This window comes from Dermochelys coriacea, chromosome 3 (genome assembly GCF_009764565.3).
Source record: "Dermochelys coriacea isolate rDerCor1 chromosome 3, rDerCor1.pri.v4, whole genome shotgun sequence".
Taxonomy (NCBI): Eukaryota; Metazoa; Chordata; order Testudines; family Dermochelyidae; genus Dermochelys; species Dermochelys coriacea.
In genome coordinates, this window is record NC_050070.1 from 82995710 (window position 1) to 83284067 (window position 288358).

The 288358-nt window shown below is 41.2% G+C and overlaps 2 protein-coding genes across 8 annotated transcripts in view; one reads left to right on the forward strand and one right to left on the reverse strand.

The window, feature by feature from the left end:
- Positions 1–2997: 2997 nt before the first annotated feature.
- LOC119853654 (sine oculis binding protein homolog) lies at positions 2998–138415 on the forward strand. Of its 2 annotated transcripts, XM_038396969.2 has the most exons (7): positions 2998–3577; positions 14202–14340; positions 16312–16497; positions 30808–30959; positions 74569–74664; positions 119455–121465; positions 138364–138414. In XM_038396969.2, the coding sequence occupies exons 1-6, from the start codon at positions 3482–3484 to the stop codon at positions 121405–121407; spliced, it is 2622 nt and encodes an 873-aa protein (XP_038252897.1). In that variant the 5' UTR covers positions 2998–3481; the 3' UTR covers positions 121408–121465; positions 138364–138414. The 2 variants fall into 2 exon arrangements, with proteins under 2 accessions (XP_038252897.1, XP_043366700.1); XM_043510765.1 differs by lacking the exon at positions 74569–74664 and having other exon boundaries at positions 3032–3577; positions 138364–138415.
- A 39192-nt stretch (positions 138416–177607) lies between these two features.
- Positions 177608–288358, reverse strand: part of SCML4 (Scm polycomb group protein like 4) — a 111143-nt gene continuing 392 nt past the window's right edge. Inside the window, exons 1-9 of one of the 6 annotated variants that reach the window (XM_043510766.1) lie at positions 287626–288358; positions 256584–256651; positions 242430–242641; positions 225963–226092; positions 222231–222431; positions 220395–220589; positions 199221–199487; positions 188616–188761; positions 177608–185141 (exon numbers count right to left, since the gene is read on the reverse strand). The exon at positions 287626–288358 is cut by the window's right edge and continues 392 nt beyond it. In XM_043510766.1, the coding sequence (XP_043366701.1) occupies positions 185016–185141; positions 188616–188761; positions 199221–199487; positions 220395–220589; positions 222231–222431; positions 225963–226092; positions 242430–242630 (1266 nt within the window). In that variant the 5' untranslated portion in view covers positions 242631–242641; positions 256584–256651; positions 287626–288358 and the 3' untranslated portion in view covers positions 177608–185015. Of the gene's footprint in view, positions 185142–188615; positions 188762–199220; positions 199488–220394; positions 220590–222230; positions 222432–225962; positions 226093–242429; positions 242642–256583; positions 256652–263691; positions 264882–266109; positions 268500–287625 lie in introns of those variants that run through there. The other 5 variants (XM_043510767.1, XM_043510770.1, XM_043510769.1 and 2 more) reach the window with 5 other exon arrangements.

Consider the following 288358-nt stretch of genomic DNA (forward strand, 5'->3'; position numbering starts at 1 on the left):
CATCACTGGATATTCCAGTAATAAACACTGGAATGAAAACACCAGTTTTCAATGAGGTATGACTTCTGACAGATGCCAAGAGGTGATCCATGGTCATTGGAAAAGAGAAATAGAGGCAGCACTTCCGTACCTATCTAAAGTCAATAGTAGATATACAGACAAACAGTACATACTCTGGGATGATCAGGATGTTAAAGATTTATTGGCAACTATTGAAAAGCAGGACTTCTGAGGATCCGAACTCAGACTTAGCAGCACTAGATTCAAAGTGATGCCTGATTTAGAGCCAAATCCTGCAGTCCTTAGACAGGAAAACTGACAGTCAAAATTCCCACTGAAGGAATATGCAAGGAATGCCAGATTTGATCCTAAGAGACAATCAATCATATTTGTCCACTCACTATTTTAATTGGCTCGGTCCTAAAAGGCAATTAGTTATATTTGTCCACTTACCTGATTTAATGGCTTGAGGCCATTTGCATTGTTTTGGCCTGTTGTTGCACTCTACAAAATTCCTGTTGCTTTGAATGGAAGTTTTGCCTGTGTTAGGAGTGCAGGATTGGACCCTCTATCAGATTATTTATCTGCTTTGATTATTAGAAAAACAATGCCTTATTACCATAATTATAGCAAATGTTCAGAAGAAAATATTATTATTAAGTTAGAAACACATATTAAAAGATATAATAATACTTAAGCATATGTTATAGACAGTGTATTTCATGTAACACTCTAAAACTAGCGCTTTTGGTACATGGTTTTTTTTTAGAAGTTTCTTTAAACAGAACCATCATGTCCACATATTTTTCATTATAACTGCCTTATCAGCTCATAGTAGAAACTGGTACTTTTCTCTAATACAAGAATTCACTTTACCTTTTTCATCAGGGTATATCCATAAAACTGAACAGGTGGAAGTTCAAATCACAATTGTTTTCTGAGGGAGACAATGTATTAAAGCTAAAGGCTTCAAAAAGTTCAGGTGCTGTACATGAAATTATGTTTGAGCAAATTTTCATCATTATTTTTCATTTGTAACCCATGAAACAATACTTTAAGATTTTGCTGTTTGATAGGAGCTCAACAACAGCGATTCAGTTGTAGTGAGTTTTGAACAAGGAGAAAATGAGGGGCATTACTATTTTTCTACTAGAGTAAAAAAAGCACCTTTATGACAAATTCACAATGAATTTGATGTTACATATCAAGTACTGAACATCTCTGCAAATTCACACACATTATTTTGCAAAAACTCATTACATTTAAAAATATTACAAAAAAAGCTGAATACCTTTTAGCACTTGTGCATATAAGGCCAGAATCTCCATTCCTTGTGCATGCAAAACTCCCACTGAAATGCATGATAGAACCAACATTGCATATACTTTGCTTTTGTGCAGCATTCTATGTACAGTACGTATTGTTGCATCTACACTGATGCAAAGGAAGCCTATAAAAAAGCCTTTGCAGGTTTTTACTACTTTGCTAAACTGTCTGATCAAATCTGTTTCCCTGCTTACTCATTATTTGTTTAGGCTGTGATTAAAGTTATCTTTTTGTTGAACAGTTCTGGTGACATAGAAGTACTCTACAACTTTCCAGCCTGACATATGTTTTGATGATTACTCCTTCATTAACAAGCCAAATGTATTTTAAATCTCAAATTCTTCATATTTTCAGTACTGCAGAGCAAATAAATAAACAACAGTGGCTCTATGTCTCTAACCACTCCACCATCTGAACGGAGTAAGCATGGCTTATTCTAGTCACTAAAGGAGAAAGAGATCTGCTCAACTTTTTATATTCACAAATGTCAGTGATTTAAGCTTAAGAAATAAAAAATGTAAATTAGACATTGTAACATACAAAACGAATTTAGCTTTGACAAGCTAAGCAGAGATTTTTATGGAGAGCCTAGTCATACACATACCGAACACATTTTAGCTTTCAAATATATTTTAAAACAAATGTGTAATTTGAAGCTGTACCGCAGTCATAATGAAAAATTCTTTACAATTACAATTTTGACTTATGGAACAATGGACACCCCCATATCGTATTGTATCAGGTAATTACGAACTGCCAAGGCGTAAGAAAGCACAACCCAAGAAGAATCAATGTAACCCTCCCCCCCCCCCAGTGTGTACCGTAATTCAGTACCTCATTTCTCAAGTACCTCCTATCAAACCATTCATTCTCATTTCCTAGGCACAGATCAAAAAGAAAAAAAACCAACCCCAACAGAGTTAATCAAACCTTTTCATGACAGAGACAGCTTCTCAGAGCACATACCCAGGTTTGGAAGTTGAGGAGGAGGAAAAAAGAAAGGGGGGGGGTATCAGAAGGTGAACGGCAGCTCGTTCAATGAAAGCTTGTAGCCGCTTTCAAACCAGACCAGTGCCTTGAGTTCACCTAAAGGGGCTGGGAGTGGGGGGACTGTTCTGCAGCGGGGCAGGGCAGGATCGTGGAGCCTGGCTTAGGAACACGATGCTTTGCGAGAGACACTTCCTGCCGGGGTCGGGTAACAGGCAGCCCAGCAGCGAGGAGGCGTTTCTCCGGCCGGGGAGATGCTGGGGCTGAGGAGCTTGTGTACTCGCGTGGGCTGCACGGCCGGACCTCCCGCGCTGCTCTGCCCACGGACTGCGATCGCCCAGCCGGGCAGGAGCCAGCCCCTGGACGGGGGGGGGGGGACACGCAGCATCTCCCGGCCCAGCCAGCCCGAGCGCTCCCAGGCCACCCTGACCCCACTGCTGCGCCTCTCTCACCCGGCGGCGGCGGCGGCACGGCTCGGGCTGGCGAGCGGGGGTCTCGGAGGAGCCCACGCAGCAGCCCCAGCGCGCTGGCCCCGCCGGGGGGAGGATGGGCTGGGACAGAGCGCGCGCCCCCTCCCCCGCCCCCGGCGGGCTGCGTGCGTGTGAGCGAGCGCGGCAAGGGCGGGCGGCCGGGGGGGCTCCGGCTGCACGGGGGGGGGGGGGAGGTGCCGATGAGCAGGGACGCGAGGCGAAGCCCCCAGAGCCGGAGCCGCGGCGGATTCGGTGGCCGTGGAAGCCCCGCCCGCTCCCGGAGCCGGGGGCCGTCCTACCCCCCTCGCCTTCCACCCCCTCGGCTCCAGCCGCTCCGCAGAAGGAGCGGAGCGGGGCTGGCTGGCGCGCTCGCTCGCTCCCACTCCCTGTCTCTCTCCCCCCCCCCCCCAACACACACACACACACACACACACACACCCCAGGCTCTCCCTCGCTCGCCCATGCAGACAGCAGCCGGAGCGGCGGAAGATGGCTGACTCCACAGGGCATCACCCACCCGCCAGCCCGCCTGCATCCCCGACCCTCCCCGCGCCGCTCTCGCCTCCGACCCTCCCTCACGCCAGCTTCCACCGCTGAGCCGGCGACCCCCGCCCAGCCCCGCCGCCCTCCCCACTTCTGCTTCCCAGCCCCCCCACGACACCAGCAGCCATTTCATCTCCACCAGCCAGACACAAAAAATGGCAGAAATGGAGAAAGAAGGGAGACCTCCCGAAAATAAAAGAAGCAGGAAGCCGGCTCACCCGGTGAAAAGGGAAATCAACGAGGAGATGAAGGTATGTGTCTGAGAGGGGGAAGGGGGGCGCCTCTGCCCCCCCCCCCCGCCCTCCACCGGGCAGGGCAGTGAAATAAGAAAGGATCTCTTGTCATTTTTTTTGGTAGGATGCACTGAATGTGTCTCAACTCCGCCTCCTGGACTGAAAACAGAGCCGAATTCACAGGCTGCAAAGCCAGCTCATTGACCGCCTTTGATGGCTTGATTTTTTTTTTTTTTTTAAACTCTCCCTCCTTGGGTTTTTTAAGCTCCTTGGGTGCATTTTCTATTACAATCCTCGCAGGTTAACCGGAAAGCTGTGAAGTTAGGGGAGGAGGGAGGGCTTTTTCAACACTGGCTTTCTCTCCTTTTTCAGTAGCCAGCTGCAACCGTGTAATTAAAATGTCAAAGTGAAATGTTATGGTCTGAGCTGCACATCATTTTTGGGCTTAGAGACAGGGACTCTCTTTTCTCCCCCCTCTCTTCTTCCTTGCCTCTTCCTCTCTTCTATATGCCTCACTTCACAGTTAATCAAAGCAGCATAGGTGTTGTTGAAAGAGAGCTGTCCGAGGGGCTGTTGTTGATAGAAGTCTATTTATTGTTTGGAGTCTATTCCTATCTGATAGGAAACTGTGCCAATCCAGCTGTGTTCCAGAGGTAGCGCTGGAGGCTGTCCCTCCAGCTGTTAGAATGGGAGCGATTGCACAAAACACATTTCAGGACTTCTTTTAGCTTTAGGTCACAGGTCTAAGTTGGACTGGTCCTATTTTGTGCCTTTATTTTCCAAGTCTATTCCCTGACCTGTATTTATTTTATACCTCTGATGTATTTTCCCCATGAGTCATACACAACTAGCACGTATTGCAGGACTTCAGCTGAACTTACTTTTTAAAAATGCAAGTATAAATTAAAACAGTGCAGTGTACATAATTGTTATATATGTAAATATAATAAAACTACCATTATTTAATGTAAATGGATAATTTATACTAAAACAGAATGTCATTGGAATATTGCTGTGACAATGTCATTATAGATGTCATTCTATATATATATATATATATATATATATATATATATATATATATATACATACACACACCTATTAACAGGACATTTTATAATATAGCATTGTTTTTCACCCAGTATTAAGAGGGAATGCTGTATACAATTCCTCCTCTCACACCCCCCAAACTGCATTACTAATTTGACTAGATATTCTTTACTGGTTAAGGTAGGCATTCTCTTTTCCATATTGTCTGTGTACTGAGTGTGTTTCACCAGAACTGGAACTGTGGACTTGGGTAGTATTAGTGGTATGAACAAAATAAGGGCTAACTGAGAGTTGCCACTGATATCCAGGGCAAACCACTCTAGATTCCACCCCCAGAGAGCATTATTGTTTCTTTGGGAGATTTGTGACACTTCCTATTTTCAGATGGGGCTTTCTAAAGGCTGTGGATAGTAACAGTAATTGCTCATCATAATCACATAGTTTTGGGAGCTGCACAAATCTATCACATTTTAAAACACCACTTAATGTGATATATATGGAGTGCAGTTTTTAAGTTTCATAGGTTCTAGAATTACAAATTTAGTTAATTTTAATCAAAACATGTGAAATGTTATCCTGGCTGGATATAAAGGCTGACTGTGCTGGATCCTCTGGGTTTGTTTTGTTTACTTTGGCTGCAGGCACACTCAGCGGTTTGGGAGATAGTTGTTCTTCTACAGTATAACAGATGTTTGTCTGAAATGGTGAGGAAGAAACAAAAACAACATTGTGTGAAGGAGAAAAAAAGACACAATTTTAAACTATTGCTTTGGTCTTAAGGATTGGAATTAACCTTGATGTAGGTTTCTCTTTTGTAATCATTTTTACTGTTTAACATTACAAACCTTAGGATTTTAACTGTATTAATAATTAAATCACAAGTTATATGCTGATATGATTGGAATTTAGAAGAGATTTCATTTTTTTTTTCTGAGCTGGGGTAAGGTAAATGTTGGCAGTAGCTTTCACAAAGCACAGATCACCTAGTAGTGCCAATTATGCTATTGAGCTAGAAGACCACATTTTTAGTAAGAGCAGTTGGTTCTTATAATAGTCTAACTATAATAAAAGAAACAACTTAAAAAGTTTGCATATTTGTGCTGTTTAGAATGTTAAAAAGTGTGGGAGGGTTCATGCCTTTCCTGATATATTTTTGCATTTAATAAAAATCTGTTCTAGGTGCTTTTTTCATAAACTTGAAGAGTACAGTGACATATATTGGTTACACTGTATAAAATGTGTGCAACAAAATGTCATAGAGAGCACAATGTGCCCTTTTGTAGGTTCATATCTATAATGTTCAAACAGCCTGGCTGTTTCCCTTCATCTGAACTGCTTTCATCTGGACCAATGTAAAATAAGCTCTGGTAAGTAATCACGACAGAGCAGAAAGAAAGGAATGTATACAGCAATAGACAGCCTAAGCTGTAAAAACTGTAACCTGAGTACCAGCAGCAGATCAGATATCATGGCTTCAAGGTAGGGGAAATGAAAGAGATGAAGGGGAGGAAAAGACGAGAGAGGGAATGGAAAAGTCAGCTTGGAAAGTGAAGGAGTAGTAGGAGGGCCCCCTCAGGGAAATTTGGCTCAGGGATTAGGGAATTTTATCATGGTGTACAGTGACCTACTCAAGTTTCAGCCCACGTTGGATCAAATTGCTTCCCTTTGCTAGCAGAAAGAAAAAGTACTGGTGTATATGTGATTTTTTTCCTTCAGGTAATAAAAAGTCCATTGGTACAAGTGTCTATTTTAAGTCAGCAAATGCAAGGCACTATGAATGAGCAATAAAATTACCTCATCACAAAGACTTCCTTCATGATTTGCTGTTTGATATAGTCACATATTTACTCAAGAATGATTTCTAAACCCAAACTGCTCAGTTTTCGTAGGTTGCATCAGTAATGTCACTTCCAGCTCAGTTTTAATATGATTGGAAACTTGTGTTGCTTGCCATTTCATTATGCCAGATATTAAGTTACATTTTTGTTATCCCTAGCCCAATGTACATGATGGTTGTAACAAATTTAAATTTGATACAACATTGTGTGCAAAAAAACCCATGACTCTGCATAGTTTCCCTATATTACGTTTCAATTAAAAATATTCAGATAGAAGTGTTTTGTTTCACTGTGACCTTCACAGTCTCTCTCTTTTCCCTAATTTATTTTTATGTCCTTCTTTCTTATATTCTCTCTCCCCCCCCCAGATTATACTTTCTACTTATCTTCAGAGATGTGTGTTCATATGCCAACTAGAAAAACAACAAATTGTTATTCTGAAACTAAGTCAGTGTCATTTATCACTTTGGTACTTTTCAGTGACTATTATGAATAATACAACATGTATTCTATTCAGGAATATAATGTAATCAAGGCAATCTGACACTTTTAAAAACTAGTTTAATTGTTACAGCCTAATCAATACAATAGTCTCTAAAGACTTGGTACAGCTCTATACCTCATTCCTTTCCCCCCCCCCCCATATTCCCTATACCCACACTTACTTTATTATGCTACATTACTGGGGATAGCAGGAAAATTTAAGAATATGAAAAAGGTGATTCGAAATAAATTTTGTTAAATTTGCTAGAATAAATTAATGTGATTGCATCAAGCATAGTATGCTGGAAGCTCTGGTAAACGAACAAGACTTAATTTATCTACATGTTTAGATTCTTTGTCAATTGCACAGTTAGCGATTAATCTGTGTTATAATTTCACAGAGCTGCCTCCATGTGCCCTAGGAGTTTACCATCTATAAATATTCTCAATAAGTAATTTGTACCTAAAATTGGGCTTCATTCCTGATGCCTAGTGCTTAAGACATCTGTTATAGTTTAACAGTAAACTTATCAAAAGATTCTTCAATTTAGTTTTTTAATAATCCCTGTATTTAAAAGGACCACTGTCAAAATGTAACAGACACTGCAACACTGACTGCATTTGAAATGAGCCAGATAAGTGTAAATATTAAAAAGGTTCCAGGGAAACTCCTCCCTTCTCTCCTGAAAAGCAAAAATGTGTTTGTAAAAGTAAGATCAGATAGCCTTTATTCATTGTACTATTCCAGGGCACTGTTACTATACCATTTTCATGGAAGTAGATTTATGAGATATCTACAGAGTGAATTGTATTATCTGCATGAGAAACCTGCACCTATCCTCTTTAATGGAGCAAGAGGTCTGTGTATTAACTGTTTATACAAATGAGGTTGATAAAGCCCACCTTACAACACTAATAAAGGGGTGGCTGAGTGAGAAAAAAGGAAATTAAAGAAAGGTCAGGAAAATTTACTTATTGACAGCAACACTACTTATTGACAGCATAATATTCAAAATGGTGGCAATGCAAATGAGCAGAGAAAATGTGGACTGGAAAAAAGTGATCACGTTCATGTTGTGAATATGCCTACATTTTAATTTCCTTTATATACCTGAGGTGAATCCTCAATGCTGTATATCTGGTGGGTCACTCATGGAAGGAAATGGAATGGAGCCACTCTGCTTCCTCTAAAATGTGAAATAAACATTCAACAGTAAAACCTAGAAGAAAATTAGTCTGACAGACTCATTCTCTCTTATGTGTTTCCTGCCTCTGTCTTTGCCAGGCCTCACTCTATGAAGTCAGCCCTGCCCCTGTGAATAAGGTTCATAGAGAAGGAGAGAAAATAGAGAGAAAATTGAAGGAAAAACACCATTTTGTTTTAAAATATATCCATTAGTAAAAATTTGGGAAAACTGTACTCTGTGAAGTAAGGTCAAACCTTAGGTATGTGATTTCAGTGAAATGAATCCTGTAAAGGGAATCAATGTTAATGGAGATAAGATTTCTGTTGCCTCATATCATTAGTCTCATAAAAGAAATCACAGACAGTCAGATCCACAAAAGCTTCTTCCCTCTTCCTATGAATGAGAAGTAAATTCACTTCAAATTACAATCTAACATAATGATCCAGTTTTTCGAAGAGGGAGATAGAAGGGTATTTATGTTTTTGTCAAGAATAAAGAAATGATCCCGTTAGAACATGCAATCAAACCACACTGCAGAATTGCAATATGTGGCTTGGGACTCACAGGGGGGGGCAAAAAAGAAGATATGTATATTTGGAGCTGAAGACTTTAGGGTATTGTTATTACATAACCAAGGGCCTCTGCAATACTACAGCATTTTAAGGCCAATTTATTTGGCAAAGATGAGTCTGTTGCAAATCTTAGTAAATTCCATGGCAGTTAAGCAGATGTGATAGCACACAGCTGCACACCTGCATTGTCAACTAACATAATCCAGGAGATTTCACTTTAGCCATTCTGTGGGATTTAATTGATTCTTTCAATGTACTAGGAACTACAGCTCAAGAGATTATCAACGACTTGGGATAATAGATATATGGAATAGGCCATGACAAAAAAATGAGCATTGTCTAGTGGTCCAAGTATGGAGTCAGGAGTTCTGAGTTCTTACTCTCAGCTCTGTCACTGATTTATTGCGTGACCATGGGTATTATTCAGCCACCTTGTACCTCAGTTTACCCATATGTGAAATGATATAATCATGATTCCCTACCTCACTGGGTTTTGTGAAGTGTTAGGCCCCAATCTTGCAATCAAATCTGCTAGCACAGTGATCTGCACCAGTGCAGAACTCCAGTGGGGTTCAATAGGCCTCCATATAGTCTTTGGGGTCCATGCTAATATTGCATAACAGGGACCCAATTGATTAATGCATGACATCCTGGTGTGGAGGACCTGCCTGAGGCCTTCTAGAGCACTCCATCCTCACAGTGGGGCCATACAGTTGGGATTGCTGGCAGACCAGAAAATAAAGGGCCTCTGCTCCCCTCCCAGGCCCCACCAGAAGGTAGGGCTCTGTCCTGCTTTGACATAGATCAGTGTGGAGATTATCAATTGAATGGGTTGGGAGAGAGGCCCCTGTTTCTATTATATATGGATCCAGTGGCCCTATCACCCTGCACAAATGGGATAGAAGCTCTGTTTCCATTGTTTGGCCCATAGACTGAAGTAGCAACCATTGATGCATCTCCAGAGACTCATCCTGAGTGGAGGATGGATTTTATCTCCACTACCTCTTACCCACCACACTGCATTGGGATAAAGTCTGATTATACAGCCTTTATTCTGGCACCATACTATTTAGAATATCTCTTTGAGAACCTTAGATGAATGTGTTACAGGAGTGCAAAGCATTATAATTTAAACACTACAGGTCACAGAAAACCACTACAAGATACAGCTATGCATTATGTACCCAGGCCCATATTGTTGTGACTGTGCAGAAGAACATAAGAACAGCCATACTGGGTCGACCAATGGTCCATCTAGCCCAATATCCTATCTTCTGACAGTAGCCAATGCCAGGTACTTTAGAGAGAATTAACAGAACAGGCAATCTTCGAGTGATCCATCCCGTCATCCACTATCAGCTTCTGGCAATCAAAGGCTAGGGACCCCCAGAGCATGGGGTTGCATCCCTGACTATTTTGGCTAATAGCCATTGATGGATCTATTCTCCAGGAACGTATCTAGTTTTTTTTTTTTTTTTTGAACCCTGTTATGGTTTTGGCTTTCCTAACATTCCCTGGCAATGAATTCCACAGGTTGACTGTGCATTGTTTGAATACTTTCTTTTGTTTGTTTTAAACCTGCTGCCTAATAGTTTCATTGGGTGATCCCTGTTTCTTGTGTTGTGTGAAGCAGTAAATAACATTTCCTTATTCACTTTCTCTACACTAGTCATGATTTTATAGACCTCTACCATATCTCCTCTTAGTCCTCTCTTTTCCAAGCTGAAAAGTCCCAATCTTTTTTAAACTCTCCTTATTAATCTCTCCCCTTAATCATTTTTGTTGACCTTCCCTGTACCTTTTTCAATTCTAACATATCATTTATGAGATGGGGTGACTAGAATCGCATTCAGTACTCAAGGTGTGAGTATACCATGAATTTATATAGTGACATTATGATATTTTCTGTCTTCTTATCTATTCCTTTCCTAATGGTTCCTAAAATTCTGTTAGTGCTTTTGACTACCACTGCACATGATTGAGTGGATGTTTCAGAGAACTAGACACAATGACTCCAAGATCTCGTTCCTGAATGGTAACAACTAATTTAGACCCCCGCATTTTGTACGTGTACTTGGGATTATGTTTTCCAAAGTGCATTACGTTGCATTGATCAACATTGAATTTAATCTGCCATTTTGTTGCCCAGTCATCCAGTGAAGCATTCAAAGGTTTGGCACTCACCATAACCCAGATTTTACTATACTGACTTTTCAGCCTTCCGTTGGGCGGGTGTCTTTGAAGACACAACTCAGGCTTAACATGGGCAAAACTGAGCTCTTGATTCTTCCCCAAAATCTTCCCTCTTGCTCCTTTCTTAGTCACTGTCACTCAGACACCACTGCTTCCTCCTCCCTGTCACTCAGTCCTATATACAAGGTGCTATCTTTGACTCAGCCCTCTTTCTAGACCCACACATCCAACTGTGTCTACATCTTGCTGCTGCAGCAAAAATAATCTTTGTGGCTCATCACTTTGACCATGTTACCCACCTCATTGCATCCCTCCACTGACTCTCCCTTCTCTGTTACATCAAGTACAAACTACCTGTCTTCACTTTTAAGGCCCATTGTGCTCTATACTCACCTTAACTATAATTTCTTATATGCTATAGAGACATAAGACCCCCGCATTTGCTTCACCATTGATTGCCCATTTTTCAGATTTTCAGAAGAGTACCATCATGCTGTCCCCCATGCTACCCCTGTAAAATCCACAAGGTCACTACATTATCCTTCTTTACATTTCTCCTTAAAACCCACCCATATCATGATTCCTACAGAACACTTGACAATGATTAGGCAACTGCTGTGCTGTGATTGCTGGTTATTCGTAACTCTCTTTTTGTTCCCTTGTGCTCTGTTTGTCACATGCACACCATCTTAAACTTTATTATTATGGTTATTACTTATCTGTATTACTGTAGCCCTTAGAACCATGGACCAGGACCCCATTGTGGTAGGTGCTCTACAAACAGAACACAAAGACATAGTTTGTAAGATCTTTGGGGAGTCTAAGATAAGAAACAACAGATGGATACAAGCAGACAAGGGAATAGAAGGAAATAATGAGACAATATTGGTCAGCATGATCGACAGTGGTGTCAGCACACCTGCAGTCTAGCCATGGTCAATTTTTTTTGCAGCCATCATGGAAAAATAGAATCTTAAGAAAAGATTTGAAGAAGGATAATGAGGTGCTTTGTGACTAATTATGGGGACCTCCTTCCAGGAAGGGCAGCATGGAAAAAAACAAGGTTCCAAACTTTGACTGTAAGCTCTTTGAGACAGGGACCACATAGCACAATGAAGCCCTGGTCATTAGATGCTACAACAATACTAATATTAAAATATAATAATCAAAATAAATAAGATGAATTGATTTTGAGTTGTTTTTAATTAAAGGGACTTTAAAAATAATATTTTTAAAAGATTCTTCACTCAGGTTGCCAGTAACATAGGACAAAATCCTACTTCTATTCAAATTAATAGCAAAAGAACAGTTGACTTCACTAGAAATAGGATCAGGCCTTTGGCTTTATTAAAATTAATAGAATTTTAAAATCAAATTTACTTTTCACCATGTTGCTGTACATTTTGCACTTCACTCATCTTGGAGACTAGGCAGGTTCAATTTGTCTAGAGTTACTTAACCTTTGTGACAATTTGGGCCATTACTGTCATCTTGGCTGGATCCTAAAGGCTGCAAATAATTTGTATATAGATTTATATGCAGTTTAAAAGTAAAGAATAAATTCCTACAGCCTGTGATGAGTTGCCAAAAACTTAACAATGGGTTCCCTCCTCACCGCACGAGGGGCTCATTGCCCACCCCTGCCCTCCAGGACTCCTGCCCCATCCAACCCCCCTGCGTTCCTTGACGCCCCCCCCGGACCCTCCCATCCACCCCTGTCCCGACTGCCCCCAGAACTGGGCAGGAGGGTCTCGTGGGCCACCATAGTGGGTGTCCACCCCTAGAGCTAGAGGCACCTGCTGGGGGCGAGGTGGGGGAGTCCCAGAGGTGCTTACCTGGGGCAGCTCCCAGGAAGCATCCAACAGGTCCCTCTGGCTCCTGGGGTGGGGGAGTGTAGTTGGGGGGGGGAGCAGGGGGAGCGACCGCTCCCCCACTGATCACATCAAAAGTGGCGCCTTAGGCGCTGACTCCCTGGGTGCTCCAGGGCTGGAACACCCACGGGGAAAATTTGGTGGCGGAGGTGAACTGGGGCGGGGAGCGGTTCCCCTGTGCGTGGGCCCCCCCCGGGTTACCTGCTGTGGCGCGGGCAGTCCTCCTCATGCCCCCCTGCCTCAGCTCACCTCCGCCTCCCTGGGCCTGAGCGGGAAGCCACCACCTGCTTCTCAGCCCGCCCCGGCTTCCCGCTGAACAGTTGATTCGCGGGAAGCCTGGGAGAGGGGGGCGGAGAAGCAGAGCCGGGCAGCGCGTTCAGGGGAGGAGGCAGAGCTGGAGCGAAGGAGAGCTGGGGCCGGGGATGTGGCGGGGAGCTGCTGGTGGGTGCTTTGCCTAAGGCGCCACTTTTGGCCAGTTAAATTTAGAACCGGCTCTAAAACGCTTCTAAATTTAACAACCAGTTGTAGTGAATTGATGCGAACCGGCTCCAGCTCACCACTGCCTAGAGCCTTTATTTACATATTTCCTGACAAGTGATTAGAAATTACAGTACTCAAAGGTTGAGTTCGTCAACAAAGCATCCACTGGAGCTACTGAAGTTAATTGGGGTTTAAGTTAGGATAGAGTTTGGCATCTGGATTCTATCCTGTTAGGTTAGTCTTTCAGGGCTGTGTTTCCATAGCTGCAGTGTAGGAAACCAATGGAAGGCTGCATTTGCAAGGCTATACTTCAGTGCAGGATCCATGGACCCAGTCAGTTCAGAGGCTACCTTTTGAGCAAACTTGGTTTATTTAGTTTCACTTTCAGTTTCTAGTCAATTTCATTTTCTGGTTCTCATGCCCTAGCATAATACTGCCTTTTTGGGAATTTCAACATTTCAGGGAAGTTTAATTTTAAAAAAAGTTTTTATGGTGATTTTATTCAATCTGCTGCTTACACACCTTCTGGAACTGTACCAGGATCAGTAATTTATTTCAGTTAAAATGGCTGTAGCACAGTGAGATTAATTGCTGGGAAAGAAATCTTTGTTTTTCTGCTGTAATGTTAAATATTTTATGATAGCATGAGACAAACTTTTGTGAATAATATATTCTAAAAACATAACTGACTTCCAATTCCTGAGCAAAAATCATAAACAATCCTCTTTTTTTCCTTATTTTCTTTAAATTACAGTAAAATAAAGGTCTGTCATAATTGTGTGTATCACAGGGATTTAAATGCATTGTATATTATATATTAGATCTGAAAAATGAACATTAGTCTGGAGGAGGTGGAACCAACCTGGCAGTTCATGGTACACTGCAAATAGAATTTGATTTATGCATTCATCTCTTCGTTCCAAATGATTATTGATTACATAAATAAGTAGGCAATTCTTCTCTTTCAGAACTTTGCAGAGAACACTATGAATGAGCTCCTTGGCTGGTATGGTTATGATAAGGTTGAATTGAAAGATGGAGAAGATATTGAATTCAGGAACTACTCTGCAGATGGGGAGAGTCGGCAGCACATTTCTGTTCTCAAAGGTAATGACATTTAATGTTCCTTTGTTCATGCAAAGAAGGATTAACTATCTCAACCTGCCAGAATTGGCTTGCACTGAGATTCATGTTTTGTTGCTTGTTCTGCAGCTGATTTAAATATACATCTCTGACAGTGCCTTCCAGTAAGCAGAAAGCAATAGAATACAAGTGTTCAACATTTAACAACATAGCAGCTAATATGCTTTTACTAATGTATCTCCAACAGTAACATCTTTTGAGCCAATTGAAACTCATGCACCCAAGATTCCAAGGAGCTGCCAACAAATTAAAAAAAAAAAAGAAAAGAAAAGAAATGTGGAAATGTTTTCTTAGCAGTCTGGGTCTACGGCCTTCTGACAAAATTGTTGGGCTGAGGCTTTTGATAAGGTCAGATGTTGAACTAGAATGTTCAGAATGTATGGAAGAGCAATGAGTAGTATTTATAAAGGTTTACTTAATAATGTTTTTTATTTTTACATTATTTCCTGAAAGTGCATTAGAAAGGCTTAAGGGGTGGAGCTTGTTTGGGGTAAGCATATCTGGTCCTTCATGTACTGTATATGAATTTGTTCAAAATCTAAACAATGGGATTCAGTCTTTTTGTTCAGCAGTTCAGTTGCTACCTTTTGACTCTTCAGCCACACCAGATGGATAGGGAATTGCAATCACAGTGAAAAGAAGAACATTTCTTCAGAGTAAAAGAGTAGAAAATTGCTGGATCTTGACTTATCCAACAAGAATTTCTCAAAGCTGAGGTAAAAGAGGAAATTACAGAGGCTTTGCACTGTTGAACTGCAACATTTTGCTGCATATATGGCCACCAGTCTCTGGGGTTTCTTTATGGTGGCATGCAGCAGCATTGTATTCATTGGGTGTTGATATGAATACTGGCACCAAAGAGCCCAATACTGGAGGAGAGGGTGCTAGATAAAAGGTGAAAAAAGTAGAGGTAAGATAAAACAATTTAATTGTATAGACGTTAAATGTTTGCAGCCATTAGTTGTATACTGTTATCGATACAGTAATTAGTATTTGTATTTCATTTTAAATGGAATATATGTAAGCCACCTTTAAAATAACTTGTTCCTATGTTCCAAGGTATTTTATTTTCTTCTTGCATTTTAATAAACAAACCTTACATGGGATCCTCTACAGCCACAATCTATGAGGAATCAAATTTGTGGCATATTTTAAGAATAAGTGTGCATAATATTTTGCTCACTATGTAAAATAGATAGGATCATATGTATCATTATTAACACATGATACCAGTCATATGTTTCATAGTACAAACAAAGATGGTGAATACCTGTGCCAGGTAGAAATCTTTGGCTTACAGAATCTGTAGGGAAAAAAAGTACTTTGCTTTTGTTGTGAGAAGAGGAAGAACTCTTATTAAATCCTGTTCCTTAGTGAGTTAAAGTACAGCAGAGAAATGCCTGTAAATAAGAGTTCAGGTGTGGTTTTGTATTAAAGAATTATAATTATAACAACATTTAGCAAATATTTTTCTAAAATTTCAATTTTTTTGTTATTTTCTTTATCTTCTTTTCCATTATTACTAGTTATTGGAGAGGAATAAGAGGTTCTCTTATTTAATCAGTCTATTCCTTTTGCATAATTCATCCGCTGACACCACAATCCAGTGTGTGACATCACAATTCACTGCCATGAAAATAATTGATATCAAAGACAGTGGAGTGTGATGTCACTGAATAAATTGTGCATGCTTAGGCCAAAAGAAAGAGAGCCTGATTTTTAAAAACAGTACAGCAAAGTTTAATGCAGTTTTTGACAAAATATTAAAATTTTGCTGGAGCGTGGTAGTGGCTTTTGAAGGAGAAAATATTCTCATTTTTATTATTTGCTCTTTGTGTTTTAGAAACAAAATTACATCAACAGATTTGTGAAAATATGTAGGGGCACCTAAGCAACACTTCTGCCATACCATATGATTTGTTTTTTCTTTTACAGAAAATTCTTTGCCAAAACCAAAATTACCTGAGGACAGTGTTATTTCACCATACAATATAAACACAAGCTATCCAGGGCTTGCCACAGGAAATGGACTTTCAGACTCACCAGCAGGGTCAAAGGATCATGGGAATGTACCCATTATTGTACCATTAATTCCACCACCTTTCATAAAGCCACCAGCAGGTAAATCACATAACAAACATTTCAAAGAATTATAACTATCATGGATAGCTATTCTGACCTCGTTAGATTGTGGCTTATTTGTAAAAGGTTAAATTTAATTTTTTTGGAATGGCTGTCACAGTAGACTTGTAAGGATCCTTAGGTAGGAAGCAGCAGAGTGACTTTATTTGCTAGTATTATTGTAACATTCTTGTCAGTATCATGACATGCAAAATTCTGTACTATTTATACTGCTTGTGAAACTCTGGATGTTGAATTATGCTGTCTCAGCAATTCAACAATATCTGTTTTAAACAAATGATTTTCTTGTATAAAAAAAGTCTTTACATAAATTGATGGAAGATGATTAGATTATAAACAAGGTACACAAAGCATACAACTAAACAAACAAACAGTCAAATCAATATCACATGTCCTTGTATCAGGCTATCAAGCTCATCCCAGGAAGACTATCTCGGTTCTCATTGAAATTCTGGACCATTGTCCTTTGGGGATTGTATATGATGTAAACTCTACCCCAAGAGATTGTACTGAAATGTTTTAAGAATTCTATGAAATTCTTATCTGGAGCAATTTTTCCAACATGATATTTCTCAGTTAGTTTGAGAAATTATTTATTCCACACTGCATGCTGTTTACCATTATCTGCTAAAGTAACTGTTGTAGCTACACTAGTGTATATAATTGCTGTTATTATTTACTGTTGAGCACACTGCAATAATTGGTGAATTTATATAGCAGCAGGCTCAATCCTGCTTCCATTGAAGTTACTGGGAGTGTTGTTGAACTGGGTTAACTTCACTGCGGGTAGAATTGGACCTAGAATATACTAAATATATATATATATAAACATCACTATTACTCTGTTAGAGAATTCAGGAACATGGTGATGTATTTAAAGTCCCAGTCATGCAATGGATTCCTGCACCCATACAGAGCCCCACTGACACTGGGCAGAGCAGCTTGCAGGATCAGGGGCCAAGTGTGGAATGGCCTTCTCTACACTTCAACACGTTTACAGAAGTGTTGAATTTAAAAATACATAATACATATCTATTTTGTGTTAATATTTTATTTGACTGAAAGCTGATTGTTGGACACCTGAATTATTTTTTTGCCATTTCATTTTTAGTATTAGAGGGTATTTTAATATTTTGAAAAAATTTCAACATATTACTAAATCTATTCTCCTTGTCGAAAATTTTCCATATATTTTGTACAATTATTGCTAATTACCACAGCTATTTGGGCCTGCTCCTTCAGCCTTTGCACAGCAAAATCTCACCCATATGGGCTGAATCTTAAAATGGGGTTAATCTGCCCCTGAACATTTAATCAAGGGCTTGTATTTCCCAAGCTATCTTCTCTTCCAATTTGATTCAAGACTGAAGTCATAATGCTGAATTTGTGGCAACACTATTATATTATTCTAACACAGGGCTATGAAATGAATTGTTCATGCTGTCATAATTGATGAATTTAAATAACAGCAATCAAGCAGGAAAAGATAGACTATGCTGTAGAAAAACAAACAGCCTCAACCATAGCAATGGGGACACAGGAAAATACCGGCCAAGTAGATTTGTTTCTGCGCTTCCCCCATCCACTTACCAAGTGTGTTCAGTATTAGAGTCCCCCAATAAAACTGGCCTTCAAAGTATTTTTTAAATTTGTTCCTCCCACCATGCTTTTGGTACTTTATGATGTATAAATAAGATCTGAAGGTTGGGGGGTTTTTTTAAGGTATTTTCTCACTTTTTGTTGTACCTTTTTTGCCTTAGAAATATTTTGATGTCAATTCTGATCTTTCATGTTCCTGTTTTGAGAAATTTTGGGTGTTTTGCAGAAGTGTATCGTGAGCTCTTACACTATCTGAAGGGGCTGGAGTATTGAATATGTAACAAAATTATCTTTTCTCCCAAGTGTTCACTATGCAATAAATATGATTTTTTTTTTTGAAAACCAAATGAAAACGCAAAGCGTTTTAAATAGTCTGCCCAAATTCACCTCACCTCTCAACTGTTCAACTTTTAATATTAACTTAATAAAATACTAGGTGCTTTTAAAAATTTTACTCCAGGTACAAGTGTGCATGTGCAAAACTGAAAAATTATAGAACACTAGCTGATCAAATATTAACAGCTCCCATTTAAAGGCTCTCACCCCTTACAATAAACACCTCTGAGAAGGCCTGAGAAGACATGTGGGCCTTATACTGTGTATTGAAGAAGGGCAACAGTCCTGGGATATGGCAGATTGGTGTGGGAAATTAATTCCCAAGTTGATGGCCCTTCACTGAGAATACTCTTCCCTGAGACATTTAATTCTAGACACTATTATCAAGAATACCCCAGCTGACCTGATCTGCTGTGGAAGCATGTTAGAAAAGAAACAGACTCAGCCAGCATCCTAATCATATACGGCTTTGAAGATCAACATCAAGAACTTAAATTGCACCTGGAAGCAAACAGTAAGTGAGGGCAGTCTTGGTGGTGCAATATGCTTCTTGTGGCTAATGTCCCCAGACAGGTGGGTAGCTGCATTTTGTGCCACTTGCAGCTTCTGAATGATTTTTCAAGTTAGTCCCAAGTACAGCATATTGAAACAACATGATTGCAATAATAAAATTACTTCTTCCTAGCCTTAGAAAAATGTTGTGTTCCACAGAGCAATGTAAAAGGAAAAGAGAATTTATTTCTACACAATAACAAATGATGTCAAAATAACAAAGAACAAGGTATAGCAGCCAGCAACATTACAGAAAAAGAATAATATCTGTACTGAAACCATGATGTTAGTATATAATATACTAACCTGTATTCTGCAGCCTTTAGTCACACCTGAATAGTATTTTCTCACATTCAGCTAATAGGATTATTCACATGAGTAGGGGTTGCAAAGTCTGACCCCAAAATGCAGGAGAGAACACATTTCCTTCCCACTGGCTCTACACTTGTAGAGATTTCACTGTTTCAGGTACTCTAGTCACACCAGATATTCTCTTTGGCTCTCTCCCTCTCCAGGTTCTCACAGTGGGGAGCATTAACTCTCTGTGCCTCTGTAGGGCTGATGGAGTTCTAAACACCCAATGCTTCTTCTGTGGGCCACTCTGAACAGCTTGAGGATCCCAATTGTGTCTCACCCCGAATTGTTCCACTACAGGCAAACACAACCAAGTCCTATTACTCTGCCATTGCTTCAATCTAGAATTTAGCTTATAAGTGCCAGAATTGCATGCTTAAGTGTTTTTTGCTGTCACTTATTGTCATTTACAGCATTCTTTGTACATCTGAAACTTCCTTTGACTCTCAATCTAAAGGGTAGTGCCTTTCGACAGTTCTCCGACTGCAGCTCCTCATTCTCTCAGATATGGAATTCTGGCCAAGTAAAGAACCATCACTTTGGTTGTGTGTATATGTTGGCAACATTAACATTTCCCATTAGATTATGTGCTCAGTTTGGATCCAGTCCCAAACCCATTGAATTCTGTAGGAACCTTTCCACTGACTTCAATGGACATTGGATTGGATCCTTATTACCTGGCCTCAGAGTCCAAATGGAGGTGCAGAGATGCACCACCCTAAAGGGATCTTTTGGAAGCACAGTTGTTCCACAAGAAAAGGGGAACATTGCCACTGTGCTACCCCTTGTATTGGGTGCAGTGTGTGCTACCAACCAGTCCATGTGGGGCCGGCTATGTGAGGGAGGGGGGCAGAGTCTTGGCCCTTTCGCGAAGGGGTGCAGCAGCAGGGGAGTAGAAAGACTGCCATCGTGCCTGGGGCATGCACAGAGGTGCAGGGAATAATGTTCCTTCCCCGACCCTCTTCTCTATGCCTCTGGTTTACAGAATAAATCAGTTATTTTAAGTAGCTTTGACTCTGCTCAAACAATAGCTGGCTCCCTGCTATGCTGCACTGAGTGGGGAAGCTGTCATCAAGGGGAGCAGTGAAAGGGAAGGAGGACTGCTTCTGAGCTGACCTAGCATCCAAAGGGCAAAAATACAAGGATAAAATGATCTCCTATTCACCCCTCACCCCCACAACAATAGTTTGTATTTTTTTGGGAGGGATCTTAAGTCCTCCAAGCCCTAGAACAGTGCCAGCTCTGTTCCTCTGCACCACATTTCTTCACTTGGTAATTTCAAAATTATAAGGACTGCTGTTGCACTGAAAGGTTTGCAACAATCAAGGCATTTTTTTTTAAAAAAGTGATGTATAATGTCTGACCCTACAAAACTGTTATTACTGTTATTGGGGCCCAAAGAATACCAGAGTGAAGGAGGTAAGGTCTCCTGAGGCCAAACAAAAGCATTTCTAATATCTGGGTCCTGTAAAGTAAGCATGTTTAGATTTTGGAAGTGACATTAAATCAGATTATAAAACTGTATGTTTGAAAAAAAGTCATGAAAACTTGGAACAAGGAAATGTCATGTTTGAATGCTATGATGATTAATTAAAAGAGGTATTTTCGAAAGAAATGAGCTATATTATTTATCAGAGCTGGATATTTGAATGGAAGTTTACAATTTTGTTACAAGTACAAATGCACTTAGATAACTCATACTCATTATTATTATAACAGAGTACCATCAGTGTGCAATGCATAAAAGTAGATATTAGTTCTAGCCCTAAGGCCTCTCGAAGTGTGTGCTGTAAAAATGATCAAGATTCAAATGCTATAGGAAGAATTTAGAAGTATGGGATGAATTTTAAAATGCTTTCTATCCAGGGTTTATAAACTTGGTTGTAAAATGAACTCCAAGATTACCTACCTAAATTCCCCATGGTCCCATTACTGTATTCCCAATCCTTCTGTCCTTATTCAGGCACAGCTCAGTGGCAGTTTTGCTTAAATAACAGCGGCAGGACTAGTCCTAATGTTATATACTGAGGTGGTTTCAATTTTAGTATACTCTGGCTCCCAGGTCATTATTTTTCAACTCTTTTTCCTTCTTCTGATTTCATTTGACACTGATCTGAGCAATGTTTTACTATTTTTCCTATTGCAGGTTTAACTTTCTAACAAGTCCACAACCATGATTCTCTTGTGCTTACTACTTGACTTCGTCTCCTCTTGTTTTCTTTGTTTGAAATTATTGTAGTCTATTAATCTATTTTCTTCTCTGTATGAATGAAAGGAATTAACCAAAGGCTTCTCTGGACTCCTGAGACTGATCGAGAAAGGTTGCAAAATGACTCAGTGTCTGAAAATTGTGTGTGTATTTGGAAGGGCTGTGTTGATGGAATTTGTTAGGCTATTTTGTCCAGTGGGCCAACACTGGACATTTGTACCTGCCTGCTACCATTACCATTTCACCTCCTTTGTATTTTACAACTAATATTCCTTTCGTGTGAACAGGCATCCTGTTCCCACTTGAATTTTTTCACCATTTCCATGTGGTACATATGTACTTTCCAGTAGCATCAATGTAGCTTTTATAAGTGTCTATTTGTTATTTATCCACATTCATTTTTTCAGATACAATTATCTAGCTTTCAGTGATAATAGGTTGTCTTTATGTTGTTTTAACATGCCACTGGTTGCCAGTCTTCTCTACTTTCAGCACCATGTTAATGCTTTTTGCTCTCTTTGGACAGCAGAGTGTTTTTCCTTTGTGCCAGAAAGAAAATCGTAAAGTCCACACATGCACTGTAATAGCATGTGATGAATAAGAAGGGAGTCCCCACACTCCTTTTGTAATCTGTGCCTATATGCTTGCATGCTTAAAACCTGCCCACATGCCAGTATACATTTTGTGTTATGCATTCAGTTCTTATTGAGCTATATATGAAAATATGCCTAGTAACTCATGCATAGAAAATAGAGAGAAGCAGTGGTTTCCCAAAAGAACTTTTAAAAGAACTGGGACACTCCATTTTACCAATCTTTTTACCATTTTGCCTACTTCAAGAGATTGACTTTCAAAAGGAAACATTATAGAGTCACTGTAGTGATTCCACAGCTACAGTTGTAACAAGCTTTCCATTACAAGCTATTTCTCTGATTTCCCTCTCATAACTGTTTTATAAAGCTGCTTTCAACACCTGAAATTTGTCAAGCATGTCATCTAGTCACAGGGTCAGTGGTGATGGATGTCCTAGAAAAACCTCCAGATTTTTTTTTTTTTAAATCTGAGGTTAGTCAGACAAGACATTTTAAACATATGAGTGTGCAAAATTATTTTGGAGAAGTCTGACTTGGGAATGTTTTATCTCAAAAGCTGCTTGGTATGGGAAAATCCAAATTGGTTTTATTTGCTTATCTTCAATGGAAAGCTAGTGTTTTTGGATTGAAGAACTCCAGAATTAATCATTATGTAAATTCTGGCAGGCCCCAGTATAGCTAATAAAGTTTGATTTTAACACTTCAGATGCTAGAGAATCTAAGATTTCATTCTTTAAAAAAATAAGTTTTTGTCCTTTTCATTGCAAAAAATAGTCTTGAAAAAGGGTAAAAAGGTTGACTGTGTGCCCCAGTGAATTAAATAAAATTCATGGTTTTCTCCCAGCCAGGGGCTAATAGGATGCAGCAGGAGATCACTTGTGCTCATTAAATGAAGTTAGGCTCCAAATTCCTTTAAAGGGCAAGCCTCTGACTTGTAGGTGGAGCACTGAGAAGAGAAAGAATAGGAAAGCAGAAAAGGAAGGTTTCAGAGTAGCAGCCGTGTTAGTCTGTGACCACAAAAGAAAAGGAGGACTTGTGGCACCTTAGAGACAAACAAATTTATTTGAGCATAAGCTTTCGTGAGCTACAGCTCACTTCATCGGATGCATTCAGTGGAAAATACAGTGGGGAGATTTATATGTTCTCTGTGTATGAAACAATGGGTGTTACCATACACACTGTAACAAGAATGATCAGGTAAGGTGAACTATTACCAGCGGAGGGGGGGGGGAAGGGAAGAAGAAGCCTTTTTTAGTGATAATTAAAAGGTGGGCCATTTCTAGCAGTTGACAAGAATGTCTGAGGAACAGCATGGGGAGGGAGGGGAAATAAACATGGGTAAATAGTTTTACTTTGTGTAATGACCCATCCACTCCCAGTCTTTGTTCAAGCCTAAGTTAATTGTATCCAGTTTGCAAATTAATTCCAATTCAGCAGTCTCTTGTTGGAGTGTGTTTTTGAAGTTTTTTGTTGAAGAATTGCCACTTTTAGGTCTTTAATCGAGTGACCAAAGAGATTGAAGTGTTCCCCAACTGGTTTTTGAATGTTATAATTCTTGACATCTGATTTGTGTCCATTTATTCTTTTATGTAGAGACTGTCCAGTTTGACCAATGTACATGGCAGAGGGGGATTGCTGGCACATGATGGCATATATCATATTGGTAGATGTGCAGGTGAACGAGTCTCTGATAGTGTGGCTGATGTGATTAGGCCCTATGATGGTGTCCCCTGAATAGATATGTGGACACAGTTGGCAATGGGCTTTGTTGCAAGGATCAGTTCCTGCATTAGTGGTTCTGTTGTGTGGTGTGTGGTTGCTGGTGAGTATTTGCTTCAGGTTGGGGGGGGCTATCTGTAAGCAAGGACTGACCTGTCTCCCAAGATTATCATATCATCATAGGGCCTAATCACATCAGCCAAACTGGACAGTCTCTACATAAAAGAATAAATGGACACAAATCAGACGTCAAAAATTATAACATTCAAAAACCAGTTGGGGAACACTTCAATCTCTTTGGTCACTCGATTAAAGACCTAAAAGTGGCAATTCTTCAACAAAAAACTTCAAAAACACACTCCAACAAGAGACTGCTGAATTGGAATTAATTTGCAAACTGGATACAATTAACTTAGGCTTGAACAAAGACTGGGAGTGGATGGGTCATTACACAAAGTAAAACTATTTACCCATGTTCATTCCCCCCCCCCCGCTGTTCCTCAGATGTTCTTGTCAACTGCTAGAAATGGCCCACCTTGATTATCACTAAAAAAGGCTTCTTCCTCCTCCCCTCCCCCCCCCCCCCGCTCTCCTGCTGGTAATAGCTCACCTTACCTGATCACTCTCATTACAGTGTGTATGGTAACACCCATTGTTTCATGTTCTCTGTGTATATAAATCTCCCCACTGTATTTTCCACTGAATGCATCCGATGAAGTGAGTTGTAGCTCACGAAAGCTTATGCTCAAATAAATTTGTTAGTCTCTAAGGTGCCACAAGTCCTCCTTTTCTTTTCTAGAGAGAAGGAAGGTAGGCACTGCTACTGAAAGGCTTGAGTGGGAAAGAGCCTGGAAGGCTAGGAAACGGGTCTGAAGAGAGGGACTCAGGAAGGACAGGGAATGCCAAAGTTCATGGCTCCCCTCCTATTCTTCCCATTGGTTTCTCTGAAGATGTAGCTCTTTCTGTACCAGATCACAGGTGCAGTTTCCCCATACTATTTCGTTCAGGTGTAACCTTTCAGTGCTGGAGCACAGATACCACTTCTGTAGCTTACTCAGTCCCTGCAGATGTAACTGTTTAAGTTCCAGGTCCAAAACATTACTTCTCCAGACATAACCCTTTCAGTGCCAGAACTGCATAGCCCTAGCCAGTTTAGAAACTCTTCTTGCAAAACAGCTCAGGTTAAAAGAATTTACAATCTCACTAGGCTGTAAATTCCCCAGGCTGAATGGAGTTTAAGGAGTTTATGAAATGAAATCCTTTGGACCTATAGGCGCGGGAACTAGGTGTGCTGGGGGTGCTGGACACCCCCAGGTTTTACACGGGGTCCCAACTGCTGACTCTATTCCTGGGGCTCCATTCCTGGCCCTGGGCCCACCCCCAGCTGTGGCCCCAGCCTCAGCTACCTTACCCCTGGCCAGGTCCCTCCCTCCCGGAGACACGGTCCTGCTCCCAGTCCTGCTCCCGGCCCCAGCTTGGGGGGCAGACATGGTAAGGGGGCTGGCTTTCAGCACCCCCACTATTAAAAGTGTTCCAGCACCAATGTTTAGACCACTTGCACAGAGCTCATTGCAGGATCAGGGCCATTAACAGCATTTAGTTTCCCAAAACTCTTGAAACTAGAGTTAGGGTTGTAAGTGCAGATCGGATAACTTAAAATAACATTATTAGAATGGGGTTGTAGTCATAAGCAGTGAGTAAAACGAGCAGGATTTAGCACCAGAATCTTAGAGAATTCATCCTGCTAATACCATAGGCCTTGCTTGTTTGCCTGGATTAGGGGTCAGAGCTAGAAGGAAAGGATTTACTTTTATTATTCTTGGTTACTTTCTGTTCCTTCCCCTCTCCTCCCCCCGCATATTATGACTACTGTACATATAACAGGGATTCGCCAAAACTGCTACTTGGTGGCTTTAAGAAGGACAATTTTTGATAGCTCCTTCAAATTGGTTTGAAGGGAAAAACAAAACCAACCAATACAAAATTCCCAACACCGTTCTGCTTAATTAAGACCTAAAGAGACAGTGCAAACTTTTGATGCTTAATTGAAGCATGCTCTAGCCTGATGAATATTTAGTTATTATAATATGATAATTTTATCTTGTTGTACAAACTGCTCCCTTTGGGAACATGATTTAACACTGAAAACATACTGCACTTATTGCATTGTTCATTATGAAAAATACAGAGGCTAAGAACCATAAAGAGATGTATATAAGCACTATATGTGCAGCAGTTGCAGGGAGCAGCATGTAATGACATAACCCAGGGGCAGAAAAACACAAGATTGGAACGCCCAGAATAACTTTTCCGAAGAGCTGAGATCTCACTAAAATAGAGGCTGGAAATTCAGATCTCGAGCAGTAAATTAAATAAATGTGTGGTTCTAATACCTGGTGTGTTTATAGAAAACATCCGTGTGGATGTTCTGCTGAAAACTCACTTGTTACTACTTACTTTGTGCTAAGTCTTGCTTGTCTGTTGCCTGTGAATACTGTCATTACATTTGATAAATGTTGAGTATAAAGTATAGTGGTATTGCTCAGCACCTGTAAGGAGGTGCTAAACACCTGGCAGGAATGGACCCCATGGGAGTAATACAGAGTTGGCAAAACAATTGAAGAGTTTCCAAAATTAACTGTCTTTGTCTTACCATCTGTAAAATATGATGATATGAAGGCCAGATCTGCACTACAGACATTACTATCATACCTGTGTCAGTCAGGGGTGCTATGACGTGTGATTCCTGACCTACAGAGCTATACTCACAAAAGCCACAAGCGCTTATGCAGTCATACTGGCAAAATGGTGGTTTTGCACAAGTGGTCTGAAATAAACGAGACTGATACAAAATGCAGTTTTGGCAGCATATATTGTGTCCATACTAGGGCACTTTGTCAGTATAATATACTGATATAGTTATACTGGAAAAATGCTCATTGTAGACCTGGCCTAATTTAATCATATAAAAGAGTTTTGGAAAAGATTGAGGATAGACAAGCCTACCGAACATATTCAGTTTGAGAGTCCCTTCTTTTCTGCGTTCATGCTGTAAACTCTTGTCACTGAGTATGCTAGATACTATATATTGATACATTTTTCTAACAGAAGGGCAAGTGTCTGGTAAATATAATTCTGAAGAATTTAGTCTTAGTATGAAGTGAAGGTCTGTGAAAAAGTTATGGGAATCTTGACTTCTATGGAAGACTTAAACTACAGTTTTTGGAGCATTCCAGTTTCTTTTTAGAATAAGACAAAAAAACAAACAACCAAACTCTGTTTCTTACTATACAAAACCTTAATTGATATTTTTTGTTTATTTCCCAGTGCCTTTGTTTTGTAATTACAGAAGTGGCTGAACTATTAGTTGTTTTAAACGTTGTACTCTGCTTGTTCAACCACTAAGGTTAATATGCTGTCATGTAAGGTTCCTATTAAATATTTTCATAAGCTCAAAACAGTCTTGTAACTGTTTTGAAGAAGAGGAAAATATGTGCACAAATCAGGAACTTTAATCTGGCCCTCAGCTTTCATCCACATATCCTGCCACGTAAGCCACAGCACTTGGCTCTGCACCTGTCCTGATTTTATCCAGTGTACCTTTATCTGTCAGCCCTACTCGCTCAAAGCTAAAGAAATGCATTGTTTTAGAACCAAGATTCTCAGACTGTGGCCCACCCATTGGTGGTCCATGGAGAGCTGATCACATGGCACTGGCTCTTTACTTACTTATTTCCATTTATTTCCAAATTGCATTAAGAGAAGTTAAAAATACATTATATACTTTCTTAGGGTAAGATTGTGCCTTAAGGTACAGCTCTGAGCAAAGGGTGATGCCTTAGCTGCACTGTCCCAGGAGACATGTGCTTCAGAGATCCCTGAGCCACAGTTCTACCACTGCTGTTTGGAGCGTGGGAGTATTTTACTAGTCCTTTACGGATGAAGCATACACTCTCACTTGTACCCAGCTAGTTTTGAGGGCAGCTTGTAGTGGGATTTATTTGACAGAGGAGGACAGTGTGTGTATTATATATATATATATATATATAAATATAATATGGGAGTGGGCAGCTCCTATTCTTCCCTCTCTGCCAGGAGCTGAATGCAAGGCCCTACATGGCCCCACAAGGAGGTAAGGGAGAGCCTTACTCCACCTACATGGCTGCAAAAAAACAGAGTACAACTGAGCCCCCCCAGGATTACTTTTCTCATGGGAAAAATTGCTGTTGTTGCCACAAGGATGTTATGTGATTGTAAATGGGTGGATAGGTGATCTTTCTGATCACCCTCGAGAGAGTATTTGTTCACAGACAGGTGGGTGAGTGGTCCAGGAGACATTCTCTCTATTAAGATGTGGCCCACACTATGGAATAGTGTCAAAACTCCTGTTTTGGAATTTTGTGCTCATTCTTTAAGTCCACATTGTTACAGAACCTATCTACTTCGGAAGTGAGTGCTCCCAGCAATTAGCCTCTTTGAAAGTAAGCTCTGCTTTCAGGTGGTGTGTTCCCCCTTTCAGCTCTTCTCTGCATTATTGAAGGTTGCTGCAAAAGGGAGCATCCGCGCCTCTTCCATTTTCAGGCGTTGTAGAACAATCTAAGAGTTAATACTCTTAAATTGGTAGGGGAAAATATGAAGTACATTCAGTGACTTTAATGTTGCATGTTACTGTTTTCAGGTGCAAGAGGTTTTTCTTTGTTTTTATTGCTGCCGCGGCTCTTCTCTTGCCAGGTAAATTCAACTGGGCAAAACGATGCCTTCTAAAAGGAACCGGTTCACTAAGGTGGGAAAAGAGTTGTACTCTCTCAGAAACAATGCCCTTTCTAAGGCATACTGCCCTCAGTGGGGAAGCATGATGGAAAGAGCTTCTTGACTCACATTTGAATGGTGTACTTAGTACTGCTGCCAATACAGCTCTGCTGGTTCACAGGGCAGGCCCTGGGCCATGACAACGCTAGGCAGCTCCTATTGCCAGTCTGCACTTCAAAGCATCCTGCAGCCAAAATTATAACTGCCCCCAGCATGAGCTTCTTGAACCCATGCATGGCTGGCTATAATTTGGCCCAAAGTAATTTTGATTTCCATTGATGTCAAATATGTTAGAACATTTATGAGATTTTGGCAAATCCCACTCTAAAGAGTAAGTGCTAAAATGTCATAATTATAGCATATTAACCACAAATCTACATTATGGCTTGGCCTTAAATATAGTTTTAAAGGTGTACAGTCTGATTCAAATTAAAAGGTCAAGTTTTTTACATTGTACAGTTTTATTTATAACTATAAATCACAACACAATTTGTGGAAGGAAAAACATTATTAAACTGGCAATATTTATTCTGTTAAGGTGAATAAAACGCAGCATTTAGTTCTGAGTTACGATAGCTGGGGGAAAGAGCCAAATCACTAAAATTAGTTTGCCAATAATTTTGCAGAATGATGACAGCATTGCTTCAAAACAAATCCTTTTCAGGGAAATGGGATGACTGCATGGCTGGCTCTCTGAATCATGAAATTTCCATCACTCCTGGACTGCAAAATGCTTTAACAATTAATCTTTTGGGGATTTCTCCCCGCAGAAATCAGACAATAGTTAATATCAGTGACTGAAAGGTCATGTTGTCTAATGGACTGGATATAAGAATAGAATCCTTAGTTCTAAATCATGGGTTTGCCATTGATTTATTGTATTCCTTTGTATGAGTAACTTAACTGTTCAGTTTCCCCTTCCATAAAATGGGGATAAGACCTTACAGACCTCACAGTAGCGTTGCCAGGATTTGAAGATGAAAAGTGCTATGTAAGTCTTATTATGGAGAATTTTTTTGCACTTGACTGTATGAATCCAATTTAAAGCAACAGTTTAAGTACTTCCATACTCTAGATAGATGGAAACAGCTGTAAGTAACAGCACAAAGAGCTAGTGGCAAAGAATGTAATTGGGGAAAGAAGATGGAGGCTCTAGAGAACAGAAATGGTTAAATCGGTACAAGATGGTTGCTAGAAAATATTTATCAAATTAGAATACAGACATGAAGAATACTGGAAAGAGAATGAGGACTATGAGGTGAGGAAAATGGCACTGAGTACGAAGCTGCATTCGCTTTCTTCTGAATGATTGAAATGATCTCCCTAAAATTCAGGGAAATAACAGCAAAATTAATGTAAATATTAAAAAGTTAAATCTCCACATACATGTCAGAAGAACTCAAAACAGAGTCAAATAGCACATCTTAGAGAACTCTTGGTGAGTTAAAATGTACTCAACCATGATAAGAATCACTTTGCAGATTTTAGTATCACAATTAGGCAACTGCCCTCTCACTCAAATATGTATTTTTGTGTCAATCTTACTCGGAGAAAACCTCCTCCCATTCTCTTCTAGTCATTATTTGGAATCAATACCCAAATGGGACATTTCCTTTTCCTTCCTCACATCCCATTTAGAATCCTGTTTGTAAGGGCCCTCATTACATTGCTCTGGTGCAGTAGCTTCCATGTGTATTTTATCATCTAGCTTCTGAGCAGAATTTTTCCGAGGCTCTTGATAATGGATTTTAAGTAACGGGAATATAACAGCATTAGTTACATTGGTCTTTAGTGTTGGTTACTGGTTTAAAAAATACAGCTAGGCACTTTCTTAAACATGCTAAAAAGCCCCAAGGACCTCCAGAGCTTTTCTGTGATGCACCATTTTTTAAGATAACCTTTTCCATCCATCTCAGAAGTTCTGCCAGTCTCCTGGTCTGGTTGGCACAGGCTATCAGCTGCCTAGGGAACAAGTAGTTAATCACAAGCCTGCCTCTTTCTGCTCACAAAGAGTGAGGAAGACAAAGTTACTGCAATAGAGTTCTGAGGTTAAGTGCATAGATGTCTGATTGGGTGTTTGCATCTGATATAAACATTATTTTTATATTTTTGTTGTAGAAGATGATGTGTCAAATGTACAAATAATGTGTGCCTGGTGCCAGAAAGTGGGAATCAAGCGCTATTCCCTGAGTATGGGAAGTGAAGTGAAATGCTTCTGCAGTGAGAAGTGCTTTGCAGCTTGCCGAAGAGCATACTTCAAGAGAAACAAGGTAAGAGAGCCAAAGAAAGATGTAACCCTACACAGCCTAGCTTAGGTCTCATTTCATAGCTAGCAAAAAAATATTTTTTTTGGTTCTTATTGTTTTGTTTGTTCCCTTTACCTTTCCATATGTATTGTCTGTTGGACTATCACCCCTTACTAACGTGTAACCTGTTTTCTCAGTTTCCCTCAGCTTGATTTCTGAGTTTTGTGAGGGTGGATGAATTTAATTAGACTATACTAATAATGCACTATAAAATAAGAATTATGGTTCTGCTCTGGAATCATATTATATTTGCTCTATGTGTAAGACTAGGGGAGGGATCTTCATAGCTGTGCATAGGGAGGTAGACATACAAGTCTTACTTTTGGTAGGTGGCTATATCTTGTGCAGCTGAAGTCAAGAGAAGTTTTGTCATTGATTTCAGTGGCAGCAGGATCATTGGCGATGGCATATTCAGTTAGGACTTGACCCAAAGTGGAGTGAAGGCAATGGGAGTCTTTCCATTGACTTCAGTGAGCTTTGGATCAGGACCTTAGTTTCATGCTTTTAAAGTTTATCTTTAAATGTAAACAATTATGGACTTATTGCTTTAAAAAAACTCAGACATTTTGGTGTTTTGTGTGGGGTAAGCAGTGACAAAACCATCTATCATAGTATGAGGATGTTTCCAATAATCTGAAAGATCATTTATCTCAAGTTAAAATGGAATTCTAATATTGGCTTGATTTCCCAAAGTGAAATGACACAAAAATTATTCTAATCTGTAAAGTGCCGTGACTGAAGTTGCCCTGTAGTTTATTTTAGCAGCTGGTTTGTGCAGCAGAATATAGGGTGTTTCTGTTTTAAAAAGCAAAAAAAGGAACACCGCTGCAAAACACACCAACTTTTAATTGTTACAAAAAATAGCTATGGCAGTTTGATACTTATTAGTGTAATAGAGGAGTCCTTGGTGAGACTCATTGATCTAGACAGCTTTATTTATTCATAAAATCCTTCACATTTGTTTTTTAAACCTGCATATTTTATCCTCGTGCTGCAGAACATTTGAAGTCTATCATCTTAAAAATAATCCCCCCCATCTGATATTTGAATCTATGGTAAAAAAAATGGATTTTCGATGCAAGAAACATTGTAGCTGCAGATTACCCTCCTTTATAAATTTGGGTCACATCATTCTCCCCCCTCCCGCCCCCCAAAAGCCTAAAGAATTAGGTTGCAAAAATCAGCAGAGTGGAATTTTAGTGGCAGTCTTTGAGAATCAAGCTCATAATGTTTACTGGAGCAGATAGGCAAGTTAAACAATCACGTGGAAGCTTCTGTGAAGTGTAGTGTTTATCTCTTTTTATTTGGAGGATGTGGGGTGGGTAGGGAGAAATGCACCAAAGATACTCCACATTTTGACATGAAAATAGTACATTTCTTTCATGTAAGATGATTTTTAGAATTGGATGTTCAGATCATGGACAGTGAAGTACCCCTGTGTGTGTGTGTGTGTGCACGCCGCACATGCTGTAAGCTCTCTGGGGTAATGAAGGATCCAGTCCTGCACTCCTTATTCAGCTGCAACTCCCCTGGCTTCCAGTGACAGGATTTACTTGAGCAAGGAAGCACACAGAAACATAGGAATTGCCAGTTGTCCATCTAGTGCAGTACTGTATGTCTGACAGAGGCCAGTACCAGATGCGTTAGAGGAAGGGGCAAGAAATCCTGTAGAGGACAATTATGGAATTACTAATCCACAGTGGGGCCTAAAACCCATGTGTAAGTCTTTGGCTTATGCCATGAAGCAGGGGGCTTATATCCCATCTAAAAAACCTTTTTAAAAGATTCTACTTAATGTAATTGTGGATGTTGTCATTATCCATATCAATGTCATCCCGTTATGACTAAGAAAATAGGATCCAATTATATTTTGTGGCCATAAGAGAGACAGATTAATCATGTATTGTGTAAATAAATATTCCCTTTACCAGCTTTAAATTTGTTGCCTGTCAGTTTTGTTTGATGTTCCCTTGTTCATGTATTATAGGAAAGGGTAAAGGGAAGTGCCCAATTTACCTTCTTTGTACCATTCATTCTGTGTGTCAGATATTTTATCATATCACCTCTGTTTGTCTCCTCTCTAAACTAAACAGTCCCAAATATTTTGAATCTCTCCTCAGCCAGAAATCTCTGCATACCTCTAACCCTTTTCTATAGATCTCAAGAACAAAATAAGTTCTTATTCTTTTAAATGTACATTTCACCACAATAAATTGCTCTACACTTTTTTCTCAAATAGGTCACAACAGTAACTGATTTTCTTCTATAAATATTAAGGAGCAACATGTGTCCTACATTCCCATTTGCCTTGCGGAATTAAGGCATGGCAAGGCAACACAATTGACAGCATTTGGATCATTGCATAAAAGCCTACTTTAAGTTAAAGGACCAAATTCCACCCTCGGTTACACCTGTGAGAGCCTGTGGCTGCATGAGTGAACCTGAGACCTGAACCTGGCCCACACATTATTTTAAATCTAGAACTTTCTATCGCCTCTGTATTCATGGTGTTCCATATGAACAAGCACAGGATGCAATACTCAGGGAATTTTAATGCTGCTATTGAAGTTAGGCAGGTTCAGTAGAGTTCAGCAGGCCCTTATTATTTTTCACTTCACTCTAGCTAATAGAACAGGATTTTGAGAAACACAGCACAAGATCAAAGTCATAGAGTTTAAGGCCAGAAGGGCCCACCAGATCATCTAGTGTGACCTCATGCATACCATGAGCCAGTGCTTAATTTGTGTTGAGGCTTGAGCCCTGGCACCTCTGGGCTTGCCATGTCAGGTATGGAAAGTTTAAAAAAAAAAATCGCTTGATCCCTGGAAGCTAATTGTTTGAGTTTCAGCATCTCTTTCATTACAAGTTAAGCACTCCCATGAGCCCACTGTATCACTCAGCACCCGTGCACTAAACCCAACAACCAAAATTAGACCAAAGGATCACAGAAGACTATTATGTGCAAGGCAGGCAGAGAATGGGAGGGACTGAAGTGGACCAATGCCCTATGCTCCTGCAATTGCAGGGAATTGATTAAATGAGATATCCTCAGTTAATCCCGGCAAGAGACGCACTCTATGCGCTGCAGAGGAAGGTGAAAAACCCCAAGGTCACTGCCAATCTGGCTTGGGGGAAAATTCCTTCCTGACCCTTCTTAAGGTGATCAGCTAGATGTTGAGCATGTGAGCAAGAGCCAGCTAGCCAGCCAGCCAGCCAAGCACCTGAGAGAGAATGCTTACTAAGAGCACTCTCCCATGCTGTCCAGTGTCCTGTTTGCCATGATGGCAGTCCCTGATGCTTCAGAGGAAGGAGACCAACCCCCCCCAGAATACATTGCATGGAAAAACATCCCTTCCTGACCTCTGCAGGTGACTGGCTGAAGTCCTGCCATAAAACATAAACTGGAAGGGACCCCCAGGGCTCTCAAGTTTTTCCGCACATCACAAGCAACCCCCATCATGCATAAATTTGTCAGCCCTCTCTTTAAACTCATTATATTGTTTGCCCCCAGAATTCCAGAACTTCACTCCTCTGATGGTTAGAAACTGTCATCCAATTTCAGGCCTGAATTTGTTCATGGTCAGTTTATATCCATTTACTCTTGTGCCAACATTGTCCTTTAGTTTAAACAGCTCTTCATCTTTCCTGGTATTTACAAGTAACAAGGTTGCAAAAGTTTCAGGTATACCCAATGACCTTTTAAACTCTTATTACTAGTCTGGCCATGTACCCTGTCTTCTCCATGAGTCTAATGTTTATTTATGTATTTGAAAAGTTGTACCACTCTACAGCTTCTCATTTTTCAAACAGGAGTAAAATGGTCACATTTCACCTGCCTTATGCATGTTTTAAACAGCATATCTTTGCAACAATATAGTGTTGTATTACAATAAATATGTACAGCTGCTGTATTTCAGTGAGCTGATAGGACTTTGTGGTCATTTCATTTAAGGCTTGAATTTCCTAATGGATTGTATTAAGCAGTCTTCCCCGCTCCCACCCTGGCTAAGAACTGCTATAATAAGCACTTGCTTAAAACTGTAGGACTGTTCAAACAGTAAAGAATAAATCATCATTCATGTCTCAAAACATTATAAAATAATGATTCAAGTTATACACATCTTAATACCAATTGCTGCATATAGAATTAAGATTATCTCAGCATTTAAATAAAACAAAAATCCTCTCCAATACATTTGGCAAATGTAGGCTCTGATGCGCTGCTCTCTTTACAAATTCCCAGTTGGGTTAAATTCTGGGAGGAAACCTGCTGAAAGCACCCTATTGAATGAAATCTATAAGGAAGGCACACAAACTCTACAAAAGCACCATTAATGTGCAGCTGTATGTTGGAGGTGCATAGTTGCATGCACACTGCAACACCACTTGCACCCTCACATGTATTATTCCTAACAAGAGTTGCAATAGTCTGGAACAGGAATCATTGCTAGACTATGGAATGGACTTGCATTGCTGTATGGACCCTAATGCCCAAGTCATAGGCATGTATTGATTCTCCATGAATTTTGTCACAGAGGGCTTGTAGAACAGCAACACCTGGGTAGCAATCCTCAACCTTGTGCTCCAGCAGCAGTGCAGGTGTATATGACAGATAAATATAGTGAGACCCAACCACAATATGACTCTTGTCTAAATTACTAATAATAAATGAATAAAAGCAAGTTCTGTATTTTTTTCTACCCCTTTAGGCTGAGAGATTAAATGTTTAGATTGTTTCTGCATCTGAACTCTTGTTCCTGGTTTGTCTGCTATACATAGTCAAATGTACACAATGAACTAGTGGATAATGATAACCTGTTGTGCATAATAATACCAATTAAAAGCAATGTTGCAAGAAAGGGAGTTTTTCATACTACTGTTTGTAAATGAACAGATTTAGGGTTCAAGCTGTTCCAGTGCTCCCTTCCTTATAGATTTCATTCTATTGACTAGCCAATGTAAGTCCAAGAATCACAGCAGCACTTAGCAAACCCACTGGTCTACAAGTTTCAGGATATTACATTTAAAGAAAATATTGAATTCATAATTAGATCACTGAGTCTGAAGCCTGAGAAGATTAATTTTTAAAATTAGTTTTGAATCAATGGGTCAGAAAACAAATTTATTATGACCCAATGGCTCTACCTAGAATGAAAACTGAATTCATACAGGTTACGAGATCCATACATAGATATGTTAGAGACTGATTTTCTTGATTTGATAGGGTATTAGAGAAAGAGTGAGTGCAAAATTGTCAGGCAGTTTATTACACTTGACCTTGTTGCTGCTTTGCACTGCCTTACAATCAGGGAAAAAAAAGATAAATATTTTTGTTTATAGTGTAATCAAATCTCACTTCTACAAACATACATACATAAATCAAAAACTAAAAGTTTGTTGCACAAGGAAATGTAAATAATTATAATTTTCTCTCTTTGTGCGGAATACTGATCTACAATACCTGAAATGAATCAGTAGCACAAGTAGCCAGGTAACTTGCCCAGTGAGGCTCATATGGCATTAAAAACATGTCTCCCTTTTCCAGCCCAGAGGGCTGTAATACATTCAGGAGACAGAGGAGTCAGACATCCTTCATGCAAACATGGCATCATTCTACAAGAGAGAATCCAGATTTACTCCTCCCGCCACTTCAAGGTGGAAGGAATGGCAAGTGGTATTTCCATTGTAGCATTGGAAGGAAATGCTGAATATGATGCATTTTGTATTATGGGAATTTTTGTCTCAGTTATGTAGTGAGAATTAGTGTCAGCAAAACAATTGGGGCCATCAAGTAATACACATTTATCTAGTGATGAGTAATATTACATTAGATAATTCTTTTCACTTTCAAATTGTGTTGGCTAATTAATGTATACCACTATATGATTAAAATACACACACAAAACTCTAAGTAAACAGACTATTGTTTGCCCCCAAATTAATACTGAAAATTGTCAGAGAAAGTTCTCTTGATTTCAGACTTAATTATGCAGCCTAACTGCATCAGAAATATTTAACAATCTTGCTATTAAGTAAAAGAATAATGACAAAATTGTCTGTTCCCTTTTTTCCCCAGACATCTGTACAATTTAATTTGTGAAGTGACTATCATTCATGAAAATTTTGGAAATTGTTTCAATAGATGTAATGCAGTTAATGTCCCCTGACATTAAAAAGCTCAGGTTTAACATTTCAAGGTTCCTTTTCTAACATAAGCTTTGAAACATGTGGGAATATGAACAGCAAATCAATATTTTTCCTGCCGATTCACCTTGTTTTAATTAGGTATTGAGAAAGGTCACAGTAGTGCAGGTGGTCTGCCCAGTTAGCATGGAATTGCCGTTGTTTGGCTTTACAGATTTTATAGAGCAGTGTAATTTAAGAAGTAGTTCACAACCTTGCTTCTACTGGGGATGCTGCTTTACAGAGAGAGAGAGCAGGGTTTCAGTTCATTATAGGAAACAAAGGATTCTTCCTAAGGCTCTGGGGAACCAAACTACTCTCCATTGCTATGTTAGGATATAATATAATACTGATGAACAAATGCAGATAGGAAACTGGGTTTGGAGAGGAAATATTTTAAAATGTGGGGCATGACTGCAAGCTTTTTGATGAAATCTCTGGAGAGAGGGGAGAAGAAAATCTTCATGAGCAGAATAGATTAAGAGCCTGTGGGAGAGTAGAAGGCTCCACAGGATAGGGACCAAAGGTCTGGAACAGTGTATCCCAAAATGGAGCAGATTACTGAGGTATGAGGCAATTCCTGTCCCACCAAGTGATGTGTGGGGTCATCAAGATGGGTGGGGATTATTTCCCTCTAGATCTCATCTGCAGGCTTTTTTATTTATTAAATTAACAAGATCACAAGTCAGATAAAACCCTTTCCAAGGGGGCTAAGATTCTACTTGTGATTAGAAGAGAGGAGTGAAATCCCAAATTAATCCATTGGTACCATTACTCACTATCTCCCCATGCTTATCAACATGAAAGTATAATGTGTTAATATCTCTAACGAAGAAATGTACCAGCACCTGACTGAGGCCACCAATGGCTTAATGAAGGTAGTTGGCCAGTCAGGCTGTGCACATCAGTTTGCAAACAGTGGACATTTTACTGTCCATCTGCTGCCATTTAATACCATAAATTTGAATCAAGTTCCCATTGTCTGAATTACTAGCAGGTATACAATCCAATTAAAAGCTGTGATTGCTTTTAATTTTAACCACCAAATCATATTATCTCAGGTCATATTGCATTCTGGCTATTTTGGTTATATAGAGATGAATGTGTTAATTATGAGTTCAGGGTATACTGTCTCTTGGACAACGGGTATTTCATTCAAATGAGTTCACTCATTTATCTGAGGTGTCCTCACATCACTTCCAAACATCTAAAGTGCTTGTATTGCCAGTAATAGGTTTTGTTTATGTACACATGTAACAACAAAGTAATTTCATTATGACATGACTGGATAAGCTTTTATCATTGTCATACACTGAGTCTATGTGATTTTAGCAGCTGGGACAGATTTAAATATGAGGGTGCTATGACATTTTAATAATGAAGATTAAGACATGGAAGAAGCCATTGTTTACTGGCCACATTCTCACAATGACTGAGAAAGAAACCCTGCTTCTCATTCCTGTTATTTTAATTTTACTAAGATGCTTACTTGAAGTATTTTAAACCTCTCAAGAAGAATGTGTATGGAGTAGGAATTTGAGGGGGTGACGGATGTATATTTTGCTGCATTAAGAAGTTTGGCAAGACAAGCTTTACTGTCTCTGCCAAGAACATTTATTATATCACCTCGTGGGATTTTTTGATTTCAAAGTCCAGATGACTCAAAAAGCCTCACTTTACCTCTGAACTTCTTTGGCTCAGTTATGTTTTAGCTAGACAGAGACAGTTGTTCAATAACACATTGCTTTCGTCCCCTGTTCCAGTATCTCAACTCGCATCAGCTCAGATTAGTTCGAGTTACCGTAGCATCATATGAAATATAAGACTGCAGTCTTCAGCTCTGTTTCCACTCTGTCAGTTCAGGCTCAATATAGAAAATATTGTTTACTATGATGAAAACTTAGGATGGATGCAAAGACATTTAAATCTAATGTGCACAGAGTATATTTGATGCATTTTTCTCTATTCTCAATGTACACATTTATCATTAGTACTGTGAAGAGCTGGGCAAATAAAGCAGAAAATATTAAATCAGATATTCTATTTTAAAAATATCATGCCATTTGAATAAATTATTGGATTAATTTATGAGCTAACTTGTTAGCTCATTAAGTTGGACAAATATTGAAACAAAGTAGTTTAATTTTATTTATTGAAAAAAGTTCAACAAACTCATTTTTTGAAAACTATTATTGGACTAGCCATAATGCTGTGTATGGGACCCGTTGTATACTATGAATTCTGGAAAATCATAGAATATCAGGGTTGGAAGGGACCCCAGAAGGTCATCTAGTCCAACCCCCTGCTCAAAGCAGGACCAAGTCCCAGTTAAATCATCCTAGCCAGGGCTTTGTCAAGCCTGACCTTAAAAACCTCTAAGGAAGGAGATTCTACCACCTCCCTAGGTAACGCATTCCAGTGTTTCACCACCCTCTTAGTGAAAAAGTTTTTCCTAATATCCAATCTAAACCTCCCCCATTGCAACTTGAGACCATTACTCCTCGTTCTGTCATCTGCTACCATTGAGAACAGTCTAGAGCCATCCTCTTTGAAACCCCCTTTCAGGTAGTTGAAAGCAGCTATCAAATCCCCCCTCATTCTTCTCTTCTGCAGACTAAACAATCCCAGCTCCCTCAGCCTCTCCTCATAAGTCATGTGCTCTAGACCCCTAATCATTTTTGTTGCCCTTCGCTGTACTCTTTCCAATTTATCCACATCCTTCTTGTAGTGTGGGGCCCAAAACTGGACACAGTACTCCAGATGAGGCCTCACCAGTGTCGAATAGAGGGGAACGATCACGTCCCTCGATCTGCTCGCTATGCCCCTACTTATACATCCCAAAATGCCATTGGCCTTCTTGGCAACAAGGGCACACTGCTGACTCATATCCAGCTTCTCGTCCACTGTCACCCCTAGGTCCTTTTCCGCAGAACTGCTGCCGAGCCATTCGGTCCCTAGTCTGTAGCGGTGCATTGGATTCTTCCATCCTAAGTGCAGGACCCTGCACTTATCCTTATTGAACCTCATTAGATTTCTTTTGGCCCAATCTTCCAATTTGTCTAGGTCCTTCTGTATCCTATCCCTCCCCTCCAGCGTATCTACCACTCCTCCCAGTTTAGTATCATCCGCAAATTTGCTGAGAGTGCAATCCACACCATCCTCCAGATCATTTATGAAGATATTGAACAAACAAAATGTTTGAGATATTGCAATTTACTGAGCCTACGAGTTAAGTGAAACTCTTGTAGCCTCTTGCTCTGATAGTGCTGTGGTGGTCATCAGCATAAAACCCTAAAAAGAAAAGTTGTGTAAAACCCTTGAACTCAGATGAAGGTGAAAGTCATTTCCAATTTTAAAGTTTTCCAACAGCACGTGTCAAGACCTCAATACTATCCTCAGTTAAAACCACAGCAATTTCTAGTAGCAATTTCTACTGGAAAGACAAAAGTCAATGGAGCTGAGGATCTGGTCCTTAATTTTAAATGTTTTTGAAACCTTTTTTTAACCTAGAAACCAAGATGTAAGGTTTCTTCTGAATTGGAGAAATATTTTTCCTAGCAATACTTGGGCCATATTAAGATGGGACTCTAGGAACAAGTGATGTAGCTTACACCTTCTGGCCCCTTATGTGTGAAAGTTACACTCCCTTAGCCTAAGACTACAGGCCTTTACTGATTTACAATGAGACTAGGGGAGCCCTTACACATCAGCCCAGAATTTGACCCAGTGAATCTAAATGAGTGTAAGGAGTTCAAGTGGGTAAAACTGACATGCTGAGGGGTATAACAGGAAAACCAAGTAACAGGAAGGTGTAAGTGAAAGTAGGCCAACCCCTGTAAGATCAATCAGTGCTTGATCTGTAAGTGTCAAACCTGATGGAGAAACAAGGAAAGTTTTATATGGTAAAAGCTTCAAAAATGTCAATTATTTTAGCTCTGGAACGTCAGTCCATTAGTCGTAGAAGGGTGCTTGCTGGTCAGCTAAGTTCAGCTACAGGATGTTCTCTATTACAAACTCAAACATTTATAACTCATCCATTTGAATTTAAATTGGACTGAACGTAAACATATGCTTTAAGTCATCAGCCTGGATGCAATTTTGTATCTAAAGTAAAGGCACTCATCTGTTTAATGATTTTTAGACACAGTTATAAAAAAAATCTGTTTTTTGTGTGGTTTCAGATGCTTTGGATTTATTTTACTCCCTAACTAGAAAATGTCAGGCCAAATTCTGCCCCATATACATCCATGCAATTCCATTTAAATAGATTAAGTTACTCAGGTGAAGGCCAGCTCTGTTGGCTGGTATATGCAGCTTGAGAAAGTGAAACTAGAGCTTCTTCTCCATGTATTTTAGGAGTTAGAGCAGGGACTAGTCTGGACAGGGACTAGAATTCTGTCTGGCCCTTGCATGAGCAATGCAGCAGGAACCCATGTAACAACTAATTCGGATATTGATCCTGAGGTAGGATCTTCAGTGTAGATAGTGGAGACAGTCTAGATGAGCCCTTTCAGTATTAACTTAATTTCCAGGACTTCATATCTGTGGTGTACATCTATACTAATGACATGGAAGAAAGGTCATAGAAGGATTAATTTAGATTATCAGAAAGGAGGCCACCATTTAGATACTATTGAAAGATCACTGCAAAGTAGAGATGACCGTGGGGTGAAATCTCTTTAGCTACAAATCTCGGGAGATAGAATCGTAACCCTTACAGTTGAAGTGTTCTACATTTTTTCCAGGTTAGGAAAAAACACAAGAAGAAAGTCAGTATATTGAAAGAGAGCAAATAAATAATAGTGAAATCCTACAATGCAATAATAATTGTTGATTTTAACTACTCAATGTTAAATGGTTGAGTGGCACATCGTGGTTTGGAGGAGCAAATGATCAGTACAATAATAGGCTGCTTTTCAGCCACAAAGGTGAAGAAAAGGGTTAACAGAAAAGAAAGTTTAAAAAAAAAAAAAGAAAAAAAACACTGAATCACTCTGGAGGCTATTTCAGAACACCATATTAGAGGCACAGATGGTACATATACCTCTGAGTAAAGTAAAAGGAAAGAGTAAATCTGGCATAGTTAAATGGAGAAGTACATAAGCTTAAAGGGACAATGTCAACTTAAAAAAAATCACACCTTTCAGAAAAGTTGTTACCTACTACTGTCACAAATAACACCTATAATTAGTGTAACAAGAGATTAGAGAAAAAAAAATTCTTTGCTTTTCAGTTTGCTTACTTTGGGCCTCATGAAAAGCCCACTGGAGTCAATAGATGACTTTCCACTGAGTTTAATGAGCTGCCGATCAGGTCTTTTGTATATTTGAGAGTACTTTGTGTATAGTTTCCTTGTTTTGCCTGAAGTCAGTCAGTTTACTTGTTGTTCCTATGGGTCTTCCACACACCAAGAGGGGTGAGAAACATTTGCTTTTTTAAATAGGGAAAAGTGACTTAAGGGGGCCCTGGGACATTTGTACTGGAAATACCACATTCTTGCACATTTAAGGCAAAACAGACATCAAAAAAGTGGAAATTCTATATAAGCAACGTAAGTAGATTAGAACACAAATATACCAAGGTATACGTTAGAAATAAAAGAAAGGGAGGACTTGTGGTACCTTAGAGACTAACAAATTTATTTGAGCATAAGCTTTCGTGAGCTACAGCTCACTTCATTGTGTGCATTCAGTGTTGTTTTTCCCCTGAATGCATCCGATGAAGTGAGCTGTAGCTCACGAAAACTTATGCTCAAATAAATTTGTAGTACTCCTTTTCTTTTTGCGAATACAGACTAACATGGCTGCTACTCTGAAACCTGTCATTAGAAATAAAGAGGCCAAACAAATGATCTAAAGCAGTGCTTCTCAAAGTGGTGGTCAGCAGACTGGTGCTGGTCCGCGAGCCATCGGTTGCCGGTCTGTGCACACTGAAAAAAAAAAATTGCCAGTCCCCCACATCAGATAGCTTGAGAAGCACTGATCTAAAGGACAAATGTACAAGGTTATCTCGAAAATTAAGGACATATCTAATCACAATAGAAGCAAGAAAGGTGTGTGTGTGAGACTATCTCCTCTCAACCACCAAGTGGTGAGTAAGACAGTGAGAAATTGTGAAGGAGCAGAAAAATCAAATTAATTTTCTGCATCAGCCTTTACAGTAAAAGATTATGAGAAAATTCCTATTCCAAGGGCACTTTTCACAGGAAATCAGAATGTGGCCTTAACAGAAATTGAAGTCTCTAAGGAGGAAGTTATGGAGCAACTTCAGAAACTCAAGCGTAGTAAATCACCAGGACCAGATGGTATTCATCCGAGTGTTCCTAAGGAAATAAAAGTGTGAAATAGCAGAGAAATTGACAAGGATATGCAATATATTATTAAAACAGGCAACTGTTTCTGAAAATTTGAAAGTTTGTGTGGTGCCTATCTCAAAAAAAAAAAAAAGAGAAAGGAATTATAGATTGGTGAGTTTCATCTTGGTTGTAGAAAATCCAGTTGAGAGTCTAATTAATTTTTATTTTATATAATAACAGAATAGTATAGCTTTTGGTTAGTTATAACCAGATAGGCTCTAACCAGTATTGCTTCTGTAACAAGAAATTCAGCTTTAAAATGTAATAACATAGTAGACAGGGGTGAATCAGAGGACATAGCTTATTTGGATTTTGGCATTTGTTGAAGTCCTTCATAAAGTTGAGCATACTGATAAACAGCATGCTGTACACCAGTTGGTTGATGTCCTCCACACAAGAGGTGGCTGCATTTCTGCACTACTGTGTGTACGCAGACAAAAATTTCACACTTGGATGCCTAAATTTAGGTATCTAAACACAGATTCAGCCACTTAAATAAAAATTGCTTGATTTCCAGAGGAAATTGAGTCTAAAGGTGGTTGAAAAATGGTTTATCCCTTTCCCCGCAGAAAATTTTGATGAAAATGGGGAAAAAATAGTTTGTCTAATTTTCCATAGAAAATTTAGATTTTTTTTTTTTTGGCAAAAATTCAAGTGCCAAAAAACCCAGATCAGTTAAAAACAAAATATTTTGTTTTTTGGCTGAAATATTTCAGTTTTTGAGTGTTTGGTCTTTTGACAAAAAATTGAAAATTTCCACAGACAGCAGACACTTTTTGCAAAAATTCATTTAATAAAAAACCCCTCCATTTTTCTATTGTAAAAAAGAATTGACAGAAAATTTGACCAGCCCAAGCTGTGTTTACAGCTCCACTGACATGTGTAATAAAATATCGGCCAGCTCTTATATAGCACTTTTCATCAGTACAGCTCAAAGCACTTTACAAAGGAGATCAGTATCATTACCTCTGTTTTACAAATGGAGAAACCGAGGCACAAAGAAACTAATGTGACTTACCCAAGGTCACCCAGCAGGCCAGTGGCAGAACCAGAAATAGAGTCCAGGTCTCCTGAGTCCCAGGCCAGTGCTCTTATCTGCATACATGTAAACTTAAGTGTCTAATTTAGGCACTCTTGTGTGAGACTTCTAGATCTACTCTGTAAAGTATTTTGAGATTTTTGGGAATGAACAGTAACATGTAAATGAGAAAGGTTATCATCAACATCATTGTGACAATTAAGGAAAATAACCATGAAGTGAGAGCAAAATATTGCCATATTTTCAAAATTAGTAAAAGCAAGAGGAAACAAAGAGTTGTACTCAGTGCTGCTTCTCAAAGCAGAGAGAAGATCATAATGGGGTACCCCAACGAGTACCTATTCTGATCAATGTTATTGAATATATTTATTAATAATTCGGTGTAGGAAGTGACCAACTAATTGATGATCAGGGAACCATAGGAAAGCCCTCCCCCCGCTCCAACTCCCATGCCAACTGTAGTTGAGGGAGCAGAATGGCCCAGGAACACTATTCTAGATGTACACCATTGGAGGTTCCCATGGACTGTGATGAGCCTCCTGCGGCCAGTTGCACCAGCTTCAGGGCCACTATTCTCCACTGGAGCAGCACAAAACAGCAGCACTGCACCCTGGATCTGGGCCCATTATAAATTCAGCCTACATCCCATATAAAATAATGGACGAGTATTGGGGATGGGGGGGGGAGTTAAACTATACATACAGGGGATAACAGCTCCACAAGTAAAGCAGCACGTAGGTTTTGCTAGACAATGATGATTTCTGTTTATATACAGAATTACGAAGTTAGCTGATGAAGGGAAATTAGGATGTGTAATATATTGGGAATTTAGTAAAGCGTTTAATATGGCATCTCATGAAACTTGGCCCTGAGATTAATTCAAATCAGGCTGAATACGAACGCTGTCAAGCAGGCTGAAAACAGGCTCAAGGACTGTAAACAAAGGGTGAGGATGAACAGCATCACATCATGTTAGGGATAGGGATGTGCCCTTAGAACCTGTGTTAAGTCTGGTTTTATTTAATATTTCATTAATGGTCTCTAAGAGGGTGAAGACAGCATGTTCATAAAATGTGCAGATGATACTAAACTGGGAGGAGCTGCAAACACAAATGAGGACACACAACAATTCCCTCAAGAAAGTATAAATATTGGCAGAAAGCAACTAAATTAACTTCAGCTTGGAAAAGTGCAAGCTAATATTATGTAGGGAAAACTAGAGTGAAACTAAAAAGAAAAGGAGTACTTGTGGCACCTTAGAGACTAAGAGTGAAACTGATATTCAGTGAAAGGGAGAAATCTGGACAGTGATGCTGAATTTGGGGATGATAGTGGCTAATAAATTAGACATTGAGGCGGCCAGAGAGGAAGTGGCTGTAATTAAACGGGAGATAAATAGGGTGTGGTGAAGCATTAAACTATAGGAAAGTGAGGAAGGGATGGTGATTATTGTAATAGGTATAATAGAGAAAGAAATAGCAAGACTTGGTGGCAGTCTAAATGTGCAGAGTGAAAGACAGGGAGGAGTCAAAAACGATCTCAAGGTTGGTAGGCTGGTTAATGACAAGGATGGTGGTGTCTGCATCAATGGAGAAGGAGGAGCAGTGGGTTTAAGAGAAAAGATGAGGAGCTTGTCTTTTCCCATTTTGAGCTATTGGGATTAGATCTATTAGCACATGATATAGTGTCATGAGGGAAGCCCACCACTTGGGATGTTTAAAACTGGAATGGACAAAACACCAGAAAATGTACATTAGGGAACAAACTTGCATTGGCAGGGAAATTGGCTATATAGTCTTTTCTATCTCTTACTTCCATGCTGCTGTGAAAATTAAACGGGTAGTATATGGCAAACGAAAAGGAAATAGTACTTCACCAGACTGTAAGGTAAACCTGTGGAATTCACGGCCACACGTCGTAGTGAAAGGCCTGATCCCCAAGACATTGAATTAAATGGGAGTATTTGCATTGACTTGAATGAGAGTTGGATTAGGCATTAAATTAGGTAGTGAGATTGACTTTAAAACAGGTGGAATATATTGATGACCATTAACATAATTTATAGCTAGGCTAGCTAAGACAATAACAGGAACCAAATCCCATACATTGGAGCTGTTGCCTGCCAGGATCATCCCCAGATGCATTTTACAATTGAATAGATTATGGGGCATTTTTCCACCTTCCTCTGAAACATCAGTTGTTGGCCACTGTCAGAGGCAATTTGCCAGATGAGATGAACAAATGGCCTGATCAGTATGGTGAATCCTATGTTCCTAATCAGAATGGTTGTACTGATGGTATGTCAAGCATGAAGGACTTTGTGCACATAATCCAAATGTCAACAGAAGTGTCCTATTCAGTGGGCCAAAATCACAGCTGGCGTAAACAGACATAACTCTTCAAGTCAATGGAGTTGTGCCTGCCTATGCCACCTGTGATTTTGGCCCAGTATATGAATTGTAATTGCTCCATTTACTTTACATTGGATCTGGAGGAGCCAGTAGACCTGATACAACGTCACTGGAAAGTTTGTTTTTATTTTATTTTTGTTGCTTAAATGAAACTGTTTCATATAACTTCTAATCATAAATAAATGGCTCACAAGAACTCCGTGCACTGAGTTGAGTAAATGTTGTTATAAGAGGAGGCACCATCTTCAACTCGCTTTATCTTATTGTGCCTAGATATTTCAGCACAAGCATAATGTCTAAGGCCCCTGGAATATGCAGGCACTTCCATTATGCCTTACATTTTATAATTAAAGAATATGGTGCAGTGTATAAGTTATGGCATCAGGAAGTTCAGCTATTTGTTTAATATTAAAAAAATTCAATGCACATAAATAAACTTCACAAAACATCATTACACCAGTGTTTTTAGACCGTGCACAATATGGTTTCTAAATCAACTAATTCTGATTGTATTTGCTTTAGATATATTTCTCTGAAACATTTACAGTTAATTTTACTGAACTAAATTTAAATTGCAGATCAAAATATACACTCACGTATCAATAACTAGCTATAGCGTTAAACCAAAGGGTGAAATCCCGGCCCTGCTGAATTCCATGGCAAAACTCACATTGGCTTCAATGGGACCAGGATTTCACCAAAAGACTCATGTCATCAGTGAAGCCTAATAGGCAAGGGGAGGAGGTAGGGTATTTTTGGGTACATCTAACACAGCTTCAACAGCAAAAGGAAAATAAGACATTTCATTTAAACTTAATTTAAGTTTAAAAAAAAAAAAAGCCAGATTCTGCTACTTTTACCAACATCGAGTGGCTTCTTACTCTGCAAGTTGCCCCAGGTCCTAAATAAATAAGTCACAAAGGGGAGCCATGTGACACATATCTTTCTTCCTCTACCATTTCAGCAACTCTCTTCTGTTTTACTTAATGCAACACTTTCACCCTTCACAAAGTAGCCACCAATTTCCACCCCTTGTATGCCACACTTTATTACAGTCTCTAATTGATTATTTGCAATGCCAGTTAGGGTGCAATATGACAAATATTTTTGTAAAATTCTGTGTTTGTAGTAAATCATTATTTTGCCTTATGTACATTTGCCTAGATATTCTTGCAAGTTACCATTAAGGTTTTTAGCAGATTCCTGTCTACGTGCTTAACTTGGCTTAACTCACCGCCCCATTAAACAGTTATTTCTTATGTGCAATTTAAACAGTTATTTCTTATATGCAAAATTTAGGTTGCTATTATGAATTATCTTTCCATTCTTATTGTTACATTAATCATAGGAGTAGATGTGAGTTTAAGTTTGGACCCAGTAGTCTGACATCTTATTAATGGTGCTACAAAATTCAACACAAGAAGCAAGGAATGACTTGTACAAGTCATTTTCATGTTTGCCAGCTTTGAAGTATTATTCATGACAATATTCCAACAGACATAGGAACAGTTGGAGAAAGCATCTTCACATCTAATTCTATCAGGGTTCATACATGGGTTTACCTGAGAATACAGACACCAATAATAAGACATTCTAGTTTCTGGGGTCTAGTATTGTGCACATAAAAGTAGTCTCCATTTTAAATACACAGTGCTATATACAGCTATACTTTTGTTTTTAGTGATGTATACTCTTTGTGCACATGTGTTTGTATATTATCTATGTTTATATAGTCTACTTACACACAGAAGAGAAAGAAAGACCCCAGATATTCTGCATTATAAGCATATTCTTTTAAAAAGCTGATGTAAAAACTTATTTATAAAGAAGCAAAGAGGACAGCACAGCTGTAAACATTCTGCTCTTAGATAATCAGGGCCTCAGCAGGAGCACCTTCCAAGCACAGCTGTGCAATTCCCTTTGCTCTCTAGACGGCACTGCACCCTATGTGCAGTTTCCAAGCTACATTTAACACAATTGCCCATCAGCACTTAGGAAGCAGTTACCACAGAAACCCAGCAGAGACCAATTAGTCACATGATTAAATTAATTAAAATAACCCAGGGTATCTGCCATCTTGTTTCTTTCTGCTACAGATAGCACATGACCTAGACAGAGCTGTAATTGGTTAGCATTATTGTTGTGTCTTCTAATCCTGGAATTGGACAGTATGAAGACAAGAGGTGCTCTTGATTTTTGCCTTTCTGTAGATCTGTGTTATTCCACAAAATCTCTTCCCTCCATCCCAGTAAGCCATGTAGTATCAAATTCACAAAACATCAGATTTAACAACAGTGGGATTTGTATGTTTGGGATAAGAGGATTTGAAAATATTTTCAGTTGCACAGTTAAGACTTTTTGAGATCTTTAATGACAGCTTTAATAATATTTGCTAGAGAGAGCTCTGTAATATGTATTAGAACTTGACCTGAGAATTATGAAATTCTGTGAAAAGGCTGTATGTTGTGTCTTTATTTCCCAAATAATAGTTATTGCAATTGGGCATGTTTAAGAGGTACAAGCTGCCGGCAGTGTAATACTGTCTCTCAGTAAAGAGTGGCAGTTCAGTAGTCTCAATCATTTTTAAAAAAGTACAAATGTACAAGCTGATCCTAATTTCGTAAATCAGTCCTTTATCCTTGATTCTTTGGATGTCCTTTAATGGTATTTGCAAAATATCCATGTAGTCAAAGGTTTCTATTACACCAATGTCATAGTTCTCCTCTATGCATACAAATCAACTTTACCTGCTATCTCAAAAAACACAGAACAGTACTCTTTCAATCACATCGAAGATTTGCTGGTGACTGCTGTAGTTATCTTGATCCATGACATCAAAGGCAGGCATATAATGTTTTTGCCACTTGTTCTGCTAAGTACAAATTAATACAGCAGAGTCACATTTTATATTACACACACACACACACACACACTCTCTCTCTCTCTCTCTCTCTCTCTCTCTCTCTCTCTACTGTTCATGGAATAAAAGAGTAGTGTGCCTTTCCAATACAATTTCTATTCAGATAGATTCAACAAAAATAGCATGTATAAATTACATGGCTCTGGTACATTAATTCGTGCCTAACAGAGCAAGTAGCAGCAACATTATATCTACAATGGATGGTTATGAGTTGGAAGAAATGTAAACTGAGGGTTAATGTATAAATAATCAACTGTTAGAGAATTTGCAAATATTTTGGAATAAAGCTAGCAGGATTAGTGTTCCCCACACTGCTAAAACACTATGCACAAACATCCCTAGGCTTAACTGATTGACTAGCCATCAGAAAGGATGCACATATCTGACAATGCTGATACACCAATATGAAACAGAATCTAGTCATGTAGTTGAGTCCCTGCCCACCACTCTAAAGGCTGTGACAAAGTGAGCCTCCACTAGATCCTCAAACCTGCCTTGAATTGAAGCAAAGCTTCTGGCAAACATACTGTAGCTATGAGATTTTACAGAAATTGTTCCCTCTTGGCCAACATCACCTGCTTTTATAGTAGTGGGACACAATAGAATTACCAAGCATATGTGCTACCACTGACATAAAGGATGCCATGTGTTTTCATTTCACCTGTATTTTTCAAGTACTGCACCTATTACGGTGCACACCCTCTCATATAATATTTGATCCAGTTATTTTTCTTAGCAAAAATAAAAAGGTTGAAGGACCTAAGTTTCCACCAGATTACACCCATGTAAAATGGAAGTAATCACATAGAAAATCAATGGAGTTACGTCAGCTTAAAACTAAAGTAACCTTTAGGAGAATCTGGCCCAAATAATTTAAATGCAATAGCACATTAAAAAAGAAGTTAAAGTAAAAAGTGCCCAGTAAGTTTAGACATACAAATGATGATAGGAAAAATGACTTCCATTTCATATTTACTTAAAGTGCCTAAAGTTAAATTAATTGACCAGCATACTAAATTCTCAAAGATGCCCCATCAGTTATGACTAAAAGACGCAATGATTTCAGATTAGAGAAATCTAAAATTCTGACCACTTGCTCATGTCGTGCTACCTTTCTCATAAAAAAAATTAACTCAGCTGAAAACAAAGTTTGGAAGCTACAGTAACTGCCAGCAGTTGAGCACTGCCAAAGTGATGCAGAAGTCTGAGATGACCTGCGATATCTGGTATAAAATGGGGAGGGAATGATTTCAGCAGTATGTAAAGCTTATACTCTTGATGCATCTCTTGGCACAGTTTTCTCTCTTTTTCCTGAAGAATTGCTGGGGTCCACAACTCCACTTCAAGTCTGACTCTGATATGCTATGAAGGAGAAAAGGTAGCGGAGCTATGGAGTTTTATAGGATATGTCTACACTGCACGCTAAGTCTGGGCTGTGACTCTGGTTTGAGCCCAAGCTCCTCTTCAGTTCACACACCAATCACTCTGACTTGGGTAAGCAAGCACTCAGGACCCAGGGCCTAGGACCCTGCTAAGGGGGTTAGTTAGAGCCCGAGTCCTGCTGTGACTTAGATCCAAGTCCTGTCATTTTGCAGGTGTACAATGCAGCTTGTATGCTCAAGTATGGGCTCAGAAACACTGTGTATATCTACACTGCAATGTAAACCCAGGTTTAGTGGGATTCGAGTCAGATGACCCGAATTAGGGAACCCTGGGTTTGAGTGTCTAAATTGTATTTAAACCCTACGTTAAGGCTTTTCTAACCCATGCTTAAACCTAGGGCTCTGTCGTCCACACTGCAATGCACAGACCCAAGTCAAGGTAATCATAAATCCCTAGTGTCCCACCCGCAATGTGCTTGCTCTAGCCCTAGGATCATGGTGCACTGTGGGAAACCTTATTGCCCGCCCCGCACCAGGAAGTTACCAGGAAGCAGCTCGGTTTGCAAAAGGCTTGAACAGTTCGCTCTCCATTGCAAGCCCAGGAGGCTTTCCCACAGTGTGCTTGCAGATCAGTGATCAGAAGTAAATGGGTTAACGCTGACTTGAGCTGACCTGCTGCTATTTGCAAAGGGGGAGGTGGTTTCCGTTTCAGTAGAGTGAATTGCAGATTATTGGGATAGAGAGGACTAAGGAAGTTGTCCCATGGAATTGCGGGATACTTCTAGCTGACTCTCAGGACCTGAGTCAAGCAAGGCTGTATGTACACTGCAAAGCAATAGTGCCCAGACCCTGGGTGCCGGCCTAACTCAAGCTTGGACCTCCAGCCCTGCAAGGTTCTGGGACCCTGGATCAGTGCAATTGCAGTGTAGATGCAAGGGAGGTTAGCCTTGAGGCTGGGCTCAAACATTGCAGTGTAACATACCCACTGAGTCCACAAGCCTGCGTATCACAGACATGGGCTTAGTGCAGTGCAGACCAACCCACAGTGGCATTCTTTGTAATGGAATAAATTTATGCAAGAGCACCTAAATGTGACTGTGATGCACACTTTAGAAACACATACAGGAATAATAGCAGAGTAATAAGAATGATGCTAGGATTTGAAGATCTTGAGTGAAGTCCTCATCTCCATTAGATTCCACACCTATTCATGCAAATTAAGTTTGTACTGCTTAAAAGAAGAAAAAAAAGATGAGAAGGGGAACTCAATGATCTACATGCAGTTCTTAAATGAGTATAGATAATAAATATTACAAAGGTTATGTGAGTTGGTGTCACACAATATAATAAAGGAGAATAAATGTAAACAAGGCCAGATAGTAAAGGAATTTAGGTGACATATTTTTTGCCAAACGCAGTATTGGAAGTAGCTAGCATGGGGCCAAATCCTGAAGTCTTAACTCATAATCTGATTTATGGAGCCGCTGAGCACCCACAGCGCCCATTGACTGTAAGGGGAGTTGTATGTATTCAACACCATTAAAACACAGGCCGTTAGATTTTGTTCATACCTTGAACAGGGAGACTCTGAAGTTAGTACAAGGTTTGTCTAGTTAAGGTTTGAGTGAAACCAAAGTAAAGACATTAGTATTTGGTCCAAAGGTTGAAAAAAAAGTAGAAGTGGATAAAAAAAAATAAATAGGGTGCTTATTAGTTGACTTTACTTGTGAAATCCTTGCGGGGCAGGAGAGCCACAGAGCAGTCTGCAAGCTGCAAGTAAATAGCATGATGTAATGTGTTCATCAAATGATAGTGCCAACCACAGAGAAGTTACCGGCTGCTTAGAATCAGGGTTCAGGTAGTGTATATGAAAGAGGAGAGTTATTTTCCTGGCTTCCTCCTTACAAATAAGTCACAGCTGCTAACTCAATGGACCTATAGTAGATATGTATTGAGTCTCCATCTACTCCTAATATCTCATCTGGTGGCTCTCTCATACAATTATGTGGGGTAGAAAGAGCCTCTTGTGGGTTATCGGATCCATTTCACTACACAGCAACAGGATTCATGTAATTTATTCCTAATATAGCTGCTCACTGGCTTTACTAGACAAAAGGACATAATATATAGTCTGAAAGAATAAGAGGATAAGAGACAGTTGGGTACAGCATAAACCAAAAGCTTTCCCCAACTCATTGAAATTCATGTGATAGCAGTGTTAGCAAAAGGCTTCTGAGTAGCAGCCGTGTTAGTCTGTATTCGCAAAAAGAAAAGGAGTACTTGTGGCACCTTAGAGACTAACAAATTTATTAGAGCATAAGCTTTCGTGAGCTACAGCTTAAATTACAGCTTAAAGCTTATGCTCTAATAAATTTGTTAGTCTCTAAGGTGCCACAAGTACTCCTTTTCTTTTTGCAAAAGGCTTCTGTGGCACAGGCAAAGCCAACTTTCCTAGTTTGTCCCACATGCAGCATTAAGATATAGGGACCTTATTCTGCTCACTGTCACTAGGTTTTCTATAGTGACTTTAATGGACTTACTTCTGATTTATGTTGGTGCAGCCAAGATCACAATCAGATCCGCTACTTTAGGCGTGAGTCTGGAGTATTTGTTATTTTGAAGGACTGTGCTGTTTGTACTCTTGATTGGAAACTTTATATGGTATTTGATAAATGTCAGGAGGGATCTGTCCAACTCAGAGGTAGAGGGCATTTTCCAGTGAGTTGTGATGGTAGAAGAAGAAGATACAGTTGATTCCAATTCAGACAGACATGGCTTTTTCTGACCTTGAGACAGCTTTGATAAAATCCATTTCCCAAAACCATATTCTAGATGACCCGTGTTATCATACAAGCCATACATACACTATTGGTTTGAACGGATTTTTTTTAGGCTTGATTCTGTTTAATTCCTTTGTATGAAGGCTCTTGCACTCTCCACATTCCCCTCTTACTTTTTCAACAGCTTTTCCATTAGGCCACATCTCCCTTGCTCCTCACTCTATACCTACAGCTCTCAATATTCTGCATGTTCACACTGCTCCTTCCCACATACCCTACCTACCCCCCTCTGTACTTTCCCTACCAGATCCTGACACCTTTCCTGTTGCTCCTTTTACTGACCCCAATAACCACAGTCAAAACAAACAAGTGAAAATGCTTTCTACATATTCTGCATGACTAAAATGCAAACGGGAAACAATGTTACATTTTTATCATAGGTATAGTTTAATTTTTATATTTGGGAGGGCAAGGAGCTTAATACTATTAATAATAGGTATAGATCTAACTTCTGCATTTACTGATTGTTATTAGTACTTAAATTACAGTCTACTTGAAATCACAAATGCAGTTTACGTTCATTATTTAATCACCTGTAATTTTTTGTTTTATCTTAATTATTTGCCATGTTTACCGGCTACCACTTAAAATCAACATTAGCATAAAAACAAATTCTTGAATAAACAGAACCGAGCATTTTCATGTAACTATGAATCATGTCTGCTTGGTTTTAGAGCTACATATGGGGATTATAGAATGATTTCTGTGGAAATCTCAGCCTGCAAATTCTGTCAATGGATCCAAGTACCCTTCTTCCTCCACCTGTAACTCTTTCTATGATCACTCCTGATGCCTTTCCTGATCCTTCTGTATATTCCTTCAGAGGCTCTTAAACATACCTTCTGTTCCCTTTATCTGCTTTCTCTCCTTCCTAGCCACTCCTTCCAAGGAACATCTAGGCTGAAATCCTGTCTCTGCTGAAGTTAATGGGAGTTTTGCTGCTGGCTTCAAAGGACCAGGATTTCACCCCAGGTGTCCACCCTGAACAAATACAGGACAAGACAGACAGACATAGGTGCTGGAGATGGACGATGAGGTGGGACAAGACCATGCCTCCCCCTTTGAGAACACAAACTTGGCAGGGGTACCAGGAGGAGACCCAGGGAGCCAGGCTTGTCCTCCTGGGCCCTTGACTGGAGCTGGGTGTCCTAACAACAGAGCCCATTCCCTGCTGACATGACGGAGGGGCAGCTGGGCCAAATTTGAGTGCCATTGTAACTGCATGTACTAGGTTGCAATGCCCCTCAATGAAATTTGGCCTGACTGACCCTCCATCATGGGGGAATGGCATTACAACCTGGTGCACAGGTTATAATGCCACTCACATTTGCCCCTTTTGGTTGCTTTAATGAGTGATGCTTAATTAATGATTTTCATCATTCTGCAGATATTAATCACGTCTTAATGCTTCCCTCTCCCGCCACTCCCACTTTTGCAGTCCTTCCAGCACCCATGTAGACAAACTGGGTTTAGGTTCAATAAAGCTGCACCAGCCCATCTGAAATGTAACAAACAGTCAGAAGCAGCAATCTATTTAGTGCAAGGAACACAGTGAAGATAAGTATAGTGAGATATGTCAGTTTTATCTCTGCATTTTCTGAGCAGTTTATATCACGGCATGCTTCTGTCAATTCCACACAGATTCATAACCACAGTAAAATGATTCTGGGTGTCTTTTTGGACAGTTAATCAGAAATAACAGATAGCTAGCATGGATCTGAAAAGATACGTGTGGGTATTTTTTATTCTGCTGGAGACTGTGTCAGAACAAACAAACAAACAAACAACAGTTGTCATGATATATCTGTAAGATCCCTTCTCCAGAAAGTTTATTACCCTTCATCTTTCATTAGCCTGAAATATTTAGAGGTTGCATATTGATTACCTTGAACACTTACACATGCTTGCAGAAGCACACTGAATGCAGATGCTAGGAGACAGGCTGCTCAGTGCTGCTGCTCTAACACAGGATAGTCTCCTTTAATATTTCTGTGTTAATACATGAAACTGTATGTAGCTGTAACATCAACAACTTAGATGTATTTACTCAGTGGGCAAGACTAAATGAAACAAGGAGTTTTGACTGGAAAAATTACTTGTCAGTTTAAAAAGCCCTTTGTTTTTATTTAGCTTTCTGAAAGAAGACAAATGATATTTCCTGTTCATTTCTTTCCTTAATGAGTTTCATTAAGATCAAAGCTTTTGGAAGATTGAGCCCTGACAGTTGTCTAAAGACTGTGTCATTTGCTTTGGGCTGTTTGGACTGAATAATTATTACAATTTTTTGAGGATTATTTCTTTAAATAAGAACACCAATACTCTGTGGATAGAAATGAATGCTTTGAGTGGTGCAGCGTAACTTTCCTAGTGCTTCTGCTAGTATACCATGGGCTTAAGAAATACCCGCAAAAAGCATCTCTCTTTCAAATACAAATCATTAGTTAGTCCCATTAGCTTGATTCTTAATGATTTCGCCTGAGTACACAACACCAACAATTTCAGGATAGAAAAATAGAGTTTAATAAAATAAATCAGTTATTCAAAAGAGAGAGTGCCTGATACTTCACTTCTGCCCTAGTATAAACCTGGAGTAACTGCAATGAAGTCAGATTTATACTGCTGTAAAAGGGAACTAAATGAGAGAAGAAGATGTCATATTTTGCAATATTGCAGGATATTTCTATAAGCTACAGCTCTGATGTTTTGGTAGCAGAATAGCAAATACTACATGTTTAAAACAGTGCTTTTATATCTGTTTACTATGTATTATATTCTTACAAACTTTTATAGATGTGTACGTCTCGGCTATGTTAATGAAAATGGAGGTGTTAATTTTTTCTTAGCTGCCCATTTTCTTTTGACAGTGAAATTCTTAAATGTGGGGGTGGGAAGATGAGAATTTTAAAATGGTCCACTGCTTACAAATTTGAACTGGACACTCACCACCTGTTTTCATCGGCTGTTGTACAGAATTCCATTTTAGAGTTATGGCAGACCAGATTGGTTTGACAGAGCTCAAATTCATACCAGGAGTCTCAGATTTCAAGTTCTGAATTGCAGGTTTTTGTTTTGGGAGAGTGAATATATTCTGAGAGTTGACGTACCTCTGAACTTCCTAAATACTCCCTCCGTTATCCCTAGTTTTAATCCTGTACCCTTCCTGGTGCTGATCTTAGCACAGTACTTTTCCTCCAAGGAGGAAAGAGACAAGTTACGTCTGTTAAAAATGAATTTGTATCCAGAGAAGTGACTGTGTAACAATGGCACTTTCTTACTTGCAGTGTTGTTGTAGCCGTCTATGTCCCAGGATATTAGAGAAAGCTTATGTCTTTCACCAACTGAAGTTGATCCAATAAAAGATATTACCTCATCCACCTTGATTTTCTTACTTAATGTATCTTCTCTCTGTGTGTCGTATTTACTTACTGACCAAAGCACATCTTATTACTCTGAGTACTGCCGAATCATTATAGCTATGGAAGAATGAGCTAGATTGTTTCCTGCCTTAGGCATCATCAACAGAATTGTTAGAAAATTTAAACTACAGAAAAGTTATTACTGGTCTGGCAACAATGAAAAGCAGCAAGTATACAGCTTGATTTTTAGAGCCCAGAATGAGTTTTTAGTGCTGGCACAAGAATTAAAACCAAAACCAAAAAATGTATAAACAGAGTAAGTGTGATACCGCAACCATCAAAAGAGAATTCAAGACCCACAGTGTCAGTTTTACAGAATCTTTTCTCAGACTACAGCCATAGCTTGACAGATACCAGGGACGCTGCATAGATCAAGTGGTTTAAGGCAGTGACTCTTGACCTGTGGCCTGTAGATGACTGGTGGTACAGGGTGTACTTGCTGGTAGTCCGCAGAGAGCAGGCATTTCATGTTAAACAGTCTTTCTTCTGCTTTCCAGCTGCTAAATTGCACTAAATGAGGCTAAAAATACATTAAAGGACTTTCCTAATTGTATTTTTTCATGTAACAAGTGGCTGTCATTGCCATAGGAATGATTGATCATCACTGAGAGGGGAAGGAGTCCACAGACACACTCTCAAAGATGCAGTCCACACTGTAAAAAAAACTTTGAGAAGCTGTGATTTGGCAGGACATTAATGGCATGATCCTGAAGCTTCTGTAAAATTGTAGTTTTCTGCAGGAAAATGGCCAAAATGTTTTTATTTTCCTGATATAATATTTTGTTTCAAGTTTATATGACCCAAAAATTAAAATATTTTTGAATTGTTGAATTGAAGTGTTCTGTTTCAAGTAAATTCAATCTAATCTGCATTTTTCTATGAGACTGCATTACCTCATAGGAGTTGTAGTTTGGGTGTTTCATGCCCTCATCCTCCCCTATAGGTTCGGCTCTTTGGCCAGATTACATCTCCCATGATACACTACAGTCTCACTCTGACTGAGACACATGAAGCATCATGTGACATTTCCAAATTGAAATTTTTCAGAAATTTCATTCTGGGGGGAAAAAATCGGTATTTCAAACTTTTCAACCCTATTCTGGATGAAAAAAAGTCAAAACATCAAAATTTTCTACAGGATAGGAATTCCAGTTTTCCATTAATCTTTCACAGTTTACCCAGTTAGCTGAGTAGTGCAGTTAGGCCCTCAAAATTAGATAAATACTAGAAAGACAAGAATTAAATTCATATAAACAAATAAGTTCATATTCTATGCTAACTTACACCCTGTGTGATTCTCTTGAGTTAAGAGCTTGATGTTATTAGGATAAAGCTGCAGTAATAGATGAAACAGATCAACAAATCAAACAGCTCTGAAGACTGTAAACACTTTGAAAAAAATAAAGGGGGGAGTGATGGTCTGGGTCAAATGCCCAGTGAGACTGACTTACGTGCAGTCACAGCTAAACCTTAGTCAACCACTGACCAGGTTACGATGTGATCATGGAACCCCATATAAAATAGATAGTAGTAGAGCATACAATACCTAGCAGTACAGGGATAATTAGGAGACCTCTTATTCGTTGATTTTCAAGGCCAGACTGAGCCATTATGATTATCTAGTCTGACCTACCTTTATGTAGCCATGTCCTTAGCATTCAGGGTTTTTAAAAAAATCAACAGGGCCACCACAGAGTAAGTTCTTTCACTTTATAGACAGTCAGTGGTGAGCCTGAAAGTATATATGAGTAGCCCTATGCCAGTATACATAGGACTATTTTTCAAACATTATATACTGATACTTAGAATCTTAGCTATTGTAACTGATTCATCTCATCAGATACTGACATTATAAAATTAGTCAACATTTAACATTTCTTCCTGAGAGACTTTCAATGGTTCCAGTCAGTTGTCTGCAGCTTTGCTTTTGCAGTGCAGGACATGCCTCTTTGTCCTTGCCATCTCATGAAGTTTCAGACTTCATCCTAAAATATGAAAGCTGGGTTGGTTTTGTTGAGAACCACTGACTCTGTGTGTTGGTTTCTTTGGAATGAAGGCTCTTTTGATCACTGCCCTCTTCCCTTTTGCTTTGTTTGCATAGCTAACAAACCATTCTGTTCCTTTATTTTTGTATAGCAGCTTTTAAAAATCTGCCCTTCTTCTCGCTGTCAGTCAGAGCCACTATAAAGGCAGCACCCCTTTTATCATCTCTAATGGATCTCCTCATAGGAATTCTAAAGGTGTAGCCTCCACCCAGAAATATTGGTTGTTTTTCCACATTAATAACTAAAAGTTGCTATATGGCCTTGCTGACAAACTCCCTAGGATCTGTGCCTTCTGCTCTAGAGGGGAAACCTGGAACCTGATTATTTTGAACATGTGCTGTACTTGGTTTCCAAGCCTTCTCTCAATCTTGCAAAAACTCTTAATTTCATGGATTGCATGTAAGATTTCTCCTCCTGATAGGCTTTCTCACAGGAAGTGACTTTAGACTCAGCAGATTCCAGCTTTGCTCACCTTTCTCTGTTCATCCATCAAGCCTGTCAATTGTATTAGTCAATTTTAATTCTGACTTCTTCAGAGGACTAGATCTCGGGCATCTTTCTTTGTAGTGCGAGTCTGAATAGAATAGATTTGTGCTGGTTAATTGGTGGGTGTGAAGGTGAGCGAGGAAGTGAAAAAGATGGCATCTGGTCTGATCTACGCAGATCCAAGAAATGTAGTTTAAAGAGTCTCTTTTTAGCTTAGTTCTTAGGCATTCTTATACTTGCCACATGGATTCTGCTACAGCAGGCAGCACTTAAACCATTTTTCATCCATTTTGGGCTTTAACAGAGCTTTCAAACAGAGAATTAAAAACATCTAGGCTTTCATGAACTGTTAGAGCATTTGATCAACCCCATCTAAGTTAGGACGCTTCACCCTCTCTTGAAGAAACTCTCTACACCAGTTTTAACCTGTTTAGAGTTGACTCATTTCCCAAACAATTCTCCGTAACAATGGAACAAACTCCACCCCCTACGTCTAACATCCTCTTCTGTGTGCCAATTAAAGAGAGAAATTATATATCTTTATGAAGTCTGTAAGTTTTTATTCGCTTCCATTATCATATTCCCCTTTCTATAGATCTAGTATTGTACACATTTTCCTCATTCCACTTGTCACAACTTGTGACTGATAGTGGCTTGCAATTATGGACTTCATGTTTTCATAAAAGCCAACAAGACAGAGTTAGGAGTGAACTAAGGTGATTAAAAAAACCAGGTACTGTAGCTAATGAAACTAGTTTTAATTGCAATCAAAATTAGAGAAGGGACAGCTCCTTCTAAAAGGAAGAAAAAACAGAGGGAAGAAAACTGAGGAAGCAGAGAAGGAGAGCGTATAGAATGGAGTATATCTATACTACACTGGTCACCATGGTATCTGAGAGACTTTGTGAGGATAGCCAGTTAGGTGATGCAAATATATTTCTGTCATCTAAGGAGGCTTGGAGAAGTTATACTGATAGAAATGGTAGAATAGACAAGCCCTAAGTTTCAATGAGCTTTCTTGCAATAGAAACAGCTGTGTTGTGAATTGACACCTGGAGGGTAAGAGCCTACATCTCCTCCAAAAACCCTTCAACAACCGAGCCTTCCTAGAACATGTGAAGCAATGAGCCGTGTATTTTAAGATCACTCCCACTCTGTGAAACCAGGACTATTTTACAAAAGTTAAAAGTTTTGTTAAATATCAATATTAATGTACTAAACAAACTAAAATAAATTGCTCTTGCTGGAAGTTCACAGAAATAACAGATGGAAAAATCTACTCAGTCCAGCCAGTGCAGGATTGTTTCCCACTATGTGCTCCCACTGACTTCAGCCCACGGAGCCAGGGGAACTTCAGAGCTACAGTAGCAGGTATGGAATAGATCCATTGCTGCTTTTTGAAGATTCCATCCCCCACCTGCTCCTTGAAACCCCTCTCAGTGTACACAGCCTGGCAACTCAGGCTGGACACTTGGGGAATAATTTGCATATTTGCTTGCACATCTCTAGCTGGAAGCTATGTGCAGGGCCTGTGGATTGTTTTCTTGGCACAAAATAATCTAACGTTAGTAACCCAAACCACCAAAAGCCCAAAACACAAAGTTAAGGCTGACACCCCCTCTTTAGCTCAAGCCATTGTACTTTTTAATCACAGTGCCAGGAGTTGTCAGCTTTAACTCTGGCTTTTTTTGGCTTGTGTTGCAGCCTAATAAGTTATAGGCCAGCTTCTCTAGTCGGTGTTTTTGCTTCACAGAAGGCTTCACATTTTGTAAGCCTTTACAGCACAGCTGTGCTCAGAGATAAAACAGAATGTGTATACAGTACAGTATGCATTCAACTGATGCACTAGATTCTTCCTACCATATGTATAGCGTGGTGTGCATTTCACTCTGATACTTCACTGCCAAAACTGCCAGAAGCAAATAAACAAATGGCAAAAGAGACACACCATATGAGGTATTGCCAGGCATATGACCTAGACCTTCAAAAGAAACCCTTGCTGCTTTCAAAGGATTACAGAGTCTGATTTTTAAAGCCTTGGGTTCTCTGCATAAGATTTCTTGCCATTGCAGACTGTGAGGTGTCTCAGTTGTTGGGGAGGCACCTGTATTTTTCTTTTCACAGCCAGTAGTCTCATCAGGTCTTTCACCTTCTCCCTCACATGTAATCTACTTCCACCAGCTCCAAAGCCAGTGATTCAGCATCAGCATTTTAAACCAGGTGGAACAATGAGATCTGTGTAATAATGGTTTAATTCTAAGCAGAATGTAGTGATGAAAATACACATAATTAGGATAATGGGAATAATATTACTAACAATTAATATGTGAAACAATGCAAGGGAGACAAATAATTATTCCTTCTCCCTCCCCACAAAAAATAAATAAATAAAAAGTCAGTAAAGTTGCCTTATGCAGACAGGATCACTAGGATGTCAGTAGTAAACTGGCAGTGTCAATTGCATGGTTTGATGGAATTAATTTAGATTATAATTCTATTGCTACAGCTCCCATTCTGAGGAGGAAAAGGAGACAAATTCCATAACACCCCTCCCTTCCCACAAGCCCATATTAACATCACTCCAGCAGTCCTGTGAGTGCTAACACAGGGATGCATGGGCCAATTTCAGTGTCAGCTGGAACCTTCATATGTCCAGGCATCATCTCTCTAGCCCAGTGATTATCTTGCTGGATCAATCTTTGTCTAACCATAGAATTACTGATGGCTACTCTGAGGGAAAAGAGAGGTTTTATTCACTTTACAGCAGTTTTAGCCACAGTTTTTAAGAAGTGCTCCAAAGCAACAAGAAGCAACACCCATTCCCCTCTCTGAAAAAACCAGTACTCACAATATTAGAAGATTTCTAACTATCAGAGAAGCCTTCCAATACGAGTTGTGGGGGCAAACAATGTAACCAGCTATAAGATGGAGGTTTATATGTCTATGGACCTAGTTATATGATAAGGGACTGGGGCTCAGTGACCCAGGAGACCCATTCCAGTTCTATATCTCTGGTATACGGGATGGGAGCCAGTAATGAGAACAGCCCTCTAGCTTTTTCCGGCTGTGGAATAGAAAATACTATTGGATACCTCAGCTAAAGACAACATTCAAGAGTAGCATTTTGCTTAAAGGATTTACTTAGAATTGATTCTTTGCTTGATGCTGCTCTGTTTTTGTTCAGTGACAGCAACAGGAACTCAATTCCCATTAGCCTTGCAACCTGCTACTTTCATACATAACATAAGCAAAGACAATGGTCACATGCTTTGTCAGCTAAATAATGGGAAACAGGTTGTATTGAGCACAGAGGATGAAAGGTTACATTTCTGTACAGGTCTCTATGGAGTCTTCTTAGAGAGAGATGTCATTTCACATCTACCCTAAAGTAAGACACAAAGTTCCTGTATTTTTCTATACTAACTATAGGAACCACAGGCTTTGAAGCTATTGCACAATATGGCAGGATCAGGAACCCATGAAGGGATTTTGCACTCCTGCACATTGGGAAGCCTAAAATCCTACATAACCTGTTTTTAGAGGGCGAGGCAGGGGTCAGTTGGGGAATAGGATTGAGGTCAGTGGACCAGCTGCTACGTGGATCCCACAGCCATTATCTCCTGCACAGCAGGAGTTGGAGGAGCGTGAGGGCTTCACTAGTGGCCACCAAACAGTTCTCTGCAGCTGCATGGCCTGTGGTGAAGAAGACAGGGCTGATTTCTTTCCTTGAGCCTATAGAGACCCTTGCACCATAAAACGATCTGCCATTGCTCCAGATATCCCAGACCTGACCTGCCCCACTCAATGAATAAATTAAAGCATTAGAACAGGAGGAGAGGGGGGCAATGACAAGTGTAGGCTAGGGAGAAAGAAAGTATGTTGTAAGATTAAATTTGAAGAGGGGGAAGCTGGAGAGAGCAGGAGCAGCAGAGGACAAGGCTATTACATCACTGGTAATAGTGCTTAGGAAAGGACCGAAAGGTCACTGATTTTAGACAACTAGAGGGGGCTGGGCGGGCACTAAATACAGATGAGTGATAGGTTGGAACAAACCCCTGGAGGCCTTTAAAAACAGAGCACCATTTCAAAATGGACATTGAGATGGATGAGGAACCTGAGGTGTTGGCTGACACAGGGGTGATATGGACACATTTATTTGTACACAGGTGGAGACAGGCATCAGAGTTGTGAACATGTTAAGAGTCTGGTGTGGATAAGGAATGTGCATTAGTCAGGCAGGTAGGGGACATGTAGGAGGAGGAAAGTTCAGGGAACAGACAGTGGAGGCAAGTAAAAGGGTAGGGTCGAGGAGGGAGACAGAGGAGATGGTAGATGTGTTTGAGGTTGTGCCTTTGGTCCAGTAAAAGCATTTCAATCTGTAAACACATCTTTGAGAATGATAGAGGGTTTTTGTTTTTTGTTTTTTTGCTGTGATACCAGTGCACAGCATTGAAAACACTAGCCCTTGCCCAATAGATTTCAATACTCAAAGTCAGGCAGGCAAAGTTAATTCACGTGCAACAAAAAGAAAATCCCATGACATGGTCAGAGGATAAAGTTCACAGTCACCTCTCACTGTCTAAGAAGATTGCTATCCATATTCTCATGAGTCTGGATGGCCATTCTCCTTAGTTTTTTTGGCCTTGTATATGTTGCTGGCATCCTGCCAGGTAATATTGTATTGCAGTATTGCACGTGTTGGCAGAGAATAGTAAAAAGCACAGGTCCACTACTATTGATTCAGAACTGAATTTCTGCATAGTTCTAGGAAGACACTGAACATGTTAAGTTACATCCTATATGTCAGCGTGAACAGAGCACATGGTAATAACTAATACTTTAAGGAAAACAGGGAAAGTTGGAAAGACAGGCTGCCTTATATCTGCTATACCAACCTTCATTGTCTTTAAAGATATAACTCAGCGTGAAGGGATCAAAAACGAATTGTAATCTAAAGGTACATAATCAAAGCAAGTGTTGATAATGATGACCTGTGTCCTTCACCTCCAATTCAGCTGTCTGGCATTGTAATTAATGTCCCTCGCCTCCAATCAGATTTTACTTTTCTGCAGTTTATAACTGCCACTGTCCAGTCTTTTATTACAGCCATTCATCATCTTCAGAAAGACTGTGAGATGAAATTTAGTTTGTCCTGAAGCTTTCTCCCTCTATCCCTCCAACTAAGCTCCCTGCCTGTTAGATTCCTCCCTCCCCCCTCTCCCCCAAATTGTTCATCCCTTCATGGAGATCTTGAAATTATCATTATTATTAAATGTTATAGCCCCTAGGTTTGAATGTATTAATGGACCAAGTAGCATGTCAAGTAGCATGTGTCACAAGTTTATTTCTTATTTAAACACAGCTTCACATTGTCACACTTTGAAAGAAAGACTATGGGAGATATGGAAGAGAATAAATGCTTCTCCCTGTCTATCTTCCCTCATGCACATACACATAGCATTAATCACAGCTTAACATTTATTAAGTAGTAGCCTGCAGGAACAACAGATTTAGGGAAGGGCTTTACCACCCAGATTTGGCCTTTTCTTTCCCTCTCCAGGCCTATTTAGAGCATGGAAATTTTGTACAATACAAAAGACAGGAATTTAAAAAGGCCACTGAGTCTTTAAGTCTCATTGTTATCTTCTCCATTGATCAAATTTGGTATCCCTTAATTGGATATTGACTGTTGTGAGGCTAATAAGATGAGCTGTCAGTGAGGGAGGAAGTGAAGGTTTATAGTAATGGTACCTTGATCACAGCTAGTCTATAAAAGCCAATGGGGAGAAGAGTTCATTAAACCAGTTAGGGATTGCTTTAAAAAAAAATGCTCCAAGTCAAGTTGATTAATCTTGTATGTGACATCACGATCAGAGAAACTGTTTGTTGCTAGTTCAATATTTACAGTCCTGTGAGAAGCTGTTATGTTGAAACAAATGCATTAGAGACAGTGATTTGTTTGGTTCAAGGGCCTCAGCTAACCATAACCAACATCTCAGGGATTTTTTTTTCCTTATTGTTGTTTTTATGTCCCCGCCTCCCCTTTTCTCTGGGAGGCTAATTGGAAGTGTTTGCTTTCTCTGTACATGAGCATCTTATCTGTATTCTGGAATCCTTGTACTAATGGGATCAATTGAAAGGAATACTCAAGTTCCCTGACAATGAACCATACAAAATAAATTCAAGAAAGCTTTTATCTCATAAATTAAAAGAAATAAAAAACACAGAGAGAAAGAGATTGTTAGGAACGTTTGGCTACATTGGAATTAGCTAGTCATTACAAAGATGGAATCTGCTAGGAAGTATGTAGTATATTTTTGTTTATATATATATATAAATATATTTGTATTTTGTTTATATATATAAATATAAATATATTTGTATTTGAGCTATATTTTAGGCCGCCAGTGAATATGCTGCAATAACTGTCAGGCACAGTCCATTACCGTCTCTCAATGGGGCCTATTGTTAATCAGAGATCAGATCAGCAGAATAACCTCTCGTTTATTAAAGTCCCACGTAGCTGTGACTTGACCAAGAAATGTTCACGGAGCAATAAGCAAAGTTTATTTCAAATTATCCTGATGTTATGTATTTGTTATAATATTTATTCTTTGAAGATTCTGCATTGGATATAAAAAATGTATAATATATGTCAAGGTTTCTGTGGTTTGAAAAAATTAGCTTTTGTGTCAGCCACCTGAACACTTCTCATATATCATTATGCCGTGAACTGTGAGGACAGGGTTAGCACAGCCCTAGAGAAGTCAGTAATAACAAAACCTGTATATTTCATGTCCAGTAGAAAAAGGAAGAAGATGCGATGTGCCTGGGTTTTAAAGGGAAAATGAGTTTCTCTAGGTTTACTTTGCTAACAGAGGATTTTTGTTTGAAAACGTAAAGGGAGTTTAAGCAGAGGACTGGTAGTACAGAGGTATGGGTTCTAGTCCTGGCTCTGCCTTGATTTGCTTGTAAACACAAGTTATTTAAGGGGACAAAACTCAAGACAGGTTAGGCATCAGAGCAGTAGGTTCTCAATGCCTTTCAGGTCTTGGCTGAATAATACTTCATACTTTAAAGATGTTCATTAATGTTCATGAAGTGCTTCTAGATCATCAGATGGAAGGTTCTGTTAGAGTACAGTATTATAAATAATTTATACAAGAAAATCCTGAGTCAAAAAGCTGTGGAGTGCAATTGCTTATGTACACCGTGTATGAAACAGACATTAAAAAAAAAAAAAGGTAATGAATCCAGAGGGTTGAGTCCTTCATTCATTGTCAAGGTCTTGATTGGCTCTTTAAAGTGTAGTGGGATGAAAGGTATGATTTCATTGCACTCTAGAGTGATTTGTTATTATCTCTTCTTACCTGATTCAGTTATAATGTTGCGTGCATTACAATGGGGCTTGGAGCTTGATTTTAAATATAGGCTGATGGTATTGTCAAACCAAAAAAATGTGACTGAAAAAAATCCAGTGCACAATACGATACCATTATGAGCCACAACCCTTACAGGGGCATTTGTATTTATTGATCATACAAAACAAATTAACTGGTTGTTAGATTTTCAAGCACAGAGAAAACAAATGTGCTCAAGCTGTGTCAGAAAGTGAACATTATGCTCCTTACTATCTGAGATCACTTTGATGGGGATTACTTTAGAAATAGTTATTATCCTGTTATTTCACAGGATGGCCCTGTCTCCTTTGTCCCACAATATTATATTTTCCTGGGGCATTTTTTTCTCAGAGGAACTGTCTGTTTAACACACAGGGCCTTTATTTATTTTTCAAAATCAGACAGTATTTCGTATGTTGACATAATGGAAAGGAAAGTTCTTAATGATTTGCTTCTCCAGTTTCTTACTAATAATAACCTCAGGCCAGGCCTCTGGCTCCTTAACCTGTATCCTCACCAAAACTATTGTGCTCCAGAACTCCCCAGCTTAGGAGGTTTAAATCCATTTCTGAACCCAGGTTCTCTTAAGTGTTGAGGTGGTTAGATTTGGTATTTGCTTTTGGCTATTATAGAAACAGGATGGCATCATTTGAGTTCTGTATTTGCGGGAGCAGCTCCAGTCAGGCCAATGGGGTTGCACATGGGGGGAGGGGGGGAGGGAAATTCTGCATCTGCCCGAAACTTGCCGTTTGGGGAGGCAATGCCCTCCCCCCACAAAACTACACCCATGGTTTTGATTTGGATCCATCCCGGCTAAGAAGTGATGTTTATAAACCACTATTTGTCAAATGATCCCAAAACACTAAACAAATTTTACCAAGAGATATAGACTGAAGTTTTGCCATAGGTACCTTCAAGGTGTTGAACTGCGCCATCTGCTTAGACTCTGCAGCTGCAAAGCTGAATTGAATCTTGAAGGCGCCTCTCTGCCACCTTGGTGACCACGTAGCTCATACGTGATCAGAAAGCCCTCCTCAGCTGTTGGACCCATAGCGTTTGCCCCTGGCTGCCATGCATGCCAGTGAAATCAAAGTAGGCTCTGCCTGCTGGACAGCAAACTGTTGTGTATAGGTTCTCTCCAGCTGCAGAGGCCCAATCACGGGAGGGGGGGCGGGTGCAGACATGTCCCCCAACAGTTTACTATTCCCTGGATGTCATCATCTTAGTTTCTAATATAAAAAATAAGCAGAAAGAGGGGGTGTGTGGAAAACCAGCAGAACCCTTTCTGCCCCCCCTCTTCCCCTTAATGCATCATAAAGAAGTAAAAAAAGGGCACAGACTTAATTTCTATTTTCCTTTGCCAGTCACCTCTAGTAGAGGGATTGTCTCCTGAACTACTTCTCCTTCCCTGGGCGACCAAATAACATTCCTGTGGCGACTGCACCAGTTGCTTACATGGAAAAATAACATTAGGAAAGCAATGTATTTTTAGCTGTCTTTTAATGCATTTCAGCAGCTGGAAAAAAAGGGGAGTTAGCATCACGTGACCAGTCAGCTCTCCACAGCCCACCAGCAATTGCTAAGAGGACCACTGGTGGCACGCAGACCGCAGTTTGGGAACTATTTAATAGGGCCTTTATATCTAGCCTGGGGTGGCCATAAACAAACAGACCTGAGAAATAGTCCAGGACTGACTATTAAAAGTGTTATTTGCAACCCTTGCTTTTCACTAATCTGACTTTTAGGGGAATTTATTTAACAATTTTGTGGCCTATTTAAAAATGTGGCTGTCTGAAAGGTACTGAGAGGTTTGGAATACTAGGAATAGTACCAGCAGAGATGGATTTATGGGCAGAGTGCAGGTGAGAAGGCCAAAAAGTTAAAAAAAAATGAATGTGGATTATTGCCTCATTCTGTGGTTTGGGCAAAATCCGGCAGCCTTACTGAGGCAAAATTCCCTTAAGGTGGGAGTTTTCCCTAAATAGGGAATGCAGTATTTGTCCATTTATTCCATGATTGCAGAAATAATGGAATATGTTCTATGGATTATAGTCCCCACTGTGGTCCACGGTCTGATTCTGGGGCTGTGCCTTGTTCAGGGCTTGTGGTGAGGCCCCAATTTAGCTAGTTAGTGTACTAATATATTTATGGAGTGAATATCCAGAGATGGAAGTGGAGAACTATTTTTACCATTACTGGTTGAAGTGAGTAGAGGAACCATAATAATAACTGATTAGGTGGGACAATAGAAATCCAGAGGACCATGCATTTCAAGGATTAGCATCTAACTGTGGATTTCCTGCAATTTTTGCTGTATTCTTCGTAAGATACACTTTGTGGGGGGAAAAGAGGGAGCTCCATGTCCTTCTGGTAGAAACAATAACCTTCACAATGAAAATGGCAGCACTGTTGTCTTTTGCATCTGTAGCCACACTGACTGAAACAATAGCACCAGGACTGAGATGAACAGGGGAAATTCATCTTAACGGGATGTTAATTTTGAAACCTAATTATAGCAACTTAAACAGCAGCATTGTTAAACTTTTCCAGCTGATTGTCGTACCAGAAACATCCAATCATGCACATCTATCATGTGTCTGGATATAACTATCACATTGGGATGGCTCATCTGTTTGAAAGGGCATTTCACAGGAACTGAACTGCAAGTTTTGACTATGCAAGTAGTCAAATATTCTATGAGTTTGGGTTACTGAGATATTTGCTATTATTGTCCTTAACAACCAGGTGTTTGAAGCATATTTAGCTAAATAGCACTGTACTTTCATAGGCTAGCTTGTGCGATTTTTGTGCATTTTTCTTATAAGCTTTGTCCTACTTTAAAGAAGGCCTTTAACTTTAATAAACCCAGTTTAATAAATAATTCAGCATGACCTGCCTTGTTCCCTATAATATTTATGGGTAAAATTTTCAAAAAAGCACCTAAGACACTTGAGAGCATTTAGTGATTAGGCACTTTTGAAAATCTTACACTTAAATACTAAATAATTTGGGTAAGGACAAATTTCCTCTCTGAAGACTAAGGGAGTATGCAAAAACCAAAACCAAAAACCCTGCACTATGGATAAGAGCTCTGCTCTGTAGATCAAGGAGAGAATTTTGTACTAAGAATAAGGTCAAGTAGAAACAAATATCCATGCAGAAATTCCAGTGACTTGGGGAGGAGAAAATTTCTCTACAGGTTGCTGTTGTTCCTGTTTGTTAAGGGTGACCGCCTTGAGTGAGTTATATAGTTTCTTTCCATGGGACTGAAAGAATATGGCTTACTGCTACTTCTTTTCCTAGGTAACTTGCACAGTACTGGAGTGGACACAACATAGAACTAAGAAAATCACTCCACACCCATTGTTTTTGTGTTTTGTTTTTTTAAAAAGTTGTATCCTGAATTTTAAAAATACTTACAAGCTGTTAAAAACTTTACAGAGAAACCCATTTCAGACAATGTGAGTCAACAGCATGACGCACAGTGCATGGCTGTGGGGTACTACATATAGCAATATGACTTCTCTTATTGCACATTTGGTTTGGGATCAGTATTCTTAAGACCTATTCCAGGATGTGAGATCATACACTGTGCTATCAGGGCAGCAAAGGGATGCTGCAGTGACCAGTGTTACTATGTATATGCATCCTCTGAGACTTACTCAAGTGGAAGTTAAAGATTCCAGGGCTCTCTAGAAACTGAAGGTCTTCCTTTTGTTAGTAATGTGGATTCTGATAGGCTACTCTGGCTATGTGGCGGCAGTGCAGTGCTATGTCCCTGCCCAGCCTAGACAAACAAAGACTAGGAGGGCTGCAAAGATAATTTGCTTAGTCACTGTGGGAGAACTCCTCCCCCACAAAGCATGGAGTGGCACTAATGGTCTCTTGAGGAATATATGGTCAGCTCAATGGAGCTGGCTTCGCTGTGGGGTCAGCATGAAGTTTGGCCTTTAAGGATGATGGTAGGGGAGTAAAAGAGAAGAAAAGATAGGGATCAGGGATCTCAACGGGCCACTTGGAAAATACAACAGTTTTTGATGTTCTATATTTGACTGCACACACTCTGCTATCCATTCGTAACTCACAGGCATATGTTTGTGAAAGGTGACCGAGAAAGATTGCCTTCCTTTCACTGTTTTGTCAGCGTGGCAGTCACAGGTGGTTGTCAAATGGTTCCAACTGCGAGTGAGTGAGAGGCACCAAAAAAAAAAAAAAAAGCTCAGTACAACTTTTTTTTTTAATTAAAAAACACACAACACTGAACATTACTATAGCATTTTAAAAGTAATTTGCAACTGATAGAACCTAGGTGGGATTTATGCACAGTAGTTGGGTATGGAGAAATAGCTCTGACCACTATGAATAAGAATTTTTAACTATGGACGTAGACAGTTGAATTGTATTTACTTTTACCACAATCATAAATGATAGCATCATGTAGCTAAATTGTTGTGAGTATAGGTACATGTAGATTTTGCCCAACAAGTTGTCAGAGACATTCGAAATTGAATAAAACAAAGTTTGGATAAGTAGGGGAGGCAATGCATTGCCATCAGCTTGTGTGGCAATTTTGGTTAGGTGGGCAGGGTGAAATAGGGTTTGATGGTCTATTTTGACATGCACGCACACTATAAACACAAATTTCTATTTAGTTTTATAAGGTGTGTGTTTGTACTTACAGATCGCAGCAGTACATGTCTACAGAAGGTCACTGACAAGATAGAATGTGTACACTGTCATGTACAGGCTGTTACACTGTATCTAAAGATATTACTTTGTAACTTGTATTCAGTGGAAGCCAGGTAGCACTTCAGAGCCTTACATGATACTTGCCTTGTACCTACAGATCTGTCTCTCTCTCTGATTTGGGTATCATAAGTTTTCTTTTTGACAGAGTGGGTGAAAAGTTAGTGATTTAGTCAGTATCCCTATACTGCTGCTTTGGGACACAAACATGACAAGCTCAAATTCCACTCTGAGAGGGGCATTTTTATAGATACTTGTCTCCCAGCTGCACTTGAGGTTATTTGGAAGAGTAGTATGGACATAAGGCCTGCTAGAGGCCCTTAATTAAATCCTACTTCCTCTGGGGAGGGAGAAGGAGAGGGAAGGACAACGCATGCGTTCAAAAAGGGAAAAGGCAGGGTAGACAACACAGTCTCACCTGGATATGCTTAGTTCCACAAGGCAGGATGGATAAATTTATGGGGTGTGTGGGAGGGTTCATTCTTAAAGTGAAGAGATAAAAGAGGCATAGTGAACTGAAAGCTCACCAGTTAAAAAATGAGTTAAAAGTAATTTCAGGAACTTCACCTGCTTGAATCCCCTGTCAGTTTTTTGTGCTTTTACAGTCACATTTTCCTCTTTTTAAAAAAAAAATCTTTCTCCTTAGCTGCTGTGTGAGAGATCTTCACAGATAAAAGGGAAAACCGATCAATAGATTAGGTAAAAGTGCTGTGAAATATACAAAGTAAACAAACCTAGTTATTTTCCCCTTCATCTTGTTGACAGTTATGCCATAGTTATCTTAGATATTATTTGTAAAACATTTTCAGACAGATGAGTGAATTTTAAATTGATAACATCCTTGGGAAGTGAAGTCTGTTAGTGTCCACATCACAGTTAGTTAGGGGCCTGATTCAGAAACCATTGTAATCAGTGGGCTTTGGACCAGGTATAGATGCTTTTTAAAAACTTCAATATTGTTAACCCTATCATTCCCCTTTCATGCCCCAAACATCTTCCACCTCCACAAAGAGGGACAGAAGCTTATCTGAAGACAAGCAACAAGCTATAGAATTTACAAGGTGCAAATATCTTTCATAAATGCCAACACTAAAAAGAAAAATTTCTCAGAGCTCTGAATATGACACATGAAAATAGACAGTTCACACTACATTAAGGAAGAACAATATGTAAGTGCTATCATAGCTTCATAGATGTGTGTTCATTGTTTTTTCTCTCCTCCCCTCCTTCCCACAGTCCATGCATCACAACAGGTAGTTCTCAGCTGTTCCTTTTGCAGCAGACATACGTTTTATCTAAAGAGACAGAAAACTGAGCTACCTGCTGCTTATTGTATGGCTTTCTTGTGTTCCTCTTTTTTTTTTTTTCCTAGTTCACTGGGGGCCTATTTAAATAAGCTGGCATGGAGCCAGAAGCTCATCATTTTAATGCAGTATAAAATGGAATATGCATAATTATATGCAAGCCATATGTGAAGGAGACAGCTCAGCTGTGAATTTTAGGAGGCTGAGAAAGAGTGAACAGTCAGGGATTAGATGAGATGAAAGCGGAACAGAGTGCAAGTGTCACCCAAATGAACAGTGTAATGAGTGTGTTGCTGACACTCCTCCTTTCACCTACTACTCCCTTTTGCTTTAACTCTAAACCAGAAAATGTTGTAGATTAGAAGGAAAATACTATATGCAAGCAATATTGCTAATGGGCTCTGTTAATGTCTCCATTTAAACTTCAGCTTTCTTAATTGACAGTGTAGATCAAAATAACCAGTAACTTTTAATGCATCTTCTTAATTAAATATTTTACCACATTTGATTGAAGAATCATTGTTCTTGTTAGATGATTGCTCTTTTCAGAGCTTTACTTAAAAATGGAAGGAGAATCCACTTATCTTTAATAGCATTACATGTAAATTATGAGTATGAAAAGCTATTTGTAATGGCCTTGCTGTTAAAATGAAAATAGAGGTATGTTATCTAGGAATTGCTTAAGCATGTAAAAAAAAAAAAGTTTAAACAAGTACGTATGTAATGTAATCCTGAAAAATGCAATGAAGTAAATTGAAACCCTTAAGTGCTCACAATTTCTAGCTCAAATATTTCATTTTGGGTTTGTCTCTTGTTGTTTTAATTATTACACCACAGTGAATTTGCATGTTCAGCCTAAACTATGTAACAATCAGCATCCCAAGTTCTCATATCTAAAAGGTGTACTGCGTATTTAAACAAATTTCTTAATAATGTTGTATTTTGGGATTCCCGTTTTGTTTTAATGATCTGAGCTGTTATGCTTTTAGCTATTTTTTCTTCCATTATTTCTAAGTCCCTAAATAGGCCATTATATTTCCCTTCAGGCTAGAGATGAAGATGGACATGCTGAAAATTTTCCCCAGCAGCACTATGCTAAGGAAACTCCAAGGCTTGCCTTCAAGAATAACTGCGAACTACTTGTAAGAATAACATACTTACAACAAGTCTAGATTGTTACTTTAGCACAGTGAAAATAGTTTTTTGAAAGGCTTTTGTTCATGATTACATACGTTATGAAATATTACATCTTTTTTTTCCTGTTTAGATTCTAATGCTAGTTCTGATATCACTGAAAAATTTTAACATCTCAAATTGTTTGCAAATCTTTTATATCTGATTATAGAACTTGAATGGCCTTGTCTTACTGTCTTGTCTTGTACAGTAGTTCATAAGGAGCCATGAAGGGAATGGCTAGTAAAGCACAAGGAAAAAAACAAAACAAAACAAAACAAAAAAACCCACCGGCCTCCCAAGTTGCAAAAAGCCCCTCTCCCCCCACCCCAATCTTAGCTCTACATTGTTCTCAGACACTATTGTAATATTTTGTTCTGCTAGGAAACACAGCAGAGCTGACACGCAGTACTCCCTTTAGAATTAAACTATTCCTCTATTTTTTAGTGAAATGTAGTCAGGCGCTTTCCACTCCTTCTCTTTTGTGGAAGGAGTGAAAGCCAGCGAAGTACTGACAAGGAGCCTGGAATGTTTATAAGCATAAGAGAGATGATATCAGCTGTGAAAGGATCTCTGTTCCAAGGCAGGGTTAATTTGCTGTTCATTTTAGCATTTGCAACTAGGCAAGATTAAAAACAAGCAGGAATGCCTATTATATTTCTATTAAATGAATCTGTTGGGACCTAATATTCTTGACTAGCTTGCAAAAATGAGTGCTCCACAATGAATTTTTCTCTTTACCTAAAGTAAACAGAGAATGAATTGTCATTTATTTAAAAAGAGATTCACACATTGCCTTTGAAAATGGAGCTTTTAATGAGTTTATAGAACTTTTCCCTACATTTCCTTTTCTTCCCAGCACCATTAAGTAAATACCTCATTTGGCTAAGTGGAAATATTTGGGGAAAATGAGAACACTCAGTTTTATTTTGAAGCAATTTACAAACTTTTTTCTAATTATAAGTATATAAAACGGGGCAGGGGAGATACTGGCTGCAACTCCTCTGCCTCAGCAAATCCCCTCTACAGAAGATGTAAGCCAGAGTATGCTCTCAGTTCTAGAAGTGCAACCCCCAAGTAAGTTAGTCAGTTATGCTCATGTAATTAAGTGCAGAAATTGGTCCCTGGGATTTCACTCTCACATCCGTGGTTTAAAAACAAAGGGCTGGGTTCTGCAGTTCAGCTGAGCTGTGCTTGGCACAGGACAGGGGAAATGTGGAACAAAGGTGGCTTTCTATCACCTTTGTTTTCTCCCTAATCTTAGGATCAGCCTGGGATCTGTCAAGTATCCGGCATAAGCTAAAGCAGTGAAAGCCCCCCAAGGGGTCATTCCAAGAACCTGGAATAGCCAAAACACAGAGACACACTGACCATGCCCCTATTCCCTGGGAATGCCCCCTACAACAAGGCCAGGACAGGGACAGGCTTAGAGCCACAATCGTAGCAATGTGTCAACCAAGGATACCCTTCATTAAGGAAATCTGCACTAGGTGGTTAAGATGTTTTCCATCTGCTTTGTGCCACTTGTGTTACCCAAAAGGGCAAGATTCATCCATAATGGAATGCCACTTGAACTAAAAGGTGTTATACCAGACATGAATCTGGGCCTCAAGAACTGATCTTGCTCCCACTGAAATCAATTACAAAGTTCCTATTGATCGATTGGAGCAAGGTTAAGACCTAAGTGGCCAAAGAGTAGGAAAATTGAGCCAAATTTATAATTATTCCCCTAATATTATATATTTACTAAATAAAAAGTTTCATTCCTCAATGACCACAACCAATACAAGAGAACTAGTCTCTTCAGGCCTGATATGTGCATTCCCAGCACGTGCAAGACTCCTACTGAAGTCATCAGGAGTTCTGAGTGTACCAGGAATGCAGGATAGAGTCTGACACAATACACTAGCATGGGCTGATCCATGAAATAATTCAGTTATTAATCCAAATGTAACTTTGTTTTCTTTTAAAATAGATGAATGGAGCAACTAATGCCCACTCCAAGCATCGTTTTAATGTACAGTTACATTTCCCCCATCAATCTGTTTAAAATATTGTACTATTACGTAATTCTTGTACTCAGCAAAAGCTCTGAGTCATCCAACTTTGTATTTTGTCCTCTGTGTGTTTTTTGGACAGGTTTCAGGTCTTTTTTAAGGAAGTAATAAAAGTAATTTGTCATAGTTTTATTTTTCCGATGGTATTGGAAAAAAAGAATTGGCAGGGATGCTGCTTGGAGTCAATCTGCATTGAAAGAAAGAGGACAAAAATTAAGAATATGCACTTCTGCTATCATTAAAGATATACTTAGAGAGTACCTCTCTTTGAAAATATGTTGGTACTAGCCTTTGGAGATGGTGGATGCTATGACTTGGATAGGATGCTAAATGTTTTATAGTCAGGTAGTCATTTTATTTATATATTTCCATTGATTCTATGTTGTGTTAAAATGCAGTTGGAAACAAATTTATTCAAAGTTAAGGGAGAGTAGTGTCTCTGTCTGAAGTGGCAGTCAATATTTCTATATTATTGTGGGCAATTTTCTGCTGGACAAGAGGAAAAAAATAGAAAGAAAGTAGAAGGGAAAAAAAATACAGAAAGATTGTTTCCCAATGGAGAAAGCTTAACCAGTCATTAACAGTGAGACACAGATGCTGGTTTCTTGCTTTTTGTAAAGCAGTGAAGAGTTAAGACTTTAAATGAAAGAGAAATTGAAACTTGTTTATTCTTTTGAGAATCCAGAAATCCTTGGAGTTTTTTTAGTGCAGTTTAGAGAAAATTTTATAATAGCCTGTCAGATGAAATTGGAAGCTCAGGCTCAAAGTGCTTTCTTAGCTTTAGGGTTCATCTGCCATTTTCCAGTATGGTTTGTTGCAGCACATACAGTCCCTAGTGTTTGGAAATGCTTCTGCTTCGAGGGTGCTGCCAGGGTGGATCTAGGGGATCAAGCACTGATGGATTCTGTATGCTAGTTTGCTCCCACAAGAACAAGAGTACATGGTTAGAATGTTAATATCCTGGGTCACAGACACTCATTGAAAGACTTAACCCCTAAATACTTGGATAGATTTTTAAGTATAATAATAATAATAACCTATGCTATGCTATTGCAAATTGCATGCTTTCGTCTTTGCTTATTCCTTCATTGCTTAAGAAAGAAATATTTGGACTAGTTAGGTACAACTTAGCTATTTAAAAAAAATCCAAAATAGCTAGATAAGAAGTAGAAGGAAGAATACATTACCATTTAACAAAAATTAAAGCTCTGAGTGCATATGGCAGCTCTGTGTATTAAGAAAGCCGTGACAATTAAAGACTTGGTTGGCATAAAAATCCATTGTGCAGTTATGGGATTACTTTATGGTATTGATTTCCCACTTTAAATCCAAAATGTGCTATGTGCCATCACAGTTAATGCAGAACGCGGGGACACACACACACACACACACACACACACAATGAGGATATAGAATTTTCCTTGTGAACTTTTAGTCATTTTGAAAATTAAATTTTCCTAAGGTTAGCAATACATGATAAAATCTTGGGAACTACGTAATGCAAATATTTTTTAAAAGAATAAGGCCAGTATGGTGGCTTGGCTGGCAGTGCAATCCATTGCCAGGGTTCCCTGCATCAGGACTTAAATTTCTCAGCAGCTGGGAGCTTTTATACAGGCACATCTCTTTGTTTCAAGGAGGAAAGGGCAGAGTATAGTCCCCTGGAAGCTGATTGTCAAGTAGCAATGCAATTCAGCTAGTGCTGGATGCTGGGAAAGAGATGGGATTAAAGAGTGAAAAATGATGTGCTAGAATGAAAGGACTGGTGAAAAGCCTACAATTCCTCCTCTAAGCAGCCCAAATTCCTGAGTCATTGCCTAGAGAAAGTACAAGTCCTCCTAGGCTCTTACCCAGGTTAGTCAGAGCAGGGAGAGCCCATATCAGGATGCCCCTCTATAAAAATAGAAAATAAAAAACAACAATTTGTTCTTGTTCTCCCTTGCTATATTAATATTTAACAATATTCAGTGCAGTTTTAGGATTAGTATGTTGCTTTCTGAGCAAGTGATAATTTTGGTGGGCTAAGGAAATGAATTGCTGGGCTGCTTTCCCAGATCACTTTTTAAGGAGACAAAGTAAGCACCATGTATACCTATGGAATGATATATAAGATACACCACTAAGGATTGTAACTGGAATAGCATTATATTGCTGTGGTACGATAAATTCTGCATCATGACTCTACTACACAATTAGTTAAAAGATATGCTAGCTGGGCAAAAGTCCTTATTTAAATACAAAATAAACCATACCCTGCCATCAGTTGTTACACAAACTCTGCACTTGGAAATCAGTGATCACACATATATCATTAATCTTTAGCAAAAGGGGAAAGGGAAACTATAAAAAAAACACACACATAAAAATAGATTTAAATATGAGACATGAAAAATTTCACCCTAGAATGAAAGACAGTTAGAGTTATGACAAAGACGAACAAAAGCCAAAGTTATGGCTGATGCTCTGCCTTTGTTTGTGCCATTGTGCATTGATATTGCAGCACTGATTTTATAGAAGATCAGAAAATGTGGCATTCATGTGACACCTAGACATTGCAGCAGCAGTTAAAGATGAAGTCAGATTTAACTTTGGATGTCCTTCCATAGCTATTTTATATCACACCCTTAATATTGTACTCTTAAAACATTTTTTATGTATCAGAGTTTTTGACCAAAACAAAAAACAATATGTTTTCTGAAAAGCTCTTGAGGCCTTGTTAGTACAAAAATTATTGACATTCACGCTTACATTTAACCTGATTGACAATTACAGGTATTTGACTCATTGTCTATCTTATAAGAGATGTTCTTGGTGGCTTTTTGTTTTTTAAGTTTATCAGAACAAATTCCCATGCCCTGCTGCTAAACTCCCCCCCCCCAAAACAAAAACAAAAACCCACCCACAAACAAATCCAAAAAACCAAAACCAAAAAAACCCAACCTGCCCCAATAGTCACTTCAGCATAAACAAAAGGCAAATTTTGTTAGTGCACTTATATATCTTGTATCCTACATTATATTAAGTGCAACAATTATGGGGGGATATTTAGCTGGGGGAAGAGATATTTTTGTATTCTCCACTATTGTCTTTCTTCCTTTTGCCTTTTTGAGTTTCTGTCTCCTGCTTCTCTTTCTTTTCTTTGTTTGTGCCCATCTCTTTTTCTTTCTTTGTCTATTTTGCTCTCTTTTTCCTTCTTTTCCCACTTCGGTTTTCCTTCTTACTTTTATGTTCAAACCAGCAGAGGGAGAGGTAGAGTAGCTTCCAATTCCTGCCCAGGAAGGAACAGTTATACACAGTGCCTGCTACCAGGGAGCTTGAATAGGATTGTGTGATCTTAGTTAACTATACTTCTAGCAGCTTTTGTGGTTGAGGTGGTCTATCATGACACTGAAGCACAGCCTCACGTTGCGGTCTGCACAGATTTCCACTGCCCCTGTGGAAACCACAGGAGTTCTTGTGCCTCAGGCAGACAATGCCTCTCAGAGCTCCCGGGAGTGAGAAGAAGCTGGGTTGATGCACCATCCTTGAAAAGACTGCAACAGCTTCCCCCTCCCTCTCTGCACTGTTCCCTAGTCCCACTCTCTTCCTGTCCCTGGGGGCGTGGGGGAAGTACTATCCTAGCCAAGAGCAGCAGGACCGTTTGCTCACAGAGTCTTATTGTTCCAGGCGTCTTCTCAGGTGCACAAGAGGGGGTGGGAGGGAGGGTGCATCCGTGCAGGGATCAGGTACAATCTTGCCCAAAGCTTTTATAATTGCCAGAGTGCAGTGCTTTTGTAACTCTCCAACTTCCAGCTGTTTTTCCGCAGATATCAGTAGATTTCTTCAAGTCCCCTGCTGTCCACTAATGGGTTAATATCCCTTTCCTGAGAACCACTGATTCAATTTATACATTTCAATAACTGCAAAATAGCATAGTATATGCTGTGATTAGCTAGTGCAAAGAGACCCTTACCCCAAACCCACTGAAGTCAATGGAAAGCGTGTCCCATTGACTGTAGTAGGCTTTAGATCAGGCTATGCAGAGCTGTCAGCATTGCATGTTATGGCCCTGTAAAATCTCAGGGAAAAGTAATTACCACAGAGATGTGATGTTGCTGTTCTTAAAACCTCAGTAATCTTGGCCATGTGAATTTTAACCCTTTTTGTGATTAAAATAACAAAAGGGCTTAAGTCATACTATAGACTAACAGCCTGCAACATTTCATTTTCAAACACTAAATTGTTCTTGAGTCATAGGAGCATGTTTTAAAAAAACACCGCAAAACCCACAAAAAACGTGCATTCTGTTTCTTTTTAAGTCTGAAAAAATAGGCAAAATTATTTTAAATCATGTTTTTTTAAAAAGTATTGCTGCCAGGCTGAATTTGTGGGATATAGTCTGTTCACATTGCACACACTTAATGACCCTTCAAGTCCACCAGAGTTAAGCGCACACATTTAGAAGAAGAGACCCCACACTCCTTCTAGGTAAAGTTCCAACACAGAGTGAAATTGTAGTGCTGACAGCCGTAAGCTTATTAAATGGGTATAGGTAGAAACACTGAGTGACCAATCTGCTGGCCCCCAGACCAATAGTATACTTCCTAGATAGACATGCAGGTAGACACAAAATATGATCATTAATTCAGCAGGGATAGTACAACAGAAAGCTAACAATGTTAATAATATGGCCAAATAAAGAACAAGGACAACAACAACAAGAACCCCAACCTGCCTATCACCATAAAATATGCTGTCACCAGGAAATTATATACTATATGTTTGTCTTCACACCTCTCTTAACTAGAACAGCTGATAATTTTAGAACAAAAATATCCACTGTCACATGTGGCACTGGCCATTATTATTGTTATATTTTATTATATTATTTTCTACTATATAGTGAAGTGGAAGAATGGTCCTTTTGTTGTAGCATTGGAGTGGACTTGGGAGATTTGGAGTCTCTTCCTGGGTCTACAACAGACTTTCAATGTGACCTTCAGCAAGTCACTAAATCCTTCAATGCCTCAGTTTCCCAATCTGTAAAATGACAATAATAATATTTACCCTGCTTATGTCTGGTAGCTATTAAAATTTGTTTTTTGCCTCATCCACACCAAGTTTAGAACTCTTAAGCTTCTGATTTTAAACCCAATGAAATCAATGAGAATCTTTCCATCAACTTTAAATGGGCTTTGGACTGGACTGTGAGGTATGACAGGAGAAGAGGAATCGTACCATAAAGCGTAGAGAAAGACTGATATATATATCTTTTCTTTTGCTTTTTGTGACCAAAAACTGCTATATGTGAGCTTACAAATAATTTAAACACTGTAGCAAACAAGGTTTTTAGAACACTATTTAATTTGAAGGACACTGTAATATGCCTTAGAGACCAGCTGTAGAAAGTTATAGAAAATACAATCTATTCTGAAGGGATAAGAAATTTAGACAGTCAAATATAGTAACTTTAGTGGAAATGAGATCCAAAAGCCCATGTTTTTTTTATGCTGTGGGTTAGAGAGTAGCTCTGTTTGCAGAATTAAAAGAGTGAGAGATTTTCCCTCTCTATTCTGATGTAAGTGCTCAGAATGTGTTTATCTATGTGAGAACAATCATGAGGATAAGTGTTTTCGCTGAGAACTTTTTCCTGTAGCTGTTGATAGGGCTGCTGCTGATTAGCAATTTGACATTGCTTTAGAAGAGATTTCAGCCCCTGTCGAGCTTTTCAGAACAAGAGTATTCTCCCCATTCCCCATTTTTGCTTTTTGAGAAACTGGGCCATCTGTTAATGAACAATGATATCAGTGAGGATAGGGTTGGAGGGTTTTTCCAGCACTTCCCTTCTGGGGGGCAATATTGTTTTGTGAGTTTCTGGTATCATGTAATATGAAACAGACCCAAACAAGTAAGAAACAAAGAGACGCCACAGTTAGCGATATACATGCGAGCAAGAAGCAGACTGGTACTCTTAGTAGTCTGACATAAGTCACACATTTAGTCCGGAATGCATCCGATGAAGTGAGCTGTAGCTCACGAAAGCTTATGCTCAAATAAATTTGTTAGTCTCTAAGGTGCCACAAGTCCTCCTTTTCTTTTTACATTTAGTCCAGTGAACGGTGAGCTAAGGTAAGGAAAACAAAGTCAGCAGAGAAAGAAAAAAGGAGAAAGGTTGTAAAAAATGAGAACAGGAGGGACTAGAAGTATGATAAGATGGAAAGAGGTGACTGAGGTGAACTTGAGAGGATGACAACTGCCATTGTAGGTGCTAGGACACACAAAACCCATTCAGCTCTGGGCAATACACCTCCCCTCTTTTGCACCACCCTTCCCTGTAAATACTATAAATAGCTCCCAGATCATCCCAGAATTCTTCCAGATTACTATTTTGTGTAGACATATATGCTATTTTAGGAGGTGCATGCTCTCTTGCTTGTGTTTGGGAGATGATACTTTCTGAGCATAAGCTGTTTTGTGGATAGAAGGAATATTACCAAGTTTTTCCCATTGATCATCACTAAGTTTTTTAAAATCAAAAGCAAAGTTTATTTTAAAAATTGGAAAAAATTCAAAATCTATTACAAGCCCTAATTTTATCACCTATCTCCCCAATAGAAGCAGTAAAAATTCTTCTTATAAATGAGCAGCAACCATCTGTTTCTGAGTAACTTCTAAAATACTCAACTAACTTTAAGATACATATATCAAGTCCTCACCCATATGCTTCATTATGTTTGTCTAGTCCTATCTTCACTCTTTACCTTTTGGATCTTTTTACTAGAGTTATAACTAAAGTTAGTTGAAATTTTAAAAAAAAGCATTTTAATTGAAAAATGGCTTTTAAAAAATGTAAAATTTCAACAAAAGAATGGCTTTTTTATTTTTTAAAATTAGTTTGTTGAAAAGTTATCAGAAATGTTAGTGAAGTAGTTATCAAAATCTTGTGTTTATTGAAAATCCTTTAACTACTACATGTTAAAAATGATTATACGCTTTACTGTATGTAAAATAAAATGGTGAGATAATATCCATCAACATTTCCATTATGAATAGATTGTGGGTAATATTTTAAATAATATTTTCATGTTGTCTTAAGCCCTGGATTACTTTAGTAGTTAAGTTAAGCAGGTATATAAGCTCTTGCAGAATCAGGCCCTAGATGATTTAGTATCCTAATTCCATTTTCAAGAGAGATCTAGGCACTTAAGGCCCATGCCTTCAAAGGTATTGAAGTACCTAAGTCCCTTGGGAGTTTAAGCCCTTAGGAATCTAAATGCATTGAAAGTAAGTTGGATTTAGACACCTAAGCACCCAAGACCTTCTAAAAACAGGAATTAAGCTCCTAAGTCACTTAGACACTTGAAAATTTTACCCTGGATCTCTCATGTAAAGGATAAATACCAGTCACAAAGCCCTGTAAAGATAGGTTTGAGAATACCCTGTATACAGAATTGAATCCAGTGTGCGTTTTTGTAAAAATGAAAAGGAGTACTTGTGGCACCTTAGAGACTAACAAATTTATTAGAGCATAAGCTTTCGTGAGCTACAGCTCACTTCATCGGAAAGCTTATGCTCTAATAAATTTGTTAGTCTCTAAGGTACTTGTGGCACCTTAGAGACTAACAAATTTATTAGAGCATAAGCTTTCGTGAGCTACAGCTCACTTCATCGGAAAGCTTATGCTCTAATAAATTTGTTAGTCTCTAAGGTGCCACAAGTACTCCTTTTCTTTTTGCGAATACAGACTAACACGGCTGCTACTCTGAAATTTGTAAAAATGGAGTTAGGATATGGCCCATAATAATTATGAGGTTGACCCAAAGTTTACCTTTAAAAAAAAGCACAGTTTAAAATGATGTGGTTTTGCTGCCATGAAAAGGAATGAAACATACATGGATTTTTACACGTTTTGTTGTTGAACTAGGTAGTAATTAAAAGAAAGGAGAAAAATATAGGTATCTTTAAATCTTAGGAAGAGGGATCTTTGGAAGCCTACAGGAAGAACAGCTAACCTCGCAGCCCCAGGGACTGTTGGTACTCTCTCAATGGTAGACAGAATTTCCAGGAATAAGATCCCAGTTTAGTACATCAGCTGTGCTAATAAATACCTAGATATTTTAAGGAGTACCAAAGAGTGTATATTTGCAGGGAGTGTATATTTCACTGTTAACCCCTTTCCATACAGGCATTTCTTTCTTTTTTCTTTTCAAATTGTGATATACTGAACTATTGTATTTCCCTTAGAAAGAAAAAAAAACTCCATAAGACCTTTATTTTATTATACAAGTTAATACCAATAATTACTTAAAATTTAATGAATTTCAGTTCTGACTTAATTGCTTTTGAGTACTTCACTTTACTTATTAAAAGGAAGCAAGGACATATTCATTTAATGATCAGCAGAAGCCTTGGCCTAGTATCTGCCTACATTCTCTTTTCAATTAATCAATTATAGCTCAATGATGTGTAATTACACATTAAGAAAGTTATTGGATATCTCAGCTTGCCTGTCCCTGGGGGCTCATGAATATACTAATATAACACACCTGTAATGACCTGTTCTCAGCTCTGAAAATTGCTCCCATTTCTCTCCCTCTCTCTCTCTCTTGCTTTGCTAAATGAAGATGAGAACAATTACCATTAACTTTTTGAGTCACATCTAGTCAATGAGAGAAAAAAAGGTCCCTACCAGCATTCATAATAAATCTGCCTTTTGGTACAGAGCCTTGTAGCAGCAATGTGTCTCAAACTGCTCTATTTATGATACTGGAAGTCAGTAAATATAGATCTGAATCACACAAAATGCTGGGGGAATAAGGCCAGTCTAAATTGAGCACACACTCTGCTTTGCCTTTCTCTCTCTCTCTCTCTCTTTTTTTTTTTTTCCAGATGAGAGAAACAGGCAAGCAGGAAAACCTTGTCAAATCACATCCAGGCATAATTTGCTTGGCTTGATTCAAATCAAACCAAACTCTGGAACTGATGCTTATGCAGTGGCTCTAAGTCTTTGCATAGCAATTAAGCTGTGTTGCTGTTGTGAGGTTTTTTTTAAATGCCAGAAAGAACAAAATTTACTATGTAATGGCACAATGGTTTTGGTTGTACCAGAGGACACGTTCACTAATGCTTTCTTATTAATGCATAACAAATGGCACCAAGAAGAGGCTCTTAAGCCACATAATGAGGTCTGACAGATTCTAAATTGGTGATTCAGCCAACTAAGATGTCCAAAAATGCTCTGTGAAAGTGAGCTTTCAATGGCTACATGAGTCAAACACAGTAAGATATCTGTCAACATTTTTATAAATGTTGTCTTACACTGTCTAACTTTGATGTCTCAGTGTATCCCTCTGAGGGAAAAATAATTCCTCTTTTCCCATATATAAATGATCAGTTCTACAACTATCCTGAAAAATAGTACAGATAGATCATAAATGGATTTACATGCACATTAACACAGAACAGCATATATGATGCAGCATAAACAAGGCAGTCTTTCTTTGGAAATGGAGTCTCTTTCATTCATAGTAGTAATCTGAGTCCTTTCCATGCTGAATTCTCTATACCTCTTTGAGCCAAATCAGTACACACACACACACACCCACACCCACACACTGTTGAGTGAAGTCTTCAACATACTGGCCATTACCACAGTTTTCTGGATCCTTTGGACCACATAAATGTCACTATGTTAGCTGTACCATAATGGTGACATTCCTATGGAACTCGAAGGGTCAAATGCTGCCCTCAGTTACATGATCCATTCCAGTGGATTTCAGCAAGGATGCACATGAGTAAACAAGAGCAGAATTTGGCCCAAGTGGTTTAAAAATAGGAATGGGCCATGTTTACATTTTTCCATTCGAACTGGTGTAATCATGATGGGAACATGTGGTTACATCATACACACCTTGATGGTTCTGAGTCATTTAAAGTTTGTTGTTTAATGATAAGATATAAATAAGCAAATGAGTAAAACAGATACCAGCAATCACTAGTACCTGCCTCCCTCCCATTTATAAAACAACTTGAAACTTTTCTATTCCAAAAATTAACTTGTTCCTCACTGGCAACTCCTTTGACACGTTTTACTTGGTAAAGCTTTACAGAAGGGAGCAGTGTTGTCCAGTGGATAGACAATGATGCTGGGAATCGAGTCCTGGGATGAAATCCTGGCCCCACTGAAGTCAGTGAGAGTTTTGCCATTGACTTCAATAGGGTCAGATTTCACCTATGGTTTTATTCCCAGCTCTGCCGCTCAATCACTGTATGACCTCAAGCAAGTCACTTAAGTCCTGATTCTGCAATATATTTTGGCATGTTCCTAACTTTAACCATGCATGTAAAACCATTGAAGACAATGGGACTTTTCACATGCTTACAGTTATGCATATGCTTAAGTACCCTGCTGACTTGGGTTTTAAAGCTCTTTGTTCTTCAATTTCCCCATCTTTAAAATAGTGATGCTATCTGATCACTTTTGTCAAGTGCTTTGAGATCCTTGGAGAAAAATACTATATACAGTAAACACTAAGGATGCCTCAATTAATTTTTATTGTATTCTAAATTGTTTTTATGATGCTATATTGCATCTTAAGTGTTTGGGGAGGGATGCATGTATTATGAATTATTATGATGCATTTTAGTAGAAAACATAATCCTTGTTCCACCTTAATGAATTTAAAAATAATGTGACTGTCCAAGCAATGCCTAGTAACAAAAACAAGCAAAGCAGTTAATGTAAATCCCACACATAGACCAAGCTGTGCATGCATGCTATAATCTCAAATCCTGCTCAATGCACAGCTTTGTTTATGTTTAGGACCTAAATTAAATTCTGTGCTTGTTTTTTAAGTCTGTGCCTGACAGATCAATTAAAGCGGAAAAAATGTTGCATTCCCTACTGTAATATACAACAAGTTAAATATGGGCCCTAAGCAACCTGTCAGTGGGTTTTTAAGTTGTATTGTTTTTGAGTATATGATGGGGAGTGGGGCTGGGAGGCATTTGATGTTGCTGAAAAAAATCATTTCTACTCCCTGCAAGATGTTATAAGTCTTTTGCATGTCAGATTCCTAATTGAGAAATAAACACTTTATTGTACTATAACTTTTTATTATGAGGAATAAACATGCTTTTTGTAGACATCCAGGAAAGTAACTGACCACTTGTGCCCAGTACCCATATAACCTCATTGTACATGCCACTGAAATTAATGTTTCTTTAGTCAAGGGGAAAAAATAATCTTCATTTTCTAAGAGATTTTTGTTTCACCATGAGGTTAACACACCCCATACATTTTCACGTTTCTAACTATCTGGGTCCAGGACTGCTAAGTAAACAAGCATTTGGTGCTTGCTCAATTACTGACCCTTGCTTGATCTTTTGGATTGAAATAACAGTTTTCTAGTTTGTTAAAGACATATAACAACGGACCTTTTGGCGGTATAAAAAGGCGTTAATGTAGTGTACCAGAATGATATAAAGGGACTCAATGTTAATAAGAATGTGCCCCTAATAGTTTTCTATGTAACACAGCAATTTATGGTTAGAACACTGCACTCATGTATCTGATTACAGCTGGTCCAGCACTAAGATATCTGGAGTGAGAGATCCTATAAACTAAACTCATAAACTAACAAACAGAACAGATACAGAGAAACATTAATTTTCTCCTATATTAGTTATGTTTCATTATGTGCCAATAAAGCTATGGAATTATATTTTATATAAATCATGTTATACCAGATATTTTAGGGGTCGTATTTATTTTCTAATTTCAATGCAGCAAGTGCGTGTGGAAAAATCCATATTTACTTGTAGATGGAATTGCTCAGAGTTGCATATGCAAACAGGTGACTTGTACATGCAGTTTTCTGATTTGTGTGAGTACCATCATAAGGTCCTCTGTGCATGACAGGTGTATGTACATTTCTGCAAGAACACTTGTTGTAATGGGGTTTGAAACTGTGGCCAGTTTGATAGTGCTCAGTCTTATTTCTTCCTCTCTCTGAGATTCCAGAAGCTGTGATGAGCAAATGCTTTCCTCTCACAAGGGTTCTTTCATATCTGGTGCTATAGGGTTGTATGCTGTCACCTCTTTTGTTCAACATCCATATTAGTCCATTAAGAGAGAGGAGACATGGCTGAAGTGTTTTGACAGTCCTGAAAGCTCATCTTTTATATTTCCATCTCCTCTTGCCCACAAGGTAGGGCTGAGTGTCTCGCCACAAGGCTGGGGTATGGAAGAGATCAAGCTGTCTGAGACAACCTGGATTAGCCTGAAATGATTGTGGTGGGTTAAGAGAAGCAACCGGAGGATCTGGCTGATGTTGAATTTTCCTACTTATCTGAGGATGTTGAGCCATCATTTGTGATCAGAGGTCTCATCTGGAGGGGCGGGGCGGGGGGGTGTCTATTTTGATTCCCAACTGCTTTTAAATGATCTAATATTGGCAGTGACCAAGTTGGCATCTTTCTGTCTGCACCTGACCAGGAGGCTGAGACCTTTCCTCTAGATGCAAACCTTGGCACTGTGGTTTGCACAGCCTTTGTCATCTCTCACCTGGGCTAATGCAATGCACTTCAATCCATTCTGACGCTGAAGCTAGTGCAGAATGCAGCAGCTTCCTTATCTTAAGTGCAATGTCTCACTGTGAGCACATGGACACCGGGCTGGGTCTACACTGAAGAAATATACAAAAATATTCTCACTGGTGCTTTTTACCGGTCATTGGTAGCTCTGGTGGGAGCTGAAGTGTAGACAAGTCCAGACTCATTCCCTTCCCACCCCCACTCCCGTTTTAGTTAAACCTGCTGAAAGCAAATCTAATCAACATAATGGAAAATATGGATCTGGCTGTGAAAGTCTGTACTAGGGCTCCCACTGGTGTGGGCACAGTGCTAGCATTAGTGGGAATGTTTTTATTAAGTTTCCCCAGTGTAGCTTGATTGGCTAGTAATCTAGGATCTGCATTGGCTGCCTAATGGCTTCTGGATGGAGTTAAGCTGAAGGTTCTGACCTACAAAATCTTAATTGTCTTGGAACTTTCTGGACAGACTACTGCTCACTCCGTGTCATGCTGCCACAGTTGGGACCAGTGGATGCACTTGAGATAAAGCTTGCTGCACTGAGATGCACGTGGGGAAACCTGTGCTTATGCAAAAGTCAGTGGAGTTCTCAGGATAGGATCATAGAGAATCATAGAATATTAGGGTTGGAAGAGACCTCAGGAAGTCATCTAGTCCAATCCCCTGCTCAAAGCAGGACCAACACCAACTAAATCATCCCAGCCAAGGCTTTGTCAAGCCAGGCCTTAAAAACCACTAAGGATGGAGGTTCCACCACCTCCCGAGGTAACCCATTCCAGTGCTTCACCCCCTCCTTGTGAAATACCACCCTCCTAGTGAGGGATGTAAGAGGGCAGATCCAAAACAGTCTGAACTTGCTGATGTTCAGAGAGTGCTGCACAGCTCAGACTTATGAAAAGGCATTTGGGGAGAGCCTAGATGTGGGGTTTCCTTTGGGGACCGGAGGGGTGAGGAGTTTGGGACTGGCAGTATGTGTTCCTTGACTGGCTGCTGTTTGCTGAGTGGGATTTTCTGCTTGTTATGCTTAGACACAATTTTTGATGGCAGGTCAACTAGAGCTTGGGGTAGACATGTTTTTTCTGAGAACAATCAAATCGGTGTATGGCTGTACTTCTATATATAAAAGAAGCAAGAAATGGAAAAGACCCAGGAGCCCCTCCCCCACCTCCCTGCGAAAACCTGAGTTCTAAAGTATGCCAGCAATACATTGTGAAACATTGCTTATTTTCTCCACATGAAGAGCAGCAGCAAGTTGTTTGACCTAGTCTGGGGAAAACTGCTCCACAGTCTCATTTCTGCCTGCTACCTTGTAGCCCACTTAATTCTTTAATGAAAATAGGGAAGCATTTTGTAGCTGTGCCCGGTCCCCCTCGACTGTAATCACAAAGGAGAGAGACACACACATCGACCTCTGATAAGACAGCGAAGTAATTTCAGGCTTTTGTATTATTGTATAAGCCTTGCGTGTTTAGCATCTTCCTGAATGTGATTCACCTGGGGGGCGGAGGAGAGGGGGTGGAGGGAACTGGAATGGCTGTATAGAGGGAGGAGAGAAAAAAAAATTCCTGCAGATGTGAAATGTGAAAGAATCCAGAGACAATGTGTCTATTTTTAGCAAGAGAAAAAGTGCAAACAGTGATAGATGCCATGGGGCTGCTGTCACTAAAATTTGGCTATAAGCAACATATTCTTATTTAAACACATCAGCTCTTCAAATTGAAATGAACAAACTCTTTCTGTTTATTTGGGTATTTGCTGTGTGGAAGCGATCAGCTTCATTCCTCATCCCTTCAGATTGGTGGTGACACTGAAGCAGGATGATGGATTTCCCTTCTATTTAGTTAACCCATAATGCCACAAAATGTTTTCATCTTATTCTATGTGTTAGGCTGTTACTGCACAAAGGAAATAGGAAAGGTATTCTGCCCAGGTAAAATAACAGCTAATACACAACATTACTTCTCCAGTGGAGAACAAGTGGCACAGGTAAATGCATACACACTGAAATATAACACTCAAATACTCATAAATAAAAATATATTAAATGACAAAGTAAAGAGAGTATCAAGCAAACTATTGAATTTAATGTGAACCAGTACATGTAAAAAGATGAAATTCCTGCAATTTGGGCTGCTGATTAGAAGTCAAAATCATCCCTGGTGTAACTCACAGACTTCACTGGAGATACACCAAGGATGAATTTGGCCAATTATTGTATCTACGTGTCTTTCATATATATGTCTTGAAAAGGTCAGCAGCAGTGCACTGGCAGATAGGGTCTTTTAAAGCTGTAGACTGGAAGCTCTGCTTCTAGCATCATTAGAAAATAATTGCTTGTGAATGTCCAGGGGGTTGAATCTTCATGCTAGGGCTCTGAAAAAGAGGGCAGGAAAGTTGTAGACATTGCTAAATAGTTGCTACTAAAGTTATGCCTACCACAAGTGACGAACGGGTCTGTATAAAGATGGGAGACAACCCCGGGAGACATGATTGCTGCGTTTTGGTTTTGGTTCATTTCCTCTCCTTTGCCTGTTTTTTCTCTTTGTTCTCTTTTTATTTTCTTGGCTGTACATAAGACAGTCTCCTGAATTCAAAATTCACATAGAAACTGAAATTTATTTATCTGCAATACCAATGATCCGTAGTGAGGATGTTCCCTGTGACATCTCTAATCAATCAGCATTTACCATCCTATAGTTTTGTGAGTTTGATATTCCATTTTTCATTATTTTTCTTCTTTGTCACTTTGGGTTCTTTTCCTCCCTACTACTTTACTCCCTACATCTCTCCTCTGGTTCTGTATTTGTCTTTCCCCAACACTCCCCACTCCCTCCCCCCCCCCCCCCGATTATCTCCCTTCCTTTCTTTCAGTTTAACTCCTCCTCCGCCTCCCTCTCAGGTCCATGTGTAGATGCCATTACATGTGCTTTGAGCCTTCCAGGCCTTTCTCCCCTTGTTTTTAAGCTTCCTTGATTATTCTGCTCCTTCACTTGTTAGCTATTTATTAATTATAATTAATTATTATTATTTATTATTATTAACTATTTCTTTAGCTAGGCATTACAAAAGCTCTGGGTAAAATATATAACTCCCACTGAAGATGGTCTAGATCCATCTTAAGAAGCAGGCTTCCCTGCCACCATGTACAGGTCATTCCACTCATATAACCAAAATGATAGGCCTTGTATGGCCTAGGACTCTGAACCTATAACCCAACTTTCTAATGAAGAGAAAGGATGGGCTTGTGATTGAGGCACTGGATTTGGATTAATGAGTCTGAGTTCAAATCCAAGTCCGACTGCAGACATCCTGTGTGACCCCAGGCAAGTCACTTAATCTCCCTGTACCTCAGTTCCCCATCTGTAAAATGGAGATAACAGCACCATCTCTACCTCAAATGAGTATTGTGATAATAAATTCCTCATATCTTGATTTTCTCTGGCCTTGCCCCTTTTGTAGTGATTTACATAGTTGCAAGTAGGTATATCAAATGATACCAAACCAGAGTGGCAATCTTTTGACACAGGGCTTTTGCACCAATTGGCTAAGCACATGGTGCTAACTCTTCTTGACTCCACTCTGCCGTATAACATTAAGATGGTTGTACAAGATACAGTGCAGCAGAGAATCAGATTTATTAATGAGTGTGTGATGCTCTGATATTGTTACAGGTGTGTTCTACATAAATAGTTATGAGATAAGGTGCCAGTAGATGGCACTCAAGAATATATAGCATAGTTCCTGAGTTTTATAGGCTCAGTAAAACTTGTGTACTGCATATGGCTTCTTCTAGGTCAGGGGCAGGCAAACTTTTTGGCCTAAGGGCCGCATCAGGTTTCTGAAATTGTTGGAGGGCCGGTTAGGGGAGGCTGTGTCTCCCCAAACAGCCAGGCATGGCCTGGCCCCCGCCCTTTATCTGACCCCCCCGCTTCTCGTCCCCTGACAGCCTCCCCCCAGGGATTCTTGCCCCATCCAACCTACCCTGTTCCCTGACGGCCCCCCCGGGGATCCCTGCCCCATTCATACCCCCCTGTTCTCGGTCCCCTGACCACCCCCCCTAGACCCTCCACCCCTACCTGCCCCCCGCTGCCCCATCCAACCCCCCCTCTTCTTCCTGACTGCCCCCCCGGGACCCCTGCCCCATCCAACCACCCCTTCTCCCTGACCGCCCCTGGACCTCTCGCCCCTAACTGCCCCCCCCAATTCAACCCCCCCTCTCCTTCCTGACTGCCCCCCCGGGACCTCTGCCCCATCCACCACCACTCCCGCTTTCTGTCCCTTGACCACCCCTCGCTGCCCCATCCAATCCCCCCTCTCCTTCCTGACTGCCCCCCCGGGACCCCTGCCCCATCCACCACCACTCCCACTCTCTGTCCCCTGACCACCCCTCGCTGCCCCATCCAACCCCTCCTCTCCTTCCTGACTGCTCCCCCCGGGACCCCTGCCCCCATTCAACCCCTGTTCCCCGCCATCTGACCACCTCGACCTGTATCCACGCCCCTGACCATCCCCCAAACTCCCCTGCCCATTATTCAATCCCCCCCCCCCATTCCCTGCCCCATTACCGTGCTGCCCTCCTTACCATGACAGGCAGCCGCGCTGTGCAGCACAGAGCACCAGGTCAGACCGGGCTCTGCAGCCCCGCTGCCCAGATCATTGCACCGTGAGGCGGCATGGCTGCCGGGGAGGGGGGACAACCTCCCCGGCCAGGAGCTCAGGGGCCGGGCAGGACAGTCCCACGGGCCAGATGTGGCCTGCAGGCTGTAGTTTGCCCACCTGTGTTCTAGGTGGTCATTACATGCATACCTTTAACAGACAATCATGATGGGACCTTGGAAGTATTTAGATAGGTAATGAGGCAGTCCAATTACTCCAGTTGGTAATTTATCTCTATTTTTCTCTCCTCCTCCCTCCCCCTTTCTTCCCCTTCACTTTTGAAACAGTAATAAAGAAATAAAAGAAAGAGGTAAAATTGACCTTTAAGGCTCTTACTATTGCTAAATAATGCTAATAGCTCTTTGCTGTTCTGAGATACATATTTCAGAGTGCTAATGTCATTTAATTATTGTAATGCTTCAAATGAAGGTGCCCACACACAAATTTAATTTAGGTTTAATTATTATATTCTAAATGTCAGTTATGTACAAAAACATATTTACCAAAGTTTACCATCCTATTTACTGAGTTTTACCTAGAGTACTTCAAATGGAGCATCCCCTGAGTCAGGAGTGCAGATCAGCCCTTCATAAATAAATGCTTCAGAAATCTAGAACGTCATTAGCAAACAGCAACTGACATACGACATTTATTTTCAAAATACATTTGGGAATTTTGGTTAGGAATACAAGGAAAATATCTTGTGATAAGGAATCAACTGAACTGTATAGTATTGCACAAAACTATAAAGTTTTCTTTCTCAAACTGGTTTTCTAGTGCTCAATGTAGGCATTCAAATAGACAACACTCTTCTAAACTTAATTGCCAGTGAGTCTTTGACTGCCCTATTTCTATATTTGTATACATTATACATTTATATATCTACAAATGTATAATGTATACGATAAATATCTATTTGTAAGTGGGGAAACCTACAGATGAAAATAAAAACTATGTCAAGAAAACTTCAGCGAGCTTAAATGTGCTGGCAAACTGAACTACAGAGGTCTGAATGTTTGGGTAACAGTAGCTAAAGGGCACACTTCTCTTTCTATCACAGAATTGTTGTTTTGCTTAGGTTTTAGGTAGGAATCCTCTAGGTTTTTTCCCCAAATTCTAGTCAGTCAGTTCTGCATTCAAGTCTGGGAAGTACAGTATCGGGGAATATTCTATCTGAGTATGCAGCTTGAGAACATCTAGAATGTTGTTCTGCTTTCCCAAATTGTAAACAGTCCATCACAGAATTCTGTACACTACTTTAGCACCACGTGATAAGCTCTTTATCCCAAGGTATTTCAAGATTAATTTCTAGGACATTTGCGTAATTTGCATAAGCGATCCAGCACACAGAAGATGTCTCCAGAATCAAGCAATATGCCAAAATCTGAATTTATGTGAAAACATGAATACTGGAGAGGTGAGGGGGTGGACGGGGGGGGGGAACATACTTAGGAAGCTGTCAGTGGATGTAGCCGCTATAGGGATACCCTGATATAAAGTCACAGAATCCTGTCTCGCTCTCAACTGAGTATATAGTTCCCATATAATTTTCCACTTTGAAACAACTCTTTTAATTAAGATAGGTTTTGATCCTTAAAACAGCCTTAAAATGTGAATACTTTGCACTGTTAGCTTTGTCCAAAAAAGAAACAAAATCCTAAAACTGTAGAAGGCTGTACTTTTGGCTATCTCTGCAAGAAGCCTAATACATACACCATTCTTATTATTACCTTGACTCCAGAAACAGTAGGGCCTATAATCCTTGAAACAGCTGACATCTAAAGTGTTAGTTCTTTCTGTGTTTTGAATTAGTCAGTCCTTGATCTCTGTGCATGGCACAGAATCCCATATTCCACTGAAATCTGACCTCATGTTCTCTCCTTGTGCAGCAATATTTGTATTCTAGTGTTTGGAGATGTTTAGTTTCTTTCCTCAGAACTCTGAATTAGACTGTACGGGTCAATGGAGTAAATGGGAAAGTGTCATTGTTAGAGTTGAGGTTTGTCCTCTGATTTGTGTGTTGTTTCTTTTAGTAATAATAAGGAAAATCATAAGAAGTTTTAAGTGCTGCTCTGTCCTGAAATGTGACTCTAAAATTGACATTATGATTCCTTATTTACCATTTTTCTGTGGTTTCCAACAAACTTACTTCACCGCAGATCAAAGATGTTTTTCTTCCCCTAACTGCAAAGTCAGCCTGGGATCTGAAAGTCAAGCTGGTTTCTCCCCCACCCTCCCCTAATTATGTCATCACCAGTATTAAGGCTTCCACAGGCCAAATTAAGTCCTCAGTTACACCTGTGTAATCCCATTAGACTTCAATATACCTGCATAGATGTAACTGAGAGCTTGGTTTGAAGACAATGGTGCTGTATGGGTGTAATTGAGACTACAGTTCAGCCAGCAGAATTTCTAGTAGTAATAATGGGATGTGAGAAGGAAAGAACTCAGGTTGACTTTCAGACTGAATTGGTGGGGCTGCCAGCTAGAAGAGTGTGCCTGTGTGTGCATATGTATCTTTTTATATGGTAAATAGAGCTAATTTGAAATCACATGTACAATAAATATGTAACCTTAATGCCATTCTTATAGAATCACTTTTCAAAGCAGAATAGCACTTTAAGGGGACTATTTTAGCATTTTATAGTTTAGGAAGTTTTATGAATAAAAAATTGCAGTTGCATGGTTTGCTTTTAAACATGTAGAATTCAACAGGAGTTTAGTTAGATGAAACTAGAAGTACAGGTAAATAAATAATGTACCCATTGGAGAAGAACTACTCTAAATGGAAATACCTTAGAACCTCAGAGGTATGAACACCAGAGTTATGGGAAAAAACCCAACACAGTCCAGTACTATGTTAAATGTAAACTATTAAAAAACTAAAGGGAAAGCAACGTTTTTCTTCTGCATAGTAAAGGTTCAAAGCTGTATTAAGTCAATGTTCAGTTGTAAACTTTTGAAAGAACAGCCATAACATTTTGTTCTGAGCTACGAACATTTCAGAGTTACAACCAACCTCCATTCCTGAGGTGTTCATAATTGTGAGGTTCTACTGTATTTCTGTGCCATTCAGATTGGCTGGCTCACTGTCTTTCAAAATGTAATGAACTGAATCAGGAAACAACAAGCTGGGTGGAAGTAGTAACATTAGACTGAAAATAATGTGAACAACAAGATCCGTCCCTGGGGTTTTTCATTTACTTTAATTTTTATCATTATTTGCAGTTCTAAGATTTTAGAAGCACAGTTTTTCTTTTGGGATTTACAGCTTATTTTATTGATTTGATTAATGACTCTTGATTAATATGATAGAAAACTACTTACACATGTGTCTGTGATGTACATCATCTAGCTGAACTATAATTTGAATGATCCAATATAGTCAAGCTTCTGTTAGTGTATATGACAAAAAAATTCTTACTGCCATCAGACAGGAAAAGCTCCTTCTCTCAATTTGATTCAAGTTTGTTATGTGTATGGCTCCATGAAGTTCAACAGATGTAAATACAGATTAATTATTTAAAAAGTAATAGGAAGAAATGAGTTTCCAAACATGCAGAATTTAATTATTTAAAACCTATAATGGAATTTCAACCCTAACTCATCCCTCAGATCTCTCGTGGTACTTGGACAAATGCCGGAGGTTAACTAGCATGCCCCCCCCACCATCTAACCATCTCCCATCTAGATGTGAAGTACAGTCAATACCCTCAATCATGTTCCCCGGTAAACATGCTTTCCTTAAATGACTTTTCCTTTTCCCCATTAGTTATTATATTGCATCCTCTAATTACTGATTTCATGAGTTATATGTTATGTAACAAGGTGTCTGTAGGTGTCCCTGTGTGTACACACACATTTTGGTCCAAATCCTGTAGTCTATACTCAGGTGAAACTACTGCTGACTGCTCAGTCACACAGATTCATAGATTCATAGATACTAAGGTCAGAAGTGAGCATTATGATCATCTAGTCCAACCTCCTGCACAACACAGGCCACAGAATCTCACCCACCCACTCCTGCGAAAAACCTCTCACCTATGTCTGAGCTATTGAAGACCTCAAATCATGGTTTAAAGACTTCAAGGAGCAGAGAATCCTTCAGCAAGTGACCCGTGCCCCATGCTACAGAGGAAGGTGAAAAACCTCCATGGCCTCTTCCAATCTGCCCTGGAGGAAAATTCCTTCCCGACCCCAAATATGGCGATCAACTAAACCCTGAGCATATGGGCAAGATTCACTAGCCAGATACCCAGGAAAGAATTTTCTGTAGTAACTCAGATCCTACCCCATCTAACATCTCATCACAGGCCATTAGGCCTATTTACCATGTATTTAAAGATCAATTAATTACCAAAATCATGTTATCCCATCATACCATCTTCTCCATAAACTTATCGAGTTTAATCTTAAAGCCAGATAGCTCTTTTGCCCCCACTGCTTCCCTGGGAAGGCTATTCCAAAACTTCACTCTTCTGATGGTTAGAAACCTTCGTCTAATTTCAAATCTAAACTTCCCAATGACCAGTTTATATCCATTTGTTCTTGTGTCCACATTGGTACTGAGCTTAAATAATTCCTCTCCCTCCCCCGTATTTATCCCTCTGATATATTTATAGAGAGCAGTCATATCTCCCCTCAACCTTCTTTTAGTTAGGCTAAACAAGCCAAGCTCCTTGAGTCTCCTTTCATAAGACAAGTTTTCCATTCCTCGGATCATCCTAGTAACCCTTCTCTGTACCTGTTCCAGTTTGAATTCATCCTTCTTAAACATGGGAGACCAGAACTGCACACAGTATTCCAGGTGAGGTGAGGATGGAAGGAAAGACAATAATAATATTTTGTACTATTTATATAGTGGTTTGGGGCACCAACTGAACTTGAGGCCTGACTGCGCTGGCTCTGTACATACGCATAGTAAAAGCCAGTCTCTGCTTCAAAGAGCTTGCTACCTAAATAGTTGAGAAAGGCAAAGGAATTATTATTCACATTTCACAAATGGGAAACTGAGGCATAGAGTGAGACTGAGTAATTTGCTCAAAGTCACAAGAATTCTGTTGTAGAGTGGGAAACTTAACCTAGATCTGCTGAATCCCATGTCCATGCTTTCACTACAGAATCATCCTTTCTTTACTTTCTATGAATTACTGAATCGTGATCGCTTGACCCTGATTTGACTTCTTCAGTCAGTAAAATATTTTGTGTCTCTTTAGTTGCATGGGACAAATATTTGATTAGAAGTCTTTGTATATAATAACTATTGTTCACTGATGAGATCCTCCACTAGTTTAAATCAGCATAGCTCCATTAAAGTTCTACCCTGTGGAACACAGTTACAAAATAATACATGAGTCCTGCAGTCAAAACTTTGCAGGCAGACTGTTGCATCTCTGTGGAGCTTTATCGACTTGAAGGGAACTCCACAAGGGTCTGCCTGACTGGATCCAGTTGCAGGATCAGGGCTTCAATGTGTTATTTTGTTCTTTACTGAAGTGAAGCTTCCACTACTTCAGTACTTATGTTTTATGAGGAAGTTATCAGTGTGAACTTGTACGGACAGTGTTTTGCCATGATGTATTGACATGGAAAAATCTATAGTGTTACCGTGAAGGTAATCCATACCGACAAGAAATGTGTGCTGTATATGGTAACATAATGCATGACAAGGGTTTTTTTAAAAAAGAAAAGGAGTACTTGTGGCACCTTAGAGACTAACAAATTTATTAGAGCATAAGCTTTCATGAGCTACAGCTCACTTCATCGGATGCTGTAGCTCACGAAAGCTTATGCTCTAATAAATTTGTTAGTCTCTAAGGTGCCACAAGTACTCCTTTTCTTTTTGCGAATACAGACTAACACGGCTGCTACTCTGAAACCAAGGGTTTTTTTGTAGCTGTGTTCTTTGTCAAACTGCATGTCTGGCTGTCTTGTAGTATAATATGCCCTGCTTGGTCAGAAGTACACACTTTCAGCCAAATTCTGCTCTCAGTTACATTGTTGTAAATTTGGAGTAACTCCGTTGACCTCAGTAGTCATTCCAGATTTACCCTGGTATAAACCAGAGTAGATCTTGGCCCTTTATGTGATATTATGTAAACAGCAGTATGTCTAGTACAACCAGTGATTATAACTTTCTTAAAACAGTGGGATAAATAAATAACAAGTTTCTGAAAAAGAAATATTTCTCTGTATTTAGTTTGAATAGAAAGGCTTAGAGAGATTATGAGTCATAAATTCCCTGTCCACACCTGCATGGGAAATGGGTGGGTAAATTACCAAAGAGAAATACATATTTCTCCATTACCTGCACAAAGACAGCAAATGTTTGAGCTCAGAGGAAGATTTGCTATTGGCACTAGGTGGGGCAGGGCATTAATAGAATCTGTCCACTCTGCAACCTGCTAGTTAGGTCACAAATAAATCTAGACCCTATTGACATTTGTCACCGTGACACAGAATACATGGCACAATGCTCATTCTGCTCAGAGGAAGCCCAGACTACTAAGAGGGGTATTTCCAAAAAGAATAGAGGTTCATTAGCAAAGGTTTGTAAGGAAGCACAAACACTTACCTACAATATGGTTGGCTCTACTTTGCTCTTAGTCCTTCACCTTCATAATCTCTCATTTCATACATTCAGTACATTTATTGAAAAGGGGAATTTTTTTAGTGATCGGTTTAGTTAGGAACCATCCCAGTCATGCTAGGGAACGTCAGAAATCCTCCCTATTACACAGAACTTCACTGAGGTTTGGTTTCTTTTTCTTTTTTCCTTCTCTTCTACTTCCCTTTCTAATTTGAGAGTATGCAGGTTGGGCAGAAGATGTATACTCTGCCCTGGTATTTACCTTCTTCTCCCTCCCCATATCTATGGTCAGAGCAGCCGCTGGCCCCCGGGACTCTTCCACCGCCTTTGGCGGGCCCCCCAGCAGTGGGTGCAATGGGCCCCTGGGGCATTCCCCCTCCCAAGACTCTTCTCCCGCAGTGGGCCCCCGGGTTTCTCCCACAGCAGCCATCCCTAAGATTCAATCAGGGGTGTTTATGGTATAAGTCATGGACAGGTCACGGGGCCCTTGATTTTTTGTTTCTGCCTGTGACTTGTCCAGGAATTTTACTAAAAATACCCATGATTAAACTGTAGCCTTAATTATGAGTTGTTCACTTGGAAAAGAGTCCAAACGTGAGGATAGTCCATTTATAGATTAGGTTTGTCTCAAATGCTGATTTTATGCTAAGAGACTGGGAAGGGGGGCTAGAGGGACTCTATATGATCGCCATATTTGGGGTTGGGATGTAATTTTCTACCAGGTCAGATTGGTAGAGACTCTGGTGTTTTTTCACCTTTCTCTGCAGCATGGAGCATGGGTCACTTGTAGGTTTAAATTAGTGTAAATGGTGAATTCTCTGTAACTTGACATCTTTAAACCATGACTTGAGGACTTCAGTAACTCAGCCAGAGGTTATGGATCTATTACAAGGGTGGGTGGGTGAGGTTCTTAAAGTCTATGAGTCTATACATACAACTCTCATTGTGATGGCGGTCAGTCTGGATTGGGGCCTACATGCAAGAGAAACTGGAGAGATCCAGAATGTTTCCTCTGGGCTGGTCAATGACATTTTTCTGCTTTACATCCTTTCATACGCATATGCAGTCTCAAAATATTGGACACAAGTGTATTATTTCCCACTTTTCACCTCATCATGCAAGGCACTGTGACAATTTTAAGGCCTGATCCAAAACCCGTTCAAACCAATGGAAGCCTTTGGAAGGTCAGGTCCCTGTTGTTCAAAATTAAAGAGGGCCTTGGAGCACGGGCTTTCTATTTATGTTTTGTAGCTGGTGCTAAGGCAACATGGAGATGGGCACCATTGTAAGAACCTAGTTCAATATTTGCAAAATGTCTTCTCTTGATGGTCCAATTTTGGGACGAGCTGAACTACTATTCTATTAGCAGGTTGAAAAATAGCAAAGCTTGGTCATGAAAAATGTCAACAACTTTCAACAAGCTTTACTAAAAATACTTTAAATAACTTCCCAATATTTATCTTCCACAAATGCAACTGCTATATTCCCCCCCACGAGTTGTTATATGCTTGGAATGGGAAGGGACATAGTCTATGTCGGTGTGGAGGTGAGGTATACTACAAGAGACTCTCTTGAGTTGTGATCCACACCATGAAAATGTTGTCTGTTTGTACCATGCCTAGCCCTGGCCTCCAGGCACTACTGCAATACAAATATTAAGTAATACTAATAAGGTTTGAAGATACCCGACTTAAATAGATAGATGGAATTACAGTTAACAGCACCCAGAGTCTGCTGTCCACAAGCCTCTCACTTTCAATGGGATAAATCAGAAGTAATTGCCCTGAAGTCAATGAGAATTACACCAGTATAAACCTGGTGCAAGTGATGGGAGAATTAGGCCCAGAATTCTTCATTACTGATAAATCACAAAGATTTATCAAGGTCTCGACTTACGTTTCCATTTACTATTCTATGGACCTACAATATTTCAGACTTAGATTACAGTATTATTCACCACACTCAGTAAATAGTACATTTAAGTTTGACTGATTTAATGGGTGTTCATTGGTGATTTTGGCCCAGACAAAGTGGTATTAGCCTGAAGAAAAGCCTAAGGCTAAAAGCATCATGTGAGAGCAAAAAACATTAACCTGCCCCTCAAACCACCTCTTTATTACATTTATATTTCTGTCAACTATCTCATGGGATATTGGAAACATACTGAAGAAGGGATTGTTATTTTTATATTCACTTGGAAATAAAAAAGAAAATATTAGAGAAAAATACATAGAAGAAAAAGATATTACAAGTTATAAATTCTAGACAGATGAGCTACATGGGTTTTTTTCCATCTCAAAATGTTATATTGCTGTAGGACCAGAGTAAAGTTTTATATTGAAAGGAGGGAGAACATGTTTATTCAGGTGCTGACTAAAGGAGTAAATTAATTACAGAATAACAAATCTTTTATCAGCTTTCTAATATTATCTAAAAATTTGACACTACAAAACTGTTAGGTTTCAATGTTTGTCCTGTGGTGAGATCTCAGCCATCCATTAAACAATTTGGAGTTAGTAAGTTGGCTGCTTCCCCTTTTAACTTTCAATTTCCCCATTTTTAGCAATGTTCCCAGTTCTCAAAATGATCTAATACATTTTCAAAACTAATTACTTTTAGGGTGCAATTCACTTCCCCTTCCTGGTTACTGGGGCATGGTTCAGAGAATTCTGCAAGGAATAGCAAATATACAGTCTATTCCCTCAACCCACTGGTCAACTCTGGGACTGCAATACAGACCTTCTGCAGTTGATATTCAATCCTATTATCTGGAATAGCAGCTGCTAAGTCTTCATGCCCCTTCTGTAGGAGTTTGGGGCTGCTGGAGCCATATAAGTGCAGATCAGTTGCCTCTCCTGTGGATGGCCCCAACAGCTGCTCCAAACCAGGGCTGATATGGAGCCCCACGTTTTCAGTGCCCAGGGAATGAAGAAGTACCCTTGCACAGCCATCCACCCATGCTGACTCGTATAGAAGAGCAGCAGAGACATATGTGGTTAGAGGGCCTTGCAAGGACATCACTGTGAACTTCATCCTGAATAAAGAAATGAGTTTCCACTATCTTCTGGGGATTTTTCTTAGTAAGCCTTTCTACTCCTGCACCAGAGCAGCTGCAGGCATTGCACATGGTGGAGGAGTGCTTTATAGACTCCAGAAATGTTTTTCCAGCTGTTACTTTGTGACCTTCTTTCATTTTATTTCATGAGTATTCAAAGTCGACAATTTTTCTCATGTTCTCAAGGTGCTTAAAATGTTCCTCACTTCTGGTATTTTAAAAGGCTGCAGTAGCAGCAGTTTGAGGCAAAAGTTCATGCTGTTTTCATGAGGAAACAATGGTCTCCTGGTCGTGCAAAAGGCTTACATATCAGAAAGGAAAGTCACCAGTTTTAGGAAGCTGTTACAGTAGTTCAGAAACACGGAGAGCTACACCTATGTAATTTAACTGTTGTTTCTAGTCCCTTAGTTTTTCCCTGCTAAATGTCATGCTGGTGAATATGAATGTTTTGAAAAAGGAAACTTTAATAACACACAGAATGAAAGGTCTTGACCCTGGTTTCGTTGAAGTCAATGGCAAAACTGTAGTTGACCCACATGAATTAAGTTGAAGGCCGGAGGGTAAAATTTTCAGAAGTGCCTGAATGATGGAGGAGCCTCAGTCTCATTAACTTTCAGTGGGACTTAGGCTCCTAAGTCATTTAGGTTCTTTTAAAAAATCTACCTTTGATCTAGTTCCTTGTGGGCTAGTGTCTGAATCACAAAAACTGCTAATCAGAGGGAACCCCCTTTCTAGCAGTTCTGACTTTCCCTCTTCCTGTAGTCTCTTTATGCCATATGTCTTTCTAGCCTCTCATCTTACAAACACATCAAATCCAACAATGGAATGATCATTTCTTTAGGGTGTTTCCAAAATAAGTTTTAAAGTGAGTGTGTAAGTGGCTGGATGGGTAGGCTGGAGGTTCCGTTTCTCAGAGGGGGAAATTCTGCCCTGTCCCTGTAAGGATGCCAGGAGACTGTACAGGGACTCTGAACTTCTCTGTGCTGTAGAACTGTGCTCTGTATGATTTGCCTATAACCTGCTTCTCAGGGGATAGGTCAGGGTGTTAGAGAGCTTATTCCTTCACTCTCCCACTTCCCTGGTCCTTCTCGCATGAACAGAGAGCAACAATACCCGAAGTCCGAAGGTGCAAACAATTCGATGTTTATTGGGGCGAACTTCCAGCAAGCTTAAATCCAAGTTCCTTTTTCCTTATTTTCGAATCCCAACTTACTTCCTGTTTGCCCCTAATTTATATAGTAATATTCTTAGCTATACCTTAACCAATCATTCTACAGAAATTTACCTAACCAATCCTAACATATTGTAACATGATTAGCTAACCAATTATATCCCACCACCTTAATTAGTTTACACCCAGCAAAATTAATTATACAGCAGACAGAAACAATCACAGAACCAGACAGGTTTCAGAGTAGCAGCCCTGTTAATCTGTATTCGCAAAAAGAAAAGGAGTACTTGTGGCACCTTAGAGACTAACAAATTTATTAGAGCATAAGCTTTCGTGAGCTACAGCTCACTTCATCGGATGCATTTGGTGGAAAAAACAGAGGGGAGATTGATATACACACACAGAGAACATGAAACAATGGGTTTATCATACACACTGTAAGGAGAGTGATCACTTAAGATAAGCCATCACCAGCTTATGATGATGGGGGGGGCGGGAGGAAAACCTTTCATGGTGGCAAACAAGGTAGGCTATTTCCAGCAGTTAACAAGAATATCTGAGGAACAGTGGGGGGTGGGGTGGGGGGGAGAAATAACATGGGGAAATAGTTTTACTTTGTGTAATGACTCATCCATTCCCAGTCTCTATTCAAGCCTAAGTTAATTGTATCCAGTTTGCAAATTAATTCCAGTTCAGCAGTCTCTCGTTGGAGTCTGTTTTTGAAGCTTTTTTGTTGAAGGATAGCCACTCTTAGGTCTAAAGGAAAGGAGTACTTGTGGCACCTTAGAGACTAACAAATTTATTAGTCTCTGAGGTGCCACAAGTACTCCTTTTCTTTTTGCGAATACAGACTAACACGGCTGCTACTCTGAACTCTTAGGTCTGTAATCAAGTGACCAGAGAGATTGAAGTGTTCTCCAACTGGTTTTTGAATGTTATAATTCTTGACATCTGATTTGTGTCCATTCATTCTTTTACGTAGAGACTGTCCAGTTTGACCAATGTACATGGCAGAGGGGCATTGCTGGCACATGATGGCGTATATCACATTGGTAGATGCACAGGTGAACGAGCCTCTGATAGTGTGGCTGATGTGATTAGGCCCTATGATGGTGTCCCCTGAATAGATATGTGGACAGAATTGGCAACGGGCTTTGTTGCAAGGATAGGTTCCTGGGTTACAGAGTAGCAGCCGTGTTAGTCTGTATTCGCAAAAAGAAAAGCAGTACTTGTGGCACCTTAGAGACTAACAAATTTATTAGAGCATAAGCTTTCGTGAGCTACAGCTCACTTCATTGGATGCATTTGGTGGAAAATTTTTTTTCCACCAAATGCATCCGATGAAGTGAGCTGTAGCTCACGAAAGCTTATGCTCTAATAAATTTGTTAGTCTCTAAGGTGCCACAAGTACTGCTTTTCTTTTTGTTCCTGGGTTAGTGGTTCTGTTGTATAGTGTGTGGTTGCTGGTGAGTATTTGCTTCAGATTGGGGGGCTGTCTGTAAGCAAGGACTGGCCTTTCTCCCAAGATCTGTGAGAGTGATGGGTCGTCCTTCAGGATAGGTTGTAGATCCTTGATGATGCGTTGGCGAACCAGACAGAGACCATGCAAATAAACAATAGCAAAGTGGGAACTATAATGACAAAACAATACAGAAGTGAGGATTTCACAACTACATCTATAAAGACATAAGGGTTTCCCAGCTGTGCCTATTGATAAGTGAGTTCTTACCAGACAGAAAACTATCAACCTAAATTTCCTTTTACATCTTCTAGGCTCTTCCCCTTCTCTGGAGGTAATAGATCGGATCACCTTCCTAACAGCCCCATACTGACTAGTTTGGAATGTGAGGATGTGACCGGTCGCTTCCCAGCTTATGGCTGCCTCTGCTGCCTTGCCAAAGGCATTGGCCTAAGAACAGGGCCTCAGACTGTCACAGTGAGAGAAGACCCTTACACAGATTCTTTCTTATATACCTCTATTACTAGCTAAATGATAAACACATACCTATATTCTTAGAGTATAGGCCTTTACAGACAGGCCTGAATTTCTATATCCTAACACAGGGCCATGGATTACAAGTAAGAAATAAGTCCCATTGTGCCAAGTCTCCTTGGGGAAGGAAGTGCAACAGCCATAGGGGCTACTACAGGAGGAGCTACGGAGCGGCTCCTCTGTTCATCCACAGCCCAGAGGGAGGATTCCTTCCCCTCAAATCCTGGGGAACCAACCAGCACGGAGGCCAGTTCATCAGGCTGAATCCTGTGATGTGCATTTTGGTCCACAGTGCAGTTTCAAGGAGTAGCATCTAAGAGGCAAAGAAGAGTGATGTAAATTGCATGCACTCTGCCAAGCTAGCCTGAGAGCAGCACTTGTACAATTGTCTTGGACTCTTCCAGTGCAGGAGACAGACATTCAAAATCATTCCAGCACTTGGTCACTCTGCCTGCCAAGTTCTCCTGTTGAGAGTATTTAACCACCCTCCCTCTTCCTGCAGCCTCCCCCCCCCCCCAGCTATCTTTACATCTTCAACAAATTATTATTTTATTCTTTTTAGGATATTTTCACTTCTAGAAGTATATCAGCCTCACATGAAAGAGTAAGCTTTAAATGCCATTACTATTTGCATTCTATAATATTTTAGATAGGAAGATTTCTAATGCTTTCTTCTTGGTGAATGCCACTACACACTACATTCATTTTCCCTGAAGTCTTGCTTACCAAATACTGTGAGCTTCACTGGCAGTTTTAGATCCCAAGTTCTTACTTCAGTTTCAAAGCCTCAGACTGGAGTTGAAAAAACAGAGTTCAGCTGTTTATATACAAAATCAGATATGCAGCCATTGTGATGAAATAAGAACCAACCTAGATTTCCACTGGGCATTCGCATAGCTTACATTCATTGCTTTTGACTGGAAACATTAAAAGATCTACCCCCCCCCAAAATAAAGAAACACAAGGGCTTTGAATAGAGTATGTTTTAAATACCACAAATGACAAGTGCAGTCATTCAAAAATGAAATCAATTTATCATTAACCATTAATTATCAAATAGCTCTATTCTCTCCTTATGCTTCACGTAGCATAGACTGTTGCCTAATTAGAATGAAAAAATGGAGACAGAGTGGGTCTCATATTTAAATGACCCAGTATTCTCCTCTCAGAAAACTGTGGTAAAGATCTGAAGAGAAGAGAGTGAGGATAGTCACATCACCAACAGGACATGGGAGTCGTATAAAATGAGGAGAAAGAAAAAAAAATCAATCCTCATATTCTTCCTCTTTAAAATATATGTCTGTGTAGTATATAATGTAGTATCTAGACCAGGGGTCAGCAACCTTTCAGAAGCGGTGTGCCGAGTCTTCATTTATTCACTCTATTTTAAGGTTACGCGTGCCAGTAATACATTTTAACGTTTTTAGAAGTCTCTTTCTATAAGTCTATAATATATAACTAAACTATTGTTGTATGTAAAGAAAATAAGGTTTTTAAAATGTTTTAGAAGCTTCATTTAAAATTAAATTAAAATGCAGAGACCCCTGGACCGGTGGCCAGGATCCGGGCAGTGTGAGTGCCGCTGAAAATCAGATCGCGTGCCGCCTTTGGCACTCGTGCCATAGGTTGCCTATCTTGATCTAGACTTTAAAATTGTCAAAGAAGAGTTTTAAATTACAGGCCTCTGCAATGCTCTATCTTGTAAACTGTTTCATGCAAAGCTACAAATAATGTAATAACATATTTGCATTCACACCTAATATGATTTCAAACTGTATTATAACCACATTCCTAAAGCACGCTAGAACCTGCCTTAGGATTCTTTTATAGCAGTATTTCATCTGAAATGGTTATTTAAAAAATATCCCTAACCTCACTGGACAGGGAAACCCAGCTACAATCTCTCTTGCAATCACCATGTTGGAAAATGGTGATCAAGTATGGAGAACTGTGCTGAATGACTGCTTTAGAATATGCCTGTTGCCAGAATTGTTCAACTCATAGTATTGACAGGACTTCAGGCCATATCTCACTTTAATTACAGCTGAGTCAGAGGGCTTGGTTACACTCGTGTTGAAATCAGGTTCTGTGAATTGGTAGTAATTGTAATGTACACAGGGCCTTAGTTACATGATGGGAGTCCTTGGGTTACATACCAACATTGAGAAGATATGCCACACATTTAGATTCTTATAATAAAAGTAATTCATGTCACTGAATAGATAGCAGTAGGAAAATAGCTGAAATAACATTCCAGCAGGCAAATACTTTAAAAAACATTAGTTATATACCTATGCACAAATACGTATAACCATTATATTAAACAGACATTCTGGATTAGATTGTCAGCGGGCATAAATCAGCATAGCTCCACTGAAGCTATGCCGTCTTAGAGGCCTCAGTGTGGTTCCTAGTCAGGGAATACAGTCACACACCCAAACATGCACACACACCCTACCATAATTGCCACCCTTCTTTTTTGGCCTCAGCCGAGAAGCCAAAAGCTGGCTGGGTACAGAGTCTGAACAGCCCTCTCTCCCTAGGGTTGCTCCCTTTAGCTGAGGTTTGAGACACATCCACAGGGTATGGAAAAGAAGCCTTGAGCTGCCACTGGGCTAGGCTGTACCTGTCCTATCAATAACTAGGAGACTTAAATTTCCAGGGTTGTCAGTCTAGAACCTTTCATAATAACTAAATTCAGTAAGAAAGAATAAAACATCATTAAAATAAACAGAAGTCTATGAATTACAAGTCAGCTATATGGAGAAATCCTGTTTTTTTTTTATTATTCCCTCAATTTTATTTGTTGTTGTCTCTGGGCTGAGCATGTTCACCCCATCTTCCTCTCCTCTGCATCTCTCCAACCCAGCTCACCTGAGCAGACACCTTCACAAGTTCTAGTCCCTCAGCAATACGGGGCAAGCTATACAAACAGCAACTGACAAATATATTTAAGTGCCCTAGTTTGTACTGCTTAATACTTGTTTTTCATTGGAATCAGAAAATGCTGAAAGGAAATTCTTGTGTGCTGGAGTGATCTTTCCGTCAGTCAAACTGCTGCATGTTTGTTTACGAACAGTTCAATGGCATCTTTCCAATTTGACTTGACACCTACCACAAATGCAGCCTTAAACTAGAATCTTCTAGTGAGGTGTCTAGGGTCGTGGATGAAGTGCCAGTACAAAATTCAGAGTTATTATTATTTACATTGTGATACTGTCTGATAGAGCATGATAAGGGCATTGGGCTCCTTTTGTGCTATCTGCTTACGTGTGTACACACACATAATGAAGAGATTCTTACTCTTGAGGTCATTCTGCACCAAAAATTCAAAATTCTGTGCACTATATTTTAAAATTTTGCAAGTTTTATTTGTCAGCATGGCAGTGGGGAGCACAGGCCACTGGCTGCACGAAGGTGGGAGATCACCCTGCAGCCTCCCCACCTCTCACCTCAGGGACACAGACTCAGTGGTGAGGCTGCACCCAACCCTGACAAAGCACAAGGCCTGGACCTGCCCCAAAAACACCGTGGGGTCCTGCTCCTCTGCACCAGGTGTGGGGCAGGCAGGCCTCAACCAGGCAGGACCCAAGTGTGGAGGGGCTCAGTATGGGGGGATCCAGGTGTGCGGTGAGAGGATTCTGTGTGGGACAATCTAGGTGCAGCTCAGTGGGGTGTCTAGGTGTGGGGGGATCTGGATGCACAGAGGCTCGTTTGGGGAGGGCAGTTTCCAGGTACAGGGGCAATGGGACCCTGCAGGGGCTTCCAGGTGAAAGTGGTTGGGGCTCAGCAGAGAGATTTGGGCATGGGGGGTCTCAGCAGGGAGGTCTGAGTGCGGGGGAGTGGGGCTTGGTGGGGTGGGTGTCTGGGTGCAGCTAATTGGGGGTCAGTGGGGTGGGGGTCTGGATGTAGGGGCTCCAGATGCAGGGGTTGAGGTTCAATGGGGTGGGGTTTGGGTATGGAGAGCTAGTGAGGTTCAGGGTGTACAAGGTGAAGCTTGGCAGGGGTGCCTGGGTATGGGAGGTCCAGAGACACAGGGGTTGGGCGGATGGGGAGCAGCTCCCCGTACAATGACCCCTCCCCCCGCAGCTGAGGAGCGATGGGGGCAGGGAGCAGGGGAGGATGCTGAGCTTCCTGCTGCTGGGGGAGGTTTCTGGGGGTGGGTCTGACACAGCCCCAGCCACTCCTTGCAGGGGAAGAGGAAGTCCCGTAATCTCCTGCCTCCAGCCCAGCTGGAACTAGCAGCTGATCCCGGCTCAGGGTAGGAGCCACTGGCTGGGGTGTTCCCAGCCTTGTGGTGATTTACCTCTCTGTCAGCTGCTCCAGGTGCCTGAAACGATGTACCTGCACAGCTAGGGAGTGGTGTGTGACTGCTTTTGCAGCTTCCCTTTGTTTCCCTATCAGAAAGTCATTTTTCTGCGGGGAAGCAAGGAAATCTGTGGGAGACATGAATTCTGCATAAAAATTGTGCAGTGCAGTGGTGCAGAATTCCTCCAGGAGTAAGAGATGGTCCCTAGCCCAAAGAGTTTATAATCTAAGGGTTGGGTCATGCAAGTGGATCTGCCTAGGTGCAGGTGCATGCAGCATCCAGTACCACGTGTCTTATTTGTGGTATCATAATTCACCAAGAAGTTACTTCCCTGTTAGACTTTCCTTCTATGATAGTCAAGCTCCTGGGAATAACTTTGGTGAATGTCTTCCTGATACATCAAAATGGGCTTGGGTTCAGTCAGCTGGGGAAGAATTTTAAAGGAGCTATCGGGCCAAGAGATATTATCTTGGCTGGCAGATCCATAGCAGAACTCAGCCAGGGAGAAAATAAGGGGCCCATTATTGCAAAGGCTTTAGCCATTCCACTCCTCCAAAACCCAGTGGTGATGGGGAGTAGGAGACTTTGGTCAATGACGACCTCTACAACAGCAGTGGGACTTCCTAACACTCTTCTCTAGTTTGGGGCTGGAGACCCTTCACTGCTGATTATGGTGAGCAGCTGAGACACCTCTCACATGCAAAATAGGCTTCCCCCCACAGACATTCCACAGGCCCACATGCTTCTCCTTTTGAACTGTGCATGGCACTTTCTGTGCAATTGCTCCGTAACTCTTGAGTAAGTAGGGCTGCTTTTTGTCCATCAGAGAGGCCAATTTGTCTCCTCAAGAGCCTGCTGTGAAGGCACCATACACAGCCCAGAGGGCCACCTGGTCAGGGCCTTCTGTACTTTGTGGCATGCGGTACCTAATTCTGTGGCAAGATTCCCTAATTTCTGCAGCACAATTGGTTGTGCAGTATACTTGCTATTCTGTGCATAGGAAAATATTTGAAAAACAAGGAGGTGTATTGAATTATATGCAACAGTCCTGATTGTGATTCATTTGAATATTTACTAGACACTTCTGTATGTGAACAGTTCTCTGTGCATTTCAAGCCACCTCCTACCTTCTAGTTTGTTGCAAGATCCAGTATTGGCAGAATGCAAAAATTGGGGGCCTTGTTGAAAAACATACGACCAAACTCCCTCTTGGATGCTGGGAAGATGTGGGTGAGAGGGTGGTGGCCCTTCTGGCTGCTGTGAAAGGGTAAGAGAGGCCTCTGCCTTCTCTCTTTGTATGTTCTGGGATAGTTGATGGTAGCATTGTGCAGGGAGGTAGAGGGTAGGAGCTGGGGCCCTGATTTGGGTTAAAGGAAAGGCAACTATGGGTGGGAATGAGAGGGCAGGGTACCGGGCCAAGTGGGGTTTAGAAAATCTGCAGGGTAAATATAACTGGAGCAGTGTTGGCAAGTTCAGCTTCCAGGATGATTATTTAATAACTTAATGAGAGCAGGAAAACTGGCCTGTAGAATTCAGGATTCATTATTCCTGTCAGAAGCCCAGCTGCTTGGGTAGCTACTTCTCATAGCTCAGGCAATCTTATGCAGTATGGGGCATGCTCAAAGGAAACAGCTAGAACTTTCCTGTGAGTGGGAGGAAAAGGCAGACAAGGAGCACAACCTGGTGCCTGACAAGAATGAAATTAGCTGGCACCAACACAGGATTTGTGTGGCTGGGTGGAGATGCTAGAGGCACCTCACCCAGCCGGCCTAGTTTGTAGACAAGTCTGTGGCTCCAGAATCACAGAGATCAACAGAGCCTGCTGCAGTGGGCTCTAAATGTTACTATTGTTATTTATTATGTGTAGTGCAATAGTCCTCTAGAAGCCCTGGTCGTGGATTGGGGCTCTATTGTGCTTGGCACTACACACATATAACATAAATACAGTGTCCCAGAGGGTTTACAATCCGAGTGAAATCCTGGTTCCACTGAAATCAATAGGAGTTTTGCTGTTGACATCAATGGAGCCAGGATTTCACCCTAGCTGCATACAACAAAGATAGAGGGGGAGCACAGGGTAACGTGTAAATGTAGTTAAATGTGTGATTTTATTACAAAATACTTTGACAGGCTGCAGCCTTTTGCTGTTGCCATGTTTGGTAAGGACCCAATCCTGAGGGCCTTACTTAGACAATCACACACTGAAATCAGTATACGTGTTTCCCTGACCAAGGAAGGAAGTTTTGTTACTCATCATCTGGTTTTGGAGAAGCAGAAAAGCAGAATATCTTTGCCCTTATGGGCCCTTTCTTCTGTCTCTCTAAGCTTTACAGTGGAGCTGCCATTGATGCAAAATACTGTGGAAGCATGGGATAACGCCTGGATACTCTTTTGAATTGTGGCTGTGTTGTTTGAGTGTTACTAATGTGTGATTTCTCTTAGGCTGATGCAAATATCTCCAAAGACAGAGAGGTTTTAGCAAATCTGTTTCTTAATGTAATAGTGTCTGATACTAGATTATTGCCCAGAGGTTAGTGGTGGGCTACACTAATGGATGAACTTCACTCCTGCATTTGACAGCTGATTAAAGAATTAATTATTCTGTGCTCAGGGCTATAAGCATATCTGTTTAAGAGCAGCAGAATGTGTACATTGTGCTTGTGTGGGTAACCTCATGGCAAATTTTGGACTCCACTTTGGATGTTTCTATCAAAATAAAGGCTTGACTGCCAACATGAATAGCTTTCTGTCTGTTCTGGAGAAATACAAGATGGAAAGATTTATAGGATCTCACAGCTCTGTTTTTTTTTGGTGTTCCCATACCAAGAGAGAGTAATATTTCTGCTGATGTAGTGTCTTCCGAGTGGTCTAGTGGTGTAGAATGCCACACATTTCACAGAAAAAGGTGAATGATATCAAGCCATTGGAGCTGATAAGTAGTACATTGGCACCCTGCCACTAAAATATAAATACATTAAATGTACTTAAGGAAATGTTCATTCTGTTGTTTAGAATTGGACATGCCCCAATAAGGTAAATTTAATCTTCTTGAGGGTTGCTGTGTTACAGTTGAATGGGATATGCATTTATCTCATTTCTGATCTTTCTGTCATTCAGGTCTTATGGCATTTGAGATATGAAATGTTCTAGTTGGATCTAGGCATTGATGCTGGAAGGATATTCAAAGGGACATGAAGGCACTCAAGAGGCAGTGAGCGCCTTGAAAGATCAGACCATTCATCGCCATAATTTTCATTATTATTCATTAGGCAGTAATTTGATGGCCCCACATCCCTTTTTATTAGAAATTTGCAAATAGAAAATGCACCTGGAAATGGTTTGTTGGGAAAGGTTACATATATAATCATTTTAGCATTTTGCTTTGCATTCCTTTATGTTAGCATGATGAACTGAATTTTATATCTGTAGAACACTGTGCAGCTACTTAGAAAATATTCTGGCCCTGCTTCTGACCCTACTGAAATCAACGGCAAAACTCCCACTGATTTCATCGCAAGGAGAGGCTAGCACTAAAGGCCTGATCTAAAGCCCATTGAAGTAAATGGGAGTCTTTACTTTGTCTTCCATGGGCATTGAATCGGGCCATAAGAACTTGATCATGCAGCATTAAATCCCACGGAGGACTGTGGGATTACTCACCTGCATAAGGATTACAGCATTTTACACACAACTGTTAAAAAGCATTCTGCAGCAACTTAACTCCTCACTTGTCTGTACAATAAAGGGAAAAGATAACGTAATAAAAAAGGAAAATGAAAAGAGGGCACACAGATTTCAAGCAGCTTGTAAAAAATAACACAGAGGATCAATCCATAATGCAAGTTCCTTTTTTTTTTTAAATGACACTTGCTGTATATTTCACAGATAGGAAAATGTTATTTTATTGAACTGAAAGATGTATATGTTTCACCTAGCTATCACATCTTAAGTAATCAGCATTGGCTCTTAAAGAAATCTGTAATTACTTTGAGCATGTCATTAGTTAGATGTAAAATGAATGATATTGCTCTCTTTTATTACCCTGAGTAATATAGCCATTGGTATCATAAATTCATTGACCTCATCTTAAATGATTAATCCTGTAAGACAGACTTGATACATTAATTCTTAAGTGACATTTTTCTCCTCCAGTAATTTCCCCCCACTTTGAAGGATTGTTTTTCTCCATTTTTAGCATTATATTCTAGGATGTAATTTTACCAGGATGTCACACATGCTCCTCCCAGTCCTCGCAAAGTATTTCAGATAGGCAGGTGTCAGTTACCTTAACCTTAATCACTTTGGGATGTTGCATAAAATCAGTTAGATAATTATGAGACATTGGTCCCTCTAGAATGTTCACAGGAATAGAAATATTGCATCTAACTTTTGTGCCTTTAATTTTATCTGATGATAAAATATACTGAAAGGGCTGTGATCACTATGTGAGTGAGGCAGACTGGCTTGAGCATTTCTTGTACCTCAGTGAATGAATGAAAACAGGACAAATCCGTAGAGAATTTCTAAGCAGGATTTCTAAATATTTTAGCAGAGAAGAGAAAATATTTGTTTAGCTGCAGGTGTCATAGGAACCCATTGGAGACAAACAAATTAATACAGCAATAAAACACTGAAGTATTCGCAAAAAGAAAAGGAGTACTTGTGGCACCTTAGAGACTAACAAATTTATTTGAGCATATGCTTTCGTGAGCTACAGCTCACTTCATCGGATGCATCCGATGAAGTGAGCTGTAGCTCACGAAAGCTTATGCTCAAATAAATTTGTTAGTCTCTAAGGTGCCACAAGTACTCCTTTTCTTTTTGCGAATACAGACTAACACGGCTGCTACTCTGAAACCTGAAGTATTTCAGTGAACTCTTCAACTGATAACCAATACAATTAAACGATTAGAAAGATGCCAGGAGTTTTCTGCTGTACTTTTTCTTTTAATCTGTTTAGCCAAAGCCACTGAGCTCTTCAGTAGAAAGATAAAGAAGCTTTTTGGGATTTTTAACCCCTTCCTATTTTTCTCAATTATTTCTTTGCCTACAGTCTTGAAGTCTTTAGGAGTAGATTGTCGCTTTACAATGTGCCCTGAAGAAGGGGCAACACATAGCTACATCCCAGGAGCAAACCAGAGAGGAAGTTGTGGCATGGAGTCCTGTTTACTCCCTTGCTCCACTGGGTGGAAGGGGAAGTATTCTACTGCTGGTCTAGATCAGTAGCAGATTACAACCCCTCTGCATTAGCTCAACTCTGCTGAAGAGTATGTTGAGAGTAGAAACAGAATCAATGTTCTCTTCATTGCCTGCATGTTCCTTACCTATCTGTGCAGGAGAGGGAGTAGCGCCCTTCCCATGCTGTAGCCCATGGGGAGTGTAGCCTGCCCAAGAGATTAAGGAGGCACCATACTCGCTTATACCTAATTCTATCTATGGAATGTGAATACCATTTTGGCTAACTCTACATCAAAAATTACCTTGGGCCAAATCCTGCCAGCGTTACTGAGGAAAAGCTTCTATTAACTTGAAGTGCAGACTTAGAGCCAAATTCTCTCTCCTTCCTGAAAAACTCTGAAAAAGCCAGAGAAGCCTCAGGTTCAGCTTGTGGGGTTTCACCTGATCATCCTGTTGGGAGACAGGGTTTGGCCCCATGGAGGCGGTGGGGGATTGCCTTACAAACCCTTAGGTGTTCCAAGAGCCTCAAAGGCCTTGGGCACTGGAGCACATGCCCAATACTTGGCACTACTTCCCAGTCGCCATTTGCCCATTTGTCACTATGTTTCCCTTAGCTTTTATATGCTTTTCCATGGCAGCTACTCCCATTTGGGGGTGAGGAACGCCCATCACAGCGAAGGAATCGGTACACTGTAGGAATCCCAGCTGGTCTGAGGAAATGGGGATAATGACCTATGTTGAGTCCATCCGTCAGCTCTCTCTTGGCAGCTATCTACCCCCTTCCCAGGAACCATAGTTCCCCATTCAGTACAAGGGATTTCTGGAGCTATGGGGAAATTGTGGTTTGTGCCCAACTTTCTTCCCGCCTCAGAAAATTGCCCCATTTTGCAGGTATCCTCTGTGGGAATGTGAAGAGGGCAAAATGTGACCCAGAGTTGGGCAGCATTTCACTACTTCTTATTACAATTAATAAAACCCAACAGTTCTTCCCCCTTAATATTTCCTATACAGTAGGAAGGAGTTCTGCTTTATTCACTGTGAATACACATCATTTTACAGTCCTACAAAGGTCTGGGTGCATCTTTCCAGCTAAGGCTTTTATGTTGGTGCTTTTGTTATGAGTTTACCAGTTTATTTTGAAATTGTAGGATATTACATTTTTCTTTTTCCACCTCTGAAGGGATCGCCACATTTGTAAGGTTTGTAATGTACACTGAAACTTTCTTTCTTGTTTGGATCAATGCAGTGGAAATGAGAATGTAGAATGCATTGAGCATAACAAGCTACTTATGGCCAGATCCTCAGGAGGTGTAAATCAATGTAGCACTTTTGACTTCTACAGAACTAGACTGGTTTATTCCGGATGACAATCTGGCCTATTGATTTCCAGACTTCAGAGGTGATTTAGTAGTCAAAGGATCATTTAGTTTAATACTTTTAAAAAATCTTTGAGTCAGGATGAAAACCTCATGAGTGAATATAAAGAGAGAGAGAGAGAGAGAAATGGTTAAAGGATAACCAAAGAGCTACATAGTTAAAAAGAATAGTATAACAAAATATATATATGAATACTTCTAAAATGCAATCACCGTTTATATTGAAAGAAAGCTGAGAGTTAAATGAGATGATTAATCAAATGTCCGACATATGTTGTTTTGAATTGTTTATATGGCCAATAGTTATTAAAATTAATTATCTTTTTAAAGCTGCCATTTCACAGTGATATTCTTTTCTTTTGTATATATATCTATATATATATGTAAAGACAGTTATCTTAAAAAAGCTGTTCGGAAGAGTAAGAATACACCCAATATAGTACTGTATTCTGACATGGTCAGAGGCTCAACATACTGATTATAGAGAGCGCTAAAGTCTCCGTGTATGGAATATTTTGAGAACTCAAGTAAACGACAAAAAATGGTGGGAGGGCTTGTGTATGTAACATTCTGTCAAAAAGTAAGGCACTGAAAAATCTGACATCTGTTTATCTGTTTATAGCTATGGCAAGATTACTCATATTAATTCTTGTTTAAAATGCCATATGAAGGAAAGGCATTTGTGCAAACAAGAGTCATATTTGAATTGTAGATCATGTCTTCACCATCTGTGAGAGCTGTTGGTGTTGCAAAATTAATGTGTTAATGAAATCACAATAATTTCTCTGAAGTAATGGATTCTGAAGCCTAGAATGACTATTTTTTGAACTTTGGTGTCTAGTGGTTTACAGTTGAGAAAGCCTTTCACAGCTTAATTAGTTCTGTAGCCTTACTTAAAAAAAAAAATTGGCAATGCCTTCACTACACCAGACATAGTGCAGAAAGGAATAAAATAGAAAAAAGAAAAAAAGCCTGTAATACTAAGTTTTTGCTATAGTATTTGAAAAGTTGCTAAATAAGACTTCATCTGCCAAGAAGTTTTACACAAAGTGACTAGTGAAAAGAGTGGGCTCAGAAAATAATTCCAGCTTGTCGAAACATCGCAAGTTGGGAATATCTGAACCTTATACAGATTTCATGACTTTTTCCAAGTTTCTATTTGGAACGCATAGCAAATGATGTATGGTGCTTTTGGTTTTTGATACCATTTAAAATACGTCTCCCTTTCCAACTTATTATCTAACAGTTAATAATGTAAAATGTTACAAGGTGCTGTAGCTTAGCAGACGTTGTTTGCAGTCATTTTTAAGGAACTTTCTGGAATCCTTTTCAAATTGTTTCTTGATCATATTTAATGTGTAGCAACTCAACATGTCAAAGAACATGTAGGTTATGTACCATGTAGGTACATACCCACATACGTGTGCATGCGCCCACGCGCGCGCGCACACACACACACACACAGATCTTCAGCTGGCTTAAGTTGTCATAGAAGCTATGTCTAAGAAGTCAGTGAAGCTATGCCAATTTACAGCAGCTGAGGATCTCCTCCACAGTATGTATATATAATATTTAATGTACTGTATAAGACAGAGTTAAGAATAGGCGGGCCATAACAATTTGGGACATTTAGTTCAGTTATATTCTGATGTAAAAAAATGTAATTTTCACACAGTGTTTCTAATTTGTCCCTGTTAGAGAAATAAATCAGATATTTAGAAAGCACTGAAAAATTACTATTAAAATTACACCAAAAAGAGAAGATCACTTTTCTTACCTGTTTTGATTTTGTTACTGTGTTGTAGGTATGTGACTGGTGTAAGCACATAAGACACACAAAAGAGTATCTGGATTTTGGGGACGGGGAACGAAGGCTTCAGTTCTGCAGTGCAAAATGTCTCAATCAGTACAAAATGGACATTTTCTACAAAGAGACACAGGCCAATCTTCCAGCTGGACTGTGCAGCACATTACATCCTCCAGTCGAAAATAAAGCAGAAGGCACTGGGGTACAGCTGCTGACTCCAGATTCTTGGAATATACCGCTAGCAGATGCTCGGAGAAAGGCCCCATCCCCAGTGTCTGCAGCTGGCCAAATTCAAGGCCCTGGACCATCAGCGTCTACCACTGCCTCTCCGTCTGACACTGCCAACTGCTCTGTCACTAAAATCCCCACGCCAGTTCCCAAACCTATTCCCATGAATGAGAATCCAAATATTCCACCAGTTTCTGTTCAGCCACCTGCTAGCCTTGTGCCTCCAATTGGTGTCCCACCTCGAAGTCCTCCCATGGTGATGACAAACCGGGGGCCAGTTCCTCTGCCCATATTCATGGAACAGCAAATTATGCAGCAAATCCGTCCACCATTTATTCGAGGGCCGCCTCATCATGCCTCGAATCCTAATAGCCCTTTGTCCAATCCAATGATTCCTGGAATTGGTCCGCCACCAGGTGGTCCCAGAAATATAGGTCCCACCTCCAGCCCCATGCACAGGCCAATGCTATCACCTCATATTCATCCCCCAACAACACCTACCATGCCTGGCAATCCCCCAGGGTTACTACCGCCTCCCCCTCCAGGAGCTCCTTTACCTAGCCTTCCCTTTCCCCCTGTCAGCATGATGCCAAATGGTCCTATGCCTATGCCACAGATGATGAACTTTGGATTGCCATCTCTTGCCCCACTGGTGCCACCCCCAACCCTCTTAGTGCCATATCCTGTCATTGTTCCTTTGCCTGTACCTATCCCTATTCCAATTCCCATCCCTCACATCAATGATTCCAAGCCCCCCAATGGTTTCTCCAGCAATGGTGAAAACTTCATTCCAAGTACCTCCAGTGATGCAGCCGGGGCAAAGCCAACAAATAATTCTACATCCCCTAGAGATTCAAAGCAAGGGCCTTCTAAATCCTCCGACTCGTCACCTAGCTGTTCGGGCCAGTCCTTAAATCAAGCTCAAGTGGTTCAGGAGCATAGTAGAAATGAAGTTGTTGATTTGACTGTGAGACCTAGTAGTCCAATGAACAATAAATTTAGTTTTTCCAGTGTACTACAGGGTCCACAGGATGGTGTGATAGACCTAACTGTAGGGCACAGGTCTAGGCTACACAATGTTATCCACAGGGCTTTACATGCTCAAGTTAAAGTTGAACGTGAACCTAACAGTGTTGTAAATTTGGCTTTTAGTAGCTCAGATAAAAGGAACTGCAGCAACTGCAGGGACAATTGCAGCCCAATTGAAACAAAAATGTTACCTTGCAGCCACCCAGCTCACTGTGGTCCTGTCTCACTGGCCTCTGGCACTTCAGGACTAGAAACTAGTGCAGCAGTTTGCAATGTCATTGTGAATGGCACAAAGAGCACAGAGGGTTCTAAGAACTCAGAACAATCCCCAGAGCAGAAAAAGCCTCAACCACAAGAAGAGCCAGCAGTGAGTGAGTTAGAATCTGTTAAGGAGAACAACTGTGCATCAAACTGCCACCTAGAAGGAGAGGCTGGCAAGAAGATAGGGGAAGAGCCCCTCACTGGGGGAGACAAGCAAGACCCCAACCTTAACAACCCTGCAGATGAGGACCATGCATATGCTTTGCGGATGCTGCCCAAGACAGGTTGTGTGATCCAACCTGTGCCAAAACCAGCAGAAAAGACTGCTATAGCACCGTGTATAATCTCAACGCCAATACTCAGCACAGGGCCAGAGGATCTGGAGCCACCATTGAAAAGGAGGTGTCTCCGAATTCGAAATCAGAATAAGTAAAGGTTTGTGTAACCACTACTGCCTTCTGTGTGAATAGAATGAATATCAGTGTTTTCAGGTATGATTCACACTCATATGGATATGGCTTTTGTAAAACAAAGAGAGAGATTCCGATTTATTAACAAAAAAAGAGAAAATATTATTATTTATGTTTTTAATATTGTCTTTGTCTTGTATCATCTTTGTATCTGTCAATCCTCCACCCATCGGCAGTGTCTTCAGCTTTGTGCTCACAGAACATTCCGCTATGGTGCTGGCTGTGAAGTTCTTGTGTTGTGTATGTCCGAACTCATGGATCTCTACCTATCACAAGTTCTAGGTCTGAGCAGTCAATCTGGTTTTAAATGTTTAACCCAACTGGGTACTGGCAAGTCATGTCCTCATGACCACAATGTTTAATTATCGTCATTCCCCCTTAGCAGGGCAGACCAACTCCACAGCTTGCTGCTAGTTCAGCGCATGATTACTCATTGTTTTGGTTAACCACAATCATATTACTCCAACCTGCATTCAGAGTAACACACTGACTTCAAGCTGGCACTGGTGGAGTTAAATGCAGTGTAGGCCCTGGCTATGTTCAAGAGTTCTTTCTTGAGTTTTGCTCCAGTGGGTATCTCCCATTAGGGATCTTACCATCTTGTCTCAGGTTAATAGGCAGTGATGTTTATGTCCTGGTGGGCTCTTGGGTGTAGAACTCTGCTCCCTTACAACCCAGACGCCTGTCTCAGTCCATCTCTCTCACTTTTAAAAGCATGTTAGCACTTTTTTTTCAAATTTATATTTTTATTATAGTCCGTGACTGAGGCCAGAGGGCTCTACTGCAATATAAATAATAAATGATAATTCCACCCCCCTGGGTTGAAACAGTGATCCAGAGGCAAAAATGTTCTGCAACGCATTCCCTTCAACCCCCCCAATTCGCTGAGTCCTGGTGATAAAACAGTACCTTTATAAAATTAATACTTTAATATATGTCTATTCTTGCTTCAACCGTGTGTGCACAATGTAATTGCATTTCTCTTAGATACATGAGATTGGAGAGGTTCTTTAAGAAAAAAAGGAGAGTGGTGGGTGTTACAAGAACCCATTCAGAAATCAAATACTGATGATTTGCCGGATATGCCTTGGTGACATGCCAAATTTTATTACAATCTGTAGAGTATTCCATAACCTCCAGTAAATCATATTTTGTGCTGTCTATTGTAGTGCAGTAGTGACTCACAGAAGTTGCCATTAACAGCTCAGTATCCATTAACAATTAACATGTTGTGGTATCTGGGATACTGCAATATTCCTCTATGCTCATAATAGAGAATAAGTGCACAATCACAGACACTGTGATGTGATAAATGCTAACTTTTTATATGGGGACCACTGTATTTACTGTTCTTGCTCTTATACCCTTGAATACAGAATGAGCTCTCCCTTTGCTCACAAAGAGTTTTTTTCACTTATTTACCTTTTTTAACGTCCACACTCATTCAGTGAAATTGAACCCCTATCCTATGTTCAAGGCACACACTGACATTTAAAAATACACTTATTAAATAGACTACACCTGTAAGTTTCTTGGACCAATAAACAACATATTAATAACCCAGAAGCTGAAAACATATTTAAGATCTTCCAGTCCCTCACAGCTAGGGAAAACAAATGGACCTTGCAGTATGCATATTATATTAACTTGCTACTAAAGCATAAAGATCTTTGCTGCAAACACTGCTGTGCTATGCTCAGAGCTCATATCATAGTAAATACTGTTCAAGCCAAACTGTATAATCATACACACAGCTATGCTTTACATCGGAACAGTGCTTTGATCTATAGGGAATACTGCTGTTTGACTATCTCCCTATTAATTATTATCAGACTAACCCATGCCTGTTGCATTAATCCCATTTACTTCAATCCACAGTGTCTACACCATGTTTATACCTGAGCTCAATTCACTTTAGTTTAACATCAGTCAGACTACCGCACCTTCCACAATTAGGCACTCTAAGCTCAGAAAGCTCTGGCTTCATTCAGATGTTTATCTGTTTGTGGTGCTGACACTATTGTATGTGACATAACTTCGCATATAATATTCCACACAGAAACTGGATAACCTGAGCTCAGACAGACAGCACCCAAAAGACACAAAAAGGAACATTCATGAATCAGTTGTTGTTCCCCCACTTCTTAAATTCATCAAGCATCAGCATGTCTAGCATTGAAAACTATCAGTCAATTACCGGAATGAGTAATCATTTTCCTGTTCACAAAGGTGTGTATATACAGTTTGGTATTTCTTTTTCTCAGGGTATGTATTGTTTTTGTCACTTATTTTACTGGTAGATTTTCAGTTCCCAGGTGTCTACAGTGCCTCTAGGAATTGTGTGTAATAGCACAGAAAATGGTTAGTGGTCACCTGTGACTTAAAAGAAAAAAGTTGCACAAAAGAAATGCAAAGGCAGAATCCATTTGTATTTCCAAGGAAAGAACATAGACCCAAAATACCTTATAGAAGAAAATTATGTGAATAGTCACCTAACTCCAAATGACGCCATAGTCTCTGTGAAATGCCAGCGGGTACAGTATTTCTTTAGAGCATATACATCTAACCCACACAAACCTGATATTGGTTTGAGATGAACCCTTGAAATGATTTGATTACTTAGCTTCACATAGAACCCAATAATGGGGCTAAACTCTCCTTTGCCACTGCAAATAAAAAGACAGCAATCCCAGGGGGCTGACGCCAGGTCTATGGCAGCTCCCCAGTCCCACTCCCCCGCCCCGTGCTCCAGCATCAAGAAGTCCCTCTATGAACATTCCACGGGGTGATGTTCTGTGGGTACAGAGTGGTTGAGCATGGAGAAACAAAACATTGTTACCCAGCCTCTAACCCCATGCCCCATGGGCATCACTGAATATGTTACTGTTAATACCATCAACTTTAGCTTAATTCTTCCTCCTCACTATGAATCCTGACTCCCCAGCAACAGATGACAGTGGGACTGAGGCTGCCCATGGCAGTCCAGCTCCTCCAGAAGGCATACTACCAAAGGCCTAGAGGATGCTGCTTCTGTGGCTATGGTTTAACTTGAAAAGCACTGTTGCATTTAAAAGGAGGATAGACCCCAAATATATTTGCAACCAACGTTTTGAGCTTTGTTCTGATAGGTATCTGTGGGTGTGAACAGAGGGCAATTCTGAGGCACATGGTCTCTGTGCTGATGACCCTAGCCATGAGCTCTCTTGCCCAACCCCTCTACCTGTTCCATGGTGAGGTACAAACCACCTCCCTTCGCAATGGGATGAGGAAACTCCACACGTACAGACTCATGAACACATGGAGCTTCCCAGTCCCCGTGCAGGAATAAGCTATACAGGGAAGGATTTGGTCCCTCATTTTTGATGACCTGGGCCCTGGCAGTTTACTTATTATGCTGGTCCCAGAATCTCATTAACTTGTTGGAAGAAACAGTCCTGAAAGTTCTCTCTCCCTCTGGCTCCCCTAATTGGGAAATCTGAACATATGTGATATAATATGTAAATTTTCCTGAATTTAGTTTCCTATCAAATTGTATTAATTGAGGAAAATGATCCAGATCCATCCATGCTAGAGTTCTGGGCCAACAGATAGTATGTGAGGAATAGCAACATGGATGGCTGTAAAAAGGAATCAGTTCAAGTGTGACTTTTTTGGGCAAGTAGCCAGACTCTAGATTATATAATATACCAATTACTTGATTATTGGAAATGCTAATCAGCAACATAATCCTCCATGTTAAAGTTAGGCTCTCCATCAGGCTGTAGACTGTCAAGCTGGTCTAGCTTGATGCAATTCAAGCAACCAGCTAAAAAGCCTCAGTGCCAGCTCCTCAGTGCGAGGCAGGCATGCAGCTCATGAGAGGAATATTTTGCTGGGTGTAATTGTTTCAAATTTGAATGGTGTGAGCTTTCTAAAATTAGCAGTGTTAGTGTTGGCCGCATGCACATAGTACATCCAGGCAGAATCATTTTAACCCTACAGTTTCAGTGTAAGTGGTTTTTAAGGTGAACAAGTTAAAATGCTACAGACCATTTGGTTTTCATATAATACTTCAGGTAAACAGAACTATAAAATTAAATGGCACACATGGCTACACTCAGAACTAGCTCCTACCTTTGTGTGTGTGTGTGTATGTGTGCGTATGTGTGCATGCTGGTGCAGAGGGGGGGAAGCTGAGGTGGGGGCTTCTTACTCCATGCAAGCAGAATAGTTTTGTAGCTCTACAGGGAGAGCTAAGAGCAGGCCAACTACTGCACTAGCCCATGCACTATGTCCCCATGGGCTCACAGTCTGCTGAGTAGGTCATATGCTTAGTCCTGCAGCTGGCTAGTGCCTATGTTGGGTCATAATGACACACATAGTGTGAATGCTTCGTTTCAGGGCCAAGTCATACATATCCCACTATGAAATCCCCTCCTCCCCCACTGGCCCAGCACAAGAAATTCTGCTGTGGGTCGTGAGAATCCTGAGACAGAGAACATATATATTAACCTTTCTTCTGTCTGATAGTTTTCTATGACGCCCTCACTGTAGCATCTCTGTGTATCTACCAGCATTCTGTTCTCCCCTCAATGCACTGACCATGATAGGATTGGGCCCTACATATCTAAACAGAAACATATTTTATGTATTTTCATGGTTCCTGGTAGTTATCTTTGTTGACACAGCACAGATTCACAGCTGGGGTAAACTGATGTATCTCCACTGGTTTCAATGGAGTTATGGTGATTTACAACAGTTTAGAAACTGGCCCTATATAGTTAACACAGGCAAAAGCTGTTCCAAAAATAACTCCTATACCTGACATCTTATGAACCTGATTTTTAACAGTCGTTCTGCGGGAGACTGTTTACATTACAAACACATACATGTTTGCCTGGAATTGAAGTTCAGCCTTCAAGAAATGCCTGATACTAACAGTGATCTTACATTCATGAATCACCATGGCAGATAGCACTCAGATATATTAAATTAAAGGAGAGTTTTCCAGAGAAATGATTCTCTAAGCGGTGAGTACTTGGTACTAGATTTCAGTTCCCACATCTTAGACTGTCAGGCTTTGAGTGCACTAAATTCAGCCTGCATGGGAGTAAAGTAGCAGACCACGGTCCAGACCCTCAGTTGTTGTAGATCAGCATAGCTCTATTGAAGTCAAAGGACCTATGCTAATTTATACCAGCTGAGGATCTGGTCCTTTTACTCTTCCACAGAATCGATTGCCATAGGCCACAATTTTCAAACATAAAACCATGCTCTTGAATCCATATTTAGCCACCTACGTAAAAATGACCTGATTTCCAAAGGTTCCAAGCACCTGCACCTCCTTTCATACAAATTACAACTCCTCAGCTGGTGTAAATTGTCATCGCTCCTACTGAGCTAGAACAATTAACACAGGCAGGGGTTCTGGACCATGAAGATTTAAGGCCACTTGTGATTTTCAAATATTTCATGACTGGGACCACTGACTTCAATGGGGTTACCCCAAAGGTTACTTTGGTCGCTACAAAGTAATTGTCCTCTGTGACCTTTCTGAGAAGGAGCTTATTTTAAAAAAACAAAACAAACACCACATTCAAAGCACACAGTAAGCCGATATGACCCCATATGCACCACATGTGAAATGTGTGCATCCCATGAAAAGAGAAGAAAATCCATACTTCTTTTAGGAAAGAGAAAACCAATGACTTGATCCTGCAAACACTTGCTCATGTGAGTAGGCCTCATTCAGATGGATTGTAAACAATAGGGTTACTCACATAAATGATTCTGATATCAGGCCCCAAAGAAATAAACATTTTCAGATATTTAGGACCTGATTATACTTCCTTTTACATCAATGTAAAGCAGAAGTACTTCCATTCAGTAGAGTTGGTGTAAAATGGATATGAAAGGAAAATCAAGCTCTTCATTTTGTCATTTACTTTTGTACTATTTGGATACAAGGTTTCTGTATCACAGGGAAAGTTTGGAAAAAATCACAGCTCATGCTCAAATGCAGAAATCAGAACAGGTAACTGTCCTGAAATACATTTATGGATCTTTACCATAAGAACTGAAGGCTCTTGCAGAAACATCGTCAAAAATTATGAAGTTATTATTGCCTTCATATGCACGAGGAGAGACTAAAACAACGATTGAAAATGTTCATGCAAAAGTCCTGACCTATGGGGAGAGCTGGCCCTAGGAGCTCACATTATTAGGAGTGCCTCCCAAAAATCCTGAACTTGGGTTGAAAACCAGAAGAAACAGTTGTGCAAGAGATGGACATAAACATGGAGCACTAGGATTTAGGAAATTCCATTTTAAAATGCAAATGCATATAAAAAGCAAATAGAAGATTCATGTGAAGTAGCAATAATGTCTTCCCAGATTTCCGGCCTGGAAGGTCTTGAACTAATTGTGACAGATCCCCATTTACGTCTAAACTGCCATTGTGACTGTCCTTGTCTATCGTTAGACACCATCCCGCAAAGCAATAAAGTTAAACACATTCTTAACTGCGTTACCAGATTGAAGCCTTGCTACTCAGTTGTGCTCCTCATCGTACATCAGGTCATTTGTGTTCTTTTGATAGTGAACTATGTTATACTCACATGAAAAGGGCTTAGTGTTGGGAGTGCATTTGTTGATCCCATGAAAGCAACAAATCAAGTAAATATGGAATCTGTACAGAGCCAGCAAATCTAAAACATTTGCTTCCAAAAAAAAAAAAGCGTATTAAATCTATGAACCTCATCCTGTGAGAAGCTGAGCACCCTCAACTCCCACTGCCTCCTGTGAGAGTTGAGGTGCTCAGCAGTTTACAAGAGTAGGCTCCATCTCACTCTCATTTGCATGGATTTGCTTCCCCAGACATATTTTTGTATTTGAAAAGAATGGTATTCCTGTACAACATGTGTCTCAATTTGTAATAATATCCTTCCTGCAGCTGGTTTAGTTTTCCAAATGTTTCTAAAATGTTACTGTCTTAAATTGGAGCCAACTTCCAACAACAAATTATCTAGACGCAAAGTGGCTGAACTGCATTTGTTGGAAGAACTCCCCTGCCCCCCTGCTACATGTCATCTTCCAGTCCTTGTTTTTGGACATTCAAACTGTGTAATATAATCATCCTCAACGGAAGCGTATTTTTTTTTAAAGTTGTGGAGATTGGGTGGTGTAGAAGGAAACAACTCTCTGGTTCAGATTTCTTTGCAAAGTTCTGCAGCCCATCAACAACGTATTTATATTTTAAACCTATGTTTAACGCAATTTTCTGCTATTTATTTGGAGCCCTTGTGGCTAAATGTAAATCTTTATATTATTATGATTTATTGCGTGCTCATGCTTCAAATATTTATATGCTTGTATGATCTACTTGAGCTGCCCTTTTTAAGTACTTTATCCAAAAACCCCTTTCCCACAGGAATTCTGTAATCTAGTCATGTCCGAATATTGATACAGAAGAAGAGATACATGATGAGGTCACTACAGACTTGAATGCTGTCCCGTACTTTTTTAGTTCAATTAAGATGCAAATTTTCCATTATACATCAGTAGTTTACCAATTACTGCTGAACCAGCGATAAAAATATTTTCTCTATATTTGTAGAAAAGTTTAAACAAACAGCAAACTCTGCAACAATTACTGCTAGTTTAAACTGTTACCAATAATCACAAGAGACACTCTAAAGCCGCTGGCACAGCACCTGTAAAATGTTCCAGCTACAAGTTATTTGCTCCATATATTCTTGATTGTTATCCCCTCCTCTACCATAATCTGCAAGACTTTTTGGCTACTTGAGACCCTTTCCTGCACCCATTAAACTAGATAAATCAAATTCCATTCTCAGGATTTGATCCTGCATGACTGAAATGAATCAGAGCTTTACTGACATTAGTGGGAGATGGACCTGGCCCTTACATTGGTATACATCAGGAAAAACTCCACTAAAGTCAATATAAAACCAGAGAGAGATCAGAATCAGGCCCCGTGGTTGCAGCCTCAGGGTCTTGACTACAACGGGGCTGATTCCTCAAACACTTGCCTGTGGGAGTAGGCCTTACACAGACAAGTAATCCCATTGGCTTCAGGGTGGCAACAGTTTGAAGGATCAGGACCTAATAGTCTTTGTTGTGGCTGTTGTATTTTAATTTGCGTATTTAATATTAAGAACATTAAGGACATCCAAAACATTAGTTTTTTAAAATGTCTCTTAATATAACCTAAGATCTTATAATTTGTGTAAATGGAGTCAGAATGGGTAACATTTGTACAGAAGCACTAAACAAGTCAACACACACGGAACACTTCTGTTGGACTTTTCAAGCATTAATTAAGGAGCCCTCACAACAGCCCAGCAAGATAGCTCAGTATTATTTCCCCCATTTTACAAACAGGGAATCTGAAGCAAAGGGGCAGATTCTGATCTCATTTACACTGCTGTGATTTGACTGACTTCACTCCCACCTACCAGATTCTGTGCCACTCCATGTGTAATATTTTATGCAAATAAGCTAGAGGCAGCTGACATAGTTGCAAATAATTTACATATGACCCAAAACTTCAATTTACAGTCAACACACCCATCCCTGAGCACGGGGCAGGGCGCTGCATGCACAAAACTTGCAGGTGTAGCGCGTATGGGTGTGTGCTAGAGTGGACTTGGGCAGGGACCTTAGTGGTGATGTCTGCGGGGCAACTGGGGCACTCTCTAGCCCCTTCTCCTCACCTTCTGCCTGCTGCTGCCAGCTGCTCCTCCTTGCTTCTTTCCCACTTGGCTCCAGCAGGGAAAACACCCTAAGGGGAGGCAGAGAGTCAGCGTGCTCAGCCCTGGCGCCACAGCAGCTCCTGGAGGCCAAAACTGGCAATAACAGGCCAGTTCTGCTGAACGCATAAGATTTCAGCAGAGCTGGGGGAATGCTCCACATTGCTGCCAAATGTGGCAAGGTTGCGACAGAAGCGTGGCTCTTGGCAGCCTTGCTTCAGTGCTGTGACATCAAACAACCTCCGTGTAAATGAGAACAGAGCCTGGCCCAAACAGGTTAAGTGATTTGCCAGAGGCCCCAGAATGAGTCATTCTTAGAGCGGAGATTAGAAGTGCAGAGTTTGTCTGCTCATACCATGGCCTAGCTTTTATGCATACTGGCTTATGTGTCTCTCAGTGTCACCAGAGTATAAACCAGTGGACCCCCTTTTCAGCGATCAGTGGGAGATGGTGCCATAGGGAGTGGGGAGGCCACAAATGCTGATTTTTTAAAAGTAAAACTGAAAATGTTGTGGAGCTTCATTAATCTTTTGATCATTATCTGCAGAGTGTTAAAATCTGAAAGACTTTAAAACGTGAAATTACACAAAAATGGTATTAAATGAGAATTGGCTAAGAGGAAAAGATTTTGCTTGTTTGTAGGAGACAGGGTTATTAATGTGAGAGGGTAGGAACACAAATTGTTATGTGGAGTGGATTTGGCTCAGCACAAAGAACTTATGTAGGGCCCTACGCACTGTTAAACTCTGTTTTAAGGATTTATGTGAGACACGGGAATGGGATGAATTTTACCCTAGGAGTGCACCAAGGAATGATCAACAACTGTAAGGAGGGGGCGGGATGGGGACATCAGACATAAGCAACAATAATTTTTGAACTAGCCATAGTTCATCTGCATTGATAGAAGTAGGTAGTAATGAATATAAATGTAAATCAGAAGTCAGGAATTGTGGAAAATTGAATAAGGGAAGCAAAGGGACGCAAGAAGAAATCTATGGCCAGCAGAATTAAAGACATTAAGGAGTTTTTAAAGTATATTAGGAAAAAGAATCCTAACAATAGTATTGGTCCATGGGAAAATAATAGAATTATCAATAATAATGCAGAAAAGAGAAGTGTTCAATAAATATTTCTGTTCTGTATTTGGGGAAAAATAGATGATGTACTCATATCATATGACAAACACTCTTTCCATTCCGCTAGTATCTCAGAAGGATGTTAAATGGAAGCTACTAAAATTAGACATATTTAAATCAACAGGTCTAGATAACTTGCATCCAGAATGTGAAAAAAAAAAAAAAAAGGCTGATGAGATCACTGGACCATTAATGTTAATTTTCAGTAAGTCTTGGAACTCTGGGGAAGTTCCAGAAGACTGGAAGTTAATGTTGTGCTAATATTTTAAAAGGGTAAACACAATGACCTAGATAATTACAGGCCTGTGAGGCTGACATTGATCCCAGGAAACATAACGGAGAGGCTGATATGGGACTCGATTAATAAAGAATTAAAGGAAGGTAATATAATGAATTCCAATCAACGTGAGTTTATGGAAAATAGATCCTGTCAAACTAACTTGATATCTTTTTTTGATGAGATTATAAGTTTTGTTGATAAAGGTAATAGAGTTGTTTAATAGACGTCTGTAGGGTATTTAACTTGGTACTGCATGCCATTTTGATTTAAAAAACTAGAAAGATATAAGCAAACATGGCACACATTAACTGGATTAAAAGTTAGCTAAATGAAAGGTCTCAACATATAATTGTAAACCGGGAATCATCATTGAACGGGTATGTTTCCTGTGAGGTCCCGCAGGAATCAGTTCTTGGTCCTGTGACATTTAACATTTTTATTAACGTCCTAGAAGAAAAAATAAAATCATCACTAATACAGTTTGCAGATGACACAAAAACTGGAGGAATGGTAAATAATTTAGAGAACAGGTCACTGATAAAGAGCGATCTGGATCGTTTCGTAAGCTGGGAGCAAGCAAGCAATATGCATTTTAATATGGCTATATGTAAATGGATAAATCTAGCAACAAAGAATGTACGCTATACTTATGCAATGGGGGACTCCATCCTGGGAAGCAGTGACCGTGAAAAAGATCTGGGGGTCTTGGTGGATACTCAGCTGAAAATGAGCTCCCAGTGTGACACTGTGGCCAACAAGGCAAATGTAGTCCTTGGATGCATCAGTAGGGGAATCTTGAGTAGGAATGGAGAGGTCATTCTACCTCTGTATTGGGCACTGTGCAACTGCTGATGGAATACCGTATTCAGTTCTGGTGACCAGAATTCAAGAAGGATGTTGATAAATTGGAGGGGGTTCAGAGAAAAGCCACAAGAATGATTAAAGGATTAGAAAACCTGCCTTATAGTGATAGACTCAAAGAGCTCGATCCAGGTAGTTTAACAAAGAGAGGTAACTTGATTACAGTCTGGAAGTTGAAACTAGATAAATTCAGACAGGAAATAAGACCATAATTCTTTAACGGTCAGAGTAATTAACCATTGGAACAATTTATCATGGTGGATTCTCCATCACTGATGATTTTTTTTAATCAGGATTGGGTATTTTTCTAAAAGATCTTCTTTAGGAGTTATTTTGGGGAAGTTTGAAGGCCTGTGTTATACGGAGTTCAGACTAGATGATCACAATGATTGCATATGCCCTTGGAATCTATGAATCTTGTTGAAATCTGTGTGTCTGCCCTCCTGATCTTAGTAACACAAAACCATGAGGGAGCGCAGAAGTGAAAAAAAATGCACTTCAGCAAGAGCAGGCAAGAAGCTGATCGCTGATGTTAAAAATGTTAAGTTTAAAAAATAATTGCTCCCTGCCAGGGCACAGACTGCCCAATGGACCCAATCACAGCAGTTCTGGAAAACAAAATGCAGTCCTAAATAGGAAGCAGAAATGCCCTTCCCCATGGATGTGGATCAAATTAAAAAATAATAACCTAAAGCTGACCCTTTATATGTTATGGTGTGACAGTCACACCATACCCAACCCCCACTCCATGGAACCAAACACAGGGCCAATTTCTGCTCACTAATGCACACGTGAATCTGTTCTCATTGGCTTTAAAGGAGAGCTACATATGCATTCAGGGCTCAATATTTATGAAGGTCCCATTGTGCTTGGGGCCGCATGTGTGTAGGATATAACGGGGGAGAAGAGATTCCATTTATCCTCTCCGTATGTTCCCTTACCTCACCTGGAACTGGGAGCCATACAGTGTGGTCCTATCTGTCTTTGTGTTGCAGTAGTCACAGTTGCTCATTAGAACCGTCTCAGCGCAAAAACCAAAGCAATAAAAAAGGGTAGCAAGTACTATTGCTAGGTAGACAAATGTTCAAAAGTTACCACAGATTTTGAGTGCTTCCATTTTTCGATATTCAGCTTGCTTTTCAAAGGTGCCAAAGACCCACAAAATTCCCATTTCAGCATATCACTGTTCAGCTTTGAGGTGCTATTCAGCACATGGCCTGACAGTGTAGAAAAGAGATGAGCCTCCATCTCAACTCTCCTTTCTTTGGTTGGGGTCAGGGGCTCAGAGCAAGATGCTGTGGTTCATCCTGCACCTGCCCTCAGCCTCTTCTTTTCACAGAGCAGCATGTGTGACTTTTTTGGCAAAATATTCTACTTTTTTTTTTCTTCCCTCTCCTTTACCTGTTGTGTCCCTGGTTTTATCTGCTCTTCCTTTCCCTCTTTTGTTTGGTAGGGATTTCTCCTCCTTACTCTTGGATTGTAGTTCCTGTATGAAAGGTGTGAAGCGCAGGAGTGCTGTTAAGAGAGGCCAATGGTCTCACCTGGCAGCTCTGGTGCTACCTTTGGCACCTGTGGGTGGGATTTCTCTCCTATTGCTCTTCCATAGGACTTGCTCCCTGGTAAATTTGGAAGCACTGCAACCACTGCCTCCTGTTAACTCCCAAGTTCCTGTCCAGAGTGAGGGACTCTCTGGGTTTCACTTGCTCCATTTTTGCCAGTGATTTAGTTGACTTTTGACATACAGGAGTACTAGTAAAAGTCTCAGCTGTATTTCCTGGCTCTAATCACCTGACAAGGGTCAGGCTAATAGCCTTGTCAGATGGCAGCAGCCGGTATTTACAAATTCCGGTGGCTAATTTAACAGTATACCCTAGTTTAAATGGATAGACTAAATTAGGTTAGAGAAAAAGGTCCAGAGTTGGACCTAGTTTAACCTGGAGCAATTTCACTGAAGACTTTTCTAGGAATAGGTGCAGATCTTACACAGAGAAGCAATAGCTAGCAGTTGGCATCCTTTCTCCTATTCTTTCCCAGTTTCTCCCAGAAAGTTCTTCCCTAAATATAAAGTTGACAGAGACCATTGCATTATCTACAGGCAAACTCCAATGTATCTGTATGACAATTCAAAATCACAGTTCCTTTACGACAATACTGTCTCTAGCCCTGCTCGGCCACACAGAGTAAGTCCCAAGCATCCCTGTTTGGATTTTTAAGGTCTGTACAGGTTAGAGCTCCAACTGCCGGGAGTGGGAGGCCAGGGGCTGCATATCTGACCCATTGTTAACAAAAGACCCAGAGTTTGCAGGACATGAATGAAAAAAAATACCCTTGAAGTTAATGGGAGTTTGTCGTGGTAAGAACTGTGTAAGGAAGCCCAGCTAACTTTCTCCTTGGGTCCCCTCTGAAATAAAATGTCAGAGCTCTGTGTGCAGAAATGCTTCCCCCAGCTGTAGTGATGTGGTGCCTTTTCCATAAAGTCATGGAGAGGAAAGATAAATCACTCACTGTTCAAAGGGGAAGGTTTTAATGGTAAAGCTTGAACTACTTGGAGAGTTACTAAAAAGCACTGAGCTATTACAAATAACAGATGACCCCAGTGTGTATACAGGGCTGAACATGCTCCCATCCCTGCGTCAGCTGCACTCTTGTGGTTATGACCTCAGCAGAGCCTCCCTGAGAAAATTATGGGCTTGCCTTTGCCCTGGGGCAATTTATGAACCAGGCATCTTCTGGCTCATCAACAGCTTTCATGTTCATTGCCTGGTTGAATTAAGTACTGTGTTAAAAGACGGAAAGCTCCGCCAGCCCACATCAATGATCACCCGGGACTAAGCCTAATGCTCAGTCGCCATATTGTTTCTGAACAATTTGATGCTGCGGTTGGAGTTGAAGACTGAAAAAAGTAAGAACGGCAAAAATTGTTTTCCATTAGTGTTTTATACCCTCTCGCTATGCATATAGGTGTGTAGTGTTTTATATCACAGAGCTCTCAGCTCAGGTCTAAGAGGATCACAGACACTATTGTAACTGACTCTGCTTAGGCTGACAGCAGGGTATGAACCCAGGAGGACTTTCAGTGCTCAAAGCATGAGCCTCTACTGCTTGAGGTAAAGGGCTACAGCTTCATTAATTAGAGGCAGTAGTTGATCCATAAACCTCATATGTGGACTGGCCACTAGACAGGACAAACTCCTCATTTTGCTAGTCTGGGTTACAGTATTATGCAAGGAGTTTTATCTTCTACCTCACCTGCATGCCTATTCCCTACCTGTAACTTCATCTCAAAGACTATAAAAGTAAATAAGCTACTGTGTATTTTCTTAATTCTGTAAAACAGTCCCTGTGCTTTGGGTGCACACTGAGACCATCTTATGGCTTGGACTCCATTATTCTCTAAAACCTTAGAGGGAAATCCTGAAGCATATTATCAGTCTCAGTTTGTGCACTGGGCAACATTTTCCTCCTCAGTCTACATTGTTGTTCCCTTACCTGCAGTGTGAATTTCTCTGATACCCTATGTCTCTGTACTCATGTCCCATGCACAACTTCTGTTGTCCTCATGGCAAAGAGTGGAAGAACCATAAAGCATATTCAGGGCTGCCACAGAGCATAGTGCCAGCAGAGCTGCCCAGGTCATGGGGGCACTACAGCTAGTGAGAGGTTTAATATGCATGTTTCAATGCCACATGGTTGGGAGAGTGAGCAGCAGCTAGAGATCTCTGTGATGATAACTGAGCCCCTTGGGAAATGGGAGGTATCTCCCTGTTTGGTGCAACGCTGGACTACATCACTGCTCCCTGCCCTTCCGTTTGATAGGTAATCTTGACCCACCGTTCCCCTAATTCCCTCCATAAACACTAGTTCTGCACTTCTGCATACACTGCCTGCTCCTCTATTCTATGCCTCCACTCTACTCTCATGGAAATTAACTCACTTCATCCTCAACTGGCATGGCATTTGCATGGGGTGGGGTTATGTGGGGGAGAGAAAGTGTCACGCTGCATCTTGGGGCTTTCAGCTGGGAGCAATCACATGGCTTTGCAAGGGGCCATGCATTTGCTTGAGTCAGCCCTGTTTATATAATGACAGGTTTCAGAGTAGCAGCCGTGTTAGTCTGTATTCGCAAAAAGAAAAGGAGTACTTGTGGCACCTTAGAGACTAACAAATTTATTTGAGCATAAGCTTTCGTGGGAAGTGAGCTGTAGCTCACGAAAGGTTATGCTCAAATAAATTTGTTAATCTCTAAGGTGCCACAAGTACTCCTTTTCTTCCTGTTTATATAATAGCATAACTGAAGAGGTTGGCAGAAGGGCATTCTAGATGAAAAGCCTGGGTTCTGGCCCTCTCTTCTGCCTGTTCACCAGAGCTTGGGAGTTGCTGATCTTCAGGACACATGGTCAGGCACTCCTCTGGGAAGACTGAATGAGGAGGGAGAGGGGGGTCATCGAGAAGTCTGTCACGCAGGGTATGATGGAGGCAAGGCTGTGACGAGAAGGTTTTCTGGGCACGGTGCAGATTTGTTAAACTTGCTCTAATATTCTTTATTAAGGTATGTGTTTTAAAACCTTCTAATGTGCTTAGAGAACAAGTGCACAGTAAGCCTAATTAAATGAATAAACAACCAAACTCTAACATTGGTGTCCAGGATGTGGTGTTCACCTATCACTGCTGAGTCCAGTTCTCCACAGTAAGCTCGATGTTTCCCTCAGAAATAAAATCAACTACGATATATGAGAAAACCCCATCTCTTAGTTTGGGTTTGGTAATTTAACCCCCTTCCTCTTAGGTTGCAGTACAGATCCAAATGCTCTGCCTCTCAAAGGGAAGATATGGAAAGATACGTTTGGCATGATCCATGACTTTAATATACTGAAGCTAAACATTGTATTCAGACAATTTTTTTTTAAATTGTGATAGCTTAAAAAAGGGGAGAAGGGCTAATTACTGGGAGACAACCAGTAGTACAGTAACACCTCAGAGTTACAGGAGTGGAGGTTGTTTGTAACTCTGAACAAAACTTTATGGTTGTTCTTTGAAAAGTTTATAGCTGAACATTGACTTAATACAGCTTTGAAACTTTACTATGCAGAAGGAAAATGCTGCTTTTGACCATCTTAATTTAAATGAAACAAGCACAGAAACAGTTTCCTTATCTTGTCAAAAAAAATTTTAACTTTCCCTTTATTTTTTTAGTTAATGTTTAACACAGTATTATGCTGTATTTGAATTTTTTTTATTTTATTTTTTATTTTTTGTCTCTACTACTGCCTGATTGCATACTTCTGGTTCCAAATGAGGTGTGTAGTTGACTGGTCAGTTTGTAACTCTGGTGTTCGTAATTCTGAGGTTCTACTGATAGTTAAAACAAGCAAATGAGAGGTAGGAGATATGTGCTGTCTTCCCAATGCTACCATTATTCCTGGCACTGTGGGACCCTGGGCAAATCAAATATCCTCCTTGACTAAGTCCTTCTATCTGTTTAATGGAGATAATGATACATATACTTTTGTAAAGTACTTTGAGATCCATAGGTGAAGAGCACTGGATAACTGCAAGAGATTATTACTCACCTTTGATCTGCTAGACTAAAAGAGGGGAGGCAAAAAGTATTAATTATGATTGTATCTCTCTCTAGCTTGTTCTAAGGACCATTCCTCCATGTTCTAATATACTTCCACCAATCTTGCTGCAAAGGAGGCTTTGCTGACTTCTCCATATACTCACAGCCCTGGTAGTATAAGGCAGACATACCTGAGGATGAAGCAGTGAAACTGGTGTCCTTACATAAGCTGCCCTCACAGCTTTAAGCTGCGTTCCCAAGTTTGTGCACACATTCCCTGCAATGAATCATCCCCAACGCTTTCTGACCAGCTCCTCTTGTCTGTTTTACAGGAATGCTCACTGACAGGGTACCTTGCATGGAGAAAGGGAGCAGAGCAAACCATGTCACTTCACCGAATGATGCCAGCTGGGCCGCTCACCACCCCGTCTGGCTAAAAGTCAAACAAATAAAGCAGCTTCCTGTCATTAAGTCTCTCAGAGGAAGCCTCAGTCCCACGGGTGCCTTTGGCCCAGAAGATAGCCTATCATGGACCTACGCAATGTGCTTCACATTCCCACTACCACCTCCTCTTCTCCTTGGAGGAACATGTTTTCCTCTTGGTTTCTTGCTGGGGAATTTTTCCCTCTGGGTCTCAAAAACCACCCGGACCAATGTAGGTACTTTTCCCTCTCAGATTTCAAGATTCAGATATTTGAGACTGGACAATGATATGGATTTTTTTTTTCAAAAACTGCTGTGGTTTTGCTGCTACACTAAGAATCGTGATTTGCATTGTATGGTTTTGGACCTAGTCACGTTTTGATGGGGGAAAGGGGTTTTACTGGAGTAGCAACACTTCAGAGTCATCTCTGTCCTATCCATGATGCACTTTTAAAGGAAGAGTTAGAATATTTTATTGGCTAATATACTTTCCTTGTTATTTTTAAAAAGGCCACCTTTATCCTTTTTTATGCCATATTTTCAGTGTTACACTTTTATGGCTTTTAATTTTTGATTTGACAGATGTAAGAAGCAGCATGAATAGTTTATACTGTGGTTTTTCAGAGCCTGAATGCCAAGAGAATTCAGTAAATGTTTATTCTTCTCAGCTTTCTCTTTAAATTCCCCTAAATAGCGCCCCATTTGGGAACAGAGCAAGAGTGTTGAACTAAAGACCAAAATTCCCTCAAGGTGTAAAATAATCTGAGGGGAATATTTGCTGGGCGTCACGAAAGACTTGGATGAAATTTCAACCCTGATGGTTTTCAGTGATTCAGGAAGCCAGTGAGACAATCTCTCCATATGCATAGCCCTTTCATGATAATTAGAATGGTATGGACAAACCAATGAAAACAAGGGGTAAAGTGAGAAAGATCCCCCATGATTCTGTTTCACTGTTTGCTTTCTCCTGTCATGGTTAAGAGAAATGTGCAATTTGATCCTCAATCAGTGGGTGGAGGATAACAGGGTAGAATTTACTTGTGTGCACTTGTACAGTTGTAGCCAAGAGTCCAAAAGTACACTAGAGCATGTAGACTGGCACTGAATTGGTAAGACAATTGTGGAGTATCCCATTCTGACAAATACAAAAAAGAAAAAAAATACAAATCACCTTGTGATTCAGTGTAACTGTTTACTAACTTGAATAAAGCAATTGTTCACTCTCAAGTGTTCAGAGTACACCTCTTCTATAAGGCTGCTGTTAGGAACCAAGAAGCAGTTTGCAAAAGAAGTGTCCCTATTAGTCTCAGTGAAGTTGGGAGCAGGGTATCAAAGCCAGTCACAACAGAGCCTTGTAGTGATGGTGCACTATGAGCACTATGTATATACTGTATTTCTATATTTTCCTTTGTACAAAGTCACTTAACAAGTCAAGCTACTGTTTTACAGGTGCTCCTTATTTATTAGAGCTGTGAAAGCTTGGAAAACACACCGGGCGAGCAAGCTCACTTTTTAAAAAATATTGGGGGGTGGGGGGAAGAAAGTTCCTAAGCCTTGGGGAAGTTATTAAGAGCTACCAGAGAAAGATCTCCAAGAAAATAACAACACGAAGCACTTTCAATGTGCTCACTTTCTTTCTGGGCTCACAACACTTTTCTCTCTCCCTGACTGGTGTCAGATTTATTAAAAGAAAATAAATCTCCAAGAAAAAAAATGCACTTAAATGTGCTGTTGTTTTATTTTTTTTTTTCCTGTGCACATAAAGTTGTTCTTTTCTCTCCCTGACTGATCACAGATCAAGCAAAATTCAATCTGAAATCTAAAAAGCAAAAACACCCTGACAAGTGTTATTTTTATTATTACTTGTATTGCAGTACTGCCTAGGAGCCCTAGTCATGAACCAGTAATTCATTGTGCTAGGTACTGTACAAATACAGAACAAAAAGTCAGTCCCTGACCTCAAAGCTTACAATTTAGGTATAAAGCAGGAAACAACCATTGGAGACAGATGGACGATGGCTCTTAGAGGCTGAATCTATGGTCATTCTATTTCCTCTCTGATGATTTCTCAATTTCCATTGTGATCTTGGAAGGGAAAAGCACTTCAAAGTGTTGATCTTTCAAAGGCCCTGATCTTTCAAAGAGCTCCATATGGTTGGACCATTATGCTGGGCAGAGCCTCATTGACTTAAATGGAGCTCTGTGCAAGTGTTGAAGCCTGACTGCACTTCACTGCAGGATTGAGGCTTCAACTCATTTCTTCCATCTTCTGTAAGGACACAATTCTCAGTATCTTCACACACTGAACTCCCACCTAAGTTGCTATAATATCTACACATATTCCCACGTATTAGGCTCTGAATAATATCATACAGTGGTGTTCAACTTTCAAGTGTTATCCTATGGATTCACAATGTTGGTTCCTCACTGTTAGAGGACTTTGAAATGTCTGGCGAGCTCTGTTGCTTTTGGAGGGATGATTTCATTTACGCTTCATGGTAAGCACAACAAGCAAGATATTGCGCATGCCTGCTCTGAAGGAACTGTACACCAAAGCTTGCCTTCCTAGTAAGCAACTTCCTGTATCTTTATTTAATCATCTGAACTTGGCCATGACAGGATGGCTGTGTATATTGATTTTGCTTTTGTCAGTTGTCCAGGATTGTTAGCACACATTTCGACCCTTCTGAAAACCCTTTCGTTTTCAAGATTACAAACTCTCTCTCTTTCTCTGTAACTATTTTTTCCAGAAATAAAATATGTAAAAAAAAAATCACAAGGTAAGCCAGAGGTTCAGAAAGCAATACAATTTGAAGGCAGGCTATACAAAAACTTTGGATTTGTGAAAATTTGCCTAGATTATATTTATCAAACCATCCCAATTTCTAAACCAGAATTCGGGTAGTTTGGTTGGTTCACTGTTTGCCATCGACAGCTGCACTCCAATGAAGAAGTGTCTGAGTACACATAAAACTTCAACTAACTAGACCAAATGGTATGATACATCACGCAAAGGAAAACTTTTTTTTTTTTTAAGGGCAAATTCATTCCTGGTACAAACCCAACAAAATGAGTGGAATTACCAAGAGATACATTTGTTCCTTTGTGATTAATGGGATCTCAGCAAAGTAGCACACCATTATGCTCGCTCACTATTATTATTATTTATTACACACAATATAGCCACAATGACCAAGCCAGTTTTTTTCTGAGAGAGTGTATTATCTAGAAGGCAACCAAAGAAAGGCAGGATGCCCTGAGAGATCCACAGGTAAGTTCCTACCCATAAGAGAAGTCATTGCAGTTCTTCCGTATGCACAGTTCTGAGATACACAGAATCTTTTCACAAGGTGAATAGAAGAAGCTTTAGACTAGGTCTCTAGCAAACTATATCTCAGGCCTGCATTTCTTCATGCTGCCACTGAAGTTAACAAGAGGTTTTTTTGTGAGAAAGCAGCATAGGCTCTCATTGAATAAAGGCCTGTTCCTGCTCTCATAGAAGACAGTGAGAATTTTTCTCTTGACTAAAAAAAAAAGCAGGACAGAGCCCTGTAAACACCCTGAATTAATTACCTCCTGTACTGACTGAGGGGGATTCAGAACAAAATAAAAAATGTAAAAATATTTACTCCACTTTTGTGAAGTAAAATGTCCTATCACATGACAGTATTTCATGAGTTTTTCCCTTGCTAAATGTTTGAAATGAATTTGCTTTGTTCAAATAGTCACTGTGGGCCAAATTTACCAACATAATTATCTAAATAGGATATCTCATTCCCAAGGCCTTACTTGGACATCCAAATTAACAGTCGCCCAAATACACTCATCAGGCATTTCAGTGCCATTTGGAGTGCCCATCTATGGAAGTGGTGGCCCAAACTTTGATGCCTTGCTTTTAAAAATGGGCTCAGAATATGTAGTGAGACAACCACAAGGCTTCATTTAATAATAGTTATGTGTGCAAATGAAGGTATAAATTCTGTTTTAATTTACTCTGATAAATGCTGGTTTCAATGGAATGATTCTGGATTTACAGAGATGTAACTGACAGTGGCATTTGCCCCTAAAACGACTTTATTTTAGGCCCCATTGCATCCTGATGAAACTCAACTGTTAATCTGAGCACTTCTGGAACTTTGACTTGGAAGAAGAGGACACACTAAAATCAAATTTAAATGAGAAATAATAACAATATCAATTATTCTACAGGCGTACTCTAAAACATTGCCACTCATAAGAGCTGTAGGATACAGTAGTAGCAAAATACTGCAGAACTTTGAGTGATTGCTGTAGCATTGTTATAAGGACATACTCCTAAGCCTGTAGGCATTCTGCATCTAGCATGGATAATAAAGTCAATAGACAGTCTCTGGGCTTGATTCATCACTGTGTTTACTCCAGTTTTACATGGGAGTAACTCAGTGAAGTAATGCAGTGGGGTATCAGGCCCTCTGTGGTAGCCAGGCCTGGAAGTTACTGGGATAGAACATTGGACTTGGAGTCAGGAGCTTATTACCAGGACTGTCACTGACTTGCTGTGTGATCTTGGGAGGGTCACATCACTTCCCTGCGCCTCAATTTCCCAATCTTGAATTTCCTGGCCTCTGCCAGCAGAACTTCATTGTCTTCGGTCTGAGCACCAAATGAAAAATGACTTCACAATCAGGAGTGTGACCTTATACAAATTAAGTACAATACTCATCCAAGACACTGCAAGATTTTAACTGCTTAAAGTTGGCAAGTGAGGCTCAGGTAGCGTAAATGACTTATCCATGTCACCCACCTTTGAGATTTAATAGTACTCTGTAAGTGCGATGTGTGAAGAATTATTAGCTACTAATTGTTATTATTAGTCTGGGCCCTTGAAAAAACACCTCAGTGGTATGTATTAATGGATTATAAATCATTTTGTGCTCTTCTCCTCCCCTCTACAGTGCTTTATTTAGTCTACAGGTAGCTTTTTAAGGAATGAACAACTGTCTCCGCTATGATGGAATGTTCCACCAGGAGAAAACACGAACCAACACAGCAGTCATTCAGGATGCCGGAGCGTTTGGGGAGTGGCTGGAGCAGTCACCAGGAGCAAAACAGAAGTGCCTTGGAGCCCTAGGGAAATCCTGCCAGTTGACTTGCTGGTGGAGAGGTCCAAAGAGTGATTTACAAGTAGGGTAAGGTAGAGGAGCTTGACACAAAAGGGTCAGAGAGGAAAAGAGACGGGCCAGAGCCTTATTGTAGGTTGACATCTAGAGAACGTGGGTGGGGAGTTGAATTTCTTAACAATGTGAATTATAAAATCATTTCCTGTGTAAGGGGTTAGGAAAGAGAGAGGAGGACCCAGAGATCTTCCACACAGAAAACAGCTTTTGTTCAGGCTTTTGGCCTAGGAGGCTGGGGGTGGAGTGAGGAGGGAAAGTGCTGGCATATTTTTGGCTCTGCGCCCTGGACAATATTTTTTTTTATCCCAGTCTTTATTTTTCAAAATAAAATGATCGTGAGGCAGCAACAATGACGAAAAAGAGAGTTGAAATTTGGTTGGCTTTTCTTTCCCCTCTAGCCCCCCACTTTCTGCCATGAAACACAAAGTATCTCCTTTATTATATACAGTAGCTGGGTTAAGCCATCAGACCAAAGGCCAGGAATGCAACAAGATACTTTTATACTTATTGATTCTTTTTTAGGGAGATTGTTTTCATGAAACTTTAATTCACCTTTTTAGTTTATCGGCTACACATTTTATCCTGCTTCTTTGTGAAAAGCTAATCCAGCAGTAGGTTTTAGTTTTCCTGGTGTAACTTTTCAGAAATTGTATATCTGCATAGCAACCTCACTGCAGGCAGCTTATGGCAGCGTATCACATGTCCGAAAGATGAAAAGAACTCCAAATCTGAGCTGCATCACAAACTTGTGTCCCTGATTCTTGGACATATATATTTTCTGTACTTAATATAAGTGTCAAGAAGGCAATTTCAAGGCCAGAGTGGTGCAAACTTTTATCTTGTTGATGACAAAAAAATGACACATGACCTCAGTTCAGGCCTGCTTGGACAATCAGATGTGAAACAAAGGTTGTCTTTTTCCCCTGGCCCCTCCACCCCCTTGTCGCTGTTGTCTGCTTCCAACTGCAACCTGAGCCTGAATCCTGAGCCCAGTGTCCAGATTAGAGATTGTTGACTAAGATTTAGTGGTGAAACTTGAGCCAGACCCTGTTGATGGCATAGCCTTGAAGGAACAGGTTTACTTAAAGCCAAAAGAGAGATTACATGTCAGACAAGAACCTGGCTTTGCTTTATCACAAACTTCCTGATCAGCCTCTGTTTTAATAGTTTAAAAAAATGCCCACTTTCAATTCCTTCTATATGGTGTCATAAATCAGGAAATTAACAAGTGTGTAGCTGGCCTTTGCCACAGTCAGAGACAATGAGGTTTCTGTGTTTTTAACCAGTGGGTAGCACTTAACATAATCAATGCAGAGCTACGTGCAGAAAGGATGAAAAATGGGGGCTTGGTCTCACCACTGACAAGGTATTTCTCATCACCCAAGCAAGCTGCTTTTATGAGAATATGACATGCCCTGGAAGCTTGCTCTCCATTTTGCAGGAGAGTCATTAAAAGAAATCATTGCATCTTTTTTTTCCCCTTTGGCATGCACACTGCTTTTCCTTGGCTTCTGATTTCATCCATCTTTCAGGCGCTTCGTGCCTTTGGTAATTTATGTGCAAGATTTTTCCAAACCTCCAAATGTTTTTCCATTTGGCAAACTCTATCGTGAAGCCTCCACAGAATGTAACTATAGAGTTTTCTTGTACTTGAAAACATGAGCTCTTTTAGCACAAAGATGCATCTAATACTCATAATCCTGTATACCAATGCTATGTATTTATACAGAACAATCAAAGGGGTCGTTCCCTCCAAAGGACTCATCCCCTGCTATCATCCCCTATTTTTTATACAATAGAAAGATTTCTGCTACAAGAGTTGTTGGGTTTTTTTAACTATAGTTTTTGGAAGCTTCAGACTACCATATGGAGAACTATTTTATCCTACTGCTGGTGGCTTTGCAGTACTGACTATAAATTAGATAAATGTCCTTATGTCTGATGCCATATATCATCATTCAGACTTGTCATCCCTTACAGCAAAGTCCTACAGGATTGAATAGAAAGTGATAACCTGGCCATCATATAGAACTTTAATAGAAAATTGTTTCCCTGCTGTCGGATTCTATAGGATGGCTAAGAAACAACAGACAGGATTTCATTCTCTATATTCTATATTCTAAATTCTATAGCTTTCAGAGTAATTTTTGTAGAACTTTCCTGGTTTTATTGTCCTTATTAAACACCATAGGATTTTTTCACAAGTGGTGCTGATTAACAGATGCTCAGGCTGGGATCTTCATAGGAGTCTAAGGGAGTTGGCGCTCAAATGCCATTCAGTTTCATGAGAGCTGGGCAGTATTAGCTGGAGAAGTGATCATTGAGAACCTGGGTGGATTGGCACCATAATCCAGCCTGACACAACATTTTTTAAGGCAGGCAAATCTTGCGGACGATTTCATGAAATGTTTTCTATAATTTAATCCATTGAGTGACACCCAAAAATGCTATTGTTGAAAAGGTTGGGAATATGATCAAGATAAGACAGCTGGTTCTCCTCCAATCTACACTCATGGGAAATTATAGGAGAGTGAGGAACAACAGCAGTGGCTTTTCATATATATATATATTTATATATATGTATTTCTTTTTAAATCACTGTGTAATATACAGGATTTCCCTATAACACATTTTGATTTCTTGAACTAATTTAACCGAACTCAGCAACTGAGAAAAACGAATTCATTAAACGTTTAACAGACCAGGCAGCTTTTACTCAGGCATACTTACATTAACTTTTATAAGAGTTTTGCCTGTAAAGGATGGCCTGATTGGGCCTAAAATACACTACTTTTACTGGCTCATGCTGAGTCACTTATACCTACTGCTTGGTAGTCCTGGATATAAATGTTAAATGTGTATACAGAATCCTGGAAGGAGTAGTTCTCATCTACAAATGCTTACCCAAACTATTGCATTGAAACAGAACTGACACGGGAAGAACCATATACATTTTGCTTATGAATGGCCAGACTCTGCTCTGTCTTGATGTAAATCCATTGACTTCAACAGATTCACATTGGTGTAAGAGAGAGGAAAACCAGGGTCAGTGTTAGTGAATTTTTAAAAAGTGGCAGGAACATGAAAATGTAGGGAGTCGGGACAAAATTCTGCTTTCACTTACATCAGTGTCAATCCAGAGTAACTACAGTGATGTCAGTGAAATTGCTCTGGCTTCACACTGGGGTAGCAGAGAGCAGATTTTATTGTATACATTTCCTTTTTCACTCTGCTGAATTACAGTGACATCTCTCTGGAGAGACACATGACATCCACATTAATAGCAAAACACTTCATTGTGATCAGCGCTATGACAGTGAATTACTTAATTTTATATCACTTAAAACAAACTATTCCCTGCCTAAATCATTAAGAGTATTATTGGCATAGGCGTAAGAAATGTTTTCCTCTTGAGTAATTTACTTCCTCTTAAGTGATTTTGGGTGTTTGTTTCTCTTATTTGATTGATAAAATAAGTTGTTCAATTATCAACATATATGAGAAAATACTGTCTGGCCCGTGAGGAAATGAAATGTTTGGGGAATGCCACACAGTGAGTGCAATGGCATGGACATCACAGGATTTAGTCTCACCTAGAAGATCAGACTGCAGTATTGTACTGCAGCATTTTCCTGTTTATATATTTGCGTTTTGTTTTGTTTTTCCCTGGCTGAATGATTTTCCTGCTCTCTCAAACTCCTCCACGCTGCATCCAATTTGCTCCTCCAGAACTAATCGACTAGTACAGCAGGTCACTACCCCTGCTGAAACCAGCCAACAAGCCGACCATAACCCCAGCAGATGTTTGCGTTTTACAGGCCAAATGAGAGCTTTATGGACCAACCAAATACCAGCACCACAGATGTGGAACCTGGCCACTTGACACCGGGAACACAAAGCACTGTCCTGTCCAGCAGTGCTGGGGCTTCCAGAGGAGCAGAAGGTCTGAGAGACTAATTAGCCTGCAGAGCCAAGATGCGGGCCCATGTGCCATCATTCTGGTGTGTGCAAAGTCCTTTAATGAAACACTGCATGAGTGCAATCAGATAAGGCCCCTCTCTAAGTTCACCTTTGAGTCTGGCAGTCACCTGAGTCCCTAAATGTGCCAGCATGCCATGTGGATGTTCTGCCACTGATTACCGGCAGGATCAGTGGGACTGAAAGGTTGCTATCATTACTACAACTGGAAGAATGCCTGCGATTTAAATGGCTGGAAAGAAAGAATGATCCTATAACTCTGACACAACAGAGAAGATACTTCTATTTATTTATGACATATTTCTAGTAAACAATTTACAGCCCACCGGGGAAAGTCAGAGAAACTGAAGACGATGGGACCAGTACAGAATGCAGCTTTCTTGTTCATGGCACATATTATGTTTCCACTTGACAAGCAGAATAATGTGTTATCTCCTCTGACAGAGATTCTTCAGGGTTAAGATTAACACACTTTTAAATCCCTGCAATTTCCACAATTCCCAGTCATTCCTCTGGTAATTGGCCTGAAGTATCATTAAAGTCTCTTTCAAAGAAGATCTGAGGAGACATTAGTGGTCAGTGTACATTAAAGTGCACGGTATGGCCCCAAATGGTCCATCAGTGTCACAGCTGATAACATTCGTTTTCAGAATGGATTTTTCTTTGTATCATTTATGAATTAAAATAATTTAAGATGTAGAAATGGAGACTTTTCGCTTCACTGCATCTGGGCTTACTGGGATTATTTGTGGCTCCCTTAGGGCAGTAACTAATGGACAGATGAAGTTCTGCACCCCATGATGCCTTTAGAAACAAAGAGTGGCACAATTAAAGACCACATTTGCAGCTTTGATAAAAACCACAATCTAAACACAACGGTATTGTTACATGACCTGAAAACCCCCAGAGTATTTAGAAAGGGGCCTTGTAAGCCCAAAAAAGTCTAGCCAGAGACAGGAGCAAAGGGGGATTTATCAATGACTAGCTCCCTACACAAACACGCTCAGCTCACCAATGAATGATCTTGCCCCTGGCATTAGAGCGCAAGTACCTCATTTCGTCCAGAGCTCCTTGCAGTTGCATGTCACTCTTGGAATCACAGCCAGGAAAAGCCTCAGCTCTCCCACACCAAATTCTGAACAAATTCCGCCCATTGCTGGGATAATTAGCCCGGGCTACAATGCCCACACCTGGATTTCCGTCTCTTTAAAAACCTTGCGCTAAAAAAATCAAATTCCGTCTTTCAACTGGAAATCAACTGAACCACAGCTTGATTGTAACAGTTGGTTTCTTCTTAAAAATCAAGCAAACGCCTTTATTTTGTTCAGTTCCTATTCCCGGTGAATGCCCCCCCCCTCCCCGTGACTGCAGCTGCAGAAAGCCTTTGGCACTGGGGCGCCACCAAGCGGTGCGCCTTGCGCGGGCGACAGGGGCTGCGGGGCATCTGCCCGGGGCCGCTGAACCGTTCATCTGGTGGGGAAGGCTCCGTCCGCGACGACCAAGTGAGGGCACGAGGAATCAGCCCGCATTCCGCAGCGAGCTCGGACTAAATGCCGTCTGGCTTTTGTCTTTGTAGACCTGAAAACCTGGCTTAATTAGGTAGAAAAAGGGCAGACATGTTGCCTCTTAGCCACTAGGTGTCAGCAGTGGGCTTGCAAGGCTCCAGCGGCGGGAAAGGACTGCATGGCCGTCTGCGAAGAGGGCTGCACTGCAAGGGTTATAACGCCCCTGGAGCCAACTTGTCCCGGCGGACACCTTGCTTATTATCCACACAGGGGGCTATTTGCATCTAAGAGCATTGTGTATATTGGCAGGAGTGGTGCTTCTGCCTTGTGGAGGTTAAAGGTTAAAAAGGGCCCTTGGCCTATTTTGGAAAAAGAATCATTTATTCCTTGTCACATTCACCTTAATTCTGATTAAAGAATTAACACTAGAGAAACTTGGAAGGTCATTCTACAACGATTTTGTTTCCTTAGGATTATAGCTGAATGGCCATCTGAACTGGGGTGGGTAACACTCATCCTTCCTAGGGGAAAGGCAGCGTGATCAGACAAACAGAAAGGCTAACATTCTCAATAAACCCTAGTAAAAACCCATGTTCCATACTCTTTATGCCCATTCTCCCCACATCATCTGCATACTGTTGTATTCACTCTATTTCTCAGCTACTTTTTTCACTGGTTACTTTTACAGTGCCTCTTTGCAGTTCTCTTTTATAAACCCATCTTAAAATATTGGACATGAATGAAAAGTAGGAGTTAAAAACAATAACAACTGCATCTTATCACTTGTTGCACATTAAGGGTGGAGGTTTTCAAAGTGCCAATTTAGGAGGACCAAGTCCTATTGAAAAAAACTTGATGGCACTTATACTCCTAAGTAACTAAATTACTTTTGAAATCCCCACCCTATGGGCCAGATTCTTAGCAGGCATCAATCAGTATTGTCCCATAGACTTGGATGTTGCTACAAGGATACACACCAGATGAAGATCTAGACTAAAATATATCGCATTTTAAATAAAAAAGAAAAGGAGTACCTGTGGCACCTTAGAGACGAACAAATTTAATTGTCTCTAAGGTGCCACAAGTACTCCTTTTCTTTTTTGCGAATACAGACTAACATGGCTGCTACTCTGAAACACATTTTAAATCAATTTCTTTTTATTTGTAGGACTCAGGAAACAACTGAGTGACTCACAGCTTTCTCAGGTATGTGCCTAAGTCATGGAAATCAATGGAGAAACATTTTTTGCTGCTCTGTATGGTTATTTATTATGTCTAGAGAGATGCCAGATCCCAACACAATATTCCTCACTCCCTAGGTAAGAAGCAGGAAGCATGTTCTCAACTGTTCTCCCTTACGAAGCACATAGTTCATTTCAGAGTTAAATTTCTGTGATTCGCCCCAGTATGGTTGTAAGTGACTGAATAATACATTCAGAAATGCTGAGTCTAGAAACCGATTATAAAAACCACGATACTATCCCAATGCAAAGAAAAGATAGTAAGAATAGGAAGAGGCAGATATGGCTGCATCGAGAGCCATTTAATAACCTGAAAATCCAAAAGGAATCCTCCAAAATGTGGAAACAGACAAATTGCTAAGGATGAGCACAAAAGAATAGCACAAGCATGTAGTGACAAAATCAAAGTCTAAGACACGGAATGAGTTACACCTAGCAAGGGACATAATAGGCAATAAAAAGAGGCTCTAAAATACATTAGGAACAAGAGAAAGATGAAGGTCCACTATTCATCGGGGAAAGAGAGCTAATAACAGACAACACCGAAAAGACTGAAGTATTTATTGCCTATTTGTTTCAATCTTCACTAGAAAGATTGATTGTGACCAGATGCTTAAGAAAATTAATAATAATAAAAAAGGGGGAAGGAACACAACTCAGAATAGAGAAAGAACAAGTTAAGGAATATTTAGATAAATTAGATGTATTCATGTCAGCAGTGGCCAATGGGATACTCAAGGAACTGGCTGAAGCAATCTCAGAACCAACAGCAGTTATCTTTGAGAACGGTGGAGGAGGGGTGAGGTCTCACAGAACGGGAGAAAGACAAATATAGTTCCGGTTTTAAAGAGGGGAACAAAAAATACCCAGGGAGTTATAGACCAATCAACCTAACTTTAACACCTGGAAAGATACTGGGACAAATTATTAAACAATCAATTTGTTAACACCTAGAGGATAGTAAGGTAATAAATAATAAGCACATAGATTTGTCAAGAACAAATCATGCCAAACCAACCTAATTTCCTTTTTTAACAAGGTTACTAGCCTAGTGGAAAGGGGGAAGCAATAGACATGATTTATCTTGGTTTTAGTAAATCTTTGGACAGTCCCCCATGACATTCTCACAAGCAAAATAGGGAAAGGTTGTCTAGATGCAGCTACTATGAAGTGGGTGCACAAGTGGATGAAAAGTCATGCTCAAAGAGTAATCAATGTTTCACGGTCAAACTGGGTTGTGGGACATACCTAGCAGAATCCCAAATAAGTCTGTCCTGCGTACAGTACAATTCAATATTTTCACTGATGACTTGGATAATGGAGTGGAGAGTGTGTTTATAAAATTTGTAGATGAAATCAAGCTGAATAGTGTTGCAAGCACTTTGGAGGACAGGATTAAAATTCAAAAGGACCTGGATAAATTGGAGAGTGGGTCTGAAATCAAGAAGATGAATTCAATAAAGACAAGAGCAAAGTACTTCCCTTAGGAAGGAAAAGATCAAATGCACAATATAAAATGGGGAATAACTGGCAAGGTAGTAACACTATGGAAAAGAATCTCGAACTTAGAGTGGATCACAAGTTGAGTCAATAATATGACATAGTTGTGAAAAGGCAAATCTCATTCTGGGGTAGATTAACAGGAATGTTATATGTCAGACATGGGAAGTAATTGTCCTACTCTACTCAGCACTAGTGAGACCTCTGGAGTAGAGTGTCCAGTTTTGGACACCACATGTTAAGAAAGATGTGGACAAGTTGGAGAGTTCAGGGGAGAGCAACAAAAATGATAAAAGATTTTGGAAACCTGACTTGTAAGGAAAGGTTAAAAAAATGGGTATATTTAATCCTGAGGAAACAAGATTGAGGGGGAACCTGATAACTCTCTTCTGATATGTTAAGGGCTGCTCTAAAGAAGATAGTGATTTATTGTTACCATGTCCACTGAGGGTATGTCAAGAAGTAGCTAGCTTAATCCACTGTTGCCAGAACTGTGGGGAGGGGGGAAGCCTGGGGGCCATCACTCCACCTCCCCCCCACACTTTTAAACAAATGAAACATAAGCACCGAATTCATGTACCCCCCCAGATGTTTTTTTCCTGGCAGAATAATAGATTCTTCTGGAGAGGTGCTGCAATTACACCTTCATCCACCAGGAGCTGCTGTGGCACCAGAAGAGAGGGCAGCTGGCACACTGCTGAAGCAGCCAACTGTGGAGAGGGAGGGAGCACTTTGGCCTTGGCCCCCACACTTCTACAAAGGCTCTGGCACCCTTGGCTTAATCTGCAGCAAGGGAGATTTAGGTTAGATATTAGAAAAAAATGAATGATAAGGATAGAAAAGTATTGGGATAGGTTACCAAGTTGTGGAATCCCCATCACTGGAAGTTTATAAGAACAGGTTAGACAACCACCTGTCAATGATAGTCTAGGTTTACTTGATCTGGCCTCAGCACAGGAGGTTGGACTTGATGACCTCTTAAGGTCCCTTCCGGCCCTACATATCTGTGATTCCATGATCTATTGCTTAATTGTGTTTGGAAGTTCAGGGCAGAATTAAGGTTCAATCTCACAAGATGTTGAGCTCCCTCAACTCCCATTGAGTTCACTTGGACTTGGGGGCACTTGGTTAATTCTTATTATTTATTTGTATTGTGGTAGTGTCTAGGACCTCCCCCCCGTGTAGCCACAGATGCTATGCATCCCTGTGCAGTGTGCACCTGGGCTTTGCAGCTGGGAGTACTCCCTGTTGCCCCTTCCCGAGCCTCTGGGGCAAGAGCCTAGAGAAGGGCAAAACTGGATCAAGGATGGATAATGCCAGGGTGACTCCACTTGCAATAGAACCCTGCCCAGGGGCTCCAGCACCAGGACCCAATGGGGGAGCCAGGCCAGGTGGCTCCTTTCACTCCCTGGATACAGAGCATTCACAGGTGTTGGTGCCATGCCTGAATGGGAGGGGCAGGTGCGTGGTGGTGGGTCAGCAAGGGAGGCTGCAGCCAAGACCAGGCAGGGGAGTGCAGGGGCTAGAGCTACCAGGAACTTGGGGAAGAACCAGACCCGCATTGCAAGACCATCCAGACAGCAGAGCCCCTGCAGGGAACAGGAGCCAGGAAGGGTAGTGGGGAGGAAGGGATGGGACAGGTTATGCAAGAAGTCATATTCTGCTTCTCTGGGCCTCCCCAGCTCCCCTGCTGCCCCTATTTTCCTCCTTGCTCCCTCCACCTCCACTAACCTCCCAGCTCCCCACTGCTCCCTCTCAGGGCCTCCCACTGCTCCCCAGCTCCCCACTTCTGCTGGGACTCAGCTCCCCCGTGACCTCTTCCCCCCTGGTAGGAGCCCCATCTATGAACTAGTGCCCATTTCATGCATTTTGACCAGTGCACTGGACAAACCCAGAACAAAGAAACAGTCCCTGTCTCCAAAAGCTTCCAATGTAAGTATAAGAGACGGGATAACAGATGCACACAGAGAGACAGACGGAAGAGCTTGAGGAAGCAATAATACATCAATACTGATTAGTAAGCAGGAGCTGCCAGGTGAGTAAGTGTTCACAGGGTTTGGCCATAAGTGATTTAGGCATCAAAACAACCTTGGCTTCTCACACAAGTGTAGCAGAGAGAAATGGGTAACGAGAACGATTAGAGGCATGAAGAGACTACCATCTGAAGAGAGACAGAGAAGAATGGGACTGTGGGTTTACAGAGGAGATGAAGAAGAGAGACTTAATAGAAGTATCAAGTAGAATGGTATAGGGAAGGTAGATTGAACACTCCTATTTACACCCTTATAACACAACAACAAGAGGCACTCTGTGAAACTGAACAACAACAAATAATGAAATTTGTTTTTAAACATCTATACAGTTAATCTTATGGAACTCATTGCCAGAAGATATTGAGGCCAAGAGCTCAGTGGGATTTTAAAAAGATTTTGGGGTTTATATGGCTAATGAGAAGATTTACAGTTATGTTATAAGGATATAATCCCTCATGCTCCAAGGCACAAGCCAACCACTAACTGACAGGAGTTAAAAAGAGTTATTCTTTAATTGTCTATTGGGGGATTCTTTGCACCTTCTTTGCATCTGCTAATTGCCACTGGCACTGGCAGAGACAGAATACAGGACTAGATAGACCCATCAGGTGCAACAATACCTATGTCCCAAAGTAACCCTATTGAAATCAATGGGACTACTTGTGTGAGTAAGGTCAGTTTGGATTAGTCTTTACAACATACTGTAATAGACCTTTATGTCACTGTTGGCATCCTGCAGATTTTCTGCTGTCCCATGAATTTATATAGGTAACTCATCAGTGAAGTATAGACAGCACATGACAGTGAATAGTAGCGGTACAATTATTCCCTTGTGTGATAGTAAAACCATCATAACTCACCTGTTGGCAGTAAATGTATCAGAGAAAAATGATGTTTGATATAGATCACTGGTTTAATAATAAAAAGGAAACAAATTTGGACCCTGAGCTTAGAAAAGTTAATAACCTTTATGGCAGATAGCACATGAAATACAATGTCAAAACTGTGCCCCAAATACAGCCTTCTTCCTACAGACCCTTAATCATAGTTGGGACAATCCCATGCAATATCTTTGGGGACCATACTGTATTAAGTTTATGTATCACTGTGGGTCAGGTATAGTATGCAATTCCAGGGGTGAGGGTTATCACAGCTCCACCAGGACCCAAAAGTAGTGGGGAGTGATTAAGCTGAATCTCTTAGGTTGTAAACTCCTCCAGAGAGGCACCACCCTGGGGGGATGCTTGCTTGGTTCAGACGGTTTTCCAGAGGGCAACAGACAAAGAAAGGGCTTTTGGCCTAAAAAGTCTGGGTTTAAAGTGACTGGAGGCCTTCTTTCTGATCCAGCAAACAGACAGGCACTTCTGTCCAAAGGTACCCTACCCTTGTGGAAGGGCTGGAAAGAATGGGGACCTAGTAGGCCAAAGAAGACTGATGAGTGGCTTCTTGTAAGCGTTTAGCATACGTTTTGTTGTTTTTTTTAATGTTTTCTCTGTAATGCTTTTTCCTTAAGAATAGAATAGTATAGAATAGAATAGAGGCACTTGCTTAGAATAGACTAAACTAGAATAGAATAAAGGCGCTTGCTTAGAAAGAGCTGTGTGGTAACTTGTAACTGCTACCAATACTCTGTTCATAGCCCTTGAAGAGAAAGCAAGGCACAGGTGCTGGCCTTTAAGCAGACTGGCTTGCTGGAGATATTGCAGTGTGAGGCAGGGGTGTGTGCAGTCTGAAAACCAGTGGTCAGAGGGAGAGGTCAAAGGTCCTTGTCCAGAAACAGGTGAGAGCTGGAGACCTGACTGGGCATTCCTGCAGTGGACCATGGAGGGGGAATACAGGTGCAGTTGCCCTGAAACTCTGACTATGGCCCCCGCTTTGTTAAGTAGTTTCATTGAAGTCAATGGAACTAGTTATGATGATCAGGCCTCCTAAAGTGAGGAAGGGCTTTCTTTATTGGGCCATGACCTTCTGCAGTACTCTTTTAGTACAAGACTCCACAGTCCTGAATTCACTCTTGGTGTGTGGTGTGTGTGTCTCTGTGTGTGTGTGTGTGTATTTACTCAGGCCATAAAGAGTACTCACACATAACCAAATAGAAAGGATTCCTGATGGCCTGGACAGACAGTGATTTTTAATGACTGAGGCCCAGTTTTATACAAGGGTATTTAGGTGCCTATAGATGCCGCTAGGTGCTCAGTGGGGTTTTCAAATGCATCTCAGTGTCTAACTGCGATTGAAATCACTGGGTGTTGGGCACCTAGCTGCGGTTTGAAAATCCCACTAGCTGACTAGCTGCAGCTTTAGACACCTGAATACCTTTCAGAATCTGGTCCTTCATGATTTTTGAAAATGAGGCTAAATTCAATTAGGCCTTGCCACACTCCGTGGAGCAATGCCTTGATACTTTTAAATATCTGGATCTAAATTATTAATTTTTCAGTATTTAATAGTAATCCAATGGCTAGAGTTTTATCAGGAGTATGTCTAATATGTATCTCAGCAAAATTCTTTTCTCAGTTATGCTCACAGAAATCTGGAGTAACTTCACTGAGTTTCAAGTCACTGGAGTTATGATGGATTTCTAGCAATGCAACGGAGAGCAAAATTTGACTCTACACATGTACAAATGCACCACATACCTCGCCTAACGTACTGTGAACCTCTATCAAAAAGCAAATCCAAAGCCCCTTGTCAAAGCTATTTGATCAGGAAGGCCTTAGCGGAAAGCCCTGAGGTCCAGCATGCAGCATTCTCCCCTTGCTAGCTATGGTGTGGGGCAAGTTCCAGTGTGACATAACGGGGAGTGCAATAAGAGAACGGAATACGTCCAGAACTGGTGTTTAGAATGGGAGTTAGGAGAATACCAGCTCACATTTCTTGAGAAACACAAGCACAAGAACCCCTCATGTGCCCCTGCTGTGGCCTTGGGCAAGTCACTTCTGCTCTCCATGCTTCTATTTCCCCTCCCACCTCTTGTCTATTTAGCCTGTGAAGTCCATGCAGCTGGAACAAACTCTTACTCTGTATTTGTACAGAGATCAATACAAGGGGTCTCCAGTCTCAGCTGGGGCTTCTAGATGATACCATAATAAAACAACAACAACAGTGAAAATATATCTTGTGCACATGAAGCACCTATCACAGTACCCAAGGAGGACATGAGAGTGCTTCAGAGTGCAGTCAAAATGCTGCAGAAAAAGAGCCTGAAGCAGGAACACGAGACTGGTCAAGATGCCCCAAACACTGGAAATGAACAGCCCCAAAGGGCTTCTGAATTTTTGGCTGTTATCTTGAGATTAGAGCTGGAAGACCCTCCTGGGGTTAACGAGGCCACCCCTGCCACACTTCAGGAAAGCTTTCGTTAGAGCTGGAGTGTTACTGACGGCTATTGTAAAGGCTGCCAAAGTGGTTCCATTAGATTCTCTCTCTCTCTGTTTTCAGTAGCTTATAACTATTCAAAAGTCTCACCTAAAGGACTGAAATTTTCCAGGCCTAACAATGAAGGTTATTTGGAAAGTTTGAGGAGGAAAAAAAAAGGTTCAACTGTTTGTAAGACCATGTAGCCCAGGGAAAGGTGATAATTTAAGAAAACAAAATTTAATAAAGGCAAACAGAGCTTTTACAACCTCAAAAAAAAGCCCGACACTTTGTATTATAGACAAATGTAACCCACACACCACCTGGGTGTGGTGTTCTGTCCCATCTAGTGGCACCAAGAGATTAATGAGTCTGCTCTAGAGCTTTAGCTAAGGGCCAGCTGGCTTTTCGCTCATGGAGTAGAGGCTCATGCACTAAGCTCCAGAGGCCACAGGTTCAATCTTGCTCACCAACAGCCGGGCTCTGTCGGTGTCGCACAAACATTTGTGCTAAGTTATTATTTCAAGAGGTTCAGCTAATCCTTCCTTGGACTCTCTCCATCCTCTGCTTGGCCCACCCCCCTTGGCTGACTCCCTATACCCAGCTTACCCCAGCCCCGCTGCCAACTCCCTACTGTCAGCCAACTCTCTTTGCCTGGACCTGTTCCACCTTCGCCAGCTCCCTCCACTCTCCCTGTACCATCTCTCTCTGCCTCCTTTGCATGGCCTGGAGCCTTCTCATTGACTCCTCCACTGGGCCTGGGCCTCCTCGCCACTTCCCTGCCTCTTCTCTGCTGGGCCTGGGGGCCTTTGCTGACTCCGCCACCTCCTTTATTCAACCTGTTACCCCTCACCAACTCCTTTTGCCTCTGCTTATCCTGGGCCCCTCTGCTTGGCATGGACCGCTCCTTGCTGATTCTCCCTTTACTATTTTCAAAATATGAGAATGCATTTGATGAAATCAAGAACTCGCCCCAATGCTGTATTCTCCAAGATGGGTATGAAAATGCCAGTGCCTGCTGGGCTGAGCATTAATACAAGTGTCCATTCAAGAACTTCAGATAGTCTAGAAATAGTATATGGTTATACAATTGTAAGCAGAGTCTGAATGAGCTCTCCCCTGACATCTAGTGGTGAGCTGTGGAAAAGAACTTCAGGAGTTGATCTCATTTGCATGGGCACACCCACCCTGCCAAGGTACTCAGCATGATGGGATTGTTTGCCCAAATGATCACCTGTGGCTGGTGCTGGATCCCCAGTCCTCTTGTTTATTACCAACAGTAATAAAGTGTTGTTATCTTTGTATGAATCGAGGGCAGCAGAACTGTACCTGGCATATCCCCAATGGAGGGTCTCACCCTCAACTAAATGGCACTCACTAGGCAGGGGACATGGGTTCCAAAGTCTAGTGAGTGGAAAAAAGGGGGAAGGGAAAAGGTGCTTGTATTTGGTGTGGTGGGTCCTAGACACTATTTGATCCTTCCTCTCTCTGTAGTATAATAAAAGAGTTAATTTAGACTCAATTGAAAGTCTTGTTACATAATGCAGAGCTGAAATCACTGATACATAGGTCTAAGTATTAGACCTACTTTGGAATAATGTCCCTGGTGTAAGAGACTGCCCATTGTGCACTAGCAGTAAGGTGTGGGGGGCCCCCCATTAATTGCTGAGCGCTGTGTTAAGTGGTGGGCTCTGAAGATGTCTTGGTGAATGGGCAGCTGGCAGAGAGGCATGGCAAGTGGCCAGCAAGGTGGCTGGTGGATAGGACTAGAGCAGAGCTCTGTAGAAGGGCATGGCAAGTGACCAGCGGGGTGGTGAGCAAGTGCCTGAGCAGTAGAGTGTAAAAGGTGCCTCTTTACCTCCTTTTTGACCAAATATGGGAGGTGAACTCTGCAGATGAACCTCTGGACTCTGGGGCTGCACTGACCAAGGACAGCGACTGTGAGTGGGGTGCAGAGAAGGGACGGACACACGAAAGGGACTTTTGGGTTGCTGGACTAAGACCCCGAGGGGAGAAGGATACTGCCCAACTTACTTGGTGGTGGGTCTTTTGCTCATGATTTATGTTTATAAACCCTGTTTGTGGTGTTCCCCCAAACTAATGCCTCATTATTTCCCTCCTTTTATTAAAAGTTTTGTGCCACACTCGGACTCCGTGCTTGTGAATGGGGAAGTATTGCCTCTCAGAGGTGCCCAAGGGGTGGTCTGTAATTTTCCCAGGTCACTCGAGCCAGTTTTGTGTTGTATTGTTGAAAAGGAATCCCTAGATATTGAACCCAGCCTTTGTTGTTGCCAACTATGACTGGCAGACGGGTTACATAATATATCGGCAGAGCATTAAATTCTTTGTAATAAATCTACAATGTAAAAATTAATTAGTATTAATAGAGCTTTTATTAGCACCAAATGTGTGGTGCCTTCATTGCTCTGATAAGTATGCAAGCAGAAAATTCAGTAGCTAAGTAAGCTGCAGCAATAAATCACTCAATTTCTATTTAATTTAGATTATTTCTTAAACTGGAGAATCTGTTGCCCCGGACATTAATTTGAAAATGTTCTTGTGCTAAATTTGTGTGGCAGTTCTGGGTATATACAAAGCAATCTGGAATCTACTGTTGGTTCTTCAGTGAATCAGTTCACCTTTAAAACTTGTATTTCACAAGTCTTTGCAAGAGGAACAACCAGTGACCTCACTAATAGGTCCAGCAGATACTAAAGGAAACCCAGAGTAATCCATTTACAGTAATGGGGGCATTGTTTAAGTAACACACTGGCTAGATGTCTTATGTTTCCATCATGTGGTTGGTTCTCAAGATAAGATAAGAGTCTACTATTGCTAACAGGTAGTAGTTACTCCTTTAGCTCGAGTGGTGTGGTCATGTCCTTTTGGTTGTGTAGGTTCCTCTTTAATCCCAGCAGATAAGCCATGGTGGGGGTCATTACACAAACTTAAGGAGCCAATAAACACCCAAATTTAGTTAGTGAAAACACCAGAGATGGCCAGGCTACCCTCAGGAAACTGAAAATCAGGAATAGAAAAAGGTTGGCATAATTGTAGAAAAAGGCTGGACAAACAAATGGAATGCCAATTCTATAAAACCCTACCAACACCCTCAGTGAATGGATCTCTCTTTCACAAGGGCTAACTCCCAACACACACACAGGCATTAGCTAACTATACTACATACTCAGTGGCAAACAGGAAGTCGGTTGGAAGGGCACATGTGACAGATGGCTTGTAGACAACGTGAATTGTTGCTGCAGAGACAAGTCATGAAAAATAGGTGGATGAAAGAGAGGAAGCACGAAACAGCAATAGGCTGGAGATCCCCCGGGAACCACAATGTCTCTAGGTACAAATGAGGCTGTGGAGACTAATTTAATTAAATTGTTATTGGATATTACCAAAAAGCCTCAGGTGCTGAGGCAGGCAGGATTAGGCAGTCCCTCTGCTCTGATAGGGGAACTCACTCATCTCTGGCTTCAGGGTCCAGTTGCTAAACTGGCATCTTTCTTGCAGGCTCATCAGTAGTATATGGGGTTGTGGGTCCCCTGGGTTAGTAGCAGCGACTGGCATTTGCAGGAGAAATTAACTCCTCTGTTGTAAACTCCATTTCATCTCCTTCGCCTGGGAAAGGACCCCTTTTGATTTCTTCAGAAGGTCTCTGGTGACTTTTCTCAGCCACCATTGGCTTCTTTCTGAAGAGGCAGGACTCCTATTGGTCAGGCAGTTTGAGCCAAAACCAGAGTCCCAATCAGAAGCTCTTGGATTCTTTTTTTCTTCCTGGTCACTGTTGAAAATGAAACTGTATTAACAGGACTCCCTGGGACACAAACAAATGGCAAACTCCATGTGGACTACAAGTGTAAATCCATTCTATGCATCCGATGAAGTGGACTGTAGCCCTAATAAATTATGCCCTAATAAATTTGTTAGTCTCTAAGGTGCCACAACTACTTCTGTTCTTTTTATTGGGAAGAGAGGGTCCTTGAGCGCACTGTGCAACTCACAGGATCTGGTCCTTAATGTGCATGTGTTTTGAGGAGCATTCTGTAAGGGGCCAGAATTTGGTCCTTAGTTTGTAACACTTGAGGATCTGTTGAAAGGCCCTATATAAATGGCATTGTGAATGGCCTTAGCAATGAGATACCACAGTCACAAGCAATATAGATACATAATTATTGGTATAAATTAGAATCCAGTTCAAAATTTCTTCTTGGAAGTGGGGCTGAATGTGACTAAAAATATCTAATTCTATTTTACACTTGTAAAGCATCTTTAATTGATGGATCTTAAAGCTCCATATAAGCAAGAGACCAGTCTGAGCTGAGAAATTACATCCAGATCTCAACTGAGAGAGTGCTTGGCTTCTGGATTCTGTTGTGGGCTTTTTAGAGCAAGGGTCTGGCTACGGAGTTCAAATCTCATCTGGGAGCGTTCAGATTCAGGAGTTTTGTTCAGGCCCATCTCTAGCTCATACAGTAATTGATTTCCACAATCCTCCTGTGAAAGACAAAACTGTGGCATTTTCCCCACTGCATTTGCCCTAATTACAGCCATTAGTGCAAAGCCCTGGTGTAGATAGGCAAAGTCACTGTAAACTTAAATTTGCACCAGTTCATCTTATCCTAATCTCAAATTTAGAGCAGCTAGGATTAGGACTGGTGCAACAAGACCAGTGTCTGGGCCCCACTGGCTAAAATCCCTAGTGTAGACAAGAACTATTATTAATTCCCTTTTATAGCTGGGTAAACTGAGATACAGAGTAAGTGATTGGCAGCACTGGGAAAAGGACTGAAAAACACTGACTCCAGCTCACCTGCATCCTTTCCTTTCCTTCGTTTGGCATAGCTACAACTGAAGACGAATTCTTAGCTTTCCAGACCTGCTCTCTGGAGCACATATTTTGTGTCAGTTACAATTTCCCAGTTTGACACAGAAACCGTTCCGCTGATACTCTGTTTCCAGGAGACCAGTGCAGACAGAGTTTTTCACAAGGCTTCCTTGGATGCAAATTTGCTGGTGGAAAATGTTAAGATGTAAGAAAAGAACATGGCTGTTCTAAGCAGGCCGGGAGGGAAAAATAAAAATGAAAAAGAGCTCACTGGGCTGAAGGAAACATATAGAGCTGCAACCAAATGGGGGGAAATTCTGCATAAAACAAATAAAGAAAAATACAGCCAAAAAATACAAGGTCCCACCCAGCTGGAAACTGTAAGCAGCTCTAAGAAATACCAGGGTGTTAACAGAAAAGAAGGGGAAGAAGAAAACACAAGACATCATCAGCTGGCAATAAGGTCAAAATCTTAACTGAAAATGTCTCTGGTTGGTTAGTCAGTGCCAAGAAAATGCAGCGTCAGGAATTCTAAAGACGCTCCGGCATCATGGACAAGGACAGCTTTATTGTGACCCTGTGCTCTCTCTCAGCCTGTTAGAGACACTGTTCTCTCCAGCAGAGGGGTTTTAACATATAGAACATATTGTGTATTCTCCCGGGTCACATATGTTTCGCCTTCAAAACAACTATTCTTGCAGCTTTATCCCACTGGGTGAGTAAGCTTCCCTTGGAGCCAAGCACAGTATTTCCTGTCTGCTGCCTGTACACCATTACACCATCTTTCCTTCCACAGGGGTCAGTCATTCTGTATATATTCCAGAATGGGGCTGGAGTTGACAGATATAGGAAAGCACTTTCTCGGGCTCGGGTGCTCTGCATGCAGGCTGAAAACACAGGCACGTAATCATATAGGGGCCTGATTGTCAGCTCACTTGCAGGACTCCAGTGATGCCAAATGATTTACTCCAGATTTAAACCGTCAGGCCCACAGGTTTTGTTTGTTTTGTAACTATCTATATTTCTGGGGACAAAACTCTGCTCTCATTCACGCCAGTGCTAATGAATGTAAAGGAGAGCAGAGTTAAACCCTAGGAGCTTGGCAGAAATGAGACACACCAGGCTGATGATGCTCACTAATAATCATTCAGAACCAAACAAGATGAGCTTTGATTGTAGCAGCTGAATTTGAATAGCTAGAGCTCAGGAACATTCCACATTGGACAACTCCTTCCTACCCTATAATTATTGGTATTCACCGTCTTCCGTACCCCTGTAATTGGCCCTGGTTCTGATCTCACTTAAGCCATTTTAATTGGAAGTTACTCCAGATTTACTCAGATGCAACAGAGCAGAAATTAACCAATTTTAAAAATTCTTTGAAGGGGCAAACCTTGCCCCTCCCCTTTTGGACATTTGAGGCCTAAAACTATACTGACCAGTGGAACTCTGGAATTATGCTGTAATTTCAGTGGAATTACTCCAGATTTACACTACTTTAACTGAGAGAAGAAGCTGTCCCATAACCAGCATGTCATATGAAGTCAGTATAGTCAGTATTAAGCAAGTACAATAAGCTGTTAAAAAATATTGTGCTAGTAACTGGACCAGATTCTGATTTCAATTACAGCTGATTAAATCTGACTTGTGAAATCAGAATCCACCCTCCTGTGTTTGCTTTCTCCCTTCATAAATACACGTTTTAAGCCAATAATAAATACTTGAATAAAAAAAGACATATAATTTCAGTGACAGAACAGCAAATTGATGCTGAATGTATATGACACTCTTTCAATTTTCCTCTTGTTTTTCCTGCTAGTGTTTTGTTCTAAATGTTATAGAATCAGATGCAACATTTAAAGAACATTTTCTCTTCAGCACTGAGAAACATAACACATAATTTGTAGCTTCAGCCAAGAGTGATGGCCTTATTAGTAATGGGAATTTACTGATTAACTGCTGTTAGCAAAACATCATCTTCAAACCTGTTAGTCTGAAACTGGCAGCCACTCTGCCGGCAGGGCCTTTTTTATTTCATCTCAGGGGAATTGTATAGAAATATTTCTCATTCAAACAGCTTCAGCCTTGGCCTTTCAATAATTTTTTATGGCTTCCACTAATAGGTTAACAATTAGTTAAGAGCAACTACCAGACTAACATCAAGTCTTTCATGGGGAAACGTTCAAGGAGAGCAGTAATAGTATTTATAAAGTTGGTTTATTTGCTTTTGAGTAAAACGTGCATATTAGTTTTAGAAGTCAAACAGATTAAAGGGAATGCAAAATAGAAGTCAGTGACCAGAAGGAAAGGCCTGCTACTGTGTATTGTTAGGACCAACAGAAACAAACTCCCGTGGTCTGATTCAGGCAGGTCTGTGAAAGGAGCAGAGCCAGCATCAGGGTATACCCTCCTTTTAAGGGGACTCTGTGGACAGAGGACAGCTGGTGGAATGAATCTACACCAGCCACCCCCTCAGCCTCAGGTATAAGGGAGCATGTCAGACTGAGGGGTGGGGATATGGCTGGAGCTCTGCCCTGATCTAACTGTCCTTTGCTACATGAGCAGCTCTTTGGGGGCTGTTGTAGCTGAGCCTGTGGTAGAGTAGCTCTGAAGTTGCACTAATTTAGAGCCCCAGTCTAGGCCTCTGCCACTTCAGCTAAAGGAATAACTGGTAGCAGTGGTAAATTCTCATCCTCTGTGGGGACCAGGTACCAAAGAAGGATGTGATCCACACTTTCCAGTTGGGTTTCACAGCTATTTGCTCACAGCAGAGGAATGGGGAGACTCTGAGATCTTGGCATTCCAGCTCAGGTTCAGGAAGGGAAGGTGGTCTAAGGGTCACACGCTCTTCTATCAGTGTCCCTCCCACGCCTGACCCCTTTGTTCCCTTCCCTCCAGTCTGTCCCTATACCAGACTTGTCTCCCTGCAGTTCCTCATCTCAGTCTCCCCACCCCTAGCGCCTTGTCCCTGCCCCAGTCTCCACACTTGGCTGCCTTATCCCAGTTTCTGTCTCCTTGCCCTGCTAGTCCCAATCTCCCCCTCTTGATTCCTGGTCTGAGTCCAAGTCTTCTCTCTAACCAAACTCCCAATCTCCTTGCCCAGCCAGACCCAGTCTCTTCCTGCACTCCTTGCTCTCCTGGGCTCTCTGTAGGGTGACCAGACAGCAAGTGTAAAAAAAATCAGGACAGGGGTGGGGAGTAATAGGTGCCTATATAAGAAAAAGCCCCCAAAATTGGGACTGTCCCTATAAAATCAGGACTTCTGGTCACCCTAGCTCTCTGTCCCCTTCCCAGCCTGGCCCAATCTTCTCCAGACTGGTTCCAGGTCTGATTTTTTTAATACACTCTAGATTCCAATCCTAGTCCCTCCCCAGCTAGCCCAGTTTCCTCTCCCAGTTCAAAAATTCCAGTCAGTGCCAGTCTTAGTAACACCCTCCCCCAGGCTCCTTGTTCCAATCTGTTCCTGCTACCGACCCCCAGCCTGGCTCATCACCCCTTTGCATGTCAGCAAAGCTGCTTCTCCTCATCCTCCATGCTGCCTGAGGGTACTGGCTCGGGGATCACTGAGCGCACAGGAGCACACCAATCTCACTCAATTCAAGTGCTTGGTGCCACAACAGTCCCAGACCACCAGGAGGGAGGGTCTGGCTCAGTCCTGGGCTGCAGCATGCTCGGTACAGAGGAAATTTTCAGTGAATTTATCTGCCAAACTCTAAGAAGTCTCTACTGAGCATGTGCAAACTGAGATTTTTTTCGAAAACATGTAAACTTGGCCAAATTTGGACCTTTTTTTCACAGGGATGGCAAAAGATATGTCCCTGTCACCAGCCAAACCCCTGCCACATTTTAAGGCCTTGTTCCAAAGTGTGCATGTGTGTGTGCGTGCATGCATGCAGAACTGTCTCAGTGAAACAGTTGGAAGATTTTTTTTTTTAGCATGAACAAACCAACTTAGTTTTCTCCACCTAATTTAATTTTTGGAAATAGCTCATCCATTGTAGCTGAAACTTACCATAAAAAAATTCAGCCTGAGGCAGACACCTGACATGGTGTTACCAATAGGGTCATCCACTGAAATCAATAGGCAGCAGGTTTAAAACTAACAGAAGGAAGTATTTCTTCACACAAAGCACAGTCAACCTGTGGGACTCATTGCCGGGGGGCGAGGGGGATTGTGAGGGCCAAAACTGTAAAAGAACTAGATAAGTTCTGGAGGATAGGTCCATCAATGGCTATTAGTCAAGATGGGCAGGGATGCAACCCCATGCTCTGGGTGTCCCTAGCCTGAATGCTAGAAGCTGGGAGTGGATGTTCTCCACTCCACCTGTTCTGTTCATTTCCTTGGGCCCCTGGTAATGGTCATTGTCAGAAGACAGGATACTGGGCTAGCTGGCCCATTTGTCTGACTCAATATAGCTGTTCTTATCCTATGCTCTTACATGGAAAATTTCAGCCTATATAGCTGGAATTTTGCAAACTGTTAAGCAACTGAAAATAGAATCTTAGACTCTGTCTACACTAGAGAGCTTACAGCGGCACAGCTGTACCGATGCAGCTGCACCACTGTAAGATCTCCCATGTAGCTGCTCTATGCTGATGGGAGAGAGCTATCCTGCTGGCATAATTAAACCACCCCCCCCCAACGAGCAGCAATAGCTATGGCAGTGGGAGAGTGTCGCCTGCCGACACAGCGCTGTGCACACTGGCTCTTCTGCAGGTGTAATGTATGTTGGTCAGGGTGTGTTTTTTCAAAACCCCAAGCGACATAAATATTAGCGACAAAAGTGCTAATGTAGATGATAGCCTTATACTGGGAAGTGTCAGGCAACTATAACTACAGGTGGTGTACCAGCTTTGCCTACAATAAAACTCTCACTCCCAGTAAGTTGTACAAGGAAACAAAACACCTCCAATAATTATATAGCAGCTAGTATACAGAAGTACACATCGAAATGCAGCTGCCTCTACTGTTACCCAGGCCCTGACGGGTTTTTCAGCTGCTGCATGCTGGCTAAATCCTAGTGTGAGCTTTCTGAGGCAGGGATTGTCTTTGTGTCATATGCCCGTAGAAAGGCAAGTAGAATGTGGCCCTGATCCCTGTCTGGGGTCCTTAGACCCTACTGCAGAAGAAATAGCAATTAATAATAATACATGGCCTTTTCCCCAAGCACTGTTCCAATCTCATGACTCAATCCGTGCGCTAGCCGCTAGACGTCTAGTACGCTGAAGAAGGTGGCTTCCTAGGTTTGTACAGCCAAGCCGTTATCCTGACCCCCCTCAGCTCACAGTGACTGGGCATTTTATAGATACACAGACCGGACACTGTAAGAAGTTGCACACCTCCCTCTGAGAAATCCGGCACTTCAGTGACTTCACATTGCAACTGCATATGTACTGTTAGAGGTGTCCCTTCCCATCAGCTTTGATGCCTGAGGGTGAAAGCACTGTCTCGGGAGAGAGGCAGGTTCTCCACAGCTGGAGCAGTAAAAATGCTGCACACTGTGGGCTGGGATCACCCAGCAAGTACAAGACAGCTCAGAATGGATTTTTGGACGGGGTCCAAATGTGGTTAGAAACTTCTAGCAGAGCAGCCACCACACAGGGATGTTTTTACAGTGTCATGGCAGGAGGAGGACTGGGTTAGCTGTAGTGAAATAGGGCAGGGGAAGAACCCCATGTAGTGTCAGGCATCATTCAGACACGACAGGGGAGGCAATGTCCACGTGGGACTCCATTTTCCACCACAGCAGCTGAGTGCGGGAGCGTCTCTGATGTAGAGCAACTAGCATCCCGGGCAACTTTTCTTCTTCCACGAAAACATTTAGTGTGTGTGAAGTTAGTGTTTGTGAAAATTGCTAGCTCTGCAACCCTGGGACGGGAGGTCTTTATTCACAGACCCAGAGCAACCGTCAGTGGGTGGCAGTGGCAGGGAATTTGAGCTCCAATCCAACTTCCACCACAGTCGATGGAAAGACTCCTGTTGCCATCAGTGAGCTTTGGAGCAGGCCCTTTGTGCTGACCTTGACTAGGGCGCCTATCTGCTCAGCGACAGGTTTCAGAGTAGCAGCTGTGTTAGTCTGTATTCGCAAAAAGAAAAGGAGTACTTGTGGCACCTTAGAGACTAACACATTTATTTGAGCATAAGCTTTCGTGAGCTACAGCTCACTTCATCGGTTCATGAAGTGAGCTGTAGCTCACAAAAGCTTATGCTCAAATAAGTGTGTTAGTCTCTAAGGTGCCACAAGTACTCCTTTTCTATCTGCTCAGCATTTCCATAAGGCTGCTTTATTTCCACACTCCCTGCTCAGCCATCCTGACTGGGATATGGGTAGTGTTCTGCACACTGCAGCTTCTCACCACCCCGCGACCAGTCACATCCCAGCCAGTGGCAACTGGGACAAGAAAAGCATCCAAGCAGCTGTAGCTAGGATGATTGGATCTTATAGGGTTTTACTCTTGGCCTGGCCATGGAAAAGAACAACTGCAGAAAAACAAAAAAAATATTTTTTTTAAAAAAAAATTGACTTTAAAGTCAGGATCCCGAGAAAGAGGCCAGAAGAAATATGAATTCAAGGTATTTTGATAAACTTAAATCTGTCTTGTTGTAACACTTTGAGGATTCCAATCACATTACATAGCAAAATAGAAGCCGTTCTGAGCTGGGAATTATTAATTGGGGGGCCTGGGCCTGCTTCCATTGAAGTAAATGGCAAATTGACTGCCATGGAAGTAACAACATGCCTTAGGATTGGTAGCATTCTAGAGGTGGAAATACAATGAGGGAGAAAGACGAGGAGACGCGGTTTATTTAATGCATGGGTATAGTGGAAGCAGCCAGGTGCCATAATATGTGACAGTGTAACTGTTGCTAATTTTCTAGGAACAGCATTTCTTACAGCAATTGGCTAAGTTTTTGGAGCTTCATCAGGCCCTTTATTAATGCATTGCTGGATTACTCTAACTGTCCTTAGTTAGCTGGGCAGGGTCCGAATGACATGTCTGCCTAGAGACTGGCATGTCTACCTTCACTGGAGTTATGTCTTCAGTGGTGTTATTCCAGATTAACCGACACCACAATTTAGCCTTATGACTACAGCCTAGAGCATCAGGAATCTGACAGGTTTCAGAGTAGCAGCCGTGTTAGTCTGTATCTGCAAAAAGAACAGGAGTACTTGTGGCACCTGATAGACTAACACATTTATTAGAGCATAAGCTTTCATGGGCTACAGCCCACTTCATCGGATGCATAGAATGGAATATATAGTAAGAAGATATACATAGATATAGATAACACATGTACAGAGAAGGTGGAAGTTGCCATATGGGCAGGGTCAGAATGTGAAATAGTTGTGGGTGAGGACAAAGTCACAAAGGTCAACCACCAGGTTTGCCGTGCCATTATCCTCTGATCCCACTGAGGATTACCAAAAGAAACTGCACCATCTGCTCAAGAAACTCCCAGAAAAAACACAGGAACAGATCTGTGCAGACACATGCCTAGAACCCTGACCAGGGGTATTCTATCTGCTACCCAAGATCCATAAACCTGAAAATCCTGGACGCCCCATCATCTCAGGCATTGGCATCCTATAAGCAGGATTGTCTGGCTATGTGGACTCTCTCCTCAGGCCCTACGCTACCAGCATTCCCAGCTATCTTTGAGACCCCACTGACTTCCTGAGGAAACTACAAACCATCGGTGATCTTCCACAAAACACCGTCCTGGCCACTATGGATGTATAAGCCCTCTACACTAACATTCCACACAAAGATGGACTACAAGCCATCAGGAACAGAATCCCCAATAATGTCGTGGCAAACCTGGTGGCTGACCTTTGTGGCTTTGTCCTCACCCACAACTTTTTCACATTTGGGGACAATATATACCTTCAAGTCAGCAGCACTGCTATGGGTATCCGCATGGCCCCACAGTATGCTAACATTTTTATGGCTGACTTAGAACAACGCTTCCTTAGTTTTCATCCCCTAACACCCCTACTCTACTAGTGCTACATTGATGACATCTTCATCATCTGGACCCATAGAAAAGAAGCCCTTGAGGAATTCCTCCATGATTTCAACAATTTCTATCCCACCATCAACCTCAGCCTAAACCAATCCACAGAAGCGGTCCATTTCCTGGACACTACTGTGCTAATAAGCGATGGTCACATAAACAACACCCTATATTGGAAACCTACTAACCGCTATACTTACCTACATGCCTCCAGCTTCCCTCCAGGACACACCACACAATCCATTGTCTACAGCCAAGCTCTAAGATACAACAGCATTTGCTCCAATCTCTCAGACAGAGACAAACACCTACAAGATCTCTATCAAGCATTCTTAAAACTACAATACCCACCTGCTGAAGTGAAAAAACAGATTGACAGAGCCAGACGAGTACCCAGAAGTCACCTACTACAGGACAGGCCCAACAAAGAAAATAATAGAACGCCACTAGCTGTCATCTTCAGCCCCCAACTAAAACCTCTCCAGTGCATCATCAACGATTTATAACCTATCCTGAAGGACGAGCCATCACTCTCACAGATCTTGGGAGACAGACCAGTCCTCGCTTACAGACAGCCCCCCAACCTGAAGCAAATACTCTCCAGCAACCACACACCACACACCAAAAACACTAACCCAGGAATCTGTCCTTGCAACAAAGCCCGATGCCAACTTTGTCCACATATTTATTCAAGTGACACCATCATAGGACCTATTCACATTTGCCACACCATCAGGGGTTCGTTCACCTTCACATCTACCAATGTGATATATGCCATCGTGTGCCAGCAATGCCCCTCTGCCATATACATTGGCCAAACCGGACAGTTTCTACGCAAAAGAATAAATGGACACAAATCTGACATCAGGAATCATAACATTCAAAAATCGGTAGGAGAACACTTCAGCCTCCTTGGCCACTCAGTAAAAGATTTAAGGGTGGCAATTTTGCAACAGAAAAGCTTCAAAAACAGACTCCAACAAGAAAATGCTGAGCTTGAATTAATATGCAAACTAGATACCATTAACTTGGGTTTGAATAGAGACTGGGAGTGTCTGGATCATTACACACATTGAATCTATATCCCCATGTTAAGTATCCTCACACCTTCTTGTCAACTGTCTTAATAGGCCATCTTGATTATCACTACAAAAGTTTTTTTCTCCTGCTGATAATAGCGCATCTTAACTAATTAGCGTCTTACAGTTTGTATGGCAACTTCCACCTTCTCTGTATGTGTGTGTGTACATATATCTTCTTACTATATGTTCCTTTCTATGAATCCGATGAAGTGGGCTGTAGCCCATGAAAGCTTATGCTCTAATAAATTTGTGAGTCTCTAAGGTGCCACAAGTCCTCCTGGTTTTTTTAGGAATCTGACAGCTTTTGTAACGGCTTCAACACCCCTGATTCAGTGCAGAAACCGGAGAAACTGCCTTTCCTGCAACTAATCATCGATGCTAATGTGCTGCAGTGGGGATTTATCAATAGGCTGACACCGCAGTATCCATCCCTTGCTTGTGTACCAAAGGAGTCAGACTAAAAATATGAGCCTAGCTCTGCACAGGACAGGCTAGGTGGTAATTCTACTAGTAACAACGCTGCAGGCTCATGAAGTGTGTAATACCACAGGGAATTTTTCAAGCTAGCTTCATTGTGCTAGTAACAATGCTGTGTGTGTGTTGTATATATACACATGCATGCATAAAGATATATTATCGAGATCAGACAGTTATTTAAAAAATACAGTTTATTAGATAAAACATACATAGAACCAAGTAAATGCAATTCTTTATTAAAAATACAGAAATAATTTGGAATAGTAAAAGAAAGTATTGGCATTGCTCATTAAACATAAATTTGAAGGTTTGGGACCTGTCTGTTTAATCACAGCTGGTCCTCCAATTTACTGCATCTTAAACATACTGCATCAAATATTGAAACCCAGACAAATTTAGTTTTTAAACAACTGTAAAACATTAAGGCCAGTAATAACCAGCTTAATTAAGATGCAAACAGTAGAATACAGCACGCAGAATAGTCAGTATACAACTATACATTAAAACATGCCTCTAATAGTGACAGAGAATCCACTTGAAGGAATAAGTTACAAATAATAAAAAAAATTGATATGAAGAAATAAAAAAGCACAGTTTGACACAATGTTTGTTACATGATAATAAATGTATGAAAACACTGTACATAGTAAGAATGAATACATTAGATCCACCCATACAGAACATGCTAAATTGAAGTCTTTGTTTGAAGTCTTTGTTTTGTTTGCATGTGTGTATGTATCCAGGGGTGTGAGTTGCATCTATAATACATATATGTATTATATGTGTGCACACAGCATACAAATTGAAGCCAAATCTCTTTAATTCTGAGGCCAATAATACTAATATGTTCTTTGTCATAATCATGCCAGTCCTAGAACTCTGGGCTCCTTATCTCTTAATTATTCTCACTCATTGTATAAGTTCCACATTTGTCTTTACTGCTAGATCTCTGTTGTTTGCATATTCGCAAAATGAATACAAAACTATTTCATGTAATACAGTGATCAGTTGTATGAAATGATTATTGTTAAACAGGAACATTTGAGATGTTTTGCCATCTGAGAAAACATGAAAGTGTTAAAGAGGCAGCATTGCATTTCCAAGAAACAGAAATATGAAGAAGACAATCTTTTCCCTGATGTTAGGACTATATTAGAACACTGGCATAATTAACAATATACCGCACGAGTCATCTTTAGTAAGTATGACTGGTCTGAAATAGGAGAGCACTTGCTTATTAATTATTATTAATAGTAATAATCAAATAAAATAATAATAATAATAATAATAGTAGTAGTAAAATAAACTTTTTTAAAAAATCACAGGCCTCTAAACTGTCTCTGTAACCCACAAACTTATTGGGAATCCCCAGAAAATATTTAAAAAATAAAGTAATGCTAAAATATTGGCTGACTGAACAAAAAGAGCTGCAGAATAAACCCCATGTACATGAAAGGATTGCCTATTCCATACGATCAGGCTTCACAGAGTCAGAAACTGCATAGCTTCGGCCCAGATTCAGCAAAGCACTTAAGCAGGGATTGAATTCTAAGCACATGCCTTAGTCCCATTAAAATCAATGGAGTTTAAGCCTAAACGTAAGTACTTTGCTGAATCAGTGCCTTAATGAACTCCCAGACCACGATGATTTCTCTCTCATTGAAGGAAAAAACCTGGTGCCAAGGCCAAGGAAGAAAAAATGTGAGTCCAATTCTCCTCTCCAGTCAATGGAGTTTCATAGATCATAGAATATCAGGGGTGGAAGGGACCTCAGGAGATCATCTAGTCCAACCCCCTGCTCAAAGCAGGACCAATCCCCAATATCTGCCCCCGATCCCTAAATGGCCCCTTCAAGGATTGAACTAAGTTGCTCCCAATTTTTACCAAGGTGAGAGAAGAATCAGCTTTTGAAAGTTTTAAAAGCCAATGCATGAATCAGACACGCTGGTAAACTGGCCTGTGATGCAAAAAAGCCAATAAGAGCACAAAAGGGAACAGAATCTATAGCTACTGATGGATGATGCACTGGGAAAGCAGTTGATCCTGGGTCTTTCTGAGCAAGATGAGGAAAGGTTTGAATCGAGCCATTGCCATCGGGCTAAACTGTCTGCCGCGATAATAGCTTTATACAGAAACAATCCTGCTGGGGAAATGCACCAAGCTGCCTTTCACAGGTAGGCTGCTAGTAGCAAGCCTGGTCAGTCCAATGTGGCAGTGTGAGGGTGAAATAACGAAGCAGTAACATGAAAGTAATCACGGCTCTCTTGAGTCAAAGAGTTTCAAAATGAAAGAGAATTAGGTACACACCTTACATTTAGTTACAAGACCTAATATTTCAGTCAACATCACTCAATCCCATAATTGCACCATGATAACACAAGTCTAATAAAAAGGAAATCTCATTTATTTACAAGCTATTTTGCAATATACAAAATGCTATTGAAGAGTCCTGGTAAGTTAATATATCTAAGCTAATTTATCCATTTAGAGACCAAATACATGGGGCCTGATTGAAAGCCCCTGGAAGTCAATGGAAAGGCGCCATTTATTTTGATGAGTTTTGAACCAGATCAGTAATGCAGGTATTTGCTCTTAATAATCTGTGATGCAATGGTCTTTTATTTATCAGTAGTAAATTGTTTAGATGATAAATTGGGGCAAACTGAATTGAAGACAGCATGAGTCTGAGAATTTGAATAGGATTTCACTGTCTTCTAGTCAGTTTTCTGCTGGATACTGTACATACATGAAAAGTATCTACAAAGTCACTTGATATGTAAAGTCCCTTGCAAAATAGCTATTTCTAGGGATCTAGAGTAAGGAGAAGGAGAAGATGCAATTCACAGTTTGATGAGGTCAAGGTTAATATATACTATATTTTTAAAACAGTCTGAGATTGTAAAATATCTGCAGAATGTGATGAAAGCAACTCTTCTTATCCAGTCACTGCAGAATCTGAACCTTAGTAATCAAATTACAGCACATTAAAAATCAAAGCTAACATACTTTGAGCCCAGTTAGCAACTAACCCCTTTCCCCCCCCTACATAATCTACACTTCACTGGCTGTGGGATCTAATGCAGGGGATTCGGAAGGGAACAAAATGCAATATTAAAAAGTGTAAGCAGGATTTGTGCTATTTTGAGGCCTGGTGTAGAATTGCCACCTTCCACAGCTGGATAAAAAGTCTCCTGCACATGTCCCTTCCACTGGTTGAAACAAGAGATACGGAGCCAAATTCTGATTTCAGTAACACTGGGATAAAGCTGGAGAAGTTCCAAGGAGTCACTCTGAATTCACACTGGTGTAACTGAGTTCAAATCTGTCTGCACGTTTCAGGATGAAATGAGGACCATGCAAATATTGTAATGAAAGTAACAAGCTTGAAATTTACAGGATACTTTATGTGCTATTGAACACAGTCTCTCCTCTTGACTTCTCCCTCTCCCTCTCACACCACTAGCACCTTGAATCAGTGATGTGCTGTCTATGTTTGCAACACATGCATTGTACGCTATGAAAGCCATGACTATGACCTCCTGACCAGCTACACCCATGGGACAATTCTGTCCAGCCCCCGAATGTGCATGGAGGATGCCATTTTGTGAACAAAATGGCATCCTCCAGACAGCGTAAGGAGGGCCACACTGTAAATGCATGGTCACGCCTTGCATGCTAGTGTAGAATTACATGCCTTACTAAAGATGTCACGACATACCACTGGCCTGATTGCTGGGGCTAGTTCTCCCCTTTCTCCTGTCCGATGGCTCTGTCTTGCCTCCCTGTCTCCTTATCACCCACTGCTGGAATTGGGAGCTGCCAACTGTCAGACCCAAGCTGGAGGGAAGTTGGAATCTCTTTAGATTTTGTGGGGGCACACCGATTGGCGTCATGTGTGAGGATGTCTGCATCAGTCAGGGGGCTTACTTAGTAGTGGATGCCTCTGTGCTGGCCATCGCATACTATAAAGGAAACAATAAACATTGTGGGACCCAGTGTAGTCATGAGAACAGATCTCGTTCCATACCTGATTCATCCCTATGATTTCCAAAGAACAATGTATGATATCATCTATTATTCTATATTTTGTAATGGTAGCCTAGAAATAATAAGCATTTAAACAACTTCAACTTAAAAGTCCAGGCAAAAAGGAATGTTAGGAGGCAGCAGAGACAGACAGAAGTTAGAGAAAAACTTGTGTTCACCATGTGTAAATTTGCGGACACTTTAATGAGATGTAGATTACAAATAATAATTAACTAGACACCTGAAAAGCTCCCTCAAAAAATGCCTCTGATGCTGGCACATTAAATCAGAGGAACACTTCGCAGACAACATAATGAGGAGGTTAGTGGGAGAAAAAAAAGATTCCAATCCAAAAATATCAGCAGGGGGTAACCTTAGTCAGAAGAAAACTTGTATTGGAATCTTCTGTAAACAAATGAGTACACTTTGTGTTCTCTTTCCTAAAAGGAGTGGAAGGGTCTGGAAAAGGAGAAGAGAAAAGCAGAGAAAAGGGAGGGGGTGGGATAGACAAAAAGCAGTCAGGAGAGATAGTATGGAAAGGCAGGGAGATGGCAGGGGCGGGTTAGGGGTTGCTGTGGGGAGAAGGATGGGAAAGGGAAGGCAGAGGAAGGGGAATTGTAGAGAGCTAGAACTGGCGGGAAAGAGAAAGATCAAGAGAGAAATGCAAAGGAAGGGAAAAGAGAAGGGAGATGCAGAGAGGAATGAGTAAAGAAAGAGATAGGAGGGTGGGGAAGGAGAGGGGCAGAGGAAGAATAGGAGAAGGACTAAGGAAGATGCAAGAGATGCTTGTGTGAGGAGCAGGTTAGATGTGGACAACATAAGGAGAAAAGGCAGACTAATGAGATGGAGGATTGTTTTGTGGTCTAGCCTAGGCCTCAGGAGACCTACAAATTCCTGGCTATGGCAAAGGTCAAGCTTCATGAAATTCTAATCGAAAATGGTGATACCGTTTTGGTCAGCTCACAGAATGGCCAATGCTTTTCAAAGATTCAAATTTTTGATTAAAAAAAGGTCACAAAAATATTTTCAAAAACTTTTCATGAAACTTTTCCATGTTTTTCAGGCACAGGCTTCCTGTGTGACCTTGGACAGATCACTTTCTTTCTTTGCCTCCATTCCCCATGTGCAACAAGGGAGGAAGAATAAGCATGCTTGCCTTTCTCCTGACCTTTGCCTGTCTGGTCTAATTAGGTTGTAAGTGCTTCAGAGCAGGGACAGTCTCTTAGTAGGTTTTTGGACAGGGCCTAACATAATGGATTCTCAATCTCTAAATACTACTTTAATACAAAGTATTGTTGTTAATAATAATAGCTGGCTAACACACCTCTCTAGTACACACGAGATCTTGGGTTTGAACCTCATTAGCACCACGGGATGGAGGGTCAGCTTCTGCTCTCAGTTACACTGGTGTAAATGTGGAGTAACTCCACTGAATTTACAGCAGTGGAACTGAAAGACTGGAATCTGGTCTGGCTTCTTATGGGGACATGGACTGGATGAGCCAATAGCTCTTTTCTGCCCTTCACTTCTAGGATTGCAAAGTGCATAGATGAATCAGGCAGTGGGTTGTGTGAGATAGAGGAATAGCGGACTAATGGTTTGGATCTTGATTTTCTGCTCTGTGGTGTAAAAAAAATGCACACAGGTTCCCCTTCACAGACTCTAGATTCCTAACTTCTGCCAGTCATATTTTACAGTAGAACCACAGAGTTATGAACATCAGAGTTACGAATTAACCAGTCAGTCACACATCTCATTTGGAACCGGAAGTACACAATCAGGCAACAGAAGAAAAGAAAAGAAAAGAAAAGAAAAGAAAAGAAAAGAAAAGAAAAGAAAAGAAAAGAAAAAGGCAGATACAGCACAGCATTGTGTTAAATGTAAACTACTAAAAAAAGGGAAAGTTAAAAAAAAAGATTTGACAAGATAAGGAAATTGTTTCTGTGCTTGTTTCATTTAAATTAAGATGGTTAAAAGCAGCATTTTCCTTCTGCACAGTAAAGCTGTATGAAGTCAGTGTTCAGCTGTAAACTTTTGAAAGAACAACCATAATGTTTTGTTCAGAGTTACGGACATTTCAGATGAACAACCTCTATTCCCGAGGTGTTCATAACTCTGAGGTTCTACTGTACATGTAATGTACAAGGCCAGATCCTCAGTTGGTGTAAATTAGTGTAATTCCAATGAAGTGATTGGAGTGATGCCAATGTATACCAGCTGAGAATCTGGCCTACAGCATCCGGTAGCATCTGCTTTTTGAACTTTTTGCGTTACTGTGTCATAAGAAAAGAAGAGCGCTTCTTCCTTAAGTACAACACAAACTGGGATCAAGTTGGTAAGGACACTCCGAAGTACTACAGCATGTTAGAAATGCAATGGAGAAAAGAGATTAGATTTGACAGATAGTCATTTTGTTCCACTGAGACTCAGGTGTGTTGATCAATTCTCAGTACTGCCATTGCAGCAAATACGCATAGTCAGAAAACACATTACGGATCAGGCAACCATTAAAGTAAGGAATACAATTAAACATCAATCTTTTGCCAGTTTAGATTCACCCAAGTTCAGAAGTTCTCTCTCTCACACTGCCTTACTTCTGAGTGCAAAGACAGTGACAGTTGCATAGCAATTACATTCTAAAATGTCCTTACTATTATTTCCCTTTGTCTGCAGCCCTTTACTGATTCCTGTTCTTTTATAAAGCACTTATAATGGGGAACTGGTGGCCTGTATTTTTATCTTTAAAAGAGAAGGGCACCATGATCTCTGCCCTTAACAATAACAATGGGCTATAAAGAAACATGGATATGTTCAGGAAAGATTCTATACAAGTCTGGAAGTAGGCCACAGATGACAAGGGGACACTAGGAAAACACAGGACTTCCTCCTCTTTGAAACCTGCTCTTCTTAGCTTCTGAGCCCTGCTTTTATTTTACTCACTTCACCACCTGCCTACAAAACCAGGCCAGTCTAGCTAAGCCACACACATGCCCATCATCCTTCTCCTGCCCAGTCTGAAGCACTGTTCTTGGCAGCTCTCCAGAAACTAAAAAGAAAAATACTTCAATAGCAAGTGGACTCTTTCCTATTGTCCTATCTGGCCTTATTATTTTAGTATGACACCATCCAAGAGACTGATACATTTGAAGCACTATCAAGTGCCATTACTATTAAAGTGGCTAAACGTAATGGGCCACTTAGATTGGTTTTAAACAGTTTTGTTTTTAAATTCCACTAAGGGTCTGATCCCAAAGTGCTTATGCTGGGAAAACTCCCAGTGGAGTCATGTATAAATCAATGGGAGATTTTGCTTGGTTCAATATTTAGAAGCTCTGTATGTAGAATTAGTGGGGAGGGATAGCTCAGTGGTTTGAGCATTGGCCTGCTAAACCCAGGGTTGTGAGGTCAATACTTGAGGGGGCCCACTTAGGGATATGGGGCAAAAATTGGGGATTGGTCCTGCTTTGAGCAGGGGGTTGGACTAGATGACCTCCCGAGGTCCCTTCCAACTCTGATATTCTATTAATTTAATTTGTCTTTCAAAACTGAGAACTCATCAAACATCCATGTGTATGTAACAGCCTTATGGAATGTTTCCTTCCAGCACGTGGCTGAAAGGATCCTACACAGATTCTGGTAGGCAGAGGGTTAACACCTCCCCCTCTCACACTGCCACCCAACCTGCACTTTGCTGACAAAAATGGGTGTATTAGCAAAGCTCCCTATTGGAATACTAATGGGCTTCATTAGCAACAGGAAATTATTCCCGGGGCAGCCGAGTAGATAAACCAGCAAGGAAGGAGTTGTATGGGAGAGGGCCTGGAGTAGGTTGGTGAGCTTTTGTTATTTCTGAGTAGATCAAGGGAGGATGAAATAGGCCTTGTGAGGTTCTGCTTACTTTAGAACTTGGCTGAAGCTCGCCCTGCTTTCTGGGCCAAGCTCTGGTCCCACTGAAGTCAATAGTAAAACTTACATTGGCCTGAGTAGGATCAAGATTCTTTATTTAGCCATGGATAAGGGAAACATTTTACTTGGGACTGCCGCTGAGAAAAGCCGTCTGTGTTTCAGTCTGAGTCTTAAAGTGCCAACATATTTTACTAGAACATTTCTTTTTGAAATAAGCTGCTTTCCTTGACTGCTAAACCTCAGACTGAAAGCCCTTTGCTTAAACTGCAAGTAACCTAACCTGCCACTTACACTTATGCTGAATCCAGCAATGTTGAAAACACTACACAAGCAGTGACTTATCTCCAACGCATCATATGAACTCACCCATCAGTTCAGAGCCAGGCACCTGGTAGCTCAGAGACTGGGAACAAAGAGAGACATCCTCTCAATTAAGTTGTGCATAGTTCTAATTTTGAGTTGATGGAATTTGCTCAAGCTGAGTAGTGTCAGAATAAGAGCTCTATCTTACTAGAGCCTATCACATTGGGGAAGAATATGTGATAATACCACTGCCACCACAAAAGAATTTACAACAAGAAGCATCACAGCTGTTTCTTATTAGCATTAGTACAAATTACACAAAGCAAATGGTTAGCAGACATGTTTCCATAATATTGAACTCATGGCAATGAATAAAAGTGATTCTTTTTCAAGTACAATTTTAGATTTCCAAAAGAAACCGTTTCCAATTGTCCATGAAGGGAGTGTGGATTAGGAAGCAGCATGTAACTATTGCAAGCACTGTAATCTGTAAGTACAGATTTAGAACCATATTTTGTGGGTATGGATTTTCCCATTTCTGCACCCCTGTTTGAACTACTGCAATATTATAAAAACTGTGACACTTTATGTGTTCGTGTGCTGCATTCTGGAACTCTTGCACTAAGGTTTGCTTTTGGAAAAGGACACAATTCTCCACTACATTTCCCTCAAAAGGCTTATTGTGAGTTATTTTCCTAATAGTCCCAAGTCCTTTGATACAGAAGAAGCATGTGCCAACAGAGCATTCTTATAACTAACTCCAAAGGGGAGAAAACCCCATGTGTAGAAACAGACTCAGTGTACAGAACCGAACATTTCACTATGGCTTACAAATAATGCACAGTATTCCTTGGACTGGAACACTAGAGGCATGAGTCTCTGCTCTGTTCCACTAGTCTCACACCAGTATAACTATTGACTTGAATAGACTCCCACCTGATTTAGGGCTGGAGTAAAGCCCATTGAAGCCAATGGGACTCTTTTCTAATGACATCAGTGGGTTCTTGATCAGAAGTAGTGTGAGCAGAGAACAGGGCTGCCGGGTGTCACCCATTCGGTTTGCACTCACACCTCTGATATCCCTCTCACCCATTTGGCAACCCAGCTGAATCCTCACACAACCAGCTGGGCTGCAGGGATGACCTGCAGTAGCTCCACCACCTACTGGGGGTCGCTTGGGCACTTGCTCTGCAGTTAACCTCACTGCCTCTCCACTCATGGCTCCCCCGTTGCAGCTGAGCAGGAGCAGTCCAAAGGCCAAATCAAATTCCTCTCTGGACATATCTTTGTGAGCTAAGGATCAACCCTCCCCCACGACAGTATATGGGGGCAGTATATGGCTCTCAGCAATGCTTTTGCCACAACCCGTTTCAAGGATACCTTTATGCATTGATCATCCTGAGCAAGACTGATAGTTCTGCAGAAGCAGCAGCTCCCCTTGCTGCCACACAAGAGGGGCCCAGGTTCAAAAGTAGGCTCAGCCCAAGTGGAGGCTGACAGCACTGGATTGCCATGGGGCAATTTATGGAGCTAATCCAGCCCTTGCTCTGGAAGGATGTATTTGTCAGTGAGGGAGAAGATGCCATGACAGCAGCAGTGGTCAGTGAGAAGGAAAAATGAATGAGCTGTGTAAACAGAACAGGTCGAATTGGTCAGCCATTTTAAAAAAAGATCAGTAGCAGGTATATTGGGGGACAGGCTATTTTAACTACAGTAGCTAAAGAACTCACTCACAACTTTCCCCAAAATTCTTAGACTATGCCTACATTTGTAAACAAAAGGGAATACTCATAAAATATTGAAATTGCTTGTAGCAAATATCTTTTGATCCAGCTATGATTCTTTTAAAGCAGAAAACAGACCCACATAATTGCTTTTAAGGATACATACATACACACACACCTCTCAGGATGGTTCAAAAGTAGAACTTGATTGGCTACAGTCTGAAGTGAAAGCCATGAACGGAACAAGAAGCAAAGTAATTTGTACCAACTATGTTTAAAAATGCATCTAATTTGGAAATGAATGACATGTATGTTCTGACTCTTTAGTGCTTGTTCAGAGGAAGTGGCCTGACTGGTTTTACACAGCAGAGCTATTTAACTACCATCTTTGACAAGACTTATGAGGGGGAAAGTTAGTTATAATCGCAATATTGCTTCAATAATGCTTTCCCCCTAATTGCCTTTAATTTCAAAACACACAAAAAGGAGGTTTTTTTGCTATATATTGTACTTCTGTGCAATACAATCAATGAAAACAAAACACCAAGGACAAAACATTAAACATCCTGACTTCAACAGTCTGTCATATTTAAAAGTTTAATATAAAAAAAATAGCACCACTGACTGTATATACAAGATTCATACAATGGTGTATGAAAATTCTTCCAGCACATTGGATGTAAAAATATCATTGTTGCTAACTAACTTATATATGTTGTTAGTATTGTCTCTGCCTTCTGATTACTATTCAGTTTTAATGGCTAAAAGAGGGGAAGAGAGAGGAAAGAAAGTATGTTAGGAGTAGAGCTGTGAGTAACCAGAACTTCTGTTCTGTGGGAAACTCCAGAATTTGAAATTTGGGTTTCTTCCAAATCAGAGCAAAACACTGAATTTAGAAATTTTATACAAAATGAATTTTTTTTTAAAATGGTTTGGGTCAATTAAAACATTTCATTCAAATTTGACTTTCTATATAATATACAATCAAAAACATTTTCAAATGGCAATGTTGTTTTGAAAACAAAACCCCAAAAATGTTCCTCCCATGAATGTCAAAAGTGAAGTGTTTCAATAATGGTGAAATGTTTGTTTCAGGGAGGTTTGCAAAACAAAATTTTCTCAAAATCATCAGGTTCCCATGGAAAGTTTAGATTTTGAGGAAACAGCATTTTGCAATGGAAAAAACATCCCACTGGAAAATGTTTGACCTGCTCTCTTTTGGAGTTAGCTATGTTACAATGAAGTGAGTTTTTGGATGGAAGGAACTAAAATCAGAAGTTTTTTTTTTTAAATAAGAAAGATGGGCTACATTGCAGAACGTAAGAAAACTAGATTGTCCTAGGATTTGCCGAGTATGACATTACAGATATATCAAGGTCTTTAAACTCTTTTGGGCTTACTTTAAAAGCAGGTCAAATAAGTAGCATTATTTTAGGTAAAAGACTTAACTTTTGAAAATGCAACAGTGATCAATTAACTGTATAACCGTCATGTTGGTGTGAACACATTTATGTCCCTAGCACACATCTGGTTGAGCAGATTTTCATTCTGTGCAACACAGACATAAAGCAACGCAGCTCAGTTTAAAATTCTAATCGTCCGTATGTTTAGATATTAGTATATTTTATACTTAGTATTATAGGAATTTTGTTTAACACATTTATTCAGGTGTTCATTTCAAAGGCATTTCAGTGTGCATACAGGACTTGTTGAAAACTGGTCAGTCATTTGCGGATCCAATGCTGCAAACATATAAGCGCATAAGTAACTTTACTCATGTGAATAACCCCGGTGAGTTCTATTAAACTACTCATGGGATTAAAATTTTTCACATTCATATGTGTTTTCAGGATCAGACCCTGAATTTGTATCTTTTTGTAGCAGGTTTATTCTAATGTTGCACATAAAAATGAGATTTGTTCTGCATGACATTTTTGGTAACATTTTATTCGACATGAACAGAATTGGATGGTACCATCTGATCACTGCCATGTAGAGGTTCAGGAATCCATTCTCTGAGACTGGTTGAGTCTGCTATCACACAGCCCTAATATCTCAAAGAGTTGCTAAAAAATCTGGACACTCATTTAAAGAGAATGCTGTTTAAGCTGAATGGGTGGAGGTATCCTTTTGATAAATCTCATTTTTAAAGAAGAAAATAAGAGCATATCCAACCCATAAGTAATCTCTTATTTTTTAAAAATATACTTGTCCTGGCATGGCTACATAGGATGTGGACAATCGTCTTTTTTTTTTTTTTGGTTCTTTTATGGGGCAGAAGGACATTTTGAATCCACTTAAATCCTAATGCTCAACACCTCTGCATATGTGCTGAAGGTTAACAAGATTACCCACAATGGCAGCTTCAGTCAGGAAATTAATCTAGAAAATCTACCTTTTAGATCCAACACAGTTGCAAATGTACAATGTGCGTTGTGTTTTCAACTTCTTTTTGGAGAACATTTCCACTGCACTCTTTTGCTTTTTTAAAGAGTGCCACAAAATATATGGCACACAGGCATGGCTGAAGGAAGGAGGCAGACTGCTGAGAATGCCAGATGCTCTGGGAGCTATCCAACCACTTTTTGACTAAACGAGATGCAGTGTGTTGTGGCATCCTATCAGGAACGCTTTCTGCGTTTTGGTTTTTCTAAACGGTGAACTAGTTGTCGGTGAGCAGTGAAGGGTTGATCATGCTAGGAGCTGCAGTTCCTAATTTGTGTGTATACTAGACGTAAAATCAAGATGGCTCAATCACATCCTATTGAAAGCCACCATATCATCAGCAGCTGAAGCCTCGAGTTTATAAGGATTTGTCCCTCTAGTGGGAAAACAAGGTACTTCAGTCTTCAGAATTTTTTTTTTTAAACTAAAGAATTTCAAGTTTTCCAGATAGTGCAAGACATGGGGTAGTGCCCATAAGACAACAATAGCTGACCAAAAAAACTGCATTAATCGGACCTTTTCCAGGCCTTTTATCTCATAATGCTCTTGTTCTTGGGTCTGCATTATAACCACACCCCAGACGTTGGCAAGTTACTAATTATGCCCCAGAGGCTGACAGGTGGCTAATGAGTGACTCTTCTACAGTCTCTCATCAGTCCTCAGCATGTGTCAAAGCTGTATTTGTTTCCGATTTCCCACTTCTGATTACAAAAATAGGACTTACTATAATCATAACAACAATATTAATGATATAAAATAATTATTGTAATTATATACTTTTTGGAAAATTATTAACACAGAACAGCTAAAAGACCCCATTGGATTAAAAAAAGGTGAAGATGCACAAGTATTAAAAAAGAAAGTCTTTGTTAAAAAAAGAGGGAAAAACAATTCACAAATTGATGAATTTCTATAAGGCAACATGTTACCTTTAGTCTGCTATCTTGGATTATGTTGGGCCACTGTTGAAGGAAATGTCAGAACTTTGCTTGCTTGAGTTTATCGATGTGGTAACAAAGTTTCAATGCTGGTCCTAATTTCAGCCCCAAGTATTTCATGATCATGTCACTTTTCAGTAACAATAAAGCATTGCCATCAATCTCCTGTTTTAAAAAAAGAGAGAGAAAAATCAAGATGTATAACCTGTGACCAGTGCTGAAAAAGTAAGAGAGCAAGCATTCCATTGCAGCTAAGACATCTTCCAGCTGCATCTTCAAATGGCTTCATTCAGAGTAGAGCTGGCTGAAATTTTGTCAATTTTAAAGTTTCATCAAAGCACATTGACGTTAAAACGTGCCATATCAGTGCTGAATATTAGCATGACTTCCATACATTGCATCGTTTCTGTTTGATGGTCAGTGTGTCTGTGTGATCCATGTTATACTAATGAAGCATTACTATCAAGCTTAATGTGCATGGACCATTATTGTGCTTAGTGCTGATCCGCAGTAAGATCACTTTATGATTCACTCAATCAGCAGTTGATGGTCAATTTCCACTCCTCCTGCCCCCACACACCACATTGGAAACCACTTTCTCCTTATCGCTTCTTCCTATCATTTTCGGAAGGTAAGATAAGGAAGAATCAATGTTGCATTCAAATATGGATACAACCAGCATGTGCATAGCATAAAGAAAAACAAACTTCTGGAGTTTAGAATGAAGTAAAATAAAATACTATCAAGTGACTAGAGTGAATCTGGCTTTTTCAAAATGTTTTTTTCCCTTTAACATTATTAGTATGTAAGGGTTAGAATTAAATTACATGACAAGAGTGTGCCAGAGGGAGCATTCATATTTAATTAAATATCCTGCAATAGCTATGTCCCTCTGATGAAAAAGTATGTTTGCTTGATTTCTTTTTATTAATACTGTGTCAGTAGTGATCTAAAACTCTGCAATAGCACTATTAGAAGATGCAGGACCAGATCCTTAGCTGGTGTAACTCACTGAAGCCAAGGGAGTTAGGTTTACTTACACTAGTTGAGGTCTGGCCCACAGTAATTTGGAGCAATATTGTAGACTACTGGAGTGTTTTTATGAGGGATTGGGAGCAAGAAGTGACACAGGTTTCTCAAGTACAGCCTGCAAGACTGCAATAGCATTTGGAGATAGCGAGCAGCTTCCAGCTGCAATAGGAAAGCATTAAGGCTTGTTTCTGCAAACACTTATTCCCGAGCATATTTCTCAGCATGGTGAGTAATCCCTAAAGGGGCATTAACCCTGTGGGTTGATTCACTAGGACTATTCGGAATAGCTAGCGCTATACTCAGTAATAAGGATTTGCAGGATCAGGCTGCTAGTGAATAAAAAGATTAAAACAGCAAAATGAGAGTGCGTTTCCCACTTCTTGGTCCCACTTCAGAAGCTGAAAATGTAGGCTTCCCCTCCCAGTAAGGTCACCCTCTCCAAGCAATACTGTCGAGTGGTAAGCTAACTTGAACAAAGCTAAAATAATCAATATGAAGAAGGTCTAGAAAACTATATGTGCTCACAATTACAATATCCATCACTGGAAGAGGCAGGTTATAATTCTGAATGAACAGGTTTAATGACCTTAAACATAAAGATTTTAGTCTCCTTCACATATGCATTTGTCAATTACTGATCATAATTAAACTATCAGAGCGTTGCATTGCTTTGCTCCCTTTTAGTTTGATTTTGCTACTTGTTAATTCTCCATGTATTCCTCCCTCATGTACTATTCTCTGCAAACTCTCTCTCTCTCTCTCTCTCTCCTTCCCTTCTCCCCCACTGGGTATCACTTTTGCTGTTTTCTTCTTGCTGAGAAGTCATTGCAAAACCGCACACACTCATTTCCAGAAATGCTACTGCAAGAGAGGTGTGCAGCTGATGATCTCACACCAGTTCTGCCCCCTTCAGTGACTCTATCAATTATGGGTTAGATTCCTCTGAGCCTGGACCCTGTTGCAGTGGCTCCAGATGCAGAAACTCTCCCTGGGAGAGGCTGCAGCACAGAAAACAGCCCAGGAGGTTGGGGGAATTGCGGATCCAGTGCACACCCCCAGTAGCCACTTTTGACAGAGTTACTGCAGAATCTTGGCCACAAGCAAGAGCTGCCTTCCTACATGGGAAAACACAAGGTAGGGCTGTGATGGTACCACTCACTGCCCTCCCTGTTGTGGAGATAGGGGAGTAGACTGGCTCAGGGGGATTATCTCTCCCTACAGCTGTTTAGGTGAATTTGGCACAGTAAGTATAAGTCAATCCCCAATCCCTGATGGTCACTTTAAATATAACAGGGCAAGAGATAGCACTGTCCTCATTCGCTTTTCCTTTTCCCACTTTCTCTTCATTGTACTGCCCTGCTACAACTGTGGTGTCACGGCTAAGATTAGTTGATTGCTAAAGCAATGATTTCAGGTGCTTGTTGGGCCTGTCAATGACATTAAGTGCATCAAAGTAAATTATGCTTCATAGAAAGATTTAACACACAGGAAGATATGGCTAAGGTTAATGGACTAATCACTTGTCTCTCCCCTCTGGGGTCTCCATGCTAATCCAGCTTAGATTTGAAGGTTGAAAAATTGCAGGGATATATATATATATTTCAAAGGCCTAATTGAATTGAGTTGTGCAGTAGCCTCACCCAAGCTCTCAGACCTATTGCATATTTTACAATGAAACTGACTCTAAGTATATACAACAGGTGCTGGGTACTTCACAATGGAAGATGTGACAAATTTTAGTGCCCATTTAGCTGGGTCTCTTTTGTCACAAATACTGTAGGACTATGGCACCATATAAAATCCTACAGCATAGTTCACCTAGAGGCTGTTGTGTCAGCACACCATGCTCCATGCTGTATAAGACAATATGTCAGAATCTGCTACATATGCAATAACAAAACAAAAAACGCCCTGATGCTTTTGTACTAGGCAGACTTGTCACTTCCTAAACATTCTTTTTTCTGGGACAGGGCGAGGAATAGCAGGGAAAGTCTGCACATGTTTCTGGGATTCTTCCTCACATTCACACCCGCTTCCCCTGATTTACATCTCTCCGCCCCAGTCTCAAAACCTTCCGGCAAGGCAACTTTCATTCAACTGCAGATGGCTAAACTATGTTGTCTACATTGCTGGTTTATACCATACTTTTGTCAAACAATTTATAGGAAAGCCATACGGTGTCTGTAATGGTCAAGGAAACTAAGTTAGCTCCTTACTGGCCTGGACTTCATTTAAACACAGTCCTGGAGCTAATTAAGATATGGCCTTAAGCACCCAGCCCAGGGGATTAGCTATAGAATGACATAAAGCATTGCTTTCCTCCAGGGGTTGAGAGAGCAATTCCTCCACACATTACTCTCAGCCTCTGCTGACACGAATCACCTGGTTGGACCTAGAAGTTCTTTTAATGTAGAGTTAAACTCCAACACTTGGATGTTAACATCAGCTGTGTCTTGTAAGCCGCTGAGCGCAATCAATTCCCCCTGCAGCCAGCCAGCGTTGAGGATGCTCCTTGCCTCACAAGATAAGGCTCTCACTTGGTAAAGTCAATGACCTGTAAACTCAGCCCAAATAGCTGGGTTACACCATGGACCGCTTCCTACGTACATGTTTTCTGAAAAGCTCCACGTGCGGACCTAACGCGTGAGGATCTGCATCCTTCACAAACCAAACCACATCATCAACAGTCCAGGTCGAAGGGTTCTTGCTTGACGGCCGAGCTGCATCTTGTCTTTCTGGTGAAGGACTTGAGGCTATGGATAGAAAAAGCCCATAACAGCACGTTACAACTTAATACCAGTTAACGTGTTTTGAGAGCACTTTGGAGTAGGGCAGCCTTACATGGTTCCTTTGGTGTTGGTGTTTGGGCTGGTGTGGGTGTGGGGGTCGGGGGGGGGGAAGAAGGTATTTGACTGCTTACTAGGACACTTGGTCCCAGCTGGTGAATTGTGTTAAAAATGATGAAATGCTCAGTCTCCTGCTGGGAAAGAAAAAAACGTACCAGCTGCCATGCTCATAACAGAGCAGCCACTACTGTCTGATCTGCAGGCAGCAGGAATATTGGCTCAAGAAGGCACTGCTCTCCCACCTGGAGATAAAACACCACAGCGCTAAACAAAGGAATTAGCCATCCAGTGCAAAGGCTGGAGGATGAAATGGGGATTTAGCAAATTGTTTGCTCTTAGCGTTCAGATATTTTGACTTATCCTGCAGCTTAAAAGAGCATTTCCATTTGATATCCTCCTAATCTCAGGCTCTCACGAAGCTGAAGGTCCCCAGTGATTGCCTATTTGGAGAGCTACTAAAATGTGTGAAGATGAACGTTGCACATGTGACTTTTTAATGGTATAAGCCCAGGATGATTTAAGGTCACTTCAGCCTGTTCCAGCCTTAAATCAAGGCAATAAAGGCACATTGGAATGAAAGTGCATTTATGTTTTTATTCCTAGTCTCTGAAGAATTATAAATCTCAGTAACCACGTGTATGCAACCTGCCCCTTGCCCCTCCTTCATGCTGCTGCACTATTTCCAGTGCTATGTGATGACATTAGATAGGAAAGCTGTTTACATTTGTTTATAGCTACACAAAGCAAACTTCACATTAACTGGAGGCAGCATATAGACTCATAACACATTAGAAGCCAAAACCGCGTCGTCTCTCTTTGTTAGAGCAGAATTTTTAATGAGTAGATATGAACAGTAAGAGACAAGGCACAACAGAAAAAGAACAGAGTAGGCAGGGGGAGATCAGAAATACCTGATGAGTTGAAAAACTGGAGGCCAGAGAAGCCCAGAGTAGTCAAGAGGGGAATCAGAGAAGCTCAAAGTGGCCGATTAGAGAAGATCTGAGACGTCCAAAGAAACACTGAGCTTGGAAAAATGTATAAACTCTGTAAGAATCCCACAGACCAGTGAGAGCACTATAATACATGTGAGCAAATGGAATGGGCTGGATCAGCGGCTCATGTAAATTGGTATCCCATGGATTTCAATGGAGCTCTGCTGATTTGCACCATCGGAGGATCTGCCCCTACAAGCAGAATCCCTGCCTAATATCCAGGCTGTGCATACTGGTACTTTTTTGCCACCCAAAATAACTCACAGTGTAACATAATTAGGTATATTTTTGAAATTATGAAAGATGGACTCCAATAAGCAGCAATACTATGGATGTGGAAATCTGACTGATGGGGCTTCGTACTGGGATTTGATGTAAATATCGTGATAATTATACTCTCATTTACTAGGTCACTCTTTTGGATATACAGGACAAAGAGTAGCTGCAGATCCTCTAAGAAGACTGCTAGTTTTCATGTTCATATGGAATCATGCAACTCTGGGCTCCACTAGCAGAATAAATGCAGTGCACATCTGGGATCTTTGGCATGAAGCTGTGAAGACAAAGCACACCAAACGAATGGACCATCTCTGCCAACCATCGGATGATCAGTAACATAGAATACATTGTCAGGGACAAGCGAAAGGAACAGGATGCATCTTGAAGGCAGAATTTCAGCTAGACAGAAATAGGTTCTCGTTATCTTAGCTGAAAACAGCACCAATTTCTATCCCTCTTGATCAAGGTGGATCCTTGCTTTCAGTCTAATACAGATATAGACATGCGTGTGGAGATACCTAGAAACTGCCAGTTGGCCGTTCAAATGGAAGGCTGTCAGTGGCCAGGGCAAACTCCGAAAAGGGTGGTGAGGTAGTGGCGCAGCGAGTCAGATGCACCTAGTGAATTTGAGAGGGAAGTTTCTATCCTGACACTATAAACTGTAGAAGACAGTATGACCTTGATACTGCTCCTGCTGGGTGATCTAGCCTCCATTGTGCTGAATGAGCATGAAAATGAAAATGTCAGGCAAAGCTCTGCTTTTGATTACATCAGTGTCAATATAAAGCAACCCCAGTGCATCTACACCAGTGTACATGAGGGCAGAGTATGGCCCAGTGACTCTTGCCTGATGTGCATTGCTTCTAGAAATGCCATGGAAGGGCAGAGGAGAACAGATGGCCCACTGGGAATATTGGGAAGTCTTTAACAGTATTAGCCATTTCTCTAATAAAAAGAAGGGGGAGGGTGGAGAAAAGAGAAGGTTGAAATGACAAGAGAATTCAATTCACCCCGACAATGAAACAATCAATAAGTTGAAGCTAAGGTTTTTAAGATAAAATATAAACGACCCTTTTAAGCAGACCGTATTGGTAGAACTCTTCAAGGATATCTGAAAAGCCGCAGAAATTTAAAATCACTCTTTCAAATTCCAAATCAGTAACAGAGCACTGATTTGAAAATTATTAACTGTTTTTCCCCCAAATATTAATATTTGAAATCCATTTCCCCCTGTGCTTCTCTGCTACACCCTGAATTCAGGGTTCTGTACTTCTCTGACATTAGTTAATGACATCACAAGCACCTACAACAGATTATTTGCTGACATTATCTGTCCTGTTTTAGAGCCAATTTACCTCTATTTATTTTATGGGGTTCATCACAGCAGTACCACCACCTCATATGAGTAAGCATTAAAATAACAGGGCCTTGTTGAAACTGGCATAATTTCCACACAAAATCCAGAACTCGGGTCTTGGTAAGCAAGTACAGGAAGATCTGTTTTCCATATGTTTTAGAACATTTTTCAAGCTTTTCACTCTGGCCATATAGTCTATTGATCTGGGAATTTAAAAAAAACCCCATAAACTTCTTCATTTACAAAAGCTTAATTTCAACAGACTTTATCACATGTTATACAAGGTGATTTGGTAACATCATTTAGTTGGAAGAATCCTACATTATAAACAAAACTGTTTGATGGTTGTATGATAAATACTGTACTTTTTTGTGTATGAAGGTACTTGCAATTAACACAGGGTTTAGATAAATGAAGCAGTCTCATCTCTCATGGGTATTTTATGCCATCCTGTCATCAGAATTAATCAAGATGTTAATGAATACTCAGATTACAAAGAGATGCGGATGCTCAGTACGAATAATTATTTTTAGAGATCATAATCTAGGTCAAATCCAATTTCCCCGTTTTTGACAGGTGACAAAAAATTACCAAATTAATGGAATGGGATGTGGAAAGCTAGGCAATGAAAGGGAGGGAGAAGAAAGCACTTCTCCATTCTTCCTAAAACCAGATGATGTGGAAGAAGAGTAATAGATCCTATTTAAACAACACTAAACTGGGAGGAGAGGTAGATATGCTGGAAGATAGGGATAGGATACAGAGGGACCTAGACAAGAGGATTGGGCCAAAAGAAATCTGATGAGGTTCGACAAGGACAAGTGCAGAGTCCTGCACTTAGGACGGAAGAATCCCATGCACCGCTACAGACTAGGGACCGAATGGCTAGGCAGCAGTTCTGCAGAAAAGGACCTGGGGATTACAGTGGACAAGAAGCTGGATATGAGTCAACAGTGTGCCCTTGTTGCCAAGAAGACTAATGGCATTTGGGGCTGTATAAGTAGGGGCATTGCCAGCAGATCAAGGGACGTGATCGTTCCCTTCTATTTGACATTGGCGAGGTCTCATCTGAAGTACTGTGTCCAGTTTTGGGCCCCACATTACAAGAAGGATGTGAAAAAATTGGATAGCGTCCAGCGGAGGGCAACAAAAATGATTAGGGGGCTGGAGCACATGATTTATGAGGAGAGGCTGAGGGAACTGGGATTGTTTAATCTGCGGAAGAGAAGAATGAGGGGGGATTTGATAGCTGCTTTCAACTACGTGAAAGGGGGTTCCAAAGAGGATGGATCTAGACTGTTCTCAGTGGTAGCAGATGACAGAACAAGGAGGAATGGTCTCAAGTTGCAGTGGGGGAGGTTTAGGTTGGATATTAGGAAAAGCTTTTTCACTAGGAGGGTGGTGAAGCACTGGAATGGGTTACCTAGGGAGGTGATGGAATCTCCTTCCTCAGAGGTTTTTAAGGTCAGGCCTGACAAAGCCCTGGCTGGGATGATTTAGTTGGGGATTGGTCCTGCTTTGAGCAGGGGGTTGGACTAGATGACCTCCTGAGGTCCCTTCCAACCCTGATATTCTATGATTCTATGAACCAATTTTTGGAAAGTCCATGGCAAAAATACATCAGAAACAGGGCATAGTTGCGGCAGAAGAGAAGCAGAATGGTATGTGCCAAGGAGGCTTTCAGCAAGAATTCTGGACTCATGGACAATATCTAACTCCTACTGAAGTCAATGGAAAGACTCCTGCTGACTTCAGTGAGCTTTGGATCAGGCCCATAGGCAACACATTGGGTCGACCAAGCTCAAGGGCTCTCTGCCCCATTTGTCCTTTTCTTTGACTCTAGTCTTTAGGCCTTCCTCCCAGGCCTGGAACCACCCCGAAGAGAATGATGAAGTGGTGTAAAGTCCAACAACTAAACTGGTGTCAAAACATAGTAAAGAAACATAATGCAGAAACTGAGATAAAAATAGCAAAAGAAGAGAAGATAAATAGTGTGCTCCTTAAATACAAGAGCAGCCCAAGCTTGTTAAAGAGCATGTGAGTGGCATGCAGTCAGTATTTGAAGACGTTGATTTAGAGAATCTGGAAGAGTGTCAGAGAGAGAGAGAACTACTGACATTAGAAAGCCTGGTGAAAAGGGAAACTGGCAGTTTTCTCCAAACTCTTAAAGCTCGAGAAAGCAGGAGGATTTCCAAGACTATGTGGGTTACAGTAGAATAATTCCACATCCCTATCAGATTGTCTGTATACAATGACCTAAAATGAGGCAGAAGCCACAGCAGGTGGCAATGTGGAGGCACCTCTTTAAAGTCATAATCTGGAGATGGTTTTAGTGTAATTGTGGGGAATTGGCCACCAGCCTCCCGTTCACCTGACTACCTCATGGGAACTTTGAGGTGAAAACCTATGCATTGCACTTTAAAAATGGGTTCTGCTATGCATAAGTATATATTTTATAGCCTGAATTATGTGGGTTTTTTAAAAGTGTCCTTTACAGTAAATAATGCATGATCTTTTAAAAAAATATCAGTGAATAAAGAAGATTTGGCTTGAGGCTTCAAAAAAAAAAAAGTCCTTCTAAATTTGTTCCCCTTTTAATGCCACCTCAGTTTAATGAGCCCTTCTTGTCACTGCCTTGTTAGTATGCAAACAGAGATGGATAAGTGCAGATTCCAGTTGCTCATCTCTGTTTGCTTATGATTGAGCAACATGTAAACTAGTTCTAGGGAGAAGAAAAACACAAAGAAGCATCCTAGTGAGATTGCAGATTTCTAAAACCTTTGCAGCTGAGCATGTTGTGAAGGCAATAAATAAACTACACTCCTGCTGCACTGAAACCAGTTCACAAAAATCTGTTATTAACAAAGTCTAGCAATACCACTGAAGGTGAATGCAGGAGGTTAGCTGAAACATATGATCAGTGTGAAGACATACACAAAGTTTAAGAAAACATGCACAATACTTTGTAAAAACTATGGTAAGAACTTCAGCGTTATTGTGGAGAAATCCTTCAGAACTGATGCGATCACAAATATCTAGAGGAAAAATGAAACCAAATGGTGAATGGGAACGTAACTGTTTCCCTAAATCTGTGTGCTATATTGTAATAAAACCATGAACATCTGTGATTTTGCGGGTATCACTGTGCAGCACATAGGCCACTCACAACTTCACAGTGACACCGTGTAGTAGAATTCACATCTCCACTCCAAAAAGCACCAGCTTCTAACCTTGACTAAAGGAGAATCTCAGCTAACAGTACAGAGCCTCTGACACACAGCTGAGCAGTTCTGATTAAATAGGTGGCATTGGTACATATGCACACCAGCCAGTTCATTGCAATAGTCCAGCATATTAGAGTATCTGAGGTGTGTGTGTGGAAACCAATATTGATATTGTTGTAGACTGTAAGCTGTTGGGGCAAGGTCTTTGTCTTCTTGTGTGTGTAGACAATACCTAGCATATCAATGTCATGTTGCGGATTAATCTGCCAATTTTCAGCTTCACGCACAAATATCAGTGACATGGAACTCTCATCCTTTCCTTTTTTGGCTAGAACACCTGGCTGGCCAGGTCTTGCTGGTCTCGTGTGCATGAGTCACATGAAAAAGTATTAAATGGTTTTGGCAGAGACTCATTTTCTCTTTGTGTTTTGTGTGGCAGCCTGAAGTTCTGCCAACTCACCTCAAAAACAGCCAAATGGCTCTAGTGCCTGGGCCCAAGCTACCTTTTAAAACATTTCTCCTTTCCCGTCCCCCGCTTTGTTTCCTAACCTGCTACAGAAAAGCTGACTCTAAGTCTAGGCAGGTTTCAAAGGCAATCGGTTTTGTGAAAATTGTAATAAACTGCTTCCTGGGCAGTCACTGGTGTTGTCCAGATCCTGGACAAAAAGCAGCTAGATAGAACCCAATGGGAACAGATGGGATGCTGGAAAGACACTTTAGGTGCACAAACTTGGGCTGGGCACAAGAGAACTTTAGGCGTTTGAGAAGAGAGTCTCCGAATGGCGAAGATACTACAGAAAAAAAACATTCTGACACCAATTGAAGTCAATGGAGAGGTTCACTTAAATGGGTACTCGAGTGGATTCTGATTGACCAGAATGCGACAGTGACACAGTCGTTTTTGAAACAATATTGCAGAACATGATAGCGTTTGGGTCTATGTCTACACTGCCACTGAACAGGAAGCCCCGTTAGGCATACCCGTACTCGCTTTCATTTAGCTAGCACAGCTAAAATAACAATGAAGAGGGGCATGGGCTTCAGCAAGGTGTGAATCCTGGGTACATATTCATGTTGCTAGCCTGTGCTGAAGTCAGGGCTGCTAACCAGATTAAAGCTAGTGTGGGTGTACCTACCTAAGCTGCAACCACACCTTCAATTGCAGGCCAGTTGCAGTGTAGACATAGGCTATGAGAAGACCAGGGTCAAGGCTTAAAGAGATGTGGAGGTAAAATACAAGGACATTTGAAAAAGCACCTGACACAGTTCAGGGCAACTGCAGCTGTATTTCCCGTCATTGGTCCAGCAATGGCACCTGGTATCAGACTTCCAACTCCCCTGCCATTGTCTTTCTGGGTGGAAACCCACATCTCTCTCCCTTCTGACCAGGGTATTTCCAGGCTGCACAGCTCCTTGCCTTCACTATGTTATTCCCAACAGGGAGAGGCTGCCCGAGGACACCTGCTTGCTTTCTCTTCAGGGATGGTTAACCGGGGTGATTGCTACAGTTATAAGTACCACACAGTTCTATCTATGCAAACCTATTATATTCTGAAGAGGAAAGCACTACAGAGAAAACATGAAAAACAATAAAAGAGACTGCATGATGTGTAGTGCATGCATACCTCTCTGGGGGATGAGGGGGCTTCCAAGGTTTGATAACAGAGCAAATACAGTAGCAGCTCCTCTCCCTACTAGAGAAGATACATACAAAGCCACAACACCACATACACAATTGCACTTTTAATACAATGTACCCCTAAGGTATTAACCTTCATTCAATAAGAGTTCACTTAATTCAATAAAGTTTATCTTAATTCCATAAGGTTTGTTCGGGATATTACAGAAGGTTGTCAGTCTGTCACAGCGCCTTTTTGAAAGGTGACTGTTAAATCCAAAAAGACACTACAGTTAAGAGGAATGGCCTACTGTTCAATGCAATTCAGTGTGCAGAATGCAGGAAATACGTTAAAGATCAGTGTGGATTCATGAAGGATTATTCAAAGATCTGATGTTAATATAATATTTTACTGAAAACTGTAATTGGGAAGGCAACCACACAGCAAAGCTCATAGCCAGTTAAGGCTTGCAAGGTGTCACAGTTCCTTCCCCACTCTGAACTCTAGGGTACAGATGTGGGGACCTGCATGCAAGGCCCCCTAAGCTTATTCTTACTAGCTTAGGTTAAAAACTTTCCCAAGGTACAAACTTTGCCTTGTCCTTGAACCATATGCTACCACCACTAAGCGTTTTAAACAAAGAACAGGGAAAGATCCCACTTGGAGATGTCTTCCCTCAAAATTTCCTCCCAAGCTCTACACCCCCTTTCCTGGGGAAGGCTTGATAAGAATCCTCACCAATTTGTACAGGTGAACACAGACCCAAACCCTTGGATCGTAAGAACAATGAAAAATCAATCAGGTTCTTAAAAGAAGAATTTTAATTAAAGAAAAGGTAAAAGAATCACCTCTGTAAAATCAGGATGGTAAATACCTTACTGGGTAATCAGATTCAAAACATAGAGAATCCCTCTAGGCAAAAGCTTAAGTTACAAAAAGACACAAAAACAGGAATATACATTCCATCCAGCACAGCTTATTTTACCAGCCATTAAACAAAAGGAAATCTCATGCATTTCTAGCTAGATTACTTACTAACTTAACAGAAGTTCTGATCTGCCTTCCTGATCTGAAGAAAGGAAGATTCTGCCTTCCTGATCTGTTCCTGGCAAAAGCATCACACAGACAGACAAACCCTTTGTTCCCCCCACTCCAGATCTTGTCCTCTCATTGGTCATTTGAGTCAGGTGCCAGCAAGGTTACCTGAGCTTCTTAACCCTTTACAGGTGAAAGGGTTTTGCCTTTGGCCAGGAGGGATTTTATAGCACTGTATACAGAAAAATGGTTACCCTTCCCTTTATATTTATGACACAAGGGAAATATGCTTTTTTTGCTGTCATAAGTTAATGCTAGACAAGGGTGGGGGTTTGAAGAGAAACAAGAAAGGCTTCTGCAAATATATCAAGGGGAAAAGAAATACTAGAATGACAGAAGGCAGCCTCCCATTAATAAAGGAGGAAGGGAAAGAAATTAATGACTTAAAATAGCTGAGACACTAAATTCCTTTGTTAAATCTGTCTTTTAGATGAAAAATATATAAATGGAGTTTGAATAATTAGAAAGGAAGGAAGACACTGTTAAAATCACTCTAATGATAAAGAGAAGCTCATGGAATACTTGAAAAAAGTGAACAAAGATATGGATTCTAGAGTAAGAGAATTAGTTAACAATGAAACATTGACAATTATTTTTGAAAAATCATGGATACTAAAAGGCTGGGAAAAAGTAAATTAATTCTGATTTCCAAAAAAAGGAAAGAAGAACAATTCTAGTAATTACTGCACCATGACTGAGATCCTACACTGCAATCAGCACAGCTCAGAAGGGATGTACTGAAAGGTAGCAGTAAACCATTTTTGTGACCCCTTCCTCTATTCTCCCTTGATTCTGTGGCCATCTGGCTGCTGGATAGGTCTCTACCTCGTCCCACAGGGCTCCTCTGCTTTACCCCTGGCTGGCTGCCTCTTTAACCCATCCATACCCCGACCTTGGCCCTATGCAGTCAGAGAATTCTTCACTGAGAGAATACTCCAATTGCCATCTGAACTGTTTTAAAGGCTCTTTTGTATAACCAGAGTAGTACAAAGCAGTGTTAATGGGCCAAGGATCAGGCTATATAAGATTAAGCCCATGTAAAATACTGGAACAAAAAATTAGAACGGGAAAAATACATAGGTCCCAACCAACATCTATTGAATTCAGTAGAAAAACTCTTATTAACTTTAATGGGAGCAGAAGCAAGCCCTTAAAGGATAATGGAGCAATGAGCAGTAAGCAGCCTGAGTTTATAAAGATTACATGTTTCTCAACAAACTTTTTGTGATGAAATTTGACATAATTTGTAGGTGAAGAGTGATAGTGGGCTATGAAGTACAGCTAGGAAATAATCCCTTTTGTTGAGATAATTAATTATAAGAATCATGCCTTTATTTTGCCAGCTGGCTGATCTGCATTGCACAGCACCATGTACACTTATGGAGCTATATAAATAATAAGTACCTAAATATATTTGAACTGTGTAAAATTTGGGGAATGAATAATTTGATATTCAGATAAATATTTATAGCCATAAAGCCAATTACTCCAGTTCTGTCATATGCATTACACATAACAGATTTAAATTGAATAGTAAGAGTACCAGAAAACATTCATGTTTTCTACTGGACAACATTTTCATCATTTATTTCTCCTTCTCCATAGTTTGCTATTGCTTCCTCTAACTCACAGTGTTTATGATTTGACCACTGGAGTTATTATTCTGTAGCTCTTACATGAAATACACCTAACATCAAAGGGAGTTTGCGGTGAGTAAGGACTGTGCGATGGAGCCACAGGAGAACAAAATAACACACATGGTTAATATCAAGATGGAATCATATAGATATATTATGTTACCACTTCTGTTTCCTTCAAGATAGGTCCCATTTCTAGTTGGGCTGGATGTCTGATGCCTCAAACCAGTAGATGATGGTCCCCCGGAGGACATCGGACCGGAACGATGGCTGCAAGAGGAAGGGGAGCCTCCAGCAAGACGTCCGTCTCCAGAGCTTTGTCTCATGGTATACAGGGAACTCATGCAATTAAAGGCAGAATCAGAAGGATCAACACTGTAGCGCTTCATGTTCATAGGGTCAACCAGGTAATCTTCAGGTATGATAGTTTCTGCTTGGCGGAAAGCCAGTGAAGAGAAATATAGATCAATGAAATGTAGATCATTTCTATTCAGCCATTGAACATCTTGTTTAAAAAGTTGTTTTGTACAATTAGTTTAACTCTCTTTGCAATATCACACATAGCCAACTGGAATCCTCCGGCCAGAGCCCTCAATGGGATGCCTGTGCTGAACTGCAGCATGGCCAGAGTAACAGTTATGCTGTTGGGAACTTCAAAAGTAATTGCTACTGCAACAGCTGTACAGACAACTGAATGCATCTTCTGGGTTTTAAGAAGTGACAATGGGTAATAAGATAAATTCATATCTCTGGCACTAAATAATAACAACAGGTGTAACTCCACCTAAGTCATTGGAGTTACAGCAGGGTTGAGTGTGGCTCAGTCTGATTCAGCTGTGTTAGTTTTGTTTTGGAGTAATTATTTCTTCAGAATCAGGGGGCATTTACTGTTAAATCTGAAAGGAGGGTGGGGGAAGCATGGTCCTGACGGGATGAGGCACAGGTCTCATTTGCCTAATGGTGCTACATGAACAACAGAGTATGTGGATTACGCATCCATCATTCTCTTATTCCCTTGCACTTAAAGCATGAAGGTCAGAAGGAAAAGGAGGACAATGGGGCATGCAATTTATTGGGTAAAAACAGCCAATGAGAAAGAATAAAGATAATAAACCAAAATGTTCTGGCTGCAACTACAAACATTAATCAGGAAATATAATCGGCTTCAGACAGACATCAGGCCTGATATTGCCCAAGGGAAAGAAAAACTAGATAATTCATGAGCACTCCCAAGTTTGATTACCAACAGAAAGAGATAATTGAGCTTTCCAAATACATTTCAGGTGCAAACATGAATACAGGCAACACAACAGTGGTTGCTTTCTGAAATAATAACTATCCAAACCCAAACAGAATGTCCTTTCCTATTACCATGTAGCCATCAGTTTATATTATTATCTATATAGTCCTACAGGTGTGCGTGGCACTTTGCATATACGATAGGCAAGACTGATACCACCATCTATTATAAAGATTGCCTGACAATTTCCATTATAAGGCCCTGTTTTCAGTTACTTATAACATTGCCAAAGTTTAACTGTTTGGGTTGAAATTTTCCATGCCATGTGTCTGCCTCAGACTGAAATAGCTTGGAAAGTTTCAGTCAAACCAGTACAGCTACTTCCAAGAACAAAGCTAGAGAAAAATACATTGTATTTCAATATTGAAAACATTCTGGCAAACTTTTATCTGTGTTTCCCATGCTTTGGAGCATGGACTTGAAATTTGTCAAGGGAGTGAACTTCATATTAGGGATGTGCCTTTTGCTGTTCCTATGAAAATCTCCCTGCATTGGCTAAATTAGAAAGCGTTTGAAAAAAATCACAGTGCACACACACTCAGTAGAGACTTAGAGATTTGTAGCTAAAATCACCAAAGATTTCATGCATACTGAGCATGCTCCAGCTGCTTGCAGCTCATATGTATGACCAGACCGTGAGTGTGCCATCCCCATGGAGTGATTGAGTATGGTCCATCCACAGGATGGGCCCAAGCACTGGAAATGAGAGAAGGGAACCCGTCTCTCTCAGTGACCCCCTTGCTAGGCCCAGGCACCAAAGAGGAGGAAGGCACAAGAGCCAGATGGGAAGAGAGGAGGAGATTGCAATAAGGAGCTTGCTGGGACTGGCACTGGGGAGAGTGAAGCTGGGACTGGGAACTGGAGGGCCAGGGAGGAAATGGGACAGGTTGGGCAAGGAAACTGAGACATGGAGCAAGTGAAGGGAAGTGTGGAACTGAGAGGTAGGGAGGGAAATGGGGAAGGACTGAAAGCCAGTTGGCAGGTCCTATAAGGGGGGACACTGAGGTCAGATGAGGGAAGGGGAAAACTGGGAAACTGTTACTGATTGCACAATAAGACAGGGAACTAGCATGGGGAGAGAGGCAAGGCAGATCTGATGAGGAACCAGGGAGCAGGAGTAGTACTGGGACCAGCTGGGCTAAGGGACTGGGACAAGGAGCCATGGAGGAAGTAGCGGGGAACAGAGACTGAGATTAGATGAGAAGACCACGGAGGAAAACTGGGACTGGGAGAAACAAGGGTGGGGGAGGATGACTGAAAGCTGTGGAAAGCTGTGGAGAGACAGATCCGAGAAGGAGCCAGGAAGGGGTACTGGGACTTGGCTGGCAAGGAGACGGAGAGTGGGGGGCGACTGAGACTTGGACTGGGAACCTGAAGGGGAAAGATTAGGACTTGCTGGGCAAAGAAACTGGGATAAGAAGCCTGAGGAGTGGAGAATAGGACTGGGACATGGAGCCAGACGTGGGGAAGAGACAAGACTGCGACAGGGAGAGGTTGGAGGGGAAGGAGTAGTAGGGGTTTGGTTTGGGAAGGACAGTGGAGGGAGTACATAGGATGGATGGTATTGTGAGTACAGTGTATATAGGGGGGGCTGGTAGCAACCCCTTAAACGTAGGTTGCCTAACACTTTCTATTATATAAGATTTTTAGAACTTTTATTCAGGAAGTGCTACCACCTCCTTGGTTTGGAGCAAGCCTTTAAATGCGTCAGAGAGAAAGCCCTTAGAATAGACAAGGACCTTTTCTTTTCCCCCACGAAATTCCATTCAGGTTCAGCTGAACGCTCTCATTAAACTACACACTTAACAAGCAAAGCATGAACAGAGAACATACAGGATGGACAGCCCTTCTCCCTCCAGGCAGATCAGTTTCCTACTTCTTCTTTTTTTAGTTTAATCAAAAACTGCACTTTCTTCCCTCCTGCCCCTTGTCCACACCTTGCTCCCCCTCTCCTTATTACTCAAACGTTATCCTCTGCAGCCTGCTGCTTCTGCCCATTGCAGACTGTTCAAAACCCCCTTAAGTCATCTTTTTCTCCTACTACTCCATCCACATCACCTCCCTCCTTAAATCCTTCCACAGCTTTTCTCTCTTACCACATTGGTTTGTCCTAAAATTCAAGTCCTTCATAACTATCTATATCTATAAATTCCTGGCCTTATTTCCTCTTCCCCCGTCTCCCTCCCTAGGCTCCCCTTTATAACCTCTTCTTACTGCTTCCTTCATCTCTTTCCCTCATCTCGACTTTGTACTGTCTTTAATGCTGCCTTCCTATGCTTGGAACAATCTCCCTCTTCTTTCCTGCCAAGTGCCCTTTCTCTCCTCCTGCAAATCCCCTTAAACCACATTTCCTCCAAGAAGCTTTCCTATTTTATTCTTCTCACCCTTAAATCTCTCTGCACCCTCCCTTTCCTGAACTTTTGTGCCTTTCTTTGTCTTGTCTATTTCAGGCCCGGATCCTGAAAATGTACATGCTTAAACTCACTCCTAGAAATATTTCCATGCTGGGATGACTCACATGTGTAAATTCATCTTGAGCTTGTTTGCAGGATTGAGGCCTTAGATTATAAATTCCTATAAGGGGGAAGGGATCTATTTACTTCCCTGTGTGTACATTTATATGTCACGCATCACAACAGTATCTTAATCTAATGTCCTGATCCATGCAGGCAGACAACTGTGTCACACAGGCAGATCCCCACTGACATCAGCAGGGCTCTGTGCAGTGTCAGGGGGTCCATCTGCATGGATCAGTTTGAAGGATCTGGGCATATATTTCAAACATGCTACCTACATTGATTGCCTGGTACCATTTTTAAACTATTATTAATAATAATGAATCCCTATCCCCGTAGCACAGCTCAGAAAGCCCTCCACTCAGGTCAACAAAACACAACTGTAGCTCTGGATTATATGCTGCAGACATTGTGCAAAAGACATCCTTCAGCAAAGAGACCACAGCAAGCAAATCTGACAACTACCTTGCACTAGATGTAATGAGTTGTGTCTAGACTAGTATATCTCGAGCTGCCTCTCTGTTGCCACAACGCCAGTTATTCAGCTACAAATTGCCTCGCCCCATATAGGAACACCTGCTAAAAATTCCCAAGACAACATCTCAAAAGGAAGCCCCCTACCCCTGTCAGTGTTATAGGCTACACAATAAGTTCCTGCCTGCCAAAGAGCTCCAGGGCCTTCAGTCTGGTACGTTTTATGCTGTATCGCATGTGCACATAGGACAGAGGATAATTAGAGAAAATCCCCATAGAGGCTAATTGGAGACATAGATACTAGTTCCCTAAACAAGAGACTTCCTCTTCAACACACTGGTAGCTTCCCAGGACAACAACTGTCAGGGTCTGGTGTTTGTTTGTTTTTATCTCCGTGTGGAAAACTGTTCTGTAACTTCTGTTCTGACACTGATTTTCTTTACTGTCTCGTCATAACCTCTTGTTCCACCGTCTATACTGGTTTGTCATTTTATTTCCTCCCATTAAATTCCCCATTAACATTTTTTCTAGCTAATATAGATTTCTTTCTCTCACTCTTTTTAGCCTGTCTCCCATTGCTCATATCATTTAGTCGTGGGCTCAACCCTATGGCCCTTTCCTGTACCTTTTAAAGTGCTACAATATTTTTTCTTATAATGGGTTGACCAGATGTGAACTCACTATTTTAAGCCGCATGATATCATGTCTTCCTCAGTCTTGCCACTCCTTTCCTAGCCATGACTTTGGTTAATCTATTGGGCTTTTCTCATTGCCAGACATTTTGAGAGGAGCCAACCAGAGTCTCAAGGTCTCTTTCAAAGGCTCCCTAAGCAGCTTAATTCCTTTGTATTTTATACTCTCTGGGCTTGATTCAACCCCTATAGCAGAAAGGGATTCATCCTGTTGAATGGCAAGGGGTGTCTACATCACCACCCTCCCCAGCTTGATTGGCTGGGGACAGAAGCTTTAACTTGCAGTTGGGATTCTACGAAAGGGCTGGAGGCAATGTAGGGGATTTGTTGAATCAGATTCCTGGTGACACCCCTTCCCCAGCCAGCATCACCCACTTCTGGGCTAGGCTAGCTGCTTACAGGCCTCCTATTCGAGCAGGGGTTGTGGTTACTGTGCACTGCCACAGTTCCCTCTGGGTGGACTGTCCATTGCCAAGGTCACATATTACACTGGTGGAAGCCTGGTATTTGATATTTCAATACATTAGGAAAGCACTTTCAATGTAATTCAGCCTAAGTGAGTGTAACATCAATGAAGTCAACTGAGTTGCCCCTGCTTACGCCAAGGCTGAATTTGGTCCTTAGTATTCATGAATAAAGTCCAGAGAAGAAGCAACAAAACTTGGAACAAACCCTGCCATCCTGTTTGCAGAGCCAAAGTTTCCTCACTAACTTTCAGAAGGAAACTAAAGAGACTCAAGATTTGACCCAGAAAATTCCTGATTCCTGTGTTTAATGTGGATAGAGTGTCTAGCTAGCTAAATGCTCTGTTCATTGCTGGGAATACATTCTCTCTCTCTCTCTCTCTCTCTCCCTCTCTCTGTTTTTTTTTTTAAATTGAAATAGTAAGAGGTGCTGCCTAGCCAAAACGGAACCTAATCTATTCAGCTTTCCCACAATAGCCACTGCTTGTTTCTTTCTCACATTAGAGTTATAAGGCTTGGCAAGAGAGAGGAGATCCACTATGCTGGATCTTTAAGCACTGTTCCCCCAGGAAACTCCCACATTGTGCTCATGCATTGGGGAGATGGAATGGTTGTGGAAACAGTGACATCTGTATTAACTAACTGGAAGCTTTCTGTACAACATAGGGCATCATTGTGAAAACATGTTGCATTTTCATCTGATGAGTTCCAATTAACAAGGAATGAAGACACTGCCTCTCAAACTTTAGATGCAAAAAAAGAGAATAGGGGAGTACAAAAAGATCAAATAAAGAGGTGCCATACGGTCCACTTTTATATACCATCATTTCATTCTAATCTAACCTGTTGAAAAAAGAGACAGAGGAAGATTTAACTAATATTTACCAACCAGGCATGAGGCTGTGTCAGGCTGTGAGCTGACAACCATCATTTTAACCTGGACTCCAAAAGGATCAGAAAACATTTTCTGTGTCTATCAAACACAGTCTCACACATTTCTGTCTAGTCAAAATACTTCTTTATACCTTGTCTCCACAATAGTTTAATATTTGATACGATTAGCTGAGGATGATAATGAATTGGGGGTTTTCAGCTCTGAATTATCTGATTTACATCATGATGACAACACCACCCATTCCTTTTAGCTCCATCCCCACTCCAGACATACAACTCCATGAAAATATGATGTCACCTACTCAGAGGCATTTCCAGAGTCTCAGCACCATAGTATTACACACATATATACACTAGGCACTACTTGGCAAGAAATAACTGTCATGCCCTTATCTTCAGTAGCTATATGTAGAAGTGCTCTTTACAGTAAAGTGCTAGTCTTGCGGGCAGCAGCACCATCTGTGACTCTGGTTATAAACAAAGCATCCGCTCACAAGTTACTCCAATATCCCTCAACAATCCAACACAAGCCAGATCAAAAGAAGCAATTTAACATTACAGTACCTTTTCCACACCATGCCGTGGCTGTCTTAGCTTAGTCAGGCAATAAAACCTTTAAAGGAGCCACATCTGCTTTATGGCAGCAGAGCTAAGCAACTCACTACTACCGGAAGAGAGTGACACAGAGATGCTTCCCTAAGGAGTCAAAGCATCACTGAGGCAACCACAAACAGCCAGTGAGCAGCAAGAATGTGGCACATGATGACAGCATTTCGCATGATCACAGCCACATGTGAATTTTTCTAATGATGGGATGGCAATTGTTGCATCATCAACAGGAATATGTGATCAGACTCATTTTAAAACAATCAAACCATAGGCAGGACCAGGGAAATATAATTAAACCCCATCCATTTGTGCCTATATTTATTATGCATATTGAAATCATGGCACTGCTGTAGAGACGAACTGTTAAAGAGTGATTTCTCCTGTGTTTAGTCTAATTGAGGCAGGCTCTGTGTTTCTATGACATCCATATAAGCACGTAGTAAACTTTTGGGTGCTATAAAATAATGGCTACTAATAAATGTATATTACCCAGAGTCTGGGTAACAGCGTGGGTTAAAGCACTCACCTTGAACTACAGCTGGTTGAAAACTTTGTGGAAAAATGGCTTCTTAAAAAAATGATCTGTTTATTTTGCTGTAACTGGTAAATGGAAATGTAGCAATGTTTTCTTTTTTGGTTTTCCTTCCCCTTTCCCCCTGTCTTTTGTAAGAGGCAAATGGAAACAGAAAAGAATTGAAAAAGCAGGGGATGGAGATTATAAAAAGGGCAAAACAGTGGGGGGAGGAAAAACTGTAAACATGTTATTCATGAAGAATTTTGCATAAACAAATATCATTCCTTTTGGGAACCTGGACAATGAAAATGACCTTTCAACTTTACACATTTTTTGGGCAATTCCTCCACCTTCCACCTGTAGAGATGCAAGTTCAAATTCTGCCTTAATGGAAATCTGCTCTTAGGAACATAGGAGCGGCCAAATGATCAGACCCAAGGGTCATCTAGTCTAGTATCCTGTCTTCAATAGTCTGAGAAATGTCTTCAAATGTCTGAGAAAGGTTCAAGAACCCCACAATAGGAAGATGTGGGATAATCTTACCCCTATGAAAGTCTCATCCTAATACCTAATTGGAAAGAGTCCAGCGAAGGGCAACAAAAATGATTAGGGGGCTGGAGCACATGATTTATGAGGAGAGGCTGAGGGAACTGGGATTATTTAGTCTACAGAAGAGTGAGGGGGGATTTGATAGCAGCCTTCAACTATCTGAAAGGGGTTCCAAAGAGGATGGATCTAGTCTGTTCTCAGTGGTGGCAGATGACAGAACAAGTAGTAATGGTCTCAAGTTGCAGTGGGAGACGTTTAGGTTGGATATTAGGAAAAACTTTTTCACTAGGAGGGTGGTGAAGCACTGGAATGTGTTACCTAGGGCGGTGGTGGAATCTCCTTCCTTAGAGGTTTTTAAGGTCAGGCTTGACAAAGCCCTGGCTGGGATGATTTAGTTGGGGATTGGTCCTGCTTTGAGCAGGGGATTTGACTAGATGATCTCCTGAGGTCCCTTCCAACCCTGATATTCTATGATTCTAATAGTTAGACATAGGTTTAAATCCTGAATCATGAGTTTTTATTTTCTACCCAAAATTTTTTTTAAAGCATTCACTATTATAATTCTTGATATTCTTTGTCCAGATAAATGTTCAATTCCTTTCCCCCCTACCCCCAAAAAATCTTGGCCTCAACAGTGTCCTGTGGCAATGAGTTCTGCAGTCTAATAACATGATGAGTGAAAAAGTATTTCCTCTTTCCGGTATTATATTTTCTACCTTTCAATTCCATTGAATGCCCCCATGTTCTTGGTCCTTATCACCAAACCACAACATTCAGTGCACCTGACTAGTCTCTGATCAGAAAAGGTTCAAAAATAGAATAGCAGAAGTGTTTCACCTGAGGGCCGAGTTACATAGGTATAGCTGTGAGGAGGAGTTTGCACAGTGCCATTATGCACTGTACTTCACTCTAGTCAGTTCTATTAATCTTTTCCTTTCACATGCATCAAATTCACATAATGCATGTGTAACCCACACACCTCCTGGGTGTGATGTTCTGTCCCATCTAGTGGCACCGAGATCATTTAAAGAGAGAGAGATTAATGAGTCTGCTTAACAGCTTTTAGCTCATGCAGTAGAGGCTCATGCACTAAACACCGGAAGCCCCAGGTTTGATCCTGCCTGCTGATGACCGGAGTCTGTTGGTATTACACTTGTGGGCACACGTGGGCTTCCTGTACATGAACAATGGAAAATTTAATTTCATAGCCTTTCTCCATAGTATCACTAAGTGCATTTAATTTAATTTAATTTCATAGCCTTTCTCCACAGTATCACTAAGTTCACGATCACACTGCACACAACACATTAATAACCCTATATAGCATGGCACAAACTGGCATGAGGTAAAAGTTTGAGAGGACCTTCTTCCCCTGTTGGCCATGAATAATTTTTTAAGTTACTGACTAATGTAAATGTCAGTTGGGTAAATGATATTTTTGATAATGGTGGACTGCTGCCTGTGGGATTTTTAAGCACATCTGTTGATCTGACTTCTTGCAATACGGGCATTTTGTATCACATCGTTAACCAACATGAAATATTTTACACACTGTTTTAGGAATGGGAGATTCATATTTAACTCACTTGAAAATAAAGCACTTGCTGATATTTTTACATTCAAACTGCTTCAAAAGAATGAAAAAAAATTCCAAAAAATTCTTAAAAATCCTAGCAAGTTGAAACAAATATAACCATAAGCATGAAATTCTACATCCTACTAGAACTCTAGGTATATTTTACCTTCATTCTGCACGTCCGGACATGTAAGACATGAATTAAAATGCTTGTCTCATGCGTATTTTTGTTCATAGTGGATGCTATCTCATCCATCACACTCTGGGCACTTACTCTAATCATTTCATCCAAATTCTTTGTTGACACACTTTGAATTATGTGTTATCAAAAACAGCTTTATCTAGATTCCTTTTGAAAGCCCCATTCCATATTTGACTCCTTTGCCCTAATCTCAACATCAGCAACATTTTGATTCTGCTGTAAATCGTCTTGCACTGGAACCAGGTCACTGCAAGCCATTGCTCTGAAAGTACTGTTTGTTCAATAATGCAAGTCACTCATGTTCCCTCTCAGTTGTTTTTAGTGGCACTTGCTAAGAAGGAGAGAGATCAACAAAGCTCCAGCCTTCAACGTGTGACGGGTCTTATTCATAGGGGATGGTTTGTTTTCAGAGTGAGCACGGATGCAGTAATCCTGAGGAGAATGAGAAATGTTTCTTCTTGGGTTGACTGTTGGAGGGAGGTTTGTTCACATCATTTGACACAGAGTTCCGAGGAAGTGGGAGCAACTCCATTACTGGGCATGCACATGAATTTCAATTTCAAATATAGCTGAAAGTGTTGGTCATTCCTGAGTTAAGTAAGGGAAGCCATTTATTCATGTCTGAAAACTGATAACATCATAGCAGAATTTTCGGATGCCTTCTCAATCCATCACTGAGTTAGCAAATATACAATCATAGATGTTAGAGATCAAAAATATCTTCCAGGTCAAGTTCCTCCTCGGTGGAACTACATAGTGTTCAGTGGATCTACACCAGGATGAATTTAACCTACTGGATCACCCTCTCCCTGCGAAAGATGGATTTATTCCGTTATACCTTTACTAGTGTTTTGTACAGTTTAGTTTTAAAGGTTGCAAACAATAGGACTTCTACTGCCTGCAATGGCAGACTATCAACAACCTAACAGATCACTCTATAGGGAAACTTCTCTTGATATTGTATTTTAATTTTCTGTTACTTAACTTCACCTATTACTCCTATTTATATCCCCAGGTACCACCCTCAAGCATTCCTCTCCGTCCTTGGCATTTTTGAGAGACAAGTTCACAAGTAACAAATTACTCAAAATTTGCAGCTCTCGCTGCTCCTTCACCAAATCACCACTTTAAATTTTATGTACAGAAAGCAAGACTTTGTATAAAGGTCAATTTCTATTCCATCAAAATGAAGGGTTATAAATGACTTATCATTGTAACATAACACCCCCTCACTGAAATTCAGTCAATCGGTTCTTGAAAGGGGAGGGAGGTTGTGCAGGGGGTAATGTCATACCCCCTCTTCTCAGAGCTGCTGGTTGTGAAAAGAAAGAAAAGAGCCGGAGCATACAAATACTTTCCCCCTCCACCCCAATTCAAGCACTGTGGTCAATCTGACCCCCCTTTCCCCCCCAAAAAACAAACCCAAACAACTTTAAGATTAAGCAAATGTTTTATATTAGATTTGGCTGTGGTTGGGTGGCTTGCACATTGCCTTCATTCCCCCTTTGAATGTGAACGTAATATTTTATTTAGCATTTAAGGGATAATGTTCATGGTAGAGGAATATATGAGGCAATAAATGGCCTTTGCAGGTACTTAAACACTAAAGCCAAGCTGAAGTTACCGATAACCATAAAAACCATTTATTTTGAGCATACGCTAAAACCATGAGCACTGTTCCTAGTGCATGACAGGACAAGATTTAACAAGCCACACGACTGGAAAGAGAAAACCCTGTGTTTTTCGTGCCCTTTGAGGGTTTGAAATTTCTTTGCTTCTGTTTATTCAGTATCTCCTGTGTCACTTTGAGGACAAGATTTCCATAATAATTTAGATAGCAATAATATTCCTTAGCTCTTATACGGTGTTCTTCATCTACAATACTCAAAGGGCTTTTCAAAGGAAAGTGAGAATCATTATCCTCATTTGACAGATGAGGACAGAGGCCCAGAGACATGAAGAAACTTGCCCCCAGTCAGCCAGCAGGCTAATGGCAGAGCCAGGGATAGAATCCTGTCTCCCAACTCCCACTCCAGTGCCCTTTCCATTGGACCAGACAACCACTTTGATTGCTATACCATGTTCTGTGCAAGGCTCACAGTGTGTTTACAAAGAGAGGAGCAATCCAAAGCAAAGTGAGAGGCCTTTTGCAGGGGAACTGGTATTATTTTGCTAGTGCCTGATGTAGGCAGCACAATACAGGATGCGAACATCCCTTGCACAGTATAGATCTCTGCTCCATAAATATTTTTCCAGAGCATTGGCATGGCCAGGACTGGGAAAGTGTAAGGGCAAATTCAATAAGAACAAATGCAAAGTACTCCATTTAGGAAGGAACAGTCAGTTGCACACATACAAAATGGGAAATGACTGCTTAGGAAGGAGTGCTACGGAAATAGATCTGTGGGGTCACAAGTGGACCACAAGTTAGATATATGAGTCAACAGTGTAACACTGTTGCAAAAAAAGCGAACATCATTCTGGGATGTATTAGCAGGAGTGTTGTAAGCAAGACATGAGAAGTAATTCTTCCATTTTACTCTGCGCTGATTAGGCCACAACTGGAGTATTTTGTCCAGTTCTGGGCACCACATTTCAGGAAGGATGTGGACAAATTGGAGAAAGTCCAGAGAAGAGCAACAAAAATGATTAAAGAAAACACGACCTATGGGGGAAGATTGAAAAAATTGGGTTTATTTAGTCTGGAGAAGAGAAGACTAAGGGAGGACATGATAACAGTTTTCAAATACGTAAAAGGTTGTTACAAGGAGGAGGGAGAAAAAATGTTTTTCTTAACATCTGAGGATAGGACAAGAAGAAATGGGCTTAAATTAAAGGGTGGTTTAGGTTGGACATTAGGAAAAACTTCCTAACTGTCAGGGTGGTTAAGCACTGGAATAAATTGCCTAGGAAGGTTGTGGATTCTCCATCTTTGGAGATTTTTAAGAGCAGGTTAGCTAAACACTTGTCAGGAATGGTCTAGACAATACTTAGTCCTGCCATGAGTGCAGGGGACTGGACTAGATGACCTCTCATGGTCCCTTCCAGTCCTATGATTCTATGACTTTAAATCTGGAAGATTCACTGTTCACAGTTCCTCCTATTCCTTCTTTGGGGAGGAGAAAGATCGGCAGCGGCCACTCCAGCCATTGGGTGAAGTGAGGAATTGTCTCTTGCCCCTCATTTAAATGCAGCCACCCCTTGGGTGGAACACAGCAGTCGTCTGATAGCACAATACAACATAAGACAACAAGAGTAAACAAATTAAATATGCAGTTGAAATTGGAGGAGGAATTTCAGGAAGCCAAACACAGCTGGCAGGTTTGAAAGTGGCTACTGGGGTTAACGCTCCAGATTTTATTAAAGGTGCCTTTGGAATATTAATGACCACATGTGGTCAGAACTTCATCCAAAACATGGTATCTCCAGAAAGCCAATACTGCTTAACATTGCATGGGGTATTGGGTCAAGAATGACTTGGGGGAAATTGACACCTTCTGTTTCACCAGCACAACTTCCTCCAGTACACCTGGGAGTTCTTTGGAGATCACTCATTCAAGTATTTACTTAAGCCTATGCTCACTTCACATGTGAAACCTAATGGAATCAGAACACAGAGTAATGTGGCTGTGGGACTTATTAGAAGTAGTACTATTGCAGTAGCACTTGTGAGGCTCGAGAGGGCTAGAACCTAGATTTGCTAGTCCTTTGGCATCTGCTGCATTCAAGCCACCCCTTGATAACTCTGGCAGTGCAGTGATATACAGGCTGTGAGCCTTGTGGGCCCAAGAACTATAGGACAGGCTACCCATAAAGGACCTGACTGGCAGTGGTCCTGAGGTCCTTGATTGGTCCAGGCATACTAGTTAAACCTGGTAGGGACACCAGGAAGTTGTCTGTGCAGCTAGGTGGATCTCCTGCCAGCTGTTGTGACAGACCCTGCTTCTTTGCCTTGTTTCTTGTTCCTGGCCTTTGGTTCCAGTTCCGGTCTAATGCTTGGCTTTGGTTCCTGGGCTCTGGTTCTGACCCTCAGCTCTGGTTCTGGACCCCTGACTCGAGTTCCATCCACTCAGTCTGACTGCTCACACTATGGCTGTGATAGTGCCCCAAGAAGGAGCAGCCCCGTTGTGCTAGGCCTTGTACACGCAGGAAGACATGATCTCTGCCCCAGCACCTCACAGTCTAATTCATGAGGCAACAAATGGTTGTAACAAACAGTATGGGTTATGAAGAAGGGAAGATGAGGGTAGCAATGCTAAGAATAGGCACAGGGGCTAGCTATGAATAGGGCCTCATGGTTCTGGGTTCTCAGACATTTAAAACATTGTACAAGATAAATGCTTAAATAAATATATCAACAATTCCCACCAGGCCTTTATGTAGCCATTAGCATTTGGCAGCTGACTGTGGGCATAAGTGAATAATACCTCAAGGGCAGGGCTGAAAGGTGACTACTGCATGATGTCAGTGGATTAATATGACTAGACGCAATAGCAGATTCTCCTCTCTCTTCTGTTGGTGTAACCTCAAGTAACTGGTGTAACTGCCCTCAAGTCACCACATGGGTTACATTCATTGGCGCACAGAGGCTAAAAGGCACATGCAGTTTTAAATTAAAGCCCATCTAGATTCCAAACTGGAGAACAGAAACCATGAAAAGCATTGCTGCTTTGCACGATGTCCTATGGTGTTTTATTATGGGAATTTCATCTTCAATGTGAAATTCACCCAGGTGTACAGGGCCTTGCATAATCCCTCTGCACTAAGTACATGGTATTATTATGATGAATTCAAGGGGAGCTACAGCAGAAGTAGCTATGGAGGTGGGAAGAGGGATTGGTCTCTGCATTGCACATAACAGAGCAGGGTCTATGTACTGACCCTGCTGCATAGATGCAGAAGGAGGGGTTAGTAGCTGGTCAGAGGAAGGTTCATAAGACACAGGAGTACACAAATTCAGCAGGCCAAGCTTTGCTCCTATTTATACCAATGTAAATTTGGAGTTATTCTATTGATGGCAACGGAGTGATTGAGGATTCACATTGCTGTAAGTGGCAGTAGTAGCTGGTCAATTGGCTCTTTGTAGGTAGCCTGACCAGATGTCCCGATTTTATAGGGACAGTCCTAATATTTGGGGCTTTTACTTATATAGGCTCCTATTACCCCCTACTCCGTCTCGATTTTTCACATTTGCTATCTGGTTACCCTATTTGTAGATGGGGCATGAAGTAGCTGGGGTTGGTTACTTATCCAGTTCATACACTGGAGTAGCAGCTGCATTTCAGCTCCATTCGCTGGCTAAGGGTTGACAGGATAGTCTTCATCACACCCAACGTCCCTCCTACACTTCATAGGCTTTATGTGGGTAAAGTCAATTTCTCATTAAATGCTTTTATGTATTTTCTGATCCTGGACAATAATCTTGTAAATGAGTTTCTAAAACCAATAATAACTGACTGTAGCAAGGATATATATACACAGAGGTATTTATACAGTACAGTATGTGCCACCTCATTCAATCAAAATGCCGACTTAACGGAAGCACAAGAACATCAACATGTACCATGCGTCGATTCCCCGGTTTCACCAAAATCCTGTGTGCGCCAAGCTTTCACTGTATTTCCTGGAGCATATCGCTGAATGGGATAGGGCTGCATTGCAGTTCCATAGGAAAGGCATCTTTTCACTTATAACAATGACATAACATGCTGGCACTATATGGATTCCTCATGCTGTGAAGTGCCAAAATAATCCCTTTAGTGGCTCATCATTGTCCACTTACCCCACACAGAACAGAGCCTGATCTACAATGACGGCATTTGCAAAGGGGGTAGCACGGCCGGAATAGCTTCTGCCACTCGCACTCAGGCTGAGTAGTGCCAGGAAATGAATGGGACCAGTAGCACAGTAAGCTCCTATTCAACGTGAATAAGGATGGCAGAATCTGGCTCATAGTTCACCAGTCAGAACAGAGCCAGTGCTAGGCATAAGCAGACTAAGCAATTGCTTAGGGCCCTGAGCAGCTCAAGGGGACCCCCTATTAATTATTAGTAGGTGTTGTGTATGTGGGGGAGGGGGAAGGCAAAAATATTCCTGTTTAGGGCCCCCCTAGGCTAGCACCGGCGCTGGCAGAAACCATGGCCACACTAAATAAACAAACCCCCTCCCTGGTGATGGCTGGCTAAAAACCAAAACATTATCCTGAATGCCTAAGAGAAAAATATTTCAGAAACAAAACTACATGTGATAATCAATCATTCTTATAACGCCGGATTCAAAGCTACATTGCCACTCGTCACATCTGCAGTGCAAATACTGTAGGCATGGCGTGGGGTGGCGGTGGGGGGTAGGGAGCGGATGATGTTTCTTACAAGTTGCTCACTCCTAAAAGGCTGAAAGTGATTGATGTGAAGCTGATATTAGCCATTCCAAACTAATAGTGCCAGGTTGATGTATAATAGTGCTATGCTCTGTCAGATTCGCGTGTCGCATGGCAAGCACCTGACTTAATGTGACTTCAGATGAAAAATGAAGGTAGTGGAATAGTCACTGGTTATAGAACCTTTCACCTCTAGTTCACTTGTTCCAATCCAAACAGGCTGCTAGTGACAGAGACTTGTTACCACCTGGTGTCTCTTCCTCGTGAAATGAGAGGGCTGACTCAGTCCAGTTCCCAGTAGACAGATCTCCACATTACAAAAACCAGCATCACAATCAGACCCACTTAGTGATAGCCTAAGCAGAGAGGCTAAGAACTGCATGGACGTGAGATTCTCTCCCCTTGAGTTGGTGCCTCCAAGCCAGAAGAAGTAATTTGGATGGCTCACTGTGGGGAACCTCACACTGCTGCTGCCCCGCCAGTTTGGTAGCTAACGATAAGCGTTCACTTCCCAGTCCTGTTCACCTGGCATCTTTCATAAGCATTAACTGCACTTTAAAAATGAAAGGAAAAATCATTCGGTGACAGAGCAATGACTGCCCCCAATGGTCTAACACAGGGACTGGCAACCTTTGGCACGTGTCCCATCAGGGAAAGCCGCTGGCAGGCCAGGATGGTTTGTTTACCTGCAGGGTCTGCAGGTTCGGCCGATTGCAGCTCCCACTGGCTGGGGTTCCCTGTTCCAGGCCAATGGGGGCTGCGGGAAGTGGCGGCCAGCACATCCCTCAGCCGCACCGCTTCCTGTAGCCCCCATTGGCCTGGAACAGCAAACCGCGGCCAGTGGGAGCTGCCATTGGCCAAACCTGCGGACGCTGCAGGTAAACAAACCGTCCTGGCCCGCCAGCAGTTTTCCCTGACGGGCCGCGTGCCAAAGGTTGCCGATCCCTGGTCTAACAGATCATGACAGAAGGTGATATGAGATCACTACGGCATTCCCATTGCAAAATTCACTGATGTTGATAGTCGTGTTAGGAAAATACTTTTGAACAAACTGAGGCTTGGAATTGTGGTTTCCAGGGGATTTTCTATGCTGCCTTTTGACATGTTATGACATTTTCAGAAGGTGAGGTACAGGAGAATCAGCCTGTAATTGACACTCAATTTAATCATAAGTGTAAGTTCTGTCTCATTTTATTTCTGTTAACCTTATGAAAAAGAAATTCTTTCCCCTCTTGGGGCTATTCACTCAGAACAGCCTCATGATCTACTCCGCAGTCAGAATGTGCAGCCAGCTTCTGAAGTGACACTCTTCATTGACTGCCAATTGAGCACTAAGGCCAACACGAGTTCAGGGTGAAAAATGGCACTGCAAATAACCCTTCAGTGATGGCAGATTATAGTCCAGGTGTTTTGTCAGTCATTTAGAATGAGAGATTCTCTACCATTACAGGCCAAACGTCCCAAACTAGATGCCTAACCTTTGGCTCCTGAATCCACATTTAGGCACACGAGTAAAGGTGGCCTCATGTTCAGAGGAGCTGAGCCCTCCAGTTCCCACTGATTTCCCACCTACCCGGCTCTCATCATTGTAGCTTACGCTTCTCTGTATGTTGCTTTTCCTGCTACACCCCTTTGGTGTGTAAATGACATTTATTTGACACACCCACTGACTGGATGCATTTACATTCCCTTACTACTTGCACTTATTTCCTGCACCCACTATGTCTGATGTCACAGTTATACCACCACTAAATTTGGGCTCAGAGCCATCTCTGGGAGTTGCACCTGTTTACAGCTGGTCTGAATTTGGTGCTCATAGCTATGCTCAGATTGGCCATAGGTACTGGTTCACATGGGACATCAGAGGAGACTTTGCAGTGCTGGCTTTGGGAAGGACAAGAGGAACTTCGCTAATGCAGGTAAAGACAAAGGGAAGCAGGCTCTGTAAAGCCACTACTTTCCCACCCCATGCAGGTGGGAGGGGGAATGGAATGGGGAGATAGTAGCTGTGCTGTTGAATGCACATGGTACGGTGTATAGACCTTGCAGTTTACTCTCTCCCTCCAGAGGGAGTGGATCCAGAGGGAGAGCATAATTCTCTCAGTCACAGGTTCCCCTCCCAGGCTGCTCCTGAAGCAATGTAACAGCATGCTGCCCCTTACTCTGGCCTTGTGGCAAAGCCGTGACTGAACCCTATACCTAATGCAGCCAGTGTATTCCAAAATAGCAGCTACACAATGACATTGTAAAGGAGATGCAGAGAGTACAAAATAGTCCCATCTGATGAACGGTAGCCTTCCATCAGAAACAGACTTTCCACACAAAGCCTCCAGGTGCAGGCCCTCAACTACTATACAAATGTCCAGGCTTCACAGATACATTAGGGGTGCTGGAAATGCCTTATTCTGAGCAGGACACTACAACTTTTCAATGTTTGGTTTCCTAATTCTCTTCCCCCATAATATGTGACTTCAGAGTGAGGTGACAGCTGGATCAGTTTTCCAGAAAAGTCTGCTCCTGCATGGATTGTGCATCCCAAACTCCCACTAGCATGGTGTGTAAAGAAGGCAGGGTTAGGGTCTTCCAAATGAATGAGTCACTTGGAGATCATAACTGTGGACACTATAGCATTCTCCTCACAATTGCAGACAAGTAACTCCCATGAAATGTACACCATCAACAGGAGAACGTGCTCCCAAACCAATAACATTCTTGTTAATAAAAGGAAAGGAAAATAATCTATGCCATGAAAAAGGATTCTGATGAACTGTAGATTCAAAGCCTGGTCTTTCCATCTTCCTGAAGGCTGCTGCTTACAAATGTAATGCCCTTTCTCTCCTGTGATACTAATCAGCCATTCCTCCTCTTTCAAATCTTTCAAATTTTCAAATCTGTGATGTATTGAGGACTGTGCTAGAATTCCAAGCTATTGCTTTAAGACAAAAAGAAAAGGAGTACTTGTGGCACCTTAGAGACTATTAAATTTATTTGAGCATAAGCTTTCGTGAGCTACAGCCCGATGAAGTGAGCTGTAGCTCACGAAAGCTTATGCTCAAATAAATGTGTTAGTCTCTAAGGTGCCACAAGTACTCCTTTTCTTTTTGTGAATACAGACTAACACGGCTGCTACTCTGAAACCTGCTTTAAGACAGAGGGGTTGGGGTGTTCCTCAGTCAAGCTTGCAGCCTAGGGGACTCTGTAGCATAGTGGGTGTGATCAGAGTCAGTTTGAAAAGAGACAGCTCAAAGCAAGTTGTGCCTTTTTGTTTAGGGAGTAGCAGGTTTTATTTCTCTGTTTTGGGCTTCTTGTCTGTTCTGAATTGTAAGAAATAAAGTAGTGTTACATTGCAACCTTCCAGCAGGAGTATCCTATGTTTTTATTTAATTTTTCCCTTTGTAGGCTGTGAAACATAACACTCTCTTAAAACACACAGCCTCTGCAAGACCTAGCAACATTAAATCATCAAGCATTTTGTTTTTGTGTGTGTGTGTGTGTGTGTGTGTGTGTGTGAGAGAGAGAGAGAGAGAGAGAGAGAGAGAGAGAGAGAGAGAACACTAAAAGTGCATTGCTTGATGTTTTGGCTTTCAATGCATGGTTTGTTTGGTCTATATCTGCTTTACATTGTAAGGTGCAGAGACCTTCTTTTTTCTGTTTGTACAGCACTGAGCGCATTGCCTGTGCTCAGCACATAATAAACCAAATCTTTTAAAGAATCACAAATCCAATCTAGATTTATAGTCACTGGGTAGATCTAAAACTGAGAGAAGTTGGGGCCTGATTCTGATCTCAGTTTACCACTATGTAAATCCAGAATAGTTCTGCTAAGGTAATGGCATTACTTTGGAATTATAGTAGGGTAACTAATAGGAACCTGGCCCAACGTGTTGGATTGCTTACAAACTGCCACAAGCTATATACAGAATATCTTTCTTTCCTGGTCTGAGTGAGGGGTAACTAACCATTGGAGCAATTTACCAAGGGCAATGGTGGATTCTCCATCACTGACAATTTTTAATCAAGATTGGATGTTTTCATAAAAGATCTGCTGTAGGGATTAGTTTGGGGGAGCTCTACAGCCTGTGTTCTACAGAAGGTCAGACTAGATTATCACAATGGTCCTTTCTGGGCTTGGAATCTATGAGAGTTATCTTCTGACTTAGCACTGAAAAGCCCACCTTTAATTCCACAGGAGGTATAAAGTTCCTTATTCTAAAATAAAATCTCTCTCTAAGCACAAGCCTATGGACATACTGGGTGAAATCCTGGTCTTATGTAAATTCATGGAAAAATTCCCATTGATTTCAACAGGGTCAGAATATCACGCATCGGCTGTGAGGACGCTGGGATTTCTGGACCTGTAATTCCCAACTGGTGATGCTCTGGAGCAGTTACACTACATCTAAGCCCTGTCTACACTGCAGCCTTCATCCTTGCTTCCATCTGTGAAGCTGCACTCACTGGGTATTATGGGTTTAAAAAATCCTAGTGTAGACAAATCTGAAGTACAGATCCTTTGCACGGCCCCACAAAAAATATTGCTGCCTTGCATATAGTGCTGGGTAGACCACATTCTTTCAAGAATCAGTTGCAAAACAAGTAGTTTTAAGAAGAAACACTCACATAGCTAATTGTAGAAACATAATATTCCAGAGTGCACATTATTAATTATGGTTCTTATTTCTTATTTGCATTGCGGTAACACCCAGGGGCCCAAGTCAGGATCGGTAATGCACAAACACATAATAAGAGACCATCAAAGAGTTTAACCTTTAAATGAAGACAAGAAGCAACAGACAGGTATAACAAACAATCAGAGGACAGGGAGTACGAGGTTGAACAGGGATAGCAAGCACATGGTAGCTAGTGTCAGGTCACTGAGGTGAAAAGTGAACACATAAGATAGATTACTATAGTCCCTACTGCCCATCAACCAAGCCATTATCAGCTGGGAGTTTCCCATAGGTGTTATGAGAGAACTGGGTATACTAGAAATGAGCTAGTGATCTGACTATCTGAAGCTTTACTGTATAGCGAGCTGCTTCCTTTGCTGAGGAAATGGCCTCTAGAAGAGAACCAGAAGTCCATTAGCAAACCCAGGGCTCCAGGAGGACAGCCTCATTTTCACTGGTCTTCCTCACATCTTTAACAGTAGTTGAATAGAAACCCACCTGACTCCAGTCTTCCATTCTCATACTGTGCTGGGTTTCCAGAGGTGCTGCTATACTGTGGGAAAGGCTGATTACTGAAGAGATTGTCACACAGTAGGCTGCGGCAGAGCTTCTTGAGGAAGCGCAGGACATAGCCAATGCTGTTCACTACTGGCAGGCTCAGGAGGTGCTGCTTCCCATCAAACGAAGCAGAAACTGAAAAGCAAGTGAGGACAATTCAGTACACTCAACGATGCATGGGAGCAAAACAGTCTGAGAAGTCTTTTTAATGGCATATGAAAATGGTTCCAGGCAATGTTTGTTTTGGTTGCATAGAGTATTTTCCATAGAGAGGGATCCGAACCACAATCCGAACCTAGATCCAGATCCACATTTTGCAGCTGACCCTGACCTCTGTAATGGACTAACCTCAAACACTAGTCCTGCCAGGACTTTGATGAAGATCAGATCTGAAGACAAACTTTGTGGCTCAAAAAGAAAAGGAGTACTTGTTGCACCTTAGAGACTAACAAATTTATTTGAGCATAAGCTTTTGTGAGCTACAGATCACTTCATCGGATGCATTCTATTTTATTCCGTTGTTCCAAAGCTGCAACCCAAACCTCCTGCTATATAAAAGATATTCATTCTAAGCCTTCAGTTCACAGTGATCTCCACTCTTAGCTGCCCCAGACATGGGCCCAAATTTTATTCTCCATTGGGGTTCCATGGGCATGGCTGAGAGCAGATCTGGCCCATCGATTGTACACAGAGGGCAATCTTGTACCATTGAAGTCAATGGGTGTTTTACCTAGGAGTAGTATGTGACCCACCCATAATGCATATAGCTTAAGCAAATGGATAATGCTGTTTGTCACAGTACAATTAAATTTAATACACAGCCCATGTTAGTCCAGTCCTTTTGTTTCCCCTGTACTGCTTCTTTTCCCACTGTTTGATTAAAAAAAACCTCTTGAACCAGGAAAAAAGTGAGAAGACAAAGGGAAACTAATTTAAAATGAGATAGGAAATTGAAGTGCTTTTGATATTTGATTTTTACTGGCAGCCTCACAGCCGATGCGTGGTATTCTGACCCTGTTGAAGTCAATGGGAATTTTTCCATGAATTTACATAAGACCAGGATTTCACTCAGTATGTCCATAGGCTTGTGCTTAGAGAGAGATTTTATTTTAGAATAAGGAACTTTATACCTCCTGTGGAATTAAAGGTGGGCTTTTCAGTGCTAAGCCAGAAGATAACTCTCATAGATTCCAAGCCCAGAAAGGGTTTTGTTGGGCCAAACAAGTGACATTTTCAAACACATGATGTGTTCTGTCAATAACAAGAACTAGGTTGTGTAATCATAGAATATCACGGTTGGAAGGGACCTCAGGAGGTCATCTAGTCCAACCCCCTGCTCAAAGCAGGACCAATCCCCAACTAAATCATCCCAGCCAGGGCTTTGTCAAGCCTGACCTTAAAAACCTCAAAGGAAGGAGATGCCACCACCTCCCTAGGTAACGCATTCCAGTGCTTCATCACCCTCCTAGTGAAAAAGTTTTTCCTAATATCCAACCAAAACCTCCCCCACTGCAACTTGAGACCATCACTTCACAGCCATTCCAAAAACAGATCCTGTAGTCTCTTGTGCCAATATACTGTATACCTGGGGCCTAATTCTAATCTCAAGTCTGTACAATTCCATTGACTTCAGTAGAGTTACTCCTAACGTCTATGGATGGAAATGAGGCTGGCCCAACGATCTGAATAATGCTGATATGACCTTGAGATTAGAAGAAAGGTTATGATTTTATAGCACTTTCAGATTTATTGCTAAGCCTTTTTAAAATGTTTTACCTGACACCATCTCGCCTCCATAGCCCTTCTTGACAAGTGAGAAGACGGTCTTTTGCTGATGTGCACAGTCAATGCATGCCTGCACTGCCTGCTGTAGGACCATGGAAGGTCTTTCAGGCCCAAAGTGATCTGGAAGCTGTTGCACTTTTTTCCTCTCGAGGTATGGCCCCATGTTTGCCTGTTTGTTGACGTAAATGCAGACTGTAGACACAAAATCCCAACACAGTTGTTAAAAGATATTCACATCACAACCAACCCTGTTTTCTGGTTTTGTAAATTTCATGATATTTAATTAAGAGCCCTTTCCAGTGTGAAATATCATGATGCGCAGTGACAAAATGACTAAATGCTGCTGGTTTTACTCCCATCGGATGAGTAAAGCAAGCAGAAATTGGCCCTGTATATATTTGGATAAGTGATGACAAGTCACCTGCAATTAGGGAAGGCTGAGTCATGTGCGATATTAAAACCGTCATGCTGTGCCAAGTTCTGTCTCTGTGCCAGCTCACAGGGACTGTCACAGACTCCTGAGCTCAGATTCTTTCTGCTTCTACCTGATTGTGTCATATGACCAATGACACTGTGAAAAGTTTCTCACTTGGAGTGAAATTAAGCCTGGAGTTTAGAAGCCCCACAGGAAGGCCCTCTGCACCATTTTAAGATCTGCAGTGGGGCTGTGTATGGGAAAGAGGGTGAGGGCAAGCTAGCAATGTGATCTGTACACCTCAGGGGGTCCTGCATGCAAGCCTCAGAAAGGTGGTCGCTAGGGGTGATTTTTGGGCAGAGTGCGGGCCCGACTAGGCCCCGGGACTGTGTACACAAATTGCTATCCTGCAACAGGCACTGTCTGGGAGATTTACGTGTTGAGCCTTTCCAAAGCAGAAGTGAAGAGACCTGTGGACTGTGCTGCCTGCAAGCTCCTCAGGAGCCATCATACCCTGCAAAGGCAGAATAGTTCACTCCACATACTCAACTGCCCCCATCCCAAGCCCTCAGAGAAGCGAGGGCGAAAGTTTGCCCCTATATTGTAAATGTTTTGAATAGAGAAGTAGAGAATAAGGATGACAGTACTAGGATGGGTAGCTCCCCAACAGAGGGCGCTGCTGGAACTAAACCTGCGTGTAGGCTGCCACACGTTGAAGCGTCCTGCAGCATCGTTTTGTAAAATGGTTTATAACGTAGTTAGAGGCCCCAGCTATACCAAGGTAATCCTTGTTAGCACCTGGCTAGCAGGAGCCTTGTTTAAGCATGCAGGAGGTTGTCTCAGTTTCAGGGTGACTATAGACGAGCCAATGGTGAGTAAGACAAGGCCTGGGTAAATCTAAAGTAAGATATATTGTAATAGCTGACTGAGTGTGCTGGAGTTCTCATCTTCCAGGCAATATAACATCATCCTCTGACAGAAATCGGGTCTGTGACAACAAATATCAAACATAGTGGAGGACATGGTGACAGCTGTGTAATGTTGGAAGGAATGTACAGTTTGCATCACCCTAATGAAAATCTAATGCTAATGTCACAGTGCACTCTAATGGTTATGATATAGCCACTCGTACTGAACAACAGGAAGGACTCCAGCAATAAATCCTGGGCAAATATGAATATAATAGCAATAATACTTAACACTACATAGTGCTTTATATCTTCACAGTGCTGTACACAGAAAGATGCAATATAGTTAAAAATATAAGCAGGGTGTATGAGCTATGGAGAGCTCTTATACTATAGATTTACTAATCAAATACAACATAAGATATAATACAGTGGTCCCCAAACTTTTCAGGGTCGTGCCCCCCCCTTACCCCTGTGCATGCCCCCTCCAGAGCTGGGGCTGGGAGCAGGGCTGTGGCTCCTAGGGGGAAGGGGGCCCACAGATAGGGATAAGGGGGCCATGGCCAGGGCTGAGGCTGGAGGTGGGGCCAGGGCAGGAAACAGAGGCTGGGGGTGGGGCCAGGAGCAGGGCCATGGCCAGGTGTGGAGCTGTGGCTGGGCCATGGTCGAGGGCTGAGGCTGGGGCAGGGCCAGGAGCTGGGGCTGCAGCTGGTGGGGTGGAGCCAGAGCAGAGCTAGCAGAAGAGCAGGACTGGGTGGCACTCCCTCCCCACCCACCGTGGGGGCTGGCCCGGGCCCTGCCGTGCTCCCCCCCCCCACAAAAACGTTCATCCACCATTGGGGAACCTCTGATAAAACAGAATATCAAGACTCAATTTCTATCTGTGTGTGTGTTTCTGAATTTGACTCTGGGATCTGTTTCATTTGCCTAAAACTAGATTTGGTCATTTGCAGCACCCAATTCTAGGTCATAAGAATGAATAAGAAGGATTTGGTGGAAGGAGGCGTCTCCTGGATAACATTTAGTCTCCTAACTTTCAAGAGACTTAGAGGGAATTTTTCAAAAGGGCCTAAATGATTTAGGAGCTCAAGTTTCATGAACTCTGTTCCCAGCAATGCCACAGACTTGAAGAAGTCACTTCACCGTTGTGCTTCACCTTAGCCTCCTGTCAATTAGGAATAGCAATATCTATCTCACCAGGGTATTGTGAAGCTCTGTTATTTAATATATGTAAAGCACTTTGTGATCCAGAATGTAAGGAATTAAATATGTGCAAAATATTATATTCTTATTAGAATGCTACCAAAGAAGAAGGGAGATTTTTCCTTTGCATGCCTGAGCTAAGGAGGATTTTTGGTTTTTTTTATATCTAGCATTATCAAACCTGTTTCTGTATCGAAGTCTCAGGATAAATCCACCCTCCAAATTATGGCCTGATTCTCCTCTCACTTATATGACTTGAATGGTTATTTCTGATAACTCGAACGTCAGTGGGAAGAGAATCAGGCCCCTATTTTCCATAAATCATTAAATCTTGTCAGATAGAAAGGGCCAGACCCTCAGCTGGTATAAGTCCGTGTAAGTGACTTTGATGGACCAATGCTGGTTTACACCAGCTGAGAATCTCACCCAGAGTCCTTAGATCACATTCCTCCCTCTCCAATAAATGTACGTTTCTTCTTTTCCCAAAATTAAGTTAACAGATGCCTTAGGTTCACACTACACCATTGATTCCGGTTATTGCTTCATCAATGCCAGTGCAACTTTGATATTAGAAATGCAAGTGCATGGGAGAGGCTGATATATTTATTCATGGGGAATAGATTTGAGATCTATTCCAAACCTGGATTAAAAACACAGAAGCAGGACTTCTATACATGGGCCTGAGTCTCCACTTCTCTGTACCTTGTATAGGTATTCGCACCTATTCAAAGGGTGTATAAAATGCTACAAAATCAGAATGATATTGTTTTACCTGAACTTTGCACAGGTGGAAATGACTATACAAGGTGCAGGGCAAAGGAGAATCAGGTCCACTGACTCTCTTAGCCAACCCTCAAACTACTCAGTCAAAATGTACACGTAGGTGCTGGAACTAGGGGTGAAGTGGTTTTCATCAAACACAGTGTTTACGGTTTATTTCAGTGGCTCTCAGCACCCCCACTGCACAAATTGTTCCAGCACTCCTGAATGTACAGTCTTATAAAAAGTTTCAGCTCACAAGGCAACGTGCTCCATCTCTGCTCTGTGTGTTTAGCAATCAGTTTAGTTGGCAAACGTACTAAATCCTTCAGTCTGCATTTTTCAGGGATTAAGTTTGTTTTAGAAAGCACATATATCTGACTATCAAACTACTGTACCTTCCCACTGCTTTGCAATGCAGCATTTGATTCAACATACCAGTGAGAGCTTGTGGGGCAGCTGAATTGGGTATTGTAGCTGCATCCTGAGGGATTGAACTAATATCAGGTTCTGGTGTGCTTCTTGGAGGAGAGATTGCTAAAGGAGTCATCAGAACACGCGACTTCAGCTGCAAGACATAACCAATTTGGGTAATGAAAATATATACAGTGCATTTTATTTTTATCCCTCACATTTCACTTCCACTGAACTCCCACTTATTAGCAATTTGCTCTCGCATCATTTTACTTCCAGCCAAGAGACTCCTTTCACTCTTTGAAACATAATGGACTAAAAGATACTGACATTGATTTGCAATGAGCAGTAACACTTTAAGTAGCAGGATACAGTATTATAGCCCCACTGTGTACTTATCTACACTTGAGCAAAGAGGGTGTAAAATCAAACACATTGCAATGGGGCATTTTACACACACTTTACTCAGGTTTAAATAACTAGCCGAGGCTCAAAGCAGCAGAGAATTGGGCTCTTTTTCTACATAGTAAATTAGGGCCAAGTTTTGCTCTCAGTTACACAAGTGTAAATCTAGTGCAAAACTCAATGACTCAAGTGGGGCTAATGAAAATGGGATTTGACTCTTAACATGGTTTATGGGTTAGTATCATGTTTTTACTATCTAGTAAATGTCAGTTGCTATGTAGTTACACTTATTAATCCTGCTAACTTGTGGTATGATTTTGAGACAAAGAGTTCATCTACACAGCAAAACAAGAACTGCCGCAGTAAGTCTCAGAGCCCAGATCAACTGACTCTGGCTCACAGGTCTCACACTACAGGGCTAAATATAGCAGTGTAGATGGTCAGGCTTGGACTGGAGCTGGGGCTCTGAAGACTAGCAAGGGGAGAGGGGTTTTTTGCTGTGTAGACATACCCATAAGCTCGGTGAGTATTTACCATGTAATAATACAGTGCAATTACCCTGGCAATGTCTATCCAATCAAATGATGGCTGGTTACCTTGTAATTAAAGAGTACTGGCATGATGATATATGGGCCCTGAAAGCATCACCCTCATTTTTTCTTTTGATATAGTGATAAGCTTCAAGAGTACATGACTGAATATTGGCTATTCTCCATCACATGAAACTTCAAAATGCTAGAGAACAATAGTTTGGGGAAAATTAAACAGCTTTAACGTCCATACTCATTATAAGGGACGTCGCTGCCTACGAACCTTCACCCAAACCAGCGAAGGTATGCAAAGCATCCTTTAGCCTCTAAGGAAGTCGGTACCATTAGCTGCAACCCCAAACCATGACCAAGATCTTGTGGAGAGACAGACACTCTTTGATAAAGACTTGTCTTGTCCAACAATTTATTGATAAGACAGGTATCTGCCAATGGTTGCAAATGCTTAAAACAGCCACCACTTTGTTTCATCACGGTGGTAAAAACAGCTGGATCAGGAGTCTGATCCAAAATCCACTGAACTCAATAAGAGTCTTTCCATTGTATTTCATGGACTTTGGATCATGCCCCAAATACAGATTCATTCCAATTATTGCTTTAGCAAAATTATTGCTTCAGCATCTCTTGAGCTTAGTTGTGTAATAATACCACCATCTAGCTCTTATATTGCACTTTTCATCAGTAGGTTTCAAAGCACTTTACAGAAGAGATCAGTGGTATACTCATTACTTCCTCACACAACATACAACCAACCTGTGGAACTCGTTGCCAGGGATGTTGTGAAAGCCAAAAGTATGGCTGGGTTCAAAAAAGAATTAGATAACTTCATGGAGGATAGTTGCATCAAGAGCTATTAGCCAAGATGGCCAGGGATGCAACCCCATGCTCTGGGTGTCCCTCTGATTGCTAGCAGCTGGGACTGGATGACAAGGGGTTGATCACTTGATAATTGCCCTGTTCTGTGCATTCCCTCTGAAGCACCTGGCATTGGCCACTGTCAGAGGACAATTTACTGAGCTAGATGGACCAGCAGTCAGCCCTAGTATGGCTGTTGTTACAGCTGAGAAAACCGAGGCACAGAAAAGGGAAGCAACTGGCCCACAGTCATCCAGCAGCAGAGTTGGGTGAGTATGGGCCAATTGAACCCATGTCTCCTGAATCCCAGGCCAGGGACGTATCCACTAGGCCACACCACCTCCCCTAGAAGCAAATACATTTTTGTTCTCAATAAAAAAAACCCCAACTTCCTGTTGCAGTTGGAGCAATTTCTGTTGGAACTATCTACCTGACCCAGCCTGCCATACAGCCAATTACCCCTCCTTAAAACACACTTCTTCATGAGGTTTCTAAAACCTAGTCTTGCTCCAGAATGCTTGATACAATATATACCTAATAAAATCAAATCTAAACTTCATCACTGTGCTCTTTCTTGTACCTCAATCCCCTCTGTTGTCTGATTAGACTGTGAGCTCTTTAAGGCAGCGACTTCATCTCCTTGCTAGCTGGAAAGAGACAAGCTCATTTGTGGTACTATAGAACAATAATACTATTGCGATTACTTTTCATTCAGTCTTAATGTGAAGACACAAAGCAAAAGCCCCTGCATTTGGTATACTTAGTGGCCCTTGGTGCAAAATCAAAATCATGGGATTGACTAGCACATTCAAAGGAGCTGAAATATTTATGAGATGATTGCAGAGTTACTATTGCCTACTTTTTTTTTTGGCCAGGTTCATGGGGCAGCAGGATGCGCAAGTGTGGGCATGAAATATTGTATATTAGCATTTTGTACAGTGGCTCAACTAGCTCATTGATTAAATGGGCTACTGTGATGTTAGTTGTGTCATTATTCATTATGATAAATAATGATCCATATATAGTACTAGAGGGGTGCCTGGTGTTTTATAAACAAGTAAGATGATCAATGCCACTTAAGTCGATGGAGGAAGAGGGGGTTTAAACATGTGCTAAAAGTTAAGAATTGGTTAAGTGCTTTGCTGAATCAGGGCCTAATTGTTCAATCCATTTCTGAAGCGTGCTAAGCTCTTGGTCCTGATAAGATCTTGTGGCAATGAGCTCTACAGGCTAATTGTTCATTGTTTTAAAAAGCATTTCCTTCACCAGTTTTAAATTTGCTGTGATATCCGGTTATAAAACATGGCCGCTCCTGATTTAAGTCAATGCACAGGTCAGGCCTGCAGGGAGCTAGGCAGGTCAGGTGATTCATTCTGGTCCATTCTCTAGCAGCCTTATGCTCAATTCAACACTTAGAGAACCTTTGGGTGTTAAAATTAGAATTGAGAAAGTTTGCTCAGAGCCACTGGTGATTTTTAAACCATTAAAATCAATGGCGGTGGGGAGGAGGAGGATAAGCGTTGGAAAGTCTTAAGCTGGAGCTGGTTTGGGATTGCAGAATGTGGTAAGGCAGAAAGTGAAATTGTTAGTTTATCCATGGTAGTGTGGGTTGATTCTACAAAACTTATAGTGTTCCTCATGCTGGAGTTCTGTGCTCCTTCTCTCAGTTAGGGTTGGCAGCTGTCTAATTGCACAGACGCAAACACCCTTGTCCCTCCCCTGCTATGCCCCCTGAGGCCCCACTCCTTCCCCAAGGCTCTGCTCCCCACTCGCTCCATCCCCCACCCTCACTCACTTTCACCTGGCTGGGGCAGGAAGTTGGGGTTGGGAGTGGGTAAGAGGTGCAGGCTCCAGGCAGTGCTTACCTCGGTGGCTCCTGGAAGCGGCCAGCATGTCCGGCTCCTAGGCTCAGGGGAGGCCAGGCACCTCTATGCACTGCCCTGCCTGCAGACACCGCCCCCACAGCTCCCATTGGCTATGGATCCCAGTCAATGGGAGCTGCGGAGTTGGTGCTCGGGATGGGGGAAGTGTGCAGGGACCCCTTGGCCGCCTATGCGTCTAGGAGCCAGAGGGAGATGCCAGTTGCTTCTGGGAGCTGAATGGAGCCAGGGCAGGAAGGGAGGCTCCCTTAGCCCAGCTGTGTCGCAGAACTGACTTGTAGTGGCTATTAAAATCTGGAGTGGTTTCAGTAGCTACCAGGAGATTGATTCCGATTCCAGGAGACTCCCAGCCAATACGGGAGGGCTGGCAATCCTACTCAGTCTGATTTGGTTTGTTTGTTTTTGTTTTGGAGAAGGGGTACCCAAAAGTAGTACTTTATTTGTGGTTTGGCTGTTTGTCCTTCTTAGTGACTCACAGCAGGCTGGCCTCAAACTTGACTCACACAGGCTAGTCCCCCCAACCCCCAAGAACTCAAGCCTCCTGAATCACTTTAACAGGAGCCCTTCATGAGGTGAGCGCTGCAGATCTGTCAGCTTATGCATCTTTAACGTTTTCTTCTGCATCTTCATCCTCATCGGTGCATTCAGGCTGGTGCTTAAGAGCAAATAAACAGGGTACTAAACCACTGTGAGCTCACTAGTTTGGAGGCCTCTTTCTTTCAGTTTTAGTGAACAGTTTTCTGCAAATCTAATTAAAACTGAATTTGCACTAAAGCATCGAGGTACAAATAAATGCCACTTCTAGGGGGAAGGAAGGGGGGAATTTTATACTTAGACCATAATAAAGTAATGGCAAGATTACAGGAGATGATATAGTAACAGTGCTGCTGAAGCTTAAATGCCTTTGGAGGCTGAGTATCTCAGTCTGAGTTATTGCTGTCCATGAGTCTCTGAATATTTAATACTAACACTCTTCTTTTATTGGCCTGACTCTGTTCTATTGGAAATCTAACAAAACCCATGACAGACTGTGAGTTTGTGAAGAAAATAGGGCAGATGTGGAAGAAAAATGAAAAAGAGAGAGAACCAGACAGTCAGAGCAAATGTGTTGAAATGGTGTAGAATATATGGAAAATCCTCCCTGTAAATCATTCAAATATATTTTATGCACAGAGTCAAAATGAAAGCTCATGAATGATTCGTGGGCATATATCTAGCCATGCCCCAACCACTATGACAACAGGTTAGTGGAAATGTCAGAGCAAATGATTCGGGGGCAGAATGTTCAGTAGTTAAACCAATCCAATGGATGATACAGTATGTAAATTAGATCCATGCCCTGATCGTATATTTCTTATTCAGGCATAAGTGTCATTGATGTCAGTGAGCATTTTACATTAGTGGTACTGTACATTTTGCCTTAAAGAAAGGCACTGGGTCATGGGGTGCTTTATTAATATAGCCAACCCATTACTTATGCCACCATTCGCTGAGAATTAAGGAAAGAGAGGGAAGGCATTCTTAGTTTTCTGGGCAGATTCTCTGTCACAATGTATAATGCTTCAATGGATCCTGAGCTCATCCCGCCAATACAGATTAGAGCAGTCTTCAGACTTCTCCAGCTTGCACTGCTGACAGAAAGCCACTTGCAGTATGCTCCCCTCCTCTGGTCCACTCACGTGAGCAAGCACAACAGAGACATAGCTGAGGATCTGGCCCCAAATATGTATTGTTACGAATGTTCAGCACATAGGAACAAATTTTCAAAAGCTTTGCCAGGGAATTGAGCTAATGTTTTGCCATTGGTTTTAACGAGGCCAGGATTTGACCAGTTGAAACCAATGGACATTTAGCTTGAGTAATCTTTATAGGACTGGGGCCTTTGTGCACAAAGGATGAAATCCTGTCCCCATAGAAATCAGGGGGAGTTTTATCATTGACTTCACTGGGGCCAGGATTTCACCTAAAAAGTCTACACATACAAAGCATACCGTCTATTTTGTCAACAGTCTGTCTATCTGTCTTAGGTACTTATATGCCCTCCCAGCCATAGTATCTGAGCACCTCACAATCCTTAACATGTTATCTTTGCAATCCCCTCTGAGGTAGGGAAGTGCTATTATCCCTATTTTACAGGTGGGAAACTGAGTCACAGAAAGACTAAGGGTAACATTTAAAAAAAATGCCTAAGTGACTTAGGAGTCTAAGTGCCATTTTCAAAAGTGATCTAGGCAATTAGAAGCCTTAGGGTATGTCTGCACTGCAATTAGACTGCTGTGGTTGACCTGATTCGGGTCAGGCTCAGGCTGAGGGGCTGTTTAATTGCGGTGTAGACCTATGGACTCAGGCTGCAGCCGGAGCTCTAGGACCCTCCCACTTCACAGAATCCTAGAGCCAAGGCTCCAGCCTGAGCCCAAATGTTTACACTACAATTAAACAGCCCCTCAGCCCGAGCCAGCTGGCATGGGCCAGTCACAGGTTTGTAATTTCAGTGTAAACATACCCTAAGTTCCATTGCCTTTCAGTGAGACTTCAGCTCCTAAGTGGCTTTTGAAAATGGAACTTAGGCTGCTAAGTTTGATACCTTTGAAAGTGTTATCCTAAGTGACTTGCCCAAGGTCACACAGGAAGGCTGTGGCATAGCAGAGAATTAAACCTGGGTCCCCTGAGTCTCAGTCCAGAATCCTTACTGAGGGACCATCCGCCCTACACTTCTGGCATTCACTTTGGACACTTCCGGGACACATTTTTCCTCTAGGAATTCCTACTCTTTGAAGAACAAGGGAAGAAAATAAATACCCCCTTCTAAGTAATAGTAAGAGCCTATTTCTGCAACTTTGCCTCCCATTGAGTAGTACTTATACTCATGAGGTGTCATGTTGGTGTCAATGAGATCAACAGATGAATAAGTGCTACTCAGCATCACGTAAGGTTGCAGAACTGGGCTTTCAGGCTGTAATTCCGGTTCCCCAAAGTGGCACCACGTGGAGGCTTACTGAAGTCAATGGGGCTCATTGGCTCAGTATGTTCAAGGGTGCACCTTTGTAAATCTGACTGTGGAATCAGGGCCCATGCTTGTTACACAAACTAGAGATATTGCCAGAGGTCTCCAACCAGAAGGTAATGAAAACTAGAGCTGGGAGAATTTTTTTCAGCAAATAGTAAATTAAATTAAAAGGGTTTTTTTCAGATGCCAAAACTATTTGCAATTTTGGGATTGAATCCGGTGAATAATATTGTACTGGGGAAAAAAAGATTTTTTTAAAAAGTCAAAATAGTTTGTTTCAGCCATTTTGAAACACAACATTTTGACTTTTTGTTTCAAAATGTTTCATTTTGAAATTTAACTACTTTCTTTAAAACAAACAAGCAAATAAAAAGGATAAAAAATACCCCCAAAAGGACATCAAGCAAAAACCTGAAAAACATTTGTTTCAGGTCAAGCAAAACATTTCATTCAACCTGAAATGATTTTTTTTTATTGTCTCAGCAAGAAAAATTCAGTTTCAATTCAAAGTGAACCAAATTTTTTAATTGAATTTTTGGTTAAGTCTCTGACCCCTCCCCCCCAACCCTCCTAAAAAAATCAGTCATTCACTCAGCCCTACTGGAAACATACCCTACCTTATACTGAAGTAACATCCCATGGACCTGGAATGAGTTATGGATCAAGTGTCAGCATTAACACTTCACTCCATCATTTGTCATGATTTGCATCGCAGCTTTAATCATAGAATCATAGAAGATTAGGGTTGGAAGAGACATCAGGAAGTCATCTAATCCAACCCCCTGCTCAAAGCAGGACCAACCCCAACTAAATCATCCCAGCCAGGGCTTTGTCAAGCCGGGCCTTAAAAAACTCAAGAGTTGGAGATTTAATGTAGCTTAGATATCACTTCTGATATGTTTATACAGTGACTAGGATAGCAGTACAAAGAGACTACACCCAACAGGGTACTTGTTCCAGTTAAGTGAAAGAGCAATATGTCAAAGGCAAAAAAAGTGAGACATATCAGAATCTGTTTAACCCTATAAATTACTTGAGATAAGAATTTACGGCAACAGTCATCAAAATCAGAAAGGAAAAGCATTTAGAACAGGAGGAAAACATCTGATGAAATCTTAGAACAAGAGTGATGCTGAATGAGCAGTGTCTCAGGGAGAAAATTTCACTTGATGATGGGGCATGTTGACATGAGGTATGGGACTTTCGAAACACGTTGACACTAAAAGTAAATAGCTGTCTATGTAAAAAAAGTCCGTGGGTCATTAGGTTCTACATTGTGTATGATAAAATGTCTTTGTTGTTCAAATATCAGTCAAAAATAAATTTAAATCCAGGCTGTACATTCATAGTTTGCTAAAATTCAGAAAACATTTGTCCATCTGTTCTGTAATAATGCAGCTCGCTGGTTGCTATATAGAAGTTGGTTGTCTGCCATTTGGGCATGGAGTCACTTTTAAAAATGCATAGAAGTCTCATGGTATCAGAAAGTCATACAATTTCTGAGCTAATTAAATCAAGTGAGAGCTACGCATCACAAGATGTAATCTTTGACTGGCGCTCAGAGTTTGTTTTTATTGAAAGCTGTGCACTTCAGCAGAGGACACCGTATACACAGAGTCTTAGCAGAAACATTGCTTTGGTGTGCAAATCCTATAAAGCAAATAAATAGCATGAGGCCAGATGTGTTGAACGTTACAGACTGTGAATGTCAACTTCAGAAACTTAAGCCAGCAGCTAGAAAAAGATGTCTTATTTCTGTCCTTCCTGCATCAAGAAATAGCATTGTCCCTACAGATGCCATTCACACACACTGGAGGCCAGAAATGATTGCGTTAAAGCAGATCCCATAAATAATGAATGATCTCCAATTCCTTGCTTTTCTTTCTTCTCCTAATGCTGTCAAGAAATGTGGAGCCACTGAGACCCAGGAGAGGGAATGTTTTTTGCCAGACCATCCTCCGCTAATTATGTAAAACTCTTATTGATGCTCAGTCAGAATGGAGGAGCAGATCTATGGACCTATGATAATTTATACAGCTAAAGCTCTGTCCCTGAAGGTGTCACTGCATGGAAAGTGCTGAGGACTTGGACAAAGTAATGAGACTCCTCAACTCCCACTCAAGTGAATGGAGATTGGAAGAAGAAATAAAGGAATGTTAAGGCATTAGTCTAGAACCTGGGAAACCCAGGTGCAATTCCCTGCTTCTCCAGAGGCTGTCTGTGTGATAATGGACAAGTCACTTAGCCTCTCTGTGCCTCCGCTTCTCATCTGTGAAATGGGCATATTGGCACTTCCCTACTTCACAACGGTGTTGTGAGGATAAATACATTAAAGATGGTGTGGTGCACATTTACTGCAGTAATGCAAGCCAGACAAATACGTATAATAGAGTGCTCAATGCCTTGGAGAATCAGTACATAAAGATGATTTGAAACAAGTCTATTTGATTTCTTTTGGCTGCTGCAGCGCTTTACATCTCTTGGGGACAAAACTCTCTCTTCAACAGGGTTGGAGGCATTGAAGATCCAATTTTTTAAACATTTGGATTGGCTACATTATATATTTCATAACAGTGCCACTGCTACTCACTTTGCAGTTCCATTGTTTCAGATCCTGTTATTGTTTCCTTCTCTTTGCTGAAAGTCTTCTGTATTTGCTAAAACTACAGTCTGAGGAGGGGAAGGACTGGGATGAAGAAATAGATTCGCCAGAACATTTTCAGATTAAAGTTGAAATGCAGTGCTACCGTACTAAGAAACGGGAGCCAGATAGTGTAGTGGTAGCAGCAGGAGACCTGGGTTCTGTTTCCAACTCTACACACAAACTTGTTGTGATGCTTGGGCAAATAATTTAATCAGTTTGTGACTCTGCCCATCTGTAAAGCAGAGTTAGTATTATCCAAGCACTGGAGAGCATTTGGAGATTTTTTGGTCTAAACATACTGCAAGGGTACAAATGTTACTACTAATAAATACTTAGTGTAAAACAATCAGAAAGTTCCAGTTCCAGTGTACTGACATAATACACTGGTATTTATTATGCACCCTTTTGGCACCACATAAATAATAACTCTTAAATAAAACAATAAATAGTGTACCGGAAAATAGCTAGTATCCCATATTAGAATAAATAAACCACAGCATCCTACAGTAATTGTTCAAAACACCACTATTTGTAATAATGTTTCTACAGTATTTTGAATAGTTACTATAGAATCCTTCAGTATTTCCATAGCGGACACCAAAGCCCGTAATTGAGCTGGATGTGTGTTTAATGCTACTTTGTCATTCGCTTACATTATTCACAAGGATGTTACTAAAGTGAAATCTTAAAAAGTGAATGGGAAATTTTTTATGGAAACTGGGTAAAGGACTTGGGAGATGTTCTCTAGCCATTGGTGAATCTGTTTTTAGTGTGTGTGCATACACGGCACCCGGTCCTGTTATCATTTGTTGGCTCAGCTCGGAAAGGATTGAGTGGGTTCTCCTGACTCACAGAGCCAAGTGGCTCGTTATCCCACCTGGATATAAGAGAAGCAGGAGAAGCTTGAGCAGAGAGAATGTAAGTCGAGGGTGAGCAGCCCTGAAGTGGGAGCTTGAGAAGCAGCCAGACCTGGAAAGAAAGCTTGAGGTGAATCTTACGTTATTGTAAATGTATTTGTTACGACAAAATCCCAGAAGAGGATGGCGCAAGAAGAGTTTCCCAGGAAGATAATTAACCAGTGTTTAGGCTTTTCTTTAAGGAAGATTGGAAAAGGCACTACCTGTTTACAGGAGTCACTGTAGTTTCTGTATAGGATCTTTAGCAGTTTATTATTTTCTAATTTTTGGCAATTTGCCATCTTTCAGAAACAGCCTGCGTGTCTATAATTTTCCAGGTGAAATAAAGTAACACGAGTAACAAACATGCATTATACACCTCCCTGCCTTCAAAAATGCACTGAGAAAACAAGAGAGCAATCTGCTGCCAACAACACCCACTTAACTAACTAGGTTGTTTACACTTCCGAACATATTCTCCTTATTCATGCTCTTCCCATGGCACAGCTTGGTGGCTAGCTCCAAATACGCAGCATCTTCCTTGGCGATAAAGACCTACATTTGGTAATCTCCAGCAGCCCAAATCCCCTCCCCACAAATTCAGAGCAAAATTTGGTCTACTATCTTCATAGCAAGAACTAAAGATGAGGCTGTCCTCACTAGGGCCTGGTCTACACTACATAGTTAGGTTGACATAAGGTAGCTTATGTTGACCTAATTATGTCAGTGTCAGCCTTGCTCCCACCAATGTAAGTGCCCCGCTACAGCGACATATAACTCCACCTCCACGAGAGGCGTAGGGCTTATGTTGGTTATTTAGGGTGAGGCAGCATCTGTATAGACTCTGCGTTACTTACATTGGAGCCATGAAATTGACAAGAAAGCTGGGCGGCTAGACCCCACTCCCAGCTGGGAGTTGGAGCAAAAAGCCCCAGGCAGCTTCCTCCTGGTGGGGAACGGGGAGCGGAGGGCAGCCTGCCTGCCGGGAGCCTGTGAGGCAGCCAGGCTTAGCTGCCAGCAGAGTTGAGAGCCTAGGCTCTCAGCTCCCCATGCTGCTCCTCTTAGGTCGGTGGAAGTGCTCCTGGTGGGGACACACACCACAGACCCAAAGAGGTTAGTGTGGACATGCACCACTGCAGTAATTACTGTGGTGGCTGTAATTACTTAATATAGGTCAATTTACGATTCTAGTGTAGACATACCCTTAAGGCATAATGTTGCAATTCACTACCAGCGACAGGTTTTAAATCTTCTCTCCTCACCTAGTTTAAATGAAGTCTGTGGTCTCAGTCCAATTGCGACTTGGCAAGTGTCCCCAGGACACAAACTAGCAGCACAGCTGGCAGCCTCAGCAGAGAGCTGAAGGCATGGCGACAGAATGTGAACTATCCTTCTATTCCTAGAAGAGGTTCCTCCAGGTCAGGTTTGAATCCTGGGGAAGCTGGGACTGCTCCTCCCTGTGCTGATATCATCTCATGGACAGAGACACATTCCGTCTTCAGGAGTCTCAGTCTGGGAATACTCTAAACGCCAAAAGAAAAGGAGTACTTGTGGCACCTTAGAGACTAACAAATTTATTAGAGCATAAGCTTTCGTGAGCTACAGCTCACTTCATCGGATGCATTTGGTGGAAAAAACAGAGGAGAGATTTATATACACACACACAGAGAACATGAAACAATGGGTTTATCATACACTGTAAGGAGAGTGATCACTTAAGATAAGCCATCACCAGCAGCAGCGGGGGGAAAGGAGGAAAACCTTTCATGGTGACAAGCAAGGTAGGCTAATTCCAGCAGTTAACAAGAATATCAGAGGAACAGTGGGGGGTGGGGTGGGAGGGAGAAATACCATGGGGAAATAGTTTTACTTTGTGTAATGACTCATCCATTCCCAGTCTCTATTCAAGCCTAAGTTAATTGTATCCAGTTGGCAAATTAATTCCAATTCAGCAGTCTCTCGTTGGAGTCTGTTTTTGAAGCTTTTTTGTTGAAGTATAGCCACTCTTAGGTCTGTGATCGAGTGACCAGAGAGATTGAAGTGTTCTCCAACTGGTTTTTGAATGTTATAATTCTTGACGTCTGATTTGTGTCCATTCATTCTTTTACGTAGAGACTGTCCAGTTTGGCCAATGTACATGGCAGAGGGGCATTGCTGGCACATGATGGCATATATCACATTGGTAGATGCGCAGGTGAACGAGCCTCTGATAGTGTGGCTGATGTGATTAGGCCCTATGATGGTATCCCCTGAATAGATATGTGGACAGAGTTGGCAACGGGCTTTGTTGCAAGGATAGGTTCCTGGGTTAGTGGTTCTGTTGTGTGGTGTGTGGTTGCTGGTGAGTATTTGCTTCAGATTGGGGGGCTGTCTGTAAGCAAGGACTGGTCTGTCTCCCAAGATCTGTGAGAGTGATGGCTCGTCCTTCAGGATAGGTTGTAGATCCTTGATGATGCGTTGGAGAGGTTTTAGTTGGGGGCTGAAGGTGATGGCTAGTGGCGTTCTGTTGTTTTCTTTGTTGGGCCTGTCCTGTAGTAGGTGACTTCTGGGTACTCTATACCGAAAGGACTGAAGGTAAAAAATCCATTACAATCTACATACCACACAGACTATGCTGACAGCTTGTGCCACACACTCTCAAAGAAACTGCGGAACCACCTGATCAACATCCTCTACAGCAAACAGGGAAAGATTAAGAATGAGCTCTCAAAACTGGATACTCTCATAAAGAACCAACCTTCCACACAAACTTCCTCGTTGCTGGACTTTACAAAAACTAGACAAGCCATTTACAAAACACACTTTGCTTCTCTACAAAAGAAAAAGGACACTAAGCTATCTAAACAACTATATGCCACAAGGGGCCACAACAATGGTTCCCGTAACCCACCCAGCAATATTGTTAATCTATCCAACTATACTCTTAGCCCAGCAGAAGAATCTGTCCTATCTCGGGGCCTCTCCTTTTGCCCCTCCACCCCCACGAACATGATACAGTTCTGTGGTGACCTAGAATCCTATTTTGGACGTCTCAGACTCAAGGAATATTTCCAACACACCTCTGACCAACATATTAACCCACAAAGACCTTCCTGCCAACACTACAAAAAGAAGGATTCTGGGTGGACTCCTCCTGAAGGTCGAAACAGCAGCCTGGATTTCTACATAGACTGCTTCCGCCGACGTGCACGAGCTGAAATCGTGGAAAAGCAGCATCGCCCATAACCTCAGCCATGCAGAACACAGTGCCATCCACAGCCTCAGAAACAACTCTGACATCATAATCAAAAAGGCTGACAAAGGAGGTGCTGTCGTCATCATGAATAGGTCGGAGTATGAACAAGAGGCTACTAGGCAGCTCTCCAACACCACTTTCTACAAGCCATTACCCTCTGATCCCACTGAAAGTTACCAAAAGAAACTACAGCATTTGCTCAAGAAACTCCCTGAAAAAGCACAAGAACAAATCTGCACAGACACACCCCTGGAGCCCCGACCTGGGGTATTCTATCTGCTACCCAAGATCCATAAACCTGGAAATCCTGGACGCCCCATCATCTCAGGCATTGGCACCCTGACAGCAGGATTGTCTGGCTATGTAGACTCCCTCCTCAGGCTCTTCGTTACCAGCACTCCCAGCTATCTTCGAGACACCACTGACTTCCTGAGGAAACTACAGTCCATTGGTGATCTTCCTAAAAACACCATCCTAGCCACTATGGATGTAGAAGCCCTCTACACCAACATTCCACACAAAGATGGACTACAAGCCGTCAGGAACAGTATCCCCGATACTGTCACGGCTAACCTGGTGGCTGAACTTTGTGACTTTGTCCTGACCCATAACTATTTCACATTTGGTGACAATGTATACCTTCAAATCAGCGGCACTGCGATGGGTACCCGCATGGCCCCACAGTATGCCAACATTTTTATGGCTGACTTAGAACAACGCTTCTTCAGCTCTCGTCCCCTAATGCCCCTACTCTACTTGCGCTACATTGATGACATCTTCATCATCTGGACCCATGGAAAAGAAGCTCTTGAGGAATTCCACCATGATTTCAACAATTTCCATCCCACCATCAACCTCAGCCTGGACCAGTCCACACAAGAGATCCACTTCCTGGACACTACGGTGCTAATAAGCGATGGTCACATAAACACCACCCTGTATCGGAAACCTACTGACCGCTATTCCTACCTACATGCCTCTAGCTTTCATCCAGATCATACCACTCAATCTATTGTCTACAGCCAAGCGCTACGATATAACCGCATTTGCTCCAACCCCTCAGACAGAGACAAACACCTACAAGATCTCTATCATGCATTCCTACAACTACAATACCCACCTGCTGAAGTGAAGAAACAGATTGACAGAGCCAGAAGAGTACCCAGAAGTCACCTACTACAGGACAGGCCCAACAAAGAAAACAACAGAACGCCACTAGCCATCACCTTCAGCCCCCAACTAAAACCTCTCCAACGCATCATCAAGGATCTACAACCTATCCTGAAGGACGAGCCATCACTCTCACAGATCTTGGGAGACAGACCAGTCCTTGCTTACAGACAGCCCCCCAATCTGAAGCAAATACTCACCAGCAACCACACACCACACAACAGAACCACTAACCCAGGAACCTATCCTTGCAACAAAGCCCGTTGCCAACTCTGTCCACATATCTATTCAGGGGATACCATCATAGGGCCTAATCACATCAGCCACACTATCAGAGGCTCGTTCACCTGCGCATCTACCAATGTGATATATGCCATCATGTGCCAGCAATGCCCCTCTGCCATGTACATTGGCCAAACTGGACAGTCTCTACGTAAAAGAATGAATGGACACAAATCAGACGTCAAGAATTATAACATTCAAAAACCAGTTGGAGAACACTTCAATCTCTCTGGTCACTCGATCACAGACCTAAGAGTGGCTATACTTCAACAAAAAAGCTTCAAAAACAGACTCCAACGAGAGACTGCTGAATTGGAATTAATTTGCCAACTGGATACAATTAACTTAGGCTTGAATAGAGACTGGGAATGGATGAGTCATTACACAAAGTAAAACTATTTCCCCATGGTATTTCTCCCTCCCACCCCACCCCCCACTGTTCCTCTGATATTCTTGTTAACTGCTGGAATTAGCCTACCTTGCTTGTCACCATGAAAGGTTTTCCTCCTTCCCCCCCCTGCTGCTGGTGATGGCTTATCTTAAGTGATCACTCTCCTTACAGTGAAAAGGAGTACTTGTGGCACCTTAGAGACTAACAAATTTATTAGAGCATAAGCTTTCGTGAGCTACAGCTCACTTCATCGGATGCATGTAAAATGCATCCGATGAAGTGAGCTGTAGCTCACGAAAGCTTATGCTCTAATAAATTTGTTAGTCTCTAAGGTGCCACAAGTACTCCTTTTCTTTTTGAGAATACAGACTAACACGGCTGCTACTCTGAAACCTGTGATCTCCTTACAGTGTGTATGATAAACCCATTGTTTCATGTTCTCTGTGTGTGTGTATATAAATCTCTCCTCTGTTTTTTCCACCAAATGCATCCGATGAAGTGAGCTGTAGCTCACGAAAGCTTATGCTCTAATAAATTTGTTAGTCTCTAAGGTGCCACAAGTACTCCTTTTCTTTTTGCGAATACTGACTAACACGGCTGCTACTCTGAAATCTAAACGCCAAAGTCTCTGAGAGCTGTCAGTGCACTCCCCTGGAACCCTAGCTGTAATGCATTACACTGAGAGCTGAGCACAATTTTTCAAACCAAAAAATGTCATTGAAAAATGGCCTTTTCTCTAAAAATACACATTTCTTTTTTAAAAATCCATTTTCCCTAAATTTCAAGTTATTTTAATGAAAACTTCTATTTTTTCCACCCAATTTCCCGTTTCTTTCCTCTTTTCTCGTTGAAAAAGAAAAATAAGTGGGCGAGGGAAGAAAAAAATCAGAACACTAAAAATGTGAATAAAATTTCCCAATTTTTTTTTGAAAAATAAGTTATTTTCAAATACTTTCAAATGAAAACATTTTCAACATTTTTGCAATTTCCCCCCATTTTTTATCAGTTTGATGAAGAGAAGCTTAGTTCTTGTTCTATTATTGCATTGCACCACAAAGGCCTTTGATGCATTTATCTTATATTTCAAATTTTATGTCTATTGTGCTATATCCTAAAGCAACAGACACACTCATTAACGGCAAAGGAACCTGGGGAGTGTCAGGGTTGAGTATATGTACCTTGTACCCGGGTTTTCTTCCTCTCTTCTTTGGGATCTTCACTACTGGCAAGGAACCAGATGGTGCTGAATAGAGATTGTGAACAGCCATTTTCATCGGAGTAGAATGGAGTGGGGGTCTTCCTCGTTTTCTACCAGGTATTCTTGGAGACTGCATGTCAACCGTATCCAGTCTTGGAGACAGCAAGGACAAGTGACTCATATGAAGAGGAGCTACAAATCAAGCATTTTTTGTTGTTTACATTGAAAATAATTTTTCAAACCCTGCAAAAGTCAAGGCAATTTTTTCACTTTATTATTTTGTCTTACTGCAACCCTTACTCAAACAAGTTGTGCCACTGATTTCAAATGGGACTACCTGATGTGCAAGAACTACTGTCAGGAGCAAAGGGTGTAAGATTGGGACCAAGGGTAGTATGTTAAAGAAAGGCAATTTTCCACTATTATGGTTAAATATTTACTCTCTACAATTTTTCTAGCATCTGTTACCGAACTACAATAAGCAGGTTTTTGTCACCATGCTCTGTCACTCCCCCACAACTCTGTGAAGCCGATGGAGTTGAGCAGGTTTAATGGACCAGAATCTAGCCCATTTTCTCGCATTCAGCTTTTAATAAACAAACTAAGTGTACAAACGTATGCAAAATATTGAGGGAATAAAAAAGATTCCTCGCAGCTTCTGGCAAAAAAAAACCCACTAACGAAGGATGTGAAAACCCAAAGAAAAAATTGAATTTTCATATATTTGTCTGTCCAGCAATTTGTTCTTCTGGACTACAGATCCAGGTCCCATTCCTCCCATTACTGGTTAGTAATGCAGTGTTGCCAACTACTGTGATTTTACCATGATTCTCATAATATCTGGTGGTTTTCTTAAAACCCCACTCTCTGAGGCAAATGATAAAATGAGAATCCCAGCTTTCATTGTTAAAAATACATTTCTAGCCCTCATGGTAGCAGAGAAAAGCCTGAAAATATGCTCCAAGTGCATGGCTAGGAAAGCAGAAGGCAATTAAAAAGAACCCCTCCCAAATTATTTTTAAAAATCTCATGATTCTGGGGACCTGGTTTGTGATTTGAATGCTTACGGCTGACAATATAGTACTGTAGACCCACTTACTTCAATTGGATTATTTACAAGAGTGAGCAGTATGCCTGGCAATAAGTGTTTGCAAGAGAAGGACTCAATAGATCATGGAGGTCCAAAAATATTTTGCCTAATCAAAAGGTTGAAAATAAATTTCGAGTACATGATTGACAAATAAGACTCCCATTTCTGCATTTATTTGTACTTATTTTTTTTGGTTGCTGTTTATTACTGGATCAGAAAAACAAAAAGCCCCCAACACCCCACAAAAATAGATTTACTTTTAACATGTTAACAACAGTCTTAATAAAATGATGGGGATCTGCTCGGCTTGAACAGACCCATGTCGTACTGTAAGATTTGCTGACCAGTTAACAAATCATTAGTGCTTAACACCAGCCACACAACGCTCTCAAGCAGATGGTAGATGCCGCACACCAGAGCAAAGCAAATGCTGTAAGATAAATATAGAGTGTCTAAATTAACAGAGTGGCCAGGGATGGTGCAGTTAGGTTCCCTAGATGAACAACACTAACTCAGGAACTATGTGGAAACCCACTGTGTAAATCTTATCTTCACACAAAGTCAAAATCTCCTCTGTATATGCAGGTTGTTCTTGCACAGAGGCCGGGTTAAAAGCAGCAGGTTGAACACAGCGTGAGTCAAATGGAAAGGTTCTGTGTAGCACCACAGCTTCTTTCCTTCCTTCTTATACAGTGCATGTTTTTTTTTACTGTGATACTTTCTGAATGATGCCTTTGGATCCTCTACTGCCACCCAAAACAAAAATTCTTCTTGAGATTTCAGATCATCTTAGAACCAGATGGTTTCCAAGGGAAAGAAACAGAAGATGAAGCATATCAACATCCTGGGTGTGACTCACAGACACAGACATAAAAGTTTGGCACAAAAAAGTTATTTTTTTTCTTTTTAGTTTGCTTTTTATAAGGACTGAAAAAATAATACTTCACACAGGAGACTCTCAGGCAATCAGAAACCTAAAGTAGCATGGGTTTTTACTTGGCATATGTATTTGTTCATTTATGAGAAAGGACAAAATGACAGGGAATAAGGGCCTGATCCAAAACCCACTGAAATCAATGGAGAGACTCCATGAGCCAATGGAAAGATGTCCATAAAGAGTCTTTCCTTTGACTTCACTGGGCTTTGGATTAGCCCTTACATCCCCACTCCAACCTTTGCATGTCTTATATTTGAATACAAAATGCTGTTCAGTGGATATCTGATACTGGAATAACCTGTTCAATGAAGTTACAGTCCATGTATGTATCACCTGGAGTGAATGCAAATGATGATCTGACATTTTAAAGGAATAAACCTCTTAAGTGAGAAAAAACATGTGAATGGATTCATGTAATAAGCCAGTACAGTCAATGTGATTCAAAGAACCCTCTCTTCTTGACTATATTGAGTACCTTCAGAGAACAAATTGACTTTGTAAGTCAAAGGATCCTCACTATTGAAATTTTTCTGTATTTATCTACCTACCTTAGGCATTTCTAATGCTCCTAGCACTGTTGTTTCTGGGACCCAAGCAGTAAAGTACAATAGAAGCTATAGGGTGTTCCACACAAGGCATAACCAAATGGCAGGGTATGCAATTATACAAGTGTATCATCTTGACAACACCACTTTCTATGTTCTTGTACAGTATGTACACTTGCCTGCCCCTGGTGCACTGGCATGAAGTCCATCACCAAGAGCCTCACTCTAAAGCCCAGGTGCTGATAGAACGCCCTCTCTCTTCAATGTTCAGATCACAAATGCCTTAACAACAACTGAAAATACAGTTGCTCTAAGCCATCCCCTGGGATAGTATTACACTATCACATCAAGAGTCTATTTTATTGAAGTTAGTTTTATGAACCATAAAGTTCTCTGAGCACTGGCCTAGGAACTGGCAAGTGGAGAAAAGATGGTGGGGGAGGGAGTGTGCTGCTACGGTAATGAACATACTAAAAGTGTGCTAGTCTGAGACTGACTTTGTTTCCAATGTTTGATTTTCAAACACCAAAAGCATAATAAACCAAAATCAACCACACACGCTAAAGCTGCCAATGAAAACAACATACACGTAGGAAGGAGGTTAGGACAGATGAGCAGAAACCGCTGGACAGATGACGTAATACTGTCTCTGAACCTCAGTGACTTTCTTATCACAAAGCCACTTCCTGTTCTCAAAAAAGCACCTCTTGCAATGGCCTGAGGGGAACGTGCCTCATGGAATCTGTATCTGCTGCTCTGTGTGTTTTACTTTGTCAGTGTCTGGATGGGCGCCTGTCACTTCCTCATGATCCAAGTATTGTAAATAGAATTCTGAATGTCCTCAGGAAACAGGGAAACAGTGTCTTCTTTGGTTTTGTTTAGTGATTTCTATTCCTTCTGTGGGAATGACCCACAAAGGCAGCTATGTCATAAGCCCTTGGTGTGGATGATATAACTATTTCTTAGGAGGATTGCCAGCTTCTTTCTGTTTGAATTCTAAGATTCTCTTCCACTTGCAATGGCAATAACTCTGACATACTTGCTATAATATTTCATCTGTTCTAGATTCCTTGTGCATAGTTCTTGTGTAATTACTACAGTGTCAATTATCTTATGCCCGAGAAGCACATCAAATGTTGGCAATAAAGTTTTTGTCCTTTGTCCATGAGACTATGAACTAGTGATCTCTTTAATCTGCCAGGACTTTTAAAAAAAAAATCAAAATTTTTGATGTCTGTACTGGCTTCCCAGAGGCTTCTGCATACCACGGTCTTGTATTTGAACCGATGCACCAAAACCAAAAACTCATCTACTGTATAAATATATTGTAATTACTACATTTAATTGCAAAGATGACCAACAACCTGATTCCTCTCTCATTTACATTAGTGTAAATCAAGAGCATCTCTACTGAAGTCAGTTGTCTTAAAATGATGTAAAACTGGTGTTACAGAAGAATCAGGTCCTTTTTCTTCCCTGTATTATTTAATGTATTTAAATTTAAAAGCCCATATGAAAAGCTCTAGCCATCTTAACAGTTCATTAGATTTACAGTCACACCAACCAGCTGCAAAAATAATCAGATATAAATTATTCCAATTAAATGCAGCAAATGCCTTTAATATAATGCTGAAGATTTGCTTTGAGATTTTAAAGGTACTTTGTTCCTTTGTCATGGCACATTTTCTTATCTTTTAGACAATTCCAGCTCAACAATTTTATGGCTTTTTTTAAATTGAAAATCTCAAAATTAAAACAATATGTACATGGCCCACTTTTGATCTCATTTATTCCAGTTTTATACCAGTGTGACTCCACTGAGATCAACGGAACTATTCCTGAGAGTCACTGGTGTATATGAAATCAGAATCAGGCCCACTGCTTCTGTTGAGCTTTATTTGTATTCTCTATTCTGTGGAAGAAAAAAAAAAAAGCAGCCTTCCTTGACCTATGGGAGCTGATGAAGGCATTGATAAACCAGGGATTTCCAATTACAGAAAAGAAAATGGCTCTCTCTAATATGGAAAGATACAGGCCCACTGAAGTCTGTGAAAGTTTGGTCACTGATGTCCGTCAGCCTGGAGTTTCACCCTGACCATGCAATGCCTACAACAGCTTATCTTTTATCACTGGTAGTTTTCTTTTCTTCTCTTTGATTTGATCAAACCCCTGCTTGGCTTCCACAAGTTGGAAGTCCACACAAGACAATGCAAGCGTTGAACTAGTGATCTGTTTTCATGGTCTTCAGTAGATTATTGTCCCTGTTATGGAGGGACCAGCTCCCCTTCCTTTCTAAAGTCCATCCACTAGATCCAAACACAGGCCTCACACTCTGTAACATATTGTATGATCAAAGCCAGTAAGGGAGAAGGAAATGCCATTCAAATGCAGCCTCCTGGCATGTTTTTTTCCTGTGTTATTCTTCCAGAGTTAAAAGTTCCTGTGGAGAGTCAGAAACTTGATCTGCTGGAGATCAGATGCTGACTCATGCTTGCTAGAGCAGCTGCTTGCTAGCCTGGGAGGCTTTATTGATGCCTTTGACCCTGCAGGAAGAGCTCAGCAGGGATGAACTTCCTGCTGGGAAATGCACTAGCAAGTTCTCCCCTCCGCCCCAATTTCCCATGTCTGTGATTTCATTTGTAATTTGCAAGAGGTACCAGCAAACATGATTGCTTATTGTTTTTTAAAGAAGGATCTTACTCCCTTCTGGGTCAGTCAGGGCAAAGCACATTAAAGCCTCCCCTTGTCTAAAATGGAGAGCATGGAGTGGGATAAGGAGAGTATGTATTCAGCTGTGCTGGGAGGAGGCTCCGAAGCATGTTGTTGCTGTGGTAAAGCACACCCTCTCAGTCAGCTGTAAGGACAGAGCTACTTAAGAAGAGGATGCCATGGCACCTAGAAAGTCCAAGTGCAGCTGCTGGGAGCTGAGAGATGCAAAAGCAGAAGTCAGTGTCTGTACAGCGGGAAGGGCTGGTGCTTCTCTGCATTCAGAGTAGGTCTGAGACACTGCGTGTCTTCTTTTCCTTAAGCACCTTTTAAATATTGGGCACTGGGCATCTTTCATTCAACCTCTGCCTCCCAAATCATTCCTTTGGGGCGTAGTGAGATGCTGCTCCTTCACTAGAATTCAGAACTCCCTCTCCACAGCTGAACCGCTACCAGGCTATCACCACCCACCTCCCCAAACCACTGCACACAGGGAGAAACCTTACTTGGCCCCACTTAAGTCAAAAGGAGTTTTGCCATTGGACATGGATTTGACCAACGGAAATAGATTTCACTCACAGATCTTCATATTACTGGCAGTCTCAGCTGCGGGAAGGCCAAGGATAGGAATAGGAAAATACTGTCAATAGGCATTGGCAAGTTACGGGAGGAATCTTACTGGATACCATCTGCACTCTGCTTGTCCAGGGTGATGAGTTAGTATAATCTAACTTACTTCTCCCTCTCTAGCCAGCACCAGGAGTTACTGTAGATCTGATAGGCAAGTAGAGCTGTAACCTGCTTCCCCCAGATTTAGTATTTTCTGATAGACCACAAAGACCCTTTAGTAATAAAAGCACATCTTTAGAATAAATGCAGCTTTTTAAACCTGGACTCCAATAACGGCAAGAGTTGAAGGTGCAAATAACCCCTGGATAAACCAAGATGCAACAGTTTAGCCCTGGTGCACTATACCAGGTCTTGTGCAGATATCAGCCTACCCCAATTGACACGTGGAAAGTTTTAGTAATTCCAGACTCAATCTCAGGAAAGGATGGACTATTAATTCTCTGGAGCTAAATCACACCACACAGACACAAAATGGGGCAGTTTGTGCCCATTTCCCAGTTTCTTAAGAAGAATGCTTTAGTTTTTCAATACACTCTCAGGTCCCAGTCCTGCAAAAAGATCCACATGCCTGTGCTGAGCTCTGATGACTTCAGTGTTATTTGCCCAGACATGAAGATCTATGCAGGTGGTTTCCTTTGCAGGATTGGGGCCTCAGTCTATCTGTGTATTGACTCTTCCCATTTTCATATGTTTCGAGTTGCAGAACCTTGGAGTCCTAGAAATCTCCAGCTGTTGAAACCTGCTGCAGTTCTTCTCACCCTCAGCTCTGGGTAGTCCTTAACCTCTGTTTGCAAATAAGGGATAATGTGCTTGTGATTCTTGCTTGTTTCTTTCAACCATCAAATTGTAAAGAAAACAATATATGCATATTAAAAATGTAGCTGAGCAAACACTTTGCAGCAAGTAATTTGACAAATTTCCCCTCCTTTTCAGCTCTCAGAATGTGTCTTTTGATTGTGACTATAGTCATAAGATGACCATCTCTCCCAACACACAGGGAGAAGGGTTGATGATGTCATGCCATGCAATGGTCTATTGAAATGGTTATCTGCTAAGGCACATTTCATAACTCATCTCTTTTTTGGATATCAGAAGTTAAGGTTAGAGGGGATTGTTTGTTCTGGAAAGTCTCCTTTTTCTTTGATCCTTGGTAAGAGATTCTGGGCTGTATGTGCAACATGAGCCAGTGGAAGGATATATTTAAATAAATAACATGAACGCCACACATATCATCATCACATATAGATACATCATCTCTCACAGATTTCAGTGCAGCTTGAAAATATGATTATTTTATGGCACTCTATAGTGCCAATTGATGGGGAAGACATTTTATTAATAGGTGTGAGGTTCTTACTCACAAGTCAGACACTTCCAGGGATGTCTTTACATACCTGCATTAGCTGTAGACACAAGTTGCCATCCACCCCTATATACATTAGCCAATCCTGAGTATCACAAGTTTAGCATCTGGGATAATTAGAGTCTTGTATTCGTTTTTTGTCAGGGTTCCCTCCCCACTCGGAACTCTAGGGTACAGATGTGGGGACCCGCATGAAAGCCCCCTAAGCTGATTTCTACCAGCTTAGGTTAAAAACTTCCCCAAGGCACAAATCCTTTGTCCTTGTACAGTACGCTGCCATCACCAAGTGATTTAGATAAGAATCATGGAAAGGACCACTTGGAATTCCTATTCCCCCAAAATATCCCCCCCCCCAAGCCCTACACCCCCTTCCTGGGAAGGCTTGAGAATAATATACCAATCAAATAGGTAAACCAGATTCTTAAAATATAGAACTTTATTATAAAGAAAAAAAAGTTAAAAAAGCACCTCTGTAAAAGCAGGATGGAAGGTAACTTTATAGGATAATCAGGTTCAAAACACAGAGGATTCCCCTCTAAGCAAAACTTTAAAGTTACAAAAAACAGAGATAAACCTCCCTCTTAGCACAGGGAAAATTCACAAGTTGAAACCAAAAAGTAATCTAACGTGTCCTGCCTTATTTACTTACTCTTTTTGCAATATTGAGACTCACTTTGGGATGGTTTATAGGAGAGGGAGTTTTCTGACCTGATGCTTCTCAAGAGAACACACAAACAAAGCCCCTCCCTCCCCCCCAGATTTGAAAGTATCTTCTTTCCCCATTCGTCCTTTTGGTCAGGTGCCAACCAGGTTATTTGAGCTTCTTAACCCCTTACAGGTAAGGAGGAATTCTGAGTACCCTTAGCTGGATGGTTATGATACACCCCCCCAAATCACAGATGGTGCTGGACAGCCTGTACCACACTGGCTGTGATTTCTTCCTGGAGCTCTAGGAGAAAACAGAGTTAAATAAGTGTTAATAGGCTACCCTTAGCTGTATGGTTATGACAGTTTTAGACCTTACACCATCAGGTTATGATCGTGTTGTGAGGCTGAGTTAATACAAGACTGTGTTGCATTGCAACATGATGCATTGCCCTCTTAGAATGTACATTATGAAATGGAAACTCACACATCATGGATAGGAATGGGCTGAGATTTAGTTGAATGGGATCCCTCTAATAGGGCCCTTCCTCAAGGAAGAAGCATGGTCTAGTCACTAAAGCATAGGACTGAAAGTCTGTGTTTTATTCCCAACAGCTTCCTGTGTGCCCTGTGACAAGTCACACACTAAATCTCTCCGTGTCTCAGTTTCCTTGTGTGTAACCTGGAGATTAGTATTATGGTAGTGCCTAGATATCCCAAAAAAGATCAGAGCTCCTTTGTCTTACGTACTCTGTAGACACAGAACAAGAAACAGTCATTGCCCATAAAACCATGCAATCTAAGTAGACAAGACAGACACAGGCACAGAAAGGGGAAGTGATTTGCTCAATGTCCCACACAGGCCAGTGGCAGAGTCAGCAATGGAGCTCATGCCTCCTAGTCTAGTCCCCTGTCACCTGGACCACGCTGATTAGTAACAATGGCAAAACATGCTAATACTTACGTGGACATTTTTGCATTAAAAATGTTTGAAGTTTTTTGACCATTTTATAGCAAGGTGAAATTTTTCATAGATTCAAAACTCCAATTAAAAGCTGTCACAAAAAGTTTTGGGGGAAAAACGTCCTGCATCTTTCAACCAGCTCTACTCTCTAGGATAATAATATCTGTTAAGTGGATAAACAGTTTGTAAACTATCTGGATACTACAGTGATGAGTGAGGAATAGAACTAGGATTGAAAGGCCTTTTCTTCCATGGTGTTCACAAGCACTGAGAATGTGGCACTCTAATCTCCTGCTGCAGTGGGTGGCCATATATAGTTTTCTTACTGCAGCATACTGGAGATTTAACTCTCCTTGATAGTATTCTAAGTAGTAGTAGTGTCCAAAACAGAGTACACATACATCCTTTGCTGCACAGACACAGTTTGCCCACATTGTCTAATACAATAATTCCAGGGCAGAAAGATGAGTGGCAGAGGTAGCCATGCTGGTAATTGTGGCACAGGAGAGATATTCATCAGTGTGGCAAGTCAGGTTCTGCTACACAGTGAGCATAGAAGAGTCTTGGGTTTGGGTTGGTTTTTTTTATTGCTGCATGTTTCTGGAGGACATCTGGTTTGCAGGAGCTGGAATGGGTACAGAGGGCAGCCTGAAACATTGAGGAGTAGGATGTTTCTGATGGTTGCAAACTATTGTTTGACTTTTCATACATAACTCACACATCTATGGAAACACAATTGGCCGTACAGCTGGCTTCAACCTGTTTCCCTGAGTGCACATAACTTTATACAACTGTAGAATATGCAACAAGAAACACAGCAAGAGGAATCAGGTGTAGCCAAGCCATTTATGAATAATTTACTGAAAAAGCAAAGGCAAACTCCTGGTCTGAGTTCAAGTGGAAAAATCTTTTTAACTCTTACATTTATCTTTATTTTGTAAAGGTTCAAAACCGTTTATGCACAGCCAAGTCACAGCAGATAACAGGCCCTAAGCAACTTTTCAATTATAGGTGCCTTTGTCAACTGCTTCACCTTATGAAGTATTTACTTATTGGAAATCCCAATGACTATCAATTCACAAATTGGCTCTGCAGTGATCTTACTTTAAGTCTGTGCAAATGGATCGTTTGTTCTGTACTTGCTTATCCATGGACCAAACGTCATGGATTGTCAACGATCCTGGATACATTTGGGCTGTGAAAGAAACTGATGTTCCACAATAATGGGGATGGGGGTTCTTACTTTCAGGGATTGTGTCTCAAAGCTGGAGTAGGTAACTGATAAGAAATCACACAGTGTCATTTGGGACCTGGAAAAAAATGTCTACTTCTATCCCCGCTACTAGGAGCAAAGAGTGGGAGAAAATGGGTCCTGGTGTCATCCCGCAGCATGATTTTTTGAAGTTGAATTCACCAGTAGTGACACTTTGCTGTCCTTCGGGAGCTATTCTTTTGAAGGATAGTATCCCAGTGACACTGGGAAAGCAGTAGCTGCATGCCCCTCTAACTTAGGTTTGGTTAATGAGCCAGAAGAATCTGAAAACCTTGTGAGAATGGGACCCATAGGAGTAGCAGTGGCGAACTTCTTCTTTGATCTTACCTTTCTTGATTTGGTCTGATGTTTTTGTTGCAGACTAGTAGCCTATGATAGCGAATTGGTGGGATGAGGCTTTATGGAGAAAGAGAATACAGGCAGAGCAAAAAAGGAAATATGTGAACAATTGATCTGACAAGGTTACATGAGTAGCAGGGCTGTTCTGCCGTGACAGTCAAACCAAACGTGTGCAAAACGTGCTCAGACTGAATGGTGAAAACAAAGGCAATTTGCTTTCTCTCTCTCCCCCACTTTCTTTTTTTTAAAGGTTTTGTGGTTTTTTGGTGAGTGCTACAGAAACTAGTACTGCCATTTGTGATATTGTTGAGAAAAGAGAAGGAAGCTGGTGTCTAGACTAACCCTATAAAGGCCACAAAGTATGCGGGGTGGCAGATCTTGTTGTGGATCTGTGCCTCGGAGTGTAGTTTATGATTTACAAGACAAGCTCTGCCTTAATCCTAAGCAGAATGAGTAGCCCCTCCGCTCCCCCACCAACAAGCTCAGAAGAAGTCTCCATCCTAGAGGCCTGTGAGGAGGAGGGGGCCATCCCAATTTGCTAAAAGGAGCATCTCAAATTCAGCATGCCTAAATCCTTGAGCGTGGTAAAAGGAGAATGCTGATTGGCCTGGAGGAGCAGTCCATTTCCCAAGTCCCCTTCCCAAGGTTAGCAGGCAGAGAACAAGGTGCTCATGGCTAGCCGTAAAGAGTTCGATGTCTACCCCAATGTCCCTTTTAAATGTGGCACTTCGGAGGGCCATCTATTGCACACCTCCATCTAAAATCAACTGTGACATTTTGATTGCAAAATTAAATCCAGACTCAGTGCATTTCAAACAGGAAATCTTGTTCTGCTGCCTTCATTTCATGGTTTTGAGCAGGAATGATATGTTTAGGGCTGGATTTGCCCCCCTGGGGGTGCACTTGGTGTGCGTGCATGTCCCTAGCTGTATTCCAGAGTGGCAGAAAAGGGACAGCCCTGCTGCTTTCTGATGCTCACGTGTCTGGGCAGAGCCTTCCTCAGCCCTGGCCTGAAGTAATGAGATCAGGGCCAGGATTCGTTCTGCAGAGTCTCAAAGTAAGAGTGGTTCAGTCATGGCTTTCTTCAGCCAAATCCCAGCTAGCAACCACAACTACCGGATGACAGGTTTCAGAGTAGCAGCCGTGTTAGTTTGTATTCGCAAAAAGAAAAGGAGTACTTGTGGCATCTTAGAGACTAACATATTTATTTGAGCATAAGCTTTCGTGAGCTACAGCTCACTTCATTGGATGCATTCAGTGGAAATGCATCCGATGAAGTGAGCTGTAGCTCACGAAAGCTTATGCTCAAATAAATGTGTTAGTCTCTAAGGTGCCACAAGTACTCCTTTTCTTTTTGTAATTACAGGATGGGCTCTCTTCACCCAATCCCCAGAGAAGCAGTCTAACTCAATGTCTGCCAGTAACTTGGCAGCCAGTAGAGCCCTGCAGGGGAACCCAAGGGCTCCAGTTTCCCCTTTCTTTCATGGTCTCTGCAGTGTTTCTATTCTCAGAGCCTCCTGACTTCCTTTGTTTCCTCAGTGGACTGGCAATCAAGAGATGATTTCTCTCTTTGAGAAGAGGGAGAGCCTTACTCTGTCAGTCTACCACTGTCTCTTCTTTAGCTTCCTGCCCTAATTAGCCCAAGTGGGAATTCCCCCATCCTAACTGACAAGCTGAGAAGCTTTTCTGGAGCAGGATAGGTCCTTTCCCCTGTTCCCTTGGCAAAGTGTTATGTCCTTCCCTACCTGACTTAGTGTGAGGCAAGTACAACCCATCACTGCCCTTCTCTGCACTCGTGGAGGCATTTATACCTGAAGGAGGGTGGGCGGTGCTACTGCCACCAGGGGGGTTGCCATGGTAAGCAGCTTTCCATTCCTGCTGGGAGTCTATCAGCAGATCTCCAGAGTATCCTATCCTCATCCACCCCTTACCTGGCCCTGCCCACTGTTTCAGCTGCACCTGCCAGTTGCATACAGCCCAGCAGGGTGAGGGCTGCAAGCACCTTGCATCATTGTCTTTTCCTTGCTACTCCAAGCAGATTTTCCACCACCACATACCCAGAGCCTGGGTTTCCCCTACTGGAGTAAATCTGACACTAGATATTTATGTTGCCAAGATATCTGCTGTTAATCAGACAACACTGAAACAAAAGTCTCATCATAGATATTTGGTATATGGCTTGATGGGGCTCTAACCTTTTAAACTTAGATTGGATTGATTCTGTTCCAGAAGCAATTACAATTAAATTGGGATTTGGTATTTTAACAGATCCCGTTTCACAAATTCAACCAAGCAATTGCTAGTTCAAATTACTTTATTACCAATCATACACTGTTACCAGTATAATTTACAGGTTACCTTCTAGGAGTATCATTCTGCCATTAGCTTGTTACTAGAGAACTTTCTATATATATTTTTGAAACTCACATGGTTTAACAAGCTAGTCCTCCTTGAACAAAAGACATCTGAAAGAAGCACTCTTATATTTATCTGCAACTCGCAGCTCAGCAAAGCACCAACTTCTCTTTAAAATGTAGTTACTTTCTTTCTCATCTTCAGTGTGTCACATAAAGGTGTGATGTTTTCATTAAACAGATAATGCAAAGGATTCTTCTGCCTTTAATAGGTGGCCTGAGAAATTTTTTAAGGACAAAGACTTGGCAGAAGTGAATAAACGACACACACACACATAGATTAGTTTCAGAGTAGCAGCCGTGTTAGTCTGTATCTGCAAAAAGAAAAGGAGTACTTGTGGCACCTTAGAAACTAACAAATTTATTTGAGCATAAGCTTTCGTGATGAAGTGAGCTGTAGCTCACGAAAGCTTATGCTCAAATAAATTTGTTAGTCTCTAAGGTGCCACAAGTCCTCCTTTTCTTTTTACATAGATTAGTGTGTGTGTGTATACGTATATGCACATTTGTATATTGTGTGCAGTGTTGTTGTACCCATGTTGGTCCCAGAATATTAAAGAGAAAAGGTGGGCCAGGTAATATCTTTTATTGGACTAACCTCATGTCTCTCTCAAACAGAAGTTGGTCCAATAAAAGATATTACCTCATTTATAAATGAGACACAAGGTGAGTGAGGTAATATCTTTTGTTTTAGTCCCTAACTAAATCATTGGTGGATACTCATAGCTTTTCCATCATGGCTTGTCTGGCAGTGATCTGGCCTTTTCTGTTTTATTGTTTTATTTTATTTTTCAATAACGTATTCATTATGAAGATGTCTTCAAATGATACACAACAGTGATGGACAAGCCTCAGAAGGTCCATTAGTTCTTTTCAGATAAGAATTCAAGAGTTTGGATAATTATCTGAACTTTTCTCCCCTACATTCTCCTTTCCCACTTCCACCTGCATTCCTTTTTGGGGGTGCAATTGTCACAAGACCAGATGAGAAGGGGTTTAGTGCAATAGCTCGGAGGAGGGGATTTTGCTGGGGAAAGTTGCTTCTCACAGGGAAGGTCTGGTAATGGGAGAGGCTGGAGACTAGATAAAGTAGAAATAGACAATTGAGGACTAACATAACCAAACTGATCCAGATTGAAATTCAGGTTTGAGGGGACCGGCAATAATTTAGCTTGGTTATATTTGATAAGCTCGTCTCTAGGCCTATATAAACTCTAGCGATACTCACATTAGCGTTTCTGTAACACCTTCACTTCAAAGATCATAAAGGAGTATATAAACCTTAATGAAGCAAGCCTGGAAAAAATAAAATGTGATCATGTAATTAAAAGACTGTATCATTATGGATATGCACTAAGGGGGCTGAATTAAGGTGGCAACCTTAATTCTGGCATTTCCTAACTTTTGAGCACTTCACTTTGCAACCTAGACATTCTTTTAACATAGCTTTTTGTGTGTGTGCGTGCACCCCTCCCCCCCATTCTCAGAATCACTAAGGGGCAGACTGGGAACGTCTTGCTCACACCGATAAACAGTTGCTCAAAGGATCAGGCTAATTGAAGTTAGTGAGAATACTCCTGTAACTGCTCCCCATTGTGAGCAACGGATTCCACTTTGGCCCTTAGATATTTAAAAAGTGGTTCTGGCTATCTAACATCATTGAAGGGATTGTAATATTTCTTTCATGAAGCATGGCAAACTATCAGCCAATAAAACACCAACCAATCAATAGTCCAATTGATTTGCAATTAGCAGCGAAAGAGTCATTAAAAGAAAGCAAGAAAGAAAACAAAACACTGGAGCAATGCTGAATAATTTTTCCCAGCCCTGTTTCAGCAGTTTTCCCTCTGGTTTGCTAGGGAATAAGAGAGCACAGCATCCTAAAGAGAACAGAGAAGAACAATTTTTGTGCTGCTCAGCACACTGCAGCCAGGATGTTCTTGTGCTGTCATTTCAGACAACATTTACTGCCTTGTGTACTATTCTAAGCATTCCCTGATTGCTTACATAATCTAATGTGAAACTACTTTACTGAGTAAATAAATTCTTAACACCAGCCTGCCCTAGTTTGATGTACAACTCCCACTCGCCCCTGCATTACATGAGCCCACAAAATGGAATACAACTCCAGCGACCCTTGCCCTCTGAAATGTAGGTCTACTCAAACAAATTGCAATGATTAATGGGTACGTATATTTGGGGCCCAATCCTATCATGTTAAAGTCTACGCACCTAGCACAGTTTTAGCACTATACATGTAATAAATAGTAATAGTAGAGTGCAATACTTCCATTGACTGTAGTGGGAAGAAGATTGGGCCCTTCCCCCACAGACTATACATGCACATACACTGTTGGCCTAATTCTGCTGGTGTGCTGGTTTTACACTAGTGTAACTCCAATGATTTCAGAGGAGTTACTCCCAGTTTACAACCTGAGATGAGATCAGCCTCTATGTTTCTTACCATTAATCTTAGAAACATGGAATGACAGCTGCCTACAGCTGGCAGCCCCATGCCTGCTATTTCACTATAACATCTTATCATGCAGCTTTAAATTGGGGGCTTATTGGATTGGATTCAAAGAGAAAATAGTAAAGAATTAATTAATTAATAAATAGCATTTCTGTTAGGAACCAGCAGTACTTTTACATTTTGGAAAAGTAAGAATTACTAAGGAACAGATTCTGAGCTGGTATAGATAGTTGTATTTCTACATTTACAGAAAACAGGTACTCTACTTCAGATATACTGAAGATACATGGAGATTTTATCTTCATGTTCAAGCTATACAAGTTATTATAACCATGATTTAAATCATATTTAAAATCATGTTTTATAATTAAAACAGTGATATAATCAATAAGAAGATAATTTATTAATTAAATCCTAAAACAAGAAAAATATATAACCTTTATATATTACTAAAGTACATTTTGCTATAAAGGATTACATGGTACCATAACAGACCATAATACCACTGCTATGTTGCAGTAAGACGGGGGTGGGCAAACTTTTTGGCCCGAGGGCCACATTGGGGTTGCAAAACCGTATGGAGGGCCAGGTAGGGAAGGCTGTGCCTCCCCAAAAGCCTGGTTCCCAACCCCATCCGCCCCCTCCCACTTCCCGCCCCCTGACTGCCCCCCTCAGAACCCCTCACCCATCCAACCTCCCATGCTCCTTGTCCCCTGACTGCCCCCTCCTGGGACCCCCACCCCAACCACCCCCCGGGACCCCACCCCCTATTGAACCCCTCGTCCCCTGACTGCCTCTACCCCAATCCACACTCCCACCCCCTGACAGGTCCCCCGGGACTCCCATGCCTATCTAACCCCAAACTTCCTCATCCCCTGACCGCCCCCCCCCCACCGAACCTCCGCCCCATCCAACCACCCCCGACAGGCCCCCTGGGACTTCCACACTTATCCAACCCCCCTCCCACTCCCTGTCCCCGACTGCCCCCCCGGGACTCCTCACCCCAACCCCAGCCCCCTTACCATGCCACTCAGAGCAGCACTGGGGGGAGGGATAGCTCAGTGGTTTGAGCATTGGCCTGCTAAACCCAAGGTTGTGAGTTCAATCCTTGAGGGGGCCATTTAGGGGTGGGGCAAAAACTGGGGATTGGTCCTGCTTTGAGCAGGGGATTGGACTAGATGACCTCCTGAGGTCCCTTCCAACCCTTATATTCTCTGATTCTATGTCTGGAGCCGTGCTGCCCTGCAGGAGAGCACAGCCCTGCCACCCAGAGTGCTGACAGCGTGGCTATGGGGGAGGGGGGACAGTGGGGGAAGGGCTGGGGAGCAAGCCTTCCCGGCCGGGAGCTCAAGAACTGGGCAGGATGGTCCCGCAGGCTGTAGTTTGCTCACTTCTGCAGTAAGAAGATGAAATCCTGGTTCCATTGAATTCAGTGACAACACTCCCATTGACATCATGTAGACCAGGATTTCATTCAGAGTGTTTAGAGCCTTTTATTAGAAGATCTCAAAACTTTTTACAAATATTAACTAAAATGTAACTACCCTGCAGGCCTGTTGTGAAGCATTTTCCAGTTGGGTAAACCAGGGCAAAGAGAGGTGAAGTGATTTGCTCACACTCATTCAGTAAACCAGCAAGCAAAGAAAGGGATTAGAACCTTGGAATATTGATTTTCAGGTCCCTGCTCAAACTACTACAACTTAACCACAGGAAAAGCACCCATTGCATTAACAAACTGAGAAACATATTAAGGCTAACACAAAACAGTAGATACATACTATGAATAGTTAGTCAAACAAATACCATACAATATACTAAAAGTCACCTGATGCTCATGTTTACTACAGTCAGACAATCCAGTTGTAGCTTGAATTAATTTTCTAAGCAGATATACTACTTTCACTTTTCAGAAGTGTTATGATACTTTCCCTCCCAACCACCACCGCCAATCACTATTTCCTGTTTTGTAAGGTATTTTTACTTTACATTTAGCTTGGTGACAACTGTTTTGTTTATCTAGAAACCCTACACTAAAAAAATAACCACCACCAAACCCATACCCAGTTGGCTTGTACACTACAGCATATACGTCTTGAGCAATATATTTATAGGATTTTGCTTATTAAATATCGGCTTTCACAGTTTAGACCTTCTTTTAAAAACCATACATCAAAATTATTGTTGAGTGGTGTTTTTTTTTTACCTTTCCAATTGGCAGCTAGGAGAAAAAACACTTCTCAGTAATCTCATAGACTCGTTAGAATTCATAAGAACCAGGTAGCTGAGAGCTTTCAGACACTATATGGAGACTAGCTAGTAGTCACAAAGCTCAGCCCAGTATAACTGCAACAGTGCTCCCCTGGGGTGAATTTCTCTCCTGTATGGATAGGGTTATCCTATTTCAGGTTCCCAAAAAGAGGATCCTGTGCGGGTTGGGGGGGCAGAGCTGGGGGAAGGGAAGCTGGAGGGAGGGTACTGTTGGGGGGCACTGGAGGGGTACCTGTGGTGAGGGTACTCACTGGAGGTTGGGGACAGTGTCGCTCCCTGTCAGTAGGGCAGGGTGGCTGACACAACCCTGGGATGCAGCAACAAGCATCAGTTAGCATCTCCCTGCAAAACCTTCCTCAGGGCTGGGAGTCAGGCCTGGGTGGGCGGGATCCAGCAGCTCTGGCTGCAGGGGAAAGGACCAACTGGGACTCTTTCTGAGCTACAGCATCTGCTCTGCAAAAATCCAGGACATTTCCTGTTATTTGAAAAATTCGCCAGGACAGAGGCCCAAAAAGAGGCCGTGTCTGGAAAAACCAGGACATATGATAACCCTATGTATGGAGAGCTAGCAAATGGCCTATAGAACAGTTAAATCCAACTTAAACCTTCAAAACAAGCTTAAGTGGGACTTAAGTGGTGATTAGGATCTCATGCTGGCCCTCTGAAAGGAGTGAATGTTTTCCATGATGCACAGAGCTGGTAACCACTTGCTGCCTGAGATCTTCAGCATTTTCATTCTTTCTGTGTCTAGATCCAAGCTGACAATACACATTCCCTCCTACAGCAAACATACTTGGAATGTCTTCCACTTAGGGACACCTTTGTAAACTGCATGGGTACAGACATTCCATCAGCTAAATCAGCAGAAAAAAGGTAAGATAAAAATGAAAGGCACAAAGAAAATGCATCTGGAGAAGAGAGAACACACCAATGCAAAGGGAGAGACCTCAAAAGCCAAAATCATTAAGTCACCAGCTATATCCTTTTACTTAGCACAACATCCTATTATGATTCCACTGATTAACGCTATTGTCAGATTAAGCTTCTCATCCACTACATCAAGGAATGCTCACTGACCTATAGCTTGAATCGCCTATTGACTTTTGAGGGTTTACTGGTATGTGAGCTATCAGAGAGGACAAATGGACTGTTAATCTTCTCTGGAAAAGAGCTCTCTTTTAGGCTTCTTTCCCCTGCCAAATGCTGCATTTGCTCAGCCTAAAACATTTAACACCTCTTTTTATGCCCTGCTACGCCCAGGTGATGAGTGTGGTGTGTTCTGCTCTAAATGTGCTAGGCCTTCCAATTTTATACTTGAAAGTGTCCAGAAACTTCTTTGGTTTCAAGTCATATTCATATCCTCTCCTGAATAATTTCAAAAAGTATTTAATGGAATGTTATCAATATTAACATTGTTCCCCCACCAATGAAAAGGAAGATGATTATTACACAGAAAATATTTGTACGTATCACCTCAGCTCTGATGCCTACAATTCACTCAATAGCAGCTAGGCAGTAGGTAGTAATGATGCTTCTACTTATTCAGCTATTCAGGATAATTTCACTGTTTACGTTGTCCTCCCCCCTCTTTTATTTGTCTCTCGCTGTCTCATCACATGGCTATATTATAAGATCTTTGGGGCAGGGACTTGTGTATAGTGCCTGGCACAACTGGGTCTTAATCCCCAATAGAGGCCTCCATGTGCTACCAGAAGAAAAACAACAATGATCATAGATTGAAATATCCATTATGTTTCTATAGGAGATTTAAAAATGCTTTACAAAAGTCTGATCTAAACTGAAGTGGGATTGGATAGGACATATTCAGGATGCCCATAATCAGACAAAAGAGGTTCCCTGCTATGTGCACTTCTTGTATCATCTTGAATCCCAAAGGAATATTTACTGTACTGCACTGTATTTCATATGGGGACCAATGCAATCAATGTCATCTTTATGCCCCAAATTGCTTGGCTCAAGCTATTTTTTTCCCCATACAGTTTATCACTTTTCTCAAGATTTCTTGACTCCTTTTTCATCCCCCAAGAAGAGAAGTTTGTAATCAGATTCTCATACCTCATTCGGACATATCCTCCATGTTTGCAGAGAGTCTGCAAGAGTCCATGGCTCGGTGCCATCTACAGTACATAATGAATGGAGCCTCGGGAATATCTGGACTGATTTCATACTTTATTAATTTCATTTTCCAGAATTGATTCGTGTAACTTTCCTTTATTTTGAACTCTCTCATAGATTGCCCTGAGTTAGCGTTCCTTGCTGTGCTCTCAGGTTGCACCACTTTCCCCCCTGATTCTGTAACCTCCACACACATATCAGGGAGCTCTGCCTTTTCTAACAGTCACCAGCTAGAAAAATAACCATGTCAAGCTTTTTACTGCCCCCAAATTAACACACACAACCTGATAGTGATAATCACTGTATGCAAATGTCACTCTTCACCCTCTTCTACTGCACTTCTTCACCTAGCAATAAATAAAGCTCTGTTCGCAGCTGGAGATGCAGGGGTGAGCACACAACATGATCAGTCACTTCCAATAGACCTTATTCCTTAGAATTTTCATTTAGCTGGTAAAATACAAACACACGTCAGCCTTGGAGCAATCAATGATGAACTAACCAGGTGTGTAAATGAAGACAGAGAAATTTGGTTAAAGAAAGAAGATCAAAAATGACAAACCCAAATAGATCTTGAAAAGAGAAGTGTAAAAAAACAAAAACTGGGATTTTAAATATGTCCAAGAACAAAAATCACTGCAGTGTCTTTTTTTTTTTAAAGGAATATTTGAAAGCCCAAGGGAAGCTTTTTATTGAGAGGAATACTGTCCATCAGGGTAACCCCATCCTATTTGAGGAAATAGCTAATGCTTTCCTGGGTGTGGGGGCTTTAATCTCATAGACCTGTGCCAGGAAACTTAATCAAACCCTGCTTGACCTTGAAAACAAGATTAAGTGTTTAATCTAATCTGCAAGCACAATACTCTGAAGAAACAGGGCTGGAATTGAGGCACTTAAATCAACCTTTGATAATATAGTAACCCAGAGGACAGCTGCTTCTTTATTCTTTGCCAGACATAACGTTCCACCTTTATGATAATCAGCTTGGCCACATGCTGGCCCAGTAGATAGAAATAACTCAAGGGGAACACACTTTTATTCTGCCTTTGGACTGAAATATCAAATGTTTCTTTAATCTCCCATGAAGTTCAGGAAAAAAACTGTTAGTTTGAAACCTCATAAAGCATATAGATTTGTTAGGTCTACACTGCTTCAAACTGATCACTCTTTGTTTGGCCTGCTGGCTTTCCTCACCAATAGGGTGGTTGGTTTAACAGTTCAACCCAAAGGGCCACTTTCCCTCAGGATCTACCTAGGAGATTACTTTATGGGCATAGAGTCTGATGTACACACCACATTGTGGTCTATGCAGCCTGAAAACACAAATAAAGCTCTCTCCGCTTAGCTTCAATTAATCTCTGGCACGAGATGTGTCTCTGCTTCATCATTTTAGAGGTTAATCTGGGCTGAAAAGCTGTGCATCTATACAGAGGGACTGCTCACATCAGAAACTGCTCACCCTTGTGAGTGAGGGCTCCGTATTATCAGCACGGTACTCCACGAGCGGCCTCATTGAAGTCCATGAAAGAACTATCCAGTGTGAGCGAGGGTATTCCAAGCTAGCCCTTACATTTCAGTCTCCTCGGGGAACACTCTCCTATGAAGTCTTTGCTGAAACTCTGAGGGACAATGAGGTTGAGCTGAGACGGATGATGTGGCAGCTGAACTCGGAACTACCTCCCTTTTGTTAAAAGCTGAGTCTTATGGCCAGCGCAGAGAGAGAAGAGAGAAGAAATTGGTGTCTCACAGCCTTCCTTCCCTGGCTCCTCACATTGTCTATAGATTTTGCCCAAGAAGGACAAATGGTTCCTGTGTGTCACTGACTCCCTAATGTGTATTGCTAAATATAAAATCTCTGTTCCTGCAGAGAGGAATATTAAAAACAATTCCAAATTAATTACAATAAATCAGCAACCTCAACCCTTAGCCCTTCTTCTCTCATTTTGCAGGTGTTTTCCTTCCTCAGGGAAGGGAGGGATTATTCTGCTCTTGCCTTCTTGCAGATTGTACATCGACTATACTTCTTTTAGTCTGGAAACTGAAAGAGGATCTACTGCACTTCTACATTAGTTCTTATCCTCTTAAAGAAATACAATGGGCCTGATCCTCAGAGCGGGTGAATCAGTGGAGCTCTACTGATGTGAATAAAGCTATAATGATTTACATTAGCTGGGAATCTGGCCCCTTGTGCGTGCTGAGGTGGACAGGATGGTTGAGAGGATTGTTGCTACAATATGGAAGTTTTAAAAGAGCTGCGTACTGCAAAAAAAAATTCACAAATATCTGAGAATTTTACTTCCTCAAAAAGAACGAGGAACTACGTGTGGAACTTTAGAGACTAACAAATTTATCTGAGCATAAGCTTTCGTGGTCTAAAACCCACTTCATCATTTTAGCCCATGAAAGCTTATGCTCAAATAAATTTGTTAGTCTCTTAGGTGCCACAAGTACTCCTTTTCTTTTTGCTGATACAGACTAACACGGCTGCTAGTCTGAAACCTCTTCCCAGGAAGGTTCTTGTGAACAGAAAAAGCATTAGAGGTGGGCAAAATTTTTAAGTTGAAACCTTTTTTGCCAAAAAAATGCAGATTCAGGTCAACTGAAACATTTGCAAATTTGTCAGGTTTTTTTTTAAAAAACAAACAAAAAAGACCCTAAACAAACCAAAAAATCAAAATGTTTTGTTTTGACATTTTGACATTCATGACAATGAATGCTTCATTTTTTTTATTCACTTCATTTTAAAATTTTACCTCAATTTTATTTTACTTAAAAAAGGCTTAAAAAGTCAAATGAAACAAAATGTTTCATGCAGCCTACAACTTTTTTTTTTAACTTTTTAATTTTGCTGAAAAAATTGATTTTTTTTTATTCATCCACTGAATTGAAATATTGGTTTTACGCACAGCTCTCCTCAGTTGGATGTTTGTAGAAAATTAACACAAAATGATCATAAATAGAGTCTGAGAGTAATATTTGCCCCTGGACAGAGGCTAAAATGGCAATTAAGTGGTGCATATGCCCCTCTACACAGAGGTAAAGTATCACCAATACCAGTGCTCTATAGAGATGGATTACTACTTCTCTAGACCACAGCATGAGGTGTCTTTGCCCACAGCCCAAAGAAAAGTGTACTGGCTTTTTTAAGGTTGTTAGGTTTTATTTGTCTTCATAAATAAACCCAAGAGACTCAGGAAATTCTCACTTGTGCCTAGGCATTTCAGCATGTACAATTCTATAACAAATGGTTTGAGAATACTGGGCTATGTTACACACCTTTAGGAAAGCATTTATTTTCTCCAAGCGCACTGAGTAATGAAACATGCATATGTGAGGCATAATCCACCATTGCTTTACTCCAGTGAAACCAATGGCGTAACACTGACAGAAAACTGAAGTAACAAAGTGGCACGAGGCCTGTATTTTGTACACCATTTGTATGGCTCAATACAACTCAGCCGTAAAGAATTGCTAATGGTCTTTAGTGTTTCACACGTGCAATAACTTACTGATGAGCAGCTCGATTTCAAGATATGAACAGGGGCTATTACTATGAACTAGCTATTACTATGAACAGGAGCCATTTACCGAAATAGGGTAACAAAAATGTCCTACTACTTTGTCTAGCTGAAGCTTGTGACTGCCCTATCCTGGGCTTCTTTGTTTCTGCCCTAGCAGGAAGTGTGTCCCAGGAAACTAATGACTGCATCCAGTGTGAACAGGAATTGTGGCATTCCTCCACTTCCTGGAGGACTTACGCTATAGCACTTCTTCCCTTTCTAAAAATTTTCTGCCTTAACTAAAACTTCATTAAACTATCATATTATTGCCAATACAATAACTAACAACTCTTTGTGTTACTTTAACACAACCCTACCATGTCTCAATCGGTCTCGTAGGCTGTTTCAGCAATCTTCCTGATCTGCTGTATTGCAAACCCTCTTTAGTCGAATCCTTGTCTGTCATAGGTTGTTTAGTCTCATGGTCAGTAACAGAGTCAGCTTGTGAATTGTTTTCAACTTGTGTGTCTGCTCTTACTTTGCTTGTCTCAGCCAAGTTGTCAAGTATCTTGAGCAGTTGCTTGATTTCTTGGTAAGATTTTTGCCTTCAGCTGTGAAGCCTGTGTTCACTGAATATGGTGAAGGGACTCCCCTTTGATCACTGTAGTTCTGACTGGCCAGTGCCCATCTTGCCAAATTTGTTTAACACAATTGCCACCATTTCTTTGATGTCACTATACATCTGTGTCCAGAATACACCTTCTTTAGCTGCCCTTTTTGATTTGGTCATTACCAGGTGCTCTTCATGTATTCATCCCAATATTTTCCTTCTCATTATCTCTTGAAAATCACTCCTGAGAGCACTGGAAGCTTATTTTTATAGTGGGAATATGCAGGTATGGAAGTGTTGGTTTTTTCCCCTCCTTTACTTATAGTTCGTATCACTTCTTGCAGCATTTAATCTTTAGTTGTTTCTGTCTCCAGTTCATCTAATATGTCTGGAGATACCTGTGCACATGATAAAAAGCATCACATGCTGTATGTCTATGGCTTGCTCCAGATCATCAGCCTGTGTATTGTCAAATAGAGACAATCCTGAGAGTGCGTCTGCCATTATTAAGCAGTATCCAGGTTGGAACACCAAGTCACATCATACTTCTGTATTGACCAAAGTAGTCACTGTGTCCTTGGTGGTGCTTCTCCAAGCCCCTTTTGGTGTATTGCAATCAGAGGTTTGTGATCAGTTTCTGCTTTGAAACTACAACTGTTGAGAAAAAGCGATAAAATCTTGTATATCTGTATGTGAGACCTAGTGACTCTTTTTCAGTGTGTGTGTGTGTGTGTGTGTCTCATCTCTGCGACTGCATAGCCCTAGATGCATATGAGACTGGCAACCAATCAGATCCATGATGTGATAGCTCTGCTCCCACTTCTCCTTTTGAGGCATCTGTGGAGAGTTTGATGAGTCAAAACATTGAAGCACTGGAACTGATTGACAGAATGTGTTTTACATTACTGAACTCCCTTTCATGCTCTGGCATCCATGCCCATTCATTGACCTTCAGGAGGAGATGTATTAGGTGAGTTGTGAGAGCTCTATAGTTGAGTATGAACTTGCTGACATAATTCAACATGCTTGGCAGCCTTTGAATTCCCTTTTATTTTCATATCTCAGTATGTTCAGTATTGCTTGAATCTTTCTGATTTGTCAGGCAAGATTCCTTTGGAGATCAATCTCTCTCCCATGTGTGTTTGAAATTGACGTTTGATTTTATTCAGTTTAAGGTTATGAGCTCTTGCAATTTCCAGTACTCTCCTCAGTCATTCCTGATGTTCAATGGCAGTGCTGCCCCAAAATATTAAGTCATCAATGTCCACTTTCATGCCTGCTAGACCCTCTAGCATTTGGCTCATTGTACAGTGAAATGCTTCCGGAGCCAAACATATTCTGAAAGGCAGTCTGAGGAAGCATTATCTGCCATATGGTATGTTGAATGTGCAGATCTTGGAGATCTTGCTGTCCATGGGGATCTGCCAAAATCCTGCTGATGCAGCTACATTGCTGAAGAATATGGCTCCTGCCAACTCAGACAACAGTTCACTTCTTGTGAGCAAGTGGAAGTGGGTTTTTTATATTTTTGTTCAGCTCCTTAGGGTCCATACACAACCCAGAATCCTCCTTATTTTTTCTCTACCGTTACGAAGATATGAACTCCATTTGTTGGTTCTTCTAGTACCATTTTCTGTCATGTTTTGCAGTTCTTGCCTCTTTCTTTTCATGTAGCATGTACCACAGAGTCTACATCTTTTCTTAACTGTATCTTGCTGGGAGGCATCCGTTTCCTGTGAATATATCTTCCTGTGATGCTATTAATATTTTCATAGCTGATCGTCTTCCTGTCTTCTTTATGCTATACAACCTCTTAAAGAGACCAAATACTCACGTGCATGTAGGCCCATGCCTGGTTGATTGCATCTGTGTGCGACCACAAACTCTTGTTTTTTCATTTTCCCTTTGTAGTTAAGTGTCGGTGTGCACTCTCCCAGCATTGGAATTGTTCCTCCATTATAGTCTTTCACAGACACTTTTGACTCTTCCACTTTTAAGGGCTCCTTACATCTCTCTATTTCAGTTTCCATTATTACATTTACTTGAACCCCATTGTCTATTTTGCATTGTCACATATGTGCCATTTGTGCACATTTTAATTAGCCAGTATTTTGAGTTTTCAGCCTCTTCTATCATTGGCCTTAAAATAGCTCTTCCTCTTCATTAAAGGAATTCCTATCTGCCCTTAATATATGCACTTTCCTGTTGTGCTGCACATTTTAGCTTAATTGTTGCATTTATTAATGTTCCTACATATTTGCCTGGGTGCTGGGCATTTCTTGTACTCATGCTGCCATTGGTTCCTGGTTGCTACATTATTGGCATTGGTTCCTGTTTTCTATGTTTCTGTAATTGGCTAATTTAATTTCTGTGAATTTTTCACTTGCTGGTTGAGCTGTAGCACTTGAAGTCATGAGCTTTCTTCCCTTCTCTAGGATTTTCATTTGTGTTTCTGTTTATTCTGCTGCTTCATCTATACCTCTCGCCCTTTCTAGTATTGATCCATCTTCTTTAGGAACCATTCACATATTTTCTCATTGTTGCATCCCAGGACAATCTGATCTTTAATGAGAGAGTCTTTTAATATTCCATATTCACAGGACTCACTTCTTAGTTGTATGTCTGTGACAAACTCCTCTGTTGTTTCCCCTTCATCCCTGTGTTCTTATCCTGACATCTTCTCAGAAGAACACTTTTTTAAGGAACATAATGATCCTGAAACATTTTGATTATTTCTGCAAAATTTTCCTCTCTCCCTCCCAACAGCCATCTGTATGGAGTGCATTGTGTACATCCAGGGCTTCTGTACCTGCCACTGTTAACAGCAGAGCAATCTTTTGCTCATCCTCCAGTTTATTTGCTGGTGTGGCTTTTATATCCAGCTCACATTGCTGTTTGAACTTTTTTCCAGATGTACTCAGCATTTCCTCTGATTCAGGTAAGGGAGTTGGAGGTACTTTCAGTTGCACAGGTTATGCTGTAGCAGCCATTGCAATGTTACCCTCTCTCTAGGTCTTCCAGCATGCTCTACCCTTCTCCTCCCCCGAACTCCTGGTACCAGGTAGTATCTCATTGGTGTGCAGAGACCAGTGCCAAGATAAACTCTTTATAATGAACAGAACTATGTACAGAAATGAGGTAACAATTCTTCTTACTGCTCGGTGCAGCTGCAGCCTGTAACTGCCCTGTCCTGGGCTGCTTTGTTTCTACCCTTCAGGAAGCGTGTCCCAGCAAACTGCATCTCATAAGTACAGGCAATATGACATTTCTATGCCTCCTGGAGGACCTTACTCCTCACCAAGACCCCTCTTAATCTCCAATCCTCCTTGAAATGTGTAATGTTCATGCTCCACCAGCATTAGATTATGGTGATAGAGGACAGTAAGTCTTACTACAACTTGCCATCTTTTAATTATAAACAAAGTGAAATCAGCTTTCTGAATAAAATGTGGAAGTTAAGCACTGTCATAGCCACCAGGGGGGAAAGGAGCTAATGAAAACAATGGCTGCTAGATGGGTTACTAGAATGGCTCCTTGCTTATTTTGCAAGGTTGCCCAGGAACAGATGTGATGAGGATATATTCAGGAGATGTAATCTACAGAGCCCTTGATGAAACATCTATGTGACACTGCATTTATTAAACCACCAACTGGTTCATTGTGGAGAGAAATCAGTTTATTCCCATCATAAAGACATGGTGCCTGACTGTGAGCTCAGATAGGTGGGAACACGTTGCTCAGCAGCTTGTCAAATCCACTACTGTGCAAACCTGCACGAACGCAGCACATCATTTTAAAAGATATGCTGTAGCAGTAGGCACTGGCTTGTCTGATGTTGGGCCTGGACCTGCGGAGGATACTGAACAAAGCATATGAAGTGAGTTGGGACTTTTCTACAGCACAGCAGAAAGAGCCAAAGAAGTTTGGCAAAAGTCCTTGGTGAGGTGCAGCCTGGAGTGGATACTGGGAGAAGCCAGAGTAGATCTTTGCACAGTCCCTCATAAATGGAGACCCTGCTCGGGGGGAGACTGCAGCTGAGCAGAGTGGATCCTCTTTGTCTAAAAGTGGGCAGAGCTGACTGACAGGAGGGGATGGCCAGGGATGCTGGAGGATGCACTGAAAGACCCAAGGCAGGGTGGCAATTTCACTGCCTGTGCCCTCCCTCATGATGGGGGCCCTATTGGCACAAGCATGCGCAGTGTAAGCCTCGAGGGTCTGCAAAAGTGAACGTTCTTTTGTCTAAAACATGACTATAGACCTATCAGTAAAGAATGATCCAAAGCCCAAGGAAATCAATGGGAGTTTTGCCACTAACTCCCGTGAGGTGTGGATCAGTCCCTCTATGAAAATGGTACCTTCCCACCCAACATAACATTCTTGCCCTCTTACAGCCTCACACATCCAACACAGCTATGAGAGAGTGAGCCAGATTCTCTTCTAGCTCACCCATCAACAAAACTGTTGGCTGAGTTCTGACTCCGCAATCTTTATTACTGGTGATGAATCATGTACAAAAGGAGATAGTTTGATTTTCAGATTTCAGGGTGAGTTTGCAATGCTGACAGACACATGAAAATCTTTTTGACTTGAAAAGTGAGCAAGTTTTATGCAGATGGAAAGAGGAAAAAATAAGGAACCCTGATGGGACATTTTCACAGACACTTTTCTGACTAACCACAGGAAAGGCTCTCCAACATACCAATATAAATAAACAAAAGAAAAAAACTGAATTTTCTGAAGAACCCTGGGATTCTAAAATGTTTCAAGGGTCAAAGGCCTGCTATCTTAGGACAAATGGAACTATAGCTGAATGGATCTTCTTTTTAACAATCACAAGTAATTTAGTTGTCTTGCTAGCTCTGTACTGGTGTCTCATCAACCGAGACTGCTGCTGCTAATTGTGTGAAAATTATGGTTAAGGCTAAGAGATCAATTGTTCATTGCAATATTTTTTCCCAATTTAATAACCTCAATTAATTAGAAATCATATGTGGAAATGTGGCAGGTAAATGTAACATTACCTGAAACAGCTGATATTATTATTGATATGATATTATTATAACACTAATGTTACTGCCTCTAATACTCCTGTTAATAAAAATGTCTATTAAGACACCGGTTAAAGTCTTGTAACAGTGAGTCAGTGGCCACCACTGTGAGGACAACTCAGCACAAACAGCTTGGGGATCTGTTCAGCAAGAAAGTAACCCATTCAAAGGGCCAAATTCATAACTCGCATAAGCAGACCAGACTTCGTAGAAGTCAGTCTAGTTGTGCTTGTATCTGATTACTGGGTCCTAAGTGTTTACATAAATATGTAAATCATATATAAATATACACGTTTGGTCAGTGCCATTTTCTCCTATGTCTATCTTGGGAGTGATAAATGCATGGACACCAGTTAATGCTACTTATTTATCTATATCACGGTAGTATCTGAATGCTGACAAACGTTAATGTTATCCTCATAGCATCCTTGTGAGGGAGGGAAGATTTATCATATCGGGAACTGAGGCCAGGTCTACACTACAAAACTACAATTTTGCTGATTTCACTGTGTCTACACTAGAGAGTCTTTTACCAGCCCAGCTGTTGGTTAGGGATCATGGCTCATCACACCCCTAATGGACACAGCTATGCTGGCAAAAGGCTTTTGTGTAGACCTAGCTCAAGTGACTTGCCCAACATCACAGAGGAAGTTTGTGGCTGAGCCAGGAATTGAACTCACATCCCAGAGCAAAGCATTAACTACAAAACTATTTCCCCCACATAGAGATTGGGAATTGAGGGAATGGAGAATATAGTGAAGCTTGTACAAGAGATCACCTTCCTTGGGTGATTTCCTATCCTGGCAGACTATACCCCACCCCCAAAAGTTATTCCATACAATCCTAGTGCAGCTCTGCCTGAGCCTTATTAAATAACCACTTCTTTTATGCAAACAATTTTTGTTGACAGGCTTAAAACAGGTTAAAGTGTAAGTGAAATGCATCTATACGGATTAGTAAGTTATAAGGGGAGACATTCCTTTCCTTTTTGTATGTAATTCCCATAAATGTCCGGAGCACATGTGGTCATAATTTGTATTCAAACCAAATTAAAATACAGAAGGTCAGAAATGATCAAAGGAATATTTTAAATGTTTTCCAGAAATGTTTCCATATCTCACCAACAGAAGTTGGTCCAATAAAAGCTATTACCTCACCCACCTTGTCTCTGTAATATCCTGGGACCGATATGGCTAAAACACTGCATGTAATAGTAATAATTGGCATTTAGATAGAGCTTTCATTAGGGCAGGTTAAAAATGGGAATTTTTTTCTGAAAAATAAAAAACAAAATTAAACAAGATGAAAATGTTTGTTTGGATGTTTTCCAGGTTTTTTGACAAAAAATTATTTGAAACAAAACCAAATTTGGGGGCTTCAGGTTTTTTCTTCCCTTTTGCTCCTTTCCCTCCCCTCCTTTTCTGGTGAAAAAAAGTGGGAAGAGAAAAGGAAAAAAGGGAAAGGAAGGGCAAGAACAAATCCCTTCCTTCCCCCCCAAAACTGATTTGATTTGAAATGAACATTTTCATTTTGAATCTTTCCACTGACAAATTGTTATATCATTAAGGAACAAGATTAAGCTAAAATCAATATCAATGCTAAAACTGAAACAAGAGTGTCCACACACTGTCCAAAGGCTGATTTAACTAGGTCAATTTCAAAAAGGACTTAGTTAAATTGATACAATTTTCTTGTGTAGACAAGGCCTGAGTGTCAGCAGCTCTCATTGCTTTCAGCAGGAGATGTGGGTGATCAGCACGTTTGAAAATCTGGCCTAAGATGTCTTATGTTGAGTGTTCAAAATTTAGGCATTAGTGACTTTCCCAAGGCCTTGGAAAGAATCAGAATTAATGCTGAATTGGGATTCTGGAGTTCCTGGCTCTCAGGCTACTGCTCAGACCATTTCTTTGCACAATCTTTGTCACTACTTGTTTAAAACCAGGTTTGAGGGTGGATCATGGACATTAAGATACACACTCCATCTCAAATTAATTGTACACTTGTTTCCTCTCACTTGCCCCACATTCTCTCTTTAACCCTTGTCTTTTCATGCAGAAACACACCCAGGTCGTGGACATCACTTTCAGATCTGCAGAGGTGAGCAGAAAAGCAGGGCACAGCATGCAAACCACAACCCCACCGGGCACGGTGAGCAAGAGACCAGCTCTGCAGAGAAGCAATTGGCCAGGCATAACTGTTGTATAGTATCTCCCGTTAAAGAAGATGGGTCAAGGCAGTCACTAAAAATGATGGTGTTGCTATTCCACATGGTTTGTGTTAGTATTTCAAGGTTCCCCACATGAACTGACAGACTGCTGTGTCAGCCAGCGCGTGCTCCATTATAATGTCAATGTCACTGTGTTCATTAGCATAATTCCGGGTAATAAGCTCATTTTAGAATTAGAAGGTAATTTAAAGTGATCACCATGGCTATTTGGAAAACACAGGGTGAAACAAAGCACAGCAACTCATGTGCAGACCTAACAAGGGAAGAGAACTCCCATTAAAAGCCTCTGTTCCAACTGGGTTCTTACCTTGATATGATTCATAGATGTGTGAATTAGGTTAACAAAAGCACTGCAATTATCTTCCACTGCAGTTACTGTAAAATGACTAGACTGCTGCTAATGCTGCTCCTGCTATTGCCAGGAACTGCTCCTTTAGCAGGTTGCTGAAATTCAGCAACTTGTGGTCCTTTCACTAATTAATTGCCATCCGAGTTCTTAAAACAGACCGAAACAATAACATTGTGATCAACCCCATTAACCTAATGACTTGATTTTCAGTTTAACACGGAGTTATCTTCAGCTAGTCTATTTGAAAAAATTATTTCTTCTCTTTTTGTAATTCCCACAAGAAAACAGTCTTTGGCGCAGACTCGTGCCAGAGTGCTGCTTATAGCCCCAGAAAGTGCCACAAAGAAGGAGCTTTGCATGCTCTTGGGGTTTTTTACTCTGCAGTGGGCAAATTCGATACAATAAAAAGACAGGCAACAAATAACATCCTGGAATGTGTAGCAGCTGCTGACAACACACCTGGGTGTAGGGTACACCATGTATGCCACAGCATTTAGCTTTCCGTTCCCTGGGAGCTGTATTTCTTATGGTGGGTTCTTATTTCTATAAGGCCTTTTATTAAGAGATCCCTACCGAAACTGGTCTTCCTTGATTAGTAATCATGTTGTGTATTATTAGAAGGACATAGTCTTCTTAAAAACACATGAATATATTGTGGCAGGGGTCATTGGATGGAGAAGAGGGTGGCCTGGTGGTTAGATCATGAGCCTGGGACTTGGAGAAACTCAAGTTTCTGGAGAACTGACATATCGTGGGTGATCTTGGGCAAATCACCCAGGTTTGGTGACTCTGTCTCTGTAAAATGGGGATAACAGTATTTCCCTACCTCCTACCAGTGTTGGGAGGGTAAATACATTAATGGTTGTGGGTGCTCGGATGCTAAGATAATGCGAGCCGTATAGATACCAAAGATAGATAGATCAGCCAGCGTGGGTATCAATTTCAAACACCCGTGACAACAAACAATGAGCTTGGGCCCAGTTTCCATCTATGTCCATGGGAGTTTCACCACGGAACCCACTGGGAGTGGGACCAGGCCCCAGGGATATGCAGAAAGGGCAATTTTAGATTAAAGTTTAGCAAACAGTTGGATGGTCTGAGCTAGAGGTTCATCAGAATCCCTCCTCAAGCCAGACAGATTGCATGCAGCTTCAGCTTTCATTGCATACATTTTGCATAGCTCTAATGAAAAAAGTGTTCAGGATTTCGCTTGAAAAACAATGTGGACTGGCTCAGTAGCAGCACTGCATTCCGCAGTGCGGAAGGTGTATCTCTGGCTGTGGTTTTCAAAGGTGCTCAAAATCCAGCTGAGTGGGAAGTGGCTGTCTAACTCTCTTAGCCTCGTTGAAAAATCTTGGCTTCTGTGTCTTCCACATTCCCCTGGCTGGGGCAGCTCAGCTGAGTTGTTGAAGCACTTTGCTAAGGCTGGTTTGGAGGAAGGTTGAAAAGCTGCTTGCTGCATGAGGACTGCTTGTCACCTGATGCTTGAAGTAGCAAGACTACAGATGGATATCCCCATAGAGAAGGAAGTGGTCTCCAAATTAAATGGGCTGGGCTGGACTGAGTGTAGGTAAGACAAGGAATAAGCTGCACTCTAATGTCTGGGCAAATTATCACCACAAAATTAAATCTAGACTCCCCACAAACACACAAATAATGCAAAAAAAAAAAAAAAAGCCACAGAATTGCAGCTATAAGCATGGTCTGTGATGTGTATAAGTGCAAATCTTAACCCATCCAAAATGGCTGTGGGGGAGGGGAGGGGGGACCCAAACTTTTTGCCACAAGAGTAAAAATCTCTGCACAATCCCCTTCAAACTCCTAAACTAAATCTGCACCTGACTGTCTTAGCCATAGCATAATGTGTCCCGCCACTTACTATAATAAGTGATCATTATAACAGTTAGCACCTTGGGCCTTAACTGAGATCAGGGCCCATTGTGTTAGACTCTGTGCAAACATGGAGTAAGTCAGTCCTTGCCCTGAAGAGCTCACCCTCTAAGTAGACAAGACAGACAGAGGGTTGGAGGAGAAAATGAGGCACAGTAGTGAAGTGACTAGCTCAAGGTCACCCAGCAAGTCAGTGATGGAGCTGGGAATGGAAGCCAGGTCTGTGGAGTCCCAGTCCAATGCTCTATCCACTAAATCAGGGTTGTCAAACTGGGGGTCATGACCCCTCAGGGGTTGCGAGGCTATTACACCGGGGGGGGGTCACAAGCTGTCAGCCTCCACCCCAAACCCCGCGTCACCTCCAGCATTTATAATGGAGTTAAACATATAAAAACGTGTTTTGAATTGATAAGGGGGGTCGCACTGAACGGCTTTCTGTGTGAAAGGAGTCACCAGTACAAAAGTTTGAGAACCACTGCACTAAATGACACTGAATTCCTGGTGATAGAGTGTATCTATCTCTAACATGAGGATAAAACACATGACCTGGCAGCCAGCAAAAATACCCCAAATAATGAAAATGTTGCCAACACCACAGGACACAGGATTAATTCAGCCAGAGGGAAGACACAAACAAGACTGACAAGTAAAAACCACTCTGATCAAAAGCATTACAAATTTTGGCAAGCACAAGAATCCTCTCTCAACAACTGCTCCCCTACAAGAAACACACTCCCAACTGGCATGTTCTAACCAAAACCAATACAAGGGCAGCCTTCAGCAGAGAATCTGGTGCAAATCTGTGCACACCTCTGAATGAAATGATTAATGGAGCAACTCCATCATGGAGGAGCCATAAAAGATTTCCTGTAGCCTGGCCAAATCTTGCAGGCCATCAATATCATTTGCATATACAACGCATTGTTTCACTACAGCACGAAGTACTAGGCTAACAGGAAACTTGGGAACAGGCCTTCCCTGTGTGCCCTCTCTGAAAGGAAACACACACCCAGCTTCAGTACTGAAAAGTATTCATGGACCTGAGGTGCATTGAGGCTCTGTGAAACCAAACCCGTGGCTTTGATTGTGATAGGAAAAGCAGGAGACGCTCAAGAGGGGACAGCAGGCAGTGAAAACCCAGGTGATCTGCAGGAAAGACGTGCTGAACCACTTGAACATACTTAGCAAAACCTCCTTGTCTGGATAGGCTGGGATCCTTGTATCTCCTGGTTTAGTGTGTGTTCTCTGACACACACAAGTTCTCACCACACTGCTATTACCCTTAGACCCGCTTCCCAGGCCACATAACCCTCCCCCAAAATCACCTTCCATGATGATCTTCTATTATGATCTATCTAGTGTAGGTTTTTCTAAAGAAGCCAACAGACACCAAGACCATTCAGACTTGCATAGGTTTGTCCTTTGTGGCCCTTGCCCTTGGCTACTCCCAGCTGCAGGTGCTTTTTCTTCTTTACTTCCTTCCTTCCAATTCTCTCTCTTGGTATTTAGGGAAGGCTTTTGCAAAAGGGTGAGATTTACACTGTGCTTTACAGTAGTCAGGCCTGGAGTCTTTCTAAGCTCTGCAGAGACATGGTGCCTTATACACTAAGGCCTCTTTACACCACTCAGCCAGCATAGAGAGGCATTAGTATAAAAGGGAATGAGATCCATGGGCTCTCTGCCTTCTTGCTATTGAGCTATTATCACGTATACTATTCACCTGAGCCAGACAAGGGACAGAGGCCTTATCTTGTGAAGTGCTTTGCATAGGGCTGTATTCACAGCGAGCACTGCATAAATAGAGTACACAGGGTACTAATGGAAAGTGGGGCAATGTAGGGAAGAGTCTGGCAACAGCCAGAGGGAAATGGATTGTCACAAGGCAGCCCTGTACTCTCAGGGATAGCTCATTATAGGGGTGTCCCTTGTTTTTACAAAGGCTAGAGCCTTTCTCAACTGTTTTGATCCCAGGGATGGGCTTGCTGCCTTCCTAAACTGTGCCAAGCAGATCTCAGGGACTGGAGCAGGTCCACGGACTGGTCATTGAGAATTTGCTCCTGGGTGACATAGCCATGGTACTCCATTGAATGTACTGGATTTACTCCTCACTGACATCAGAGTAATGACAGGAAAATCAGGCCCTGTATAAGCAAAAGAGTCACAGCACGTGACACCGAAATTCTGCCGGGGGCGGAAAGTGGCAGGTGCTGAACAGTGCACTGTAAGACTAGATGCCAGTTTAGGACCAGAGGTGAAGAAGAATCCCTTACCCAGCTGAAAAAGGAGGGGGAATTTACAGTAGGTAGAAACAGTGTAAGTTTGGCCAGCAATCAAGCAGGCTGGAATTAACACCCTCCCTCTTGCTGCCCTAAAACCATATTGAGACTTTGATTCAGTAAGGTCTTGCTCCTGGCAACCTTTTACTCCCGCAAGTAGGCCTCACTAACATCAGTGGGACTGCACATGCATGTAAGTGTTTGCAGGACTGGGCCCTAAAAGGGAAGAGTGCCACTTAGTCAATAATCAGGCATCACTCCAACGTGGAAGAGAAAAACTAGGCAAATATCAGGAACGTGGCAATATCTTAGTGTGCCAGGGCGCTGTTTTTTTTAAATAAACCATACCAAGTGATATGTATTTACATGCACTAGCCCCTCTTGGAGCACAGGCAATTAGTGCAGGTAACTCCCATTACCATTAAGGGAAGCCGTTCACATAAATCCCGGACACATTAATGGCCGACGAACCCCCTTTGTGTAGGATTTTGTGTTGCTGCATTTAGCAAGCACAGTGTAAATGTGGCTAACTTAATATGCAAATACATTCAAATATTTTCTGAGCCATGAGAGATAGTTACCAGGCACATCTCTCATTCATCGTTTATAGGGAAATAGATGGAGGCTGACAGATGAAATCAGGAGATAAACGTTATGAATATATTTTTTCTGTTGCAGTGGGGGAAAGGACATAGAGTCTCTTGCCTGTACATAAATAATGATAATAAATAGAGTTTCTCTCAGATGCTCTGTCTTCTGTTTAGTTCATTTTTGTGTGTCCTGGGTACCCACCTCCAAATCCTTGTTTCTTGCATTGCCATTCTGTCTTGGTTAAACTGGGCTTCCTCCCACCCACCCCCTGGGCAGTAGACTAATGCTCCGTAATTTTAACGGGTTACTCATTCAGGGTCTTATTGGTAACTTGGCAGCTTCCCAACTTGCATGAATGAAGCGGACCTGCCTTGGAAAGATGTGTCACCCCTCTTTAACCCTTTGGTTTCCTGACACCAAAAGCCAAGTGTATTTGATAATGGCCTTTGGAGTCAGGGAGGGAAAATAAAATAAAAAACTAACTCACTCTTACTTTTTTCTCCTGGGATTGTTTGACAGGGCACCAATGGAACAGTGTCAGAACAAAGTCAATGGTGCTGCATAGCAGAAGAAAACCAATTTTTGCACCAAGGAAACTTTTCAAATGTATTGGACAGTGTATTAACCCATCTCCTTAAACCCCTCAAGTCACTCAGGTAATAGATGCCTTACACACAAGGATGCCTTACACAGAGGTGTATCTGCCAAAGGGCACTGAGCTGTTCTTTATTTCCCTTTCACACCAACATGTCCCATTACATTTGTACTTAGTTCATTGGTTTACTTTTTGCTATGTTCCTCTCTCTTAAGGAAAAGTCCTAAATAACAACCTTTCCACAGGTTTAGGGTCAGGGTTTTTTAACCCACCCTAGGAATTTCAAAAGAGAATTATATCCCTGCTACTGAATTCAGTAGGAAAATTCAAAGAAATCTATAACAAGGATCTCATTATTTATTACCTTCTCTAGAACCTCACTGCTTTCATCCCTGTTAAATTCTCAAACTTGTGGGAAGACTCTGAACTCCTTCCAGGGATGTTCGAGCCCAGTCTGCATGTATAAACAGGGAAGAGAGGGCCTAGGAGAAGAACTAAATAATCATACTTTCCACCTGCTCAAGCAGTGGAGGTTCTCCAAGAACTTTACAGGTGATGCATGCTTTTTTTGTTTGGTGCTTAACTAAACCAGAAACCCAGTCCAGCATACTCAGGAATGAAGACTTAATATTCAACAATTCAGTCCTAATTTGCTCAGATACAATGGAGATCATCAGCAAAGAAGAAATATTGACCATATGCTCAGTCTCCAAACAATAATTTCATCATGCTACATGCCCTGCAATTTCTCCCTAGTTATCAGGCCCGGGCCCCCTTTCCTCCTTTGACAACTGCTTCCCATTTAAAACAAAAAAAAAACAAAAAACTATCCACTTTATTGTTAGGCCCAAGTATTATTTCTGGTGAAATTGGAGGAACCCTCACCCAGGATTTCTCTCTCTCCTGTTTCTTTTTTATTTCTATGCATATGTTCCCAGTGCCTCTCCTAAGAGCACCAGCATTTGTAAACTTGCGTTTAAATTTAATAAATGAAGCCATTTTATAAAAACATCCAAAAACCCCCAGTTGCTTTATCACATTTCGTCATCCTTTGGCTCCTTCTTTCTTTTCCCCTCCTGAAAGAGCTATCTATAAGGTGTTGGGTGCAGTATGAATACATTAGTCAGAGTGGATAAAATGTGCTTATGAGGACACTAGCAGGTTGGTTGGGAGGTGGCCTTTCTGGGATTGGAACACAGACTCAATGGTTCCATCAGTGGCACAGGTAGGTCAGGAAAAGTAGGTATGGATGCTGCCTGTGAACATGTGGATTTCTCAGTGGTTAGCCCAGCTTTACGTTTATACAGGTATATGAATCAAACCAAAACTTTTTCAGAAAAATGCCAGTGTATATAGAAATTTCTACAATGTTCTGCCCTATCCTCTTAGCCTCTCAAAACTCAGGCTGTGACAGACTCTGATGAGACTGCAATTGAATTACATCTCATATCTAATTACTGAGGTAATTTCAGAGAGGAAAGGGAGATTTCATATCAAGGAGGCCAGGGGGTCTGTCTTGAGGTTAAGGCACCACTAAGGACAGCTTGGCTTCATTCCCAGCTCTGCTACAGCCATCCTGAGGGAGCTTGGGCAAGTCACAATCTGTCTCACTCCCCAGCTATAAAATGGGAACACCACCACATGGTTTCTTGGCTCTTTATGCTGTAAGTTATTGGAGAGAGTTCCTCATTCAAACTACGGTCTAGCAAAATGGGTCCCTAATCTTGGTGGAAGCCTCCAGACATCTATTAATAACTATTAATAATAAATCCAACTGTGGAATTACACAGGGTCTGCGGCCTGGAATCTCACATCTTAGGGGAGTTGCTTGCCCTGTTTGAAGAATGATATAATGGGGTTATTTGAGGTGGAATGATCTTTCAAGGACTTCATATCACCAGGGATTTCTCCCTCATTGTTGGAAGTTGTCTCTCTCATTACGTAGAGTGGGATGAACGGGAAAGTGGGGGGGGGTGCAGTGGGAGTGCAGCATAAAGCCCTCTTGAAAACTGTTGTTGCCAAGCCAACCTGATCTTTTAAATGGAAATATCAGGGAGGCATTTCCCTCCAGGGACCCATCTTGCTGAAACACCTCTACTTTTCAAAAGCTAAAAGAAATATATGCTACAGCACAAAGGAGCTCTTCCTCACCTATCTCCTCAGGGGAGGTTCAATCAGTATAGTCTTTCCTGGAGATATTTGGAAACACTATAGAATGCTCTCTGGGATGCATTGTTAGAGACTTGCCTCTCCCTGCAGCATCAGGTACCAGCCACTGCTGCAAGTGGGATTCTGATGGAACAGTCACGTGCTCTGGCAAAACCTGTGTTTTTCTCCCTCTTTCATCAACTGCACCACACCTGAAGTATCAGGAGAATGTCCTCATTAACAAATTGCATTGCTAGAATGAAACCTTATATGCAGAATTAAAAGCCCTGGTTACGGCCTGAGCTTGCCCAAGACCTTCCTTCATCTCTGGTGTAGAGGTTAAGCTCTCAGTTAGTTATCAAACCACCTTTGGACATCTTACCCCATGCAATTGTGAAAATAAATACGTTAATAACAAGCTCATCTATTAAAAACAGAGGGAGTTCAACAGAAATATCTATTGTGGAAAAAAGCAGGAAATGTATTGTACACTGCCCTCACCTCACCGGTTACATTCTGCACTACTCTGCTCAGCGCACTGATGCATAGGCAAAAACACAGAGAATCAGGCAAGTGCCAGGAAAATGTATGTGCACAATGCACAAATAGAGCAACTCTATCACTTAGAGTTACAGGCTTTCCTCAGCAGAAAGTACTCCCCCAAACACACACTTCACACCTGAGGAGCAATTGAAAGAGGAAAGTAGCTGATTTTTACAAACAACTTGTCTTGCTTGAAATCACAAATGATGTCATACTAGTGTTATGTCACACTAAAGTGACATGCTACTTCTTGTGCTGCGTCTCAGTGTATCTTAAATTAACCCCTTGTGTTGAATAAAGCAACACTTCTGTCACAGTTGCCTTAACCATCTGTGTAGATCATGCTCAGACGTACTTGTTTTACATAGACACCTGCTCATCCTTAAGTATAGCATCAATACCAAGAAGGATATGCCAAGAAAGTGTGCACATGATGCAACAGGTTGAGAAGAGCATGTTGACCAGCACAGATATAATGTATGTAAATGTACATATGTGGGTTTGTGTATAACCTCTGCAGAGGATAAATTCAACACTAGGATTTAAAATCATTTAAAGTTCTGATCCTGTAGGCTTAATTTTATTCATGTGAGTAGTCCCACTGAAATCAATGAAACACCATTGGGAGTATTTGTGTGAGTAGAGGTAAGGATGCGTGCATGTATTTGCAGGATCAGAACCAAAATGTGTATCTCCCTAAATCATTCATTAAGCAGACAGACTAATGTTCCATGGGTCATTTAAAATGCTGGAGAAACAAGGGCCAGGTTCTTGGTCCCAGCCCTGGCAGTGTTGCTCTGTCCCAGCACCTTGAAGTGGTTGAAAAGTTGCCCAAGCAGGTGAAGGGAGGATTTCCCCTGAGAGGGGGAAATAACCTGCTCCTACACCCTCCACATAGGGTGGTGTGGGGATGAGACAAGGTGAAAAACATGTTGCTCCCTTTGATCCTCAGCCAGCATCACAGTCCATCTAGAACCATGGCAGCTGATGTCATTTCAAGCAGCCCTAATTTCAGATGCTCTAAGTTACACCAGCCCAGGTGGTGGCACTTTCCCCTCCCTAGGCCAAACTCCCCTTAGCTGGGCCAAATTTACCGTCAGCACAGCTGAGGTTCTGGCCTCTGATGTTTAGACAATCTCTAATATAAAGAATAGCAGGCTTCTTTCAGAGTTCCTTCAGCTCCTGTTGGGTTCCAGCCTTGCAAACTGCAGTCAAGACCACCTAATTGCAATTAAGAAGTTTTCAGAAGGGATTGCCTAGTTACCTGGAATTCTTATGCTGCCATATATTTTCCAGTTACTAATATTCATTATGATCCAGATATGCATTTGGTAAAGTGCTAATGGCTCCTTTTTGCCAGCTACCTTTTGACGGAGAGCTATACAGACAGATATCTGCATAAAGGAGCAGGAAGGGTTTTCAGAAGAAAAGCGTACCTCAGTAGAAATAGGGCTTTGGGGCGCTCTGGTGCATCACAAAGAGGTTGGGGTTGGGAAAGGGATGGCTGAATAGGAAACTTTTTCCTTCGCACCAGCAAAAAGAACAACAAGTGAAAACATGTGGAGAGCAAAAGGCTTGGACTGTAGTTCGGAGTCTCCTGTGTGATGAAAATCAGTAGGAGTGCGGAAAGGTGGATTCAGAACAAGAGCAAACCGTCCAGTACAAGAAGAATTATCCATCCTTCGGTGTAACATAACTACCCATCCGGTGTTTGTTCTGTCCAATTTTACACTATTTCCTTCAGGTAGCACTCAATCTTAGTCAACAACCTCTAGTCCTGATGATGTTTTAAGGCAATTAAACCCCTCTTCCCCCCCCAGCATTAGGCATTTAAATGATTAGTTAGGAAAATTTAACCGCACCCTCACCTCTTCTTCCAAATCCTTCACCCTTGTCAGTAGAAAAACGTAGTACAAAGAGGCTACGTTTAGATTGTATTTTAAAAATTATATATGTCAATAACAAATTAATTAGCATCTTTAACACACATCAACTGTAATTCTCTTGCACGTGTGCATAGAACAATGTGTAATCTCCCTGACACAGTCATGAATGAGCTTTTAAGAACATAGCAAAAAAGAAAGATAATTTTGTTTCCCTTCTTCAGGACGCCAATTCTTAATACGGCAACACCTTAAAACAAATAATATATTCCAGAAATACGTTTTCATTCAAAGTGAGATTGGCATGTCTCCCATTGTACAAATAGACACTATTAATTATTGTTCCTTCACTGTCCAGTGAAGCCCATGGTAGCAGTCACCTGCTAAATATGGTCACTAGTTCTAATGGCCAGCATGATGATTTCCATCTGTCTGAGAGTTCCTTCACAATGGGATTAGTACTAACTCTTTCCTCCACCCACTATACAGCTGGGGCGGGGCAGAAGAGGACCCTAGGGGAAAAACTCTATTTCTTCTTGCTAACACCTCCCTTTTACAATGTTATACTCTGAAGATGTAATACTGCTGAAAATACCAGTATGGACATCTAATCTAATGGAAATCAATAGAAAGACCTTCACTGACTTCAGTGGGCTTTGGATCAGGCCCACCGAGCCTAAGGATTTTGCTTCTTCAAATTTTTCCTTGTAACCTGGTTCTTCCAAACATTCTCGTTCTCACCAAACAAACAGTTTCCTGACACACCTCGCCAGCCCCCTGCCTGACCTGGCTGTGTCTGTAGGGCTTGTTTTTATTTGCCTTGTTTATCTCTGTTGCCAGTAGTTTGGGGCAGAAAATGTGTCTCCCTCTCTAGTTTGTACATACCATGTACATGTTTTGTATGTATAGGGAATAACAAAATAACTCTGCTAGTTAGCTGGAGTGGCGTAAGGGCCTCCCTTAACAGGGAAGAATTCCTGCTTAGTCCTTACTAGGCAGACATTGGCCTTCTGTGCAAGGACAAGAACAAATAATCACTTAAAGTAATCGGGCATTTCTCTCTCTTTCTACTGTTGGAGTCTTGGGCCCTCTCCCTTTAGCGAACGATGCTACAGTGAGACTTAAAAGATGTCTATACTGCAGTTAGACAACTGCGGCTGGCCCGTGCCAGCTGACTCAGGCTCGCGGGGCTCGGGCTAAGGGACTGTTTAATTGAGGTGCAGACGTTCAGGCTCAAACTGGAGCCCAGGCTCTAGGATCCTGTGCGGGGGAGTTGTCCCAGAGCTCTGGCTCCAGCCCAAGCCAGAACAGCTACACTGCAATGAAACAGCCCCGCGAGCCCACGTCAGCTGGCCCAGACCAGCCGTACGTGTCTAACCGCAGTGTAGGCATACCTTAGACATATGAACAATAGCACTGAGCCCAAATGCCAGCCTGTGAGTGTGCCGTTTCAGGGGAGGTCCCAAGGAACTTTCCCTCCCATTTGTATGGCCTACAAAGGCCAAGGAGAATACAGGCACTGCTCCCTCCATGCTCTCCTAGAGGCACACAGCATACCAAAGCATGCGGGGAGGGCAAGGGGGCAGCACCATGGCTATTTCCGCCATTTGCAGTGGTCCACAGAGCAAGTGTATATTGCAGTGCCCCCTGCAGGGATGCAAGTGCAGGTTCACTCGAGCGGCATGCTGTGCGGTTCAGAGAGGTATCTGGAGGGGTGCAACTCAGCACAGGACTGCACCTTAAAAGATACCATTGAGCCCAAAGAGATGGCTGGGGTAAGTAAAGGGTTGCAGGTTCAGGTTTCCAAAAAGATCCAGATGCACAGAGTATCGGAATGATATCAGGGCATCCTGCTTTTCTTCACTGCCTCGAGATTGTGATATTATTGCCTGTGACAGAACACCACACTTTAACAGTTGGAAGTCTTGTCACTAGTCTACCCTTGCCCTCGCATTGGTCCTCCTACTGTCTCATTGTTGAGATGCATTGAAACACGCAGTGAAGAGACAGTGGCACAGAGTTAGGGTTTGAGCTCAGAGGAGAACAAAGCTGTATTGCAGCAGCAAAGGCTCCACTCCGGAACATTAAGTTAAAAAAAAATCTTGCCATTGATTAAAGAATAAGTCGTGAGCAGTTGTGCTTTGCAAACGCTTCATTTTGTTTTGTTGTGAATATGCTCTTTTGAGAGCTAAGCGGCAGTCTCTTGCGAGGGTAGCCCCTGACTGCTGCCCCGTACACAGCTGTCAGTATGCCTGATGGACAGTGCAGGCTCTCAGTGCCCCAGAGCTGCAAACCGAAGAACTGCCTCTTCACAGTGAGTTGCAGGGGCGCTTCAGTAAGCAGGGCTTTCAGATGCTGTGTACACAAGTTGTTCGCGGCACACCCCACTCAACACCCCACTTTCTAACTTCACCTCAGATGAACTAGAATCAGTCAGGGAGGGGGGTGGTTAATACTACATTACATTACATTATAGAAAGAAAAAAATACATGGCAAAATTAAATTGAATATTCTTAAAGTTCTAGGGATGACGCATCTGAAATATACTGTAACTCTATAACCCTGCATTGTCCATTTTTAGTAGAAACAAGTACATTTTGTGGCAAGCACAGGGGATGCCTAAGAAAAATATCACTCTGCAGTGTCTTCTTTATAGGCAATGTGGTCCCTTATTCATTCATACTTATCAGCTGCTGTTGGATTTCAGGATGTGGCCAAACTTAAAAATCGACTATTTATACTAATTCTTTTCTGCATAGTGTCCACCATTGTATTAAGAGTGCTCTGGTTACACCATTTCAAATAGGGCTATGAAAAAAATAGCAAATCTATCCAGCAGCCACCTTTGGACAAGACTGCATCACCACAGACTTTAAGAATGGGTTTGTCTCAAGAGTTTTTGATCGAGCCCAGGAAGTGAGGGGTTTTGTTATTGTTCCCCAGAAGCATAAGTTAAGCAGCACCCAGAAGTGGAATTCTTTCTGGCACAAAGTGTGGCTTGCATTGACTAAATAACTGTGTTTCTTTCTTTTATTGTACAGGAAAAATCAATATGAGATCTTAGTTTCAAAAAGTCACCTGTGGCTAGATAGGACTGGAAGCTCCTGAGTCTAAATAAGATCTCTAAAACTAGGCATTCAGAATAAAAGGCAGATCCTCAGCTGGTGTAAACGGAGACAGGTTCTTTGAAGTCAGTGGAGCTATGACAATTTACACAAGCTGTTGACTGGCTCTAAATGTTTAATCTGAACTGAAGAGTGTCTGCACAGCATTTCTGAAGAAGCTGTACGTATTATCAGAACACAAAGGTAAGTTTTAGGATACAGTCTTGTGGACACAAACAATTCTGCATCTTCCAGATATTGCTACCTAACCCCTTTTTAAATCTATTTTTCATTACTCTCTGTGTTATGCAACCTTAAACACCCATGGTCTATACTTGGTCAAAATGTCTCCAGAACATTCTTAAAATAAAATGCAGAATTAAAATCAAAGTCCACCCCCCCCCCAAACAGACAACTTAGCATGTGTTTCTTCTGCAGCTTTCTACACTGGCTTTGGATTCCTGGAACTTGCCTTATCCATACTGAAAATCCCAATGCTATTTTGTTCTAACAAATTAACAGGTTTAGATAAACCCCAAGCAAAGCAAATGGCATTCATAGCCTCTTTCATTTATGAGCTCTGGAGAGAGAAACAACTTCCAGCTATGTCAATTGTTAAATTACTCACTGAGCAGGTGGAACTGCACCCTCTGTAAAGGATTCTCTCTTTGTAGACTGGACTGTGTGATGGCGTGTGAAGTTAAGGGATACATTTGAAGGGCTAACAGGAGTTGCACACACCCACCACCCAGGTGATGTGTGTCTACTTAATCAAGAAATTATTTGTGCCTGTTGTACCAATAATCAAGCCCATCTTTAAAACATCTGAAAAGACAAATCAACTAAGCTAAAGTGCCCTCCTCTGCGTCCTTTGTAAGTTAGATGCCTCCTGTCCTTAAAGGTAAAACCAGCACAAAAAAAATACTGCCTCCGGCAATTGTCAGTTAAGGATCCTAAGGATTAAATCCAACTTAATACATGATTTGGAGGAATTAAAAAGATCATTTTTAGATTGATTGCCTAAGGATCTACATTAAAAAACAAAATCCATACGGTAAATACTGCTGACCGCTATTCACGTTTCAAGGTAAGGAGCTTTTAAAAATGGAAGAGACATGCACCTGGCAAGGAAAGGAAGGAAAACCACTTTGATTTACATTTGAAAAAAGCATGAAGACACGCTACATATTCAAAGAAATAGTTTAAATAGAGAAGCAGTTACGCTCATGGACTAGCAGAGACGCAGACACAGACAAAACCTGCTGAATACACTGATACCCTGCACCTTTCTTTATTAAACTGTTCCTGAAAACACAATATTAGTAGCATGACTAAGTTAAGGTGTGGTTCAGTGTACATAG

Bases quoted from the DNA above. Each gene is read 5' to 3' on its own strand.
- LOC119853654 (XM_038396969.2), top strand. From the start codon at position 3,482: ATGGCAGAAATGGAGAAAGAAGGGAGACCTCCCGAAAATAAAAGAAGC. The intron at 30,960-74,568 runs GTAAGAGAGCCA...ATTTCCCTTCAG, and splicing joins CATACTTCAAGAGAAACAAG to GCTAGAGATGAAGATGGACA. The intron at 74,665-119,454 runs GTAAGAATAACA...ACTGTGTTGTAG, and splicing joins AGAATAACTGCGAACTACTT to GTATGTGACTGGTGTAAGCA.